The sequence below is a fragment of the Podarcis vaucheri genome (assembly GCF_965113315.1).
Source record: "Podarcis vaucheri genome assembly, chromosome: 6".
Classification (NCBI taxonomy): Eukaryota; Metazoa; Chordata; class Lepidosauria; order Squamata; family Lacertidae; genus Podarcis; species Podarcis vaucheri.
Genome location: NC_138764.1, coordinates 4,239,346 through 4,527,703, shown reverse-complemented (window position 1 = coordinate 4,527,703; position 288,358 = coordinate 4,239,346). Strand labels below are relative to the sequence as shown.

The 288,358-nt window shown below is 45.1% G+C and overlaps 1 protein-coding gene and 2 long non-coding RNA genes across 4 annotated transcripts; 2 read left to right on the top strand and 1 right to left on the bottom strand.

Annotated features, from left to right (window-relative positions):
• Positions 1 to 6,318: 6,318 nt before the first annotated feature.
• On the bottom strand, positions 6,319 to 10,444 carry LOC309534506. Its single transcript, XR_014220761.1, has 3 exons — positions 10,345 to 10,444; positions 8,402 to 8,584; positions 6,319 to 6,393 (listed from the first exon to the last, which is right to left on the bottom strand). It is a non-coding gene; the product is annotated as an uncharacterized lncRNA (long non-coding RNA).
• Positions 10,445 to 109,158: 98,714 nt separating this feature from the next.
• Positions 109,159 to 277,647, top strand: LOC309534497 (uncharacterized protein C1orf21). 2 transcript variants are annotated; one of them, XM_082226707.1, is made up of 6 exons: positions 109,159 to 109,301; positions 155,058 to 155,278; positions 181,076 to 181,170; positions 225,979 to 226,055; positions 234,106 to 234,166; positions 277,462 to 277,647. In XM_082226707.1, exons 2-6 carry the CDS (start codon positions 155,185 to 155,187, stop codon positions 277,495 to 277,497), a joined length of 363 nt encoding a protein of 120 aa, XP_082082833.1. In that variant the 5' UTR covers positions 109,159 to 109,301; positions 155,058 to 155,184; the 3' UTR covers positions 277,498 to 277,647. The 2 variants fall into 2 exon arrangements, with proteins under 2 accessions (XP_082082833.1, XP_082082832.1); XM_082226706.1 differs by lacking the exon at positions 277,462 to 277,647 and adding an exon at positions 254,232 to 257,023 and having other exon boundaries at positions 109,164 to 109,301.
• Positions 247,959 to 251,746, top strand: LOC309534504. Its single transcript, XR_014220759.1, has 2 exons — positions 247,959 to 249,441; positions 249,669 to 251,746. It is a non-coding gene; the product is annotated as an uncharacterized lncRNA (long non-coding RNA).
• Positions 277,648 to 288,358: the final 10,711 nt, after the last annotated feature.

Below are 288,358 nucleotides of genomic sequence, written 5' to 3'. Positions count from 1 at the left end.
CTTTTAAAAAACCACAAATTGATGTGGAAATGTATGATTTGTTCCGTCACCTTGGTAACAGACAAAGAATTCCATTCATTCCTCATAATTCCGCTTGCACTGAACTCCTCCCCCTTCTCCCTCTGGCAACAGCATTTACCTCTACGGCGCCTGTCAGGGGACAATTGCTGTTGAGCCCTTTGTTCTTGGACTCTTAACGAACGCCACGTTTTAGGAGAAGGGGGGTCAGTGACTCTGTCCACAGATGGATCAGCTGCCTGCCATCTCTCCCCTCCCCCCTCTCCTAACTGCATAACTCTGCTGTTGTTTGTATCTGAGCTGTAATCCTCCTCCTCTCAGTCCTGCTGTAACTGGAGACGGCCTTCTTCCTCTTCCCCATCCTCCTCCTCTTCAGACCAGTCCCTGACACCAACTGTCTTGCCTCCAGCAGCCATGTCCTATACATTGTCATACATCTTCAATATGCTGATGACAACATTGTGTGTGCACACTCGGAGGATGATCTCCAAACCATCCTAAATATATTCGCAGAAGCTTACGAAGAGCTTGGCCTATCGCTCAACATTCAAAAAACCAAAGTGCTGCACCAACAGACACAAAACAATCCCTCTGCAGCGACACAAATCCAACTTAATAGTGCAACGTTAGAAAATATCAATCGTTTTTCTTACTTAGGCAGTTATCTTTCCACAAGCCTGAGCTCTGTGAATGCAGCTTTCTCCTGATTGGAGCGTCGAGTGTTGAGGATTGGGACATTCGCAGGAAAACCAAATTGCTTGTTTACAAAGCTATTGTAGTACCGACTTTACTCTACGTTTGTGAAACATGTACCACTTATAAATGCCATCTCCAACTCCTCAAAAGATTCCATCAACGGTGTCTTCGAAAAAATTACATGTCACTTAGGAAGGCAGGCGAACTATTGCCAGTGTACCGGAAGAAGCAAAGATCACCACTATTGAAGCAGTGATTCTTCATCTTTGTTGGACTGGTCATGTTGTTCAGATGCCTGATTATCATCTTCCAAAGCAACTACTCTATTCCCAGCTTAAAAATTGTAAGCGTAATGCTGGTCGACAACAAAAGAGGTTTAAAGATGTTCTCAAGGCGAATATTAAAAAATGTAGTATAAACACTGACAACTAGAAAACACTGACCTGTGAGTGCTCCAATTGGCAAGCAGCCTTTACTAAAGGCGTCATGGACTTTGAAGAGGTCCAAACTCAAGACAAAAGGGAGAAATGAGCTAAGAGGAAGACAGGTTTGGCAGATCCTCAGTGTGATCAACTCACACCCAGAAACCTATGTCCCCACTGTGGAAGGACATGTGGATCCAGAATTGGCCTCCACAGTCACCTACGGTCACACCATTAAGACCGCATTAATGGAAGACAATCTTACTGAGCTATGAGTGATCACCAGAGAAGAAGAAGACCACACAAAGAAGACCACACTCTTTGTGTGTCTCAGGTTCTGTCAGGGAGGATTCTGAGGAGCAATGGGCAGAAGAGGCAGAACAGGGAGCGGAGAGCAGTCAGGGAGAACAGGGGCTCAGAGATGCTGGAGAGCCCTGCAGCCACCCAGAGGCTGGGGAAGGAAGCTCAGAGTCAGGAAGGGATTCGGATTCAACACAAGTTAAGAATTATAGGCCTATTTCACTACTGAATACAGATTACAAGATATATGCAGGGATTCTAGCGAATAGAATGAAAAAGATCTTACAAGAAATTATACATGAATATCAAGCAGGTTTTCTTCCTGGCAGACAGTTGAGAAATAACATAAGAAACATAATAAATATTCTGGAATATCTGACTGCCAGGAATGAAAAGCAAGCTATCTTAATGTTTGTGGATGCAGAGAAGGCCTTTGATAACATTGCTTGGGATTTTATGCTCAGGAATTTAGAATGTATGGATGTGGGAAAGGAATTCTTTAATGGGATTAAAGCTATATATACAGAGCAAAAAGCAAAATTGATTGTCAACAATGTTGTTACGGAAGATATCAAAATAACAAAAGGAACTAGACAGGGATGTCCACTTTCACCATTGTTATTTATAACGGTCCTGGAGGTCCTTCTGAGGGCGATTAGACAAAATAATTTAATAAAAGGGGTGACAGTTGGCCAGAATGAATATAAAGTGAAAGCCTTTGCAGATGATCTGGTAATAACAATTGAAGAACCAACAGAAGGTGTAATAGAAGTATTGAAGGAGATGGAGCAATTTGGAATGGTAGCAGGGTTTAGACTAAATAAAAAGAAAACCAAAATAATAGCGAAAAATATGGACCAAAGTATGATTGAATTAATGCAACAAAAAACAGAGATAGATGTGGTGAAAAAGGTAAAATATTTGGGAATTTGGCTAACTCCCAAAAACATTGACTCATTTCAAAACAATTATATTCCGGTGTGGAATGAAATAAGGAAAGACCTGGAAGTATGGGGCAGACTGAAACTATCCTTTTGGGGTAGAATTTCTTCTATAAAGATGAGCGTCCTTCCTAAGATGTTATTTTTGTTTCAAACTATCCCCATAATAAAGGGGGTATCAATCTTTACAGAGTGGCAAAGAGTGATATCTAGGTATATCTGGCAGGGCAAGAAGCCGAGAATTAAATTTAAGTTATTAACAGATGTGAAGGAAAGAGGAGGCTTCGCCCTGCCAGATTTGAAATTGTACTATGAAGCAGCCTGTCTCTGTTGGTTGAAAGACTGGATAAAATTAGAAAGTAAGGAATTATTAGACCTTGAAGGTTTTGATAATAGATTTGGATGGCACGGGTATTTATGGTGTGAGAAGAAGAGAATACACAAAGGGTTTGGGAGCCACATATTCCGAGGTCCATTAATAGAAGTATGGGATAGGTATAAAAACCTATTAGAACCAAGAGTTCCGCATTGGTTATCTCCGTTAGAGATTATGTCTGTGAAGAAAGTAAATATGAGAAGTAATTGGATTACATATGGAGACTTAATAATTAAGGAAGGAGGTAAATGGAAGATAAAACCATATGAACAAGTTAAGGATCATGTTTATGATTGGTTGCACTATTTTCAGGTTAATGAAATGTTTATAAAAAAGATATCAAAGAAAGTGGGTATATGGAAAAAGATTCAAAGTTTCAAACAGATATAATAAACAATGATTGTAAAATTTTGTCAAAAATGTATAAGATATTGTTAGATTGGTATACGAAAGATGAAGAAGTTAAAACGGTAATGATACAATGGGCCAGAGATTTTGGATATAATATACAATTTGATGATTGGGGAAAATTATGGAAGGAAAACTTAAGATTTACTGCATGTACGGCGTTAAAAGAAAATATCATGAAAATGTTTTATAGATGATATATTACACTGGTAAAATTAGCAAAAATGTATAAAACCTGTAATAAATGTTGGAAATGTAAAGAAAAAGAAGGAACATTTTATCATATGTGGTGGGAGTGTAAGAAAGTGAAGTGCTTCTGGGAGATGATATATAATGAGATGAAAAAAAATGTTGAAGTATACATTTGTTAAGAAACCAGAAGCCCTACTTTTAGGCATTACAGGAAAGGAAATAAGAAGGAAGGATTATAAACTTTTTCAATACGCAGTTACAGCAGCAAGAATTCTACTGGCCCAGAAGTGGAAACAAGAGGAAATACCGATGAAAGAGGAATGGAGGATGAAATTAACAGACTATGCAGAACTGGACAAGTTAACAGGGAAAGTTAGATATCTTCGAGACCAAGAAGCACTGTAAAAACTGAGGTATATTGTTAAATGAAAATGGATGATTGGAGGGGGGACTAATGGCAATAGAGAACAGAAGAAATGCGTAAGCAAGAGTTAAATATGGATGATTGTCAGAGAAGTTGAAGGAAGTCCAAAAGTATGGAATTTGTGAAAATTTGGATCAAAATTGTATATTTATGTTAAAAGTTAATAAAAAGCATAAAAAAGGAAGCTCAGAGTCAGGAAGGGAGGGGGCTTTCAAATCAGCACAGACAAGGAGGGAAATGAAACGTAAGGAGCAAAGATGTCTCGTGCTATTCCCATGCCTACTTTGTTGGCACGGGAATCGTAGGAAACCACTCCCCGAATCTGACTCAATGGGTTTGGAGGCTTAATTCTGAACTGTAGCTGTTCTTGTATATATGTAATAAAGACTGTAAATACCGCGCTGTGGTAGTGTTACTGTGCTGGAGTGTCACTGCGAAGGGGAAACACCACCTTTACAGGTTCAGATGTAGCCTGAATACTGTCAGCTGACCCCACAAGCCAATCAGTACCCACTATGTTTGGCCATATGACCATCTAAGCCAGCTCTTCCGTCAGTCTGCCCGCTCTGGAACATGTCCATCAACCTGCCCACCTTTGCCCAGATGAGCTACCTCTGACCCTTTCGGATCACGGACCACCAGGGGTGGAAGTTGAACCCGAAGAGCAGCCTGTGTCTGAGCTTGACTGAAGTCTAGCCTTACCATGTGACTTGGTCTCTCCATCTCCTGCTTTTTACAAAAATAGAACAGACGTGGGACTACAGTATGTGTCTGCTGCTGTCACTTCTGGTTTGATTTTTAGACACATCCCTGCCTTCACTCTGGCTTTTCCTGACTGACCCCTCTTTATTTCCCTTCCTAGTTATGACCTGTTTAATTGGATTATAAGCCTCTGGATGGGACCCGTTTTATTTTTTAAATCATTGTTTGGTGCCAAGGGTTTTAGCACTTCATAAACAAAAAGGAATAATTGTAACGTGATTATTTCCCTGATGCGCCTGTGTTTCTGGACAGCTAGATGGCTCAACACTCTGACTATTAACTTCAAATTATTATCATTAGTATTAGTATTTAGACCCTGCCTTTTCCCATGGCTTACAGATAAAAACAAAAATCGCTCAACACATTTACAAGGGCCTATATACTATATATGCATGTCAAAGGCACAAATCCCTTTGCCTTAGAGAAATGAATATTTCCATGATATTATCATTATTGCCAGGAGCTATAAAGAAAGAAAACAATTGCAGTTCCTATTCTGAAAATGTGATGCTTTTCTGCAATTTAACCTTGAATATGCCCAAGAATAGGACTTTGGACCATGCCAAATCTTGCCCTCCCACACCCTGTAACTGCTTTGCCCCTCTCCCACACCTCCTGATATCTAAAATGGTGTTCCATGGTTTGCCCTCCCTGCAGCTCGTGGCCTGGTATTGTTCTTCACTTGATGCTTTCCCCCTTCTGTAATCCTGTATTTACAATTAGCGATTCTGCTCACTTCTTTGGTAATCCTTGACAGTGTATGAACTACATATACGGTTCAATTCTTTCCCTTCTGCCTATCAAATTCTGTTCATTTCCAAGGATTAAATCCTATAATTATTTGGGCAAACTGTATAAGAAAATCAGACGAGCGCCATATCCCCAGGCACTCTCTTGTTTGGATTTTCCATGACTGATGTTTGCTTCATTTGCTGTGATCCTGATTTCCCTGGATATCAGTATCACACCCTTTTGCATTAATTTACTCACTCACTGAAGAAGCCGTCTCAGATGCTGCTTTCATCTATCTCACTCATTCTCTTTGTTTGGATCCAATTTTCACTTTGGAGTAGAATGATTGAAATGGTTCTCCTTACCTAGTCACCAGTTCTCTTGTACATGCATTACAAAAGTGAATAGTCGTATCCAGGGAAATTCACAATATAATATTCTAGTCCTTATTGAATCTCTCTCTCTCTCTTTGGCACACTGATCAGTTCAGAAGTGTAGTGTAATCTCTGGCTTTAATTCAACCACTGTTCTTTATCTAAGAAAGACATTTCTAGATGTGTGTGTCTGTGTTTGGTGGCAATGTCTTCTGGGTAACTTAAGTGTGTGTGTGTGTGTGTGTGTGTGTGTGTGTGTGTAATGAATTATTATCTGAATGTCCATATGATAATCAGTGGGCCCATTATCCCAGAATGGTGCTCTTTCTTCAGGTGATAACTAAAGCCCAAGGACGCAAGGCTGCATGGGGTGCATGGAAGCCAATGCTTCTTGGCAAAAGGTTTGTCAAGAGTTTATGCCACTGATAAGCCTACTGGGAAGTTTGCTGTCATTTCTGTTTTGAAGAATTTGCCAAGCTGAAAAACCCATGATTTTTCGATTGACTTGACTTTATTATGTAACCATTGCAAAAAGATACTGAAGAGGATAAAACATATTTTGAGTTTGGATGGTTAGTCATCTTTCTAGAATATGTTGCTTCAATCAAAACATCAGGAGTCAAATGTTGTACTCACTGCCTTCCCACCCACTGAGAGAAGATGGGGAGCTCATGTGCCTCTTCCCTTCCCTTTTCTGTCTTAGCTGTGACCCACATGGCAAATCACACATCTAACGGGTTGGATAAAGCTGGGTAAAAATAAAATGGAGGCAAAAGGCAGAGGTGACAGGAAGCTAAAGATATTGACTAGGAATTGATGCAACAGTGAAAGTAAGGGACATGTCCTTCAGGACTGAGGACAGCTCCTGGGTAGATAACTTGCTCCAACAACCTCTACAGTTGAGAACTGCAATGATGCTAAACATGCAGTTGTCCCTGAATAATGACTGCTATGTCTCTATTCCCACAAAGCCTCTTCATACGCTAGTAAAATTTACCTGTTTCCTGAAACTTTGGTTTTGTGTATTTTCCTGCTCCACACTACAATGATAAGATTGACTTCAGGACACAGGAATGATCAACTAAACAGGGGAAGAGGGAGGAGCTAAATATCAAATTGGTAGCGGCCACACTTTTAGTACCATGTCCAGTTTGGCTCATATTGGTATAGACGTGATGAAAGTTTCCTCCTAAACCACTGGGATAAGACAGATTCAGCATGGAAATTTATATTATTAAATGATGCATATAACCTTTTAATGTCTCATTGGAGGCCATATATTCCAGCCAGTGTGGTGTAGTGGTTAAGAGCGGTAGTCTCGTAATCTGGGGAACTGGGTTCGCGTCTCTGCTCCTCCACCTGCAGCTGCTGGGTGACCTTGGGCCAGTCACACTTCTCTGAAGTCTCTCAGCCCCACTCACCTCACAGAGTCTTTGTTGTGGAGGAGGGAGGGAGGGAAAGGAGAATGTTAGCCGCTTTGAGACTCCTTAAAGGGAGTGAAAGGTAGGATATCAAATCCAAACTCTTCTTCTTCTTCTTAAGTTTTCAAAGTGAATATGACAAGTAAAACACTACGCATTATATTTCTATAAGGGTCATATGCCGTTTGAGGGAGCATATTCGGTCCATGCGAATAAATAAATAAATAAATAAATAAATAATCAAAACACAATTTTGATTGTCCTGACGCATACAAGATCTGTTCCTAAGATATTTTTTAATTACGATGGACAGCTCTCTAAATCAGAATAATTCATAAACATTCTGAATGATCATAAATCATGGATGCATATGCATGTATATTTGTTTTTAAATAAGTTGTACCATGTGTGATCTTTGATTCCCACCCCCACCACCAACTGGTAGACTAACTGTGGCTACAGACACAACAAACATTTGGATCTTTGCTTCCAGCTTTCCAGCTTTGTATAGGATGTTTATGAAAGTTATAAATCTGGCTGCATATAAGACCAGAAACATCCACATGAGCAGTTCTAAACACATGGATGGATTTCAATCTAGGGGGAAATTACAGGCTTGTGCAATATATTTAAAAATTTATTATGTATAGCCTGGATGGTTTATATTCTGCTCCTTTTGCTTACTGTCATAGCTATGGGAGTAATGAGGTTAGAGGGGTAGTAACTTCAGCTAGCATTTAATTTTTAATGGCAGTTCTGTCCAGAAAGATTACTATTGATTGCCAGCACTAGGAAAGAGCCAATTGTTCAAGCAGGGAGAAATAGATCTCCTTGCATGCTATTTATTTCAAGTTAGAGGTAATAAACAGTTGCCCAAGGAATGGCAGCAGCGGAGAGTAACTTGTGTTTAAGCCTAACAATTCATTTTTAAAGAAGGCAGTCAATAAAAGTAAGACTTGATGTGGAGGCTTCAAAAAGTTCTTTACTCACATAATGATAAATCACTGGGAGGGATTATTTATTTCCTAGCAAACAAGCACCACTACCTGCTTCAGAGTTGCTCCTCTCACCTATGCAAGGATTAAAACACTGTTCTTTTAAAACAGTATATTAGACTGTGAGCTAGTGGTTAGTGTAATAATTCCTAGATGCCTTAAGAAGGAAAATATTTACAAATGAAATCATATTTATAGGCTATTGTGTCCAATAGCCTGGATTAAATTTAGCCACAGCTCCGGGCAACATAAATAAATAAATAAATAGATAAGAGTGAGGAAATGAGGTATGATGTCCTTAAATGTTGTTGAACATTTCTAGGAAGGAAAGATGGCTTACATAGATGTGAATAAAGGTGGAAGTTGTAATCCTAAATATATTCACCAGGAGGTTTTTGTTGTGGCTCGGCTGCAAGGGTCTACAACTCCCCACACATGGCTTTAAAACATCCAGATATCATGATGAAAGTCCGTCACTCTCCTGAACCTTGGACTATGGAGATGTCAGTTCTGCCGCTGATCTCTGACCGAAGGAGAGGAGAAAAGAAGAGCCAGTGGGATCAGGCCAGGGGCTCATCTAGTCCAGCCCCCTGTTCTCACAGTGCCAGTCAGATGCCCAGGCAAAGGCCCAAAGCACAGCAGCACTCTCCCCACCTCTGATTCAGAGCTATTCTGCCACTGGCGGAGGAAGAGGGGGGCCGGGGAGTGCACCGCCCCCAGCACCACAATCCCAGTGGGGTGCCATCATGGCTGCCCCCCCCACGCTGGGCACCACGCCCCCACAGGACGCGTGCCACACCCCCAGGATGTGCGCCATGCCCCCCGGGACATGCGCCAGCTACGCCCCGGCTGCTCTCTGCCCCTGGTGCTGGAGCCACTGGGTAGAACATAGTCACCATGACTAGTTAGCCATTTTTAGCTTTATCCTCCATGAATTTCATAGAATCATAGAATCATAGAGTTGGAATAGACCATAAGGGCCATCGAGTCCAACCCCCTGCCAAGCAGGAAACACCATCAGAGCACTCCTGACATATGGTTGTCAAGCCTCTGCTTAAAGACCTCCAAAGTAGGAGACTCCACCACACTCCTTGGCAGCAAATTCCACGGTCAAACAGCTCTTACTGTCAGGAAGTTCTTCCTAATGTTTAGGTGGAATCTTCTTTCTTGTAGAAAAGAAGATTCCACCTAAACTTTTGTGGAATCCTCTTTTAAAAGCCATCCTGGCTGGTGGCTATCTCTACACCTTGTGAGACTGAGTGATGCACTGTGCAAAACGGGCTTTCTTTTTCCTAAAACCAAAAAGGAAGCTTCTCCACAGCAATAGGCAAAAAGAGCCGGGTCGTGTGGCACAGCCTGGCCCTGATCAGAACTTCCAGGCCAGGCTTGCTCACAGGACAGGCTGCTCACTTAAAATTTCTCTCTCCCATCTGAAGGAACTGGTTCTGACACCAAGATAATATCCCTTTTTTGATATTCATCCTTTTCTTATTTATTTGAAGGATAGGCATAGATGAGATTCAGAAGACATGAGGCATACATAATTCAAAAGTAATTGGTATGGAAAGACCTACAAAAGGTTTTCTTGTTTGTTTTGTTTTTTTCAAAAGAAACAAGCAGATACTAAGTTGAGTTCATCGTCTTTTTTAGCAGGCTAATCTTTTTTGGTGAGACCCAGGACAGCCAAGTGATACAGCCTGTCAGTAAAGCTGCCATAAAGCAGACTGGCACGTCCACCAGCGTCAAGGAGTTGACTTTTTGTCCTTAAGGTACTCTCCTCCTATAATTATTGCACAGCTTTAGAAGCCTGTGCAAATTTGCATTCTGCAAACCTCAGCGAAAGTCAGATCAATGAAGTTCAGTGCTTGCAGGAAGACAGACTACGTGGGAATGGAAGCAGAGTGTGCCAGATCAGACCCAAATTGCATCTAGTCCGGCCTCCTGTTCTCACAGTAGCCAACCAGATGCCCACGCAAAGCCTGGAAGCAGGTAACACTCTCCCTACTTGAGCTCTTTGGCAACTGGCATTCAGGGCCATACATAAGTCATCCTGGCTAGTAGCCATGGATACTCCACAAATGTGTTTAATTCTCCTAGAAAACCATTCAAGTTTGTGGCTGTCTCTAAGTTGTTATGGTAGCAAATTTCATTGTTTATCTTCTGTCCTTCCAACACACTTGTCCACAAGACCAGGACAGCAGCCCATGCAGCTCCATATAGTGATGGATTTTCGTGGAAGGAAAAGTGAAAGAAGCGGAATGTAGAAAGAATTAGAAATCCTACTTACACTTGAGATGAAAAGAATCTCTTCAATGCACTGGAAAACTTATTTGTTTTGTCACAAACTAGCTCCTCTTGCCTGGACTAGCTATCCTCAAGTGGTTGCTCTTCCCAAATGCTCAGCCAAGTCATTCAGCAGGGGGATGTGTCACAATGGAGGACATGACACCATTACTTTACCTACCTGGCTTAACAATGGGCATTGTTCCCCTTAATATTCACTTTTCAAATATATCTTTCAGTGGGTTAAGCAGTTTTATTCAATTTATTTAGAAAAGTTCTAGACCCTGCTTCATCTAGCACAGTGCATTTCTGGACAGGACAGGAAACGCCATTCATACACACACACTTTTCAACATGGCGGAGTCACCAAGGGAAAACACTTCTGGCCTAGACTGTGGCTGCTATTTCTCACTTAATAGTTAAAATTAACTTCTCTCAAAACCCTGTATTGATCTGTCCAGTATTATGATGGACAGGAGCAGGACTTCACCCTTAGATGAGCCATTAGGAAAGCCAAAAAGAGGGAGCTCCATGCTCCTCCCTCAACTCACTTAGAAGACAAAGAATTTGAAGGAGAGTTTTAGGGTTGGCCGTTGTGTGAACTAAAGGGGGAAAAACAGGGTTGCAGGCTGTTAAAGGCAAGAAAGCTGGGGAGAGGGTCAGAACACGGTGGTAGATTTCTTCCTGAATCCACGGCTGCTGTGAAGCAAGACCCTCTCAGAAATTTAATGCTGTGAACCCCTCCATCTCAGCTGTGAGTCCTGGCCTGGCAGGCAGGCAGGCCTCTTCCACCTGGCCTGGGGTGGGCGGGGCAGGGCCCTGACTGACTGACCAACAGACTGAAACTTTGGAAGCTGAGTTGGGATGCTGTCCCAGTTCTGTTGTCATCGCCCCACCTGTCAAATATGTTTTAAACTGCTTTAATCTGATTTTAATTATTTTGAATTGTTTTAAACTGTTGTAACTGTTGTGGGGTGTGCCAGGGAAGAGGGGAGTGGGAGAGAGCAGTGGGTGCCCCAGTCACAGTGGTTCAGGGCAGGGGCAGGTATGGGATGGGAGTTGGGGTGGGCCATGTGCCAACCCTTCCTCCACCATGGGGAATTGCAGTTGTCCTCTTAGCCAGCCCTCAGGTCTTTGCCTCTTGTTGTTGAATGCCAGGTCAGCTCAGAGTAATAATAAATAATAATAAAACAAAATAATAAAACAACACAATATCCTTCAAACAAAAATTAGACCGAGAAGCAATAAGGAAGCCTGGCGTGTCCTAACTGGCTTGGATAATCAGCTGACAATATCGAAGCTGGCAAGGTCAGCTGACTTTATTCAGGCTGGAAGTGCAGCACAGAAAGGACATCTTTTTCTGCCTCATCTCTGAGGACACCAAGTACTTGGGGCAGAGGAAGTAAGGTGCTACTGGAGACTGGCTGCTGAAGGCCTAGCTCATGGCACCTTACAGACCCTACCATGTACTCATTCTATGCTGAGCGACGCCATAAGACAAGCACACCCCCTCCCTCCACAAACGTGTGGCATAAATAATGTGCAACACCCAGCTGCTTCTCCTTGACATCCTCCCTGACGGGGAACCAGGCAGAGGGCCTTATTGGGAGTCACACCTGCCCTATGGAACGCCCTCCCATTAGATGTCAAGGAAAGAAACATCTACCTGACTTTGAGAAGACATCTGTACAGGGAAGTTTTTTATCTTTGAGGTCTTACTCAATGTTTGAGGTCTTACTATTTTGCTGGGAGCTGCCCAGAGCGGCTGGGGCAGCCCAATCAGATGGGCAGCATCTCCTCCTCCTCCTCCTGCCCTGATATATATTCACTAGCCAGCTTCCACATAGGAGCACAAACTTTGAAAGAGATCATAACATGAACTGGAGGGGAGGGGGATACCTCATTTTCTCTCCTTACTATATAGGTCTCGCTATTGAGGTCTAGTACCTGGAGACCCAGATTTACGTAGAATCTTATTTGTAATACAAAGGGTGAACCAATGTCTCAAAGGCATGTTTCAAGTTGCTATGAGATACAAGACATCAGCTCCTATTCCTTTAGCACTTGCAATAGTAAACTGTAGACAAGTGAATTTCGGTTGCTGAAAGGGGGGTTAGTGTGCAGGTCAAGCAATTCATGTTGTCTCCCTTTTATCACTACACATTACATTGTGCAAACTGTTGCTTTTCAGTTTTTCTGGAGATAGCATTTTGCAACATAGGGGAAAATTGAAAAGCTGCTTTTTAAAAAATGAGTCTCAAATATTCATGTTAATTAAGGAATCAGTGTACCCTTCACTGATTTGTATCACAAGGAAAATGAAAACAAACAGAAGCAAAGGAATGTGTTGCCTTGTCCCCATGAATTCCAGCTATAACCAGCTTAAGGTTGTCATGGTAATGGGCATTAAGAATGCTTAATATTTACATAGCATATTTCAGTGTTAAAAATGCTTTATGGAGATTCCAAATCCTTACAAAATCCCTGCAAGGTAAACCAAGATGGTTAACATCTTAAGGCAACTAAGAGACCAAGGTCTTGCTTAAGTCCACCCAGTGCTTTGTCTCCCATAAGCGCAGAGACACAGGAACCACTTCTGCATGTATATTCCCTACATCACTGCCGGGTAACAGTAGAAGTACCAGCTGACATGACAGGAGTCCTACAATATGGCTTCTTCCTATGCCAACTGCCCCCTTCCTGATAGGTGGGGCAGTTCTGGCCTTAGAAGGAACTGCATGCTAGATGCCTCCCAGGGGACCTGGGGCGTCTGATGTTACAGCTATGAGCAAGTGGACAGTAATAGTTACCTTTTAAAAAAAGTATATCTCAGGTGGACCTCACAAAGCAGTTTACATTAAATTTCTAAAACAATAAGCATCAATAACAATGATACAAGCAGGAGAAAGAAAGCCCCCTTGAAAGCTTGCTCTTCTTACCTCAGGACACAAAGGTTTTTCAGAAGTCTTTGTGGTAGCAGTTGGGGACAGGAGGCAACATTGAAAGCTGGATTGTGGCGGATCACCCATCCATCTCTATTGCTTCTCCCCTCTCCCCAGGGCAAGGAAGTTCCTTAGGAGTTCCTGTGGTGGGAGCACAAAGTGCTGCATGGATGCACATATCAGGCCCTCCCATGTCCCTGTGGTCATCATGGGAGAAGGGCCTCTAGTGAGATCCTGAAGATAGAGTGTCAAAGCCTTCCTTGATTCCACTTCAGACTCTTCTCTTAATAATATGCTGCACCAACTCCCATTTTGATAGTAGTCACATGCACAGCTCTCTTATTCTTTATCGCTCATTCCTATATGAGCATTCAGCTGCACATCTTCTTGGATGAAGTCTGGGATATGCATTACAATATATGAGTGACATTTGGCAACTGCTGGCATTTACATCCCAGATGAATGTTGCAAATGACTGAAATCTCAATATATGCACCTCTGAATATTAGTGGTCACGACCTCAGTGCATTTGCCAACTAAGCCTTTGAGTGAAAGGGAAGTGAAAAACATTTTTGTAGGCATTCACAAAATTGTTTGGGTATTGTCAGCATTCGCATATTGACGTTGACAGCTAGCAGCATTCGGATATCTGTTGTTGCAAACCAGCCTGCTAAATCTGCCTTTTGAGAACACATTGAAATAGAGCTGCCATGGCCAGTCCTTGCCAGGAGATGTTGCTATGCTTACAGCTAATGCCTCAAGGAAGAAAAGAGAGCCAGAGAATTACAGGCAAAGAATTAAAGAGCCAACCGTCTCAAATCCAATTTCTTCTCCAGTGAGAAATAGGCTGCTACAAAATTGCATCGGCCTGAGTACAATGGTTGCTTATTAGACAGGTCTCTCTTGGTAGCTTCAGTTGCACCACAGAGAAATAAAATCCAGTCCATTTTAAAGTGCTTCTGTGCAAAACAATTATATGGTTCTACGATTCTATAAGCATTATGTCTCCTCTGTTACATCATCATACTGACTATAGTTCTATCCCTGAATTTTCAGCTTCCATTAAAAATAGTGAAGTAATAGGAATAGAACATCTGGATGCATCCTGGACAAAGAACAGAATAGGCATTAAAGACTGTGCAACATATTTAGAATTATTAAGATACCATTAAATGTGTGCAGTTTTGATTTTGGGAATAGGAAGGCCTGCCTTGGAAGCGGTAGTAGAAGAAAAGCATGTAGAGACTTAGTGAGGGTATCAGATGGAGCAACTTAACTGGCCATTGCCTTGTTGCCAAAGGCAGCACAGAAAAGCCAAGCCAACCATGGAATGCTGAGGAGGAGGAGGAACCTGAAGATGAGGTGGTGCACAACTGCTCCTGACTGGACAGAGGAATGGTGGGAGGCACCAGCTGGGGAAGCCCCAAGTGAAGAAGGCTCAGAGCCCAAGAATTGGTGGTGGGATCACGATGAGTGGTCAGAGGAAGAAGAGAAAAAAGAATGCGAAGGGGAGGTATTGGAAGCTGTGGGGGCAACAGGGTTCAGTGAGCAGGAATAGACTGTGGCAGAGAGAAGTCCATAATCAGAGGCAGAAGCTGAAGTGGAAGCAGGGGGGGGGGAGAGGCAGAGATGAACCTGACTAGGGAAGCGTCTCAGGTGTCTCCGCCTCCTGCTGCGACCAGCTCCCCCCCCCATATATCCCAGAACTAGAAGAGTTATGAAGAGAGCGGAGTAAAGATAGACACAGCAACGGAGTCTTGGATTGCTTGGGAAGGTCCCAAGGGAGGAGATGACTTAGGGAACTGTGGGAAGGCACAGACCCTCAGTCCCCACAACTGCCTTATAGGGGGCAAGATCTACCAGGACGAGTTGCTGTGCTCACTAGGCCTGGCCTGAGTCAACATTGTTTCCTTGAATTAAGAGTTAACTTTACTGACACCGTATGATTTATTCCTTACCTGCTGCTGACCAGATGGCAGCATTTCAGCTAGTGAGCTGATTCATGCTGGAAGAGCAGAAATAGTCTACAGGAGACTGAAATTCAGGAGCCATAGGTTTGAATGTCCACTACCATTCTTTCTTTTTCTTAAATGAATTTATTTGATCAGTCGCTCTCCAAAGGAATCCCCCCCCAAAAGGGATATTTTCTCTCTTTTTGACTTTTACGCCCTAATCTAGCTGCCCTTTCAAAAGGTCTTTTACATGTGATGAGTTGCATCAGAATAAGCTTGCCAGTGCACCATAATCTATTATAATACACACACACAGCTTGAAAACAATGCAATGAGGACAAAAAGCATCCATACTGGTTATCTGCACTGACCTCCTTTGCTGGATTGGAGTGCAAGCTTCTCTGCCCACTACATATAGTGTCCTGGATACATGTGTGAGTGTGTTTTAACTTGTGTGGTGCTGTGTCCTGCAGGCATATAGTACTGTGTGTTTGCTCTGGGTACAGAAGTGACTATATCACAATGCGAGCCATTGGCTGTTTTCATGGCAGAGATACAAAGAAGTGCTGCAGGCAGCGTTCTGCCCCCCTGCTCCGGAGGACGTCAGCTTGCTTCCAGAGTTCTAGCTAGAGATTGCCAGAGGTATTTGGGCACTTTTTAAAATTGCATTAAGCCTCTCATTATTTATTAGCTACTCATATTTAGTGCTTTCTTGTTTGGCAAATGAAGATGATGGGCTCTCCTTCACTGGAAGTTTTCAAACGGAGGTTGGATGGCCATCTGTTGGGATCCTTTAGCTGTGATTCCTGCCTTGGAGGGGGTTGGACTAGATGACCCTTCGGGTCCCTTCCAACTCCATATTATACTATGATTGTCTTCTTATTTATTCCTATTCTGTGATTTATCTTCAGAGTTAAACCACACTCTTATTTTGCAAGCTCAGAGTGCTTTATATGGTGCTTCAATGGGATTCTCTCTGACCTAAATGCTAATCAAGTCCACAAATTCAGCAACAGTACAGCACTAGGAATTTCCAGACCATACTGGCAACCAGTGTCCCCCCAATACACTTTTAGGCTCCATCAACAGTTTCCAGTCTTGTTGCTTGATTGGGAGGCAAGCTGTTGGCTGGTGTTGTTGTTTAGTCGTTTAGTCGTGTCCGACTCTTCGTGACCCCCTGGACCAGAGCACGCCAGGCACTCCTGTCTTCCACTGCCTCCCGCGGTTTAGTCAGACTCATGTTTGTAGCTTCGAGAACACTGTCCAACCATCTCGTCCTCTGTCGTCCCCTTCTCCTTGTGCCCTCCATCTTTCCCAACATCAGGGTCTTTTCCAGGGAGTCTTCTCTTCTCATGAGGTGGCCAAAGTCTTGGAGCCTCAGCTTCAGGATCTGTCCTTCCAGTGAGCACTCAGGGCTGATTTCCTTAAGAATGGATAGGTTTGATCTTCTTGCAGTCCATGGGACTCTCAAGAGTCTCCTCCAGCACCAGAATTCAAAAACATCCATTCTTCGGCGATCAGCCTTCTTTATGGTCCAGCTCTCACTTCCATACGTCACTACTGGAAAAACCATGGCTTTAACTATATGGACCTTTGTTGGTAAGGTGATGTCTCTGCTTTTTAAGATGCTGTCTAGGTTTGCCATCGCTTTTCTCCCAAGGAGCAGGCGTCTTTTAATTTCGTGACTGCTGTCACCATCTGCAGTGATCATGGAGCCCAAGAAAGTAAAATCTCTCACTGCCTCCGTTTCTGCGCCTTCTATTTGCCAGGAGGTGATGGGCCCAGTGGCCATGATCTTCATTTTTTTGATGTTGAGCTTCAGACCATATTTTGCGCTCTCCTCTTTCACCCTCATTAAAAGGTTCTTTAATTCCTCCTCACTTTCTGCCATCAAGGTTGTGTCATCTGCATATCTGAGGTTGTTGATATTTCTTCCGGCGATCTTAATTCCGGCTTGGGATTCATCCAGCCCAGCCTTTCGCATGATGAATTCTGCATATAAGTTAAATAAGCAGGGAGACAATATACAGCCTTGTCGTACTCCTTTCCCAATTTTGAACCAATCAGTTGTTCCATATCCAGTTCTAACTGTAGCTTCTTGTCCCACATAGAGATTTCTCAGGAGGAGTTGGCTGGTACTTTAACTGAATATGGAAATGTTCAACCTGCTCTGGGGTTGAAGTTTCTCTGAAAGATCAGGGTGGTCTTATCTATATTTAAAAATTATGTACCTCCTATTCATATAAAATATCAAGGTAATGTACAACAGTATAGTCAAATGCAATAAAGCTTAGAATAGAATAAAGCGATACAAGATAATAATTAAAACAGTGTTTCCCAACCTTTTTTGGGCAAAGGCACACTTGTTTCATGAAAAAAAATCTCGAGGCACACCACCATTACAGCCCCGTGACGTCAGCGCGCAGCGTCACGCCGGGAGGGACATGAATTGCTAGCAAATTACATAATCACCTCCTTGAGGGCTGGCTCATCTTCTCCGAAGGCAGAACCCCATTAATTAACAGCACAGACTCACACCATAGCCAAGACGAGGGGGGAAAACCTCAGTCATGCACAGTCATGCACATGTGGGGGCTAAATGAGGACGAAGACCGGGCAGAGAGCAGGGTTCAAATCACCCCACCTGGCCAGGACAATCCCTGGGTGCTCCCTTGGGCCACTCGCCTGACCCACCTCGCAGGGCTGTTGTTGCGAGGATAACACGGGGAGAACCACGCGCGCCCCCGGGAGCTCCTTGGAGGAGAAAGCGGGCGATGAATGCAATGCACAAAATATATGAGAGGCGACCAGGTTTTGCAGGTGAGGGGCCCCTGCCAGCCTCTGCTTCCAACACCCGGCGCAACGACGCCGAAGTTTCCCCCCGGGCTCGGCTCGGGGAGCAGCGCTGCTCCCCCCCCGGCTCCCCTTCGCCCTCCCGGCTCTCTCTGCCGCCCACTGGGGACCCCCCTCACCTGCCAAGTCCGGAGCGCCAGTGGAAGTTGCATGCATGCATGCAGGGCGCCGCGTTGCCATCGCATTGCACTGCACTCCATGCAACGCCTGCACGCAGGCATTGCCTTGCACGCCCGCCAAGGGGTCTCCCCGCGGTCCGATGCGTCCCCTCCGGCGCGGATGCAGCATTGGAAAAATTAAAAAAACACCCCCCGACGCAGCCCTACCTGGGGGGCAGCCTCCGCCTCCGCCGCTCCGCGGGGATCCCCGGGCTCCATCCTGCCGCCCGATCTCCGCGGGGGCGCAGGCAGGCTGCGCGAGGTCTGCGCGGAAGAGCCCCTGCCCGCCCGGCCGCCGCGCTCATTCCATGGCCGGGAGAAGAGCGCTTCAAACAAAACACCTGGCCCGCCAGGCCACGCTGGGAAACGTAGTTCGTGCACCCCGCACAGGCGCGGAGCCCAAGGGCGAGGGGACTACGGATCCCGGCAGCCCCCGCGCCGGGGACGGAGGGGGAGAGGCCGGGTGCAGGGATGGAGGGACGGGTGGGCGAGCGAGTGAGTGAGTGGCAGCCGCCAATCCTTGGCCGAGAGCCAGAAAGGGCCTCCCCGGAGGAGGAGGAGGAGGGAGGCGCAGAGCGGGAGGGAGGGAGGGAACCCCAGGGGTCATCTAGTGACGGCGGCCCAATCGAAAATTTGACTTTGAAAAAAAAATCTTTCGAATTTTTTAATTTTTCCCGCGGCACACCAGGCAACATCTCGCGGCACACTAGTGTGCCGCGGAACAGTGGTTGGGAAACACTGGTCTAAACCCCCCCAGTAAATGAATGATTGACTTAATATTTGAGCTGAGGCCTTCTGATTAGAATTAGGCTTGCCACCTATTCTCCAAAGATAGGCTCTGCCCTAGAAATCCAACAGGGGCAGTTCCTCCCTTCCTGCAAGGAAGTTGCTACCCCTGTTGAATTTCTGCTTGCGATCTGCCACTCTCGGTTTCTCTCTGCTTCTCATGTCTCCTCTCTGCATTTCCGCCCCAGGCTGCAATCTTTCTTCTGTCCCTGTGATGGAAAGCTGAGCTAGACCAGAGTCTGGGGGTGCAGTGCCCCAGAATTCCACCAGGGGGCTGGGACCTCTCTCTGATTGGCCAGCCAGAGGAGGGCGGAGCCAGCACTTGGGGAGGGAAAAGTGAGGCGCTTTAGAGAGGGAGAGAAGGAGGTTGCTCTGAGGGGAGATGGAGGGCTGGCTCTGGGCTGGGCTGGGCTGGGCTGGGGGGGGCAACAGAAGGGAGTCTCTGAGCTCGGATTGAATGTATAGTGTTTCGTGTCTTGGGAGCCTATTCAGACAAGAAAGCCCTGGGAGGCTGAGGCTGAGCAAGGAGCTGTGAGGGAACACTCATTTCAGTCAGGAAAGAGTTTGGAGGGGTGTGGGGCCCCCCTGGGTCTGTTATACTCTTAGAAATACCTCAGGAGTGCGGCTTCAGGAGTTGGGAAACTGGCAGAAAGTGCCACCTTGTTTAAGAACCAAAATATTAAGCTGCAACACCTGGGCTACACCTGAATTAAGGAACCGAAGTGAAATAACTCAAAGTTAACTGTTTCCTGACACATCTTTTGTTTCACCAGTTTTGTTCTGTAAAATAAATCCTTTCTTCTTTCTTCAACTTTGCCTTATTGTCCAAGTATCAAAGTTTTCCCTCACACAAAAAACATAGGATCACCCTTGGTAGTTATAAAGATAGAGCGGGTTTGCCACAGTCCCCATCAAAATTCCTCAGAATTTAGTGTACAAATTTTGCTTAATCTGGAGGCAGTGATGGGTTGGATGTGGGCAAATAAACTGAAGCTGAATCCTGAAAAGACAAGGTTCTTCTGTGCCCCCCATTCTCGTGTGTAAGCCGTGGGGAGACGGCCTGCCCTGGATGGGGCTGCCGACCCCCGGAAAGCGTCAGCGCTGCTCAGGGGCCTCGTGGGCAGGAGTGATTCGCCAGAAATGACTTGGCCGTCGTATTTCATGCTCTGGGAGCTTCCAATGCGCACTCTGTGGGGCTGCCCTTGAAGACAACGCAGACACTTCCATAGGTCCAGAATGCAACTGCCAGATTACTGGCTGGGGTTCCCTTTAGATCTCACACAACCCCTGTTTTAAAACAGTTGCAATGGTTGCCAGTTCATTTCTGGGCCCAGTTCAAGTGTTAGCGTTAGTGTTTAAATACCTCCGTGGTTCCGGCCTTCAATACCCGGAAGACGGCCTCCTTCCCTGCAGCCCTGCTTGGGTGCCGAGATCGGCCGAAGGGCCCACGGGGAGAGGCCTTCTCTGGGGCAGCCCCTCAGTTCTAGAATGCCCTCCTCACAGAGCTCTGGGTCTGGCACTTTCATGGTGCATTTTTTCAGTGAACACTGAAGATGCCCCTCTTTACCCCAGCTTTTGATAGTTCAGAGATATATATTTTAGGGCCCTCCTTATTTCTGTTATTGTAATTTGTCTTGGACTGTTTTTAATGTTGTGTTTTAATTGTTAGGACCTGCCCTGGGATCTTGGGATGAAGACCAGGCAATAAATTGCAATAGTAAAAATAATTTCCTCTGATATAATGCATATCTGCATTATGAAAATGCACTAAAATTTGCATTTTGCACAATTACGTGCCTGAACAGCATTGCAGATTTCAGAAGATGGTTGTGTTTTGTTCCACACATTTTTCCAAAAAGTACAAGTTTGTTAGGTTCGCCCTTAAATGTGAACTGAATCACATTTATCCGCTCATCACCATTAAATGCACAAAACACCTGTCAGAAAAAAGGATCTAAAATATGTTACAGTGGTATCTCGGGTTACATATGCTTCAGGTTACATACGCTTCAGGTTACATACTCCACTAACCCAGAAATAGTGCTTTAGGTTAAGAACTTTGCTTCAGGATAAGAACAGAAATCGTGCTCTGGCAGTGCGGCGGCAGCAGGAGGCCCTATTAGCTAAATTGGTGCTTCAGGTTAAGAACAGTTTCAGGTTAAGAATGAACCTCTGGAACGAATTAAGTACTTAACCCAAGGTGCCACTGTATTAGGAAACAAATAAAAATGCATTCTTTCACTGTTATGCTTCTAACTTGTTATAAATTGCACACAGACCATGAGGCGTTTTGTCAACCTGCTGCTGAAAAGCCTAAATTCCTCTGTTGTTTCCTAATTATGCTGTTTGCAGAGAATGTGGCATAAGAATGAATTGTTACTGCATGAGCTGTTCATGGAGCAAAACAGGATGACATCTATATAATTATTTTCTTGCCCACTATTTTCTTGACCCTGGAATGATTCCACTGTCAAGATAGAGTAGTCAATATTCAACAGGCACACAATGGCACTAGTGGCCAAGTCTAGGCAGCCTGCTAATAGTACAAAGATGGTGTATCAATTCACACAACCTCAGAGTCTTGATGTTAAAGTTTGCAGGAGCATTGGATAAGGCGAAATGTGACCTGAAGTTAGGAGTAAAGATTATGAATGATTGAAAACTTTTATTAGATTTTCTTTGCAGATGAATGCACATGGCTTCTCATTTTACAACCACAGTTTATAAACCCCTTTCCAATCTGACAGCTTGGCTTTTGAAAGGATAGATTGTTTACCAAGCAAGCCTGCCGGGATTAGTGGCATAGTGCTAAATACAATGGCAATGTTTACTGACCATGGAACTAGCATTGTTGCACTCATGAAAGAGGAATCCAGCCAGTTTAGAGCTCTAATTGTTGGATTTAGATGGCTGTCAAAGTCTCCTGACATTCTCTGAGTCCTGCATGCAAACACCAAATGCAAAATGTAAAAAGACTTGTGGGACTCTAACCCAACACTGCTCTGGCTTGCAGCAATGCACCAAAGGCTCAGGCAAGAAATCTCTCTTGCCCCTCTATCATCTGCGATCTTTTAAATAGACATGCCTAGAAGACTGAACCTGGGACCTTTTGCAACAGGTGTAGGGAAGTGATTGCCCTCTAAATATTGTTGGAGTCCAACTTCCATCAGCCCCAGCCAGCATGGAATGGTAAGCTATGATGGTAGCTGGAATCCAGCATTTTCCCATCGCCTGTTTTGGAAGCATGATCCCTCATCCCTTAGCTCTGTGGGAGAGGTCAAAAGCTCAACAATAAATGATGAACATTAAAATCAGAATGATGAATGATGAAGACCTCAGTTCAGCTTAGAGACATACTTAGTTATTTCTCAGTTACTTTAGTTCAGGATGAGGAACCTATGGCCCTCTAGATGTTGCTGGACTGCCACATCCCTGACAATTGGCCATGCTGGCTGGGGCAGCTGGGAGTTGTAGTACAGCAACATCTGTAATACAGAACCCTCCATGCAATTGGGGAACCTGCTTTATCAGGGTTCTACTCATGTGTAAGCAAATGTGAGTAAAAGCTCTCATGAGACCTTCCCCTCTCAACTTGGAGAAGGGTCGGGGACTGAGCAGATGGGGTGGCACACACCAGTACACTGGAGGCAAGCTTTGGTGTACTCCCCTGCCCTGGACGCTGTTTGAGCATTTGTGCATTCAGGCTAATGCTTGAACACACCTCCTCTGGGGCTCATATTCATGGTAACCTCAATCTTGTTTAGGAGCACACTTGCCTGTTATGATATATACTCAAGATCTGTTATTGATAGGTTACTGCTTTGTATGCCTTAGCCATTCTGTTGCTGTAATTGACAGTGGCTTTCTCATCCTTGGTGGATTTTATGGATAAAGGAGGAATACTATATCAAAGATGGTATACCAAAATATCACCATGAAGTCACTTTTAATCCAATGAATGAGGCAACACTAGTTTTTGCAAAATGTTGGGAAACCATGTTAAATGATAGTGACGAAAGGTCTGGGCAACTACTAATCTGAAATTAAGAATTTATGAAGCAGACATGGGAAACCTGAAAGTTGTTGGACTCCATTTCCCATCAAGCCCAGCCAGCACAGCCAAAGGGATGGTGGGAGTTGTAATCTGGCAACGCCTGGAGGGTCGATCTAAACCTTGTTTAAATGTACCCAAAGCGCTACATTTGATTATTGGTTATTAAAAACAGTTTTATTTCATTCACAAAAGACAATCTGACATGTGATTATGAGAAAGGTTTCTGGTCAATGAGTGACATTGTATTGATCCTTATTTGTAAGTTATTATCTGTCCATTACTATATTTAAATAATACATTAATCAATAAGGGGGTGGTGTGGGAAGCAATTTTGATTATGGAACTAGTGGGTTTAATTAATCCAGATCAATTTACACAGGTGTAATCTTGTGCATGTGGCATTAAAGACTAGAGATGATAGAGAATTTTTCAATACAGGCAGCGACCATTTTAGGTGCGTCCAATATGTGTGTAACCACACTTGCACATCACACCAAACTCGGAAGTGAGCTAAAAAGTCACATCACAAAACTTTACGAAAAGGGGCAGGGCATTTGCAAGGGTTTCCAATGTAGTTTCAAATATAAGTCATTTCACTTAAATGCATGGTCCCCAGAACATAAACCCCTTGTAATTGGGGAGTTGCCTGTGGTCATTCTTGGTACCCAGCTCTGCAATAGCTTCCTCGTTTGCTTACTAAGCAACTTCCCATGTGAGCAGCAGCAACCTTGAACAATGCCAATTTCGCTCCCAAAGAATAATTTGACAATATTAACGGGAGTGCTTTCAAATCCAAATTCTTAATGATGATTTCTTATATTAACTATTCTCTTGTTGTTGTTTTGGAAGTACCATCCAATCAGATCAGCTGGTGCGATTTTGTCTAAAGTATACATTTTAGCAATTTTCTCTAATACAATTCATTTTTGTATGTTATTTTCACAAATATATGCACACGTTATCTACTATATATATATTTGTGCATATGACTTGCCTGGAGAAGTTTATTCCTGTGTTCAACTGAGTTTTGATTGCAATGTGTGATGGTTTAGTGGGAGAACAGGGATCCCCCAGATTCCTGGGTGCCAGATTTCCCCCTTGTGTGCTGGGGTTTCATCAGAGCTTTGAGAATTTAGGTGAGCTGACAGGCTGACCCTGTTTTTCCAACAGATTGAAGGACAGAGGGAGATGACAGGGTAACAGGGTAACTGAGGGCGAGGTTGACAAGGCAACATGGGTGTGATGTCACACAATAAAAAAGTTGTCTTTTACACAGAGGTTTTTAGCACAGTGTTATGGGGAAAAGGAGGCAGAAATTAGAATAACTCCTTATGGAGTCTGAAGGTCAGAACCACCTTACTGGGCTTGCCGAAGGCAGGCTAGGGCAGTAGCATGAAGTATCAGAGGCGAATTTTTCCTGGTGGCAGACGACAGAACCATGAGACTGATGTAAAATACTCAAACAAGAATTTTATTACGACTATACAAACAACAAACACAAAACATGTGGGTGTTCTCTTTCTGCAGGCAGTTGCAAACTGCAACTTTTTCTCTCTTTATACACATCACCACCTATGCCTAATTAGCCTGGAAAACTGAACTCATAGAAAACATCCTTAAAGTTATCTGCACCCTTTTCCTGTTTTGTGACGAATGATACCTAACATGAAGACGTCTTGCAATCAGATGCTGCTTTGCTGTAGGGAACCAGCCCCTTGTGAGTTGTAATGCTGTGCACCCCTGCATCCAAAACCTAGGTTGTATACATATCTGAATGTACTACACATCAAAAAGACACTGCAGTCTCTGTTGTGCCTCATTCCAAGGAAGCACAAACCCTGGCCAAGTGCCAAGACCCTTGAAATATGCACCCCTCAACATACATTGGGGTGGCCTATCACTATACTGTTCCAAAATGTGTGTATGGGATAGGTTCACTTTTAAATGAACAAACTGAATGCAATTTCTCCCCTACCACCCCAGACTCTGTCTTGTCTTCACACTTGCATACTTCCTTCCATCTAGGAACAACAACACTGCAAGGGAAGGAGGCAGACTATATACTCCTGCAGTTTGACCTTGCCTCTTGGACAATCAGTCAGTGGCATTGTGAATTTACAATAGAAATTAGCAAATCCTAAAAACCTCTGTAGATCTTTCTTAGTTTTAGGTGCCTCCCATTCCACCACTGCCTGAACTTTACTGGGGTCCATGTGGACCCCTTTGTGGGAAATGCAATATCCCAGGAACTCCACCTTTTGTGTGTGGAACTTACACTTCTCTAACTTCACGTATAACCTGTTGGTCCTCAATCTCTCTAACACCTGCGAGACATGTTTTACGTGTTCCTCCATACTTTCACTATATATTAAGAGGTCATCTAAATAAGAGACACAGAACTGATCCAGTATACCTGCTAAGACGTGATTGATGAAGGTTTGAAATACTCCTTAAAAAAAAAAAATTATTAACAGGCCAATCACATCACATTATCCAAATCACATTAGTTCCAAATTATACAGCCAAATTTCAAATTTTGTTGGGGGTGCCCATACATCAAGCTCCGCTCGAGTCCAAAACTCCGAACGAGTCCAAACATCACTTATATTACTGCTTTGATTAGACAGTTCTATCCAATTCAATCCAGATAGTCCTTTATTACTTTCTTTCTCTTCTTGTTGTTATCGTATATTCCTTTCTTTGCGATCTCTGATAATTTTCACAAGCAGATTAGTAGGCATCAGGTTTGAAATACTCCTGAGCCATTTTGCAAGCCAAAAGGCATTACCAAGAATTCAAATGCACCATACTTAGTACAAAAACTGGTTTTCCACTCATCCCCTTCTCTGACCTTTATCAGATTATATGCTCCTTGTCGATCAAGCTTGGTAAAGACTTTGGCTGACCTTACTCTCTCTAAGAGGTCATCTATACGTGGGAGTGGGCACACACAAAGCTTCATTTGGCTGTTAAGGATTCTGAAGTCACATACTAATCTTGGTGCCCCTTCCTCCCCTTTCTTTTTGACAAAAAAGACGGGAGCACCCTCTGAGGCCGTGGACTCTCTAATAAAACCTCTCTGCAAATTCTTTTGCAGGAACTCCCTCAATGCTGCATATTATACTTCCAACATGGCATATATCTTGCTTGGTGGCAACTGTGCCCCAGAGACTAGATCTATCTTGCAATCATAGGTGGAACCTATGTGGTGGAAGTTTATCCGCTTCTTTTTCACAAAAAAACATCCCGATAAGCAATATATTGTGATGGAATCTCACTTTCATTCCCCATCAACTTCCCTTCCACCTCTGTTCCCATTACTTCCACCGAGATTTTTCCCTTTTGCCCCAAACAATGTGTCATACAATAGATCGAACCAAAAACCAAAGACCTTTGATGCCAGGCAATCACCAGATTGTGACAGTTGAGCCAACTCATTTTTTTTTATAAAATTTTTTATTGGTTTTTCACCTTTTATAAAGACAAAATACACACAAAAAAGACAAAAGACAAAAACATGTATAATTTCAGAAAATCCTACTTTCCTAACCCTGTTCCCTGACTTCCCCCCACCCCCCCTCGTGCATCCCAATTCCCAAAATTGTGTCAGCAAATTGGTATTTCTCCTCTTAACCATCTTAATATTACCTCTTTTATAAATAAAAATAAATTTTTCCTAAGTTGGACTCAAATTCCCTTCCATCGATTTCCCATTTTGTCTTAGTTAAAGGTCATATTAACTAAACCCAAAGGTCTTGAGTGTTTTTAAAATTCTATTCTTCCCTCCCTCCCATCCCCGGTTTTCGTCCCTTCCCAATACATGTCCAGAATAGCAGTTCTTAGCCTGGGTTCCTCACATCCGAGGCTTTCAAGTCTCTTTCAGTCCCTCTCCGCCGGTCTTGTTGGTAGTCCTTTATGTCGGTCGTCAAATCTCGAAAGAGTTCTATCACCATCAAACCATATTCTCTTCCCACAAGGACATTTGAAAACAGCTGCTGGAAAATTTCCACAAGGCCTGCATCTTCAGAGTCAGAATCAGAGTGGAGGCCCCAATCATATTTCTTTATTTTAAGTTCCTGTATTCCATAAACTCCCGGGACCTCCTCCTTCGTCTTTTGCATCTTTCGCAGATTTGTGGTAGATATAATCCAAAAGTCTCCTTGCTTGTATTCCACAGATGTCAGCTTCTGGTTGGTACTTTCCAACTTTACTTTCTCTTTTTCTTGTTTAGTCTCTTCCACTTCTTTAGATATCATTTCCGATTCAGCTGTGGATTCTTTCTCATTCAAGTCCTCAATACATTCAGCAGAGCTGCTTGTTCCAGAAGTCAAGGTCATGAGTTGTTTATTCATAGCCAGACTCTGCTCTTGTAAGATTCCCACCAAATGAAACATTCTTTCGATTTCCACTAGTAACTTTCCATCCACAGCCATTGTAGTTTCACAGAGTTCCCCCTAGAGGGAATCTGGTTACTTATTAGTCTTTTCTCCAACAATCCTCTAACTTATTGTTATTACTTTATTTCCAACAATTTTAGTTCAATTATAACTCATTTTAGTCCAGAGGGATCTTAAATGACAATTTTTCCGCTCTAAACTGTCCGTTTGACAGCTTTGACAGCTGTCAAACTCCGCACCTCTTACACAAGCTCAAAAACAGGACGCTCCCGGGAGGGAGGGTTGTTTACAACAAAAAGAAAGCTTCCAAAACTCCACTCTCCAGCTCAAAATTTCTTTTTGCCAAATCTTGGAAGTTAATGTCTTTTTTAACTCACCCCTCAAAGGGTAGGCTCTCCAGCTTAGCTCTTATATCGTTGCTTTAGATCGTCTGCAAGGGGGGGGTGCGGACTTCCTTTTAGCACACCCCCCGGTCGTCTCAAATTCACGGGATAATATTCTTAAAGTCCAATTCCGTCTTACTCACGGGTTATTCTTTTCAGTCCGAATTTCAAGGAAGGAAGTCAGCGCTCTCCAGTCATGGCTCGCGGCTTCGCTCAACCGAGGTAGCGATCGACTCTCAGTGCCACGCCACCCTCCGTATCCTCTCCGCAGCCTTTAAAAAGGCTCTTCGTGGATCGGGGGGGCGCTTAAGGCACCCGCCGAGTCTTCAGTCCGCAGGCTTCAGCGCCTGCGGTTTTTAAGGGTCCCCGCGTCGCCGGCGCGGCAAGACCCGTCCTCAGTTGAGCCGATTCCCTCCGCAGCTCGGAGGGAATCCGCCATTTCCAGATCGCACCAACCCAGAAGTCCCAGTTGAGCCAACTCATGCCCAGCACCATCGGGTGCCCAGCTAGTTTGGTCACATGAAATGCCCTGGTCTCTGAGTGATGACCCATATCCATTCTCATTGGTGGAGTCTTGTAAGTCACTTCTCCTGACAGTAGCGGTCTGCCATCAATTGTTTTCACTTGCATTGGGAAATTCAAAGGTAACAAAGCGATTTTGTGTTCCTGTACCAAGTTCTGGTCTATGAAATCTGCTGACGCTCCTGAGTCTAACAGCGCCTCTACCTGGACCCTATGTCCATTGGGTAGTTGTAGTTGCACCTTCACCGTTAGTCCTGGTTCCGCGTGAGAGCCTTCTATTGCTCCTCTACCCGGATGCAAGCTCCCATTTCCAGCTGGGGACATTCGTTTCCCTGATGCAGTTCCTTCGGGCAATTGTCTTCTCCCATGTCTGCTCCAGATAGAGACTCCCATCCTTTACGATTGCGCCATTGACATGCTAGATGCCCTGGTTTTCCACAGACGAAGCAACGCCTTGTGTCTCTTCCTTTCTCTGCATTTCCTCTTACCATGGAAGAGGTAGTAACTGGGAGGGGTCTGGCTGCTCCTAATTCCATGGCCTCTGGCCGCTCTCCTCCTGGCACGTTGCCCGCTCTGCTTTCTGTACTTTCAATAATATTGTTTTCCCGCCACCACGGTCTCCATTGTTCCTTCTTTTCACTAGTCCTCCGTTCCACGCATGGCTTCTCCTTCTTTACTTATAGTGAAAAGGTATTCTGCCAGGACTGGCTGTTGTCCTCTTCAGATCACCACCCAAACGCTTCTTGTCTTTTATAACTTTTTATTGCGTATTAACAAAACAATCTTATAAATGGTTCTTAACTCTTCTTCCTCAGCGTCACTTCTTTCAGCTACCTTCTGAGCTCTGCTTCTCCGTGAACAGCTACTCTCAAAATGGCGAAAGTGCCCTTCCCTTCGCTTTCCTGCTCTTTTTCCTACCCTCCTGGCTAGAGCTGGCTTGGATCTCCCCTCCTCTGAATCTGAGCTAGAACTGAACCCTTGCCTTTCCTGGGAACAGCCGGTCCCTCCCTCTTCTTCCTCTTGCTCTCTTCTGTTAGATTCACTGCTCTCCTTCCCCCCTTTGGGAATGCTTTCTCCCTCTGGGAAACTGGAAACTTCTAACTCTAACTCTTCCCTGACACAAAGCACCTCCAAGGATAAAAGCATGATCAAGGAATTGCATGTTTGTAATAGGACCTTTATTAGAATCGAACAAAAATGTCAAAGTCATGAAGTAGTGTAAAATAATTACCTACTTATTTAGATATTTGGTTTTGTGGGGAAAGGGAACTGGGCCTTGGGGTGGGGTAGCTGTGCTGGAGCTGCTGGCCTCACTGCTGTCGCTGCCTGGAATAGAAAAGAAAAAATATTATTCCCCCCCCCCTTTATTATTCATGCATTATCACATTGATAACCCATCTTTCCTGTAAGGGTCTTAAGGTGGCTTATGCTATTCTCCCCTCCTCATCCCATCCTCACAACAGATCTGTGAGGTAGGTTAGGCCAAGAGGCAGTGAGTGCCCAAGATTGCCCATCAAGTTCCATGGGGGGATTTGAACCCTGGTCCCCCAGTCCTAGTCCAGCAGTCTAACTTGGGTTGCCAACCCTTTTGAACTGATAGGCATACCTGCAAACCTGAGAAACTGCAGTGGGCACTACACCATAACGAAAAAGCACAGAGGTAAAGAGAAATTGTTTTCTCCTTCAAAACGGATGTCCCTGAACCCTTCTTGAATCCTTCCTCCCCCGAGAGCCAGATTCTCTCTGGCCTCACAGTTCCTCATGAAAACAGGTCATCTCTCCCCTTGCAAATCAGGGGCACCTGGCAGCTGAATCTAATGGAGGGGGCCATCTTGTCAAAAGACCTTCCAATACTCTTCTTGTGATGATGCCAACAAGGGAGAAGCAAGCCATGCCCCTCAAAGCATCTGTGGTGGTCCTGAGGACAATCTTTAAAAATTAATCTAACCATGACATAGTTCCCCATGTTTCTAAATCTTGAGGGATGGTGAAAGAAGCAGAATGCAGAAAGAATTAGAAATCCTATTTACACTTGAGACGAAGAGAGTCTCTTCATTCCCTCACGGAACATCTTGAGTTTCTCACTTGCTCTGCTCTGCTCTCTCTCCCTCACTTGCTATCCTCAAATGGTTGCTCTTCCCAAAGTGCTCAGCCAAGTCATTCAGCAGGGGGACGTGTCGCAATGGAGGACATGACACCATTACTTTACCTACCCGGCTTAACAATGGGCATTGTTCCCCTTAATATTCATTTTTCAAATATATCTGTCAGTGGGTTAAGCGGTTTTATTCCATTTATTTAGAAAATATCTAGACAAACAGCTTTCCTTAGGCTGCAAGAAAGTGAAATATTATGAGTTTGTGGGTGCCAGACTCCCCTGCCCAGTGCATTTCAGACTCAACTGTGTCATGAGTTTCTGGGTGCCAGGCACCGAACCCTGGATTCAGCAAATGTTAAAATATATGCCAGGCCAGTTTTGTGATGAGGAAATCACCTGGAGTGATAGGAGAACAAAAGGTGATGAGCCATTAGGAAAGCCAAAAAGAGGGGATCCGGGTTCCCCCCTCAACTCACTTAGAAGACCAAGGTACAATCTGAAGGAGAGTTTTAGGGTTGGCCATGGTGTGACCTAGAAGGGGGGGGGGGGGACAGGGTTGCAGGCTGCCAAAGACAAGAAAGCTGAGGAAAAGGCCAGAACACGATAGTAGATTTTTGTCTGGGCTAAGAAAGACTCTCTTGGAGTGCAATGCTTCAAACCCTTCCATCACTTGCTCAGGTTGTATATATGTGTTAATAAACCATATTTCAAAGACACCACAGTCTCAGCTGTGCCTCATTTCCAAAAGGAAACAAATCCCCTGAGTAAGGCCCTGGAAGCCCCGGAATCTCACAGCACTCAGAGATTGGGGTAGTGTGCAACAGTACATTCGTTTTATTTATGCTTACGTTTTCCTACAAAGTACATCAAAATCTGAGTGTTACCTCTGACAATGTTCTACTAACAGGTAACCCATTAAAATCGAAGGATCTAAGAAACTCATGTCCATTAATTTCAATAGGATTACCCTGATTATTTTAAAATACAGGTAGCTCACATTGTGCACTTATTTTAGATTCTAGATGATCGCAGCTTTGCATGGGTTGGTGGAGAATAAATAAATGGAGAGCAGAGGAAGCCCACTCTCCATTTATTTAATCCCCAAAATTGTGATCGCCTCAAAACGCTTGCAGGTGCAAACAGGATTTGTGGCCTAGCTGTAGTGGTTAAGGCGAGTGCAGCAGATATAATGTCCAAATGGATCTCCATTCTGCATAAATGCTGATAGATTAGTCATTCAAATTACAGAACATGCAGACTGCTATCCACTCTGTGGTTTCAGTTCCAACACCCAGCCCACTTTGTTTAAACAACTAGTAATTACAGTGGTACCTCTGGTTATGAATGCTTCTGGTTACAAACGCATCGGGTTATGAACGCTCCAGGTTATGTGCTCCGCTAACCTGAAGTAGCTGCTCCTGGGTTCAAATTTTGCCCCGGGATGTGAACGGAAATCATGCGCCAGAGGTGCACATAGAGCAGGAGGCCCCATTAGCGAAAGTGCGCCTTAGGATAAGAATGGTTTCAGCTTAAGAATGGACTTCCAGAACGAATTAAGTTCGTAACCAGAGGTACCACTGTAGAAATAAACACCCTATGGCCCACTTGGCAAGAATCGTGGGTTTGCTAGGAGTAGTAATGCATGTTTACAAGTTACTCAGTGATCCATACTATGCGGATTTTCTCCATAGCCACACTTTACCAAATTGTTCACAAGTGGCCAAACACAGTAATTGAATTATGGAGGTCATCTCAAAAGGTCACAGCTTAAAAGCTTTATTCCTACTTAGGCTGTACTAAACATAAACAATAAGAGCTATGCCAAGCTGTTGGGTCTATCAACATCCTTGCTAAAAGACTTGTTGAAGGCTAAAACAAATTACCTACGTACATAATTGCCACCTTGCCAACAAGTGTGGAGTTCTTGTATATCCCACTGCAGGGAGAAACAGTTGCAATTCTGAATTCACTGAGTTTCACCTCTGAGCAAAATATGATCAAAATGAAAGGAGCCACAACCCAGGACTTTTGGTGTGAGCTCTGTGACACATCACTCCAACACTGGAGTCAGAAAGAAAAAAAACCAGACTGCTTGATTTCTACCAGAAAGCAAGCTCTTTAAAAACGCAGGCATTCTAGGCCGAATGGGAGGCTTCAATTAATGTAACACTTTATCTAGTGAAAGATTTATCTGTTAGGCAGCACTCAGTCCCCTTGAAAGATTCCAATTATTTATTTAAAGCCACCACCAAAATCCTTTTGCAGCCACAACCTCACAATGCAATTATCTATCACAGAATTTTGAGGCTAGAAAACCAACATGGCCCATTCAGTGGCCAACAATCTTAGCACAGTCGAAACAAAACATCCCAGAGAAGAAGAAATACTAAAGAAAAAAGCTGTGATGCCTCATCACTTCATTCATTTGTTCGTTCGTTCGTTTGTTCATTCATTTACATACCACTTACTATACCAAGGGTCTCAAAGCAGTTTATACTCATCTGTATCCACAGAAGATGGTATCTCTTACCTCATATTGGTCAGATATATATCACTACACCCTCTGGAAAACATAGAACAGAAGAATCTTTATTAGGCAGTTTCCATCTATGTATAGGTAAAAAAGGTAAAAGGACCCCTGAATGGTTAAGTCCAGTCAAAGGTGACTATGGGGTTGCAGTGCTCATCTCACTTTCAGGCTGAGGGAGACAACGTTTGTCCAAAGACAGCTTTCCAGCTCATGTGCCAGCAGGACCACATTGGGACACTGTGTTGGAAACCAGAGTGCACGGAAATGCCGTTTACCATCCCACTGCAGTGGTACCTATTTATCTACTTGCACAGGTGTGCTTTCAAACTGCTAGGTTGGGCCCTATATACCATACCTTCCAACATGTCAAGGTGAAAAACTGGAACACATGTCCAGTGCCTGGGCCTTTTCAGGGTAATGTTGGCACCAAAAAAAGGGGGGATCACAGACCCCCAAAACCCCTTTTTCTGGGGCAAGATAATGATGCCCAAAATGGGTGCTGTGCTCTCGCATGAAAAAGCAGGATGCCCTGATGTAATTGGGACAATTGAGGGTTTTGGTATAGTGACACCCTGGGCTCCATTTCTTGGGTATGCTGGTGAGTGAGAAAGAGATTGTCTATGCTTGTGGAGAGTTGCTTTCTGTCTCATAAAGGCTAGTTTTTGTGATATACAAATGACATGAGAAAACTTGGTATACTTGTTTGTACAACATTATTCTTGTTTATAAAACCCAATAAAAAAAGAAACAGTTCTAATTCAAATCTCAATTATGTATATCCAAATCCATTTTTCTTTTTATCATTTTTAAACATTTTGTTAATTTGACAATAATGCAAGCAATCATTCACGAAACCTTTAACTTCTTCATAAGGTTTTAATTTCCATTGGTTATCCATCTCCTTCACTATTTGTTCATAGGTGGCCCAATTTTTACCAATTCCTGGCCCACCTTGCTGCGAGAAAAGGCTTGGTACCAACTGGGAGAAGTGCAGCCAGTCAACTGGACAGGCCTATGGTTTATACTGGGGTGTCAGATAAACTCTGACCAATTAATGGTGCCATGTTTCAAAACTCATGCTTAATTCTCTGTGGTTAGCTAAGGGTGCTGGGAACTGAGGGGGAAACTACAGTTCCCAAGATTCTTAGGGGGAAGTTATGCCCCATGTACTTTAACTGTGTGCTGGGTGTGGATGTGCCCTCCCACATCTAACGCCTCTTCTTTGGCTTTTCAATCCATTCAGCTGAAGTGGTGAGAAAAACAGAGGCTACCAGTCTTCCATTCATGATGACATTTTTCCACCAAAGATTCAGTCAAAGCCACAAATTAGTTACACATTCCTTTCAGGGGAGGGAGGGAAAGAGACTTTGCATAGGTAAGATAAAAGGTGTCATGTTGAGATTCATGTTGCCAAACACAAAATCCCCTCTGCATACATAGCAGGAAACCCAGCTAGCAAATTACATTGCAGAATTTTGGGAAGAGGAGAGGGGAGAAGTAGATAAATATCTCCTCCTTTTCTTAGTCCCCTACACAGACACACCACAAAAAGAAGACTGTCTTAATTCCTCTGAGAGCTTTACTCCTCCATCCCACCCTGGAATGAATGACAGTTGTTCATTTGTAGGAAAAATTAAATGATACACCTGGGGATACCAGTTACATGGGCATAGGAGCCAACTTCCAGGGGCCAAGGGAAGTCAAGTTACAGGGAACCAGGCAGAGGGCCTTCTCGGTAGCGGCACCCTCCCTGTGGAACGCCCTCCCACCAGATGTCAAAGAGAACAACAACTACCAGACTTTTAGAAGACATCTGAAGGCAGCCCTCTTTAGGGAAGCTTTTAATGTTTGATGTATCACAGTATTTTAATATTCTTTTGGAAGCCGCCCAGAGTGGCTGGGGAAACCCAGCCAGATGGGCAGGGTATAAATAATAAATAATAATAATAATAATAATAATAATAATAATAATAATAATAATTATTATTATTATTATTATTATTATTATTATTATTATTCACCCCCCAGGTGATGGGCATTGTCATTAAAATGGTGTGCATGTGCCAGGTCATTTGACTGATTATGCAGGGTGGGGCTTACCTGCCCCCCCCCAATATTTTATTCACATTGGCACCCTGAACATGGGGGCTAAATCTGTCCATTGCCACTAATAAAGGCTTTCCTCCCATGGCTAATAGCAGCTTGTGGGTGAGCGGTGTCCCTGGCTTGCTCTGTGGGAGAAAGGGTGGCTCTTGCTTTGCAGGTTGTCCCCTCCCCCCTAGCAACTGCTTACATTTTGTGCATGTTGATTGCTTCCATGCAATGGATGCCCTCTTTAGTTTGAAAATGGGGATATGAGCAAGTTTTGCAGCTGTTCCTAGGTTCTGTTCCTACATACCTGTTGGTTTGTTTTATTTGGCTATCAGTGAACAACCATTCAATCAGGCTGCAGAGCAGAAGAGAGAAGGGAACTAGCAAGCTCTGCAGAGAAAATAACAGCCGTTGACCTTTCCTTGACAGTCACCTAATGGCAGCAGTTATATCAAGCCACCCCAAACCATTTCCATTCCAGCTGGTCATTACAACAGCTGCAGCTTTAAGAAGTGCTACATGAGGTGGCCTTTTGCCTCTTCCCTCCCCATGCCCTTTTCCTTCCACCTCTGGTCCTCACCTGCATTCAGTCTCAGCAGGGGCTCCTAGAGCTGTCAGCACCTGACAGTGGCCACAGCCTGGGAAACAGCTTTGACTGGCTGGCTAAGCCAGGTGAGGGTAGCCAAGGGGTCTCACACCCTCAGCGAGTTAGGGCTTTCCCCTGCATGCGAAGACAGGCTAATGTGGATTGAGCGGATGAGACCAGTAGAAGGTCCAACAGTCCAAGAAGGCAGTTTCTGCACGCAGATGGGGCTCAACCTGAGAAGGCAGCCCATCTAGGAGAAGGAAAACTCTGATCCTAAACTTCCGCTGCCTTGCAGCTATACTCATTCATGAGAAAGGCTTTGGGAGTAAACCCTGAGGAACAATCTGTACCTGCTGCCTTGTACGATGTCTTTGGGAGAAGAAAAATCTAAGGTGTAAACCCAACCCAAATCTGGAGTGAAGTCCCTAAGACAGTTGGATGGCACCTTGTACGCCTCTGTCCAGCAAGTCCTGCAGCCAAGCTGGTGCCAAACATATTGCTCTGCTTTCCTTTGGACCACATCAGCAAGGCCAGGAGAGTGGTCTTGTCGTCTGGACAGCCCAGGATCTCCAGACACACTGCCCAGACTTGTGCTTCAGGGAGGTCACTTCAGTGCTGCTAATACAGCCAAAACAATGTGGGAGGCAGCAGTTACAAGCTACCAGTCTCTGCAGCCACAGCAGGTGCTCTGATTCTCCAACAGCTTGACCTCACCTCTGGAGGCACACTCCATTGTCTCTTGAGACAGATGGATGCCAACGAAAGAGCCCCTTCCGATATGCTCTGAACATGTGGACAATGGAGAGTGAGACCCCCATGCCCAGGCTTGCGCCCCAGCGAGGTCACTTTGGTGCTGCAAGCGCAGTGGTTGGACTTCACCCCTGGAGGGACATGCTATTGTCTCTCAAGACAGAGAGAGGCCAACAAAAAACAGTGCCTTTTAGATTGTAGGAATGGGGCAGAGACTGCCTTCCTACTGATGTTTGCAAGCCACTCTGGGAGTCTTTTCAGTTAAAGACGGGATGGAATGCATTTTAAAAGTTCATAACAACCAAAAGTAAATAAAGCTATTGAATTGGACTCACAGTGGTTTAAATTCCAATGCCATCTTGGCATAACTTTGTTCTGCTCTCCCAGCATAAGTGATACATCTTGGATAATATGCCTCACATGCAATGTCAGTACTGTATCTAGCTTGATTATAATCCTGTATCCCTCCACCCTGCAAAGAATGGATCAGTAAAATATTGTTGTTCAGTCTTACAGTAAAGCAACTGCTGCTGTTATCAACTCTCTTAATAACATGTTGAAAATGAAAATTAAAGGCTTGCTCCATTTCTGCCTTCCCACCTGGATTTTATTTCAAAGGCAAGCTGCTGCTTATTAAAGCTCAGGGAAGTCACAAACCTTGAAATGAAAATCGTTTAGAGGATTGTGGGTTCTGGGCTAGTCTCAATTTCCACCATCCACACATTCAGAGCATATCAGAACAGGCTCTATGTGTGTAGCAATAGGTGTGTGCATCAAATTCCTCCACGTGAGAAACTGAGCAATGGCTCCTCATTTGAACAGCTCTAAGGCATCTGTGGAGAGCACCGTGAAGAAAGTTGGGGGGAAATTGTTAAGTAAATGCATACAGAGCAGCATAGCAAACAGTTTTCAATGAGAAATATGTATTGAACCCTGCTTGATAATTTAATATGCTCAGTAAGTCTACAATTGATATAACAACTAATTTTACAGCAGTACAAATTTAGGAAAATAAATTTTTCCATTGTAAAAAGGGAACTTTGGCCCCCCTCACCATAAAGTTCTACATTTTGTCAAAAGACTATCCATGATCCAGCCTCCCGCCTTCCCCATCTCTCTGTTTTAGAAAGCAGGCAGCTCAGGCACACATCCTGTTATGTTACATCATCTGCCGTTTCTAGATCTGATCTGGCATTTGCCAGTCATCTCAAAATAACTACCTGGTCAGCCAGTCCAGGGTTCTGTGGCTATTTATATGCTCTGACAATTTACATAACCATGTTTATTCTATCAGTGTACCAAAAGTTAAGGAAACAGCTTGCAGTAATGAAGTACCAGCTTCCTTTATTTGTACATTCAATGTGCCACTTCTAAGGACCAGTTCACACATTAATTTCTGATCAGGATTGGAAAAGTCATGAAAAATGCAATGGGGAGAAGAGCTGCATGTTGAATACCTTTCAATACAGATAATTGTTGTGGGAGTTGGACTAGATGACCGCTGGGGTCCCTTCCAACCCTACAATTCTATGATTTTATGATTCTATGATTTCTGAAGAGCAACGGGCATGGCTGGATTAAGACTTTTAGAGACCTTAAGCACCAAAAAGATTAGGGTGCCTCCTATACACAATTCAAAATAGAAAAAATACTAAACTATATTGCAAGAAGATCAAACGTATCCATTCTGAAGGAAATCAGCCCTGAGTGCTCACAGGAAGGACAGATCCTGAAGCCGAGGCTCCAAGACTTTGGCCACCTTGTGAGAAGAGAAGACTCCCTGGAAAAGACCATGATGCTGGGAAAGATGGAGGGCACAAGGAGAAGGGGACGACAGAGGACAAGATGGTTGGACAGTGTTCTCAAAGCTACCAACATGAGTCTGACCAAACTGCAGGAGCCAGTAGAAGACAGGAGTGCCCTGTCTGGTCCGTGGGGTCACAAAGAGTTGGACACGACTAAACAACAACAAACTTTAAAAAATATTTTTTTGAAATGACACAAAACTTGCATGTATGCTGAAATTAAAATAGCTTTTTTCTATATTTTCCAATTGCTACATTCTGGATAAATTCTGGATCAGCTGACTCTAGAAAGCATGTCCACTTCCATACACAATAGAGAAAGTGAATCAAGTCTGTCCAGATACATTGTATTTGATGTGGTTTATTTATTGCTTATGACTTTTGTAATTATGTAAATCTTGTTATGCTGTAAGCCGCCTTGAGCATTGTTTTTTTAACTGGAAAGGCGGCATACAAATAAAAAATGATGATGATGATGATTGTTGTTCTCTGAGTTATTTTTTTAATCATCCTTTTCAGCTGAGAAAAAGAGCATTCTGTGGAGCAGTTAGTAATCATCAATATTAGAAAAACACAAGATGCGATCCAGGGGTGCCAACTCCCGGATGCCCAAACCTTTTGGGCCCCCCAATGTTAACAAAAACCCCAGGAGCCAAGCATGGAGCTGAGTGCAACACAGCTTCCCTCCTCCTGCCGCAGAGGGGAAGGAGGCAGAAAGCGGCTCTGCTCCCTGGCTCCTCTGATGTGCTGACGCAAGCCAGGATGTCGCACATGCAATGCCATGCACAACGTTGCCTCCCCCCCGCCATCTTCCCCACAAGTTGGTGCCTCTGGTAGAATCTCTGCATTTGGAAATACACATTGTATTCTGTCTTCCATTACTGGGTCATGAAGATTGATGTGACTGAATTTCACTTTCCTCATTTCATTAAGCTTTGCACACATATAAGAGTGGAACTGCTCCACAGAGAGTCATGCTCACGTCAACTGAGCCAACTAGCTTTTGGGAACCTTGTGGATACTGTTCATCAGATGTCCATATCATTTAGAAAATAAATTCTACTTGATACTTGTTTGTACACTTCACCTCTCCTCTTCACGTTAGCTTCAAGTGCATTAATTAGAGCTTAGCAAATAGATGCACAAGACTTGCTCCTAAAATTCAATGCTGTTTCTTGGTGAGCTTAACTTGTGTGGTGAAAGCACTGTAAAACTTCATTCAGCATTGTCAACATGGATAGACTCTCTAGTTCTTTCATCTTGTTTGCAATATTTCTTGCCTTCTGTGATTCATCTTCAGCTGTACTTTCTAAGTTATCCACATTCTTTGAGTAGTACTCCAGAACTGCACTTGTTGCCACTGCATGCGCCTCCCAGTGAGTACTGGAAACAGATTTCAACACCCGATCGTTCATTGCCCAAATAGGCTTTTAAGGCTTGAGCCAGAGAGATGTCTAAAGTAACTGCAATGGGGCCAGCAAGAATGAGAGAATGTGCAGAATATGGGAGGACACCACCTGGTTTTGCTGGAGATAAGGAATAAAATGAGAACAGAGATGAGGGAGAAGAGTGTCTGGTGGTTTGTTTTTAATGTCATATTCTCTCTCTCTTTTATTATAAAAAAGATATTACTTTGTAGTAGTTGCTGCCCTTGCTTTGCTGGTGCCTTCTTATTTCTACTGTTAGAACTAATCCTGTTCCAATTTGCTGTGAAACGAGTCACACTTCAGGGTATAATATCCGTAATGAAGTGAAACAATGTTGTGGCCCTTCATTTCAGTGAGCATCTAGGGCTGCAGGCCGCTTGCTCTGTGCTACTTCTTCACCCTTTGAAAACACAACTTTCTAAATACTCGGACGAGATCATACATCACCGTGGCAAACGCATGTACTTCAGGGGGGAAATCCCCAAAATGTTGATAGTTCCTTCTTTGTCCTGCAAGAAGACCAGCAGCCACAATGGTACACATGGTTTGGCTGCAAATCTGCATTGCAAAAATTCAAAGAAGTCCAGATTTTGAAACATAGCTGCGTTTCAGTTTGTGTATTGTTCCAGGAACTGCAAAGTAGAAAAATTCATATTAAAATCCGAACTGAACCAAACACAATATCTCTGTCACTCCCCTCCCCATCCTTAGTTGAGGGAAGCAAAGCCCCTGAAAATTTGTTTTGAAAAGTATCACATCCCATATTGTGCTAATTTCCTCTTCTAATGTAGACTTCCATGGAAGCAAGAAGCCATTGTCCTTGGTAACGTTTATCAGGAAAGAACATATATACAGGGTGAGTCCTCTAAAAGAGGCCCCATGGATACAGAGTACACATGTTCCACGTCTTTTAAAAGACTCACCATTAAAATGTTGGCAGAAGTATGATTTCAAAACACTGGGCTGAGTAGGCTAGGAAATTATGTTCGTGAAATATCTCTCCATCATCTTGCAGACAGTTTTCTTTATATTAAGGACTAAGAATCTGATGTACCGCCATCTGGCATGTGAAAGTTGAAGGCATCAGAAAGGAGGTTGGGGGTGGGGTGGGGGTGGCAGGGCAGGAAACCAAAATTTCCACATTTCGGAAATCTCTTGGGGGAAAGCAGTGAAACCAGGAAGTGAGTCAGAGACTCTTCTAGAAGCCAGTCCTTGGCACGTTTTCAAAATATCTAATTTGGCACTGTTAACTTGCATGTGAACTATAATTTGTTTCACCTATAATGGGATCTACTCAGCCAATTTGCGATTGTGGTGTCTATTTGGAACCCTAGTGGGTGCTTTGAGTGTTCCAGAGCGGGGATTCTCCCTCTGATATGTTTTGATTAGGGTTGCTAATCAACTGCCTGTGGTTTTATATCCCGTGAAATAGTGTTCAAACAGGTAAACAGGATCTGGGTTTGAAAAACTGTTCAACTACAGGGGCAGCCCCACTGTTGTTTTCAAGCCACCTGTGGTTCTGTACATTGCCTGTCAGATTCGTACAGGCTCTCCTCCCTGTGGCCCTCTTTCCAGGATCTGCCCTTATGTTGATGTTGACTTTTCATGCTCTGCTCCTCCCAGTTTGCGTTGGTTTTGATCACTTCTGGGGGTTCCTTCCAAGCCCTTGCCCTATTTAGGGGACCAGCTGTAACGGCGCTGTGCAGCACGGAAGGTCCAGAGTGAGGAATTCAGTCTTCATTGTCAAAGGTACACTTACAAGACAGGGAAAGGCTTTCAGCTACCTGTTCTTCACGCTCTGACCTGCAGCTTCTGCTGCCTCTGACTCTTGTCTCCTGGTTGTTCCAGGCTCCCCCAGATCACGGATCCCTTCTTCCAAGTCAGTCTCCACCCCCCTTCTCCTTATGCCCACTCCTCAGTGCCTAGCCCCCACTTCTCAATGTCCAGCCAGACACCAATATTCCCCCCCCCTTTTCTTAAAATGTCAGTACATTTAATTTTGATGCTTGTTGCATATAACCCTGGGATTCAGTAGCAGCTTTGGAGTGTGTGCTGGGGGTAAGTGAAATCTCTGACAAAGTCAGAAACCCATTTCCTCAAGCCTGCCTGGGGTCACCCCAGTGAGACACTCAGATTCTGCCCAGGAGGCCAAAAGCCTAGACTTTAAGCTGGAAACCCAAATTCACAGCTCCACACTGCCCACATCAACCCAAGGCCCTTCACATTCATATTTGGGGCTTTTTTTGTTAATGTTTACTGTTTTGCACTGTTTGACATGCACATTTGACAGCATTTGATAGCCTGTGACAATTGATATTTGACACCTGCCAGAAGCAAAACAATTAAGAGATGTCAGGAAACGCATAGCAAAGCCATTAGAGATGAATCCTGCGGTAAAATCTCACATTCAGAATTCAGATGGTAAATGTCACATTTGACCTCCAGTTACTTTAGTCAATTTTGAGTAAGTACAGCTATCCATTTTTCTTCAACCTATGGCTGTACCTGATTTCAAGATGGGTGTTTCCTAAGCGAGGTTTCACGCTGCTGCCAGGAGGCCATGGCCGCATCTTGCACACATGCTTTATAGTATCCCTTTACGAGGACACTGCATTCTGCAGTCATTCAGGGTGTGATTTCTCTTTACTAATGGAACGCCTTTATAGTCTAGCAAAATATGTTTTGTCCACTGCACCCTCTGCTTCTTCTGGACTCCCTCACCACCCATAAAAAAAGCTGTGAGTGTCCATCTAGGTTTGTAAAAAATTGAGAAAGCAACAATACTTCTTGGCTGGGGTGAAAAGCACGCCACAACGACAATATCTAGACGTTTTCTGTAATACCTCAGGCATCTTGGGTCAGTGGAAAAACCCAACAAGTATGGTTCATGCATCTCACTGAACTCTTCTAGGCTGTAAATAGAAATGGAAACACTATGCAGGGCCCAAAGGAATTTCAGACAGAGATGGGCTCCTTCCCAAAGGAGCACTGAGTTAAGGGGGAATTGAGGATAGCAGCAAACTACCACCAGACCGCTGCTTTATAGTACTTTAAAAGAGCTTTTTGTGCTGCCTGGTCTACATTCAAAACATCTTCTGATATTTTTTGGAATATAAAAAAGATATGACTTTGTGAAGCGCCAAGAGATCCATGTCACTAGAAAGAACTCTGTAAGATGCTATAGTTCATTTATTGCTAGAAATTTCTCTTTGCAGCACCATTTCCTGGACTGTAAGTGCTCAAGGTACAGTTTATTCTAAAAACAGTCTCAAAGCCTCACCAACCTTGTCCATCATCTGCCAACTAGCTAAGTTGTCCTGCGCTTTATTGTCAGTCCCTATTTTTTATTTCAAATTAGTACAGACCCATGCAACAGTGTTTTTAGACTTGTGAAGTTTTCTCATTTTGAAATACTTCTCTCTCAGCACCAGTTGCTTCTTGTATGCTGATACCTGCAGTTTATTCTGTTGCTTCCAGAATATTCAAGAAGAAAACAGGAAGGAGGACAGGAAGGAAGGAAGGAAGAAGGGCAGGGGTTAATAATAGAATTGTAGAGTTTGAAGGGACCTCAAATGTCATCTAGTCCAACCCCTCGCAGTGCAGGAATCGCACTGTGATAAGAACATGCAAAAGTGCATAGCTCAATTCACTGAACATTTTCCATCATAGTGGGGCACTATGCTCCAGCTCTAGACAGCATTAAACATTAAAACCTCAGAAAGTCTTCAAGATTCCTTTTGGATCCTCAAGGGTTTTGAGCAATTTCTAAAGGTTCTTTTGTTCCCACAGTGGCAAAACTATTCCAGCTTTGTTATCCAAGAGGCACACAGTCAGAGAAGAAAAATTCCAGTTACAGTAGTATTTAAAAATGGATTCAACTGTCAGCATAGCTGAAGAAATATCCACACAAGGCTCCTCCTTTCTCCCCCAATCAGGACACGTCCAAAAGAACTTTTGCTGAGGCTCAGGCCTCATCTGCAGTATACATTTAAAGCCACTTTAAACAGTCATGGTTTTCCCCAAAGAATTCTGTGAACTGTAGTTTCTGAAGTGTCCTGAGAGTCGTTAGGAGACCCCCTATTTCCCTGGCATCACTACACTGATTTAACAACCAATCCCTCTTTCCAGGGGGACTCTGGGAATCGTAGCGCAGTCAGGAGACCACAGGTCTCCTAACAACTCTCAGCACCCTGAACACCCTGAAGTGTGTTAAATTTGGTTCATTTAAGAAAGCCGACTTCATAAAACTTAGGGAGGTGCTGGGTGAGATCCCATGGACAGTAATACTAAAAGGAAAGGGAGTTCATGATGGCTGGGAGTTTGTTAAGAGGGAGATAGTAAAAGCACAACGTCAGGCAATACCAATGAGACGGAAACATGGAAGGTGCCGAAAGAAGCCAGGGTGGCTATCTAAAGAACTTTTAACTGAGTTAAGATTAAAAAAGGATGTGTACAAAAACTGGAAAATGGGGGAAACCACCAAAGAGGAATTCAAACAAATAGCCAGCATGTGTAGACAAATGGTCAGAAAAGCTAAAGCACAGAATGAACTCAGGCTTGCTAGAGAGGTTAAAAGCAACAAAAAAAGCTTTTATGGGTATGTTCGTAGCAAAAGGAAGAACAAAGAAACAGTGGGGTCACTCAGAGGAGAAGATGGTGAAATGCAAACAGGGGACACAGAAAGGGCTGAACTCAATGCCTTCTTTGCCTCAGTCTTCTCCGATTAATAATAATAATAATAATAATAATAATAATAATAATAATAATAATAATAATTATAATTTATTTATACCCCGCCCATCTGGCTGGGCTTCCCCAGCCACTCTGGGCGGCTTCCAAAAGAATATTAAAATACTATAATGCATCAAACATTAAAAGCTTCCCTAAGCAGGGCTGCCTTCAGATGTCTTCTAAAAGTCTGATAGTAGTTGTTCTCTTTGACATCTGGTGGGACAGCGTTCCACAGGGAGGGCGCCACTACCGAGAAGGCCCTCTGCCTGGTTCCCTGTAAATTGGCTTCTCGCAGTGAGGGAACCGCCAGAAGGCCCTCGGCGCTGGACCTCAGTGTCAGGGTAGAATGATGGGGGTGGAGACGCTCCTTCAGATATACTGGACCGAGGCCATTTAGGGCTTTAAAGGTCAGCACCAACACTTTGAATTGTGCTCGGAAATGTACTGGGAGCCAATGTAGGTCTTTCAAGACCGGTGTTATGTGGTCTCTGCGGCCGCTCCCAGTTACCAGTCTAGCTGCCGCGTTCTGGATTAGTTGTAGTTTCCGGGTCACCTTCAAAGATAGCCCCACGTAGAGCGCATTGCAGTAATCCAAGCGGGAGATAACCAGAGCATGCACCACTCTGGCGAGGCAGTCCGCAGGCAGATAGGGTCTCAGCCTGCGTACCAGATGGAGCTGGTAAACAGCTGCCCTGGACACAGATTTGACCTGTGCCTCCATGGACAGCTGTGAGTCCAAAATGACTCCCAGGCTGCGCACCTGGTCCTTCAGGGGCACAGTTATCCCATTCAGGACCAGGGAATCCTCCACACCTGCCAACCTCCTGTCCCCCAAAAACAGTACTTCTGTCTTATCAGGATTCAACATCAATCTGTTAGCCGCCATCCAGCCTCCAGACACTAACGCAGGACCTTCACCGCCTTCACTGGTTCTGATTTGAAAGAGAGCTAGAGCTGGGTATCATCCGCATACTGATGAACACCCAGCCCAAATCCCCTGATGATCTCTCCCAGCGGCTTCATGTAGATGTTGAAAAGCATGGGGGAGAGGACAGAACCCTGAGGCACCCCACAAGTGAGGGCCCAGGGGTCTGAACACTCATCCCCCACCACCACTTTCTGAACACGGCCCAGGAGGAAGGAGCGGAACCACTGTATAACAGTGCCCCCAGCTCCCAGCCCCTCAAGATGGTCCAGAAGGATGTTATGGTCGATGGTATCAAACGCCGCTGAGAGATCCAGCAGAACTAGGAAACAGCTCTCACCTTTGTCCCTAGCCTGCCGGAGATCATCAACCAGTGCGACCAAGGCAGTTTCAGTCCCATTATGAGGCCTGAATCCCGACTGGAAGGGATCCAAATGGTCCGCTTCTTCCAGGCGTGCCTGGAGTTGTTCAGCAACCACTCACTCAATCACCTTGCCCAAGAATGGAAGATTTGAGACTGGGCAATAGTTGGCTATCGTGGCCGCATCTAAATATGGTTTTTTAAGAAGTGGTTTAATAACCGCCTCTTTCAGCGGGTCTGGGAAGGCTCCCTCACGGAGGGAAGCATTCACCACCCCACGAAGCCCATCGCCCAGCCCTTCCCGGCTAGCTTTTATCAGCCAGGATGGGCAAGGATCAAGGAGACAAGTGGTTGGTTTCACTCGTCCAAGCAGCCTGTCCACATCCTGGGGGGTAACAGATTGGAATTGATCCCACACAACTTGACTAGACAGGACTCTAGCACTCTCCTGCCCCGGCCCTGCTCCCACGGTGGAGTCTACCTCTTCTCAAAGCTGAGCGACTTTATCTGCAAAAAACTTTGCAAAATCATGTGGCCCCTACTGGGCCCTGATGGAGCAGGTGGTTCCGCTAAATTGCGAACCACCTGAAAGAGTCTCCTGCTGCTGTTTTCCGCAGATGCAATAGAGGTGGTGAAGAAAGTCTTCTTCGCCGTCGCTATTGCCACTTGGTAGTCTCGACATTGAGCTCTAACCCGTGTCCGGTCAGATTCAGAATGGGTTATCCGCCACCGGCGCTCTAGCCGTCTCAACGATTGTTTCATTGCCCTCAGATCCGTGGAAAACCACGGGGCTGTCCAGGCTCCATGCAATCGGAGAGGGCGCTTTGGAGCCAAACAGTCAATAGCCCTGGTTAACTCCACATTCCAGCGGGCCACCAGGGAATCAGCTGAAAGGCCATCAACATAGGATAAAGCATCCCCTACCACTCTCTGGAAACCATTTGGATCCATTAAGTGGCGGGGGCGGACTATCTGAATCGGTCCCACCTCCTTGCAGAGGGGAAGGGTCATGGAGAAGTCCAGAAAAGGGTCACGGAGAAGTCCAGATAAAGAAAACAATGCCCGACCTGAAGAATTTGGAGCAAATGATTCAGCAGAGGAAACACAGCCCAGAATAACTAAGGAGATAGTACAAGAATACTTGGCTAGTTTAGATGTATTGAAGTCTCCAGGGCCAGATGAACTGCATCCAAGAGTATTAAAAGAACTGGCAGATGTGATCTCAGAACCACTGGCAGTCATCTTTGAGAATTCCTGGAGAACAGGTGAAGTCCCGGCAGACTGGAGGAGGGCAAATGTTGTCCCTATTTTCAAAAAGGGGGGAAAGAGAGGACCCAAATAATTACCGCCCAGTCAGTCTGACATCAATAGCAGGGAAGATTCTGGAGCAGATCATTAAGCAAACAGTCTGTGAGCACCTAGAAAGGAATGCTGTGATCACCAATAGTCAGCATGGATTTCTGAAAAATAAGTCATGTCAGACTAACCTGATCTCGTTTTTTGACAGAATTACAAGCCTGGTAGATGAAGGGAACGCAGTGGATGTAGCCTACCTTGATTTCAGCAAGGCATTTGACAAGGTGCCCCATGATATTCTTGTAAAAAAGCTGGTAAAATGCGGTCTTGATTATGCTACCACTCAGTGGATTTGTAACTGGCTGACTGACCGAACCCAAAGGGTGCTCATCAATGGTTCCTCTTCATCCTGGAGAAGAGTGACTATTGGGGTGCCACAGGGTTCTGTCTTGGGCCCGGTCTTATTCAACATCTTTATCAACGACTTGGATGATGGACTCAAGGGCATGCTGATCAAATTTGCAGATGACACCAAACTGGGAGGGGTGGCTAACACGCCAGAGGACAGGATCACACTTCAAAACGACCTTGACAGATTAGAGAACTGGACAAAAACAAGCAAGATGAACTTTAACAGGGAGAAATGTAAAGTATTGCACTTGGGCAAAAAAAATGAGAGGCACAAATACAAGATGGGTGACACCTGGCTTGAGAGCAGTACATGTGAAAAGGATCTAGGAGTCTTGGTTGACCACAAACTTGACATGAGCCAACAGTGTGACGCGGCAGCTAAAAAAGCCAATGCAATTCTGGGCTGCATCAATAGGAGTATAGCATCTAGATCAAGGGAAGTAATAGTGCCACTGTATTCTGCTCTGGTCAGACCACACCTGGAGTACTGTGTCCAGTTCTGGGCACCACAATTCAAGAAGGACACTGACAAACTGGAACGTGTCCAGAGGAGGGCAACCAAAATGGTCAAAGGCCTGGAAACGATGCCTTATGAGGAACGGCTAAGGGAGCTGGGCATGTTTAGCCTGGAGAAGAGGAGGTTAAGGGGTGATATGATAGCCATGTTCAAATATATAAAAGGATGTCACATAGAGGAGAGAGAAAGGTTGTTTTCTGCTGCTCCAGAGAAGCGGACACGGAGCAATGGATCCAAACTACAAGAAAGAAGATTCCACCTAAACATTAGGAAGAACTTCCTGACAGTAAGAGCTGTTTGACAGTGGAATTTGCTGCCAAGGAGTGTGGTGGAGTCTCCTCCTTTGGAGGTCTTTAAGCAGAGGCTTGACAACCATATGTCAGGAGTGCTCTGATGGTGTTTCCTGCTTGGCAGGGGGTTGGACTCGATGGCCCTTGTGGTCTATTCCAACTCTAGGATTCTATGATCTTACAGAGGAGCTGTTTTCTTTATTATTTCCCTTTTTCAAACAACCAAGCAGATGTGCAAGGGGAGAAACAATAGGTTAGGCTTCCCTGGCTAGAAAACCTATTGTGCTTTGCTTAAAAACTACTTGCATAATACTACGAGGGATGCATAATAGTCCTGACAGGAGTTGGTTTTGTTTCGTTTGCACTAGGAATTAGAATAATGATTTTTAAAGATATGCTTATTTGCAGCGCTTGTAATAGCCATAACGGGATGAATCTCATCTATCAGCGAAAAACTGTATTGGCCCCAAAACAAGCTGCACTTTTAAAATTCAAGGCTTATTTGCGGGTGCGGTCTGGGCAGGGGACGGCCGGTGCTCGGCTCTGAGCGCGCTGCACGCCCACCTCCTGGCTCTACCGCCTCCCGGCACTCCTGGCACTCCCTCCCCAAGCCGGCTTGGGAGTTGCGGGTGGCGGCACGCCATGGTCCCGCACCCCTGATGACCCTCCTGGGAAGCTGTTTCAGCAGTGATACCGTAAGGTTGCAAATATAAGCTGCACTTTAACTTTTCACAATCAGAATTGGGGGGGGGAGTGTGGCTTATATTCAGGCCAATATGGTAATATTGTTCTCTGACTATTGTATAAATAAATTAGTGGAGTGTTAGCCTTCCATCTAAGAGGAAGTGAGTTTCATGGGGCCAATTCCATTCCTTCATGTTTTATTTTTAAAATCTGATTGATTAAAACAACAACAACAACAACAACAACAACAACAACAACAACAACAGGGTGAGTGCATATTGCTACTGGAAACATCCATACATAAATACGGATTAAAGAACATGAATGGGGTACTGATGTTCTCATGTTAAAAAATCCAGTACTGTACTGGGAGTTTTAAGAATGATCTATGATACTACTAGATATAAATACTTAACATTTTTATAGTGCTTTCAAATTGATTCACATGCATTATCTAGTTGTAATCTTTACAAGGCAAGTCAGTGTTATTATCTCACATTTTGCAGTTTGCAGATGAGAGGATTGAGGCTGAGAGAGAATTGCTCACCTGAGGCCACCAAGTAAGAATAAGGACTAAGAGGATAAAGCTGTAATTCCTGGTACTGCTGTCTTTGTCTGTACAGTATAGCTAAGGCAAGCCACGGTTTAGTGTGAATACCCACACATGCTAGCTCACAGGCCACTGCTTTGCTCCTCTGTGGTTCAGTGTGGTGTGGCAGCAAAAACAAGGTTTGGCTTAGCATGTCATCAAAAATGGGGATCTTGGTTAAGATCTGTCCTTCTTAATCACAATCTGTAGGCCAAGGCTTGTTTTTAGCCATAGATAATAGACAGGTTGGCCCAAGACGCTTTGGAACCAGTGACGAACCACAAAATGGTGCCCACCCCGGCCAGGAAAGAAGGGGCTAGTGAAAATCTACATCAGAACCAGGGGAGAAAAAACAACCTCGGGTTAAATTTGCTTCAAGTTGAGCGCGTTCGAGTTGCACTCTGTGGCAACCCGGAAGTAAAGGAGCATGTTACTTCCAGGTTTTGCCGCTTGCGCAGGCGCTCAAAATGACGCCACGCGCATGCGCAGAAACGGTGAAAAACGGCGCACGTGTGCGCGGACATGCCGTCGCTAGATACATTTACCTCTAGATGCGAACGGGGCTCCAGAACGGATCCCGTTCATATCTAGAGGTACCACTGTACATTAAGAACAAGGGTGAGAGGAGACCAGCAGTGCCTCCTCCTCCTCCATCCAAGAGGCAGCCAGCCCTGGCTGTAGATAAGGAGGAGACAGCTTAACCATGACCCTGAATTTGGATGGCACTTTGACTTGTCTGCCATGCTGTGCTAAGAAGCTAAAAGAGCCAGGGAGGAACCCTGTGGGTACGAGCTCCTCCCCTGGAGCCAGCATGTTTGCGCAGTCCCAATAAGCATTGCTTTGGCTTCCCATGAAGTGCAAGCCAGCCTAGCATTATCCTCTCCACCCAGTGCAGACATGATATTCCTCTGTTGTTTTCTCCTTCCTTTCACATGTCACCCATGCTTCTGCCAATGTAGCTTTTGTGTTAAGTTACCCATGAAATTGACATCCACAAAAATCTTCCATTCTAAATCATAGAATCATAGAATCATAGAGTTGGAAGAGACCACAAGGGCCATTGAGTCCAACCCCCTGCCAAGCAGGAAACACCATCAGAGCACTCCTGACATATGGTTGTCAAGCCTCTGCTTAAAGACCTCCAAAGTAGGAGACTCCACCACACTCCTTGGCAGCAAATTCCACTGTCAAACAGCTCTTACTGTCAGGAAGTTCTTCCTAATGTTTAGGTGGAATCTTCTTTCTTGTCGTTTGGATCCATTGCTCCGTGTCCGCTTCTCTGGAGCAGCAGAAAACAACCTTTCTCCCTCCTCTATGTTACATCCTTTTATATATTTGAACATGGCTATCATATCACCCCTTAACCTCCTCTTCTCCAGGCTAAACATGCCCAGCTCCCTTAGCCGTTCCTCATAAGGCATCGTTTCCAGGCCTTGGACCATTTTGGTTGCCCTCCTCTGGACACGTTCCAGTTTGTCAGTGTCCCTCTTGAATTGTGGTGCCCAGAACTGGACACAGTACTCCAGGTGTGGTCTGACCAGAGCAGAATACAGTGGCACTATTACTTCCCTTGATCTAGATGCTATACTCCTATTGATGCAGCCCAGAATTGCATTGGCTTTTTTAGCTGCCGCGTCACACTGTTGGCTCATGTCAAGTTTGTGGTCAACCAAGACTCCTAGATCCTTTTCACATGTACTGCTCTCAAGCCAGGTGTCACCCATCTTGTATTTGTGCCTCTCATTTTTTTTGCCCAAGTGCAATACTTTACATTTCTCCCTGTTAAAATTCATCTTGTTTGTTTTTGCCCAGTTCTCTAATCTGTCAAGGTCGTTTTGAAGTGTGATCCTGTCCTCTGGGGTGTTAGCCACCCCTCCCAGTTTGGTGTCATCTGCAAATTTGATCAGCATGCCCTTGAGTCCATCATCCAAGTCGTTGATAAAGATGTTGAATAAGACCGGGCCCAAGACAGAACCCTGTGGCACCCCACTAGTCACTCTTCTCCAGGATGAAGAGGAACCATTGATGAGCACCCTTTGGGTTCGGTCAGTCAGCCAGTTACAAATCCACTGAGTGGTAGCATAGTCAAGACCGCATTTTACCAGCTTCTTTACAAGAATATCATGGGGCACCTTGTCAAATGCCTTGCTGAAATCAAGGTAGGCTACATCCACTGCGTTCCCTTCATCTACCAGGCTTGTAATTCTGTCAAAAAACGAGATCAGGTTAGTCTGACATGACTTATTTTTCAGAAATCCATGCTGACTATTGGTGATCACAGCATTCCTTTCTAGGTGCTCACAGACTGTTTGCTTAATGATCTGCTCCAGAATCTTCCCTGCTATTGATGTCAGACTGACTGGGCGGTAATTATTTGGGTCCTCTCTTTTCCCCTTTTTGAAAATAGGGACAACATTTGCCCTCCTCCAGTCTGCCGGGACTTCGCCTGTTCTCCAGGAATTCTGTGGCACCCCACTAGTCACTCTTCTCCAGGATGAAGAGGAACCATTGATGATCACCCTTTGGGTTCGGTCAGTCAGCCAGTTACAAATCCACTGAGTGGTAGCATAGTCAAGGTAGCATAAATCAGGTAAGCAAACCTTTTGCTTATATAGGCAATGTTATGCCCTGTTTAGATAATCTTAATTTAATTTGTACAGAAACAGTTTATTTTGTTGTTCTGGTCCCTCAAAGCAGTTTTAATGTGTCTCTGGAGCTTCTCTTTCAGAAGATCAGTAGTTAAAGTAACATATTTCTTTAATGATGGTGAAGACACACACACACACACACACAATGAGTTTTATTCAGAGTTAAACACATTTTAAGTCCTACTGACTTCAGTGGAGCATGAAACACATACCCTATGTATTATATTTTTATATTTTACAAACAGTAATAAATCATCATTTTGTTCAAAGAGTTTGTCTAGCCAGCTTCTTTAATATTATCAACAGTTCAGGAAATAGTCCCTGTTAAATTAAATAACATAGGGCCCTGCGTGCGGACTTATGCATATAATCTAAAAACTTGAAATAGGAATTAATCATTTTCAGAAATTTCCTATTCAGACCATTTTGAGGCTCAAATTCTGGTCCAGCCATGAAATTTTCTGAGGCAGCAGTCCTATATGTGCTTACTTGGGAGTGAGTCCCAGTGGACTCAGTGGGGCTTACTTCTGAGTAGACCTGTCTAGAACTGCATTGTCATCTGCCTTGCCACTCACTTTCTTTGTCAGTGTAATCTGTCTTACACTACAGCTGCAAAATCTCCTGAAGCTCAGACTTGGGGGGGGGGGAGACTTTGGGGGGGGGAGTGAAGGGCCAGAGCCTGAGCCCTTATAAGAACAGGAGGCAGAGCCTGAAGACCCTTGGTGAGATCCCAAGCCCAGGACAGGATTTAGGCTGGATGAGGCCCTAAGCTCCTGAAGGTCATGGGGCCATTTATATGTCTAGCTATCCTTTGTCAACAACAAATTGCCACTGTTTTTTTGTGTTGAATATATGCTATACGGTAATTTACGGACCTAATAGGTATCTCAAGCCATTTGCACATAACAAAATATGTAGTTTATTGAAGAGTAATCATTGAACTGAAATACAATTAAGAAGTATATTAATAGTGATTTTGCCCCCCCCCCCCAGAGAGTGGGGCCCTAAGCTATAGCTTGTTCAGCTTATACATAAATCCGGCCCTGGCCAAGCCTCTCTTCCTAGCTTATCTCCACAGCAGAATTATCTGTTCATTCATCTGCTACAGTTGTTTGGCCCCTTTCCCCCAAGGAGCTGAAGGCAGCGCACATGGGTCTCCTTGTGAGGTAGGTTACGCAGAGTGATAACAACTGGTCCAAGGTCACTACTTGAGTTCAGTAGTTGCACATTCCTCGTCAGATGGCCAGGAAACTCCTTCCTCACATGGCAGTGTGTTCTGCACAGGACCATGGCCTCATCAATGCTATACATCTGCCGCAGCCTTAGGTTCCCCCAAAGAATTCTGGGAACTGTAGTTTGCTGTGTGCTGAGCATTCTTAGAAGACCCTTATTCCCCTCACGGAGCTACAATTCCCAGAGTTCCCTGGAATGAGGGATGGTTGCTACACCACTCTATTGTCCCAGGACTCTTTAGGAGAAGCCAGGACTGTTTAAAGTGGTATGATACTGCTTTAAATATATTGTGCAAATGGAGTCTATAGCAAGGAAAGCAGGAAGAAGCTGTGCCTTAAAGTGTAACTGCTGCAAATCTCTCTCCTTTCAGTATCTTGGCAATCCTGTTCATTGGTCCTGCTTCCAGAATTTCTTCCATCTCTGATTGTCAGAGATGGACTGAAGGGGACAAGATGGAGGAGGAATGGTGGAGATTGCTCCCCCCCTTCTCCTGAAGCTTCCATTCAAGAGAAGAGGAAGGCGGTATTTTTTAATATTTTTTAATTATTATTTTATCCCGCCCTCCCCAGCCAAAGCTGGGCTCAGAGCGGCTAACAACAGTAAAATAATACAGCATTATTTTAATAAAATCAATTCATTATAAAATCAGTTCAAATCAAATTGATGGCAACCATTGGGCTAGAGTTCTGTGAAGAATTACCAAAGGAGGGGGTCAGGCTGTGCCTTGGCCAAAGGACTGATGGAGCAGCTCTGTCTTGCAGGCCCTGCGGAAGGATGTCAAATCTCGCTGGGCCCTAGTCTCTTGTGAGAGAGCGTTCCACCAGGCCGGAGCTACGGCCAAAAAATCAGCCCTGGCTCTGGTCAAGGCCAGTCTAATCTCCCTGGGGCCCGGAATCTTCAGGGTGCTGTTATTTGCAGACCGTAAGGGACGTACCAGGAGAGGCGGTCCCATAGGTACGAGGGTCCTATGCCGTGTAGGGCTTTAAAGGTTGAAACCAGCACCTTAAACCTGATCCTGTACTCCACTGGGAGCCAGTGCAGCTGGTGTAGCACTGGGTGAATGTGATCCCGTGGTGAAGACCCCGTAAGGAGTCTCGCCGCGGCATTCTGCACCCGCTGGAGTTTCTGGGTCAATCTCAAGGGCAGTAGAGCGAGTTACAATAATCCAGTCTGGAGGTGACCATCGTGTGGATCACAGTGGCTAGGTCAGGGTGAGAGAGGTAAGGAGCCAACTGCTTAGCATGGCGGAGATGAAAAAATGCCACCTTTGTTATAGCTGCAATCTGCGCCTCCATGGAAAGGGAGGTGTTGAAGATTACACCCAAACTCTTAATGGACGGTGCTGGCACTAATTGCACCCCCGCAAGAGATGGGAGTTGCCCCCCAATCCCATATCGTCCTGTCCCAGCCCAAGGACCTCTGTCTTCGAAGGATTTAGCTTCAACCGGCTCCCATGTAACCATCCAGCCACAGCTTCCAAACATCTGGTCAGTGTGTCTGGGGCCGAGTCAGGATGGCCATCCATCAACAGATAGAGTTGGGTGTCATCAGCATACTGATGGCAACCCAGCCCAAAACTCCGGACAAGCTGGGCGAGGGGGCGCATAAAGATGTTTAAAAGCATTGGGGAGAGAATCGCACCCTGGGGCACTCCACACACCAAGGAGTGGCGCGATGACGGTTACAGCAGTGGTTTGGGGAAGGTCACAGCTCAGAGACAGGTGAGCAGAAGAGTTGGGACGTGTTGGGAGAAGGGAGGGGGGAAGCAGAGCCAGAGCAGCCAGCTGACACGTTATCATTGGAGCGCATTTCTGACCCCCATCTCCCAGAACTCGGCGTTTATTGAGAGTGCAAGAGCAAAGGACTCAGAGACAATAGCCCCTTAACTCATTAGTAAGAACTCTTCTTGTATTCACTGCTTCCCTGAAGCCTGACACTGATGGTGTTTCAGTGTGTTACAGCTGTTGTATGTTTCACAACGGGGCTGAATAGATAGGGAAGCCTTTCCAGCACCCTCACCTTGAAGTTCCTCAGCTGGCCTTGGAACAGTGAGCGCAGGATCCGCAGGACTGCTGCTTCCTGGGCTAAGCTAAGTTTGCACCTTCTTCGCTTCCCTTGCTGCTCCGGCAAGGCTAGGGGATGAGGCAGGTCCCAAAGGAGCACAGGGAAGTTCTCTTTGGGTGATGCAGAAGGCAAACCAGATCATGAGGCAACCAGGCAGTTGGCCAAATGGAGAAACTTGTCAACTGAGCACTCTTTGGCTTGACTCTGTGGTTTTTCCAGCTGTTCCTGGTGAGTCAGGTGGGCTAGGGGGAGCTTCTTCCAAACATATCTGGTCTGGGAGGGTGACCACTTTCAGGGCGTGAATCTGGGACTTTTGGTCAGTCAAAAGAAAAGGCTGGTGGGGGATTCAGATCCCTGCCTGCAAGGATCTCTTGGTTGCTACACACCTGCTGCCTGCCTGCACCTGCCACAGTGGCAGAGGCTTGTGAGAGAACAACGGCATCCTTGGGCTTGGGGGGATTGTCTTAGGCGTGCTTGCCCATCCCCCAATGGACCCTTTCCCATGTCTGCCGGATGGGGGGGGGGCATTATCAGCATGCTGCCCTATGACTGGTGTGTACCGTTAGTGTCGCCTTGGATACTGGGAAAATGGCTGCTGTGGTCCCAAAGTTCTCTGTGGTTTGCACAGCTGCTGTTTTCTTTTTCTTTCTTTTTTAAAATAATCTTTATTGATTTAAATTAAAAACATAAATACATAACAATGTTTAGTACAGGAAGAGAAAAAGGAAAAGGAAGAAAGAAAAAAAAGGAAAAAAGAGATACGAGGCATTATACATTTCTTCTATGTAAATACAATAACATATTAACATATTAACACTTAAATTTATACTAATGCACACTCACAAAAAGAACATAAAAGGTTTCTACAAATAAACTAAAGAAGACTTCCAAGTATTCTCATTTACTATATCTGTTCTTTCCTTTGAACCGCACAGTCTCGTATTACCTACCGTAATATGTAATAGGAGGCTGTTGTTTTCTTTTTTGCTTGGACCACACTGGCACTTGATTAAGCTATGCTGATACTGTGCCATCACAAACAGGCTGTTGGTGTACATTCCTGAATCTCTGGATTTCTCTGGCTGCCATTGAACAGCTTTATTGGTAAGGCAGACCGGCCCTTACCTAAGTAGCTGATACTATCATCACTGGAAATTCCAATAGGCAGAATTATAGAGCGCTGTCGGGCCTTTTGTTGGCATCCCGCCATTGGCAGGGGTAAGAACAAGTTCAAGATTTCCCAGGGTGTAAAGTCCTGTGATTAACATTTCTCTTGTCCAAATTGGTCTGTCATGTGAAAGCTCTACCTGATTTTCACTCAGCTGTTCACTCTTTTCTGAAGGCCAATTTCCTATGAAGCTGATTCAAACTTGCGCTTAATGAGAAAATGAACAAGTGTCCAAAATAGATAAGGGCTTATAAAAGGAAACCACTAGGGAGGCGAACGATAGAGTGATTTTTAAAAAGAATGTTCTTGATGTGTAACATTGCTCTGCCTAAGGATGTTTCAAGTCACACTGTGCATCTTTGGAGGAAGGGTGCAGAGGAAGAATCCTGCTTCGGCAGTGCCAATTGTTTCTGCCCCAGTAATTCCTGGAGCAAGGAGAAGCTCATCAGAGCTGCAGCCTAAAAAATTCCTTTTGGATAATTCCATCCGGCTGCGTCCGATTATCTAGAATTCTGCAACCCTTGGGCATTTTTTAAAATACCCCTGGAAATAATGTAACAACAACAGTGATGCGTTTGCCATTATCACCTCTGCCTAAACAGTGACGGCTTTTGATATTCCAAAATGTTTTGTCATGGTTCTGACTGAATGGACTGGTCCAATTGTTAAATGATGGTACTGTATATAAATGAGCAAGGCATGGCTGCTTGGTAAACGAACATTTTATACTGCCCAAATAAAAGTCACCACGTGGCCGATGTTTTTCCATAGGAAATCATTCTGGGGAAAATAGGAACTAATAGTGTTTTCTTACAATGGTGATTCCCTTGGGTATCTTACTCTCGTGGGACGTGCTTTGATAAATGGCTAGTTGAACAAAAGCAATAAAGTTTTCTTTTTCTTTTTAACTTTTTCTTAATATTTTTTAATGAATGTACAACCTATTCCCATTTCTCCTTTGCCTCCTTCCCACTCCTTTTTTCACACACACCACTCCTCCTGATTTATAGCTGAAACTCTGACATCCTTCTCTGCCTTGGTCCATGTGGCATCTAGACTGTATATAGATCCAGGATGCCACTGCACACACTTCTTACAGATTTCTACAAGCCGACTTCGTTTGAAACTCACCAGAGTTTGTTGGAAGCCCTAGAGCCCTAGCTGGCAGGGAGGGGCCATGTTTTTTGCCCCTGGTGAAGCCTCCAGAGCAGGGGTCGGCAACCGAAGGCCCATGGGCCACAAGCGGCCCACAGGGGTCGTTTAACCAGCCCACGAGCCACCCCTGAACCGAGCCGCCCACTCGGCGAACCCCCACACGCTGTGCTAAACCGGCGCAGTGCAGCATGGGGACTCATTTCTGTGGTGCCAGAAATCATGTCTGCGCATGCTCAGATGCCGAAAATCGCATCTGCGCAAACACAGGCACCGAAAATCATTTCTGCGCAGACGCCGGAAATCACAGCCGCGCACACGATCCGACCCGCGGAGGGATTTCCGCTGGAGTGAACTGGCCCAGGCAAGGTAAACCTGCCGCCCCCAGCTCCAGAGGCTCCCAGGCTCTGTGTGTGCAAATGCATGTGGGGGGTGTGCCAAACTGGGTCTTTAACCCGAGTGAAATGAAGCCTAGTTTCACCCCTGCAAGACACGATTCCTGTTTGAACAGATGACAGTGTAACGTGACCAAGTCCTCCTCCTCCTGCATGGGAGTTGAGGGGAACAACGAGACCTTTGGCCGTAAAAGTGGTAGATAAATTCATAATACTAAATATAAATACAAATATAATAATAATCTGAAGTCCTGGGTGAGCTGCCCCAGCCTGACTCCACCTAATTCAGAATGCATTTTTTTAGCATTCCCTGCAGAGATTGCTTTTGAGCTTCCCACAGGTATCTGCTTGGCCTGATCCAGCAAGACTCTCCATATATTCTCAGGCCAGACAGCTCCCAGCATTCAGGGAAGCATAATTGTTGTAAGGATACACAGGGAATAACTTCAGAAGCAATCCCTTGAGATTTGTCTTAAGGAATGTATATTCTAAACCAAATCAAAACATGAGAGCTTCACTTAATTCAAGGTTGTCTAGCAGGAGAAAGCAATATTTAAATGAAGACGCTTTTAAAAACTGGTGTGGTGTGAAGTAATTCAAACTTGTATTTTTCCGTAGCTATCCAGAGACCTGAAATACTGCCACATTGGCTCTCTTTCATTTTATTAATGAATCCTTCTATCATTGTCTACCATGGCTGGGTCCACAATTGCCTTTCAAACAAAGCCATTCTCAGCTTCTGATCACCATGATCAGCTGGAGCCCAAATCCATCAGAAAAGCACATCTAACAACAACAACAACAACAAGAAGAGTTTGGATTTGATATCCCACTTTATCACTCCCCTTCAGGAGTCTCAAAGCGGCTCACATTCTCCTTTCCCTTCCTCCCCCACAACAGACACTCGGAGAGGTGAGTGGGGCTGAGAGACTTCAAAGAAGCGTGACTGGCCCAAGGTCACCCAGCAGCTGCATGTGGAGGAGCGGAGACGCGAACCCGGTTTCCCAGATTACGTGACTACCGCTCTTAACCACTACACCACACTGGCTCCTACAACATCTTACTTCCTGGCAGAGGTGTGTGTGTGTGTGTGTGTGTGTGTGTGTGTGTGTGTGTACACAGCACTTTTGAGTGGAACTAAACCTTACAAAGGGAAAATGTGTATCTCTCATGATTGAATGTGGTGGAGGGGGGATTGGTTTTGCAGGAAAGAATTGAGAGGAAGGAGGAAAAGGGTAAAGAGGTTGTAGTGACTTCACAAATTACCTATAAGTAAACCACCACCTATGGATGTGGATTGGCTCCCTGCCCATGTAACAATTGTAGAACAATTCTAGGTCAGCCTGCAACTTTCCCTGGACAACTATGGTATATTCACTATTGTTGTTGTTGTTTAGTCGTTTAGTCGTGTCCGACTCTTCATGACCCCATGGACCAGAGCACGCCAGGTACTCCTGCCTTCCACTGCTTCCCGCAGTTTGGTCAAACTCATGCTGGTAGCTTTGAGAACACTATTCAACCATCTTGTCCTCTGTTGTCCCCATCTCCTTGTGCCCTCCATCTTTCCCAACATCAGGGTCTTTTCCAGGGAGTCTTGTCTTCTCATGAGGTGGCCAAAGTATTGGAGCCTCAGCTTCAGGATCTGTCCTTCCAGTGAGCACTCAGGGCTGATTTCCTTAAGAATGGATGTGTTTGATCTTCTTGCAGTCCATGGGACTCTCAAGAGTCTCCTCCAGCACCATAATTCAAAAGCATCCATTTTTCAGCCATCAGCCTTCTTTATGGTCCAGCTCTCACTTCCATACATCACTACTGGGAAAACCATGGCTTTAACTATACGGACCTTTGTTGGCAAGGTGATGTCTCTGCTTTTTAAGATGCTGTCTAGGTTTGCCATCGCCTTTCTCTCAAGGAGCAGGCGTCTTTTAATTTCGTGACTGCTGTCACCATCTGCAGTGATCATGGAGCCCAAGAAAGTAAAATCTCTCACTGCCTCCGTTTCTGCGCCTTCTATTTGCCAGGAGGTGATGGGCCCAGTGGCCATGAGCTTCGTTTTTTTGATGTTGAGCTTCAGACCATATTTTGCGCTCTCCTCTTTCACCCTCATTAAAAGGTTCTTTAATTCCTCCTCACTTTCTGCCATCAAGGTTGTGTCATCTGCATATCTGAGGTTGTTGATATTTCTTCCGGTGATCCTAATTTCAGTTAGGGATTCATCCAGTCCAGCCTTTCACATGATGAATTCTGCATATAAGTTAAATAAGCAGGGAGACAATATACAGCCTTGTCGTACTCCTTTCCCAATTTTGAACCAATCAGTTCTTCCATATCCAGTTCTAACTGTAGCTTCTTGTCCCACATAGAGATTTCGCAGGAGACAGATGAGGTGATCAGGCACTCCCATTTCTTTAAGAACTTGCCATAGTTTGCTGTGGTCGACACAGTCAAAGGCTTTTGCATAGTCAATGAAGCAGAAGTAGATGTCTTTCTGGAACTCTCTAGCTTTCTCCATAATCCAGCGCATGTTTGCAATTTGGTCTCTGGTTCCTCTGCCCCTTCGAAATCCAGCTTGCACTTCTGGGAGTTCTCGGTCCACATACTGCTTAAGCCTGCCTTGTAGAATTTTAGGCATAACCTTGGTAGCGTGTGAAATGAGTGCAATTGTGTGGTAGTTGGAGCATTCTTTGACATTGCCCTTCTTTGGGATTGGGATGTAGACTGATCTTCTCCAATCCTCTGGCCACTGCTGAGTTTTCCAAACTTGCTGGCATATTGAGAGTAGCAACTTAACAGCATCATCTTTTAAAATTTAAAATAGTTCAGATGGAATATCATCACTTCCACTGGCCTTGTTATTAGCAGTGCTTTCTAAGGCCCATTTGACTTCACTCTCCAGGATGTCTGGCTCAAGGTCAGCAACCACACTACCTGGGATGTGCGAGACATCCACATGTGAAAAGGATCTAGGAGTCTTGGTTGACCACAAACTTGACATGAGCCAACAGTGTGACGCAGCAGCTAAAAAAGCCAATGCAATTCTGGGCTGCATCAATAGGAGTATAGCATCTGGATCAAGGGAAGTAATAGTGCCACTGTATTCTGCCCTGGTCAGACCTCACCTGGAGTACTGTGTCCAGTTCTGGGCACCACAGTTCAAGAAGGACACTGACAAACTGGAACGTGTCCACAGGAGGGCAACCAAAATGGCCAAAGGCCTGGAAACGATGCCTTATGAGGAACGGCTAAGGGAGCTGGGCATGCTTAGCCTGGAGAAGAGGAGGTTAAGGGGTGATATGATAGCCATGTTCAAATATATAAAAGGATGTCACATAGAGGAGGGAGAAAGGTTGTTTTCTGCTGCTCCGGAGAAGCGGACACGGAGCAATGGATCCAAACTACAAGAAAGAAGATTCCACCTAAACATTAGGAAGAACTTCCTGACAGTAAGAGCTGCTCGACAGTGGAATTTGCTGCCAAGGAGTGTGGTGGAGTCTCCTACTTTGGAGGTCTTTAAGCAGAGGCTTGACAACCATATGTCAGGAGTGCTCTGATGGTGTTTCCTGCTTGGCAGGGGGTTGGACTCGATGGCCCTTGTGGTCTCTTCCAACTCTATGATTCTATGAAGCTGATGATCTGAGCCACAGTCAGCTCCAGGTCTTGTTTTTGCTGACTGTATAGAGCTTCTCCATCTTTGGCTGCAGAGAATATAATCAATCTGATTTCGATGTTGCCCATCTGGTGATGTCCATGTGTAGAGTCGTCTCTTGTGTTGTTGGAAAAGAGTGTTTGTGATGACCAGCTTGTTCTCTTGGCAGAACTCTATTAGCCTTTGCCCTGCTTCGTTTTGAACTTACAACAACACTTACATACACAATATGCATAATATTACATATATTCAGTCTACATACACAACCTTTGCTAAAAAAAAAAGAAAAGAAAAGATAAAAGATAAATAAATGAAATTATTAAAATAAACTTTCGATTGTTCTCATTGTACTATATCTGAATTTGTTTTTTTACACATTGTACTTTCTTGTTGTTTTATGTTTTTCCAATTCTTTTTTTAAAAAAAATATTTTTTTTTATCACCAGTAACTTACAAGAATCATTCTAGATCTGCTAGGAGATTTTTGTTATCACAATAGTTTCTCAAATACTCTTTAAATACTATCCATTCTTTGTTCATCTTCTGTATCGTATGCCCTTTAACTCTCCCTGTCATTTTTGTCAATTGTATGTATTCTATCATTTGTACCTGCCATTCGGTCTTTGTGGGGGTAGTCTCACTTTTCCAGTTCTTCGCCACTAATATTCTGGCTGCTGCTGTTGCATACATGAAGAGTGGTCTAGCATTTTCCTTAATTTCTATTGACATAATTCCTAGAAGGAAGGCTTCTGGGTTTTTTTGTAAATGAGAATTTGAACATCTTTTAAAATTCATTATATATAATATTCCAAAACTGTCTTATTTTCTCGCATTCCCACCACATGTGCATATATGAGCCCACCCCCTTTTTACATCTCCAGCACATCTCTGATCTGTTCTTATACATTTTGGCCAATTTGGTGTTACGATATAGAAGCAATGCGGCCGCGAGGTGCTAGCTTGAAAGCAAAACATAAGTGGGAGTGTTGGGACTGTTCCATGGGAAACAGAGGGACAGTCTATTCACAGTGCGAAGCACCGGAATTAGCTCAGAGTGTAATATGAGCTGTACAGGAAGTACAGGAGGAGTTTGTCTCTCGGCTATTGGAGTTTGAAGAGATCAGTCGTGTTTTCTGTAACGCTGCAAAGACAGAAATAAAGGCATGTAAATACGTTTCTGTCTATCTCTTTCCCCTGCCTGGGGGGCAGGAAAGAGGGGGGGTGTTCTTCTCACGCCGAGAAGGATTGCCTATCGCGACCTCTGCCTGTATCCTGCCGGGAAACGCAGACAGGGAGGTCATCCGGAGATCAGCCGGGTGCCTGGAGAGTGGCCAGTTTCTCCTGATAAAGGCTTGATTCCCAACATTTGGCTGGGGTAAGGTGCCATCTATATTGCATTTTAATGACATTTTCTCTAAGATTGTAACATAATGTAAATTTAATATCCTTGCATGAAGTCTTGGCTTTGCAATTTTGGGAGAGGGAAGACTGCCCGCTGGGGGGCGGGGGAGGCCCCCTAGATCCAGAGGCCCTAAGCTTCAGCCTACTTAGCCTATACATAAATCTGGCACTGACCCTCACAACTGATGAATGTCCATTGAATATTATTAGTTAATTGATATACAGCTAGCATGCCAAAAAAAGCTTCTTTTGCAGATGCACCTGAAGTTGTGGGGCCTCTTTTCAGGGCTCTGCCGCCACCTTGTTCATTAAAAACAAAGATAATAACATATAAAGTGGGGTAGCCCTTGGCTCTCATTCTTGCTCTGCAGCTACTTTATGGCCCTGTGATGATGGGCACTTTTAGAGTAACACCCCAGAATAAAAATAGCCTAAGAAATGAACGACTATGGCTGGAATTTCCAGCTCTGTAATTGGTTAGGGCCAGCTCTTTAATTAATCAGCTAAATCTGTAAAACCAAGTAAAACTGCTTTGCATGTTAGGCCACAAATGCTACTGTCTCTCTATATTTTCCTTAGTCTCCCCGTCCAGAATAAATGGCGATATTCATTTGAGGCACATCAATGGCCTGAAGGAAGCACCTCCTTTTTGCAAAAAGTTTCCCAGCCAAGTTGCCAGGAGGAAATTCTCACTTGCCACATGGGGCCAAGTGAGTGGCTATTTTCGTGCCTGGACTAAAACAATTAAAGCTTGAAGCCACAATCTATAATCCTTACACAACTGTTCTAGACAGATTGCTTCCCTGGACAAAGAGAATTGAACTGTGATTCAATTAACATCAATCTACCCAGAAACTTATTGCGTTCTTAGAGCAGCCAAATAATAGATCATCTGCCTGGAATGTGAAAAACAAGAAGAATCCTCAAACTGCTTTTTAATTTTGTTCTACCCACTATCTTCCTAGAAGATTAAGGGCCTCTATGTGGCTCGAATACTTACATTTCCCTTGCTTGCTTTCAAACACTGAGAGCAGCTCTGGTGAAAAATCATATCTGTATCTGTGTCTCTCCTTTTTATTTTATTTCTTTAAAGATATTTATTAGAAGTTTAAAAATTACAAAAAAAAGAAAAAAGGAAAACAATAAAAAATTAACAGAACATTACAATACATAAAAAGAAAAACATAAAAAATACAACAATACAGCAAAAAGAAACAAAAACACTAAAACACATATCCAATATTCCATATCTTTACTTTTCATTTACTTGTTTCATCGACCTCCTCACACCTCCCTTTTTTGTATTCTAGTTCAATTAACTATTTCAGCAAATTCTTTCCATCTTTCTCAATTTTTGTTCTATAATTTATCTTAACGTTCTAACCTTAAATTTTTTCATTTTGGTCCATTATCAATCAGCTTTTACTTAATTCTTTATTACATTTCTGCTAAAACCATATAGCTTCATTCCAGCATCCTTCTAACATTCATTAATTTTGCAATGTTTTTGTAAATATACTTTGAATTTTTTCCAATCTTCTTCCACCGACTCTTCTCCCTCATCTCGGATTCTGCCAGTCATTTCCGCCAGTTCCATGTAGTCCATCAGCTTCATCTGCCATGTATCTGTGTCTCTTTCCCCATGACAAATACAACATCATTCTGTGCCATACAATCTAGAATCTTAGGAATCAAGCAGATCCACCTAGCTGATGTCACAAACAAGGACAAAGAGTGTTATGTACTACAATTAGGGTTGAGGGGGAGAGAAATTTGATTTTGTTTGCATTTTGTTTGCATTTGAATGAGAAACTACCCAAATGCAGCCAGCTTCCCAAAATTGCACTTCTTCGAATGTTGCAATGCAGTTATCCAGCCAACCAGTATGTAGAAAAATGCATATAGTGGGGTGTGGGGGGAAATGTGCATTTCATTTATTAGTGAGAATAACATGCAAAAAAATGCAGTATATTAGCTGAAATGGCTTGCAAAAATATGGATTTCAGTCAAAACTGCATACACAGATGTATTCATTAGGAGAAGTTTGCACTAAAAGGTTGGATAATTTTCATATGTGTCAGGGGTTCAGGAGCAGAGACGCAGAGAAGGGAGGAGACAGAGAGCGAGGGGGAGGAATACGAAGGAAGGATGAGTGGGGATGACGACCCGAGATCACCGAGCCTGTCCAGTGAGTCCGAGGATTCCCAGAAGGGAGCGCCAGCGGTCAGAGCAAGGGGGGAAAGCAGGGGGACACCCCAGGAAGAAGGGTCCAGAGAGGGATCAGAGAGCAGCAGTTGGAGATCGGGACCCACGGGCCCAGCCGGGAGCAGCGGGGAGAAAGGGGACCAGACATCGGGTTCCGGAGGCTTTCAGCAGGAGGGAGGGCATGAGTCAGGAGTAGTCACGCCCACCTCGGGGAGTGACGAAACGATCAAGAGGAAGGTAGAGAGTTGGGCGCGCGCGCCAAGTTCAAATGCAGCGGAAGCTGGCGCAGTAAGCAGCCCGGAGAGTGAGCCAGGTCCCAAAGCCCGCCGCAAGGAGGCGGAAGGGTCAGGGGGGTCCGCGTCAGAAGAGAGTAGGAAAGAAGAGACCCCGGGGGGCAGAAGGACCCAGAGACGGAAGGAAAGGCGCAGGAGGTGGAGCAAGGCTAGGGTATTAAGCTGGTGTGCTAGAGGCGGAGACTCAGACGGGTCTTCGCCGGTCTGACATAGAAGACGTAGGGCTGCACATTGCAGTTTGGAAATGGAACCTGTAACCCAATAAAGACTCTTTTAACGTGAACGCTGGCTAACGTGGTCCTATGTGAGCTGGGACTGGGTAGCAGCCCTGACAGTAAGACCCGTATCGTACATAGCTTCGGACACCTGATACCTCGCAGCGGAGGCAGAAGCAGCGAGAGGAGGAAATTGGTGTTTGGGAGCAAGCTCACAAAGGTTGGCAGAGATGACGGAAGCAGAAAAAATTTCAGCGCTGCAACAGGCAGTGACCCAATTGAACGCAGAGGTACTGGCATCCAAGAAAAGGGAGCAGGATGCTGCGGCCGCCTACAGAGATCTCCACGCCAGGTTTGAAGCGTTGGTTAAGCAAGGGCAACCGGGACCCAGACCGGAGGGGGTTGGGTTGGCACGGAGAGCAGGAGGGCTTGTGGCTCACTTCGATGGGAATTTGCAACAGTACCCCAATTTTCGAGCAGACGTAATGTGCGCACTGCAACTGCTGGCGAAAGACTTTAGAGATGAGGAAGAGAAAGTGGGGTTTATACTATCCCATTTGCATGGGGATGCTAAAGCGTGGCTGCGCAATTTGTGGAGGGATAAAGATCCGGCGCTTCAGAGTGCAGATGCCTTTATCAAAGCGATGGATGCGTGCTTTTTATCTACCATTGACGTGGATCTTGCCCGACGGGAGATACATGGACTGAGACAAGGGAGGGCGAGCGTACGGCAGTATCACGCCCGCTTTTTTGCGCTGGTCAGTGCCTTGGAATGGGACCGGGATTCACCTCCAGTCAGAGACCTGTTCTGGGAGGGTCTGAGCAGTGCTGTTAAAGACGAAATTGCGAGGGGGGAGAGGCCCCGGAGCACGCAGGAGGTGGTCCAAAGGGCGCTGACTGTGGGGGTGAGGCTGGAAGAACGTCCATGGTGCAGAGACGAAGGACGTGGAGGGCGCGAAGCAGCGAGAAGTTTCTCTTTCGTTCCCAGGGAAGCTGCGCGTGCGCAATCCACACCTCCGCCAGGAGGGGGAGTGGAACCTATGGAGGTGGGAGGCGCCAGGGCTCAGTCAGCTACCAGAGCCCCTGCACCGGGAGCAGTCAAGACTAAGCCTCCTAGAGGGACCCGGAAGTGTTACATATGCGACAGCCCTCAACACTTGGCAAGAGAGTGTCCCCAGAGGAACTCCAAGCACACTGCAGCCTCCGCAACGGTGATAGCAGCCACGCAGCACAGCGAACCCCAGCAGGGAAACGACGATGTCTGGCTGGAGGCAGAGGCACTGGGGCCCAGCCAGACGAATCAGTGAAGCAGTCCCCAGCGATCTTGCAACCCACAGACCCCCTCCCACCCAAACCAGTAGTGCAGCTCACCGCATCTCTCCAGCTACCCGATGGCATCACTATAGACGTGCCACTTTCTGTGGATTCTGGAAGCAACGCGGACTTTATAGCGCAGGATTTTGTGGAGCAGCACGCTATACAGCTACTACCTGCCACTCTGCCCCTGCAAGTCGTCACAGTGGATGGCAGAGAGTTGCTGGGGGGGCAGGTGGTGAAGCAGACGCCGCCAATGGTGATGCGACTTGGTAACCACAGGGAAGTCATCAGTTTTAATGTCACCCGACTGTCGGACACACCCATTGTGTTGGGCATGAGTTGGCTGGACAGGCACAGTCCGACACTGGCTTGGTACCAGCGACAGCTGATCTTCGGCTCATCATATTGTGCAGAGCACTGCATCCTGCCTAGACAGGAGGGAGAGGAGGAGGAATCACAGCTGCAGTTAGGAACGTTGCAAGCAGTCCCCCACAAATACGCAGACTTTCTGGAGGTCTTCTGCGAGAAGGAGGCAGACAAGCTACCCCCTCACAGGCAGTATGACTGCAAGATTGACCTCCTACCAGGGGCGACGCTGCCGAAAGGGAAGCTGTATTCCATGTCTGAGGACGAACTACAGGAACTCAAACAGTTCATAGATCACAATTTGGAGTGCGGTTTCATCCGGGAGTCCAAGGCAGTAGGGGGCAGTCCTGTTTTCTTCGTGAAGAAGAAAGACACGCCCCAAAAAAGACTTGTAGTTGATTTTCGCCTCTTGAACAAGATGACCAAGCCCTCTGATTTCCCCATGCCCAGGATTGACGACCTCCTAGCGACGGTGCGCAAGGGACGCGTGTTCACCAAGTTGGACCTGCGAGGGGCGTACAATCTCATCCGCATGAGGGAAGGCGATGAGTGGAAGACAGCCATGTTCACGCCTCTGGGCACCTACGAATACAGAGTGATGCCGTTTGGATTGCAAAACGGTTCTCACTGTTTTCAAGCTTTCATGCATCATGTGTTGGCGGGACTCCTCTACAAGAAGTGCGTCTGCTTCCTGGATGACATCCTGATATTCTCCGAATCGCAGCAAGCACATGACCAAGACGTTCGGGAGGTGCTGAAGAGGCTGCAGCAGCATAGACTGTACGCCAAACTGGAGAAGTGCCAGTTCGACACGACGGAGGTGGATTTCTTGGGCTACAAGTTGTCGGACAAGGGGCTAGCCATGGACAGCGCCAAGGTTCGCGCGGTGTTGGATTGGAAGAGCCCGCGCAACCGGAAGGAGGTCCAGCGGTTTGTGGGCTTCGCCAACTTCTATCGCAAGTTTATCAAGGGGTTCGCGATGCAGACGGCGGCTATTACGGACACGCTAAGCTCCAAGAAAAAGAAATTCATCTGGACGGAGCAGGCGGAGCAGTCCTTTCAGGCACTCAAGCGTCTCTTCGCGTCGGAAGAGCAACTGCTGCATATCGACCCCAGCAGACCGATGCGGGTAGAGACAGACGCGTCCGATAGAGCCGTGGGAGCTGTCCTGCTGCAGAGAGACCCGCAGGGGGTCTGGAGGCCAGGAGCGTTCTACTCCAGAAAGCTCAGCAAGTCGGAGCAGAACTACACCATCTGGGACAGGGAGTTGCTGGCCATTCATGCAGCGTTCAAAGCGTGGAGGCATTTCCTGATCGGCGCCAAGCACACAGTGCAAGTCTGCACGGACCACAAGAATCTGGAGCACTGGCGCACGGCGCAGTTCCTGAACCAGAGGCAGATACGTTGGGCAGAGTTCTTTGCTGACTTCGATTTCCGAATAGAGTACGTCCCAGGCGACACCAACATCATGGCGGATGCACTGTCCCGAAAACCGCAATACCTCGAAGAGGCGACGCCAGCGGCAGCCATGCACATCTTCGCGCCAACAGCGTGGGCGTGCGCTTCAGCCACAGTAGACCTGGATGCGGTGCGGCGGGCGTTGCAGGACGACTCATTCGCGCAGGCGAAGATGGCCGAGGTGCACAAGGGCACGGCGAAGAGCGACGAGTTCCAGATACGAGACGGCTTGCTCTTACGTAAAGGGGCCATCTACGTGCCGGGAGACGAACTTCGCGCCAAGGTACTGCAACAGTTGCACGACGCACCCACGGCCGGACACTTTGGCACAGAAAAAACGGTGGAATTAGTCGCAAGGGACTTTTGGTGGCCCAGACTGAGAGGGGAAGTCGCGGACTACGTCGCGAGGTGCGACACCTGCCAGAGGGCCAAGCCGGTGCACAAACCACCGGCGGGACTGCTGGAACCGCTGCAAACGCCGTTTGAACCGTGGGAGAGGGTGGCCCTGGACTTTGTCACGGATCTACCCAGCTCGAGAGGCAAGACAGCTGTACTAGTGGTGGTGGACTTGTTCACCAAGATGGCACATTTCATACCGTGGGCGAAGGTGGCCACGGCGGAACAAACAGCCAAACTGTTCATAGATCACGTGTTCAAAGTGCACGGGCTGCCGCGGTCTATACTGTCCGACCGCGGACGCCAGTTCATCTCAAATTTCTGGCAGAAGCTGATGGGCTTCCTGAACGTCAAGATCAACCTGACATCAGCGAGACACCCGCAGACCAACGGGCAAGCGGAGAGGGTCAATGCCATCATGCAGCAGTACCTGAGATGCTATGCCAATCAACAGCCTGCGACGTGGGTGGATTACCTGCCGCTCGCCGAGTTCGCCTACAACAACACGAAGCACGTGTCCACAGGGGTGACGCCGTTCTTCGCCAACAATGGGAGGAATCCCAGAACCTTCCCGGGACTGGAGAGAGTGGGGGAAGGGGAACCGCAGACGGCAGACGCTTTCGCGTCTGAGTTGCAGGAGGTCCACGATCAACTCCGACGGCAGCTGGAGCTAGCGAAGCACGCATACAAGGTGCAAGCTGACAAGCACAGGCGGGTTGGCGAAGAGATCCGAGTGGGAGACTGGGTCTGGTTGGCAGCCCATGCAGTGCCGACCAGATCGTTAGCCAAGAAGAAGTTGGGGCACAAGCAACTCGGTCCATACCAAGTCGAAGCACAGATCAACCCAGTAGCTTTCCGGCTGGTGCTGCCGGAGGGTTCCAGGATGCATCCGGTGTTCCACAGGTCGGTGCTCACTCCCTACAAGGCACCTCACAGGTTCCAGGAACCGGGAACGGCACCGAGTCCGTCTCAGGAGCGGACGGAGGCGGGGAGATTGCCACAGCAGGACCCCATCAACGAAGTCACGGAGATTTTGGACTCCAGATGGGGGGAAGAGGGAGTAGAATACCTCCTAGCCAGAGAGGGCACCCGGGCCAGTGCTAATAGCTGGGTGCCAGACTACGCTTTGGAGGAACCCCTGCTCAAGGACGAGTTTCATGCCCTTTTCCCACACAGACCCATGCCAGCAGGCTTCTTCGACGACTGGTTGTTCACGCCCACACTTTCCTCCAGCACGTTCCATGGATTCGACTCGGACGGGGAGCCCGCACCGGGCACCCGTTCCCCAGAGGGGTCGCTGGAGGGTTCGGCGTCAGACACCTCGTATTGGTGGGACGATCGACCAGAGGAGCAGTGGCGCCGGAGGTGGATGGAGATGCCAGGTCGAGCGACCGACGCAGAGACTGACATGGACGTGTTCGGGGAGGATCTTGGGTTCGAGCACGGCGGCACTGAAATGGAGGCGGAGCAGATCAACGTTGACGAACGCGAGGAGGAAGACTCGGAGGTCTTCAGTTGGCGGCCAGCGACGGGGAGCGAACTGTATCCGGCATTCACTCCCGTGATGATGGAGCACCCAGCACCCACACCTGAAAGCGGGGAGGGGGGAAGGGGGGCTTCGAGGGGGGGATGGATGTCAGGGGTTCAGGAGCAGAGACGCAGAGAAGGGAGGAGACAGAGAGCGAGGGGGAGGAATACGAAGGAAGGATGAGTGGGGATGACGACCCGAGATCACCGAGCCTGTCCAGTGAGTCCGAGGATTCCCAGAAGGGAGCGCCAGCGGTCAGAGCAAGGGGGGAAAGCAGGGGGACACCCCAGGAAGAAGGGTCCAGAGAGGGATCAGAGAGCAGCAGTTGGAGATCGGGACCCACGGGCCCAGCCGGGAGCAGCGGGGAGAAAGGGGACCAGACATCGGGTTCCGGAGGCTTTCAGCAGGAGGGAGGGCATGAGTCAGGAGTAGTCACGCCCACCTCGGGGAGCGACGAAACGATCAAGAGGAAGGTAGAGAGTTGGGCGCGCGCGCCAAGTTCAAATGCAGCGGAAGCTGGCGCAGTAAGCAGCCCGGAGAGTGAGCCAGGTCCCAAAGCCCGCCGCAAGGAGGCGGAAGGGTCAGGGGGGTCCGCGTCAGAAGAGAGTAGGAAAGAAGAGACCCCGGGGGGCAGAAGGACCCAGAGACGGAAGGAAAGGCGCAGGAGGTGGAGCAAGGCTAGGGTATTAAGCTGGTGTGCTAGAGGCGGAGACTCAGACGGGTCTTCGCCGGTCTGACATAGAAGACGTAGGGCTGCACATTGCAGTTTGGAAATGGAACCTGTAACCCAATAAAGACTCTTTTAACGTGAACGCTGGCTAACGTGGTCCTATGTGAGCTGGGACTGGGTAGCAGCCCTGACAATATGTATTTTTTTTCTAATGAAAACCCACATACTACTGTAGAAATGTTGATAACTGAATTTAAGATTGGGAAACTGGGTCAGGAGCACTGAAACTGAAAGAGGGGTCCATTCCTAACTACAGTGTAATCCCGGGGTGAACATAGGGGCCTCTGTCAGGAGAGCTGAAGGCAGCAAGCCCGGACTCTCCCCAGGCCCTCCCTGGCTCCCCAGGCCACACCCCTCACCGCTTTTGCTTTGTGTCCTCCATAGATGACCTGTGACCTGGCTGGCGAAGCAGAGCGTCAGGCAACAGCTTCCCCACCCCTGCCTTAGCAGCCTGAACTGCTTCCGTCCTATAAAGGGACACTTCCTCAGCTGGGACAGAAGCCAAACAGGCTGACAGAGCAGGGACAGAGTGTTCTGCTTCATCATTCTGACACAGCTGGCCATGGAAGATGAAATAGTTCTCTTCCTCCATGGACAGTTTGCTGTATTTTCTTCATGCTGAGCTCTGTAAAAGTCAATTCATTGAAATAAGATATGTGTTCATTGACCCTTCTAAGTTTAAAATACAATGGGGCGCATGTAGATGTGCACATAGAGTTTAGATCATTTTTAGTTGCCACTGCCCTTATGGTTCGTTTAAAAATATTTTTCTGTGAATATAAGGGGAGTTCTTTAATCTCAGTCACTGAGAGGTCATATTTGCCCATCAGTTGGGCAGCATGATGTACCCAGTTTTTAAGGGGTAGTCCATTTGAGAGCTCAACCAGGCATTTTTTTGGTAGCCTAGTGTTGTCCATCTGTTGAACTCTAAACCAGTAACAGAGAATTCTTTTATCTATTTGGCTCTCTATGCTCAACATGCGAGTTTCCAACCTGACCATGGCAGATTGCACGTCTTTGGGTAAACCTAAAAGAACTCTTAAAAAATAATTCTGTGGGGGTTCCAGACCGGAGACCTTTGAGGTACCCCAAACCTCTGCACCATATAAAATCTGGGCCATTGTTTTTGCTTTATACACAGATAGAGCTGGGTTGACCAGATTTCCACCTTTACATGCAGCGAATTTCAGAATGGCTTTTGCTGATTTAAAGGCTTGCAATTTAATATTGGATAGCTGTGTATTCCAAGATGCCGTTTCTGAATAAATCAATCCCAGATATTTAAACGTATTTACTTGGTTTATGATGTGTTCATCCAGGTGCCAAACATGCTTTTTAGAACGCTTCCCAAATACAATGACCTGCATCTTATCATAGTTTGTAGATAAAGCATTCCTCGTGCAATATGAACTTAATTTTGCAAGCAGAGAGAGAGGTGGAATGTGACGTGTGCATGTCTGTTTTGGGCCTGGCCACTCTGGGCTCTGGACCCGCCTGCATTAGGCCAGTGGTGTAGTGTGGGTTGCCAGTGCCCGGTGCAGCAAGGAAACAGGGTGGGTGGGAAGAAAATGGACGGAGTACGCATTCAAGTGCTTCATGGTGTCCGAGTCACCCAGGAGATTGCAGCTGCAGAGGAAAAAAGTCATTCAGTTGCCTGCAAATGTCACTCCTGGTTCACATGGAGAAGCCTTTTTCAAATGGAGTCCAGCCACAGAAGTGCACAGCTGTACTGAGGCAGCACCAGGAGTTGAAGTTTTGCCTCCCCTAACAACTGCGCTGGGGCAACCACCCCTGTGCCCCCCATGCCACTGTGCTAGGCTTTGACCCTCCCTCCCACTCACTCACTTACTCACTGCCTGTATGCAACTCCTGATCAATTCCTTCAGAAGGAAAGTGACCCTCTGAATCAAAAAACGATTCCCATCCCTACTCTACACCCTTCTCTCTGTGTCATCCTGTGTCCATTGACTGCAGGTTTTCAGCATTCAGGAGAGCTGATGAGATACTGCTGCTTCTAGTTGGTTCTTTGGCTAAGGAGAGGCAAAGCACCCTGCGGGAAGAAGCAGGCTTGATGTGAGGGAGCAGAGCTGAGCGCAGCTGCTGTGCCAAGCTTAACATCTTCCCAATTTGGTTTTCAGTTGCACCAGGCCATTTGTTTTTAAATTGCAGAGAAACCCATTAACAGGCTTGGCAAAATACCAAGTTTTTCTGTCGTGTCATAACAAGCCCTCCACAAACCAAACCAGCACTGCTTATATGGGGGGAAGTGGGGAGGTCAGTGTTTAGTCTGGTTTGTCGTTCTGAGATTCCTAAGGCAGAGGCTACCTCAGGGGATCATTTCGTTCTCTTTTCTTGCCTGTACATGGGGTAGTTGCCCCTGGAGATCTGCTCACATGGATGTGGTCGTCTAGCAGCTGATCCTCCCCCGCCATGACTTTTGGTAAGGCTTTTATCTCTCAGAGCAAAAGTCCCCCATTCCTTTTGCAACTTAAGGTGTACTCTAAATCAGTTTTTCCCAACCTTCCCACGGTTCCCTTCTGACCTTGTTTCCTTTCTGTGCCCCCCCCAATAAACATAGGCAAGGGGAGGCAGGGGGGCAGCTGAGTCTAAATGGTGTTTGATGAAGCCATGGAAAACCAGTTCCCACTGCACAAAGGCCAACCTGTGCAGGTTGAAGGTTTCACAGAGCTCACACTCAGGGCCATGTGGAGCAGCTACAGGGCTGAGAGCTCCTTCTCCTTGGCTGCCTCACAGTTCACCTCCAGTGATGAAGGGCATCTACTGTATTTTTCGCCCTATAGGACGCACCGGCCCATAGGACGCACCTAGATTTTGGGGGGAAAATAAAGGGAAAAAATTTATTCCCCCCCAGGTGCGGGGCTGGGGAAGCTCGGGCTTTGGCAGCTTTGGCATTGCTCTGGGAGCTTGCGGGGCTGGAGGAGGGGAAAGCGGAGCTTCCCCCTCCCCCAGCCCCCAGAACGGGACCCAGAGCCATGTGGAAGCTGCGTGCAGCTTTGGCATCGCTCTGGGAGCTTGCGGGGCTGGAGGAGGGGAAAGCCCTCCGCCAGCCTTCTCCCGCTGCCCCCCGAGTTTGCGGGGCTGGCGACAGGGAGGAGCAGGCTTCTCCCCCCGCCAGCCTTCTAGCCAAGTCGGGGGACAGTGGGAAAGGCGCGCTGCGCCTCTCCCGCTGTCCCCCGAGTTTGCAGGGCTGGCGATGGGGAGGAGCAGGCTTCTCCCCCCCCCGCCAGCCTTCTAGCCAAGTCGGGGGACAGCGGGAAGGGTGCGCTGCGCCTCTCCCGCTATCCCCGAGTTGGCGGGTCTGGCGACGGGGCTCTCCTGAAGCCTGGAGAGCAAGAGGGGTCGGTGCGTACCGACCCCTCTCGCTCTCCAGGCTTCAGCGAAAGCCTGCATTCGCCCCATAGGACGCACACACATTTCCCCTTCATTTTTGGAGGGGGAAAAGTGCATCCTATAGGGCGAAAAATACGGTAGATAAAGGCCTGCAAAGATGACAACTATGCATGGGCAGTTGGTGAAGAACCAGATATGCAGAGCTTTAAAGGTGAACAGCAGCACCTCAGATTGGGTGCAAAACCAGATTGCAATGTATCTAGGTAAGGTCTGGCATGGATAGCACCCACTTGAGCACTTTGCCCAAGAAAGGGGTATTTGTGGTTGACCAACCAGGGAAGTCATCTTCAGAAGTGGCCTCTTTTAGGGCAACTGAGACAACTTCCTCCTGTAAAGACTCAGCTAGTCAACCTCTTTTTTAAAAATAAAAAAATAATAATCATTTTTTTCAATACAAACACCAACTGCAAAAGACACATACAACAAAAACCATAATAACAATAATAACACAATTTGGCAATTCAGATTTGAATACATGTGCAGAGTCTGTCTTTGTGCGGTACCCTGTCATACATAGCTATGCATGAGTGCTAGTTAGTGCATTAAGGGCTTAAGACAATAAAGTTCTACTCTTAGACTCAGCTAGGTCATGTTCCATTACGTCCACGAGAGAGGAAGTGAAGCTGCTTCTCTTCCTTCTTCTTACTCTCTTCTTGCCAAATAATCCACCAGGACAGATGCGTTTGAATTTGCTCAAAGTTAAGATTGTAGGTTTGAAACTATATTGTGTATTTGCACCTAAGAGTAGTCAACCCTTGTTCTCCTTGCTGCTGCATGGAACAATGCAGGAATCAGACCTTTGGATTTAGTAAGCAAAGCTTTTATACTTACGTAACAGTGTGTGATCAGTTCATTGCTACAGGGGTAGAGAGAGGAGGCAAGCATTTTAAGGCAGACTAAACAAAATATGCAAAAGGGTTTAGCCACCTATATTTCACACTATGCTGCTGGTGAACTCTGAGTGTGTTTCTAACTCTGTTGAGAGCTGTCTTCCTCTGGAAAGTGTACAAAGTCCCACGTTTTGAATCTAAGTTCCCAGCCAATTCTTTTGTTAATTTACCTACATGTGAGTCAGATCTATTTTCCACCTCTACATGAAGCACGCTAGGCAAAGTGGCCTCAGCACGAATGTTCAGGTCCCCTGGAACCACTCTCCTGAGGAGCGCCACACCACCATCTCCCTTGGCTCAGGTAGAAAAACTAAAGGCGGTGAGTTGGCTGGAACAATAACAGAATCCCCATAGCATCTTTCAAGGGAGGAAAAGAGGGGGAGACCCTCTTTGGACTTGTCCATCCTAGACAACTACTGCCACATTTTAGTCTTCCTGACTCCCACAGGAGATTTATTAATGGTTAATATTTTATACCGACTTTCTGTAAAGAAACCAAGGCTCTGTTCAACAACTTGAAGCAACAGCATCATAAAAAATTAAAACTAAAACATCATTAAAAAATATTACAAGCACTAAATATTACAAGTACTAAAATAAAAAATTAAGAGGCCGCAATTAAGAAAAAGTGTATCAACACTTCACTGAAAGCAAATTGAGTGATGAATGATTGTGACTCCAAAGGGAGTGCATTTGCATCTCACTCTCCACCAACATAGTCAATATGCGTTTTATGTAAACCGCTTAGGGATTTTGATGATTAATCAGTATATAAATCCTGTTTCATAAGATAAAATAAACAAAATATTAAAATGCTTAAATGACCCAAAAGCTACGGCAGTGTTGTCTTCTGTTTCCTTGGCACTTTAAAAGGTACACACAGTATTTTGGATCTGGCCGCTCTAGCCTTCCCTGGCAACTCCAAGCGATTCCTGCCTGGGAAGAGCGTCTTCTGTCTAATGCTGCAAATTCATAGCAAGAGACAAGATATGCTTGCTTACCCTATCAACCTTGTTGATGTCACAGTGACCATTTCCTTGTGACTCAGAGATGGCCTGCTCAGAGTGGGGAGAAGCAAGCAGTGATCTAACAAGGAGGCCTGAGGCAATATAGGGCATGGACTGACATTGTAGCGGGATAGGTAACATCTCAGCCAGTTTTTTGTGGTTTTCTGCCTATGGTTTCATTGGATAGATTGCTGTTATTTGTTGGATTCTCAAGCCTTTATCAGAGGAAACTGGCCACTCTCCAGGCACCTGGCTTGAGCTCCTTGTTGACCTCCCCGTCTGCATCTCCCGGCAGGATACAGGCTAGGTCACTATCGGCGATCTTCCTCAAGCGTGAGAAGAACACACCACTCTTCCCTCCTCCCTGCCTCCCCCAGGGAGGGGAAAGAGATAGACAGAAATGTATTTACATGTCTTTATTTCTGTCTTTGCAGCAATAAATTTTACAATATTTCTGCAAATAAAATTTAAATTTCTTCCAATCTTCCTCCACCGTCTCCTCTCCCTGATCTCAGATTCTGCCAGTCATTTCCGCCATTTCCATGTAGTCCATTAGTTGCATCTGCCAATCTTCCCAGGTGGGTAGATCTTGTGTCTTCCAATGCTTTGCAATGAGAATTCTTGCTGCTGCTGTAGCATACATAAATAAAGTTCTATCCTTCTTTAACACCAATTGGTCTACTATGCCCAGGAGGAAGGCCTCTGGTTTCTTCGGGAAAGTATATTTAAATACCTTTTTCAGTTCATTATATATCATTTCCCAGAAGGCCTTGATCCTTGGGCACGTCCACCAAAGGTGAAAGAATGTACCTTCAATCTCTTTGCATTTTCAACATTTGTTATCGGGCAAATGATATATTTTATGCAAGCTTGACTGGGGTCATGTACCACCTATACATCATTTTCATTATATTCTCTCTTAAGGCATTACATGCCGTAAATTTAATCCCGGTGGTCCACAACTTCTCCCAGTCAGCAAACATAATGTTATGACCTATGTCTTGTGCCCATTTTATCATTGCCGATTTTACTGTTTCTTCCTCAGTATTCCATTTCAACAGCAGATTATACATTCTCGAAAGTATCTTTACATTGGGTTCTAACAGTTCTGTTTCCAACTTTGATTTTTCCACCTGGAAACCAATTTTTTTATCCAAGTTATAGACCTCTCTTATTTGAAAGTAATGTAGCCAGTCCCGCACCTTCTCCTTAAGCTTGTCATAACTCTGCAATTTCAGTTTGTCACCCTCCTGTTCTAGAATTTCCCAGTATTTTGGCCATTTGTCTTCCATGTTAAGTTTTTTCAAGGCTTTCACCTCCATAGGTGATAGCCACTTTGGAGTTTTATTCTCCAAAAAGTCTTTATACCTTATCCAGACATTAAACAGTGCTTTTCTGACAATATGGTTTTTAAATGCCTTATGCCTTATGCCGTACCAAAGATATGCATGCCACCCAAATACATTATCACTCCCTTCAAGATCCAAAACATCTGTATTTTCCAGAAGTAGCCATTCTTTCAGCCAGCAGAAAGCTGCTGCCTCATAATAAAGTTTTAAGTCTGGCAGGGCAAACCCCCCTCTGTCTTTAGCATCAATAAGAATTTTAAATTTTATTCTGGGCTTTTTGCCCTGCCAGACAAATCTAGATATGTCTCTTTGCCACCTCTTGAAACAGTCGAAAATGACCAGTCTGTCCACAATTGTAACATCGGACAGCGTTCAAAGCTACAGCATGCTCTCCAGTATCAACAGCTGTGGGGGAGTCAGACCTCCGTGCTTCTCTCCCCCTGTCTTTCACATCCAGTGCAGCAAGTCTGTCATGTTCATTCAGAACAACGGTGCACACTCTCTCCGCGGTCAGGTCCGCGGCCGGTAGGGAACCAAGCTGACTGGCAACCGTTTTATAAGTCCGATTTAGGCTGTTTATAATCATGAAGCAGAATACCTCCTCCTGTAGAGGGAAATTGCGTTCCGCCATCTGCTGGCGCAGGAACTTCATTTCTGTCAAATGCGCTTGTACATCTCCATCAGACACAAGCCTCAGATTGGTCAGCTTTTCAAAATGCAGCAATGCTGAAGAACCAGCATCTCTCTGATGTGTTCTACGCAGCGTCTCCCAAATCTCTCGCGCATTATCTAAATTCCGGATATGCACGAGTTGGTCATCCGAGACACAGAATTATAGCCGTCCTGACTTTCACATTCTGTGAATTCCAACCTGGCGTTGGTGCTGCAGGGATGGGGTTCTCGTTCACCCCAAAAATCCTCTGATTCTGTAGCAGGGCTTTCATCTTTACAGACCATGATGAATAATTGTCATTAGTCAGGGGAGGTGGATAAGGTAAGCCTCCCCCCTTCTTGGCATCCATTTTGAATCCAAGCCTCAGCTCTCACTCTTGAGCCTGTAAATTCCAAGAGTCACTCTTGGTCGTTTACTGCCTTCTCCACTCGGCAGTTAAACTGCAAGCTGCTTGAAAGTCCTTGCAAAGAACAGCGAAGTAGACAAAACACACTCCGTGTTCCAGCCCCCAGTCAATAAGTTCCCACTCCACTTCACTTCACTGACTTCTCGTTGCTTAGCAACTGTGCATACCAGTCTTATCTCGGTATGCAAAGTATGCGGCTGTTTCCCCCCCGTTTTCTGCGTTTTCTCAAACGCAGACACACAGTGAACCGAAGATTTCTTCCTTACGCATTCACTTCACAGCCATAAATTCACCATACCTTTGGGGCTCCGTTACTTGGCATTCACCTCGTCTTGATGCCCAGCCGTCTGTTAGCTTCCAGCTGCACGTAGCTTTATCTTCCTTCCCTTGGTGCAGAGGATGAAGAACGGTCCATCAACCTCTCATGCAGATTTCCATGGATCAAAACCACCGGCAATGCTACCAGATGTTGGATTCTCAAGCCTTTATCAGAGGAAACTGGCCACTCTCCAGGCACCCGGCTTGAGCTCCTTGTTGACCTCCCCGTCTGCGTCTCCCGGCAGGATACAGGCTAGGTCACTATCGGCGATCTTCCTCAAGCGTGAGAAGAACACACCACTCTTCCCTCCTCCCTGCCTCCCCCAGGGAGGGGAAAGAGATAGACAGAAATGTATTTACATGTCTTTATTTCTGTCTTTGCAGCAGTACAGAGAAACACGTCTGCACTCATCAGACTCCAACAGCAGAGAGACAAACTCCACCCCTGTACTTCCAGTACAGGTCAAATGACACTCTGAGCTAACATCCGGTGCTCAGCACAGTGAATAGACTGCCCCTTTGTTCCCATGGTACAGTCCCAAACATCAACATCCTGTTTTGCATTCCAGCCAGCTGCAGCTCGCTGCCGCATTGCTCCTTTTCCGTAACAGCTAAGATGGCGAATGGCAGTGGATCCATGATGGGACATCCACAGAAAGTAAGTGGCTCAGTTTCTGGTCAGCTACAGGATTTTTACTTTTTATAGTCTGCTCATGGCTATATAGCTTCTAAACATAAAGAGATCTGTTGCAGTCTTGGTAGTCGTTCCATTATTCTAGGTCAGCCTTGCCCAACCTGGCGCTCTCCAAATATCAGCTCCAGCCAGCAAGCCTATGTCATCAGGTATGGTCCCTGCGACCACTCGTTTTTCCACCACCAGTCCCCAGGCTCTGAGCCTTCTTCCCTTGGGCCTTGGGGTTCCCCAGCTGGGAATAGTTGCTGAGACACTAAATGGGTATGGATGGTATTTGGATCCATGGAAACTACTCTAAGTGTTGACTTTGACAATAAAGAGTTAACTATATGCCTTGCACATTCCTTTGACAGTCCCTTGACAATTCAGATGACTTTATCATTGGCCTCAAAGCTTGTCACCTACCATGCTTAGCACAACCCACCACTCAGCTTTTGCCATCCCAGGCATGTAACATGGACAGCTTAATGATCACCTGGTGAGCTGCAATGCATGACTGGTGTGCTGCAGTTGGCTTTGCAGATCACAAATTCTCCCACAATCCATATATTCTTTTCAATCCACTTCCATTAACTGATGAGAAAATTATTCGTTCCAATTATCCATATAGGTAGGTTTTGACCCATTCAACTGTAAATGTACTTGCATTTGAGAATATGCTGTTCTCATCGTGACTGGTCTATTCAGTCACCCCAGGGAAGAATAAGGCCTTAATATCACTAATGATTTAGATGTAATGCACATGGCAACAGTTTCCAGTGAAATATTTTAAATTGCAGATCACAATATTTTAATAGTTACAATTAATGTGAAGGGAACAAATGGGGCCATGGTGTATAAAGCAGCCAAACACCCAGTGATCTTTCAAACATTAGAAAGCTAGGAGCCAATTCCAGAAACAATTATGTTCGCATGCCATTCTGTGACTCACAAGAGTGGTTACTGGTTTAGCACATACAGGGCATTTTAGGAGTTTGCTATTGTAAAAGGAAAGGAGAAAAGAGCCAGCATTTTTAGTTATAATTCTGCAGAGAAAATCTGTGAGAGAGAACCCAGGCAGCCTTGCAATAGACTGCCTGCTCCACTTACAATGTATGTAGGTGCACACTTTGGTAATCTTTTGTAATATGGTGCCCGGTGCGAGCCCAAAATTTGGTACCCCCAAATGGATCTTCTCAATTGTGGATCTCAATGTTGTGCGCCCTGGGCAGTGTCAACTGCCTGCACCGCCCTCAATCAGAATGTAGGAATGGGGGAGAAATTCCACTTTGATTGTATGTTTTCTGAGAAATCACCTAATTTACAATTCTCAAACCACTTTGAGAACTGAAACCAAATTTCTTTTGAAATTCACACTTCTCTGAATTTTGCAGTGTCATTTTCCAACCAATGTGTACAAAAACTGCCTTTTTATTTGTGAGAAATATGTATCAAAATTATGTACTAAATATGTACCAAATTTATTATGAATTTTCATGAGGTTTTTTTTTTATAAAAAAAAATGATCGATTATATTTATTAATTGCTTTCTCATATAGGAACCCAGAACAACTCACATTAAAACCAATTAAGAGTATCCAGTAAGATTGTTTTTTAAAGCAAATTGCTGCAGAACTTTGCAGAATTGAATTTAAGGCCAGAAAATGGGAAGTAGCCAAACTTTGAAGTGCTATTAAAAGAGACAATCCGTTGATGTGCCCAATTTCTTATGTAAATGGAAACTTTGGGAAAATCTGAGCTGCCCCAGGACTTGGATGACGGGGTGTTTTATTATTTCTCTCTCTGCCGTCACAAACTTCCTCTCTGAAGCCACAATTTTCACTTTAAGGCAAATTCTCACTACACTGTTGGAGACAATCTACAGTGAGGGGAAAAAGTATTTGATCTCCTGCTAAATTTTCCCGTTTGCCCTCTGACGAAGAAATGACCAGACCATAATTTTAATGGTAGGTTTACTGTAGCTGTGAAAAACAGAATAACAGCAGGGAAAACCCCCAGAAACCCAGAAGACAAGTCAGATATTGATGTGCATTATAATGAGTGAAATAAGTATTTGATCCCTTTGCATAAGATGACTTAGTAATTGGTGGCAAAACCCTTGTTGGCAATTACACAGGTCAGATGTTTCTGTTGTTATTGCAGAGTCCTTTGCACAACGGAATGATGAACAGTACGTGCCACATGCTTAATGTTGCTTTATTTTCAGTTCATTGTTGAGAAATTACAAACATGCATCTTGCCTCTGCTGGAGCAGAGAAGCAACCATCCTTCTCCTCGGAATAACGAACACCGAGAGAACAGTGAAAAACAGGAAACCAGTGTACGTCACATCCAGCTTCCCATTCCCGTGGGAAAACGCAACAGTACTCTGACTGTGGAATGTAAACATTGTCTTGTGACAAGCACTTCGCTGCACAGTGAAGAGAGCAGAAACCAACATCCTCCCCCTTTCTGTGAACGTCACTGGGCAGCGTGTTCGTACAATATCAGTACAAACCCAACTTCTGTACATAGGTAGAGTTTGGATTTTGGATTTGAATTTGATATCCCGCCTTTCACTCCCTTTAAGGAGTCTCAAAGCGGCTAACATTCTCCTTTCCCTTCCTCCCCCACAACAAACACTCTGTGAGGTGAGTGGGGCTGAGAGACTTCAAAGAAGTGTGACTGGCCCAAGGTCACCCAGCAGCTGCAGGTGGAGGAGCGGAGACTCGAACCCGGTTCCCCAGATTACAAGACTACCGCTCTTAACCACTACACCAAACTGGCTCTGTACCAAACTGGTACAGTGTTGATCCCTTGATACAATCTTGGACAATACATCAGCAGGAATTTCATTACCTGGCATATAGGACACCATTACGAGTCCCTTCTGAATATGTTCCCTAGCATGTTGCACCTTCAACTGCAAGTGCTTCGTGCTTTGCTTACAACCTTCCGAATTCAGCAAAGCCAAACATGCTTTGTTGTCCTGGTAAACCTGGATTGGACATTTGACAGGAATTTTCATGTCTTTGGACAATTGTAACAACCATTCACAATCCTTAAGTGAATAAGACAGTGCATTCAGTTCAGCTTCACAAGTACTTAAGCTAATTGTTGTTTGCTTCCTGCATGACCAATCAAATAGACCCTGATTGTACATGTAGCAAACTCCAGACGTACTTTTCCTGTCTGTAGTGTCACTTCCAAAACTTGCATCTGCAAAAATCTCAAGACCACCAGACTTCTGATTGTTAAATCTCAGTCTGTAATGCATAGTGCCTTTCAAATAGCGTGCTATGCGTTTCAGAGCTTTCCAATCCTTAACAGTAGGATTGTTGACTTGTCTGCTTAGCAAATTACAGCTAACAGCAATGTCAGGTCTTGAACATCTGGCAATGAAGTTTAGCTTGCCTAGCACACTTCTGTACAGTGTAGTGTCAGAAAATGCTTCTTCAGTGTCTTCTACCTGATAACCTGTTGTCATCGGTGTGTCTACAGGGTTAGCATCCATCAGGTTCAGTTTGCTTAACACATCAGCAATTTTCAGTGACTGGTGTACTAGAATGTTACCACTTTGATCTTTCTCTATTTCCAGAGATAGGTAATTGTTTACCTCACCAAGATCTTTCATGTCAAAGTGCTCTTTCAGTTGAGCTAGGGCATTATTGTACATTGTGACATCTTTCCAAAAGAATAAAATATCATCAACATAAAACAAACAATACAGCTTCTTTTGCCCCTCCTCTTTGACAAACACACATGGATCAGCTTTCCCTTGTTGAAAACCTAGAGAAAACAATGCTTCAGTGAGTTTTGTGTGCCAACACCGTGCACTTTGTTTGAGACCATAAAGGGACTTTTTCAGAGCACAAACAAATCCCTGTTTTACCTGTACGCCATCAGGTGGAAGCATATAAAGTGATTCACCTAGAGATCCGTACAAAAATGCTGTATTCACATCGTGGTGACTAATGTGCAGATTCTCCTCTGCAGCTAGCTTGAGCATAAGCCTAATGATCTCATATCTCACAGTGGGTGAGTAGGTCTCGTGATAGTCTTCACCTGGTACCTGTGCAAAACCTCTGGCTACTAATCTGGCTTTGTGTCTGACTATCTTGCCATTTTGATCAGTCTTCGCTTTGAAGACCCATTTGCTTCCAAGCAGTTTCATTCCTGGAACTACTGGAACTAGCTCCCAAGTTTTGTTCCTTTCTAAGGAATCAAGCTCAGCCTTCATAGCATTTAACCACGGCTCAGCTTCCTTAGAATCCAAATCCTGGATTTCTTGGAAACTTGAAGGTTCAAATACCTTCTTGGAGCTTTTAACAGCTGCTACTGCTGTCTTAGCAAATTCATCAGCAAATCTCTTTGGAGGTTTGCCTTTAGTGGCTCTTTGTGACCTGCGAATTAGCCTTTGGTCTTCAACACTCTCCTCTTCCTTCTTAGGAGAAAAGTGACCTATTGTGAACAATGGTTCTTCCAATTCCTGATCAGAGCTTTCAGAGGGTCGCATAGAGGCTTTCGCACTCTTGAAATCCTCTGAATCACCCGATTCAGTTTCAGACTCAGAATCAGAACCTTCATCAGTGGGTGTGGGTTGTTGTTGCTTATCCTCAGTCTCATCACTGTCATCAGGATAACATTGGAAAATTCCCACGTTCTCCCCCCACTTGGCATTGTACTCAACACTTCTTGTGAGTTTAATTGTCTTAGAGTCAGTCATCATTATTCTGTAAGAACCTTTCTGATAACCTAGAAAGATACCATGCAATCCACGTTTGCCTAACTTGGAGCCTTGTGGTGAGTGAATCCACATGTCAGAACCAAAAATTTTCATGTGTTTGATGTACGGTTTCTTGCCAAACATCTTCTCATAGGGGGTACAACCAATCGCTGAAGATAACCTGCGATTGTAACTGTAAACAAAACACGAGAGAGATTCGGCCCAATAACTCTCTGGAAGATTGGCATCATGCAGCAAGGTTTTTAACCCTTGAAGCAATGTCTGATTTGCCCTTTCGCAAAGCCCATTCTGCCATGGCGAGTGAGGACTGGACAAATCGTGTTGAATTCCTTTCTCAGTCAGAAAAGCTTCAAACTGCTGAGAAGTGAATTCTCCCCCGCGATCTGTGAAAAGAGTTTTTATCTTCTTACCATGCACATTATCCAACCAAGCACAGAATTCCTTGAACCTTGGAAAAACCTCTGATTTCTGCTTGAGATTGTACACGTAAATATACCTGGAAAATGCATCAATGAGAACCATGAAGAACCTATTGCCACCCAAAGAGGGCGATAGTGGACCAACTAAATCAGCATGAACAACCTGGTATGGTTCTGTAGCTTGCCTACTAGACACCTTACCTTTCGCAGCCATTTTCACCTTGTTCGCTGCGCATGCCTTGCACTTCATGTGGTACCTGCAGGGTTTAATAGTCATACCTTCAACCAAGGCAGGCATTATTGATACTGCCTCAAAATGCAAATGACCAAATTTCCTGTGAAAATCATGAATACATCCTGCATGCAAACTTTTGTTAGAACCTGCAATGCAACAAGTATCATTCTGCACAACATCATCATAATACAAAACAAACAAACGATCAACACATTCAGCATGCAAAACATAATCGTCTTTCTTTGTGATGGTGCATTTCTTGTTCTTGAAGGAAACGTCAATGTTGCGTTCATTCAGCTGCATCACACTTAGAAGATTGTGTGTGGCATCTGGAACATACAGTACATCCTGTATCTCTAAGTCCAAACTGTGAAGAACAACAGTTCCGTAGCCTTGACTGGGGATCGTGTGGTCATCCGCCTGGTGAATCGCACCTTCTTGCGGTGTAAAAGACACGAACAGTCTCTTATCGTTGCACATGTGGTGGGTAGCTGCTGAATCAACAACGAAGAAAGATCTAGACGTCTTCTGGACCTTTGCAACCTTTGGAGTGAAACGTGAGACCATTGCCTTGTGCTGCGTTGTCCTGGACACCGGACCTTTGCCTTTGCTTTGGCCTTTTCCACGCGATGAACTTCCGCTGCGCTGCTCTGTCTTGGCCCTGGGATATCTGCATTCCCTCTTCATATGGCCTAGACGTCCACACGAGTAGCATTTCACTGCCTTCAAAGCTTTTGGCGCCCTCTGGTGGTTCCACTGCACTCTGGGATGACGTCTGTGAAGACTCCCCCTTTCCCATGCAGCTAGCACCCCGGCGATCTGCTTCATTCTGGATCACGGCAGTAACATAGGCTACTGTGAGCTGAGCAGTTGGTTGAACAGCAATCTGAGTGGCAACGGACTCCCAACTTGGTCCCAAAGAATGTAGTATCATGAAGGAATACACAGCCTCTGGAAAGTTGAGTCCTCTCTGTTGCAGCTCGTGTCTCAGATTCTGCATCTCCATCAGGTGTGTACGCACATCTCCACCTTCAGCAAGAGCCATGCCATGCAGCTTGGCATAGTAGTACATTGAGTACATTTCCAGTCCTCCTCCATTGCCTCTTCTCCCAAGTCTCGGATCCTTGCAGTCATCTCGGCCAGTTCCATGTAGTTCATCAATTGCGTCTGCCAATCCTCCAGTGTGGGCAAATCTTGGGTCTTCCAATGCTTAGCGATAAGGATTCTTGCTGCTGTTGTAGCATACATAAAAAAAGTTCTATCCTTTTTTAACACCTTCTGGCCGACAATGCCCAGAAGGAAGGCCTCTGGTTTCTTGGGGAAGGTGTACTTGAACACCTTTTTTAACTCATTATAGATCATTTCCCAAAAGGCCTTCAATCTTGGACAAGTCCACCAGAGGTGAAAGAATGTCCCTTCAGCCTCCTTGCATTTCCAACATTTATTGTCAGACAAATGGTATATCTTAGCGAGCTTGACTGGGGTCATGTACCACCTGTATACCATTTTCATAATGTTTTCTTTCAAGGCATTACATGCCGTAAATTTCATACCGGTGGTCCATAACCTTTCCCAGTCCTCAGACATAATATTGTAACCAATGTCTTGAGCCCATTTTATCATGGCTGATTTAACTGTCTCATCCTGAGTATTCCATTTAAGCAGCAAGTTGTACATTCTCGATAATACCTTGGTCTTTGGTTCTAACAACTCTGTCTCAAGTTTCGATTTTTCCACCTGGAATCCTATTTTTTTATCTAGCTTAAAAACCTCATTAATTTGGGCATAGTGTAGCCAATTTTGCACCTTGTCCTTTAATTTTTCAAAGCTCTGCAACCTCCAATTACCTCCAATGTTTTCTATTATTTCCCAATATTTCGGCCAATATGCCTCCATATTGGATGTTTTCCGAGCTTTGGCCTCTATTGGTGAAATCCACCTCGGAGTTTTACTTTCCAATAAGTCTTTGTATTTTTTCCAGACCATATATATTGCTTTTCTGACAATATGGTTTTTGAACATTCCGTGTGTTTTCCCCTTGTCATACCACAAATACGCATGCCAACCTAACGAATTGTTGAAGCCTTCCAGATCTAGGACATCAGTGTTTTCCAATAAGATCCAATCTTTCATCCAGCAGAAGGCCGCAGCTTCATAATATAACCTTAAGTCCGGCAGGGCAAACCCCCCTCTCTCCTTTGCATCAGTTAATATTTTAAACTTTATTCGGGGCTTTTTGCCCTGCCAGACAAACCTAGAAATATCCCTCTGCCACTTTCCAAAACATTCCACTCTGTCCACGACCTGCAAGGCTTGAAACAGAAACAACATTTTTGGCAAAACGTTCATTTTTATAGCTGCAATTCGGCCTAACAAGGATAATTTCAATCTTGACCAAATTTCTAGATCTTTTTTAACTTCTGACCAACATTTTTCATAGTTATCTTTAAATAGATTCAAATTCTTAGAAGACAGATTGACCCCCAGGTATTTCACTTTTTTAACAATGTTTAGTTCTGTTTCCTTCTGAAACCCCTCTGTTTCAGTAACCGTCAAGTTTTTCCCTAACACCTTAGTTTTTTGTTTGTTCAGCTTAAAACCCGCCACCCGACCAAATTTCTGAATCAATTCCAAAACTCTTTTTGTACTGGGTTCTGGCTCCTGTAATGTTAAAACCAAGTCATCTGCAAATGCTTTCAGTTTATATTGTTTCGCTCCGACCCGTATTCCTTGTACCTGCCGATCCTCCCTTATCATATTCAGCAAAACCTCCAGGACTGAAATAAACAACAGAGGGGATAGGGGGCACCCCTGGCGTGTTCCTTTTTCAATATGAAGTTCTTCTGTCACCACATTGTTCACTATCAACTTAGCTTTTTGTTCTGAATAGATTGCCTCTATTCCATTCTCAAACCCCCTTCCCACTCCCATCCCTTCCAAGTTTTTCTTCATAAATTTCCAAGAAATGTTGTCAAAGGCCTTCTCCGCATCAATAAAAATTAACACTGCTTTGGTGTTAATATTTGTTTGTAAAAGTTCCAGAATGTCGATAATATTCCTGGTGTTATCAAACAAATGTCTACCTGGGAGAAAGCCTGCTTGGTCCTTATGGATTACTTCATTTAGTACTTTTTTAAATCTGTTAGCCAAAACATCCGCAAATATTTTGTAATCCACGTTTAGGAGTGAGATGGGGCGGTAGTTCTTAAGTTGAGTCTTTTCAGCTTCCACTTTAGGTATCAGTGTGATGAATGCTTCTTTCCACGTATCTGGTGCCCTCCCTCCCCCCATAATCTGGTTGCAAACCTCCATTAATGGTTGTATCAAGTAGTCTTTTAACATCCTGTAGTACTTGGAGGTGAGTCCATCAGGGCCTGGAGATTTGCCTAGTTGCATATTCTGAATGGCATCCTCGATTTCCTGTTGTGTTATTTTACAATTCAAGATTGATCTCTTCTCTTGAGATAATTTTGGTAGGCCGTTGTCTTTCAAGAATTGTTCTATCTCAGTTGCTTCCTCGGATTCTTGTGTGTACAGTTTTTTAAAGTATTTCTGGAAACACTTTCTAATTTCTCCCGGTTTCTGAATGTTTTTCCCTTCAACTTCTAAGTTGGTGACATAATTTAATTTTTGTCTCTTTTTCAACTGCCAAGCTAGCAGTTTCCCACATTTGTTCGCAGATTCAAAAGATCTTTGTTTCATTTGTTTGATTTTCCATTCCACTTCTTGGTTGATCAATTTCGCATATTGTGACTGGTGAAATTTGATTTCTCTTAAAGTCTCTTTTGATTTTGGATTCACTCTTAATTTTTTCTCTCCATCTCTTATCTTCTCCAATATCTTATCTTTTTTACCATTCCAAAGTTTTTTCTTGATCGTATTCTGTTGTATCAGAAACCCTCTCATAACAGCTTTGCTTGCGTCCCAGATTATTCTTTTTTCCACCGAGGTATTCAAGTTAATTTTGAAATAATCCTTTAAAGCTTTTTGGGCCTTCTTTACAATCTCTTGATCTCTTAACAGGTTGTCATTCATTTTCCATCTGAAGGAGTCGGCAGTAGTAAATCTCATTTCCATTTTCAAAGCGTTATGGTCGGAGCAAGTCTTTGGGCAGATTTCTATTTTTGTAGTCTTAGGTGCCAGCCCTCTAGTTGCCCAGATTTGGTCGATTCTTGTCCATGACAGGTGGGCCTCAGAAAAGAAAGTTCCTTCTTTACCTAGGGGGTTTCTCGTCCTCCATAAATCAATTAGGTCCATATTGTCAGTTAGTTCAAAGAAAGTTTTTGGTAGTCTTCCATCTTTAGTCAGATTCTGATTCTGTGACTTATCCATAAAAGTAGAGACGACCCCACTCATATCTCCCATCATAATGATGTTGGAATAGTCCAGATAGTCCAGTAGTGTCTCATGCAGCTTCTTATAAAATTCTGATTTCCCCTCATTTGGTGCATAGATTCCTAATATCAAAACTTTCTCTCCTTGAGTCGAAATTTCAATAGCCAGGATTCTTCCTTGTTCATCTTTAAACAAAAATTTTGGTGATAAATTCTCCTTGGCGTAGATCACCACGCCTCTCTTCTTAACTCTATCTGATGAGATAAATTCTTGGCCTAATCTTTTATTTATTAACACCTTCCTGTGTAACCTGGTCACATGGGTTTCTTGCAGACAAATTATGTCCAAATTCTCTTTCTTTAGAATATGGAAGATCCTTTTGCGTTTTTCTGGGGAATTCGCGCCATTAATGTTCCAACTATACAGCTGCAGAGACATCCTGTATCAATCTGTTGTTACTCTTGTTGGGTGTCTTCTTTTTTGTCCAAATCCGAGGGTGGTAACTCTTTTCCAGACTCTGGTGGTGGCCAAATAGCTGCCACTCCTTTCTGCAAGTCTTCTCCGTGGTCGTGTAGGAACTTCTGGCTGTCCTCTTTCGTTTTGATTTTTGTCTTCTTTCCTTTGTATTTGAATGAGAGGCCTTGTGGGAACTCCCACCTGTATGGTATTCCGTTACCTCTCAAAAGTCCAGCTAGGTCAGTGTAGTTAGATCTGAGATCCAGTAATTGTTTAGGAATATCCTTGTAGATTTGTGCTCTTCTGTCCTGGATCTCAAGTGCTTTGTTAAAATGTAGGTCGAGTAGCTTGTCTCTCTCCTGCTTAGTCCTTAAGATAATCAGACAGTCTCTGGGTCTGTCCTTCCCAGCAGCCCTTCCCAATCTAAATGCAGTTGTTATTTTAAAGTCTGTATCTTCGTTTATACCCCAGAATTTAGAAAATTCTGCTGTTAAAAAGCCAATCAAGTCCTCTTTCTCAATCTCTGGGATAGAGCGTAATCTCAAATTATTTTCCCTGTTTCGCAGTTCCACCAAAGACAGATAGGCCTGCTGGTCAGTAATATGTTTATGGAGCGGCCTTACCTCTCCTTTCAATTCCTCCACTTCTTTAGTTGCTGCTTCTGCTTTTTCATTCGCAGCCTCGGCCAATTTTCGATTTTCAGATACAACGTCCTTTAGATTTCCAATATCTTGTGAATGCTTAGCCACCTGTTCAGAGAGTTTGGTAATTGAAGATGTGGCTAAGTCAATTTTTGCAGTTTGATCATCCACTTTTTTGTTCAAAATTGCAAATTGTTGTAACATTTCCTCTAGGAGAATGTTAGATCCCCCAGCTGCCATATCTTCACTTGTTAACTGTTCAGGTTCTTCAGCTGGGGTTGTTGGTGATGGTACAGCCTGTAGAACCGCAGGGACTGAAGATCTGCGAGCCTGGGAAACCAGAGTTGTTTGTACCAATTTGCCTTTCCCTGCTTTCGACGCAGCTCTTGTTTTTATTCGGTCGCTCATTCCACACCTGTCTTTGGATTCAAGGTCAAGCTGTCAAAAGTTCCATGGGAAAGACAGGCCTCAGAGTGAATAACCAGACCACAGAGAGACAAAACAAAGTTGGTTCTCAGGAAATTGTAAATCCCAAACTCCACTAGAGGGAGTATTGTTCAGTTCATGAAAGAAGAAACAAAGTTTCAGTCGCCATTAAAGTTCCTACAGTTAAATAAATTAACCAATGTCTTTAGAGAAGACCTTTTCCCTCTGGCAGAGCCCTCTCAATTTTGCCACAATAGTTTCTTAAAAGGTGCAAAATACAGTTGCTTAATTGTATCCACCGGTAATGCCTCTAAGTATCTATTTCAGCTTTGTAAGTGTATCCGCAAAACAACCTTTTGCCCACTGCAAGTCCGGGACTAGGGGTTTTCAAGTCTTTAAAGTTTTTAAAAGTCTAACAGAGGAGAAAAACCCCAAACAGAGTAAACACAATAGCAGGAAAATAAAGATAACTTGCCTTTCCCTTCAGTTTCCAACTTCTCCAGACGTATGCTGTCTCTCATTTAAAAACCCTTTTGTACTGCTTCCAGCTTGTCAGTTCCTTTGCCTTTGATCACTAAGCACCACGGGAGACGGACTTCCTTTTTCTCGTCTCCCGCTTTCAGCCGAATTCACGAATTTGTAATCCAATCTCAAATAAATCTTACTCACGAGTAGTTAATTTGTAATCCAATGTAAAGGAAGAAAGGTCGGCGCTCATCCGTAACAGCCGCGCGGCTTCACTCCCGCAGAAAGAGCGATGAATCCACAGCACCGCTTCCCCTCCGCGCTTCCGGAGCCCCTTACGGGGTCCCTTCTTCGTTTTGGGGGTCGCTCTGGGCATGCAGCAAGGTTTTTAACCCTTGAAGCAATGTCTGATTTGCCCTTTCGCAAAGCCCATTCTGCCATGGCGAGTGAGGACTGGACAAATCGTGTTGAATTCCTTTCTCAGTCAGAAAAGCTTCAAACTGCTGAGAAGTGAATTCTCCCCCGCGATCTGTGAAAAGAGTTTTTATCTTCTTACCATGCACATTATCCAACCAAGCACAGAATTCCTTGAACCTTGGAAAAACCTCTGATTTCTGCTTGAGATTGTACACGTAAATATACCTGGAAAATGCATCAATGAGAACCATGAAGAACCTATTGCCACCCAAAGAGGGCGATAGTGGACCAACTAAATCAGCATGAACAACCTGGTATGGTTCTGTAGCTTGCCTACTAGACACCTTACCTTTCGCAGCCATTTTCACCTTGTTCGCTGCGCATGCCTTGCACTTCATGTGGTACCTGCAGGGTTTAATAGTCATACCTTCAACCAAGGCAGGCATTATTGATACTGCCTCAAAATGCAAATGACCAAATTTCCTGTGAAAATCATGAATACATCCTGCATGCAAACTTTTGTTAGAACCTGCAATGCAACAAGTATCATTCTGCACAACATCATCATAATACAAAACAAACAAACGATCAACACATTCAGCATGCAAAACATAATCGTCTTTCTTTGTGATGGTGCATTTCTTGTTCTTGAAGGAAACGTCAATGTTGCGTTCATTCAGCTGCATCACACTTAGAAGATTGTGTGTGGCATCTGGAACATACAGTACATCCTGTATCTCTAAGTCCAAACTGTGAAGAACAACAGTTCCGTAGCCTTGACTGGGGATCGTGTGGTCATCCGCCTGGTGAATCGCACCTTCTTGCGGTGTAAAAGACACGAACAGTCTCTTATCGTTGCACATGTGGTGGGTAGCTGCTGAATCAACAACGAAGAAAGATCTAGACGTCTTCTGGACCTTTGCAACCTTTGGAGTGAAACGTGAGACCATTGCCTTGTGCTGCGTTGTCCTGGACACCGGACCTTTGCCTTTGCTTTGGCCTTTTCCACGCGATGAACTTCCGCTGCGCTGCTCTGTCTTGGCCCTGGGATATCTGCATTCCCTCTTCATATGGCCTAGACGTCCACACGAGTAGCATTTCACTGCCTTCAAAGCTTTGGCGCCCTCTGGTGGTTCCACTGCACTCTGGGATGACGTCTGTGAAGACTCCCCCTTTCCCATGCAGCTAGCACCCCGGCGATCTGCTTCATTCTGGATCACGGCAGTAACATAGGCTACTGTGAGCTGAGCAGTTGGTTGAACAGCAATCTGAGTGGCAACGGACTCCCAACTTGGTCCCAAAGAATGTAGTATCATGAAGGAATACACAGCCTCTGGAAAGTTGAGTCCTCTCTGTTGCAGCTCGTGTCTCAGATTCTGCATCTCCATCAGGTGTGTACGCACATCTCCACCTTCAGCAAGAGCCATGCCATGCAGCTTGGCATAGTAGTACATTGAGGAACCAGCTTCTGTCCTCAAGTGAGCCTCTCTTAAAGTGTTCCAAATTTCTCTGGCTGTGGTCTTTCCACGCAACAGACAGAGCTCTTCTGGGGATACTATCAACGTAAGCGTTCCCCTTGCTTTGGAATCCTTAGCAGCCCATTCAGCTGTAATTGGAGCTGGGGGGTTGTCTGTAATAACATTAAACAGACCTTCTTTCCGCAGAATTGCCTCTGCATAAAGCACCCACTCCGTGTAATTTTTCTTATTGAGCTTAGGAATCCCAAAAGCATCAACCAGCTTTGCATCAGCCATCATTGCTGCTTTAAACAAGCTGCGTCACAGTACTGCAGCTTCTTCTAAAAGCACTTTTAAAAAGTACTTTCGCTTTCTCAGCCATTGCCTGTATCGCGGCAAAACGGCTTTAAAAGTTCAAAGTCCAGCCATAAAACCATAAATTAGAAACTGGCAGGCTGCCAGGCTGCTCCGGGCAGCATGAGCACATACCTTCATCAATCAAACTTGACGCGCAGAGCAGATAACGCGATCCGTTCCTCTGTACCTCTGCCGGCATTCCTCAGTTTGATTTACGTCTTTCTGGGCCCGATAACCAAAATGTTGTTATTGCAGAGTCCTTTGCACAACGGAATGATGAACAGTACGTGCCACATGCTTAATGTTGCTTTATTTTCAGTTCATTGTTGAGAAATTACAAACATGCATCTTGCCTCTGCTGGAGCAGAGAAGCAACCATCCTTCTCCTCGGAATAACGAACACCGAGAGAACAGTGAAAAACAGGAAACCAGTGTACGTCACATCCAGCTTCCCATTCCCGTGGGAAAACCCAACAGTACTCTGACTGTGGAATGTAAACATTGTCTTGTGACAAGCACTTCGCTACACAGTGAAGAGAGCAGAAACCAACAGTTTCTTGTAGGTGGCCACCAGGTTTGCACACATCTCAGGAGATATTTTGTCCCACTCCTCTTTGCAGATCCTCTCCAAGTCAGTAAGATTTCGAGGCTGATGTGTAGCTACTCGAACATTCAGCTCCCTCCACAGATTTTTAATGGAATTAAAAAAATAATTAAAAGACTGTAATACATCAAATATTAAAAGCTTCCCTAAACAGGGCTGCCTTCAGATGTCTTCTAAAAGTCTGGTAGTTGTTGTTCTCTTTGACATCTGGTGGGAGGGCGTTCCACAGGGCGGGTGCCACTACCAAGAAGGCCCTCTGCCTGGTTCCCTGTAACTTGGCTTCTCGCAGTGAGGGAACCGCCAGAAGGCCCTCGGTACTGGACCTCAGTGTCAGGGTAGAACGATGGGGGTGGAGATGCTCCTTCAGATATACTGAACTGAGGCCGTTTAGGACTTTAAAGGTCAGCACCAACACTTTGAATTGTGCTTGGAAATGTACTGGGAGCCAATGTAGGTCTTTCAAGACCGGTGTTATATGGTCTGGGCGGCTGCTCCCAGTCACCAGTCTAGCTATCGCGTTCTGGATTAGTTGTAGTTTCCGGGTCACCTTCAAAGGTAGCCCCACATACAGCGCATGGCAGTAGTCCAAGCGGGAGATAACCAGAGCATGCACCACTCTGGCAAGGCAGTCCGCAGGCAGATAAGGTCTCAGCCTGCGTACCAGATGGAGCTGGTAAACAGCTGCCCTGGACACAGATTTGACCTGTGCCTCCATGGACAGCTGTGAGTCCAAAATGACTCCCAGGCTGCGCACCTGGTCCTTCAGGGGCACAGTTACCCCATTCAGAACCAGGGAGTCCTCCACACCTGCCCGCCTCCTGTCCCCCAAAAACAGTACTTCTGTCTTGACAGAATTCAACCTCAATCTGTTAGCCACCATCCATCCTCCAACCGCCTCCAGGCACTCACACAGGACCTTCACCGCCTTCACTGGTTCTGATTTAAAGGAGAGGTAGAGCTGGGTATCATCCGCATACTGATGAACACCCAGCCCAAACCCCCTGATGATCTCTCCCAGCAGCTGCATGTAGATGTTGAAAAGCATAGGGGAGAGGACAGAACCCTGAGGCACCCCACAAGTGATAGCCCAGGGGTCTGAACACTCATCCCCCCCACCCCTTTCTGGACACGGCCCAGCTCCCAGCCCCTCAAGATGATCCAGAAGGGCTGCCCAGGAGGACTCCCCTGAGTGAGTGCTTGAGGGCCCTGCTCTTGCCACTTACCATCTGGCCTGGGGCAGGGCCTGGGGTCTCATAAAGACTGCGTGCTGCTTGCGGCCTGCTGCCCAGGAGGACTCCCCTGAGTGAGTGCCTGAGGGCCCTGCTCCTTCCTGCCACTTACCACCCAGGGCGGGGCTTGACAGGCCTCACTAGGACAGTTGTTATTGCTTTTTAAAAATTTTAAAAAATTTCTTTGGATTTTTTGTATGTGGGGGGTGGGGGTGGGATGGATGTTTGGTTGGGTTTGGGGAATTATATTTTTTTGATGTTTTTGTAATTTTTACATTTTTTACATTTTTTATTTGTATTGTTTTATTGGTTTTGTTTGTTTGTTTAAAGTGTTATTTTGTTCTTAGGGGGAGGGGTCAGGGCTGCCGGGGAGTGGGCCCCAGCCCACAAAATGGCTGGGCCATGTTCCACAGGGGGGGATGCACTGGGACAACTGATCTCAGTGATCACGGGTAGGAGGAAGAGTTACGCTAAGACTAGACCATGTCATTACAGAGGGGGCAGGTTTAGTCGTTGTCTGAGGACTATCCCTGCCTCCGGGTCTGGTCCTGACCGGATGGATACTAGAATCAGCAAGGGATACCCACATGACCTGAAGGTGTTGCTGTGCAATGCCAGGTCAATGATTCATAAGACCACAGCCATCCATGACGTGATCATGGATGGAGGACTTGACCTGGCATGTGTAACAGAGACTTGGTTGGATGAAGCAGATGGGCCTGTCCTTGCCACTGCTTGTCCACCAGGTTTCTCTTACGCACAGCAACCCAGGTCATGTGGGCGGGGAGGGGGGGGTTGCAGTGATTTTTAGGAAGTCATTAGTTTGCACCAGGCGTCCTATTGGGAAGACCCAGTTTTCTGAGTGCATGTTCTGGAAGTTGGGCAATAGGGGCAGTACAGGATTCCTTTTGGTGTACCGACCTCCCCGCTGCACCAAGGATTCCCTGCCCGAGCTGCTTCAGGTCGTGGCGGATGTTCTCCTGGAGACACCTAGCTTGGTCGTCCTAGGGGATTTTAACATCCATGCCGACACGACCTTACAAGGGGCCGCTTGGGACTTCGTGGAAAGCATGGCCTCCATGGGGCTGTCCCTGAATAAGTCTGGCCCAACCCATAGCCGTGGACATGCCTTGGACCTGGTGTTTACCTCTATGGATGTTGGTGATCTGACACTAAGTAAAAGCGAAACGAAAGAAGTGCCATGGTCAGATCACTTCCTGGTGCAACTGGACTTCTCTGCGACCCACCCCCTCTGCAGGGAGGTGGGACCAATTCGGATGGTCCGCCCCCGCCACTTAATGGATCCAAATGGTTTCCAGAGAGTGGTAGGGGATGCTTTATCCCATGTTGATGGCCTTTCAGCCGATTCCCTGGTGGCCCGCTGGAATGTGGAGTTAACCAGGGCTACCGACTGTCTGGCTCCGAAGTGCCCTCTCCGATTGCATGGAGCCCGGACGGCCCCGTGGTTTTCCACGGATCTGAGGGCGATGAAACAATCGTTGAGACGGCTAGAGCGCCGGTGGCGGATAACTCATTCCGAATCTGACCGGACACAGGTTAGAGCTCAACGTCGAGCCTACCAAGTGGCGATAGCGACGGCGAAGAAGAATTTCTTCACCGCCTCTATTGCATCTGCAGAAAACAGCAGCAGGAGACTTTTTCAGGTGGTTCACAATTTAGCGGAACCACCTGCAACATCGGGGCCCAGTACGGGCCACATGTTCTCCTGCAATGATTTTGCAAAGTTTTTTGCAGATAAAATCGCTCAGATTCGGGAAGAAGTAGACTCCACTGTGGGAGCAGGGCCGGGGCGGGAGAGTGCTAGAGTTCTGTCTAGTCAAGTTGAGTGGGATCAATTCCAATCTGTTACCCCCGAGGATGTGGACAGGCTGCTTGGACGAGTGAAACCAACCACCTGTCTCCTGGATCCTTGCCCATCCTGGTTTATAAAAGCTAGCCGGGAAGGGCTGGGCGATGGGCTTCGTGGGGTGGTGAATGCTTCCCTCCGTGAGGGAGCCTTCCCAGACCTGCTGAAAGAGGCGGTTATTAAACCGCTTATTAAAAAACCATCTTTAGATGCGGCCACGATGGCCAATTATCGCCCAGACTCAAATCTTCCATTCCTGGGCAAGGTGATTGAGCGAGCGGTTGCCGAACAACTCCAGGCACGCCTGGAAGAAGCGGACCATTTGGATCCCTTCCAGTCGGGATTCAGGCCTCATCATGGGACTGAAACTGCCTTGGTCGCACTGGTTGATGATCTCCGGCGGGCTAGGGACAAAGGTGAGAGCTGTTTCCTAGTTCTGCTGGATCTCTCAGCGGCATTTGATACCATCGACCATAGCATCCTTCTGGACCGTCTTGAGGGGCTGGGAGCTGGGGGCACTGTCATACAGTGGTTCCGCTCCTTCCTCCTGGGCCGTGTTCAGAAAGTGGTGGTGGTTGGGGGGATGAGTGTTCAGACCCCTGGGCTCTCACTTGTGGGGTGCCTCAGGGTTCTGTCCTCTCCCCCATGCTTTTCAACATTTACATGTAGCCGCTTGGAGAGATCATCAGGAGGTTTGGGCTGGGTGTCCATCAGTATGCCGATGATACCCAGCTCTACCTCTCTTTTAAATCAGAACCAGTGAAGGCGGTGAAGGTCCTGCGTTAGTGTCTGGAGGCTGGATGGCGGCTAACAGATTGAGGTTGAATCCTGACAAGACAGAAGTACTGTTTTTGGGGGACAGGAGGCGAGCAGGTGTAGAGGATTCCCTGGTCCTGAATGGGGTAACTGTGCCCCTGAAGGACCAGGTGCGCAGCCTGGGAGTCATTTTGGACTCACAGCTGTCCATGGAGGCACAGGTCAAATCTGTGTCCAGGGCAGCTGTTTACCAGCTCCATCTGGTACGTAGGCTGAGACCCTATCTGCCTGCGGACTGTCTCGCCAGAGTGGTGCATGCTCTGCTTATCTCCCGCTTGGACTACTGCAATGCACTCTACGTGGGGCTACCTTTGAAGGTGACTCAGAAACTACAACTAATCCAGAATGCGGCAGCTAGACTGGTGACTGGGGGCGGCCGCCAAGACCATATAACACCGGTCTTGAAAGACCTACATTGGCTCCCAGTACGTTTCCGAGCACAATTCAAAGTGTTGGTGCTGACCTTTAAAGCCCTAAACGGCCTCGGTCCAGTATACCTGAAGGAGCGTCTCCACCCCCATCATTCTTCCCGGACACTGAGGTCCAGCGCCGAGGGCCTTCTGGCGGTTCCCTCATTGCGAGAAGCAAAGCTACAGGGAACCAGGCAGAGGGCCTTCTCGGTAGTGGCGCCCGCCCTGTGGAACGCCCTTCCAGCAGATGTCAAAGCAATAAACAACTACCTGACATTCAGAAGACATCTTAAGGCAGACCTGTTCAGGGAAGTTTTTAACGTGTGATATTTTACTGTATTTTTGGTTTTTATGGAAGCCGCCCAGAGTGGCTGGGGAGGCCCAGCCAGATGGGCGGGGTATAAATAATAAATTATTATTATTATTATTATTATTATTATTATTATTATTATTATGTTATGGTCAATGGTATCAAATGCCGCTGAGAGATCCAGCAGAACTAGGAAACAGCTCTCACCTTTGTCCCTAGCCCGCTGGAGATCATCAACCAGTGCAACTAAGGCAGTTTCAGTCCCATTATGAGGCCTGAATCCTGATTGGAAAGGATCCAAATGGTCTGCATCCTCCAGGCGTGCTTGGAGTTGTTCAGCAACCACCCGCTCAATCACCTTGCCCAAGAATGGTAGATTTGAGACTGGGTGATAGTTGGCCATATTGGCAGCATCTAAAGATGGTTTTTTAATAAGCGGTTTAATAACCACCTCTTTCAGCGGGTCTGGGAAGGCTCCCCCACGGAGGGAAGCATTCACCACCCCACGAAGCCCAGCCCTTCCCGGCTAGCTTTTATAAGCCAGGATGGGCAAGGATCAAGGAGACAGGTGGTTGGTTTCACTCGTCCAAGCAGTCTGTCCACATCCTCTAGCACTCTCCTGCCCCAGCCCTGCTCCCACGGTGGAGTCTACCTCTTCCTGAATCTGAGCGACTTTATCTGCAAAAAACTTTGCAAAATCATTGCAGGAGATCATGTGGCCCCTACTGGGCCCTGATGGAGCAGGTGGTTCCGCTAAATTGCGAACCACCTGAAAAAGTCTCCTGCTACTATTTTCTGCAGATGCAATAGAGGCGGTGAAGAAAGTCTTCTTCGCCGTCGCTACCGCCACTTGGTAGGCTCGACGTTGAGTTCTAACCTGTGTCTGATCTGATTCAGAATGAATTTTCCACCACCAGCACTCTAGCCGTCTCAACGATTGTTTCATTGCCCTCAGATCCGTGGAAAACCACGGGGCTGTCCGGGCTCCATGCAATCGGAGAGGGCACTTCGGAGCCAAAGTCAATAGCCCTGGTTAACTCCACATTCCAGCGGGCCACCACTATGGTTCCAGCTGCCCTGAGATCATTTACAAGTTCCCCCCGTGTAGTTCTGGGCTGCTTCATCACCAGTCTCATTATCATTGCAACTCCATGAGATTAATTCTTGCATGGAGCCCCAGACCGAGGGGGGTTGACAGTTATTTTGTGTTTCTTCCATTTGCGAATAATTCACCAACTGTTGTCACCTTCTCACTAAGCTGCTTGGCAATAGACTTGTCAGATGCTGTGTGGTGGTTGCTCGTGAGTAACCAGGCAGGACTCCGACCTGTCTTTTACAGGTTTTATTGTGCAAACTATTTACAGTGCAGATACACAAAGTTCATGTCCGTCTTAGTCACTTGCAGAATCCGGGAGTGGCCCCTTCCGGCTTTTTCCCCAACATAAGAAGTTCAACACCCCAAGCCTCTGCCTCCCCTCCTTGCATTTCACCCCTCTGCACAAGTTGGGCGACGGAAGTGGCGTGCGTCCCTCCTGGCCAGCCCGGCTAGGTGAGGTACTGGGGCTCTCAGCAGCATCCTCGAGCCCTTTCCCATCTTGGCTGGCCCCTTCCCTCTCTTCTCCATTGGAGGTGTGGCTTTTCCCCTGGCTGGAAGAGGAACTGCTCGGAGGCTCTATGTCTCCCAACGGCTCCCCTGTTCCAATGGCAGTCCCCTGACAAGTCTTGTATCCCAGTCCAGCTTTGTACAGGTCTACAGTCTTTTCCCTGACATCCTTGGACAGCTCTTTGGTCTTGGTCATGGTGGCTACTATGGAATCTGCTGGATTGATTGCTTCTGCCGACAGGGGTTTTCCTGTTGTTATTCTGTCTCTCACAGCTACAATAAACCTACCATTAAAATTATGGACTGGTCATTTCTTTGTCAGAAGGCAAACGGGCAAATTTAGTAGGGGATCAAATACTTTCCCCCCCCCCACTGTATGTACATAACAAAAAACATCCATGTTAATTGTTTTCACATTCAGGTCCAGCCCCCCAATTGCCCTCCACAAGTTGGAGGTTGAACTTGAGAAGTGGGGGCCCTCCTCCACTCGTGGAGGCTCTTCGTGTGACACAGAGCCCTGAAAATTCAGCATTCTAAAAGACAGGGATCGTATCTGTGAGGACAGAATGCTCCCTGCTTCACAAGTTTCCTCTCCCACTTGTGGATAGTAAACACATCCTCCTCATGTGTTTACTTAATTTGCAATAATTAAAACCTGGAGAGGCCTGATTTGACACTTCACCACTAATTTGCCCGTGAGATATTCCTGATTATGGAAAAGGAGGCCTATGTCTTTGTGCCTTAAATAATCTTCCCAGGGGAGGAATTGGCCTCTGTGCACACACATGCACCCAATAGCACACCTTCTTGGAGACCATTCCTGCTCCCCCAGATTCCTTTGGTGGCAAAGATGGGCTAAGTGTCCCCCCTTTTAAATCATAATGGATCTTTGCAGGTGGGAGCAAAAAGTGGAGCATACATAGTCAAATCCCTATTCTCCATCTGTTTGGATACCTTTTGACCACCAAGATGGAATAATCTGAAAGGGCTACTTCAGCACATGTCCATGCAGGGAAAGGGCACTGTGTGACCTGCATGTGGAAGGATTGGCTCCAATGATGCACATCCTTTAGTGCAGGGGTGGCTAAGCTTTTGGCCCACCACCAGGTGGTAGCCCTCCTTGACTGCTGGTCATGGTGGCTGGGGCTGATGGGTGTTGGTCCAACAACATCTGCAAAGCCACAAGTTGGCCTCTCTGGCCCTAGTAAGCCCATCACTGCAAACAGAGAATGGACAGAGGAGTCCTTACTTACCTCTGTGAACTATCTCTCATGTGCCATGTTTGGTGACATACAAGTGCCTCTCTGAGTCTTTAGGGCCCAATTTCCCCCCTTTTGGATGGGGGCTGGCCCCATATTTGCAGCTGCAAAGGTTGGAAGGAGAAGCGGAGCAGAGCTTCAAGGATGCAGCCCCTCAGCCTCTCAGGAGGCATTATGAAAAGACTAAACACATTACTTGACATTATCCTTTAAAAACTACTTCTGCACAGAACAAAGCAGTATGAAACTCAACCTTTTAAGACATGTTTACTGCTGTTTAATGGAGATTTAGCGAAGCTTTTCATTATTAATCGAAAATATATTTGCAATTAAAGTGTCTCTTGCAGTGTCATGAGTGATGTGCCTTTTTGATTATTGTACAAGCAGAACGTTGTGTGTGCTACTCATAACATATGCCTCTAGGGTAAAAGGAATTGGAAAATAAAACATATTATTAGGATTAGTATTAGTATGTCATGTAACTAAGAGCCATCATCTATGATATACGTGTATAGTTCCCAGGGGAGGAAGAACGGGAATAGAAGATGCTTCAAAGCTGTGGACCAGGATAAATAAAGTGTCATAATATATTTAGCCAATGCTAACGTGAAGCATAGAATGTAGTGAAAGCGGGTCAGGGGCAATACTTCCCCCAGGGGGGAAAGATTTGAGGGGGGGCTGCATGTCAGCAAACAGCCATGGCTGAATGACAAATAGTTTATAGAAGTGGTTAGATCCTCTATCCTCTGCCTACTTGCAACAAATCACTGCAATTTTTAAGGGCTGTCTTCGAATGAGAATTTGCTTATTCTTACACACAGATTCTTACTGTCCACACTCCCCCTGCCTTGCATTGGCTGAGGATATTATTGTCTTCTGCCTTCTCTTCTCTTTCTAGGCGATTCATTCTGCAGGCTGGTTTGGGTGGGGGAGGACGCTTGTTTGTGCTGCCTGGTCAATGGCCAGAGGCACCTCCAGAAACACAGCTGCGGCTTTGCTGCCCATTATTCAGGTCGGGTCCAGCTTGCCAAAATCAAGCAGCCTGCTTTGTCTCATCCTAAGCCCTCCCTCCAAGCTCCACGATGACACAATTGGTGCTTTTCCAGCCACAATCTGCCTTTATAGGGAGACACCAGCCAGTTATATTAATTCTCTGCCCCTCGAAAGACAGGGTGAATGGTGGTCTCTCTCTTCCTTGCTCCTTCCATCATTCGATCCACTGCCTCCTCTTTCTTCTATTCTAAGATTTATAATACAGTGGTACCTCGGGTTAAGTACGTAATTCGTTCCTGAGGTCCGTTCTTAACCTGAAACTGTTCTTAACCTGAAGCACCACTTTAGCTAATGGGGCCTCCTGCTGCCGTCGCGCCGCCGGAGCACAATTTCTGTTCTCATCCTGAAGCAAAGTTCTTAACCTGAAGCACTAATTCTGGGTTAGCGGAGTCTGTAACCTGAAGAGTATGTAACCTGAAGCGTATGTAACCTGAGATACCACTGTAGTAGCATCATCATAGAATTGGAAGGGACCACAGGGGTCATCTAGTCCAACCCCCTCCAATGTGGGGCTCAGATACCAACTTCCCCTATTTAACAGTAGTGACAGTCATTTTCTGATACTGGTCCATGGTAAAAAACATAACCCTTCTTTTGCCTTATAGGGAGCTGCTAGGGCATTTGCTGAGATGCCATGGAATAAGAAGAACAGAGACCTGCACTCCTCAGCACTGACTACTGTATTGCCATCTATTTTAATTGTTATTTGAATACACCCTATAAGCAGCTTTGAAAACTTTGGTTAGTGGGCAGTGTATAAATATTCCTCAGTAAATATAAAAATAAAATAAAATGCCATATTAAAAAAGAGAAAGTTAGTTTTTACTCAGCCCCAACCCCAGGATTTCAGAGATGTGAAATATGCCTGAGTAGCGTGAGGGTGCACCTTGGGTCTAGTCCATGCCAGACCACACACCTGATATAAGCTGCCGGCTCCCTATCTCTCCTCCTTCCATCTCCCCCTCCACCACCATAAGCATAAATGGATCCTGAGGGTAAAAGTGGCTCGGTGTGTTTGTCCTGCAGTTCTATAATAAGGACAAGCAGACGCACTTTAAACACGTTAGTTAACCTTCTTCAGTAGCATCTCTCTTGTTGTTTTTTAAAACATACTCTTATGATTTTGGTTTAGTAGCTGTGTCTTCTTCCCATTGAACTCAGCGCGAATTGCTTCCAAACAGAAACCTGCACGGAATTGCACTATAAAGTGCTTATCTGAAACATGCTCAATTAAAGCAACGAAATGGTATCAACTTCTTCCACCAAATGATTAGAAGAAATCGCAATTAATACTTTTAACAATCAGCATTCCCAAACTGTTTCTAGAATGCCCAAATTGCTTCACATATATTATTTCCGTAATCCTTGCAGCAACCTTCTAATTGCATTAAAATGTATTTGTTAGGGGAACTGCAGCACTAAAATCCTGATGAATCTTTGAGACTTAAAAGGAAAGAGAAAGACTTGCCAGTTGATAGAGAGCTGTAGTGAAATGAACTTAAGAAGGGAAAAATCAAAATGAGAAATCAAAGCTGACAGCTTTGTCCAAACCTGCTTCCCTCACACTCAGCCTCTGTCTGCACTGGCGGAGGAAGAGGAGTGCGGGGGGAGCGCACCACCCCCGGCAGCGCGATCCCGGTGGGGTGCCATCGTGGCTGCCTCCCCTCCTGCGCTGGGCGCCCCGCCCCCGCAGGATGCTTGTCGTGCCCCTGCGGGCGCCGCCTCACGCCCCCGGGATGTGCACCAGCCCCGCCTGGTCTCTGCCCCCCCCCCGTGCCGGAGCATGAAGCTCCGCCACTGTCTGTCATGTTTCTGCCATTTCCTTCTCTCCCCCCCTCCTTTGCCTTGCTCTCCAATACCCACCTTCCCACCTGTGGGGAGCTGGTACAGTTGTGGGCAGGCGAGGAGGAGAGGTGACACTGGGCAGGCTGCCAGGTTGACACACAATGGACAGCGGGCTAAGGCTCTTAAGCCATATAAATCTCTTCATATTGCAAATGGGGAGGCAGAGGCAGACGGGCGGGGGGGGCAGTAATGTTTCCCCTGCCCCAAAGATCACCTAGCAAGTTTATGGTAGGTGAGGTTTCAACCATGAATTTCCTCGTTTATTTGCATGGAATGTGCAGGATGGTGCTGTTAGTCACTCTGTATTCTGTGTATTGTAAGGGGCCATGCAACTATATTAATTTCCCCACTGCACTGTGTGTATTTTCTAGGAGCAGAATGTTTGGGTAATTGGCTTTTTTAAAAACGCTCAAGTTGGCGTTTTCATGCCGAACAATGGCAAGGAAACCCCATTATCGCAGAGCTGCATTCGGAAGCGCAGTGTTCCAGGCTGATTAGTTTCAATGAGAGTCCAGAAGAGAATGTTCCTTCTTTTCCCTGTTTGGTGCTGAGCTGGTGAAAGGCCCTCTGTGGCAGCCAGATTCTTTGTAACAACTAATCAAGTGTTGTTGCTTTTTTAACAGGTAGCTTCTCTGCAATCTCCTTATTGCAGAGAAGCCAAATTACCGTATTTTTCGCTCTATAACACGCACCAGACCATAACACACATGTAGTCTTTAGAGGAGGAAAACAAGAAAAAAAATATTCTAAACGAAAAAGTGGATATATGATTTTTGTGGTTCATGCTGTGGCCACAGACATGTGATCTGACAGTGAGTTTGGAGTAGCCCAATGCAAAAATCCTGAGGATCCATGTGGATCCATGCTTTGTAACCATGGAGGAGGGAAGGAAGGGGAACCATGGATCCTCTGCTCACGACTGCAGCAGATCCCGCCCGCCACCCACAGGCATTCGCTCCATAACACGCACAGACATTTCCCCTTACTTTCTAGGAGGAAAAAAGTGAGTGTTATGGTGCAAAAAATACGGTACTTCTTTGCAGAGTCTTAACAGCAGACTTTGTAGGGCAGATCCCAGTACCTTAAAAAAGAGCAAATTCCACACTAGGGATCATTAGAAAAGGAATTGAAAATGAAACTGCTGATATCACAATGCTGTTCCACAGATCTATAGTGCGACTGCATTTGGAATACTATGTATTGTTCTGATTGCCTCACCTCAAAAATAGAGTTGGAAAAGGTTCAGTGACTCCCCTCTGAGAACAGGTTGCAGCATTAGGGACTTTTTGGTTTAGGCAAGGAAGAAGAGGTGACATGATAGAAGTTTCCATCAGATACGCACCAGATTGTCTCCTGGTCTTGTGAATGACCCAGACCTCTCCCTTCCATGCCTGGAGCGTTGTGGGTATTAGGACGGGCTTGGACTGTCCTTTCTCTTCTTTTCCTTTCCCCTCCGCTCTCCATTTCAGAGATCAATTAAAAGAGGTAGAGAGATCAGACTCCCCCCCCCCAGTCCACTTTAAATTCTTTTTAAGAATTTGCAGCCAGCAAATTTTGAGGAAACTCTTGGCGTGTTTATTCCTTTATTGTAAGTTGAGCCTTACACTGCAAGCCTTTATATGTCTACTCAGAAACAAGTCCCACTGAATTCAATGGCACTTACTCCCAGGTAACTAGGTAAAGACTGCAGTATTATGCTTTTTAAAGTAAAGGTAAAGGAACCCCTGACCATTAGGTCCAGTCGTGGCCGACTCTGGGGTTGTGGCGCTCATCTCGCTTTATTGGCCGAGGGAGCAGGCATACACCTTCCAGGTCATGTGGCCAGCATGACTGAGCCGCTTCTGGCGAACCAGAGCAGCGCACGGAAACGCCGTTTACCTTCCCGCGGGAGCGGTACCTATTTATCTACTTGCACTTCAACGTGCTTTCAAACTGCTAGGTTGGCAGGAGCAGGGCCAAGCAACGGGAGCTCACCCCGTCGCGGGGATTTGAACCGCCGACCTTCTGATCGGCAAGTCCTAGGCTCTGTGGTTTAACCCACTCAGAAGTAAAGTCCTGGTCTGGGTGGGTTGGGCAAAGCAGGTGGAAAAGTCGTTGCCAGGTGAAGAACAGAAAGTCTCTCTTTTCAAGAGGACTTCCTCTCTGGTATGTGCCTAATGATTTTCACAATCTCTATTATTATTATATTTATATCTTGGTGCTGAGGAGAGCCTTTCCTGTGGGAAGTGCATGACATGCAGAGCTCCTGGATGTGGGGAGAAGTGGGGGCTGCTTTCCTTTGCAATATGTGAAGGGGGGGGGAGAAATGGTGCTACAGAAAAATGTGAAGTAAAAGTCACTTCAGAGGCTCAGAGGAACTTGGCAAGTTGGCCTGCTCTTTACTCCTTTTCTTTGGGGCGGAGGTGGTATTTGGCTCGGTGCACATCCCCGTCCCTGCCTTTGTAACGTAAGAGGAAGGGGACTGAAAGAAAACACAAGGAATGAATAAAAATATTACATAAAACTTTGCATTCAGATAACACATGCCTGTGTATGCAAACATGTGGGGGTGTGTGTGTGCCAAGCTGAGTCTTTGACTGGGCAGAAAAAATGCCTCATTTTGCCTTTGGTTAATGAACCCAATAGAGCCAGGACTCCACCCAGCAGTGGGTGCCAGGCTTCCTGATGTCTTGGTCGGGAGCAGGAGTATGGCACCCCTTGTGAAGGTGGTCTCAAAAGGCAGCAAGGCTTCGAGCAAGAGCTTTAGAGTACCGTGGGTGGTGTGTTGAAACACACTGGGCTCCATCTCCATGAAAACTGCCTCACGTCATGATCTTGCCGTTTAGCCTCTCCCTATGGCGGAGAAGGGGCACATATCCCTGACAAGTGGGCAAGTGATACTGAGGCCCAGATGCTCAGAGAGGCCTGTCCGATGCCTCTGCAGGAGCGAGCCTTCCTGGCGACACCGACATCCCAGGTGCAAGCAGGAAGCAGCAAGAGACCTGTTTCTGTCGGAGGTCTGTTGCCACGTGAAGCTGTGAATCATCCACGAGGCTGTTGCCCATTAAGCCTTGCAGACTGGTGAATCTAGAGAAGGCCTCTGAAGCCCCAGATTTTTTAAAGATATATATATTATCAGTCACTGTAGTTTTAAAAGATCTCTAGAAGTAAGGAAAGCGACTCTTTCTTTTCGAGAGGCGGTTCTGTGCCATTCCCGGTGTTGCCGCCTGGATCAGGCGTCGCCATTAAGGGCCTGTCCGCCTCCCCTTCAGTTACATGTTTGTTGCATCTGCGTCGAGCCTTCTTTGGAGAAAAGGATTCTCGGGCCGCGTTTCTCTAGGATGCCTGGAGCTCCGCCGAGGCTCCGGTGACCAAGAGCCCAGCCTTTCCTGGGCCCCGGGGACCCGGCCTGGCGCGGGGAGAGCCTCGCTTCCCCGAGGGCGGAGAGGGTCCCGGAGCAGCCTTGGCAGAAGCCTCTTGCCCGGGACGAGGGACGCCGAAGAGCCTTCATTTCGTCTTTCGGGAAGGGCCCGTCCCGCCCGCCGGCCGCGGGGTCCCCAGCGCCGCCGCGCCTCGGCCTAGAGGCGGCGGAGTCGCGGCCCGGCCCGCCTTCCCGGAGCCCAGCATTGGGGCGCCGTCCGTCCCCGGAGGGAGGGAGGCGGCCTCGCTCGTCTCTCCCAGGCCCGCCCCTTCCTCGCCGCCGCCGCCGCCGCCGCCGCCCCGCCTCTCGCTCCCCGGAGAGGCCGCCCAGCGCGGGGCTCTCGCCGTCTGCCTGCCTGGCTGCCTGCGAGCTCGGCGGGCAGCGCCTCCGTCCGCGTCGCGGCTCTCGAGGGGCGCTCGCCCGGGAGGACCCGCCGGAGCCCGGGAGCTTCTCCCTCCGCCCCCCGGAGCCGGAGCGCCGCTTGGAGCGCCGAGGAAGGAGAGCGCGCCGGGGGGGGGACTTCAAGGTGAGCCCCGGCGAGGGAGGGCGGGAGGCGCGCGATGGAGGCCGGCGAGGGCGGGGGGGGGTCGGGCTCCGCTGCAGCTGATGCCGGAGGGGGGGGGGCAGCTGCCGCTTCTGCCGCGGACGCCTCTTGCAGCCCGACAGGGGCCTGGGCTTGGGAGCCCGCAAAGCCCCCCGCTCTCCCCTGCCCAGTTTCCAGGGCGGGGGGGGCGGGGGGATTGGGCTGCCTCTTTCTCCTCTCCCCTCCCCTCCTCCCCCTGTCCGGCCTCCCTCGGGGCCAGGTAAGCCCGGCTGCCCGGCTGGGCTGGCGAGGGAGCGGATAGCGAAGCGCTTCTCTTCAGTCGCTGCTTATTTCGCAGGGAACAGAAAGGAAGAACATTTCTATTCTGTTTTTGTTTTCTGCTTTGGAATCCACATAGGAGGAATCTTCTAATCATGGTGACTAAATTAACTGAAATATTCCAGTCATGTAGCTTCTGGCGGTGGTGTAAGGGTTGTGTGTGTGTGGGGGGGGGGGGAGTAACCAAAGGCAGAGTTAGCAATGAACGCAGGGCTGTCTTCTGCTAAGACAACAGGAATAATGGTCTGGGGCGGATTCTCATTGGGAATCTGGCTGGAGATGGGAACTTCCGTGGCGATCGTAGAAAAAGGCCCCCCCCCCCCATCACACTTAATAGAGAACGCATTTCAACATGCGGCAGCTGTAAGACTGCCAGCATTTACACCATCGCTCACTTAACTGTAGATGTCAGACTCTGCTGGCCCTCTTGGCTGTATTTACACTACCGGGATGAATTTTTACTCTCCCAAAGAGGCCAGATGAGGCTTTCCTGTTTGTTTACAGAATGCCTTTACTCCAGGCGTCTTCCCCTCCACCTCTCAGATTTCATGGGATACACATTCTGTTCCTTTAGGGACGGCCAGTATTTTTGGTGGGTTGCTGTAGGCTGCAAAGCGTGTAGGTTTTTGTTTTTGTCTATGGCACTGGGTGGAGAATTGAAATATGTGAGTGTGTTGCTGAGGTTGCTTCTCCTCCCTGATCCCCCACCCCAGGCTTTCTTCAGAGACTCAGGCTGCTGTGCTGACCCTTCCTCTTCAGAGGCCAGTGTCAAACCACCACACACAACTCCTGTATGGAATTTGTAGGTCTGGTTTGCAGAAATGTTTTTGTTGTTCAGTGACATGAATGTAAATGCGTGATTATGGACTACACAGTGCAGACAGAACCTTCATATTGCTTGACACTGACGTGACCTCATAGGAGCTTAGAGTTGTAGGGTTAGAAGGGTCATCTAGTCTCAACCTGCTTAAAAACCACCACCTCTCATGGGAGTCCATTCTACTATTGAAGAGCTGTCAGAAAGTTCTTCCTGAGATTTCGTTGGAATCTCCTTTCTTGTAACTTAAATCCATTGATTTGGGTCCTAGCCACTGGAGTAGGCGAAAGCAAGCTTGCTCCAACTTCCATGTGACAGCCCTTTAGATATTGGTAGATGGCTGTCATCTCTCCTTTTGGTTTCCTCTTCTCCAGGCTAAACATCCACAACTCCCCCAACTGTTCCTCATAAGGCTTGGTTTCCAGACTTTTGAACATCTTCGTTTCCCTCTACACACATTCCAGCTTGCTAATATCCTTCATAAATTGTGATGTCCATGACTGGATACAGTACATTTTTGGGCACAATTCAAAGTGTTGGTGTTGACCTTGAAAGCCCTAAATGGCCTCGGTCCAGTATACCTGAAGGAGCATCTCCACCCCCATCGTTCAACCCGGACACTGAGGTTCAGCTCCGAGGGCCTTCTGGTGGTTTTCTCACTGCGAGAAACGAAGTTACAGGGAACCAGGCAGAGGGCCTTCTCAGTAGTAGCACCCACCCTTGGAACGCCCTCCTGTCAGATGTCAAGGGAATAAACAACTCTCTGACTTTTAGAAGACATCTAAAGTTTTTAATGTTTGAAGTTTTATGCTGTTTTTAGTGTTCTGTTGTAAGCTACCCAGAGTGGCTAGAGAAACCCAGCCAGATGGGTGGGGTATAAATAAATCATCATCATCATCATCATCATCATCATTATTATTATACAGTACTCCAGGTGTTTTCTGATCAAGGTAGAATAGACAAAATAAAAAAATTCCTTCCAGTAGCACTTTAAAGACCAACTAAGTTAGTTCTTGGCATGAGCTTTCGTGTGCATGCACACTTCTTCAGATACACTGAAACAGAAGTTGCCATATCCTTCTATATAGTGAGAAGGTGGGGAGGGGTATTACTCAGAAGGGTGGTGGGAATGGGAGATTGGCAGATAGCTGAGATGAGCCTGTTGACGACTCTTAACAACTGCAATAGGTCTTACAGGAAAAGGCAAGGGGTGAGAAGGTGAAAAATGGCTTAGTCATGTATAATGAGATAAGAATCCAATGTCTCTGTTCAGACCAGGTCTCTCCATGGTTTTAAGTTTGGTAATTGCAACTCATTACCAAATCTGAATTGCAACTCATTGCATGCACACGAAAGCTCATACCAAGAACTAACTTAGTTGGTCTTTAAGGTGCTACTGGAAAGAATTTTTTTATTTTGACTTTGGCAGACCAACACGGCTACCTATCTGTAAGGTAGAATAGAGTGGGACTGTTACTTCCCCTGATTGGGACACTAGACTTCAGTTGATTCATCAAGGTCCTGGGGGTGAAGCAGTGCTTGAAACTCCCATTGTTCTAGGCACATTTAGCGACAGGGAATTTCATTAGCATGAGCTGTTTTTGAGCTCTGGGCGTAGTACTGCACCTAAGATTTCAGATTAAAACTGCAGAAAGGAAGGAAAAGAGGACTTTTTCTGCCTTCCTACTTCCAACCACTCTCTGAAGAATGGAGAAGAGACCCTCTTCAGAATATTTGGGTGGGTGGGCAGGGGAAGGACTCGACCATGTGAAAAATGAACACTGTATTTTTCTGTGTATAACACCCCCCCATGTATAATACGACCCTTATTTTTTGTGGGGGGTCACCAACGCCAATCCCTCTACAGCCTGCCCGCCAGTACATCGCCGCGGCCACCAGTAGTCTGCACACTAGCTGCCAAAAGCAAACTTGCCCACTCGGCGAAATCACGGCCGGTTGCACGCACGCCTCACCACTGCCGTAAATTGTCAGCCCAGTTATATCTAAATAATAGCCAGCACGTGTTTGTCCACTCCCCCCCCCCCCGAGATTTTACAACCTCTGTTAGGTAACTTGTCCCAGTGGACTAAAATGGTAAACAAATCACACACACAATTTTTGGAAAGTTATCCTGCCTGCTTGCCTTGGGAAGAATCTTACCCACCACAGACAACCAGACAAGTAGCTATTTACAAGCCTGCTTTTGGAAGCAATAGCAATTTTTTTTGCAGCTCTTCAAAGGTATAATTAATAGTATTTCCGTGTAAAGAACACAAAAACACAGGCTTTAATAGCATACGGAGTAAGTGGCCAGATGATTCTTTCATTATAAAAAGAAAGGTCTAACCATTAATTGAAGGATATATGTGCTCCAGACTCACCTACGCAAGTCAGTGTGGTCATATGTAGTCCTTGCCTTACTCTTTTCTCTTATGGCAGAGCTTGCATGTGGTCTGGCTTTCATCTTTTAAAAAGATTTAATTGTGATATATATTTAGTAGTAATATAAATAAAGTTGACACATTGTTTCCCTTGCACTCTGCATTCTGAGGGTGTGTACCTTTGGGAAGGTGTGTTAATTATTGTGATTAGTTTTGGCAAAGGTTAAAGACCTGGGCAAGTTGTCTGAAATTGTATTGTGAGGTTGGCAGGAAGGAAGATTTAAGCACTGATATTTTTAAAAGTTGTAATTTACAGGTATATTACCAAGTGTCTGAATAGCAGGCTGCTGGATGACATGACACAAAGATTATGATTTCTGTTTTTCTCCATGCAATTATTTGTTTTGAAAACTCATGTAATGCTTTTGGTTTAATAGTCCATGTTATGGTGGCAGCAAAGCACAGCAGGGTTTATGTTTTATTGTGCAATAATATTCAGTGATGGAAAGCTATTCCTTTTCACTTTGTGCATTGCAACAGACTCTGTGGTTTGGTGCTAGGTGGCATCTGTGCATAGCCATCTTGCAACATCAGCACTGAAGCCGATGCTCTCAAACTTTTCTGCAGAGATCTCTATCTATTGCCTAGCAGATCTCTCCCACAGTGACCACTGCACTATTTTTGTGTGGGTGGGGGAGGGTATGTGTGAGGGCAGGAAAGGGTAACTTATGCTCACCTGCTGGGGTCAGAGCCACAACGCTTTCTTCTCAGCAGGTGTGCATTGCCTCTTACGGGGAGCCAGAGGAGCAAGATGGCGGGGAGGTTAGCGCAGGAGCACCAACAGGACCAAACTGCTTCAGAATGGAGTCTGCAGCGCCAGGTCATAAAACGCCTGTGTTATGGTCACCTATGCCGGCATTTAGGGTTGTGGTACAGGAACTTGGGGAGCAAGTAAGGTATGCTGGAGTCTTTGCTTCTGTGTTTAGCAAATAATGCTTTTCTATATGGGAGTGACCCGGAAGTGTCTTCGGACAGCGCTGGCCTCCGGCCTTTTAAGTGAGATGGGCGCACAACCCTAGAGTCGGACACGACTGGCCCGTACGGGCAGGGGTACCTTTACCTTTTTATATGGGAGTGGAGGCCTCTGGTAAAAATAGTGCCATGATGGGCCTGTGGGTTGCTATGCCAGTGTAACTTTGCGATATAGTTGGATCGTTCAGTGTCTCAGGAGGTTGGTGCTGAAAATGGATGGGATCACATCAGCTTGCAAAAAACCTAACTTGTGGTCTTTGACATGGCTGTGGATAGGGTCAAAGCAAGGCTGCCATTTGTGTGTGTGGGGGGGGGGAATGGCCAGTTGCTCCTCCTGTGATTTGGTTATGTCTGAGGAATTTACATATCTGTGGCATTTACAGATATAAATGTGCTGGGCCTAATAAAAAAGTTTGTGTTGCTAAAATATAAAAAATTAGTAATAAACTATATAGTTGATATGTATTTTCTATAATTTATATGTTTACTATATAGAAAATAGTAATAAACATTTTCAAAATGTACTGCATTTTCACATTTTAAGCTTACAACCTATCCACGAAAAGGCTTAAAATGTTGGTGAATATTGCTCTGCCTTATATTCCACATCTAGTAAGTGTTTTTGTGTATATGGCTCTCGCTTTTGTGTATTTTGGTGCTCTCGCTTCTTTATTGTCCGTTGTACAAAGAATGAAGGGGCTTGTCCCTGCCCCCGCCCAAATCTCATTAGCAAATAATCTGGAATTTACAGAGGCTGAGTAAACCTGTTACCTTTTTGCCAGCATAGATGCTTTCATAATTTGCAGGACAGCATTGTTTGCTAAGGCCACTGAAAAACTGGGAGATAAGCAGCTGACAGATACTGCTATTTCTTGTGCTGCGGGACAGCCTATAATGGCAGATGTATTTTAGTGACTGTTTAGAGACACATTGTTTGGCTGCCCAGTGCATCCAGTTGGCTACCCTTTGCTGATGGAGTTTGTGCTGACTTTGGTTAACACAGGTAAAAACTGAGGAGAGCTTCTGATACAGCTTGCTCCTTTCCCCTGCGGAAACCTTAAATGGCAGACCTTTGGGCTGCAGGATTATGTCTTCTCTGAAACTCATTCTGATTTCTTTAAGTACCGGTACCTTCACTTCCCAAGCAGAAGCAAAGGTTTCAACTTTTTATGTGTTTGGACTTCTCTGCAAGCCAGAGATGGGGAAGAAACCCCATGTATAATGCAAGCAATTTCTCATAATCCCATAAGCATTTTATTAGTTGCTTTTGCCATTATATGCTTCTTCTTTTTTGCACACCTTCCCCTAATACAGGCATTTGTGTACCAGGATTTGGATTAAAGAAGTGCACTGCAACATCTGGAGAAGTGTGAATTTCAAAGGGTTGCTGTAGCTTGGTTCTTACATTGTTTAGAGAAGTTTATATTAGACAGGCTTGCATTCAGATGTGAACAAAGCCAAATTTCCCTGCATTCCTTACATAGGAGCATTTCATATGAATATTTCTAATTAGAGCCATGCAGGTACAAGGCAGAATACAGCTGTTCTCTCTCTCCCTTTCCACCCACTAGTAACCAAAACTGTTCAGGATTTACATAAATTTCTGCTTGAGTCACTTACGCATTCATAACGGTCAGTTCTGCCAAAAAAGTAAAACAGCTCCCCTTTAGAATACCTAGTGCAACACCTGGGGATGGAAAGAGGATTTAGGCACTGCATTAAGAAGCTTCATATATTACGGTAAACACCAGGAAATCAGTTGCTGAGAGAGCTTCCTTATCGCAGACAACTGTACAGTGGTGCCCCGCAAGACGAATGCCTCGCAAGACGAAAAACTCGCTAGACGAAAGGGTTTTTCGGTTTTGCGTTGCTTCGCTAGACGAATTTCCCTATAGGCTTGCTTCGCAAGACGAAAACGTCTTGTGCTTTTTCCTTAAAGCCGCTTGAAGAGGCGCAGTTGCGACGGACCGTGCTTCGCAAGACGAAAAACATCGCAAGATGAAAAGACTCGCGGAACGAATTATTTTCGTCTTGCGAGGCACCACTGTACAGTTCTTTAAAAATTGTGCTTCTGATTCAGGTTCAAATTGTTCTGCTAGAACAATTGTGGGTTTCATCGCATTTCCATTTTTGTTAGCAAATGCTTCCTTGTAATTTGTTTCTTTGTCAGGGATTGCAGAGCAGAAAGTAATGCACACTGACCTCCAATGCCATACTACAGATTTTGCCTGTAACTCTGCTTTTAAACTGTGTCCTGTAGCAGAATGAATTTCATTGTACAGTTGGATATTGGGATGCAGTATATCCAGACCGTTTAATTCTTGGGAGCCAATGACCCTTTAATTATCAGCGATCAAGACAGACCTGTTGAGAGCTGAATAATGTCATGGAAAGTAAACACTTTCTGTACAAGAAGAAAACAAATTGCTCAGGAAGAGTATTTGCTTTAATAGTTATCTTTTTTTTGAGGGGGGTAATTTTATTTGCCAGCTTATTTGCTGCTTTTCCTCAGAAAAAAAGACTTGTTTCATTGTTTGAGGGTGTCTAGTTTAATCTTTGGTCATGCCATTGTACAGATGGGGTTTATTTTCCCATGGTACTGTTTCTTGGGATAATGTAGTTATTCAGTGTATTGTTAAAATGGGTTCCTCATGCAAACCCACTTTTTGAAGTACTCTGTAGATATCTTGGAAACACCACAAGTTTGGAAGTAAGAAAAGTTGTTGTAGTGGGTATTACTTTTGGTGTTGGAAATACATGATCTCTTTTCTGAATTAGGTCTGTGCTTAAGAAGTTTTGGCAGCAGACCTGGGCTTGGAACCTGGATTGCCAATGAACAGCTGCAAAGCCGTGGAGGGAGACTTGTGTTTTGCAGTAGGGAAGGGGTGGCATGGAAGGAGGAAGGAAAGGGCTTGGCTTTCTCCTGCCTGTTGGTTTCCTGCTCAAGTCATCCCATATGCTTTCCTGATGTGTTTTGGTCATGCTGTGAGTGGAAAGAAGATGTATGTTGTGGGTGAGGAAGCAGCAGGTGAAATAAAGTTTAAGCATTCTGAGAGGGAAAAGAAACACTTAGGAAAGAAGTATGCATTATTCTACCAGGAAACCCTTTCCACTGTTCCAGTCGACCCTTCCCCATCAATTTGCTAGTTTATAGAGCCATATATAAGAGCACTGAAGTATTCTAAGGCTGTACTGACAGCATAGCCAAGCAGTCCTTCAGAGTATCTTCTGTGCCTTGGCATCTTACGATCTGTAGCAGGATTTACTGAAGGATGAGATTTCCGCAATTATTTTTACTTAAGGCCACTGTGAATACAACAACGATGATGATGTGATGTGGCATCTAGTACATAGCCCTGTAGCTGAGTCATCGTGGATCTTTGAATGCATAGAAACTGACCGACCGCCAGACGACCTGAATGATTAAAAAATCTGTGCTTGGGGTTGGAGGGTGATGCTTAGGCTCATCTGCTCCTGGCTTGTGTCTACCACCAACATTGGTTGTAGAACCTGAAGATTTGAATGCCTTTCAATCAGTGTTCAAAATTCCCCAGATATCAGGTGTGTTCTGCGACTGGTTCTGGCCAGTTGTGACCACGTGGAGATCTGTGGATGCCAGGTTGGCAACTGACAACTCCACCTGGCTGCCCTACCCACCAGCTTTCTTAAGCAGGTAATCAGAAGAACGTATTTATTGCCAGTTATAGGTAGGTAGCTGTGTTGGTCTGCTGTAGTCAAAACAAAATTTAAAAAATCCTTCCAGTAGCACCATAGAGACCAACTAAGTTTGTTATTGCTAGCACGAAAGCTCATACCAGTAACAAACTTAGTTGGTCTATAAGGTGCTACTGGAAGGAATTTTTTAAATTTTATTTATTGCCTTTATATCCCACCTTTTAGGGATGCGGGTGGCGCTGTGGGTTAAACCACAGAGCCTAGGACTTGCTGATCAGAAGGTCGGTGGTTCGAATCCCCGCAACGTGGTGAGCTCCCATTGCTTGGTCCCTGCTCCTGCCAACCTAGCAGTTCGAAAGCACTCAAAGTGCAAGTAGATAAATAGGTACCACTCCGGCGGGAAGGTAAACGGCGTTTCCGTGCGCTGCTCTGGTTCGCCAGAAGCAGCTTAGTCATGCTGGCCACATGACCCCGAAGCTGTACGCCGGCTCCCTTGGCCAGTAAAGCGAGCTGAGCGCCGCAACCCCAGAGTCGGTCACGACTGGACCTAATGGTCGGGGGTCCCTTTACCTTTATCCCACCTTTTCCTCGGAGAAGTACATGGTTCACCCCTGCTCAGTTAATCCCTACAGTGACCCTGTGGTGTAAGTTAAGAGGCTGTGACTGACTCCAAGGTCACCCGGTGAGCTTCATGGTGGAGTGGGGATTTGAACGCTGGTCTCCCAGATCCTAGTTTGACACTCTGACCACCACACCAGACTGGCCTCCTGGTGCACATCTGCTATGAGTAGGTAAATAAATATGGTGTAAGCAAAATGTCACTTAGAGGAGGATCTGAAATATTTTCCTTGCAGCTTGCATATGTCTTATTCTGGATTGTTTTATTTGATGTTTCAATGTACTGTAAACCACTTTGAGATTTTTCTAAAAAAATAGTGGTATAGATATGAAGTAATAGTAATTGTAATAATTTCATGGCAAAAAGGCATCTAGACATTCTGTTGTGGCAGCTGTAACCTAGGGTTAAGGTGCCATTTAGTGATTAGCTTATATATTTGCGTTTCTAACACTGCTTTCAATAATGCAACACTTGACCATCTATGACTTAAAAGAATTTGCAGAGTCGAGTCTCGGGTGTGCAGAATGATAAATATCCCCCCCTTTATAAAGAAAAAGGTGGGGTTACAGTGGTACCTCGCAAGACGAATGCCTCACAAGACAAAAAACTCGCTAGACGAAAGGTTTTTCCGTTTTCGATTTGCCTCGCAAGACGAATTTCACCTATGGGCTTGCTTCGCAAGACGAAAACGTCTCGCGACCTTGTTTCCTTTGTCTAAAAACAAAGACATGTTTTGTTTATAAAGTTAATTTATGTTCCCTTTAATTTTTGAACTGCTCTTTACAGTATGTGTGACTTTAAAGAGCAGTTAATAAACTGTTGTTGTACCAAATTTGGCTTTGTTTGGACTTTTTTTGACCATAGGAACGCATTAATTGATTTTCAATGCATTCCTATGGGATTTCGTGATTCGCAAGACGAAAAATTCGTTAGACGACAAAACTTGCGGAACGAATTAATTTCATCTTGCGGGGCACCACTGTATTTTGAAGCGAATTGAGGTGAGACTATAAAACTCACTTTGCCTGAAACAGAAAAGGAAGGCGGCAGATTATTCTGGTGGTGTTTCCTTGGGTCACATGAGCTTGTCAATAGTTTAACTTGCCAGGGCAGAGGCACTTCAATAGCCTTGGACATGTCCTTCACTGCACAGTGAACTATTTGTTTAGATAATGTCTGTTTTTACTTCTTGCAGACAAGTGTTTGGCAAGGGGGGGGGGAGGGAGGAATCAGTGTGATATTAATGCTATCAGTTATGTAGCTATCAATTACAGGTTTCAGGAAAATAAATACGAGAATTTGCGCTTTGAGCAGACACAAATTCTGCATCGCTTAATTTGTTTTTTTATTTGCAAATACCATATTGCTAAATTGAAATAAGGTTTGACTCTAATACAGTCGTACCTTGGTTGTTGAATGCCCTGGAACTCAGATGTTTTGGCTCCTGAATGCTGCAAACTTGGAAGTGATTGTTCTGGTTTGCGAACATTCTTTTTGAACCTGAATGTCCAATGGGGCTTTCACGGCTTCTGATTGGCTGCAAGAGATTCCATTCGACTTCCAAGGTACGACTGTATATTGGTCTGGTTCTCTCTGGGTCTCGCTAAATTAGAGTTTGACTTGCAGTAGGAGTTGCGGCCCTACACCATTGCTTCGTGTAAGCCCCATTGCACTGGCTTATATTACTAAATTGTAACTGCAACAGAGAGAGTTCTGCACACAAACGGAAAGCTAAGCAATTTGGGAGTAGAGAAGGGCTCACTGAAAAACACTCTGTAAGCCATTGAGTTAATTTCTGATCTAGAGATGCTTTGCAAAAGTATCAAGGCTTTTAACCTGCTGATGAATGTAGCTTGCTTTATTAAATGTTCAGTTTGTAAAAAAAAAAAGTTGATGGAAAGATCTGCGCTGGTGATTTGTGGAATCCTTACTTCACATAACATGAATGCACATGTGTGTGTTGTTGTACCTCTTTGGCTGTTGCAAATGACTACCTTGTATAAAGGTCAGAAAACATTACATCTTAGTTGATGTGGTTGCATTGTGTAAACAAACTAATCTGTTAAATCAAATAGTCCAGGTGATACTTAAATTGTTGGCATAGCCTCATGCGCTGCTGTTTAAGGTGTCAGTATAATCTCCATTTATTGCAAAGAACGTGGTTGCATTTAAACACCTCCAAGACAAACAGAGAAACTGGATAATTAAAACTATATGGGTGTGGATCATCTTTTGAGAAAGGCCTACTGTTCTGGGCTTTTTGGTGTAGAAAAGAAGAGGCTAACTGTAGGCTCAAGATTATTGTAACACCACAAGCTTTGTGAAGAGAACGAAGAATTATTCTCTGTCCAAATATGAAAGTTGGGCTGCAGTTCTCTGCAAATTTACTTGGGATCAAACCACGCTGAAATTGGTGGGATGTATTCGTGATGGGGTTGAGCTGTTATCCATACACTGAGAGGCAGCAAATATGAAACAAAAATGATTTAATCATTACAAATTATATAAAACTTTTCAAGTGTTTAGAGCGTTTCAGAAGAGTCTGTTTCAGTAATCCTTATAAGAACCCTGCAAGTATCACCACCTGCTTTGCAGACAGGGAGATGGAGCTGATACTGAAGAGAAGTGTATTGCCTAAAAAGGCTTGACACACTAAGGGGCTGCCTCTGAAGATGGTAGTTTGGAAACTTCAGCTGGTGCAAAATTCAGCGGCCAGGTTGCTCACTGGGGCAGGACGGTTTGAGCATATTTCACCGATCCTGGTCAACTGCACTGGCTGCCAATCAGTTTCTGGGCTGAATTCAAAGTGTTGGTTTTGACTTATAAAGCCTTGAACAGCTCAGGACCACAATACTCTCTCAGTATAAACCTACCCGGACCCTGTGACCATCATCTGAGTACCTTCTTTGTGTGCCTCCCCCATAAGAGGTCCAGAGGGTGGCAACATGAGAATGGGTTTTTCTGCAGTGGCCCCCCATTTGTGGAATGCTTTCTCTAGGGAGGCTTGCTTGGCACCCTTGTTGCATATCTTTAGGTACCAGGAAAAAAGTGCCCCTTTTCTCCCAGACCTTTGGCTAATTAAACAGTGTATGGCCTTTTAAACTGTGGGGGGGGGGTTGTCTTTTTGTTTGTTATTATGGTATGTATTTTTGTGCTTTTATATTGTAAACTACCCTGTGATCTTTGAATGAAGGGCAGGGTAGAAATTTAATTAACAACCATACTAATCATAAACAGTGTCTTAGCATGAACACAGCTTCATGCTCCAGCACCGGGGGCGGAGAGCAGGCGGGGGCGTGGCTGGTGTGCGTCCTGGGGGGCGTGGCGTGCTGCCCGCAGGGGCATGGTGTGCGTCCTGGGGGCATGGTGCGCCGCCTGCGGGGGCACGAGATCCAGCGTGGGGGGGGCAAGCACGATGGCACCCCACTGGGATCGTGGTGCTGGGGCGGTGCACTCCCCCCCGCCCCCTCTACCTCCGCCTGTGCATCCTCATTGCTTCTCTTCGCCTCTTCAGTTGCACTTCACTAAGCTATATAATGGCTTCCAAACCTTGGCTTGTACTGTAGTGTGGCGCTCTCCAGACTGATTGTGAGTGCTAACCAAGGTTTGTCCTGTGGTTTACAGTTCATTTTTTGTCTAGGAGAGCTAAAGCACAAGACTGGGTTTGGGTGGCATGCAAAGTCGAGCTATGACTTGGCTCAGTGCAGCACAGCAGCAGAGTGGCAGGGGAGGAGCAAAGTGACTGTGATCTCGTTTCCCAGATATTGTGCATTTGCCCTAAACTATGGTTTGGCTTAGTGTGACATGTGAACCAGGCTGCATTAAGTTCATAGCAGAGCCAGAAGCTTCTTGGTCCACAGCTCTTAACCTGCAGTCCTCTGGATATTGACTAAGACAGAAGGCCCACGGACTTTAAGGGGATTGACAGCCACAAAAGTGTGTGTAGGATTGTGGCTTTCACCATTTTGCAACACTGGCTCTCGCAGCACATGTTGACTCAGTAGAGTTTATTGGCACAGGGTGTTATGGTGCCTGCTGCCTTAAACATATTTTTTATTGATTTAAAAGAATAGAAAGTCTTGTGGTTCAGTCATATAGTGAGAAATCCTATCTTTATATTCAAATAGAATGTACTTTATTAGGGAGATCAGCAATGTATCAATATCCACACATCTAGTAGGCAATGATGGGGTCACTGAATGCAGAATGATCAGCAAGTGTCCTCATGACCAAGCATAGTAATGGTTGGGTTTCAATGACTTGCCTGAAAAAAATGAGCTGCCTTGCAGTTCGCCTATAACTTTCTTCTCATTTCTGTCAGGCAGAGGATTTTCTTCTTTGCTTAACTGAATTAGTAATATAGTATAATGTCAGAGTGACTGAAAAATTCCCCGGTGGGAGAACAGCGTGGATAATGTAGAATGCACCCAGATTTGTAGAACATTGTGTTTCAATCTACTTTTAGCTTATTGTCAACTCTTAATTATATTTTGAATGTTTTAAATAGTTGTTTTTAACTGATGATCTTATTGCTTTAGACTTCTTGTAAGCCACTTTGAGATTTGTGAGTTTTTACAATCAAGTGGTATATACATTTTATGAAACAAATACATAAAATAAATAAAATGGCTGGATTGTGTATAGCATATAGTCTTTAGTGTGGGATTTGTTCAGTTTTATTTATTCATTTAAAATAGTTATAAACTGCTGAACAATTAAAATTCTTAAGTGGTGTACAACATAAAACCAGTAAGCAAGATCATCAATACAAAAATACAGCCTAAAACCAGTAAAACAGTAGTATAAAAGCATATAAAAATTGGATTTCAGGGAATTCATACAAATAAAAGCAGGAGGTTTGAGCCTGTGAGGCAGGAAAAGCCTGTGCAAAATGATATGTCTCTACAATACATTTGGAGCAACTGATGGGGTATGTGTGTCTGTGTGGCAGAGGGAAGGGCATTCAAATTCCAGCTCAAATGTGAATCCCAGTAGCTGTGGATCAGTGTGCCACAGTTCACCAGTCTGTAAAATGTGTACAAGGGGATTATAGAATCATAGAATCATAGAATCATAGAGTTGGAAGAGACCACAAGGGCCATCGAGTCCAACCCCCTGCCAAGCAGGAAGCACCATCAGAGCACTCCTGACATATGGTTGTCAAGCCTCTGCTTAAAGACCTCCAAAGTAGGAGACTCCACCACACTCCTTGGCAGCAAATTCCACTGTCGAACAGCTCTTACTGTCAGGATTAGAACCACTGTGATAGCTCCAGATTATTTTCTTTTGGCAAATTCTCTTGTGTTGCATTTCAGTAGATCTGCTGCAATTCAGCAATTCTCCTAAATGTGCTGATTTGGAATTTAGTCCTACTGAATTCCTTGGAAGTGTCAATTGGAAGCAAACCCCTCTGCTCTGCTTTTGAGCGTTGGTTTTTCCTTGTGATTCCTCCATTCCTTTATTTTGTTCCTCCCCCAAATTCCCTCTCTTCCCTCCAGAAGCCCACGAAGTCACATGAAGAGAGCTTGGTACTCATCATAAATCTAAGCTCTTCAAACTGGGGTGTGAACCTGCAGACTGTTCTGTGGTTTTCTCTTCTCGGTGTCAGTTGAGTCAAAGACTACACGACAGAATACGTATCGACACAAGTTGACATGCTGCAAATACGTTGGGGAAAATCAGTGCCATGTTTTCATTCATTCTCTCTGAATGAGTCTCATAATCTTGGGAGGAAGACTTACAAAAATAAAACAGGATAGCAGCTTTGGAGAAAGGGCCTTTGGTGACTGTGGTGGATGTGCTGCAGGGTTTGCATCTCAAAATGTTGATTAGGCTGGTGGTTCAGAGGTGAGGGGGGGTGGATAACTTGGGGGAAAGCATTACTTTCACCCCTAGGGAAGTTACTGCTTGCTCTTAGTCAAGTGTCAAAGTTTCCTCAGTTCTTATGCCAGGGTTACCAACTGTAGCATCCCTGGTTGTTTGCTAGTACAGTGGTACCTCGGGTTAAGTACTTAATTGGTTCTGGAGGTCCGTTCTTAACCTGAAACTGTTCTTAACCTGAAGTACCGCTTTAGCTAATGGGGCCTCCTGCTGCCGCACACCGTTGGAGCCCGATTTCTGTTCTTATCCTGAAGCAAAATTCTTAACCTGAAGCACTATTTCTGGGTTAGTGGAGTGTGTAACCTGAAGCGTATGTAACCTGAAGCGCATGTAACCTGAGGTACCACTGTACGTTTAATAAATTGCTTGAGTAAGCACCACACAGATAAACTACATGTTGGTATTTATTTTTTAAATCCTGCTTTAAAGTTGTGAGTCCCTTGTGTTGCTGAATTAACTGTTTCCTAACTACCCCATTCACCTGAAGTTGCAGGTAGTTCCTCTCTTTGGATGACAGTCGTACCTTGGAAGTCGAACGGAATCTGTTCCGGAAGTCTGTTCAACTTCCAAAGCGTTAGAAAACCAAAGTGCAGCTTCTGATTGGCTGCAGGAACCTCCTGCAGCCAATCTGAAGCTGCGAAGCCCCGTCGGACGTTCGGGTTTGAAAAGAACGTTCACAAACCGGAACAATCACTTTCGAGTTTGCGGCATTCGGGAGCCAAAACGTTCGAGAACTAGGCTGTTCGAAAACCAAGTGTCAGGGGTTCAGGAGCAGAGGCAAGGGCAAGGGAGGAAACAGAGAGCGAGGGGGAGGAGGCAGAGGAAAAGATGAGTGATGACGACGACCCGAGATCTCCGAGTCTTTCCAGTGAATCAGAAGATTCACAGAAAGGAGCACCAGTGGCCAGGGCAAGGGGGGAGCCTAGGGGGACACCCCAGGGAGATAGAGCCAGAGGGGACTCAGAGGAGAGCAGTTGGAAATCGGGACCAGCGTCACCGCCAGAGAGCAGGGAAAAGGAAGAGAGCCAGGGATCAAGCGCTGGCAGCTCACAACAGGGGGGAGGGCATGAGTCAGGAGTGGCCACACCTCCATCGGGGAGCGAAGAAACGGTCAGACGGAAAGTGGAAAGTTGGGCGCGCGCGCCAAGTTCAAATGCACAGGGAAGTGACGCAGTAGGCAGCCCTGAAAGAGAGCCAGGTCCTAAAGCCCGGCGCAAGGAGACAGGAGAGTCCGGGGGGTCGGCGTCAGAAGAATCCAGGAAGGAAGAGACCCCGGGGGGCAGAGGGACCCAGAGGAGAACAGTCAGGTGGAAAAGGTGGAGCAGGGCTAGGATATTAAGTTGGTGCGCAAGGGGCGGAGACTCAGATGGGACTTCGCCGATCTAGCCATTAGACGTAGAGTTGCACGCAGCAGCTTGAGAATGGAAAATGTAACTCAATAAAGACTTTTACTAAATGATCGCTGGCTAGCGTGATCCTCTGTGAGCTAGGATCTGGAAGCAGCTCTGACACCAAGGTACAGTGGTACCTCAGGTTAAGATTTTAATTAGTTCTGGAGGTCCGTTCTTAACCTGTAACTGTTCTTAATCTGAGGTACCACTTTAGCTAATGGGGCCTCTCGCTGCCCATGTGAGGTAAACCTTGTTGGTACGACCCTTATAGGGTATTCTTCTGTCTTGCTCCTTACCTTTTCCTCCTCTTATTTTCTCACTCAGTTATGCACTGCCTGCTGGACAGTTTGGGTGTGTGGCAAAGGATCCTGCAAAAATGTTTGGGTCCATGTTGCAATTTCCATGCTACTGAGGGAAAGGGTTTGTTCTGAATGGCCCTCCCTGAGACATTCCTGATCTTCTCATGGCACCTTTGACTAGAATAGTGAAATTTCACAGGCTAGAAATAATTGGGTGTAATGAATTTTTCTTTTCACCACTGTGTGTGTTCCCTCCCTCCCTCCCTCTCTTTCTCTCTTTCTCTCTTTTTGGCCCAAACTGTTCCTCACAGCCACTCTGAATCCAATTTGTATTGCCTATGATGAATAAAAATCATTTCCAGGCAATTAGACAAGCAATTTATTTTTATTTCAGGCTGTTAACTTATGCTGCCTGTGACTAGCATGTTGGCAAATGAGCTAGCAAGTCTTGTTTGCAAATCCAAGAGAGAAAAGAGGGTGTGTTTGTTCAATGGAGCTGCTTTGTTATTGAAAGGAGTCAAATGAGATGTACTCGAGGGCTGGACGATATCTGATTTTCAACATCACGATATATCACCAGCTAAATATCACAATATATATTTACAGTGGTGGAGGGCCTTGCTGTGCCTCGCTGCAGCAGTGGAGGGCCTTAAAATGTAAAGTAGTAGGTTTAATAAAAATAATATATATTTTTATATTTTCAACTAAAGAGTAGTTTAAGTGATTTACTAGTCAAGTTGCAACTGCTTCCCCACTCAGAGGTCTAAGTGGAATCTATGCATATATAAGCCCCACTGAGTTCAACTAAACGTCTACTTTCCTGGGAGTAAGCCTCATTGAATTCAGTAGGGCTTGCTTGTGAGTAGACACGCATTTGCTAGTACTGCTTACCGAAAAACACCTCCCCATCATTTCACATAGTACTCAACCTCCCATTTTGGCATAAGGCAGCCAGCTAAATCTTCTCCCCTCCACCCCCGCAAAGCCCACCAATCTCTCCCTTTTTATCAGAAGCAAGCAAGCAAAAAGATAGTCTCCTTTAAATATTGAGACCCTTCCTTTTTTATATGGAGGAAAGCTACTGGTATTTAGGTGGAACCAATAACATAAACACCACTAGAAAATAAAAATAAAAAACTCTTCCCCCTCTTTTTTGTGAGGAAAGAAAGAAGAGCTTTCCAGTTCTTTGTTTACCTCTTTGTTTACTTTGCTGCTACCCCCTGTGTTAAACCTATTTCATAATGTCTCCTGCTGCCCCTCTGCAGTTGCTTCATTGCAAAAATATCGTGGAATGTTTGTTGAGCTTCTCAGTTCTCTTAAATGGTTGGCGAGTCACCAAAGTGCAGGACCTGTCGCTGGGGAATGGCAGGATACAGGATACACTAAATTTATTTCCTATGCCTTTAGCCACCTTATTTTTGCGCAGTCCACCAAGAGTGTGTGCATATGAAAACATATGGAAAGCTAAGACTCAGTTGTGAAGCTTCATACTCTTGGTTGCTTGTGCAGTTTACATAAATGTGTGCATGTGAGACTTTAATTTCCTTTTAAATAAGGTAAATGTTTCAGGACATCAAATTTAGGAATATTCATAGATGAAGGGTTGGTTTGTTTTAAAATGATTATGATGATGATGATTTTATTTATTACTTATACCCTGTCCATCTGGCTGGGTTTCCCCAGCCACTCTGGGCGGCTCCCAACAGAATATTAAAAACATGATAAAACATCAAACATTAAAAACTTCCCTAAACAGGGCTGCCTTCAGGTGTCTTCTAAAAGTCAGATAGTTGTTTATTTCCTTGGCATCTGATGGGAGGGTGTTCCTCAGGGCGGGTGCGACTACAGTGGTACCTCTGGATGCGAACGGGATCTGTTCCGGAGCCCCATTCGCATCCTGAAGCGAATGCAACCTGCGTCTGCGCGTTTGCACGTGCGCGGGTCACCTATGGGCTTGCCTATTTCACCTATGGGCTTGCTTCGCAAGACGAAAACGTCTCGCGACTTTGTTTCCTTTGTCTAAAAACAAAGACATGTTTTGCTTATAAAGTTAATTTATTTTCCCTTCAATTTTTGAACTGCTCTTTACAGTATGTGTGAATTTAAAGAGCAGTTAATAAACTGTTGTTGTACCAAATTTGGCTTTGTTTGGACTTTTTTTGACCATAGGAACGCATTAATTGATTTTCAATGCATTCCTATGGGATTTCGTGATTCGCAAGACGAAAAATTCGCTAGACGACAAAACTTGCGGAATGAATTAATTTCGTCTTGCGGGGCACCACTGTAGATGGAAGAATGGTGTTCCTATGACATCAAGCTAGAAGTCTTGAAAGTGCAGACTTTTCTTTCTGGTGCTACCAGGGCTGATACAGTTGTGACACTGAGTCCTTTTTAAAATCAGAAGCCAGGTTGCAGGATCACGTGTAATTACCCCACAAATTTAACATGAGCTCTGACATCTCTTAACCGTGGTTGAGGCATGAGATTGTCTGTGATCCTGCAGCTGGCTGGCTATCTTTTTAACGGTGGTTAAACAGGACACAGCATTATATCTGGATTCACCCTATCCCCAGAGATCTGCACTTTGTCACATTGGCCAAAGTTTTAGACCAGGGGCCGGCAAACTAAGGTCTGCGGGCCGGATCCGGCCCAATTGCCCTCTAGCTCCGGCCCCGGGAACAGTTCTGCAATCGCCATTTGGGGGGGCGCCATTTCCCCTGATTTCCCCCCCCCTCACCGTGGCGGCGCCTCTCTCCCTCTTCCTGGCTTCTCCCTGCCCTGCGGAGGAAGGGGGTTGGGCTTTGATAGGAAGCCTTGCCACCCGCCCACCAGCCTCTCCCCATGGCCACCCTGTGGGCTGGAGCTTGACGCGTCTGCTGGCCTGGCACCTGGGAAAGCTGGCCTGAAAAGGAGAGGCGCTGCAGAGTGGCGGAGGAGCAGGGGGAGGGGCGGGGGGGAGAGTGTATCTTATTAATTGGCCCTTACAATCTCTAATGAGATGGCAGTTTCTCTTCCTGAGGGCTGGGAGTGGGATTAGTTGGGTTTCAGGCCATTGTGGTACTAGCATTGCAAAATAATCTCATAAAATTGATTAGTTCACACATTATTTTTAAGTGGTGTCCCTCCCCACCCCCAATACCATCTCTATTTTCTGTGGCAGAGAGATAATCTAGAAGTAAGCTAGCATTAAAAAGAATCCTGTTCACATTCTAAAAGCCTTCCTGTTTGGTTGCCAGCCAAAAGTCCTTTCCTATTTGGCATCGAACTGACTAGATCATAAGCCTGTGATCTCAATTATTGCATTTGTTTTAATTTGTGATCCTAATTTGAAATGCTGAGTTATTGATTTCCTCAAATGTTTTCTGATCTCAGTTACTCTGGTGTTTTATTAGAGAATCCTAGATGGCAAATGGTGTGGTTGTTAAGTATGTTGTGTGCTTCCACTTGAAGAGGTGTGCCTGCAGTCCTGTAACATATCTGTAACACAGTTCTAGTTACAGATAAGTAGCCGTGTTGGTCTGCTGTAGTCGAATCAAAATAAAATATAATAATAATAATAATAATAATAATAATAATAATAATAATAATAATTTTATTTATACACTGCCCTCCCCGGCCAGAGCCGGGCTCAGGGCAGCTAACAGATACACTGAAACAGAAGTCACCAGACCCTTATATATGACCCATGCCCACCACCCTTCTGAGTAATACCCCTCCCCATCCTCTCTCTCTAGATCAGTGTTTCCCAACCTTTTTTGGGCAAAGGCACACTTGTTTGATGAAAAAAATCTTGAGGCACACCACCATTACAGCCCCGTGACGTCAGCACGCAGCGTCGCGCCGGGAGGGACGCACGAAAGTGTAAGTTTCAATTTTTTTCCCTCCCCTCCTGTGTAAAGGGGAATGCACTCTGCTAAGTAAAGGCACTTGCCACAGCAGCGTCAACGTCACAGCAGACCTTTTGCCAGGAAGAGGAGCAAGAACGAGAGGAGGAGGAGGAAGAGGAAGAGAGTCCCCCCAAAAAAAACATTCTCCTTTTGATCTTCCTTATTTGCAATTCCTCACTGCAAAACAGCGGTTGATATACAGCTGATTTTTTTGTTATTACAGTCCCCACCCCCTCACCTAGAAAAACACCACCTGTCAATTATTATTATTATTATTATTATTATTATTATTATTATTATTATTATTATTTATTATTCCCCGCCACTCTGGGAAGCTGAAGCCCTTTAAGGCTTCCTTCTGTCCACTCTCTGTGAATTACCTGCCCGGAGCGGGTTTCTGGGGGGGGGGCGCTGCTGCCGGTGTCCTCCCCATCGAGTCTCGCCTTGCCCGGCGTGTGGCGGCCGCCCTTTCCCACACTCTGCCGGCTGCGCTGCCAAGCCCCGCGGCTCGGCCTGTCAGTGTTACCGGGCTCGGCGGGCGGTAATTCCCGAAGAAAGCCGGCGGCGCTTGAAGAGCTGGCAAGCCCCCATTTGCATGTCTGTTTTCCGCAGCCCTTGGAGAGGATTAAGTTCCCTCCTTCCTGCCGGGGAACCTCCAAGCTTTGGGGGTGGGGGGGGGAGGAGGCAGCAAAGCGAGGCAGGAAGGAGAGCGCGGCTTGGCTGGGTGAGCTTTGGCAGGGGCAGGGAATGAGAGCTGCGAGGTGGGCGCTGCGGACGGAAGCGCTGCCCGCCGAGCTCGCAGGCAGCCAGGCAGGCAGACGGCGAGAGCCCCGCGCTGGGCGGCCTCTCCTCGCCGCCGCCGCCCCGCCTCTCGCCACCCGACTCGCCCGCCTCCCTCCCACGGAGGTAGGCTGGTGTGCCGTGGGAGGGAGGCGGGCGAGTCGGGCGGCGAGCACACGCGGGGCGGCGAGCGAGCTCCCTCCCACATCCCATCGCCGCTCGCTTCGGCCGGCCTACTGGGCTGTCGCAGGCGGAAGGCCTGCGCATGGGCGAGGTTTTCGCGCCTTAGAATCATAGAATCATAGAGTTGGAAGAGACCACAAGGGCCATCGAGTCCAACCCCCTGCCAAGCAGGAAACACCATCAGAGCACTCCTGACATATGGTTGTCAAGCCTCTGCTTAAAGACCTCCAAAGTAGGAGACTCCACCACACTCCAGTAGGCCGGCCGAAGCGAGCGGCGATGGGATGTGGGAGGGAGCTCGCTCGCCACCCCGCGTGTGCTCGCCGCCCGCCTCGCCCGCCTCCCTCCCACGGAACACAAGGCAACGTTCCGCGGCACACTAGTGTGCCGCGGAACACCGGTTGGGAAACACTGCTCTAGATAAGGGTCTGGTGACTTCTGTTTCAGTGTATCTGAATAAGTGTGCATGCACACGAAAGCTCATACCAGTAACAAACTTAGTTGGCCTCTAAGGTGCTACTGGAAGGATTGTTTTTATTTTGTAACACAGTAGTAAATTTTTTTTAATGCATTGCTGCCCTGAACTAATTCATTCACATTTTCTCCAATTAAGGAATGCTATGCCCATCACAGTGGCCCTGCTATGACTGGAATTTCTTAGCTACTCAAAATTCATTTTCCTTGCTCGTTTTCTAGGCAGATTTGTCTACTTTTTCAGTTTGCCTGCCTCTTTAAAATGGGGAAAATCTGTAGACTAAACAAGCTTAAGTAGTTAGTGTGCCTTATATCAATTCTGTAATTCTAGGCAACATAGACCCCACATTGCAATATTTTTTGTAAATATTCAGGCACTGTTGTTTAGTCTAATCTTCTAGGAACATTTTAGGATTCACAGAGACTGAAGGGGGGAAAGCATTTACTTGTATGGTGGGCATCTCTGTGCAATAGCTTGGCTTTTCAGTGTTGCCTTTTTTGTTTCATAAGCCTGCAAGCTACATACCAAAATCTTCAGAGAACCAGGAACCTGAATAATGCCATATCGCAGGTGGAACAACATCAGTGGTGATCGACTGTGGCGCTGTCTCCTTTCAATGGGATGTTGAAATTGCAGTATTGACTTGCACAACTCTGCTCTTTACCTTTCCCGTTGATTTATTGAGCTGCTGTCTCTTGAAAAGTCAAATCATAATTGTTGTATTACATGGAAGGCTTGTGTAGGAGCTCAGTGCTTCATTCTCTTGGAAAAATTAAATCTAGCCCAGTACTTTTGATACAGCTTCTACCTAATTTCTGCACAGCTCCCCCACCTTCTTGATGCCATGTCAGTGCATTCTGCTTTCTTCATTCTGCAAACCTCTGTAATCCAGAGAATGTGGTCCATGGAGAGAGTTTGGTTTGCACTGGATATTCTGTACTATAACCTCCTAAAAATACTCTCTCTGAAATAGTTCTTGTTACGACATTTCTAGCTCACATTGCCTCCAAGGAGCTCAGGCTGGCATAAATTGGGGTTATCCCATTTTATCCTTACAACAGACCTAGGAAATAGGTTAGCGTTAGACTGTGTGGCCAATGTAGTGTCCCCCAGATGTTTGAATTATGACTCCCACTATCCCTGACCGTTTGGGGCTGACAGGAGCTAGAGTTCAATGCCTGGAGGGTGTTTCCCTGGCTTAAGACAGTGTGGCTGACCCAGAGCCACCTAGACTACAATCTTTTCCAGTAGGGACACCCATCATCTCTCATAATTTGTCAGTTCTGGCTGGGACTGATAGAAGCTGAAGTTCAACAACATCTGGAGGGCCAAAGATTCCCCACCTGGGCCAAGTCCAGTACGCTTATTCACTGTATATTATATATAAAAAAGAAGTACCCAGTTCTTTTGCCCTAAAAATGGCTGTATGCAAATCTAGTTTCTTCTTCTAGTCCCAGAAACTCCAGCGGGTACAGAATGCTGCAGCGAGGCTCCTCACGGGGTCTCTGCCATGGGAGCATATTCATCCAGTGCTTTTCCAGCTGCACTGGCTCCCGGTGGAGGACAGGGTCAGATTTAAGGTGCTGCTTTTGACCTTTAAAGCCCTTCACGGCCTAGGACCCTCGTACCTACGGGACCGCCTCGCCTGGTATGTCCCACGGAGAGCCTCAAGGTCCATAAATAACAACACCCTAGTGGTCCCAGGCCCTAAGGAAGTTAGATTGGCTTCAACCAGAGCCAGGGCCTTTTCAGCACTGGCCCCAACTTGGTGGAACGCTCTGTCTCATGAGACCAGGGCCCTGCAGGATCTGATTTCTTTCCGCAGGGCCTGTAAGACAGAGTTGTTCCGCCTGGCCTTTGGATTGGAGCCAATTTGATTCCCTCCCCCCCCCCTTTTTTCTTTTCCTTCTCCTGCAATGAGGCTTCATTTTAATATTTTAATGTTCCATTATTTTAATGTTGTATTTTATTTTTGTTTTTAAGTTGTAATCACTCATCTTGTTTTTATTATTGCTTGTAAGCCGCTCTGAGCCCGGCCTTGGCTGGGGAGAGCGGGGTATAAATAAAAAATTATTTTTTATTAATGATCCCCACCTCTCTTCCTTTGCCCAGAAAAGTTGTAACTAACTGTGGTGGTTTGGAATTGTCTTAACTACCTCTGTCCCCTTTCTGAATAGTGGACTATTTGGTGTGTTTTTTGTTTTGGGCAAAGAAACAACAGCAAGCAGATTTTTTATTATCAAAATAGCTCACTTAAATGTTTTGCGATGGGAATAGAATAATTAAGGTACTTTGTTGCTGTGAAAACAAGGTTTTGTTTTTCTGTGCTCCCAGAAACCCCCAGGGTAGATTCCCCCCCAAGATGGACAGGAAAGCTTGTGTTTGTGTGTGTGTGTGTGTGTGTGTGTGTGTGTGTGTGTGTGTAATTAGAGTAAGAAGGAAAGGATGAGTATATTTATGATGGTATTCATGAAGGGAAATGAAGGTTATCCTTTGATCAGTTGAACTGAGGTATTGGAGCTGCTATTTATAGATCTTACTCCCCACCCCATTGGCTTTTCTGGTGCAGAGTGTTGCCAGAGAAACATTTTGAAGAGCTTATAAATGGGTTATATTTCAGGGTTTTTTAATCCGGCTTCCTCTGTTTTTCCCCATAACCTTTGGCATTTCGTGACAAATTTGTTTTATTTGTGGACAGTAATGAGACTGACATTTTGCTGTGGGCACTTGGAACGAAAGAGACAGCTCACCAAAAGTGCTGTAATGATAACCAAGCCCAGAAGAACTTATTTTTGTCTGCTTAACTTCCCTCATCTTTCCTTCAGTGTCAGGGATTCTGGCTGTAGAGCAAGCAGTTTGTCTTAGTGGTTGTGTGTTGTTGAAGATGCATGAATGGAAGAAAGGTGTGGGGCCTGCAGTATAGACTGCTGCCTTTGATCAGGCTAGTAAATAGCCAGTTCCCTGGGTGCCTCCAGGCAGTCAGGCAAAGAAACTCCTGTAAAACTAGAAAGGAGTTAGTTCTATTCGGTTGATTGTGTCTTGGAGGATGCCTAATGTGTAAGAAAACAGAATAGTAAAAATAGGAATTAGAGGGCTGGTAACTTTGTGAACTTTCTTGCTTAGATCTTATTTTGGGACCTAAATTTAAATGTAGATCATAGAATCATAGAATCATAGAGTTGGAAGAGACCACAAGGGCCATCGAGTCCAACCCCCTGCCAAGCAGGAAACACCACCAGAGCACTCCTGACATATGGTTGTCAAGCCTCTGCTTAAAGACCTCCAAAGCAGGAGACTCCACCACACTCCTTGGCAGCAAATTCCACTGTCCAACAGCTCTTACTGTCAGGAAGTTCTTCCTAATGCTTAGGTGGAATCTTCTTTCTTGTAGTTTGGATCCATTGCTCCGTGTCCGCTTCTCTGGAGCAGCAGAAAACAACCTTTCTCCCTCCTCTATGTGACATCCTTTTATATATTTGAACATGGCTATCATATCACCCCTTAACCTCCTCTTCTCCAGGCTAAACATGCCCAGCTCCCTTAGCCGTTCCTCAAGCATTAATCTGCTGTCTCTGAAATCACTCCCATGTCTTCATATTTCTGGATCAGTGCACCAGAGGTGAAGAAGGAGCAGGAAATGTTGCATGAGATGCTTCCTCCTCCTGTGTCATGGGGTTATGGTACTCATCTCATACAATAATGCTTCCTTAAAGGTAAAGGGACCCCTGCCCATTAGGTCCAGTCGCAGACAACTCTGGGGTTGTGGCGCTCATCTCGCTTTATTGGCTGAGGGAGCCGGCGTACAGCTTTCGGGTCATGTGGCCAGAATGACTAAGCCGCTTCTGGCGAACCAGAGCAGTGCACGGAAATGCCGCTTACCTTCCCGCTGGAGCAGTACCTATTTATCTACTTGCACTTCATGCTTTTGAACTCCTAGTTTGGCAGGAGCTGGGACCGAACAACGGGAGCTCACCCCGTCGGGGGGATTTGAAACACTGACCTTCTGATCGGCAAGCCCTAGGCTCTGTGGTTTAACCCAGAGCACCACCCGCATCCCTTAATGCTTCCCTAGGTGGTCCAAATCTTGCTTTAGCCTGTGAAGTTGTTTTGGCCCTTAAGACCTTTATAAAGGTAGAAAGCATAGTCCTTGTAATTCAGAATGAATGAGCTCTATGAATTGTATTCCCTTTTTGGACTCATCTGAATCTCAAATTATGTCTTGGCTACGCCATAGCAGTATTTTGATCCTCTACCACATGCTGCATATGTGATATATTGCTCAGGCTTGGGACTGAGAAACCAGAGCATTGAATACTGCCTTGACCAAGGATTTCCTGTTCAGTGGGAAGGTTTTTTTTTTTAAAGTAAAAAATGCACCTACAAGAAAGGGAGTGAGAGAGTCACAACAATTTTTCACACCCTCACTGGTGTCCCTGGCTAGCATTTTTCACAGCAGGATATTAGTCAGTGACACAAAACAGACCCCAGATGCTAAAAACAAAACAAAACAGCCACCAAAAGTTTGGGAATGGCAATGCCGCTTGTCAAAAAGGAAGGTGCTGGTTTATAGAGTACAGTTGATATTAGCTAAGGGTAAGATGGCAACTTTGGGAGCCCTTCCATACTTCAAGCACTTGGAAATATTTCTGAGAATTAAAAAAAAAAGAAAAGACCCCTGAAACATTTGAACTGCTTTTCTCTATTTTCAGAATGCTGTTCTCATTTTACAACAGGCAGTCTTGCATCCAGATAACTCTTTCTTTTCCTGAGCATTAATGTTGTTTTGTTGTATCTGTCAGACCTCATTGGGGTCAAGTGCTGAAGTTTCTTTTCCCTCTGTTGCTATACGGTGGAAGAGGGACCTTATTCTAGTTTAACTTGCTGACATTAGCGACCTCTAATAACAAGTTGAAGCAGCCCTTCTTGAGAGTCAATGTAGCTTGAATATAAAAGTTGTTAAGGTGGCACAAGAAGTGAAGTTCTTGTGCATGTTCCTCTGGAAGCAGAGCTTGAAATCCATGATGCTTGACTACTTGTGACCTTGGTGAAGTTGGGGACAGACAAAATTAGCTACTACCATATGTAGGGATGACTGTGAATATAAGTGAATGAGGCATCCCCCTATGAATGCCTCTATGGATGAGCCTTGGCCAGGATGCCTAAGTGCAATGTTCAAAATTAGCCAGGCACTAGGCGCATTTTGCTCCTGGCTTCCCTGGGCACCAAGATAGTGCCTGACATGTCCACCATCTCGGGATCATTGGATCTGGACTGTTTTCACACACCAACACCACACCCTGTGGTATTCTATCAGTTATATTTTATCTGCACAATTGGAATGAATTTCTGGAGCCAAATTGCTTTTTCTGGGCAGCCTGAGCAGGAGCAGTCACCATTAAGAAAAAGAAGTTGGAATAGGCAAATATATATGTAGTCTGTTCCAGGATCAAGGGACTTTTCTTCTTCAAGTTCTCAAAGCTCTTAACCCGGCTCAAGCTGGCCATCTGAACTAGTCAGATGTTTAACTGAGAATCAATCACAGTCAGTCCATCATTTGGAAAATAAAACCGTAGAGCTGTTTTGCCCCAAAATGGCAACACAACATTCCATTTTGGGGACCGCAACCTTGGTTTAAGGAGCCATTTGGTACCCAGCTTATATATAAGAGTTTCTTGCACTGCCTAAGTGGAACCCGTAAGTACAGAGGATCTACAAGTCATGTGATAGTTGAGGTTTAACAGTTTGCATCATATTTTTCGGAGTTGTTACTGTAAATGGGGGACGCGGGTGGCGCTGTGGGCTAAAGCCTCAGCGCCTAGGGCTTGCCGATCGAAAGGTCGGCGGTTCGAATCCCCGCGGCGGGGTGCGCTCCCGCTGCTCGGTCCCAGCGCCTGCCAACCTAGCAGTTCGAAAGCACCCCCGGGGGCAAGTAGATAAATAGGTACCGCTTACCAGCGGGAAGGTAAACGGCGTTCCGTGTGCGGCTCTGGCTCGCCAGAGCAGCGTTGTCACGCTGGCCACGTGACCCGGAAGTGTCTCCGGACAGCGCTGGCCCCCGGCCAATAAATGTGAGATGGGCGCACAAACCCCAGAGTCTGGCAAGACTGGCCCGTTTGGGCAGGGGTACCTTTACCTTTACCTTACTGTAAATGAGTGGATTTCCTGCCCCCTTCCCAAGCCACTCCTTTCAGATCCAGATGCTGCTGAGCTTAACTTTTTGATGCTTTGGGATTGGTAAAATAGAATTGATTTTCACCGAGTGCCTGTTGCACTTCAGTGATTTTAAAGCACTTCACAATAATCAGTTGGTTACTAATGGCTGCTTTGTTGGCCGACATATTCCACAGTTATTGACTTTCAATAGAATTGCAACAGGCAGAGATAGGAAGAACCAATTTAGATTTTGCTTGACTCCCAACAGTCTGATGCATTAGTCAGGCATAATGTGCATGGCCCATCCCAAACTGGGCACCAAAGCCAGCATCATCTTGTGCATGAACCTGAAGAAGAAAAGGTCAGAGAAGGTGGTGCGTCTAGTGGCTGATGGAGACAGTGCCATCGGCTTAGAAAAATAGCTGCATATTTGTTTGCAAAGCAAGCATGGGACCATAGATATGGATGACTGACGGATCAGATTAAAACCCTGAATGTGTAGATTGAACAGGATACCATCAGGCAAATGATTAAAACCTGAGAGAAATGCAAGTTGCTGTTTATGCAAGCCCCTTAGCTATTGGGTAAGATTTAAAAGCTCATTGACTGAAATTAGCACATTTTAGCCACTGGCTGTACCACTGTTACAGTTTTTTTAAGACTAATATTCCAAATGCTAAGAAGTTTGTAAAAACTCAGCATGTAGATCTTGAGGATAGCAGGAAGGGCTGCTAAGAATGAAGGGACAAGGTAGCTCTAAGACTGTTGACCAACTACCAGAAGGGTGTTCCTCATCTCTGTGTAGAATGCTGAGGCCAGAATTATCTCCCTCTCTCATACTTCTGTCCATGGCAATGCTTTCTCCTTGAATTCCTCCACTTGCTTCCTGTCCACTTCTGGATCTAGAACACACTCCTTATTTGTACCTCCTGAGTCCACCATGGCCTTGTCCCCTGTTTGATGGGTTCTGAGGACGCAGCAGTCAGGAAGCTAGACAAGAGCTTTTATTGTGTCCATAAGAGGAACAGAACAGCAACAGGAAACGTCTGGCTCCTCCCAGATACAAGCAAGCTCAGTGTTGCCTCCTGTCTAAAATATATGATGGCACTATCCACTCCCCCCCCCAAAAAAAAACCCCCAGTCAGGTTATTTTACACTCCATCTTTCACTCAGTCATTCAATAGGTTTCTGCACCCTCAAAGGACCCCATCGTTTCTGCCTTGCTGCTGCTTATATGTAGAACTACCTCTTGGCATACCTGCATGATGCTACCTCTCACTTCCTTCAGATCTCTCCTTCTGCAAAGCCGTTGCCAATCCTCCAGATGTTTTGGACTGCAACACCCATCAGCCCCAGCCAGCATGGTCTGTGGTCAGCGATGATGGGAGCTGTAGTCAGAAACATCTGGAGGAGTGCGAGCTTAGCAAAGTCTATCGTATTCTAACTAAGACTAAGCTGGAATAAAATTAGTATTTGTTCCTGCCTCTATGTGGCTCCATTATCTTAAATTTAAGATTGCATTTATATATTTTTATTTTGTTTAACAAGATATATATGCTAATTGATTGTAGCAGAACATCTAAGTGGTTTATAATTATAGGCAAAAACAGTTAAAAAAATTAAAAAGCATAAAATAATTAAGCAGTTGAAAAGATTTAAACACATATTGTAAGATAGAAAGACGGTATACAAATTAAAAACGATGATGATGATGATCAACATCTATGTGTCTGTACAGGCTTGTCTAAACAAAAATGCTTTAAGCAGGCGCTGAAAAGAGTATGGGGGAGATACTTGCTTGATCTCAGTAGACAGGGACTTCTAAAATGCAGATGTTGCCACACTAAAATACTGATTTTTCACAAGTGTAAAATGAGTGTTTTGCAGCCTCTGTAACTGTACAAGTTCTGTCAAGAGACCATATACAGTGGTACCTCGGGTTACATACGCTTCAGGTTACATACTCTTCAGGTTACAGACTCTGCTAACCCAGAAATAGTACCTCGGGTTAAGAACTTTGCTTCAGGATGAGAACAGAAATTGTGCTCCGGTGAGACGGCAGCAGCGGGAGGCCCCATTAGCTAAAGTGGTGCTTCAGGTTAAGAACAGTTTCAGGTTAAGTATGGACCTCCGGAACAAATTAAGTACTTAATCAGAGGTACCACTGTATGTGGTAAGACGATTGCACAATTCAGCTGTTCCCAAGCCATAAGGGTTATAGTAACTCTTTAGCTTGGCAACCAGTGCAGATTTCTGAACAGAGATCCCAGGTGCTGCCGTGATCCCACTGCTGTCAGCAACTATGCTGCAGCATTCTCTGCCAAGTGTAGTTTCTGGGTCAAATGCAAGGGAAGCCTTGCATAGAGTACATTGCAGTAATCTAGTCTTAAAGTCACCAATCTCTGAACTACTGTGGTCAAGCTCTCCCAGTCCACGAATGCTTAAAGCTGTTATACCAAGTGCATTTGGCAAAGGCCCTTGGGACAGGGACTTGTCACCTTGTACTTCTAAGTCCTGCGCATTTTAAGAATCAGGGCATATGTGGGATTTTTAATGTAAATTAGAGTGTGAGTTTAGAGTAGACAAAGAGAAAAGCAGTGTTAGGTTAGGTTGTTGAAGTTTGGACTGAAGGGACCTGAGTTTATTTCCTTCCTCATTTGCGAAATGTGCTGGGTGACCTTGGGCCAGTCACTCTGTCTCAACCTAACTTCCTTCACAGGGTTGTTGTGAGAAAAAGGGAGGAACTGCATATGCCATTCTGAGCTCTGATAGGGGTGTTTATCATTTCCTCCTTCCTTTAAAATAAAGGTGTCCTGCCAAACGGCTGCCAGTTGCATATAGTTGCTAGGCAACATGTCCCCTGCCTCTCTCCTTGTTGCCATGGTACTTCTTCCCATCCTTCTGTGTTGGTACTGGTGCAACCTGCTTTTGCCATCCTAAAAACTGTGAGGAACCTCTCTGCTCTTTGTATAGCTGCATTACAGTTGGTCACTGCTAATCTTCAATTGTATGAAGTTTGCTGGAAAGCTTATTCAAATCAAAACATTTCTCTCTCACGGAGAGAAGTCATTTTTAAGCAAGGTTTCCTCTCCTGCCTCCAGATCAGCAGTTAAAAGCAAAGAAGTGATGAGAAGTACATTGCTTATTTAATTTGGACCTTTTGGATTGTTGTCTATTCCAGTTGGTCACTTTATTAAACCACAGTGCACTGCATTGACAAATACGTTAAGCCACAGCCTGGAGTCTTCCCCAAACAAATTCTTCTAAGGGTATCCCTTTTCTCAGTAGGAAGACCACTTATTATATTGCTCTGAGTTTGGGGCAGGAGTGGGCTGTATGTCTGAGATCCCTTCTAATTCCTGGATTCAGCATGGATTCAATTCCTGGAATAGCCAAGTCAGCTTCCTGGTGAGGTGATGGCCCTCTAAATATGAAACATTAAGGTAACAAAGGAAGTGGTTCTATATCAGATGATAAATGGGCCCCCTCCTTCCTCGGCACACCGGTAGGTAGAATGACAAAGGCAAGAGTGGAGAGTTAAGAGCTGGAAGCTGGCAGGCTGCAGGCTAGACAGCTGAGAGAGAGAGAGAGACAGAGACGTCTGACTTCTGTGAATCCAAGGCTGTGGCTATAGGGCAGTGGTTCTCAACCTGTGGGGCCCCAGATGTTGTTGGACTACAACTCCCATCATCCCTTAGCTCTGGCTAGTTCAGCAACATCTGGGGACTCACAGGTTGAGAAAGGCTGCTATAGGGGAAGCAAGACCCTCTTGGGGTGTTAATGCTGTGAACCTTTCCATCAGTGTTAGAAACTGGGATAGAAAAGCTAGGAGCCAAATGACTCCTGTGACCTCGGTTGTGGGCGCCAAAACAGAATGTCTAGTCGCCATCTGGGGGGGCGGCAACAATTTTTATTTTTTATATTGATAAACATGAACAACACACAATTCACATAAGAGACACATTGTTAATATCACATTTTTGCCAGAAATTGCTAATCCATGTTTAATTTGGTCTTTACACTAAAAATACTGATACCATACTTCAGTTTTTGAAACACTCTACTCATTATTGTTAAACTCCTTAACATATTGTCTGTCTTTAACACATACTTCGAGGCTTCAAAGCACATATGTTTCAGTAGTCCTCCTTGCGTGTCAGCCAGGTGCAAAAAAGGCACCCAGACTTTTTGAGGTGCTCGCAATTGGGGAATTTTTAGGCTCTGAATGCACCTGGTGCCCTGCTATGTTCAAACCCTGCTTTCCATCATACGTCTCATTTCCAAAAGGAAATGTGAACCCTGGGTAAGTGCCTGGAACCCGTGGAATCTTGCCCCACTTGGAGACGGGGAAGTGTGCAGCAGCATTATAGAGAAATGTCTATATTTCCCTTCACTGGAAGTTCTCAGGGAGGCCCATAATGCTTCAAGAGGGTCCAACGTCTCCCCCCATGAAAGATCCATGACCTTCACCACAAACCCTGTAAAGCGAGTGAGCCTTAAATTGAAGCTGGGGTGCAGGGAGAGCTTGCCTAAGGCCACTATTTACGTTTATGTCTTCAGTGAAATTTTAAGGAAGGAGACGTGCAAGCAGGTCTTAACTTCACCATGGTGAACTCGTTTTCTGAATTAATACTTTTATTTTTAATCTCTTTTCTTTGGTGTGTGTGTGTGTTTGCCTGGAGCAGTGAATGGTAATAGAATCATAGAATTGTGGAGCTGGAAGGGACACCCAGGGTCATCTAGTCCAACCCAGGCAATGCAGGGATCTCAACACGCCGTCCCCCATCCAGTTTGAACCATACTGGACACTGCTTAGCTTGGCAGACGTGCTTGCAAATGTTATTGCTGCACCACTAGGATTGTTTTGTCCCTTCTCCTTCAACCCCACTGCAAGTTTCTCATTTCTGCAACAAGGCTTACCCTCACACAAGTATAGCACTGAGGCGGAAGTAAAGGTTTAATATTCTGGGTTAACTCTTAGCTGAAGAATTGTGGGTGGAACTTGTTCTTCAACCTGGTTTTCATTAGGTTTTGTTTACCAGCCTGTCTGAAGTTGCATCATTCAGATACTGTAAATGGTACCATTGCTGACATTGTTATTAGCTCTTGTGGTTCTTAGCAAACATCTGATATAAAATGGAATTGCAATGAGGGTGGTGTCGGTGTCAGTGGTGTTTTGATTATTATCTGTCTGTAGGCAATACATACGTTGACTCCCCTGGCACTGCCTTTCTGCTACCCGTTGATATTTTTCCAGGGGCAGCCATGATCTAGGTGTGGTGTGGAGTAAGGTCTTTGTCCAGAAGATCAGGCAATTCGGTTCAGTTTCAAATGTTAGTAAAAGTATCTGGAAAAGAATATCCCAGAATGTTAATGGAAGTGCAAATCTGGTGTTTGGCTTCGGTAGGGATTTCTGGGGTGGGGTGTGGAAGCCTCTCTGTTACATCTTTGTGCACACACCCAGACTGAGAAGGGAGTGGGGAACAAACACACTGCAAACACCAGCCACACCTTTTGAGGCAACCCTTGTATTAATTCAGATCGCCCCTCACCACTGTGAGTTAGTTCCTACAAATGCAGAGAGCATTCTCATCTTTAAAAGTTTTAACTCTGAATGTGAAAATTAGGAGTTCTGTGTGTGTGGTTGCATTCTGAGTATGTGTATCATGGAGCTGTATTCATTTTTATCGTTCTTGTGCCACCATCTCTGTACTTAATAGAATAGCATAAGGGGGGAAAGACAGCTTCCAACAGTGAAGGAAGCAACAAGGGGGAGGAGGAATGGACCCCAGAGAAGCAAAATAAAGAATAATTGTGCACAATGTATGTACATATACTTAGACTTCATTTCAGTTGGGGATGGGGATAAGATCTTTAACCAAAAGCTTCATGGCAAAGGTGGGTATTCGGGAAGAGGGTTCAGGTACAAAGAGCAACAAGACCTTGGGGAGAGCAGGAGTGGTTTGTGCAACTGAAAGTAATAGATTTTATGCTGCAATTGTACTTCTTTCCATTATATGCAGTAGGCTTATTTCCAAAGAAACATGTGAAAAGACTGTTATTAGAACAGGGTGGGCGAATCACCAGGTGCTCTGATCAGCAGACCCAGAGACAAAATAAAGCAAGGACATTTATCAGTGTGTTGTGAGGCTGGTTTGTGTGTGAGAGTGCATGTGAAAGAGCCCTTCCGACAAGGTGGCTCGCAATTGCTAGTCTCTATATTCTTCCAGCGCCATTTTAGCCCTAGGAGATGCATCGGCAGTGGGAGTGCTGACGTAGGCAATCTGCCAGTTCCCTTTCGCATCTGAACCGGCCCACTTGTGTTTATGACATTCTTGCAGATTGCAGCATCGAAAGCTGGCATCTCCTGCCTCTGGTGTTTTCGTTTTTGAGGGAACTCCTGCTTGACGTGTTCAGTGGCCTGGCCTGACATTTATGATCTGCTGTTCCTGCAGCCCCGCCTTAGATAAATGCTTTGATAGGTATTTCCTAGTCATTCTCAAGGCTGCAGACATTCAAAATGCAGCTCATTATAAACATTGTGGAAATCTACTTGGGCACGGAAGCCTGTCATTTTTCAGTTGCAGTAGCAGCAGCAGGGCTGTAATAATTTTCTACACTAAAGGTTGCAGAATTTATATCTGAATCTATATCTGAGGCTTAAACTTCTTTCTTTTTCAGTGCGAGATCTGAATATCTGATACCTTTACAATGCTGCATAGACCCTGTTGGTTTTTTTATTTTAAGAATCTGCTTCATGTAATTTTCATTTTCCTTGTCTGGTACTTGGTAGACCTTGCCAACATGTTTTAAGCATTAAAGCATTAAAGAATAGAAAACTTAACATCTGTTGAATCCAGAGGGGGACCTGCAATTTCAATCTTGGCACTTGGTTCATTTCTGTCAATGGGCTGCATTTGGCAATGGCAGGCTGGCCTGCTTTTTGTTTTGTGTTGTTGATAATGTGAAAGCCTTTAGCAGCATATGTTTAAATTTCTGTAAGTAGGAAAGGCCTGGTCCTACCATGCCACCAGTATGCTTGCCCTGAAAATGCTTTGTACTGAACTGAGTAATAGTGATTTGTGCCAACCTTGAAATTCTTCATTGCACCCCCCCCCCCAAAAAAAAAAAAAAAAACACCATGCCTTCATTTAGCAGTTAGAACAGAGCTTGGAATAATTGAAGAGCACACATAGTATGAGGGAAACAGCATATGGGAGGAGTCGCTGTATTTAGCCAGCCTGCTTCACTGCCCAGCTGAGGGATTCATTATTCAGTGCTGCTCCTCCAAATGCCATGTCTCTTTGATTGATGAGCAGAATTTGCAATGTTCAGACCTTGTGGCTAGGAGACATTTTGTTCCTCTTTAAATCTGAGGCAATCGGTCAGCCGATATTTGGGAGCTAAGCTCCTCTGGCCACCATCCTCTTATTGATTTGTTTATAGACATGCAGCATCTATTAAGTTGACCTATTTCAATAGGTTGTGCAAGCCCACACGGCCTTGAACTACTTTTAGGTGTCTCTCTCTCTCTCTCTCTCTCTCTCTGTATCTAGGCACTCCACTCCTGAGATAAATAAAGCTACTGGGGGTAGAATCCTGCCTACGCAGCTAATTGCAAGTTACTTTGCACATGGTAACGCAGGACAAACTGGCTTGCTGGAACAGAACCAATTTCTTATCTAATCCATAGCTTCTGTCTGAAGCAGCCGCTAGCCAGACGCCTGGAGAGGCTATCTAGTGAAGTAATAAAGGGTACAGTTGTTCTCAGTTCTGTTTTTCTAAAAAGAGGTACCAGAACTCATCAGGAACACCTCCTTTGTTCTCTTAAAATGGCAGTGGTGCCCAGTGGTGCCGGAACTGAGTTCTGGCGAGTTCCAGCTGAAAAAAAGCCTTGGTGGTTCCTTATTGTGTGCCTCTAGATTGTGGTGACTGGAAGTGTACTTCTTTTGCAAAGAGATTCTGTTTAGTTGCCATGGCTAATAGTCCTACATCCACCAACCTCTGATGAAGAGAGGGGGCAAATCAGGATGGGACCAGATTACAGGGGTACCTCTGGTTGCAGACGGGATCTGTTCTGGAGCTCTGGTCAGATCCCGAGGTTTCCGCAACCAGAGGTGCTTGTTCTGTGCATGCACGTGGCGCGATAGAGCGCTTCTGCGCATGCGCGAGCGGCGAAACCCGGAAAAATACTTCCAGGTTTGCTGCTTTCGTAACCCAAAGTTTACGTTACCCAAGGGTAATTAATATAAGCTGAGGTTCCACTGTATTTGGGGCTCTCTTAAGACCAGTGTCTGGGATTGTAATGTTTGGCATCTGGCATGGCCAGGAGATTGGCAATTGTGTTTACTTTCAGATGCCCTGCTTGGATTTCTTCAATCTTCTACTGGATTTTAGTATCATTTGCTGAAGACATCCCCATTGCCTCTATATCTTTATATAGGAAGGCAGTAGGGTTGGGCGATTTCTGGTTTTCAGCATCGTGATATCGCCAGCTAAACGTTGTGATATACTGATATAGAACAATGTCTGAAATAAGGATGGAGCTGTGTAGAGGCTCTGGTTGGCTTTATGGTTTTTCCTGCGTTGTGGTTTTTGCTGGTTCTTACTCTTGTGATTTCCAGCCTCCTACATGAGGCAGCAGAGAGCTGAGCCGGCAGAGTTAACAGGAGCTGCAGGAATCAAGAGAATCATTGGCTGGCTTCACTGTTTCCCCCACATGGTGATTTTTGCATAGCGTATACACATCATGATTCGTGAAATATTGCCAAGTAAAAAATTATGAAACTGATATGACGATATGGACCTCGGAACGGGTTTTGGACAATATATCAATATAATATGTTCAATATATAGAAACCAGTTGCCAACTGAATTCATGATTCAGCCAGGATCTGAAGCCCCTGTTGCTTCCCTTGGTGGTCACCACCTGCTTAGCTCTCATGCCCACTTGCTCTCCTGGCTGCTGCTGTTACTTTTCTTCCTCGACTGCTGCCAGATGCTCACCTCATTTGCCTGCCCACTCTTCTGGGAGAGAGCAGGTAAGCAAGCTGCAGTAGTTTCGGGGGGGGGGGGAGGGGACAGCTCTTTTGACCTTCTTTATCCTGGCAATTGGGGGGGGGGACAGAAAGGGCACATTTGACAGGTGGTATCTTCCTCTTCCCTGCTCGCCAAAAAATCTCTAGAAGGCCAGTACAGAGTTGTATGAGGGTTGGGTAACAGAAAACCAAAAAATTTAACTGTACTTGTGTAGCTGCGTCAATATATGAAAAAAAGTTCAAAGTCAGGGGCAATAAGCAAAAAACTTTCCTAAAGCTGGAGACAAAGGCAATTTCAAATGCTTGTTTACTGCTTCTGCTTGTGTTTACTGCTTCTGCTTGATCAAGCTTTGCTCAAGGTATTTTATTTGTTTTTTGCTGGCGGGATTTCTGTTTTTTTGACAATTTTAATGAAAATTATCCAATACTTTATTACAAAGTTGTAGAGATAGTACATGAATGGAAATTATTTTGATATTTCCAGTATGTAGTTGAGAGATTCTATTTTTAAAAAAATTCTTCACAGACTCTTAAGCAAAACTGCAAACTTTCTCACAGCTGTTCTTAATGGTATTTTCTAAAACCCAGACTAGAACAGTTGAAACATTTCCTCAGTTAAGCTCCATTTAAAGGGGGCAGGGGGGGGAGTGGCAATGGGATGATATTGAAAATGGGATGGCTGACAATGTTGTGAATTTAATGTTGACAGATAGCTGCAGCTGGTTTTTAATACATACCAAAACTTCTTGAAACAGCTGAACAATGCAAACCCCAGAGAAATGTCAACATGGCAACTTAAAGGCAGGTGGGAATCCTAAGCAGGCGCTGGACCTCAGTGTCCGGGATGAACAATGGGGGTGGAGATGCTCCTTGAGGTATACTTGACCAAGGCCATTTAGGGCTTGAAAGGTCAGCACCAACACTTTGAATTGTGCTCCGAAACATACTGGGAGCCAATGTAGGTCTTTCAGGTGACTCCCAGTCACCAGTCTAGCTGCCGCATTCTGGATTAGTTGCAGTTTCCAGATCACCTTCCAAGGTAGCCTCAAGTAGACAAAGACACTTCCTCAAGACAAGTCAAAAATGTTTCTTGAGGGCAAAAACTTTGAAAAGCACCAGTACAAGGCCTGCTTAATATGCTGTTTCATACATGGTCTGAGACTGAATGGTACTGCTGTCATCTTTGACGCATTTCCTGTGAAGGAGCTAAAAATAGAGAAGGTGAGGTTTGTGCACAGGCCATGACAATGTATAATTTTGTGTACAGGGTTTTGCTTCATCTCTCTGACTCAGCTGCGTCTTGGTCTGCTTTCCATTCTGAGCATCCGGGTGCTTTCTCAGCCACTCAGACGTTTGTGTGGCGCACATTGCAGTGACAAATGTTAGATTTTGACACTGAACAATTCATTTGTAGCACCCCCTCGTTTTCTCCTTTCTCCTAACCTTTCTGTTAGCTATGCCCTATTTTGAACATAATGTAACCCCATTAGAAGAAAAGAAAACCAACAACATATAGCCTTTAATATACAAAATATGGGGTGCAGTATTATGATTATGATTATGACTATTACAGTCATACCTCATGTTATGTCCGCCTCATGTTACGTTTTTTCAGGTTGTGTCCCGCAGCAACCCGGAAGTACCAGAAAGGGCTACTTCCAGGTTTCGCGCTTCGCGCATGCGCAGATATGACGCTTCAAGTTGCGGGCTTTTCACGTTGCAAATGGGACTCCAGAATGGATCCTGTTTGCAACCAGAGGTACCACGGTACAGTCAAACCTCAGTTCTCAAATGGCTTCATTTTCGAACTTTTCAGCTCCCAAACGCCAAAAACCCAGAAGTAAATGCTCCAGTTTTCGAAGGTTTTTCAGAACCTGGGTATCCGCTGCAGTTTCTGCTGGAGTGCAAGAAGCTCTTGCAATCAATTGGAAGCCATGCCTCGGTTGTCGAACGTTTTGGAAGTTGAACAGGCTTCCAGAATGGATTATGTTCAACAACCGATGTTTGACTGTATTATAGTGTAGTCAGACAAGGCCAAAATTGTTAATTTTTTGAAATTTCAAACCCCCACAACTCACAAACAGGATAAGATAAATAATTAACATTTTAGATTTAAGTTTAGCTTTGATCATTCAACAAATGTACAGAATACTAAAATGGGATGACATGAGGTAAAAAAGTTGGATCACTTGATATGGAATGACCCTACTGGATTGTTGATTCTGTGAAGTTGTTGTGCTTCTATTGTAGGATGTGTTGCTCTGCAGTGGAGGAGGTGGTCACGACAGGTCTTGGTGGGAGGACAGTGCAAATGGGCCCACAGAATACACAGCCACTGTTAGAAGGGTCCTGGTTGTCGGTATTAAATTAAGTCAGTCATCCTCTGCTAACACAGACAAGGCATGAGTAACATCTTTTAATACATTATTATTATTATTAACTTTATTATGTTCTTGGAGGATGTTGTCAAACGAACCTCTAAAAGAACTAACTGTAGGGACACAATGAGCATGTGTCAATCAATTCTCTACCCTCCCCAAGGTTGTATGTTTGCAATAAGCTAATTGACGTGGGTGGCGCTGTGGTCTAAACCACTGAGCCTCTTGGGCTTGCTGATCGAAAGCTCGGCGGTTCGAATCCCTGCGACAGGGTGAGCTCCCGTTGCTTGGTCCCTGCTCCTGCCAACCTAGCAATTTGAAAGCACGTCAAAGTGCAAGTAGATAAATAGGTACCACTCCGGCGGAAAGGTAAACGGCGTTTCCGTGCGCTGTTCTGGTTCAGAAGCAGCTTAGTCATGCTGGCCACATGACCCGGAAGCTGTACATGACTGGTCCGCCAATAAAGCGAGATGAGCGTCGCAACCCCAGAGTTGGCCACGACTGGACCTAATGGTCAGGGGTTCCTTTACCTTTTATTGAAGAATTAGCACCCCAAATTGCCTCACAACATTTGAAAGACTAACTTGTATTGTGGCTTAAGCTTTTATGCACTGGAGTCTACTTTGAAAGGTGGAAGAAGTGATGAAATAAACACACAATATATGTGAGTGTGAGTGTGTGTTAGTATGTAGAGTGAAAAAATGTAAGCGGTCATAGATCACTCACCATGACATAGCATTTGCGCTGGGAGATTGTTTTTGCTACTGCAGACTAGCATGTTTATTTCCTGGGAAATCATTTCTTGAAATGTGAATTTTCCTGCTATCTTCTACTACTAGTTTACGTGTTTCTCTAGTGGCACTCCTCCTATCCTTTATGATGATGTTATTACTCTACTTGATTATCTGCCTGGATTCATCAAGACAAGCCATAAAAAATGCAATATGGTGATAGGCACAGGAAATCAAAACTCATAATAAGGGCACCAGCTTCATAGAAGCGAGACTCCTCATTTCAGGGATATTAACATATATGTGCACATAAATCTTGTACAAACAATAGATGGAAAATCGGTGCACAATGCATATATTGATGTTCTTCTGCATTCTTGTTCTCAATGAGCTGCTGTCATAGATTGTGCACACAGGACACTTGCATATTGCTTTGTATTTTTAGTTACTTAGCACAGCAGGGAGGGTCAGCATTTGTGGACCTATATAGGGAACCAGAAAACATACCTGCCTTTGCATTTGTTGTGTTGCATTATGTGGATTAATTTCACCTTTGGTGTAGTGTCTACATGAACTTGTTGGGGAGAAACAGGCAGTGGGACCCCAGATATTTGTGTTTAAATACCATATGATCCATTATTTCATTATAGAAACATGTTTGCATGTCTCAGAATGATTGTTTAGTCTGGAGTTTAAATGAATATTTCTTTATACAAAGGTTGTTAAGAGTGATATTGAAAAGGAAGAATTTCTTGTAAAAAATAAATAGATGCAGTCATTTTTTAAAAGCTGGTTTTCGTAATCCCTCATTGGGCATAAAAACCAAAGATAAAATGATTTTTTTTCATTAAATAGATGAAGATGGGATTTCTTAGACTTTCACATTAAAAATTATTTTATTTCTAAATTTACTGTGGTAATGGGTATCTCATACTACTTATGCCAATAATCTTCAAATCTTGTTCTGAGGAACCCAGGAGTTCCTTCTAGTTTTTTCAGGGAATCTTTGGCGTGAATACTGGTGACAGCAGATAAAATTTGCTGAGAAACAGATTTCCCTCTGCTCTGAGCCTCCTTCAACATTCAGCTGCAGAGGGAGTTTTGGGGGACATGCTTGGTTTGTGTGGGGTGACCCTGAGGCCCCAAAGACCTGACTGTGTGATCTGAGTGTGGACTCTAGAGCTCACCCCAGAATCCTTGGCAATTGACAGGAATCCATAGTAGACAACAAGGCTGATCTCAGTCAAGGTGGAAGTTTTTGCTGCAGGTGAAAAAATGGAAAGCTGTTTGCTTAGGCTTTCAAATTGGTCAAAATTGGACTTTCCCTTCCTTTCCTTTCGCTTTGTAAGGGGAAATTAATTGCTCAGGAGACCAAAATTAAAATATTGCACAGATAAATAGTTTTTGTTTACATGTAAGTCTCTCTTTTGTTGTAGTACATAGTAGTACAGTGGTACCGCGGGTTACATACGCTTCAAGTTACAGACTCCGCTAACCCAGAAATAGTACCTCGGGTTAAGAACTTTGCTTCAGGATGAGAACAGAAACCAGGCTCCGGCGGCGTGGCAGCAGTGGGAGGCCCCATTAGCTTAAGTGGTGCTTCAGGTTAAGAACAGTTTCAGGTTAAGAACGGACCTCCAGAACAAATTAAGTACTTAACCTGAGGTACCACTGTACAATGTTGAGTTACATGGTAGGGAATTTTAACAAGCAGCTCAATTGATTTTTCCATTTGTTATTTCACTGCAGCTTCTTCTTAATTTAAGATATGAGTGAAAACCCAGCGGAGAACTCAAACTGCCGTGCTATCACACAAAATTAAAATAAACTCAGAAGGCATTCTTTGCTGACTTTTTTACTCCCTGGATTCTTGTTAGGACATCGTGTTCTTTAAGTCCCAGGTGCTGAGAGCAGATCAGGTTGGCAATCTCAACCTAACCCATAAGCAGAAAGAAGAGGTCTTTGTATTCTTCAGAGGAAGTGGTCTAACTGGGTAGGACAGTTTGCTGCATTTCTTATGTCAATATCTCTAAGCCTACCGGATCCAACGACGTCTGAAGACACCCCCTGCCCCCAAGAGGAGAACACTGGAGAATTCATTCAAATTAGATAATATTCAGAAGATTTAATTCTCTGAAAACCCCAAAGTGGAATATCTAATCCCCGTCTCGTTTATCATTCACAAGCACCCTTTGAAGTTGCTTTAGGGTGAGTGACAGTGATTGGCCAAACAACAATCTATCCAGTAGACTATAACAGTGTTTCCCAACCGGTGTTCCGCGGCACACTACTGTGCCGTGAGACGTTGGCTGGTGTGCCGTGGGAGGGAGGCGGGCGAGTCGGGCGGTGAGAGGCGGCGGCGGCAAGGATCTGCGTCGAGCCGGGGGCGGCTCCGCGGTGGTGGTGCCGAGCGGCGGGGCAGCACGTGCAAAAGGGAGGAGCGCGAGACAGCGGAGGAGGAGGAGGCCGGCATGTCCGGGCAACAGCAGCAACAACAGCAGCAGCAACTCCCGGCGACGGCTCCTCAAGCCCCGCCGCCGCCCCCTCCTCCGCCCGCTATTGCCGCCACCACCACAACAGCCGCCGCCGCCTCAGTTGCCGCCGTCCCTCAGTCCCTCGCTCTGCTGCCTCCTCCCACCCCCAAAGCTTGGAGGTTCCCCGGCAAGGGGGAGGGGAAAAACTTTCACTTTTGTGCGTCCCTCCCGGCGTGACGCTGCGCGCTGACGTCACAGGGCGGGGCTGTAATGGTGGTGTGCCGCGAGATTTTTTTCATTAAACAGGTGTGCCGTTGCCCAAAAAAGGTTGGGAAACACTGGACTATAAGCCCAAGAACCTGCCCACACCACACAGCACATTACCCTTCCCTCTCTCACATGGTTGCAGTTAACCCACTAAAAAGAAAGGAAAGCATTAGCTTCTCTCTAACACAGACCTGACAGAAGCAAAAAAATACCAGTTAGAAACATCTTCTGTAGACATCTGAAGGCAGCCCCGTATTGGGAAGCTTTCCATGTGTGATGTTCAGTTGTGTTTTTGTATATTCTGTTGGCAACCCAGTCGGATGGGCAGGGAAAACAGCAATAGCAGCAGCAGCAGCAGCAACACTTCCCAATTTACTATTTCCTGTCTTTCTACCTTAAGGCAATGCTGCCTCAAAACAGATGACTTTTACACCCCACCAGGGTGGATTTGATTTAAATCAAATCGATTGAAATTACGATTGAAATCACTAGTCAATAAGACTTGATTTTAATCACTAGTCAGTAAGACTTGATTAAAATCATTTTTTTACAGAAAGACTCATTCTTGTTGGTATAATCTTAATATTTACAAGCAGATGAAAGTTTCATTTTTGGAAGAATAAATTTTCAGAGTAGTTTTTACAGTTATATCAAAAATTACTGATGTGGTTATACTGTTAGAAATATATAGGCAGATAATTATGAAATTATTGTGATGTTTAATAAGTTAACTGTTTATATTTGGATGAGTTTTCTGCTGTACAGTGGTACCTTGGGTTAAGAATTTAATTTGTTCCAGAGGTCTGTTCTTAACCTGAAACGGTTCTTAACTTGAAGCATGCTTTCGCTAATGGGGTCTCCCACTGCCGCTGCAATGCTGGCACGCAATTTCCGTTCTTACCCTGTGGCAAAGTTCTTAACCTGGAGCAACCACTTCTTGGTTAGCGGAGTTTGTAACCCGAAGCGTATGTAATCCGAGGTACCACTGTATTCAATTTGTACATGTTTTGTGGCTTTTTCTGACTCCTTCCTAAACGAGTGTCGTAAGTAAGAGTGCATGTGAGGCTTTTTGTGTGTTAGTCTATTTAGATGTCCCATGTGGCATCCAATCAGCCATTTTTACATCAGAATAGTGGTTAGATGTGAACTAGGAGTCTGGAAAGTGGAGTTGATTATTGAAACAATGGCCTATTTAGCATTGCTTCTGTTTATTGCTGCTGGACTGTTTTCACTGAAAAGCTGTGCTGTTATCTGCCAGAGTATATGCTTGGAAATTGTAGGCTTTTGTTGAATACCCGGGATTCATTCAGTCATCCAAACGCCAGACATTCTTTCCCCCAGCGCCTCCATATGTACCAATATTCTGGGGTGATCCACTGCATCACCAAATTTCTAATTTTGCAAATTGATAAAATTCTTTTCACATTTATATCCATGGGCATAGCCAGGGGGGCAGGGAGGGACAGCTGCCCCCCAATCAATAAAAATACATAGCAAACGGAAGTTCTGCCTCCCCCCCCCCAAATCCTGGCTATGCCCATGTTTATATTTACTACTAAGGAACCCCTGCACAGTTACTGCAGAGGATTCTGGGAGCTGTGGTACAGTATACAGTTTCACACAAGACATTGACAAGGTCTCTTGGCCTTCCCCATCTCTGTGTGAACAGACAGAGCATGCTAGAAGACACCTAACACGCCCCTGTAGCTGTGTGTAAAAGGAGTCGATAGATGGTGGTGGACATCAGCGGCAGACCTTGTGGCCTCAAATTTCAGCAGAACCCTTTGCGATACAAAACATTTGCACCCTCTCTCTCTCTCTCTCCATTCTAAAGCATCGTTGCAGCATCCCCCAAGGCTTTGCACCCAGTGCAACTGAACCAGTTGTGCTTTCCTAAATTCCCCTCTGTGTACATTTGTATGGGGGCCATATCTGCACTCAAAGTTTTGGAGTTCATAGTTCAAACTAGACTCCTGGTTCTAGTATTAGGAGAGAGGGGAAATATCTTCTCTTTGTCCACTTTCTCCACATCATGCATCATCTTGCACACTTCAGTTGTATTTGCACCTTACTTTTTCTCCAGACTAAAAAGAACCCAAATGATGAAACTTCCTCATAGGGAAGTTAACATGGAATCCACCTTTTTCATACCTGACAAACATACCAGGTAAAAGGTGCAGTATTTTCTTCCATGTCAGCACTATAGTTGGTTAGTGTTCAGGCTGTGACCTAGATCCCATTAAATATATTTTGGTACGTAATGACTGCATTCAAGCATAACAATAAAAGTGTTAGTGTTATGGGAGCAATCTGCAGCAAGACTTGGGCGTCCCCACCTCCGTGAATTCAGAAGTCATGTTGAAAGTAATAATGGTTTGCCTGCTTTGTAGATTCAGAAATTCATGGGAGTTGTTTGCTGGTGGTTTGTTTGTTTGTGGTAGCCATCTCCTCCCCCCACCCCACCCCCCACTATAGCCAAGTGTGTTGTGACTGCCCAAGGGTGAAAGTTTGTAATTTGTACATGATACTTGTTTTTTGTAGGACTCAAGCCAACTCTATGAGCTGCTAAGAGCTTTTTAGAAGGTGTTCAAAATGTGCTCCTAGAAAGTACCATAAGTATCATGTATAAAAGTCGGAAAAGTCGAATTAAATTTACTGCTGTCTTTGTGATGACAAATTTTATTGATTTTTTTTTATAAAAAAACCTTTTATCCAAATGAAAGTATCACCTTCCCTCTCATAATTCATGGATGCTCATGAGTAACAAGTGCTGTAGATGTCTGTGGTTTCCCAGGCATGACTTTTGGAGAGGAGATATATTTTATTATGTAAAATGGGTCTTGGCTTCTTGCTTGTCCTCCTCTTTAGGCATTCCACCATGGAGAGCATCGGCAGTAGCTATTGGACTCATACAACCGCTGACTTTTTGTCCTGTTTCTCTTGTATTATGTCAACAGGTTAAAAAAAAGTGTCCTGACAACAAAGCTGGAAGGTGGATTACTCCCCCAAATAATAAAGGCCATGTGTGCACATCTGTAGAAATGGTTTGCGGCTCAGTCAAGCTGGAGCTAACTAAATGAAACTATGGGCTGTGCGTCAGCCAAGCATGTTTCTGCTGTACAAAATGAAGAGGAAGCTCAGAAGGGGAAAAACTACCAGAACGGAGATGTATTTGGGGGTGAGTGTCATCATTTGTGGCTCTTGACCATTTTGTTGATAGTCCTTGCTTTACTGAACCCTTATTTCCCTGTCCAAACTCTGCTCTTTTTGTCATTTCTGAACAGTTCTCCTGTTCTTTAAGATTTGCTCAAGGACTTATTCTTGGGATGCGATATTTTGAGACACAAGTGTTCGTTTAATAGATGTTCCTGATATTCAAGTCAATGTACTTTGTAAAAAACAGGGGGGGGGGAGTCAATGTACTTTGATTCCCCATGAGCACAGAAAAGCAACAGAGTGTGTTGCAAAATAAAGCTTCTTGAAAATCTCTGTTACTCTTGAATGATGGAGGCTGTTGAATGATGTTTGTTCAAGTTTCTGCTGTGTCTTAAATTCTTACCGAGAATAAATTATCAAGGTAATAAGCTGTGTGTTAGAAACACTGATACATTAGAAAAAGATAAACTTTTCAAAGGAGATCTCCACCTTACTTACTGGAAATTAAGGAAAAGATGTTAAATGTTATAAATCACAAAATGTGTGCTATCTTTTGGCAGCCTTTGCAGCAGCATTCATGTGTGGCATATTTAATTTCTTTTGGAATTGGGCTCTTTTAGTGTTACTGAAGTCAGTGGATTTAGGTGAACCCAAGTTATATGCAGCAGGCGAGCTGTGGAATTATTGTGGTCCAGCAGATTAGCTAAGAGTGTGAGTTGTGAAAGGCCAAATCTCTTTATTTGTAATGCTGCATTAGGCTAGTCATGATTTTTCTTGAAAGTTTTTAAAGAGGAGACTGGAGAAATATATGTTAAAGGTGATTTAAATTTGGAAGAGAATATAACCTGTGTCTCTGGCTCCTGGGAGGATAAAGATACAGCTCTCAGTCTCTAGTACAGGAAGGCCTGTGGTCTGCAACTATGCGGTCTGAATATTGCAAAATCGAAATGTACGGATTATATGGCTGGAACTATGTACATGCTCTCCTATTCAAATGCCACAGTCCAGCACATGCATAGATGACACATGGGAAACAAAATCCCAACGGGCATATCTCTTACACCTGTATGATACCTTAATCTCATATCATTTGTGGGGCAGTTTTTGCAAGATATCACCTTCCCAAAGCCCTCCTTCTGTATTCCTGTTAGTTTCAGTTGGCTTCTCACTAATGCAAGGCTTTGGAAAGCCTTGACACATTCGGGAAAGGTAAGGTACAAGAATTTTAAGAACATTGATGCCTTGTTGAAAAAGAGCCTGGCTTTGTCTGTCTTTTGTCATTCATTCTTGTGTCCTCACATAGATAATCTGAATAATAAGCAGACAGATCTATTGTGGATATTGAAATGGTGCTTATATTTAGAATAACGATGCACATATCGTCCTCACTTATATCCAACATTAAAAACCATAGTTTAAAATAAAGGATGGTTTAAGATGCACAGGTGCTTTGTTCCCTCCCCTCTCCTGACTGTGCTCATAGAATCATAGAATCACAGAGTTGGAAGAGACCCCAAGGGCCATCGAGTCCAACCCCCTGCCAAGCAGGAAACACCATCAGAGCACTCCTGACATATGGTTGTCAAGCCTCTGCTTAAAGACCTCCAAAGTAGGAGACTCCACCACACTCCTTGGCAGCAAATTCCACTGTCGAACAGCTCTTACTGTCAGGAAGTTCTTCCTAATGTTTAGGTGGAATCTTCTTTCTTGTAGTTTGGATCCATTGCTCCGTGTCCGCTTCTCCGGAGCAGCAGAAAACAACCTTTCTCCCTCCTCTATGTGACATCCTTTTATATATTTGAACATGGCTATCATATCACCCCTTAACCTCCTCTTCTCCAGGCTAAACATGCCCAGCTCCCTTAGCCGTTCCTCATAAGGCATCGTTTCCAGGCCTTTGACCATTTTGGTTGCCCTCCTCTGGACACGTTCCAGTTTGTCAGTGTCCTTCTTGAATTGTGGTGCCCAGAACTGGACACAGTACTCCAGGTGTGGAGCACCCTTTGGGTTCGGTCAGTCAGCCAGTTACAAATCCACTGAGTGGTAGCATAGTCAAGACCGCATTTTACCAGCTTCTTTACAAGAATATCATGGGGCACCTTGTCAAATGCCTTGCTGAAATCAAGGTAGGCTACATCCACTGCGTTCCCTTCATCTACCAGGCTTGTAATTCTGTCAAAAAATGAGATCAGGTTAGTCTGACATGACTTATTTTTCAGAAATCCATGCTGACTATTGGTGATCACAGCATTCCTTTCTAGGTGCTCACAGACTGTTTGCTTAATGATCTGCTCCAGAATCTTCCCTGCTATTGATGTCAGACTGACTGGGCGGTAATTATTTGGGTCCTCTCTTTTCCCCTTTTTGAAAATAGGGACAACATTTGCCCTCCTCCAGTCTGCCGGGACTTCGCCTGTTCTCCAGGAATTCTCAAAGATGACTGCCAGTGGTTCTGAGATCACATCTGCCAGTTCTTTTAATACTCTTGGATGCAGTTCATCTGGCCCTGGAGACTTGAATACATCTAAACTAGCCAAATATTCTTGTACTATCTCCTTAGTTATTCTGGGCTGTGTTTCCTTTGCTGAATCATTTGCTCCAAATTCTTCAGGTCGGGCATTGTTTTCTTTATTGGAGAAGACTGAGGCAAAGAAGGCATTGAGTAGTTCAGCCCTTTCTGTGTCCCCTGTTTGCATTTCACCATCTTCTCCTCTGAGTGACCCCATTGTTTCTTTGTTCTTCCTTTTGCTTCGAACATACCCATAGAAGCCTTTTTTGTTGCTTTTAACCTCTCTAGCAAGCCTGAGTTCATTCTGTGCTTTAGCTTTTCTGACTTTGTGTCTACACGTGCTGGCTATTTGTTTGAATTCCTCTTTGGTGGTTTCCCCCCTTTTCCATTTTTTGTACACATCCTTTTTTAATCTTAATTCAGTTAAAAGTTCTTTAGATAGCCACCCTGGCTTCTTTAGGCACCTTCCATGTTTCCGTCTCATTGGTATTGCCTGACGTTGTGCTTTTAGTATCTCCCTCTTAACAAACTCCCAGCCATCATGAACTCCCTTTCCTTTTAGTATTGTTGTCCATGGGATCTCACCCAGCACTTCCCTAAGTTTTATGAAGTCGGCTTTCTTAAAGTCAAGAAATTGAGTCCTAGTATGCTTGGCTGCTCCTTTCCGCTGTATAGTAAACTTCAGAAGAGCATGATCACTCGCGCCTAATGATCCTTCCACTTCTACCCTACTAACCAGGTCATCAACATTGGTTAGGACCAGATCTAAAATGGCTGTTCCTCTTGTTGCTTCTCCCACTTTCTGGACAATGAAGTTGTCTGCAAGGCCAGTGAGGAATCTGTTTGACCTTATGCTCTTGGCTGAGTTTGACGTCCAACAAATATCCGGGTAATTGAAGTCCCCCATTACTACTATCTCCTTTCCTTTTGCATGCTTGGCCATCTGTTCCAGGAATGCATCATCTATGTCCTCCGTTTGGCTTGGGGATCTATAGTAAACTCCCACAATGAGGTCTCTGTTATTCTTCTCTCCCTTAATTTTGACCCAAATGCTCTCACTTTGGCTTTGAGGATCTAAATCTTGGATCTCTTCACAGGTATACACATCCCTGACATATAACGCCACTCCTCCTCCTTTCTTGTCTGGTCTGTTTCTCTGAAATAGATTGTATCCCCCCATTATTACATTCCAATCGTGGGACTTATCCCACCAGGTTTCAGAAACCCTGGCCCCTCTGACCTTTACACAGGGAAAACAGCTAATCAGTCACCAAGAAACACACACACACAAGAAAACCCTTTTTGCTCCTTCTTCAACTGATGCCCTGCAAACTCTGATAAGCTCCTCCCACAGCTAATCCCCTGCCTCAACAGAAACCCTGCCCCCTCTGACCTTTACACAGGGAAAACAGCTAATCAGCCACCAAGAAACACACACACACAAGAAAACCCTTGTTGCTCCTTCTTCAACTGTTCTTCAACTGTGCTGTTCAGAGGAAGAAAAAAATTCAGAGTCTGGCTAGTCATCAAATGTCTACCTACTTCAGGATTGTGGCTTGGGTTTCTCCAGGCAAAGCACTGGCGGCTTACCACTCATGGTTTGTTTGGATGAAGCAGATGTCAAGCCCAGATTCACACATCATGATGAGCCAGACTCTGACTAGTTTTCTCATGTGGCACAGAGGAACAAATCACTTGTGCCTGTTAATCAGCAGCTTATTTTAGGGTACAGTTTAACCTGGCCACTCTCATTCTCCTTTCTTTGCTCTAAAATTGCTTGAACTACATTATGGAGGTACATTGCATGATGTGAATAAGATCTGTAACATTACAAGGTTCTTAAAAGTTGCTATTGAACTCCCAGAATGTTTAATGCTGAACAAAATAGTGTATTACACATTTGTAGAAATAATCAGGAAAGGTTTTAAGGAAAACAGGAAGCCCTCTGCCCTGTTGGTGGGCAATGCTAGCTGGCATTGTAAACGGTTTATTGCCTGAGGCATAGCAACAAATAACACCCCCCCATCTTCCTGTCTGGTACCTTAAGGCCTTAATTCAGGATCATAGAATCATAGAATCCTAGAGTTGGAATAGACCACAAGGGCCATCGAGTCCAACCCCCTGCCAAGCAGGAAACACCATCAGAGCACTCCTGACATATGGTTGTCAAGCCTCTGCTTAAAGACCTCCAAAGGAGGAGACTCCACCACACTCCTTGGCAGCAAATTCCACTGTCGAACAGCTCTTACTGTCAGGAAGTTCTTCCTAATGTTTAGGTGGAATCTTCTTTCTTGTAGTTTGGATCCATTGCTCCGTGTCCGCTTCTCTGGAGCAGCAGAAAACAACCTTTCTCCCTCCTCTATGTGACATCCTTTTATATATTCGAACATGGCTATCATATCACCCCTTAACCTCCTCTTCTCCAGGCTAAACATGCCCAGCTCCCTTAGCCGTTCCTCATAAGGCATCGTTTCCAGGCCTTGGACCATTTTGGTTGCCCTCCTCTGGACACGTTCCAGTTTGTCAGTGTCCTTCTTGAATTGTGGTGCCCAGAACTGGACACAGTACTCCAGGTGAGGTCTGACCAGAGCAGAATACAGTGGCACTATTACTTCTCTTGATCTAGATGCTATACTCCTATTGATGCAGCCCAGAATTGCATTGGCTTTTTTAGCTGCCGCGTCACACTGTTGGCTCATGTCAAGTTTGTGGTCAACCAAGACTCCTAGATCCTTTTCACATGTACTGCTCTCAAGCCAGGTGTCACCCATCTTGTATTTGTGCCTCTCATTTTTTTTGCCCAAGTGCAATACTTTACATTTCTCCCTGTTAAAATTCATCTTGTTTGTTTTTGCCCAGTTCTCTAATCTGTCAAGGTCGTTTTGAAGTGTGATCCTGTCCTCTGGGGTGTTAGCCACCCATCCCAGTTTGGTGTCATCTGCAAATTTGATGCCCTTGAGTCCATCATCCAAATCGTTGATAAAGATGTTGAATAAGACCGGGCCCAAGACAGAACCCTGTGGCACCCCACTAGTCACTCTTCTCCAGGATGAAGAGGAACCATTGATGAGCACCCTTTGTTAGTTAGATGTTAGTTGCCAACTATAAGCAAATAAGGCTTAAGTCAAACGTGAGAGTTGTTGTTGTTGTTGTTGTTGTTTAGTCGTTTAGTCAACTCTTTGTGACCCCCCTGGACCAGATCACGCCAGGCACTCCTGTCTTCCACTGCCTCTTGCAGTTTGGTCAAACTCATGTTGGTCGCTTCGAGAACACTGAAATGTGAGCGTACCAACAACAGTTGAAGCATATGCTGATTGCAAATTGTTGGTCTGCGGGATATAGAGCTCTCCTTCATCTGTCTAGAGGCACACCATCCAGCGTGACATAGGAACACACACACCTTGAATTAAGTGCTTCTGGCACTGGGATTAGGGCAGCTACCCACAGAGCAATCTGCTGCCTTTTAAGCAATATTAATAGACTACATTTCCATAAAATTGCATTTTACCAAACCTCAGTGTAGTCACATTTTCAGATGTTGAAGTACAGGGAACTTAAAATGCTATGGTTTTTTGCTAGACAGAGAGGGCATCTTAAATCTCTATTGCTGTTGTTGTTTTGCATTCCCTGTTACACACCAACATCAAAATGTGTACCATTGTTCCCTAGCACCACTCATTAGAATTTCCCCTTCAAAATTAAAATAACTCCCCCATCATTTACCAATTAGGTTTTAATTGATCTACAAATAATCAAAACTCAAGGCTCTAATTTTGGGCCCTTTGCTTTTTTGTAGAATATACAGTGCCTCCTTGAAGCTGTTTCTTTTGAATTTATTTATTTTAGTGCTGCAATGGAGCACTGTGGACTGCTTGTGTACTGGAATTCCTTTGTGTGCACAGTTCATTGTATTCACACCTTTAGTGGCCTAACCAAGCTGTTCACTTTCGATGGCATTTCAGTGGAGATGTTGCTGTGTGCCAAGCGAAGCGATTATTATCTTTTGTTTAACTTGACTGCTTGCTACTGAGCACCAGCCGTCCGTTTCTAGAGTTAGCTGCAGATGCAGACTTGATGGCCAGAACATGGGTCTTGAGTGAGCATTGAACCTTGATGGCAGGAGACACTCTGCTTACTCAGAAGGAGACTCGAGAAAGTTTGAGTTCTGGTGTGGCAAAGGAAATAGGCTTCAGTTATGGAGATGGCTGGAAAAGGGAGACTTTGGGGGCTCCAGAATAATGCTTTGGAGTAGTCCTGCTGCTCCTGCTCCTATATTGATAGTCTTCTGCACCTACATTCACTGTGCCCAGAGTAGCACCACCCTGTGTGGAGCATAACAAGCAGCCAACTTTCCTCTTGACTTTAGAGTTGGAAAGTTGTGCTCACCACCATTACACAAAGGTAGAGAACACAAATGGACTGAGGAGGAAAGAGTGGAGCAGAGAAATGGAGCAGGGTGGCGGTGCATTCTTTTCAAAAGAAAGTCAGTACAAAATCTCCAAAACCGCATAACACAGCACTTACTAGCCCTGAATTATAGGGAAAGTTAGCAATCCATGATGTGTTGGTGACTTCGTCTGCTTCTTATCCTGCCTTTCTCACACAGGATAGAGGGCAGCCATCTGTCCTGCATGAGCCGTGGAACAAGGGAGTTGATGGAGCGGATTGTTCCACGTCCAGTAGCAGTTTGGGGAATGTCATTTTTAGCATAGTACCAGTGATCACAATGGAGAAAGAGAGGCGGTGGCCTTGCAGGCTCTCCCTGCTATGCTGGCTTTCTGCTTGCAGCAGGACATTATGTAGTCCACCTGCAGTCTGAAGGGGTTGTTTCATTTAAATTCCCATCATTTTTGTTTCTAGTGAATAGGGAGATTCACTAGAATTTTCCTCCTGAATTCACAGGCAGTCCATCTTTACACATTTCACACATTTCATTACACATTTAATGATGACCGTCAACTATTTTTTAAAAGTTGTCACACTTTGGGTGTGTGACAACCAGTAAATAAATCCACAAATAAACAACTTATTTCTCTGGCTGACTTTGATTAAAATTATTTCTTTAGATAAAATAATATATACAATGACACAGACATTTCTGCCCTTTTCTTTTCAAAACGTTGCTGCTTCGAAATGATGGGCTTTGTAGAGCCAGCTTCTCTTGGTTTTATCTTTCATAGAGCTAGAATGAGATTCTGATTTTTTTATTTTTTTATTTTTAAATTCATGTATATTTAAAATATATTATCTATATACGTTATAAGCTATGACGAGTGCAAACCAGGTTGCTGTCCTGGCCCCACCAAGACTATGGTGACAGGGGCTCTTACTTGAGAGTAAGGAAGATACATTTATTGAGGCAGAGAAGAAATAAAGGCTGCGCAACAGGTAGTCTATTCCGCATATTACTAAGGGTGCATCCAGATTTCCATTTGTACCGGCTTTCCAGGCACAGGCCTGTGCTTTAAATTTCTGTGTCCAAGTTTTTCCCCTTTGCTACATAAATGTCACTGTTGATTCCCCTCCCATCCATAAACTTGGTTTCCTAATTTACTGTAAATGCATTGGGTTACAGAATGTACATTTATTGGATCAGGCCTGGTTCATTTAATGTCTGTTGCTAAAAATACAAGAAAATTATTATCTGCTGTGATCCATGATAGAGGATTTGAACTGAAGGTCTCACATGCTTCATGGCATGGAATAAAAATGTCAATATTTTTGGATTGCAGAACAAATCAGAATTTTAGCTTCAGAGTGTGTGAAATATCGGATGAATAATTGTCAGCCAGAGAAATTGTTTGTTGCCTGTTGGTTTTTATGAGCATTTTTGTTAAATATTGTCAACATAGAGTTCTAAAATTAAACTGTTTAAAGATATTGCATAAAGATAAATTTTTAAAAATACTGCAAGGACTTTTGAAAGGTGAAATTGTTTTATTTGGTAGAATATTAAATCTTAATCCTCCTGGGTTTTCATTACTAAGCAAGACAGGGAGGAGGAAATTTGCTTCAGTTTTACCCTCCCAAATTTTGTATCCACAAATATTAAGTGATTCATTTGTCCTACAGTATGTTTAACAAAGTGAGGCATTATTGAAAACAAATTTCTGTAAAGTGGAGTGTGTCTCCATAAATTAACTAGAACTTGGGTCTCAGCAGAGGTTGCATTTATCCCAAGGCACCAACTGACCACCTTGCCTGCCTGGGGGCCCTGTATGTAGTTCAGGTATTATTTAGCTGAAAAGGGAATAGCATTCTTGTTTCTCAAAACCAATCTCCCCACCCATTTTTAAATATAGTAAATAATTTTTGTTTTAAACCAAAAGTAGCTACGTTTGTTCCAGAGAATCTGAGACCCCAAACTGGTAAGATCAAACAACTTAGTTCGTATGTGAGCTTTTCTCTCTCTGTTGTCGTTTGTTGACTAGGTTGACAGTTCTTCTTTGGCAGCTAGTTCATAACCTTTAGTCCACCTCTTGGGCATTGCATGTGACTGTACTGCCTTCCTTCAGGACAGAGCAGGCATTGGGAACCTGTAGCCCTTCAGATGTTGGACTGAAGCTCCCTCCTAGCATCCCAGACCATGGGCCGCGCTGGCTGGGGCTCATGGGAGTTGGAGTCCCTCCAGATCTGGGCGGCCACAGGTTGGGCATCCCTGGGGCAGAAGTTCACAACTCCAAACTTAGTGGAGCCAGACGGTCAGAGATCTACTGGCAAACAATTTGCAAGCGTAGCTGTATCATTCCTTGATTGTTCACCAAAAAGACATGCTCATTTGAGAGGGAAAATACAGTTTGAAATTTGCCAAATTGATTTCCTTCTCATTGGCTTTCTGCATTGCACTCTGCATTTCCTGTCAGAAAAGATGTATGGTTTTATGGACTGTAGCTTCTGTTCAGCAAAAGCCCATGGTCTGCTCCCAATACTACAGGGGAACACATATGCAAGAGGCCTGTATGAAGTGCCTGTTCCTGTTTTTGTGACAAATCATTAACTGGGAAAACCCCTCAAAAAACCGCTTAGAAGCTGCCTTCTGTTTAACATCGAATGTTATTGAATCGTTGGGGCCCAGAACCTTTTCAGCTCTGCCACTCTTTGCTATTAATCCATTTCCACACATCCTAAGGCCGGGGGGGGAGGGGCCGGGGGGGAGGGGCAACAGTAAGAGCTGTTCGACAGTGGAATTTGCTGCCAAGGAGTGTGGTGGAGTCTCCTACTTTGGAGGTCTTTAAGCAGAGGCTTGACAACCATATGTCAGGAGTGCTCTGATGGTGTTTCCTGCTTGGCAGGGGGTTGGACTCGATGGTCCTTGGGGTCTCTTCCAACTCTATGATTCTATGATTCTATGATTGTGCATAGCAAGGAATACAGCCACTTGTTGTTGTTGTTTAGTCGTTTAGTCATGTCCGACTCTTTGTAGATGTCTTTCTGGAACTCTCTAGCTTTCTCCGTAATCCAGCGCATGTTTGCAATTTGGTCTCTGGTTCCTCTGCCCCTTCGAAATCCAGCTTGCACTTCTGGGAGTTCTCGGTCCACATACTGCTTGAGCCTTCCTTGTAGAATTTTAAGCATAACCTTGCTAGGGTATGAAATGAGTGCAATTGTGCAGTAGTTGGCGCATTCTTTGGCATTGCCCTTCTTTGGGATTGGGATGTAGACTGATCTTCTCCAATCCTCTGGCCACTGCTGAGTTTTCCAAACTTGTTGGCATATTGAGTGTAGCACCTTGACAGCATCATCTTTTAATATTTTAAATAGTTCAGCTGGAATACCATCACTTCCACTGGCCTTGTTATTTGCAGTGCTTTGTAAGGCCCATTTGACTTCACTCTCCAGGATTTCTGGCTCAAGGTCAGCAACCACACTACCTGGGGTGTACAAGACATCCATATCTTTCTGGTATAATTCCTCTGTGTATTCTTGCCACCTCTTCTTGATGTCTTCTGCTTCTGTTAGGTCCTTACCACTTTTGTCCTTTATTATGGTAATCTTTGTACGAAATGTTCCTTTCATATCTCCAATTTTCTTGAACAGTTCTCTGGTTTTTCCCATTCAATTGTTTTCCTCTATTTCTTTGCATTGCTCATTTAAGAAGGCCCTCTTGTCTCTCCTTGCTATTTTTTGGAAATCTGCATTCAATTTCCTGTATCTTTCACTATCTCCCTCGCATTTTGCTTGCCTTCTCTCCCCCGCTATTTGTAAGGCCTTGTTGGACAGCCACTTTGCTTTCTTGTATTTCCTTTTCATTGGGGTGGTTTTCGTTGCTGCCTCCTGTATAATGTTGCGAGCCTCCACCCATAGTTCTTCAGGCACTCTGTCCACCAAATCTAAATCCTTAAACCTGTTCCTCACTTCCACTGTGTATTCATAAGGGATTTGATTTAGATTGTATTTTACCGGCCCAGTGGTTTTTCCTACTTTCTTCAGTTTAAGCTTGAATTTTGCTATAAGGAGCTGATGATCTGAGCCACAGTCAGCTCCAGGTCTTGTTTTTGCTGACTGTATAGAGCTTCTCCATCTTTGGCTGCAGAGAATATAATCAGTCTGATTTCGATGCTGCCCATCTGGTGATGTCTATGTGTAGAGTCGTCTCTTGTGTTGTTGGAAAAGAGTGTTTGTGATGACCAGCTTGTTCTCTTGGCAGAACTCTATTAGCCTTTGCCCTGCTTCGTTTTGAATTCCAAGGCCAAACTTGCCAGTTGTTCCTTTTATCTCTTGATTCCCTACTTTAGCATTCCAATCCACTATAATGAGAAGAACATCCTTCTTTGGTGTCATTTATATAAGGTGTTGTAAGTCTTCATAGAATTGGTCAATTTTAGTTTCTTGAGCACCAGTGGTTGGTGCATAAACTTGGATTACTGTGATGTTAAAAGGTCTGCCTTGGAATCGTATCGAGATCATTCTATCATTTTTGAGGTTGCATCCCAGTACAGCTCTCACCACTCTTTTGTTGACTATGAGGGCCACTCCATTTCTTTTATGGGATTCTTGCCCACAGTAGTAGATATGATGGTCATCTGAACTGAATTCGCCCATTCCCGTCCATTTTAGTTCACTGATGCCCAGGATGTCAATATTTCTTCTTGCCATCTCATTTTTGACCACATCCAACTTACTAAGGTTCATGGTTCTTACATTCCAGGTTCCTATGCAATATTTTTCTTTACAGCATTGGACTTTCCTTTCGCTTCCAGGCATATCCGCAACTGAGCGTCCTTTTGGCTTTGGCCCAGCCGCTTCATCAGCTCTGAATCTACTTGTACCTGTCCTCCGCTCTTCCTCAGTAGCATGTTGGATGCCTTCCAACCTGAGGGGCTCATCTTCCAGCGTCATAACTTTTATATGCCTGTTGTCTTTGTCCATGGAGTTTTCTTGGCAGGGATACTGGAGTGGCTTGCTGGTTCCTGCTCCAGGTGGATCACATTTTGTCAAAACTCTCCACTATGACCTGTCCATCTTGGGTGGCCCTGCATGGCATAGCTCATAGCTTCTCTGAGTTATTCAAGCCCCTTCGCCACAGCAAGGCAGTGATCCATGAAGGGGATACAGCCACTATCCTTCTTTAAATTGGCCAGGTGTGGTTCTCTTCTTGTGGGATTCTTTAAGGAGTTGGGCTCACATAATCCAGGGGAGAGACATTTCTTGTGAGTGCAGAACTGATTTTTTCTTTAAATGAAAGGATGGAAGTCCATAATGTTGTCATAGGACAACCATCTCCAAGTGTTTGTGATGTAGAGAAACAGCTTTTTGAAAAGAGAACTCTAACCCACTTTCACTTCGTGCAGCTGAAACAACCCTTTCTACTCTGAATTGTTTTACTTGGCACTCTTGTATTTGGTACCAAAAATAGCTCTCAAAATAAGTTGTGGAAAAGGTGAGATGAAGGCAGCTATATAAGGCCCTGACTGTTATTTAGCTGCGTTGCCTGAGTTCATAGAAGAACTTAGCATAACATTTGAGACTGCTTTACAAGCATGGCTACCCTATTATTATTATTATTATTATTATTATTATTATTATTTCGGTTTTTAATGATTTAACCTTGGAAAATAGCTGTTCAGTTACAGCAAAATGTAGAATGTTAGATGCATAAAACTCTCCAAGAGAAAGCAGAGCTATGTCAAGATGAAATGAGATATTTGTAGCTTGCACCATTCGAGGAGCTCATGCCCAACACTGTACAGTGGTACCTTTGGTTACAAATGCTTCAGATTACGATCTCCACTAACCTGGAAGTAGCTGCTCCTGGTTGTGAACTTTGCCCCAGGATGTGAAAGGAAATTGCGCACCAGAGACACACGCACCGTGAGAGGCTCCATTAGCGAAAGTGTGCCTCAGGATAAGAATGGTTTCAGCTTAAGAATGGACACCCAGAATGAATTAAGTTCGTAACCAGAGGTACCACTGTATGTAAAAGAAGGTTGGGGAACAGAGCAACTAGAACCAGGAAGGATGCAGTAGCAAAGAGCAGGTCACATAAGGACTGGTTTGGGAGTTCAGAAGTAGGTACTACAGGATCTGAAAGACCACCCGGGGTGGCAGGAGTTCACCTAATAAAGCCCAAAGCTCACCTAAGTCCTGTTCTGGAAGCAGAGCCAGGTGTGGCAGCGCTCCTCCCCTTCAGGTGAAGTTCCAGGCATTTCAAAGGGAAGACACCCTGGGTTGGAGCATGTGCTTTATTGCACCATTCCTGGATCTCTGGTTGTGCCACCTGTCTTCTCCAGCAGAGACATCTTGGGATATAAACATCCCTCAGTTCCTCTGAAAGGTTTGAGCAGCCAGTCCTAGATTTAAAAGGTAATAACACCACCTCTTTGCCTTCCAGTGTTGCAGAGTTCCCTCCCTGGGCAGATTCAGAGCCTGCAACACTCATACCTCTCAGGGATCTCAACCTAGCTGTTAGTTTATTATTTCAATTTCTATACCACCCTTCATTGAGTCTACGATACCAAAGTGGATTACAGCAGCGGGCACATTGAACCATAAAAAATGCATTAACAATTTAAAATTAAAACACCAGATTTAAAAAAAAATCCAAAACAATCTTTAAAATACTGGAGTTGTAGATAGTATAAATAATGTCACTCCAAGTAAAACAGTCCAAACTAAGGGATTGCCATTTTTTGGATCAGCCAGATATGGCCTTCTTATACCTTCTTTTTCTTTAGGCAGAGATGGGCAGTCTGGATCACTTCAGATCTCCTCTTTGTTGTTGATTTTCTGCTGTTGGCAGTGTCCCAGTGGTGGTCATGCCTTTATAGGACTAGCCACCTTTTACAGAGAGCCAGTGTGGTGTAGTGGTTAAGAGCGGTAGTCTCGTAATCTGGGAAACCGGGTTCGTGTCTCCGCTCCTCCACATGCAGCTGCTGGGTGACCTTGGGCTAGTCACACTTCTCTGAAGTCTCTCAGCCCCACTCACCTCACAGAGTGTTTGTTGTGGGGGAGGAAGGGAAAGGAGAATGTTAGCCGCTTTGAGACTCCTGAAGGGGAGTGAAATGCGGGATATCAAATCCAAACTCTTCCTCTTCTTCTTCTTACAATTATTCCTTGACGCAAGTGTAACTGGACCCAGAAAGCTTATCGTTTACATGATCTGTAAGATTCATTTGCACCTCAGTTACACAGAATAGCATGTGGGGTTTGGAAGGTCAGTTGCTATGTTTCCTCTTGGATTGACCAGATGTCACAACAGAAGGACACCATTTAAGAATTGCTTGTATTTTACACACAAACTAGGGGGACAAATTAATTTGTCCCTGACAATTGAGAACATTTGTTTGTGGAGACTTGTTGTCATACTTTTAGATTTTTTTGATTGATTTAAAATAATATATTTTGCCTTTAGACCCATTTGGGTCCGCAAGGCCGCTTATAGTACATTACCAAAAAGTTTAATGCAAACTGCAGAGGTATATACGTATTTCTCAGAAGTTAGTCACTGTTTTGGCTTTCTAACAGGCATGGGCTCCCCTCCCCCTCAGTGAGTTGCTATGTTTGGATGCTAACAGAATCTTCCTAATACTTGCTACTTAGACATGCACACATGCCCCCCCCCCCCAATTCAGGATTTGAGGAAAGAGCAGATAGGTTATTGTAGAAACACTCTTAGTGCATACTTTCAGCGTAAAGAAGGAGCGTTCTCTGCTAAGTGGAAGAGGAAGGACTTATAAGAAGGGTTGCTATATTATGGCTACTACCACACCATATAGAGAGAGAGAGTGAATCATAGTCACAGAAACAGTCACAATTATAATACTTAAAAAAAAAGGTAGGGCTGATGGTTGTTTCTAACTTCTTGATTATTATTTTTTAAAGCCCACAGAGCATCTGTTTAGTGTGTGTATATTTCTCTGGCTCCACCTATTTGTGGTTTCCAGCTTCATTCTTTTCTAGGACTCATCAGTGGCTCACCGCAGAAATCAGCAGAGGCAGGTGAAAGGCAAGGCAGTCGTTCCTACTGGTCCTCTGGTGTGAAAGGTGATCCCAAACTAGCTAAGAGAGTCTCCCTTCTCTGCTGTAAATTAAGGAGCAGCTGTTCTTGTGCTCCGCCATAGAAAGAATAACAGTGCAAGTTGTCTGGCCTGTACTTTACTGAGCTGACATGTGCGTCAGCAGGAAGAAGAGGGAGCATGGAATGGTAAACACCATAAATGTAGGTTGCCAAAATCATTGAAAGCTGCTTGCCAAGGCTTATTACTCTGTAATATGGTTTCCTTGCTCCTGGTAAATTCTGCAGTGCATGACTAAATGGGGAGAAACCCTTATTGCCTGCCAATATCTTTTTGACTATTCTGTACATGTCTAGAATGGAAATGCATCAGGACTTCCGGGTTAGCGCCACCGGCAATGGCGGGCTTCCTCTGATCTGGAGGAACCCGCTCCATGAAAATCAGGGTCTGGACCGCCACGACAAGGCGGAGACCCATCAAAAACCACAGGCGGGAGAAGCCTGTGGACCTGGGATTCGGCTGGCACCTTTAGTGCCTCCCCTACTCGCGGGGAAACCCCACTCCGGGGATCCGGAGCGACGTGGGGTGAGCGGCGCGGTGCTTCGAATCGATTGCTCTTTTCACGGAGTGAAGCCGCATTGCTGTTGTCGGAGAGCGCTGACTTTTTTCCTGTGGACAATTGGACTCTAAACAAGTACCCGTGAGTAGAACGGAAAATTGGATTATTAAACTTTGTAATTTGGCACCGGAGCGGGAAGGTCTAAACAGGAAGTCCGCCTTCCGCTTTTGTAAACAGCTTGAAGCAAAGACATCACAAGCTAAAGTCTGGAAAGTCATCTGTAAAGGACTAAATTTCCATAGGTTAAAACTACCACCCCCCCTTGGAAGCAGGAGAAAAGGGGGGAAATCTTAAATTGTTCAAGCCTGCAGGAGAGGGAGTAAAGAAAGATAAATTTCTATCATCTTGAACCTGGGAAAGGGCTGTCAAAGATAGATGTTTGGGGAAAGTTCATTGACTGTGAATAATAACGCATGTTGACAGATAGTTAAATAAGAGAAACATATTGATTCCAATGTTTCCTTTTGCACTAAAAAGGAACAAAGATTTGAAAAACGAAAGCAATTTTGTTGCTGGATCTGCTTGTAAAAGGATGGATACAAATAGAAATTGTTTCCTCTAGAGGGAGCTTTTGAATTGTTGTTGGAGTGGACCTGGGGAACTCTACAGCTGTAGAGATTAGAGAGCGTGAGAAACAGGCTCTGACCTTGGATAAGAATGTTGACACAGGAAACCTTAGTGTCTGCTTTGTGCAGGACAAGTGCTTTGTTGGAGCAGCTTCATGCGAAGATGGATTTGATGACTACTGCAATTGATAATTTCGGTCAAACAGTGACCACTGATCTAGAACCTGCTCAACAACTGACCCAGGAATCTGCCCTGACAGGGCAAGTTGTGGAGAAGACAAAGGAGGAGGTTGTTGTTGAACCTCAAGTAATACAAGTTGAGAGAGATACGGCCCTGCAGGAACATAAGCTGTCATTTCTGAGGACTGAATCTGGAGTGAGGCAGACTTGGAGAGACGGAGTCCTGTCGGGACTGGAGATGGCAAGTTGGTCAGAGCCTCCTATGCAGGGATGCTCTGACCTTTGGGATTTGGTTTTGGGCCAGGAGGAGATTGGAGTGGTCAAGGCACTCAACTTTGGAGGGGCATTGAAGTATGTTTTGGAATATTTTTTGGATTTTAGTGCTAACCATGGAGAACGGGCTGACCGGCCGAGAAGGGATAAAGACACTCTTAGGTTGCTTCCCCGAGATCTACTTCTCAGAGACAAAGGAAGGAAATTAAGAACAAGACCAGCAGAAGACAAAGTAAAGTGCAGGTACAATTATGAAGAAAATCTGCAGAAGGGACATGGAAAAGAGTTAAGAGTCTCGGACATAAGATCACCAGGTTGATGGACTAGATGGAACAGATAGAAAGGACTGACAGAACCCAAGACCAGGAAGAAGAGACGGTGGATGAAGATTGGCAGAAAGTTTAAAAATCCATTTAGAGAAATACTGCAAAATTAACGACTGTTATGAAAATCTTGGAATGAAACTATTAGGCTTTAGTAGAAATGTTATAAGGAGTTATGTATAAATAAGTTTTTAAGTTTTAGGGTTTTTTATGGTAAGATAAGGCTAAAATAAATTAAGACAACTAAAGGACAGAATACAGTGAAAGATGGAAAGGATTTGCTGAGATAATTAATAATTAGAATACAAAAAAGGGAGGTGTGAGGAGGTCGAGGAAATAAGTTAATGAAGATAAGGGTATGGGAATATTGGATTTGTTTTTAAATTCATTTTTTTTGTTCTTGTTTTTGATTTTGGTGTATGGTATGTTTGGTACTTTTATTTTCTTTTTATTGATTTGTATTGTTTAATCTCTTTTTTCTTTGCTTTTCTTTCTTTTCTCTTTTCTGTAACTTTAAATTCCCAATAAATATCATTTTAAAAAAATAGAATGGAAATGCATCTTAATGTGTGCACCAGCTTGTGCTGCTCTTTATTGGTGTTTAATAAATAATGAAATAGCCCCCAAAGTTGCATTCATTCAGCATTAATAAAGAGTAACACAAGCTGCTACACGTTTCATAATGTGTTTCCCATTTTTGATGTGCACAGAAAGGCAGACCTGCCCTGTAGGCTACTTAGAATATTAGATTGGTACCATGATTGTTTATTTTATATTTTCTGAGTTTGAAGTGTACTTGACACCCTGGAGAATTGATGCAATTGTTAGAATTTCTGTGTGCCTTAACAAATCCTGGATTTTCATTTTATGACTAAGTAGTGTTGGATCAAATATTGCCTATTAGCAGGTTGCATATCGTCAAATTTCCATAAGCTTCGTATCTTTTTATTAGAACATGTGATCGTATGATAACAGAGAAAAGATAAGAGAACTGCTTGTTTCCCAGACTTGCAGGAGTTCAGGATACACAAGTACACACCCCTTATTTAGGGACACACACTTGCAACCTGTCCTCAGTTACATTGGCAGCACGAGATGAAATAGTAAACTATGGTTTATTGTTGTGTGAATGGGGTTCAGGCTAGTGTAGTTCCTCCTCCAGCACAGCCACAAGGAGGAGATTCAATGTAGTTTTTGACTGCAGTTTAGCATTATGCTCATTGCCAGACAAACTGTGTTTATTTTTTCTTATGGTTTACTGAAACAAGCCAAACTTGGGTTATGAGGCTGCTTTGTTTCAATAAACCATCATTCAGATTAATCACAGTTTAGGGCATGGTCCTAGTGTTCAATGGTGGTTAATTGAAAATGGGAGTGAATGTTTCAGATATCCGTGCAGCTGTTCCAGTCCTCATACACACAAAGATAAACCCTAGTTTATTGTTACCTAACTTCTCATATTGGTTGTGCTGTACCTGCAAGTGCCTTAGAAATAGAGAAACAGACAAACATAGAAAGCCACCACTGTGACATATTCCAAATGGGAAGAGGAATCAATACTATCATGTAGCCTAAGAGGACCCTAAGAAAACTGTAAAACTTCTGAGAGGGCCCAGACTCTGAAGTTCTCTCTGAAGACTGCAGTATTTGTGATTAGTACTAGTTCTAATAAAAAGAAAGTAATTATTTTTTTAAATGACATTTCAGTTGATGAAGTCTGTCTGTCTAAAAATCCTATTACATTCCAGGCACTTTCGATACGGTTCTTGAGACACAGTGGTGGTTTCCATTGTCTTCTTTCTAATGTATCACTGTTGAAATCCACATTGTGTTGTAACCATTCCTTTCATTGCTTCCTTTGCCATTTTCCCCCTTCCCTCGTAATTGTTTCAGTAGTACATGCTGATATGCTCATTTATCACTGAGACCATTATTAATGAATGTCGTGCTTCTTCATTATGTTGCCATGGTAGCTTGGTGTGGGGGAATTACCTGTTTCCAGGTGGAAATCTTTATTTGCCATACTGGTGGCTGAGCGTTTCTCTAAAGCACATGTGCATGCACACATAGGTATCTATACGTGATGTTGGTAATGCATCTCTTTCCTCTATACTCTACCTGCCTAATCACTGTTTAAGGTTAGCATAGCCAGCTGTTTTATGCCACAGATTCAGAGAGGTGCATTGTATACTGTCATAATCATTTCTACCTTTTCCCAGCATCTTTATTCTATTCTGTGCTTTTATCTATTTGTGTCACCTTGTAACTTGTTTTGTGGTGGTGACAAAGCACATTCTTTCTAACTCTCCCTCTGATTCCTGTTTTAAACACTATTATTGGTATTTCTTTGCATGCAAAATCTAGAGTTATGGGAAATACTGGATGCTTTGCTCATCAATCGATTTTAAGTAGAGCAGAAAATAGTTTCTTTAAAAATCGATTTTAAGTAGAGCAGAAAATAGTTGCTTGTTTTAAAACCAAGAACATTTGCACAAAGTGAAGAAATACTAAAACATTTGTGTAGCACTTTTGAGTGTTCAAAGGACTCACAGATTAGCACTGTAAGTCTTACAGAAACTTCATCAGATAGATAGTATTCCCCTATAGATAAGTATTCCCCTTATTTTGGCAGAAAGGAGCTAAGAGTATATAGAACGACCTAGTAGGTCTCAGCTGAAGAGAGATTGGAACCAGGGACTTCTAACTCCAACCCCCCTTTTTTAGCTCAGTTTCATTAGCTTACATGAAGATCTTGGGTTTTTATAATAAATACAGGAAGGGGGTTGGCACATATCAATGTTTTACAGCAAATCCTGTTCTTTATGCTGCACTGCCGGGCTCCCAGTTGTGGTATCTTCAGAATTAACAGTTTTACTTGTGTAGTGCACACAGATTTATACACTGAAGCTCCAATAACTGAGATTCATGACACATTCTCCATTATATTTACATTTGGCCTTTTAAAGGTAGGTCAGTATTACCAGCTTACATATTGCAAGTGGAGAATTGAAGGCCAGTTGCTTGTCCAAGGAGAGAACCAGATGATGTGGAGAGCACATGGCAAGAGCAGCAGGCTGTGTGTTCACCCCTGCCAGTGTGTTGCAAAAGAAGCCATCTGATGTGATGACATCAAAACAAGAGTTTTCCTGCCTCTGTTCCATTTCAATAGCTGCCACTTAACAGGAGTGGAGAAATTATCAAGTGTTCTTTTCCTAGACAGAGCCTACTATGAGAGAGGAGAGGAGGAGATGAAAAGCTGCTGCTCTTGCTCTAAGAATACAGTGGTGCCTCGCAAGACCAAAAGAATCCGTTCTGTGATTCTCTTCGTCTAGCGGTTTTTTCATTTTGTGAAGCAAGCCCATTGAAAGCCGCGGCTTAGAAAAGGGGGGGGAGGGGGAAAAACCCGCAGGAACTCGCAAGACATTGTCGTCTTGCGAAGCAAGCCCATAGGAGATTCGTTTTGCGAAGCACCTCCAAAACGGAAAACTCTTTCGTCTTGCGAGGCACCACTGTATCAGAAACGTCTGCTGGATCAGGCCAGTGACCCATCTAACCCGGCATCCTGTTCTCATGGTGGTCAGGCAGATGTGAAGCCCAAAGCAGCCCTGAGCATAACAGCACTCCTCCACTTCACAGCTCCCAGCAACTGGGATGCAGCAGCAACTCCTAGGAAAAATCTGTACTTGCTGCCTTGTGGGACACCTTCGGGAGAAGAAAAGGCTAAGGAGTGGAGTCCCTAAGGCAGTTGGATGGTGTCTTGTATATCTTCTTCCTCAAGTCTTGCTGCCAAGCTGGTGCCAAGAGGGGCATCTTGACGTTTGGGCAGCCCAGGACCTCCATACACGCTGCCCAGACTTGCGCCCTGGGAGATCACTTCAGCGCTGCAAACGCAGCAAAAACAATGCGGGAGACAGCAGTTAAAAGTTACCTGTGTCTGTAGCCACAGCAGGCACTGTGATTCTCCAGCAGTTTGCTTCAGCCTTGGAGGCACACTCCGTTGTCTCTCAAGATAGACGGATGCCAATAACAAACTTCTTTGAACATAACCATCAGGATTAGTAGTCACTGATAGCCTTATCCTCCATGAAATTGTCAGATCCTTGTTTAAAGCAGCCATCGCTACTTATTGTGTGAGTGAATCCCATAGTTTTGCTATGTGCTGTATGAAGGAAAAATTCTTTTATCTATCCTGAATCATCAAACGTTCAGCTTCTTTGGATGTCTGCAAGTTCTAGTGTTAGGAGAAAGTTTTCCTCCACCCACTTTCTCCATGCCAGGGATAGTTTTATACACTTTTATCATGTTGTCTCTTACTCGCTTTTTTGCTAAACTAAGGAGCAGTTCTGCCCCAAGGCTGCCCGGTGAGTTTGTGTCAGAACTGAGATTTTAACTGGGGATTGTTCAGCGTATAACTTCAAACATAACCACGCCATGTGCTCCATGTGAGTTGCCTAAGGCTAGCCATTGTAGGGGGGAGTATAGGAACTAAAATGACATTTGGTCTGATCTAGCAAGGAACCCCTTACCCAACATCTCGTTTTCCCTTGATAATGCCACTTGGAAAACAGATGTAGCTGTTCCATGTTGCCTTGCAGACGCGGAGAATTTTGCATTCGAAATTGCCCCCAATACTCTACGTTCTACAGCTGCTCTAAATCCCAATTATTATATGATATGATTATGAAGATGGATGGTGAACATTTGTTATGGTTTCAATATTTTCAAATTAGTTAATGTCGGAATACAAGTAGTAAGACTTTTTGCAGATTCAGCAAGATTTTTGACAACATTTGAATAATTGGTTATAAGATGAGCACTAAGTGTGATATATAGGGTACTCCTTGAATTAAATGACAATATTTTATTTATAAATGGAAGAGATGGGGGAAATTTCATTCCAGAGATGTAATTTGTTTGACGCTAGGAGAAAACTTGTTTAAAAATGCAAATATCTCCTTAATAACAATTTTGTTAATAACAATTAATAACCGTAGTTAACTAACGATTGTTAACCACTAGTAATAACTTAATTTTTCTGCACTTAATTTCCTTCTGGCCACTGTTTACAATCCGCTCCCCCAAGTATATTATTTTATATATAACTCAGGATAAAACTTCATTCATCTGGTTAAAGTTGCCTCTAGTCCATGGAAACTTAGGTTATCATGAATTGGTTGGTCTTTTAAAGGTGCCACTAATTCTCTTTTGTACTCAATAACCATGTACAGTGGTACCTCGGGTTAAGTACTTAATTCGTTCCGGAGGTCCGTTCCTAACCTGAAACTGTTCTTAACCTGAAGCACCACTTTAGCTAATGGGGCCTCCTGCTGCCACTGCGCCGCTGGAGCACGATTTCTGTTCTCAACCTGAAGCAAAGTTCTTAACCTGAAGCACTATTTCTGGGTTAGCGGAGTCTGCAACCTGAAGCGTATGTAACCTGAGGTACCACTGTACCTTGTAAGAAGGCCTTGTACATCACATCTTGCTTGTAACATATATATTGGGGCGCTCTCAAGCTGGCGAGAGGGAGAAACCCACAAAGAGACCTGCCTGAGGTGGCATGAGAAGGTGTCAGTTTCCTAAGGGATGTGCCACGTCAGCTAATACCTTGGACTGGTGCTAAGGCTACATTGCTTGGTGAACACGGACCTTTCATTACTTGATGTTGAGCTCACTGACATTTAGTTGAATTACAAGAGCAAGCAGCGATTGTGAATGTCAACATTTAAGCTAAAACCATAGTTCTTGGGCTTCGAAAGGCCTAGCGCTTGCATCTAAAGGGTAGTGGGCCGATTCCAAGATGGACATTTTAGCCTTGCTATGATTCATCTTGCGCTGCTCTAGGGTCATAATTAGTCCAATATTTCTCTTAACACTGACAGTCAAATTACCTAGAAGACACTTCTCAGGAGGAAACTCAAATATTTTCAACCTACCTCTGGCAAGTGATTTTTCATCTTGACAACACATGTTTTGAACGTCTTCTTTTTCATAGAATGACAAACAGAAATCCTTTCAGTGTGACAGAACTTATGAGAGGATATGTGCCATTAATGTTCAGCATTGCAGGGAGAAAAAGGGGAGTGTAATATAATGCTGGTTAAGGGACCAAGTTGTGGGAGTAGATGCTTTCCCTCCCTCCCTCCCTTTCTTGCACAAATTCCACCTGATCCTCTTGGAATCATGTCTGTCGTCGTATCTTAGCCCTGCTAAACACAATTATCTGTAGGCATTTGAAACTTAGCATTTCTGAACAACGCAATTAAGAACCATAGGCCTGAAACTAACACAGGGGTTATGTTCCGGGGATTGCGCCTAAAGCCAAAATAGTGTATACTGTGTTACCTCTGGTTATGAACTTACCGTATATACTCGAGTATAAGCTGACTTTTTCAGCACATTTTTTATGCTGAAAAAGCCCCCCTCGGCTTATACTCGAGTGAGGCGGGCAACGGTGGCAGAGGGCCAAGCAGCCCGAAAGGAGCCCTTTCTTGCCCCTGGTCCCACCACCCGCCTCTCGCAAGGGCAGGCACAGGAGCCATGGGGAGGCGCTGTGCTAGTTGCCTCTCCCAACCGTGGCTCCCATGCCTGCTTTTGCGAGCGGCCCGATAGGAGCCCTTTTCAGGCTGCTTGTTCTTCCTCTGCTGCTGCCGCCACCACCAGGTTTGTGGTGTGGTGATCCGGCTTATATTTGAGTCAATACATTTTCCCAGTTTTTTGTGCTAAAACTAGGTGCCTCAGCTTATATTCGGGTTGGCTTATACTCGAGTATATATGGTAATTCATTCCGGAGGTCCGTTCTTAACCTGAGGTACCACTTTAGCTAATGGGGCCTGCTGCCGCCATGCTGCCGCCACCCGATTTCTGTTCTCATCGTGGGTCACAGCTCTTAACCTGAGGTACTACTTCTGGGTTAGTGGAGTCTGTGACCCAAAGTGTGTGTAACCCGAGGTACCACTGTAGTTGAGACACATGGGGTTCAGTGATGGGTGGGATTCCCAAGGTCATTTGCCCTGGAATCCTCCTCCCTTTCTATTTTAAAAGAAATAGTTTTCCACATACATAAAGCTGAATGAGCACAAATTAAATGTGTATAAGTTGTATAAGCTTACTGTATTGCGTGGACAGCAAGGTGTAGAAAGTGTGATGCCTGTTTAGCCAACTATTAGGGAAGGACTCCTTTCCCTCTGGGACATCCAACTCCCAAGAGACTGTGATCTACTCCGGGGGGCGGGGGGACGACTGGCAGTGATCTACCCATGGGGGGGGGAGGCCAAAGTTATTCAGCTTTTTTAGGGGAGCAGGTCAAAGTTGTTGTCTTTTTTTTTAGGGTGACTTCCCAAAGTTGTTGACCTTTTTTTGAACAGTAAATGTGCAGAATTAATTTAAATCACTCACCAAAAGCGCAGCCACTCACAGACGAACGCAGCGCTACAGCAGACGACAAAGGAACACACACACTAAACGTGACGCAGGAAAGGACTGAGGGGTGGAGACATGATTCTAAACAATGTGAGCAATATGGATCCGGGGATCAACCTGTTGGTCGCGGTCAACCGGTTGGCCACCCCTGTGTTAGAGGATGCGTGCCCATTGTTGGCAGTGCCAGAGGGTGCCATGGCTGGAGCCAAAAGTGGAGAAAACCTCTCCCATCTCCCTCCCTCTCTCTTCCCTCCTTCTCTCCCCTCCCTTCCTGCCAAAGGTCTAAACAAATTGTTTGCAGAGGGGATTTGAAACTAGGCCCTGTGGCTAGAACCAGATCATTCTGTGCCAGTGTAGGAATTATATTAAGTGGGAAAGCAGTGCTCACATCTTAAAAAAATAAGGAAATAATAAATAAAGATGGGGAAAGAGTGACCTTGCATCCAAATTCCAAAGCACATGAGTCGTTGTTGAGACTGAGGAACATCTGTGCTCCTCCTCTTCTCCCAAATTCCCTTTGGAGGCCACGGCTTCCTTCCTATCTCTTGTCCTTGCTGTTCTCTTCACTGCACATCCTCTCAATTTCCTGAGTACTGTCTGGAGGAGGTCTAAGCCTGGAAGATATTTGAACTGTGCATCTGTTGTGGAATGTATATTCCTAGTACAAACATTGAAGGGCAGTATGGTTTTTTTAAATCCCCCCAAGCAATGTGTAAAGGAGTATGCCTTGCATCTCTCTGTTTCCCCCGCTGCACCTATAATATGGGAATCTTCCTGTTCCACCTTACATGGTTGTTGTAAGGATTATTGAGCTATATATGTTAAAGCACATGGAAGATTAAAAATTTAAGTGCCAAGTATTTTTAATCAGCATTGCAGTAATACTGTAATCTCATGTTATGCTAGTAATATATCCTGACACTCTCACATTAATATTGTTCTAGTTTGCTTGATTTCCAATTCCACCTTCTCCCTCTAAGCAACAGTTGAGTTTGATAGCTATTTCAGTTCCCTAATTCATGCTGCAGGTTGCTTTCTTAACCACTCTGGTTGCTTTCCTAAGGTGATTGTTCATAATAACATGGACAGATTCTGGTGAGAATGTCCACCAGAGTTGCTTCACATATTGCCGCAGGAATAGATGTGCTGTACACCTGCATTGTCAGTTGCAGCTTGTACATGTTTGAAGCACACTGGTTTGGAGCCATAAAGTACCCGTTCCATTATAATCTGCAAAGTGGTCCTTAGAGGCATCTCGCAGTGCTCTTCACAGACTTGTTTTGGGTTAATTGCAGTAAGTCCATAAAGTAAGTCCATTAAGAAGACCCGAGAGGAGCCTTCTTCATTAGCAGCTATTTGGAGTTATGAAGTGTTCACAGGGTCATTGCTTGTGAAAACCATCTGCTGAGCTGCACAGGTTCTATAACTGTTCTTACATGTGTGTGTTTTCTCCTCTTCCTCTTGCTCCTCAGATGAGTATAGGATCAAACCTGTGGAAGAAGTCAAATACATGAAAAATGGAGGAGAAGATGACCAGAAAATAGCTGCCAGAAACCAGGAAAACTTGGTAAGGGTTGCACATTATTACTTATTAAAAGGGTTTGACACAGGCTCTAGCTCTGTAATGAAATATAGAGTATGTAGAACACTTAGTGTACTGAAGGGGAGAGCTTTCTTGAAAATGCCACAACTATTTATAGCTCAGAGGAAAGCTGCAAAATGCTACCTTCCTCTGCTTGTCTTTATGAATTATCTTGCCCTTAATTCGGTGAAGTGTAGAATGGGCATTTGTATTCAGCTGCTTTGGAAGTGTTATACAGTTTGGCTCGTGATGAATGTGTTTGTGTGCAAAGGAGCTGTTACCAACACAGGAATTTACTGCCTTTTGAGAAGGAAACTACCTACTTTTAAGAAGATGTCTGTCATTATTTACTCTCTGCATTCCCACCCTGAATTTTAAAGAGTGCCAACTCAGACACTTAAAAGATGTATAATGTGCTTACAACCAGAGAACTTGCAAGGATCAGTGTTTAGTAATTTGCTGCAGATACGAGTTAATTTCTTGTTTCCAGCTTTGCATTATGTGTTATCCACTTGTTTTATCCTCAGTGGCATGCCTCTGGGGCTGGGGTGTATGCTACAGTTCTGTAGAAGTAGAGAAAGAGTGCATCATTCAGCTTCCTGGGCATCATTGCATTCACATTTATACGTTTGTTTATTTTAACATCACTAGTCCTTATAGCCACTAAGAGGTGTGTGTGTGACATTTTCTGAAATCTCAGAAGCCAGAGAGGTGGTTGAAACAGATTTCCCATAGTTGGGAGTGGAAATTCAAGTGCCCACTGTAGTTTCTTGCCCCTTGCTCAGTGGCTCAGTGAAAAACAGAATAAATTATGCAGCATTAGGGAAGACATGCCAGTTTGCATGAGTCATACAAGCCACAGAGTTCATGTTTCATTGGTACAGAATTTGGGTTGCCTAGGCACAGAACCTTTAAAAGAAAGGCATGAAGTGCAAACACCTTTACATGTGTATTCAGCATGGTTTCCTTCTGTTTTTCCATGGTGATGTTTCTTGGGACATAGCTTTGCTATAAATTTATACTGGTTTTATGCCAGTCTGTCCTTGCAACCCCCAAAGAACCCTGGGAATTATAGTTTAGTGAGTATGCTAGGAATTCTTGGTTAGAGGTCCCACAAAATAACTGCAGTTCTCCATGATCCTCTGGTTTAAACTGTTAAACCAGTTGAAAGCTGTAGACATCTTATACATTTGAAACACAAAGGAAAAAATAAGGAAAAAGGAGCTGAGTGTCTGGGAAGGAATTTAAGGAGAATATTTATATGTTGAGAAGGAGGAAGTAAAATAAAGATGAAATATAAGAAGTTGGAAGGAAAGAGGACAACTACAACAAAAAGCCACCCCCCCCCCCGCTTTTTGGGGGTGGATAGTGTGTTTTAAGTAATATATTGATGTACTTTTAAAATGGTAGTAATAGAAATTTTGAAGTCTTAGGAAAAGGGGGGAAGGGTTGTTGATTTTTTTTTTAAAAAGTGTTAAAATATATGAAAGGGGGAAATGTATGTATTATAAAATAGAAGATGATAATAGTAATATAAATATAATAATATTTTTTAAAAAGCTTTTAAAAAAAACAATAAAAAACAATTAAAAATTAAAAATCCTCTACTTTAAAAAAAATTCCATGTATATAGAGCCCTCCTTTCCCTCGGTGGCAGCAGCGTAGTGGCGGGGCAGCAGGGTCAGGCTTCTCCTTTCCCCCTCCATGCTCCGGATGGTTGGGCATCTCTCTCTTCCTTCTCCCTGGTGCGGCGCCGCAACAGCAGTGGCGGGGGCCGTGAGATCGGGGCTCTTCCCCCCCGAAGGTCCTTCTCCGCTTCTCCTCTCCGTCGGCGGCAGCGAGGTCGGGGCTCCTTCCCTCCTCCTTTGGATAACCAGCGTGCCGCAAGGCGGGTTGTGCCAGGCCTCCAGGCCTCGGAACTCCGCTTGGCCTTTGGCCGGATGCCCTTGGCTTCGGCCTGGGGGCATTGCTGGGGAGGGTATGGTGGCTCCCTGGTTGATAAACTGGGCAGCGGCAGCAGTCCCGGAGGCTCAGAAGCTGGTCAGGCAGCACAAGCAACACTGGCCGCCCTCAGGAGTCCCACGCGCCGTGCCGTGCGCCATGTTGCCTCGCTAGAAGTCTCATAGTGCCCCAAATCTGGAACAGCCCCCCTGTTTGGTGTGTGTGTGTGTGTGTGTGTGTGTGTGTGTGTGAAGCCTTGTCCCACTGCTGCTCACTTTTAGACAGAAAGAAATGATTTCATTTCATCTGCTTTTTTGTAGGATACTGATTTTAAGAAAGCCTTTCCTACTGCTCCTAAATTATGGCTGTTGAGGGTTTGGGTTGTTGCTGCCTCATGGTTCTGATGACATGTATAAGCCACTTTTGATTTTAGTAAGGCAGGGCAAAACTTCCAGTGATAGATATATAAATATATATATATATATAAGACATATATATATAATAGATATATATATAAAAGACAAACAAACATGCAGGTATGAGATTGGTGTAAATAAAATAATACTCCAGTTATAAAGATCCATCAATCTTCACTTCTGAAATAACTCGTTGTTTTGGCTTGACATCCATGTATTTAGTTTACGAAAATGCCACCATAACATCCTATTTAACATTCAAAATACTAGTGGCTTAATTGGAGCATTAATGGCACTTCTGTGCGAAATGTTTTCTCTGAGAAAGGCAAGATGAGGTGGATGTATAGTCCTGTCATTTGGCATTTGTCTTTCCCACGGAAGCCATATTGGTGGGTGGTGTGCTGTTTGTATTACCATATGGATTCTAAGACCTCAAAACTGTGTATATAGTCCAGGCTTTTGTTTTTCCAGTAATTGTGCTTCATTCAGGATAGGGGTTATGCATTTGATTTAGTGTCTCACGCACAAACCAGCACAAACGGTTAGAGGAGGATGTGTCTCAACTCTGAACCAACAACTCCCATCATCTCTTGCATTGGTCATGCTGGTTTTGGCTGTTGGGATTTATGGAGGGTCACACGTTTCCACAATCCTACTTTAAACAGTTAGGATCACAAAAGTGTGCACTTGTTAGTGAGATGTCAGCTTGATTCAGGCATTTGGTTTCTAAGGTATTTGCTTTAAGTGGTTAATGTTGTTTCCTGCGATTTTTGGATTCTTCCAAGCGTCTCAGGACTGCTGAGGGGAAAGAGCCCTCTCATGGGCAGGAATGTGTGCGGGATTGAACGTGGCACTTCAAGGTGGATTGATGGTATCAAGAAGGATGTTCTCCTGGCCCTCTCTTTGGTGTTGCTTTTGCTTGCCATAGGGAATGGTGCAATGGAGCAATAACCCAAAGAAGCTTCTGTTTTTAGCAATTTAATCCCCTTTTTCTGATAAGCTATTAGTGAATGGGAAATATATAGAAGAGAAATGTTCTAGTGAAGGGAAAGTAGGAGCAAAGAGGGCAAGGTAGTGAAGAGTGACTAGAGCTCCTAATTCTCCCCAATTTAAGCATCTTTGTTTAAAAGAATAAAATGTGTGATGGGCATCTGTTTATGAGTTGAGGCGTCTGTTGCTTTTGACATTCCCTGACGTCCATATGCCTATATTTCTCATAGTTTGGTTTTTTTCCTGTGATGTTTGATTGTCACAAACTGAGAGTGTTACTACTTATACTTTTCCGTTCAGTAGCAGAAGGAATCGCTCAGGGCTCAGTACTGGGCTTGGGGGTAAGAGAGAGGTTTCCTTTACACCAGCTGCTGTACCTCTTGCTAGACAACATCCTGGCACCCTTTCCGAGCTGCATGCATCCAGGACTGGGCAGAACAGCAGATGGATCTTAAGGGCATTGCAGAATGTCCTGTGCAGCTGCCTAACCTACAGCTAAGTGCTTGTGCCTGGAACTCCGGCTCTCTTAAGGCACGATGGGTCCAGAGCTAGCCAGTTCTTCACATGGCTGCACATGGGCAGTGCTGCAATTTCTAGTGCTGGGCCAAACCTTCACAAAGCATGTTCTTGACCATTCATTTGAGGGGATGTGGGGACAAAGTGAAGAACGCACTGAAAAGGGCAGGCACAGTTTATCAGGTAAAAGCTTTATTTGGAAGGATCTGATGGGGAAGGGCTACATTTACCTTGGACCAAGGTGTGGGTTGGTGTGAGGGAGTCCTTCTTCAACTTCAAAGCCTTTTGGAAAGCTCCACCATAGAGCGCTTTACAGCTGGCCTGCAGCTGGGCAGCTCTTCTCCTTCCTGGGATGACCATGCAACCACACCATGTTGCTTTTCCTTTTGTGTACTGAGTGGGCTTGCATGGTGATGGTGGCGACTGAGGGCAGTTAGGCAATAGGAAGGTGAAGCCATTAACAGTGAAAAGGGCTGATCCGTGGTGCTCTGATGTCCAGTGTCTGTGGGCAATGGCTGCTGGCCTGAGGCACCAATTTTGTGGTGTTTTCAAGGGAGGGAAGGGTCATGAGCCATGCAGATGAGAGACAACTGCATGCCTTTCTGGAGAGATTCCCCTGACTTCTTTGGAGAAGTGAAAATGAGGGGGAGGGAAGACAAAAAGAATTGAGTTCAGGGATATGGCCTTGCATGTATGAAGGACAGGCCTCTGAGAGGCATGAAGGTCTTGATGTCTGGTTTGTAAGTTTCATTGCAATGTTCTTCCCTTTCAGTCCATTGGGATTTTCGACTTGATAATGTTGTGCTGCTTTGCAGCTGTACCACTTCCTATTTTCTTCACTTTGGATAAAACTTAGGGTTGTTTCCAGTTTGTGCTTGGCCCAACACGTGGCCCTTCTGTTCTTGCTATAGTTCTTGTTTCTTTTTCTTTTAATGTATTTTTATTAAAGATTTTCTTAGTTTACAAAAGTATGTGAAATCTCTCTCTCTCTCTCTCTTTTTCTCCAAGTAACATTTTTTTCAGATCAGTTTCATTTGTTGAGACATTAGGAAGAAGAAGGGGAAAGGGTGGGGGAAGATGGGTGGGGGTGGGGTCGGGTGGCGATGTTTCTATTATACTTAATATATGTGGGTTTTTGTGTCAGCGTCGCTTGTGCAGGTTCTGTGTATAGTTCTTGTTTCTGAGAAGGTAAAATGTGACATTTCTTACCTGATCAGGTGAAGCCCCACTTACCTTTCTTGCTTGTGAAGCTGTAGAGTCTTGTGCTTTGGTCAGTCTTGATGGTCAGATCTGTGCATTCTCTCGATTGTGCTGTATTTGCCTCTCAGCGTCAAATATGCTTGATTCTCCCCTTGCCAGCTTAGCGTATTCTCCAAGTGGGATGGGGGCTTGCCTTGCCTGGGGATTGGGCTACAACAGGGACTCCTTCTCAAGCACTCTTCCCCATGCCCTGTTTGTAAATCAGAGAAAATTTCTGCAGCATGTTGCAGTGATGCAGTGTTATTTTCCATCTGCAACCTCGGGAGTTGAACTTAGCTCCCACCAGCTGCAACTGCATCATCACCAGCAGAAAAGGCCACGGACACAAAATGCTCAGCTGGTGGAATTTTGCTAAGCATTTGTGTGCTAGTCCCCTTTCCTAAGGAGGATGCAACCCAACTGTAGTACTTCTGTCCAATACTATTTTTAGTGCATCCGATGGCATAAGCTGCCACAGGGTTCCTTTGGTCTGGCTCACACTGCATAATTTCTCAGTAAGATTGCTCAGGTGGGTACAGGACAGTGTGAAGTGGACTGTACTCAAAGTGAGCCAAGAGTTTCCTCCATGATTGCAGTTGTGCTCTCTCCTCCTCTTTCTGTGGTCCATCTGCTGAACTGTAAAGCACTGAACTATTGGAATATTCCAAAGTTCAACTGCCAGAGAGGAGATTGAGTTGGAAGAAGAGAACAGAAGAGGAGAAGGTTTGAAGGCATTTCTTCTCTGCCTTGTCAGAATGTGGCGTATTGGACTCAAGGGCTTACTCTTGTAACCTCTTTCTCTTACATCAGGTGTTCTGGCAGGTATTTTAAAACCTCAAGTGAGGAAACCTCTTATTCTTCACTCTATAGTCCTTTGTCCCTCCCACCACAGAATTAGCCCCAAAACCATTAGCATTAGCCACTTTAGTTTGTTGATCACCTACTGCAAAGGTACATGTCTTACATGGAACTTTTTCAAAGTTAGGAAAGATACTGAAGTGAAATCACGATGGCCTGTCCCCAGTGGTCCCATTCCCTGCTCTGTTCAGAAAGGACTTCAAGGCATCTTCAGGATGATGTGAGGGGTATTCATACTTCAGGTGGGATAGATGAACATGAACAAATGTTTTGTTACTCTCTAAATAACAAATCTATTTATTAACCCCTTTAATTTGATCCGAACAATGTACAGTATGTGGTTCCCTCACTGCAAGAAGCGAAGTTACAGGGAACCAGGCAGAGAGGCTTCTCGGTGGTGGCGCCTGCCCTCCCATCAGATGTCAAGGAAATAAACAACTATCTGACTTTTAGAAGACGTCTGAAGGCAGCCCTGTTTAGGGAAGTTTTTAATGTCTGGTGTTTTATTCTGTTTTTAATATTTTGTTGGAAGCTGCCCAGAGTGGCTGGGGAAACCCAGCCAGATGGGCGGGGTATAAATTATTATTATTATTATTAGGTCAAGTATCTCATCAGTTCTGATTAAAAACCTTATGTAATGTCAATTAATATTTAAATAGTTATTTCAAAACCCCATAGAAAATAGAGTGCTGCTGTAGAGTTCCCCAAAAATTTGCAGCATTTCCATAATGGCCGGTCATTATTGTTTCACTCTTCCTAGGAAACAGCAGTGAGGTCATGGCTGTGATGTCACTGGACTGTGAGACTGTGGTCAGTGGACAGTAAGCGAAAGTGCCGCAGGAGGGATTGGGTGTGGTTTTTGCAGTCAGTGCTTTTCGCCTAAGGAACTCAAGGAGCATGGCCCTCCCCATTTTATCCTGGCAGCCCCTCGTGTGTCAAGGCTAGCCTGAGATATGGTGGCTGGCTCAAGGCCGCCCAGGAAGCCTCATGGCTCAGTGGGGATCTCCTCACTCTTAGTCCAACCCTCTGACTGTGTTGATGGCCACAATTGGGTCCAACAGATGGATCTCATAGTAGAAATTCTTCATGAGAATTTTTTTAGTAAAATGTTTGGTAATTGTATTTTTTAAAAAACCAACACATTAGGGAATTTGCTATTTTTATTCTAGTCTTGCAAACACATCCACATAAGTTATTAGCTCACATTGGCACACATCTAGTCCACCTACCTACACAAACCGTTATAGGTCATTTACAGCTCATCGGCATCCTGAAAAATAAATTATCCATTTTACTAAACTGTCCCTACTTTGTTTATCTGGAAGCAGCTCTTACTTACCTAAGGGAGTGTAAAGTTACTAGCCTGCTTTATTCTGAATTGCATATTTCAGAGACAGAGACAATACTATGTGATCCTGGATGCATTGTATATAATTTTTGTGTATTTGATATTCACTATGGGGTCTAATGTGATTTTAAAAAAATACTGCTATGCAATAAAGATGGATTTTGCCTTGGGGATTGTTATCCCAGAATAATATTGTTGCATGCCACCCTAATCTACGAGTGCTGCAAGATTCTAAGTCTCCTTTTGGAAATGAGGCACAGTGGAGACTGTGGTGTCTTTAGGTTATACGGTTTATTAACACACATACACAACCTGAGCCTATGATGGAGGGGTTCAGCTCATTAACACCCCAAAAGGGTCTTGTTTCTTCCATAGCTGCAGCCTTGGATTTAAGCAGAAATCAAACATTGTGCTCTGCCTCTCTGGCTTTCTAGCCTCTAGGTCACATTACACACACTTTCAACATGAGGGAAGCGGCCCACCCATTTGCTGTCTCACACAGAGCACCCCCTCCTTTGCTTTCTAATGGCTCATCACCTTTTCTTTATGGCTCATCACTCAGGCGATTGCCTCAACATCGGCAGCTAGCCTGTCTTACATTTTAACATTATAGGATTATAGGTGCCTGGAACCCACAAACTCATAACCATGTACTGTAAACTGACACTGATCCCCCCCCCTTTCTCAAGCAATGTATTTTGCTTCTTTCCCCCTCCCCACTTTGGTAGAAGTGTTTGCAGAAGCCAGGAATGGGGGAAGAGAGATTATATGGTGAATAAAATACTGTGTTTATAACTAGAGTTGATTTCCCCCCCAGGATGCTGACAGATACCTTTTGATATACCATGGATCAAAAAGTTCATTGAATTAGCAAATTTCTTTTTCTGTTACTTGTTGCTGAAGGGCACATATTTTCTATGCAAAGTGTAGCCTCTTGGACTCGGCAGTATTTTTTGTCACAACTTGTTGAATTGAATTGGCCTCTTTTCCCCTTCTGAGTTGTAGAAGTTGTTTGCCTCAATGATTTACATGAATCAGGGGTTCCCCAAGTGAAATGTGAAGAAAGGGTCTTTAACGATCGGTCATGTCAAGAGCTGGCGTTATGTAAACAGAGTCCCCAGTCTTTGAATTTCATGCTGATATAAGCAAGCTATATTTCCAAGTGTTATAAACATATTTTACCACCTCCATATATCACAGCACCTTTCCCAAACAGGCCTAGTAATGGAAAAAGTCTCTCTGTGCTGCGAAATTGCGGGTGGCAATCCCTAACAGAGAACCATTTGTGCTGCAAAGCAATAGTAGGAATTCAGCAGGGTGAATTTTGTATAGATTCCTTATACAAGCAGGTTTATTTCAAGGTAAATATTTTAACATGTTCACCTTGTTTAAAGCAAAATCAATGAAGAGTAATTTCTATTCCTTTACACTTACAAAGCAAACATTAACCCTGTCCAGCTAGCTGATGAGATTTCTAATGTTTAATCAGGACTTGCAAATCAGATTGATATTAGAGAAGATAATGGGCTTTTATTACCCTGACAGAACCAATTTCTATGTGCCCTCTCTGGGTCCTCAAATTTAGTCACAGATGAGAATGTTCAGTGGTGATAAAAGACTTTGAACATCATCACTCCTTTTCGGATGTTCCCAAAATGGGAGGTGTGTGTGTGTGAGAGAGAGAGAGAGAGAGAGAGAGATAGAGAGAGAGATGCTGCAAGGGCCATTGCTCAGTGGAAGAGCATCTGCCTGCCTCGCATGCAAAAGATCCCAGCTTCCATCCCCGGCATCTCCAGGTCGGGCTGGGAGAGACCCCGTCTGAAACCCTGCAGAGCTGCTGCTAGTCTCAGCTGGATGGACCTGTGTCTGACTCACTATAAAGCAGCTTCCTCTGCCCACATGCTGAGGAGTGTAGAGTTCCTGGCTTCCTCATCCTCTGTATCAGTGTTAGAAATTAGCCAGGCGTGTTTTGCTACTGGTGCAGGTCCAGTTGTGACCACGTGGAGATCTGTGGATGCCAGGTTGGCCACCAACATCTCCACCTGGCTGCCCCACCCAACAGCTTTCTTTTGCAGGTTATCAGAAGAACTTATTTATTGCATCTGTATCCCACCTTTTCCTCGGAGGAGTACATGGTTCACCCCTGCTCAGTTAAGCCCTATAACAACCCTGTCGTGTAAGTTAAGAGGCTGTGACTGGCCCAAGGTCACCCAGTGAGCTTCATGGTGGAGTGGGGATTTCAACACTGGTCTCCCGGATCCTAGTTTGACACTCTGACCACGACACCACACTGGCTTCCTAACATACTTGAGGCAGCTACAATCATACCTCAGGTTAAAGTCACTTCAGGTTGAGCGTTTTCAGGTTACGCTCTGTGGCCACTGTATATATACCACTGTATATATATATTGAGTAGGTAAATAAATATGTAAGGATAAAGCAAAATTTCACTTAGAGAAGGATCTGAAATATTTTCCTGGTAGCCTTAATTTGTTGTATTCTGGATTGTTTTATTTGATGTTTTAATGTTTTGTAAACCACTTTGTGATTTACCCCCTTAAAATATAAAGTGCTACAGAAATGAAATGAATAATAATGATAATGATAAACCTCACTGGGGGGGGATGGTGCCTAGATATTCCATCATGGTGACCACGAGCATAGGTTTAAAATGCAATTTGGGGATTAGCATATATATCTGAGTTTCTAACACTGCCTTGCATCATCTTAACATCAAAACATCAAAGTCTAGCTCAGAAAACCACTTTCAATGCAGACATGTCTTAAGCCATATTTTAAGAGGTCATGGCTGGACTGCTGGTTCCTGCATCTCCTTCCCCAATCCCTTGTTTCTCAAGAGAAAATTCCCTTCCTTAACCACAATAAAGCATGGAGTCAGAGCCAATATTTATGTTCTTTATTTATAGCATTTTGCTTTGCAGCTAAGCTGAAAAAGCTCCCAGAGGAGCTTGCATATGATTAGTAAAAACAAGGCCGCTTCTGCCCCATATGCTTACAGCCTAAAAGGTATAATCTGAAAGGGAAAAGGGATGGAAAGGAAGAACGTGACCTCACCAGCCTCTCAGTAGAGAATATCTTCAGTGTGGCCCCGTTGCACGCATACTGACCCCCTCCTTGGAAGCATCAGGGGAGCAGTGAAGGTGATTTAGAGAATATGATACAGGAATCAGAATTAGGCTGAATGTATGCACCGGTATATGGGTGGTTGGCTGAATCCTGAGAATGAACCCTTGTTAGGTAGCCTTGTTAACAAGACTTGTGGCTGGGGTGCCTGGGAAACCTTTTGTATCTCTCATAGTTTTCATCAAGATGTAAATACAAAGGCTAGTAAAATTCCAGCTTGGGAGTTCAGGGCTATGATACTGAAGTGTAAACATTACGAAGAGGAAAATAATACATTGATCTTACATCTTTTCACAGAGAAAGATTTGCAAGTCTAGTGACTGTCCATATGGTTCTTTGTACTTCCTTGCAGCAGGAAAAAATATTTAATAATATCTGTTTTCTATGGCATTAAAGAAAGCCAGCCGCAATTGAGGACTTCATAATGATAGTGATAAAAGTGTAGAAAAAATGTGCTAATTCATTGTCAGAATCCTTAGGGTTAGGGTGACTTGCTGTCTTAGTTGCATACTACAGATTTTCTACTAGTCCTGAAAAACTGGCATCTTAAATGGGGCTAATGCAGGTCTACGTTGCAGGGTGGTTATCAGTTCCTTGTACAGGGCAGGAAGACACATGCAGACAGGCAACTTTGTTAGGAAATGTTTGGAATAGTGCTAGAGATGAAGTAATAATTTGATATATGTAGGCAGAAGTATTCCTCCTGGCCTGATTGCCTTGATGTTTCCCAATACAGAATGCTTATTAGTAAACCACACACCTGCCTCCCCGGATGCCAAGATCTTCAGATTAAGCCTTGCTCTGGGTGCTGCCACAGTCAGGCAAGACAAGTGGGGACAAGGAGCAAGGATCTCTGGATTGTGGCACCCTTTCGGGAATCCCTGCCTACAGAAGTTTTCTTCGGCAAAAACTTTAGTGCAGACTTTCTTTTTAAAAAAATAGAATGGAATTTCTATTGTCTGGTGGCTGCTGATAATTTTGGAGTTTACCTATCACTGTTAGGCTTTTTTATTGTCCATTGTTTTAAACATGATTTATTGCACCTATGTTTTATTGGGCTAAGCCACCCTGAGAGTCTATGTTTGGGCCAGCTGGTAAGTTTTGGTATGTAGGGTGTGGGGGCTGGAATATGGCAGAGGCTGAGACTGAGCTGCAAATTGGATGGTTTAGATTTCTGTCTGAGGTACCAACTTTAGGCAGAGCTCCCTCCTCAATCTCAGCCCCCACCCATCTGCAAAATGAGGATATGACTAACCTACCTTGCCATGATCACTGTCAGGATTGCAACAAGTTTAGGAGTGTATGTATTTGTATAGAGCAGAATACATAGAATCATAGAGGTGGAAGAGACCCTGGGCCATCTAGTCTAACCTCCTGCAATGCAGGAATCGGAACACACTGCCCCCCAACCCATTTGAAACCATACTGGGCCCTGCTTAACTTTCAGCTAGCAGTTTTATTGGGATTTTGTTGGAACTAAATTTTAGGTGAGTTTAGAACAATTCTAACATTCCATTCTAACATAATGATGTTGCATGTTGTCTTTCTTTAGCTGCGCATTAAAGGAGGAAAATGTGACGTGCACATTGCACGGTATTGCAGGTTTTGGTTTGGTTTCAACCCTATCATGATTTCTCTTGATTATTTTCTTAAGTGGTCTGGTTAAAATTAGAACTCTTGTGTAGCTGTGAGTTCTTTTGTGAAGGCCAGGCAATTAAAAGGTGTGTGTGTGTGTGTGTGTGTGTGTGTGTGTGTGTGTGTGTGTAAACAGTGATGCCAATGTATGGATCTTCAGTTCTTTTAGTTTGCCATCTACACACACAAACACAGGGTGTATACTTTTTTTCTACGTTAGAGAAATGCTTAAAAATAAACAGCAAATATTGATTTGAGGCAAGTCGGCACTATCATACTATATGATGATGTTGCAGCCATAAACTTGCAGATAATCAATTGGGTGAATCCAAAATAAAGTTGATGAGCCGTGTGAAAGTAGAGTGCTATTGGGTGGCAAGCTGACAATGGGGTGGGCGAAATCACTGCATCATTTTTTTAATGTATATTTCAAATTCTCTGCCATTAAATGGAATGCAAAGCAGCCTGCAGAAAGTACCAGACAGCCCCAACAAACAAATCCATTAAGCATATCTCAGTAAAAACAATGGCAAATACACAATAAAGCAGCTGTGAACCAGCCATTTGTTTATTAAAGCAAAGAAGCCTTTTAAAATTGAACAAAGCCTGCAGTAAAGGTTTTATGAAAACAGTTTTTTAAAATTAAAACAGTCAATGGAAGGGGCTGCTGGGACACCAATTTGTGTGGGTGCCAATCTGCCCCACATTTTTGCGGTCCTCACTTTTGTAAAATAGACCTTCGTTTTCCCTGCTGATCTAAAGGTCTGGAGATAGAAGAGTCACATGACCATTGCATGCCCCCTATTAAATCTTGGCAAATATCAAATATTGAAATAAAATGCCACAGGGTGTCCAGTATCAGATATTGAATGAACAGCTGGCGATTGAATAGACATCACAATTCGTTATTTTTGGGAGCAGATTTCCGCCCCCTTCTATTGTTATGTCTTCCCTCCTATATAGTATATGTGGTTTTTTATTATTTTCATTGCCTTATTTTTCTAGATTAGTAAACAGCTTCTTATTTTCTTGGAATCATAAGTCTTGAGGCATAACACTTTTCCTCTTCAACAAGACTTGCTTTATTGAAGTTTGATGGGTTTTTTGGCAAGCCTTTGTTTAGCTAAGGATTAGATGATAATCATTTGTTTTTGTAATAACAAAAAAAATGTTTGTTTATTTTTTAAAAATGCCAAATCCATCTTACCTGGAACTGTGAAATAAAGCTTGGTTTTTCTTTTCCTCTTTTGTTCTAAAGTTAAACTAGGAAATCAAAAGTCTGCCAACATTCCCTAAGCAGCTTAACATTCCTCACTTGAGATCAGCAGTGCAAGAGAAGGATTTTGGTAGCAATTCCTGCCCTGCCTCTGAGACTGGCAGATATTCCTGTGTTGGATGTAACATTTGCATAGAACTTTGTGCCTCTAGAACCAAAAAATTCAATGTATCACAAAATTCCTTTTCTCTCTCGTCCCCATCCCGGCCCCCCAAAAATGTGTAGGTCATCTCTGTATAGGAATTCGTAAAGACCTTGGAAATGTAGAACTTGTAAATGTCATTGTTGGTTCAGTGAAACTTATATGAGATAGGCAATTTTATCCCTTTTTTGAACACTTCTAGGGGAAACATCTGTGTAACTTGAGGCTTGGTTCCACCATTAATTGGTCCTGTGGAGTTCTCTCTACTTTCTCCACATTGCATTGACATAGCTACTAATAATGCATTGTGTGGGTAAACATGGCAGCCAACATCCTGGCACCTGCCTTGATCAACATGAAGTTTAGAGCAATTCTCTTCCCCAAAAGGGCAGGAGTTGTGTGCCTTAAAAAAGATAAATCCAAGGCAGGGCACCACTGAGCAGGTGCAGTTTTTTCTAACATCACAACAGTGCTCTCTTTTGGCTCTGCTCAAGGGTTGGAAACTCTTCCCCTTCTGCATAAAGTCATCCTAAGAAGTAATTTGTGCTGATCTTCATGAATGGGAAACACAGTGAAGATTGATAGTACCTCCAAGGATCAAACTTTCAAGTTCTGGTTAACAGAAGATTGCCTTAGCCAGTGAGAAGCCATATTCCCAGGTTTATAGTGAGAAACAAGAGATGTGTGGCTTGTTGTCCATGGAGGAAAGAGACTTCTCGCAGTGAGCCCCATGTGTGTGGTTTTCCTTGGGCCCAGTGTATCTGTAAGTAAAGGGGCACCTAGAATAAAGAAGAAAAATATTCTTTGAGAAGGAGAAAGCCATGGGAGAATTAAAAATAGATGTTACATCAGATTGCTGCGCAGCTATAAACACAGTATGACAAATCTAGTCCTGCCAGTTCATCTAGGACAGGGATAGCCAACCCTTTTATACCTACCGCCCACTAAGGCATCTTTCTTGATGGTAAAATTTCCTTACTGCCCCCCAGTGCTTGATGGAAGGAGGATTCAGCTTTGCCATAGAACCCCACACCACCCACCTAGAATCCTGAAACGCCCACCAGTGGGCAGTAGGGACCAGGTGGACAACCCCTGATCAAGGAAATAGTGAGGAGAAGGTTATACTTGCTAAGAATGGCTATTCATGATCATCATTTAGATTGAATCATTCAGTCTTCCTGGGATGTATTTTAGCACCATGAGACTTGCTTGCTGTACTTCCCTGTTGAGTCTCTTTCCTGCAGTTGTTTTAGGCTGCCTACAGACAAGAGGTGTTTCTGTGGCTCTCTCCTATTGATAGAATAGAAGCACCTTCTATTCACTTCACTCCTGCCCTAGTCTCTGATCAAGTCAGTTTCATTAGTTTCTGAAATGGTGGGAAAGCAGGAACTTGTATCCTGACATAGACTGGTTAGGTGGATCTTGGCCTCAATTTTTAGTCTTCAAAGTTAGTCTCAATCCTAGCCTTATATAAGTTTCCAAATCAGTGTACGAGGAAAAACAAAACATGGTTAAAGCATCGTATCAAAGTCATAACAGCTAAGAAGCAAAACAACATTTAAGAGCAAAAAGAGCAATAAAAAGTTGAATAAACAGTGAGTAGTAAACCCTGTATAGAAGTTCTCACCCAATTAAAATTAAAATCACATGTTCATAAAAAAGCTAAGGCAAACAGGTTTTGACCTAGCTCCCGAAAGTGAAGGGCTTCCTCCATTCTGGACTGAGCAGATTTTAGTTTATCAGTCTTGTTCCCTTCCCACATCAGACGACCAGAGGGAACTGTTCCTCGTAGGCAGAGGCTAAAGGGCAACACCAGAGAAGACACTTAGAAGCATAAAATTGCAGTGCCCAGATCTCAGCTGACTGGGGGTGGTGACTTGAGCAGAAGTTGCTTGTGAGCCTGTTTAGTCAGTTTCCCCACTGACTTGCAATGAATTATGAGACTGCAATTAGCAAAAAAGAGCAAACGGGTTCTTTCCACCATCACAGCAAGTCTTAGCCCTCTCTCCTTCCAATTTCCAACACTTTTCAAGCTCCCAGTTCTAGTCTTCATTGGCGATAAAAGGAAAATATAATCTGTGGTGTTCCATAGAAAAATTGTCTATAAGCCCTCTAAAAAACAGCTTGTCCCAAGACCTCTACCTGTATTTAAATGCTTACAAGGCAGCACAAAGCAGCTGCTGTGTCACTATCCCACCACAAACCACGATACTATGCCAAAATCCATGTGTATGTATTAGGGCAGGTGTCTGCATAAATACAGTCATGCAGTCCTAAATAGTTGTGCTCCTTTTGTGTACCCTGGCATTATATGGCATGAGAGGATCTCATCCACCCCACTCTGCCTTTTGCCTTTCAAATATGTAAAAATATTTGGAATTACAAAAATGTTTTTTATGTCTGGCCTTTAATTGCAACTAGAATGAGTGGCTGCAGTTTGCAACAACAGTAGCAAGAAATTGTGAAAGATTTTGATTGGGTTTCTTCCTTTCGCAGCCTTAATGTACTGCTTTCCTCTGAATCATTAATTATGGTTTATTAGAAATATGTAATACATCGTGCTCCTGAATTCTTGTCAGGATAGCTAAAATGCATCTAAGCAATTCACAGCTGTCATTTTTGCAGGTGGGAAGCTGAGGCAAAGTGAAAGTGGCATGTCCAAACTCACCCAGTGAGTTTCTGGATGAACTAACTGTTATGTAGTGTAGTTTCACCCTGGGCCAACAGGGGGATACTGTATATAGTTTTCACTCAGGTCTGTAGATAGTTTTCACTCAGGTCCGCGTCCGTTATTTTAGGCGGGAACTCTGAGCTGTTATGGTTACAATGTTGACAGCCGGCTGACTATAAATACAGGCCGGCTGAGCTGTTCGCAGTCAGTTTATTTCCAGCTTACCAGAATAAAAGAGCTACTTGAAGAAATCGCTGTGCCGGCTGCTATGTCAACCCACAACTTAACACTGGCGACGAGGATGGGATGGATGGACATCAGAGCACAGCCAGATGCGGCCAGCCTCTGAACTGAGCTGAATCACAGAGCGAAATCACAGAGCGAAATCACTGAGCGAAATCACTGGGCAGAACCAATTCAGAGCTGACTGTTCTGGCTGGAGCACTGTGTTCCATCCATCGCCCTTCACGCCGGCATCGGAATCATGGCTTCACTTGTGCCTCTACCACCGTTTGCGCCAGCATCTGAATCATGGGACTCCTACCTCGCTCGGTTCGACTGCTACCTCCAAGCCAACGAGCTGACAGCAGTATCAAAGGATCGGAAGCGGGGCCTATTCCTCAGCCTCTGTGGGCCTGAGGTGTTTGAGACGGCCCGAGCATTGGCTGCGCCTGAAGCAGTCCAGGAAACACCATGGGACACGATCCAAGAGAAGCTCCGCAGCCACTACGCACCAAAGCCGTCCAAGATTGCTGCCCGCCATGCGTTCTACCACCGGAACCAGGCAGAGGGGGAGTCAATCAACAACTACACCACCGCCCTGCGACAGGCTGCAATGCACTGTGAGTTCCGAGACTTAGACGATGCCCTGATGGATCGAATCGTCTGCGGGGTCCGGGACATCCATCTGCAACGGCGTCTCCTAGCCAAGCCAGACCTCACGCTACAGAAAGCCATTGAGGAGGCTGTGGCCTCAGAAGCTGCTGAACGCTCCGCTCAGGAGATCCGCAAGTCCAGCAGCCCGCGTCTTGCTAGGGAGCCAGTTCCGGTGCATCATGAAGAGGCCAGCAGTGATGAGGCATCCTCCAGTGAAGACGATGATGTGCACCAGACAAAGCGGGAGCGCAGGAAGTTCCAACAGAACTCCAAGGGCCAACCGGAATGTGCTGGCTGCGGAGGCAACCATTCCCGTGCCAAGTGTCGATTCAGAGACGCCATCTGTAGGAAGTGTTCCAGAAGGGGCCACATCGCTAAGGTCTGCCCATCGGCTCCGTCTGACACCCCCCCTTCATCGACTCGCAAGTCCAAGTCTTCACTCCAGTCTGCCAAGGAAAGTTGTTTCGCTCTCACCAACTGCCGCTGCCCGTCTGGAACCACGATTGGCCAAACCGACTCGTCGACGCGACGCAAGCTGAACATCACGGTGCTCATTGAAGGGGCTCCATGTGACATGGAAATCGACACTGGGTCTGCCCTGTCCATCGTGTCATGGAGCACCCTCAAAAGACTGGTACCCAGAGTGTCCAAAAGGCAACTCGACTCTCACCGCGTACACCTGAGAGACTACCAGGGAAACGACATTCCCGTGGTAGGCGTTGGCCGGTTCCGGATCGCCTTCAAGGATTTTTCGGGCCTGCTCCGGTTGGTGGTGGTCGAAGGTCAGCGGCCAAGCCTCCTAGGGCTAGACTGGTTTGATGCCCTCGGCCTGGAAATCACCGGCATCAACTGCATCTCTAACGCAGAGACTGAGGGTCTGGTCAAAGACTTTGCCGAGGTTTTTGACGGCACCTTGGGGCAATATACAGGTACGCCCATCTCCTTTAGCCTTGATCCACAAGTCGCCCCCATCAAGCTAAAGCCACGCCGGGTTCCCTTTGCTCTCAAGGCTAAGGTGGACGAACAACTGGACAAACTGATCGCCCAAGGAGTTTTGGAGCCGGTTGACCACGCAAAGTGGGAAACCCCCATCGTCACGCCTGTCAAGCCAGATGGGTCGGTGAGAATCTGCGCTGACTACAAGTGCACGATTAACAAGGCACTTCAGCAGCACGCTTATCCGGTTCCTGTTGTCCACCACCTGCTGCATTCCCTGGGTGAGGGTAAGGTCTTCGCTAAGCTGGACCTTGCCCAAGCCTATCAACAACTGCCTGTCGATGATGCCACTGCTGAGGCCCAGACGATCGTCACCCACCGGGGGGCATTCTGTTGCCGCCGGTTGCAGTTCGGGGTGAGTGTGGCTCCTGGCATCTTCCAAAGCCTTATGGAGCGTCTCCTGCAAGGGCTTCCGGGCGTGGTACCATATTTTGATGACGTCTTGGTGTCTGCAGACTCACACCAGCAGCTGTTCGAGCGCCTCCGTGCCGTGCTGACCAGGTTCCAGGAGGCCGGGCTCAAGGTAAAGAGGGAGAAGTGCCAGATTGCCGTTTCACAGGTAGAGTTCCTGGGCTATCTTATCGATGCCTCCGGCCTTCATCCAACCACATCGAAGATCCGCGCTATCCAGCAGGCCCCCACCCCAAAAAACAAAACGGAGTTGCAGGCATTCCTGGGGCTGCTGAACTTTTATAACATGTTCCTGCCCCACAAAGCCACAGTGGCTGAGCCTCTTCACCGACTCCTTAGCACTAAGACGCCTTGGGCCTGGGGTCATCGGGAGACGGCGGCCTTCAACGCGGTCAAGGCTCTCCTTTCTTCAGACAGTGTGCTGGTACAGTACAGTGAATCCAGGCCGCTGGTCCTTGCCTGCGACGCCTCACCTTTTGGCATCGGTGCTGTCCTTAGTCACCGTTTTCCAGGTGGAAGAGAAGCACCGCTCGCCTACTTTTCCAGGACACTATCTCCGACGGAACGGAATTACAGCCAGCTCGACAAGGAGGCATTGGCACTTGTGGCTGGAGTGAAGAGGTTCCATGAATACCTCTATGGCAGGACTTTTGACCTCATCACTGACCACAAGCCACTCCTGGGCCTCCTCGCTGGTGATCGTCCAACTCCACCGGTCCTCTCACCACGCATGCTGCGATGGACTGTTTTCCTGGCTGCCTACCACTACCGGCTCATCCATCGCCCGGGGAAATCGATGGGCCATGCCGACGCCCTCAGCCGTTGCCCTCTTCCAGCATTTGTGGAAGACCCGGCTCCAGCTTCATCGCTCCTTCTGATTGAGGATCTTCCGACAGCACCTGTATCGGCTGCCACTGTGGCCTCCGCGTCTGCCCAGGATCGCACCATCAGCCGGGTGCTCAACTGGGTGTGGAGGGGGTGGCCACAAGGGCCTTTTGCATCGGAGTTCCAGCCTTTCGCAACCAGACAACATGAACTCTCAGCTCATCGCGGCTGTCTGCTGTGGGGAGACCGCGTCGTGATTCCCCAGGGACTCCGTCAGCGCGTCCTGGAGGCTCTGCACGTTGGCCACCCGGGAATTGTCAAAATGAAGGCGTTGGCTCGGTGTTACGTCTGGTGGCCTAATATGGACGATGCCATCACTGCCTGGGTGTCCGCCTGCCAAGCGTGCCAAGAGTCGAGGCCTGCACCACCGGCAGCTAAGGGACACACCTGGGAGACGCCAAAGACACCCTGGTCGAGGGTGCACATCGATCTGGCTGGCCCCTTTCACGGCCGGACCTTTATGGTAGTGGTGGACGCCTATTCCAAATGGCTGGAGGTCGCCCTGATGCCCTCCACCACTACCGAAGCTGTCATCCGGGTGCTGCGAGGCCTGTTTGCAACGCATGGGTGTCCTGATGTCCTGGTCTCTGACAACGGACCGCAGTTCACGTCAGGCAAGTTTGAGCGGTATCTTTTGGGACTGGGCATCCGCCATGCCCTAACGGCGCCTTTTCATCCATCCAGCAACGGGCAAGCAGAAAGAATGGTGCGCTCGACAAAAGAGGCACTGGCGCGCCTGGACCGAGGAGACTGGCATGAGCGGGTCGCCGAATACTTGTTCGTGCAACACATCACCCCTCATGCGGCCACAGGGAGGAGCCCTGCTGAACTGCTTATGGGCCGCCGCCTCAGGTCACCGCTTGACCGGCTACACCCAGACTTTGCCGTGGCTGAACCCCCAGGCTGTGCCAACGACCCACGGTCATTTGTCCCAGGAAACCAGGTCTTTGCCCGGAACTATGTGGGGGACATCCCTTGGGTGCCAGCCACAGTAGTGGGAGTCACTGGACCTCGCTCGTACCAGGTGGCACTCGAAGACGGACGCTTGTGGCGACGGCACATAGACCAGCTTAGGCGCAGGGTTGGGGACTTGGACACTACCGAGGTGCCCCCAACTGCGCTTGCGGCTCCAGAAGAGACACGTACAGATGGCGAGGCCCCACCTACACCTCCCTCGCAAACTGCCAGCGTGGAGCCGAACCAAGCCGTTTCAGAACAGACTCAGACCACTCCACTTGCCGAGGCTCCACCCACAGCAGCGGATCCAGGTGAGTTGGTTCCAACGCCACCTAGGGTCGCACCACAGCCTCAGCGAGAACTGTGTGGCCCTCCGGACTTGGCTACCAGTCCCCGGTGGTCTGGCAGAGTTTCCAAGCGCCCAACTTATTTAAAGGACTATGTTGTTGGACAGGTATCACTGTTGGTCTAAGTAGGGGAAATGTAACCGATATGCTTTTGTGCCTAATTGAACCATTACGCGTAGTGCTGTATATAAGGAAACCATTACGATTGTAACTAACGCCTTATCTCAGTGGGGAGGGGTGTTATGTAGTGTAGTTTCACCCTGGGCCAACAGGGGGATACTGTATATAGTTTTCACTCAGGTCTGTAGATAGTTTTCACTCAGGTCCGCGTCCGTTATTTTAGGCGGGAACTCTGAGCTGTTATGGTTACAATGTTGACAGCCGGCTGACTATAAATACAGGCCGGCTGAGCTGTTCGCAGTCAGTTTATTTCCAGCTTACCAGAATAAAAGAGCTACTTGAAGAAATCGCTGTGCCGGCTGCTATGTCAACCCACAACTTAACACTAACATTTGAACAAGAGAGTCACTTTGACTCTGATATGCACAGAAGTGCTCTTTGCTCTGATAGATAAAGGTAAAGGACCCCTGGACGGTAAAGTCCAGTCAAAGACCGCTATGGGGTTGTGGTGCTCATCTCACTTTCAGGCCGAGGGAGACAGCGTTTGTCCACAGACAGCTTTTCCAGTCATGTGACCAGCATGACTAAACTGCTTCTGGTGCAACAAAACACCATGATGGAAACCAGAGTGCACGGAAACACTGTTTACCTTTTACCTCAGATAATACTGATGCATGCCATGCCAATCCCCGAGCAGTGCAAAATTCCAGGGTTTCCAGGCACTTATCCATGGTTTGTGTTTCCTTTTGGAAATGAGGCACAGTGGAGACTGCGATGTCTTTACAATATATGGTTTATTTATACATATATACAACCTGAGCCTGCGATGGAGGGCTTCATAGCACTCACATGCCCGAAGGGTCTTATTTCTCCCGTAGTCGCAGCTTTAGATTTGAGCAGAAACCAACCATTGCTCTGACTCTCTCCAGCTTGCTGCTTTACCTCAAGGTCACACCGCTGCCAGACTCTGCTGAGAGAGGGGCCCTGCCCATTTTACATCTCACGCAGAGCCCTTTCCTTTGTTGTCTTAATGGCCTGTCACCCAGGCTATCACCTCATCAGGAAGCTAGCCAGGCTTATAGGTTAACACTTGCTGGAGCCAGAGGTTAGAAGGGTCTCATACACAGCCACCCCCCCAAAAAAAAACCCCTCATAACACATGTGTCTAAACATTTTGTGTGGGTTTTTCCCCCCATAGTTTTTTTTCATACTTGTATATTTCTAAGCACTGACTTAACATGTTAATTAACTAGAAATAAAATGAGAATACAATTTCTCCCCCTACCCCAATATGACTCTTCCATCCACCCAACATTTGGGGTGCCTGGAGGATGATTGCTACAATCTCTAGATCAGAGCAGGCATAATGGCCAGCCTGATTTCTCCATCCTAGCCACACTTAGAAGATCCACCCTGCAGGCATATGCGCAACTTCTCACATGCAAATCCCCTGCTCCCTTTCATTTTCAAAGCGGACCACATCTGCACTAGTTACAGATAGGTAGCCGTGTTGGTCTGTCATAGTCAAAATAAAAAAATTCCTTCCAGTGGCGCCTTAAAGACCAACTAAGTTCTTGGTATGAGCTTTCGTGTGCATGCACGAAAGCTCATACCAAGAACTAACTTAGTTGGTCTTTAAGGTGCCACTGGAAGGAATTTTTTTATTTTCACATCTGCACTGATACTTTCAGTAACAATCATTGGCCCTAAACCACAGTTTGCAGCTGCCATTAGCAGCAGGCTTGCAAAGTGTGGTTTGGAGCTTACCTTGGTTAGCAGAGCCAGTGTGGACATAATACTAAATATGGTTTACTCCAGAAAGGAAAGGAAAGGAGGCTGTTGAATGTGATGGGGTGAAATGTGTTAACCTCTGAGTTATTCTTGATTTCCTTAACTTTCTTTTCTCTTGGAGAATGGTTTTGATTCGTTTTTCTTAAAGTGCATAGTCTTGGACATGGTTTCGGAAAATAAGAATGCATCCACGCACAGTACTATGTGAAATGTTTAAGTTTGGCTCATAGCTAAAGCCCGTGGCAGCTGCTGAGATCTGAACCCGGATTGCCCTGGTCCAGCATTCTCTCCACTCCTCCACATCTGCAATCTGGATACTTTCTTGATCCTGGTATTCCCACTCCAAACTGCTTTATGCCATAAAAAAGTTTCAATTCAGTATTTTTAGAGTTCTTCTTGCTTCAGCAGTGTGGAAGGCATTCCCCCTTCCCCATAGCCTTGGCTGCTAACAGTGCTTCATGGTATGCAACAAGTACAGGCAGTCACTTTCCACAGAGGAAAAAGTTTCTCCCTGGAAGACAGGAACATGAGCGGGCAAGAGCTGGATGATCCAAACGGTGGGCCTTTGCTGGTCTTGAGTGTGCCTGATTTAATCTGGTTCTTCACATCTGACACAAATCCCATCCTTGTGCTCCTCTTGGAAGGGAAAACTGCGCAGGGAGGCGAGCGGGAGAATTGGATCCAGAAGAGACTTGGAGTTTCTGATATTTAGTTATAAGCCTCAGGGTAGCTTTAACTCTTCAGATAATCCCCTAATCTTTTTGGATTCATTCACATGTTGATCCATGTGTAAATTGGATTCCCCTCCAATAGAGACAGCCCTTTATTTTTTGTAAGGTACTTTCTGTTTTCTGCTTTAGTTCCAGCTGCCGTGGACTTTCATTTGTCATTCTGCAGCAAAATGTTTATTTTGTTGTGTGTGTGTTTGCATTTGGAGTCTGTCTTGCAAAAAAGCAGCATTATGCCATAGAAGATTAAAGGGGGGGGGGGTGTTCCAGTGAAGATTACTGAGACAGGTGTGCACCCACTCACCCCCCTGAAAAACACTCCTTCCCTTTCAAGGTTCCTGGTGTCTTTCCCACTTTGAAAAATCTTGGCCTTGGTATGCCAAAAATAATAAAATAGCTTTCTTCAATATCACTAGGTCACCAGGCATGACCACAACAAGAACTTGGGCATGCTGGTGGGGATGGTTACTTTTGACCTTGGAATCTGTCAGATCGCCTGTGCACTAAGATAGAAAATAGTTTTTGCACATCCCAGATCTTGACCTTCAATCTAGTATAAAGAAATATAAGCACCATTTGGCAAATGCTGTTTTAGGCCAATAACATGTTTATACCCATAGTCATCAGTTCTCTCCTCCCCACACCTTGCACTCTCATGAGTGGGACCAAGAGAAGAACAGGAGGTATCGGGGTGCCCAGTAGGGGCAGGACCAGCCTTCAGTGGCACAAGGCGTCCAGGTCCCTTCTGGGGTGCAGTCAGAGAGAGGACAGAAACATTTCCTGGCTACTGAGCCAGGGGCCCTGCGCTGTACTCTTGTGCCTATTGCCATGCCGGGAATTTAGCTAGCACAAACAACCTGTTGTCTGAGGAAAGGACTGTGTGACAGGAGCTGCTCTCCCCCTTGGCCTGGAGACTCATCAGTTGTGCTCCTGAATCTGATGTGGGGAGACTGCCATTTATCAAGGGCAAGGCAGCCAGAACTGCCGCTGATATTGGCTGCCACTTCAAGTAACTTTAAAAACTTGAGTTTGAGCTGGCTCTCCCCTCCTCCCTCCCATTCTTTGTTTCCTCGCATGTCATGTACGCCTCCGCCTGGCAAGTCCTGCTGCCAGGCGGGTGCCAGATGTGCGTTGCTCTACTTTCCTTTGGACCAAGGCTGGGGGGGGGTCGTTGTCTGGACAGCCCCAGACCTCCATACGCACTGCCCAGGCTTGTGCCCTGGGGAGGTCACTTCAGCGCTGCAAACGCAGCAAAAACAACACGGGAGGCAGCACTTACGAGTTACTGGTCTCTGCAGCCACAGCAGGCGCTGTGATTCTCTAGCGGTTTGACTTCACTCCCAGAGACGCACTCCATTATCTTTCAAGATGGCAGCACATTTCTTTTTAAATTGTAGGCCTGGAGGCAGGGGTTTTCTTAGTAAGAAAGATTTGTAAAGGGTAAGCATAAACAGTGTGACTAAATAAATTAATGCAATAAAGGTGGAAAAGAAGCCAGATTATCTTTAAACCAAGTTATATTCTGTAACGTTCAGGGATGCGGGTGGCGCTGTGGGTAAAACCACAGTGCCTAGGACTTGCCGATCGTATGATTGGCGGTTCGAATCCCCGCAGCGGGGTGAGCTCCCGTCGTTCGTTCCCAGCTCCTGCCCACCTAGCAGTTCAAAAGCACCCCTAAGTGCAAGTAGATAAATAGGTACCGCTTTATAGCAGGAAGGTAAACGGTGTTTCCGTGTGCTGCGCTGGTGCTGGCTCGCCAGAGCAGCAATGTCACACTGGCCACGTGACCCGGAAGTGTCTTCGGACGGTGCCGGCTCCTGGCCTCTAGAGTGAGATGAGAGCACAGCCCCAGAGTCTGACAAGACTGGCCCGTACGGGCAGGGGTACCTTTACCTTTACCTTATATTTTGTAACTGCAGTGGCAACTCCTTTGGATAATGGGTATACAGAATAGAATTTAGATAAATTGAGTTAAAAGCTTTAATCTAAAATAGAATCGTTCTTGAATGGCCGGTCTGGTGCTTAACAAAAAATTGATTGATTTTCTTGCATCCATTTAGCTGCTAGCAGAGAGATTTGAGAGATCAAAACCCTCATAAGGAAGCAACTATTAAAACCATTGCATCCTCCATATTGAACAATCCCTATGAAGAAAACACTTTAGAACCGTGAGCACATTGTTCAGGCAGTTCCCAATAGCAAGAAAGCACATCCCATTATCTGCTTCAGATCTTCCCACAATCACTTTTGCCATTTTGTCGCTGTCATTGTTTTTACACATTTGATGTTTATGCCCTTGGGCAATTAAGGACCCAAGCTTCCCAGAGCATGATGGGATGCATGCTGATGCATAAAATACTGCCAGCTTCTTCTGACTCCTCACCGCCCCTTTCGCGGCTGTTTATGATTTTCCTGAGCAAAAAATGTCTTGGCAGCTTTGCTTTGCTTTTATATTCTGCTTGGCTATTCAAAGAGATGTTTCCAAAATTGCGTGGTGCATTTTCTGATTCATGCAGTTTCTGCCTTCTTCCTGGGCACTGTCTGAGTTGAAAGTCATATTCAGCCAGGTTATATGAGGAGATTGATCAGGATCCAAAGAGCCAAAACAGGAGGGTTCATATTGCAAGATGGAGCCAGTAAACATGCTGGCAGTCTGAGTGATAATTTCTTGTGTACTGATCAAAGATGGGAAAGGATCTGCTATGCATTAAGTGCTACTATAAGTAGATTAGCCCATTTTTTAAAAAAAACGATTCTAACATCAGTGTCTGAAGACTGAATTTCCTTCAGGCGTGTATGTTAGGGGAAGAAATCAGAGTTCTTTAAATTGGCCTTTAAAGGGGGAAGAGATCAGAGTTTTTTAAATTGAAATTCAACAACTTTCTGACTAATTTACTGTGGTGAATCAATATTTCTGAACATGCTGTTTGTCAAGGTTTAGTGTACCATCATTGAACTAGGGCAAGTTTTCCGATGTCTGCCCATGTCCATATGGGCAGCAGCAAGTAAGAGGCAGCACAAGGTCCTTATGGGCAAATTCCCAGAATCAAAACTCTGTAATACTGAGAGGTGAGCCAATAACAACAGCCATTTTTTTAAAGAGATGAACAACATTGCACCCATCCCCACTGCCCTTGGCAAGTCATTTTTGTCCTGTATGGGGCCAGAAGGGAAAGTATAAGATATTTTTGTGATGTTTGGTAATTTGTTGTAGGAGGGCAACATCCAAGTCTTCAGTCTGTCTTGGAGGTTTTGTTCAAACAGGTTACTAGATTTTTGTGTGAGGCTGATTTTTGTTTTACGAGGCATTCAAAAGTAATCTAAGTATTATATTTGCCAGTTTGGTCTGGAAGATGGGGTGTGGGGTGGAGAGAAGAGATCAAATCTAGCATGAAAGGCAAACACAGTAATTATTTTCAAATGTGCAAAGAATGAAAAGTCGAAGTGATTCATTAGAAATAAGATGTTAAGTTTTGAGTTCATCAGCTTCCTTCTAAGGGTTTTGCAGAAATAACATTTACTCCAAGAATCAGTCTAGCATTTATAGACCTGCAGGTGATGCAGTCTTCAATCTTTGCCCATCCAAATGTGTATATAATTTGCCAGATTTGAGAGTGTTGACATTCATAGACCATATAGAGTCTGGTATATTGATGTGATTTAGGGAACGTGATAAATGTTTGCTCAGATTTTCCTTTCTACTTTTTCTGGTTCTCAACTTAAAACATTTGCGCTAATGAATCCATCATGTTCCCATAGCACATACATAAAATAGAAACTGAATTTCTGGATCAGAGCAAAGTTCATCTAGTTTAGTCTTTTCTTTCTTTCCAATAGCAGCTAAGCAGATAGCCCTTAAAAGAAGCTCACAGTCAGGGCACCTTGGTAGCAGCAGCAGCAGCAGCTCCCCTGTTGACTTTCACTCTCCTCTAGTCATCAGAGATGCTCTGGTTCTGAACATGGGGCTTCCATTTAGCTATCATGCTTGACAGTTTGGGTTAAATCTATTCCCCATGAATTTGTAAAATCTTTTATTTTTTTAAAGAAAAAAAGGAACTTCTTGTTGCATCTTATTGTGAATTCCGCTTACTGTTCACAGAGTGGTTAGATGCAAAGAAATGGTGGGAGGAATGAGCTGGGCAACAGCCAAGGGAAGAAGGCTCAGAGCCCCGGAAGTAGTGATGGGATGACAATGACTGGTCACAGGGAGAAGAGGGAGAAGCCTGGGAAGAGGAGGTGTCGGAAGCTGAAGGGGCAACAGCTTAGTGAGCTGGGAGAGTCTGTGGCAGAAAGAAGTCCAGAATCAGAAGCTGAAGTGGGAGAGGCGGGTGAGGGAGGCCAAGAGGTGGAGAGGAGTCCGGCTGGTGAAGAGTCATGGGTGTCCCCCTTCTGCTCCCTGCCTGTCTCCCAGAGCCAGAGGAGGCATGAAAAGGGCAGAGGAGAGAATGGCTGTGCAGAGATGCAGTCTCTGATTGCTTGGGGGAGAGGAGGGGACTTAGGCAGCTGTGAAGAGGGGAGGACCTTCAGTCTCAGTAGCCGTCTCTACCAGGGATGTTAGGCCTGACACTCCCAACACATCTGTGCAGATCGTGTTTTTGCTAATAGAGAGTTAACTCCAATTTGCATGGGGAGGCGTGGCTTCAGTGGCTGGCTCCTCCTCCTGTTGCAGAGGGGAAGGAGGGGGGAACAGTCCCCAGCCAGTGGCAGCAGCAGCAGCAGGAGGAAGAGGAGGCCGGTCGTGATGTGGCCAGTGGTTTCTGCTGCTGCTGCTGCTACTGCAGCAGCATAAGGGAAAGGGAAGTAGCTGGAGGGAATGCCCAGGGCAGTGACTCCATATGCAGAGGGTGGGCCCTGCAGGTGGGAAGCTCTCAAATACAGTAAAAGAGAAATAGGTGCTGCCCATTTTAATTGGGCTTGGGGGGGGGGTTGTTCAAAGAGCCGTGGGGCTCAGATGTGAACTGCTTCATTTTCTCCAAATTGCGTGAGAGCTGGGAAGAGGAGGGAGTCTTTGTATACTTGGCCACCATCTGATCAGTGCAGCTGGTGCCTGGTAAAACCAAAGAAAACAAGATTTGGAATGGATAGCATGAAATGTGAACATGCATATGATTGTAGTTCAGATATTCATAGGTGTGCTATAACTCCTAATACTAGAGAGCTAAGGCTTTTGAGAGTTAGTAGCCCGACTGCGGCAGACGTTCCAGTTCTCCCTGTTTTGCAAAGGCTCTCCCTGTCGCCAGCCCAGGCCATTCTCTCTATTTTGTCTTTTACAGATGCTGAGGGTGCAAATACATTATTGTATTTTAATATTTTGTTGGAAGCCGCCCAGAGTGGCTGGGGAAACCCAGCCAGATGGGTGGGGTATAAATAAATTATTATTATTATTATTATTATTATTATTATTATTATTATTATGATCATAGGGCAGATGACTGGAACAGTTTGTGGGCAGAAAAGCCTTTAAGAAAGAGACCTGTGAAAGAGAAAATTCTTTTATTTATAGATTGCCTTTAACACCTTTACAATATAGTTACATAGACAAAACAATGTGCTGCAGAGGATGCAGGCGGCAGTTGGTACAACGTTCCACATGTGGTGGTCAAGAGAATTTGTGCAGCCATTCTGGGAAAGAGCATTTATGGAAATAAGCAGTATTACATATCAGCATGTACAATGTAATCCAAATCTGGGTTTGTTAACAATATTTAAAGAAGATGTGCTCCAATACAGCAGAAGGAGCTTGCCACTTTTCTCCTGGTTCCCCCACAGAACTGGACACATCACACGTTGGCAACAGAAGGTATAGTGGGGGTTGCCATACGCCTGGAAATTGCTGAAATGTCCAGGGAAATCCAGACGTATGTCGGAAGTGTAAATTTTAGCTCAAAAACTTTATTTATTTATTTTGCAAAATCTCAAGTAAGGTCAACAACTGTTGGGTCCAGATTTTCACTTTTTGAAATATGGCGACCCTAATGTTTAGACAATTGCCTTATCTATATTTATTTATTTCATTTATTAAATTTGTATCCTGCCCTTTATCAATCTCAGGGAGGTTCACAGCATAAAAATACAAAATAAAATCACAAAATACATACTAAAAACAAGAACAAAACAACCCTTCAAAAAATGCCTGCTTTGATCTGTACAAGTGATACTCAAGATCCATTGTGATATTAAACATTCTTCTGTTGTTCTTTGTTTGTTTGTTTTAAGTACATTGTTTTGGAAAGTTTTTCAATGCCCCAACTGCAGAAGCCTGTGCAGATCAGGCTGTTGCTCATTAAGTGACTGCAATACAGTGGTACCTCGGGTTAAGTACTTAATTCGTTCTGGAGGTCCGTTCTTAACCTGAAACTGTTCTTAACCTGAAGCACCACTTTACCTAATGGGGCCTCCTGCTGCTGCCGCGCTGCCGGAGCACGATTTCTGTTCTCATCCTGAAGCAAAGTTCTTAACCCGAGGTATTATTTTTGGGTTAGCGGAGTCTGTAACCTGAAGCGTATGTAACCTGAAGCGTCTGTAACCCGAGGTACCACTGTATGTGGCAGGCAGGAGAGCCTTCTGCACTGTAATGAACTTTGGTGTGACAATAAGTGTTACAAATTTATAGGTGCCTTTTTCACCTGTGAAATACTTGGAGGGGCGCTAAAGAAGCCGCAGAGCTGTCGGTGAAGCGCTTGCTTGAGATTTGCTGAGGTGGCAGCTTGCCATATGAAAGCTGTAAATAACAAACAAGGTATTAAATGTAAACTGCAATTCTGAAAGTGAAGGGAAGGCTTTATGGGACAACCTGTTAATTGGAAAATGCACCAGGTTAATTTGAGGGGCCTCGCCTGGTCGGCCAAGGGCAGGACTCTTGCCTCCGCATTTTACATATTGCCTGCTGCGAAGCCGAGGACAATTGGTTGAACCTGCTTTTTCCTGTGTGTATTTCTGGTGTGGCTAGAAGTTTAAAGCTGCAGTCTAAGTATGTTCAAATGTAACTCTCTGGAAATCAACCTAGGACCTCCTGCCAGGAGCAAAACCACAATATGAACTCCTAACAAGGGTGTGTTGCAACTCTTCCTACAGCCCCCCCCCCATCTCCATTAGGTCATGCTTTGGGAGGGTTTGGGGCAGGTGCATGAAGGTAGCATGTTCGCATCTAGAGGTACCATTGTACTTGTAGACTCGCAGCTTACATGGGGGTTACATTCTGGGGATCATGCCTAAAGCCAAAATTGCGTATTGTCAAAACACAATGGGTTCAATGGCGGGTGGCATAAAGCTGAGTTAAATGCGCGTAAGTTGTGGGGCCTGGTGTATATGTCCTCCTTAAGCTCATCCTTGCAATGGTTGTAGACAGTGTTGAAATAGGAAATGCATCTCCATCTCTGCTTTGTGACCCCAGAAATTGCCCCAGTTGCCAGATTGTGCTATTCCAGAAAGTTGCCACCAACCTATTAACAGCTCTGGACTGCCGTCAGTGCCAGCCATAGCTGATGAACAATTATAACGTAAAACTTCCTGCAACTAAGAGGCTGGATTCATTACTGTTTTGGAATTCATTGGAGAGACCACTGGGAGAAAATGTGCTAATGAAGTGTAAAGTGTTGTGAAACACACATTGTGCACTCCCTGCTCTGGGAAATTCCCTGTGGGACCCCACTATCGCTTGACTTCCCCCCACTGAAGATAAAATGATTCTTCAAGGACACAAATGATTTGGCCTCTCGTCATCATCTGTTATTCTCCCAAAGGATCTGATAAATATTAAGTAGCTTTAAAGATTAATTTGGAAGATGGGGTTTGAGTAATGCTTTGCAATCTGCAAATAACAACAGATATTCCCATTCTTCTTAAAATAGGGATTTTCTGACATCTTGGCTCAGAAGTGCTTCTATTTTTGTTATGTTTTCCCTTTCAGGCATTTTGATATTTTAGGTTCATAAAAGACGCACAAGGCCTCAGTCTCACAAACATTACCAATCTGTTTCCTGTTTTTGAAATCTGAAAGCGGTTCTTTGTTTTGCTTGTAATGGAAACCCTGGTCTAGCAAAAGTGGAAAGGGGAGTTGTTTGTTTCTCCAGTATACAGAATGCAACCATAGACCATATTTTAAAGTGCTTTTTGTGTTTTGCAGGGCTGAGATGCTCCAGGCAATAGCTGAGCAACATCTAGTAAAATGAACGGGCGAGCCTCCATTATTGCCTGAAGTGCCTCAATTATGAGGTATTGTGTGTGTTTTTTTATATAAAAAAAGCACCTCACGCCAGTGGCAGATCATGAAATGTATTTTCTAGGAGCCCAGGGCAAAATGTGCATCAATAATGGAGCAGTGCCAGAATCTATTGACTCATGTCACGGTTGTGTTTGTACAGGCGTCTACATGACGCTGTCCAAACTGTAAAATAATCATTACTTATCACAATTGTGTTGAAAGGGTGCTTGGACTCCTTGTTGGTGTGCCATGCTTTTCCAGTGGCTTTGTCTGTGTTGATCGAAGGACATTTGAATATTTTAATTGTGGCCCTGGGTATGTGCGCATGTATCTATGCGCCTGCCAATTTGGGAGACTGTGCAGTTCCGGCATTAGATTGTAGTGAATAACATGATAACCTGAATTTATTCTCCCACCACCCAATGCCTCTAAATACCACTTTGTTGTAAGTTTACAGCATAATCGATGGTCTCCAGCTGTTTTGTGCTGCTGGTGATTGTAGGAAATGAAGGATGTGGCCCGCATAACATGAATATGTTTCTGGCAGGCTGACAACTTAATTACTAGAACAAAATAATTGCCTGCGTATACACTAAGAGAAGGAAGTGTGAATGGAATCTAATAAGACCAGAAATCTATATTTAGATCATCCTGTTGTCACTAGTTTTTATGTAATGCGAAAGCTGCAAAGAAAATGACTTAGGGTCTGTTAGGAGTTTGTCTGATAACATTTTTTTTCGTTTGTGATTGAGGGGTCAGAGATTGGCCAAAGAGCAGGTGCTTTGTGTTTAGGCTCTTATCTCCGGCATTTCCAGTAAAAAGAATTTGGGGAAGCAGGTCTAGGAAAGATCTGTGCTTGAGAGTTAGGGAGAACTGCTGCCACTCAATGGAGAACAGCACTCTACAAGATGAGCTAATGATCTGAGCTGCTATAAGACAAATTTATATGTTCTTTACATTGATCAGTGCTGGTTAATGTGAGGGGAGCTAATTTTCTACACGAAACAGTGGCTGTATTTTCAGAGTCAACAAAATTCCCTGGTGTAATGTGTGAAGGGTACCATCACAACAATACTGTTGTAGCTGTTGGAATATTTATAAGTTACACTTAAGGGGCAGATGGGGCTTGTCAACCTGGAAAGGGAGTCCATCTAGGAGATGGAAAACTCTGATCCTAAACCTCTCCTACTTTGGGGGATATCTCTGGGAGAAGAAAAGGCTAAGGAGTAAACCCTACACAAATCCAGAGTGGAGTCCCTAAGACAGTTGGACAGTGAGAGGGAAGTCTTTTCGACTGGGCAACCCATGACCTTCATACACACTGCCCAGGCTTGCAGCCCAGGGAGGTCACTTTGATTCTGCTAACACAGCGCTTTCACTTCACCCCCAGAAGCATGCTCCATTGCCTCTCAGGACAGACAGATGTCAACAACAACACTTGATAGACCATCACTCTTCTGGCAAGACAGCTGCAGTCATAATAGGTCTAATGCTATAGCTGCCATCCAAGATTGTCAGTATGGTTCCATCATCTCCATCCAGCATAGCCAGGGATCAGGAATTATGGGCATTGCAGAGTCACACAAAAGCTGGGGCACGAGAAAGGGCTCTGTAGGAAATAGCTGTGCTTTCTTGGGAGTGAGAGCCTTGAATACCATACAGAGAATCCTAGGATTCCTTTGCAGGTCAAGGAATTCCTACAATTAACACAAAACCTCTCCATGCATAATACCAAATGTTAGAGTCTTGCTCTCAGGTCGCTCACTGCATGCATTTGGAAGACATAGCAGTTGGCAGCTTTCCCAGATGCCTTCAAGCAGCAGATAACCCTCATGTAGGACCATTGAATGTGGTGATCTATAGTGAAGTTTCCTGCATAAAGACCTTTCTTGTGGGAAATCAGTGATGAGAGCAAGGTTTGGTTTATACTATAGCAAAGATACTTATGTCTGGGCTCGCCCATTATGTGTGAGCTGATAGCAAAGAAGGAACGGAAGACAGCATCTCATGGCCTGAAATCCTCCAAAGTAATTCTAGGGAGAGAATTATTTTAAATGGAGTTCCTAAGCTTCTTTGAAATTGGTTTGTAGTGAAAACAGTGACAGGCACTTCATTATTGTGATGCTAGTGATTTCTACCCTGCTAATGGCACCTGGTTGTGCAGTTGCTGCTGCCTGTTAATACCCTGAAATTCCTGTAGAGTAAAGCTTACCCTAGTGCAGTGAAAAGATAATTAACCCATGTAGCAAATATAATCACTTTGGCTTTGATGTCGGATTGAGCCTATACACTAATAATCTTCAAATAACTGAGGCGCATGTGTGGTAAAGTGATCAGAAATGATCGTAGGAACTATTTATTTCATCAAACAGGCAAATGGAATATCCAAATACTAAGCTCAGAATTCTATCTTCTCTGGAACAGCATGTATCAGAACTTAACTAAGTCTCTTTAAGCTGCACTGTAACATGTTTAAAGCGAAAAATCATCCGTGTGGGAGGTGGTGGTAGTTGCTATGAAGGATCTTGAGTCATTCACTGGAGCTGATTGGCAGTGCATTCAGGGCAAGTGGAAGAAAGTACTTCACGCAATGCATAATTAGCTATGGAATTCACTGCCAAGATAGGGTGGTGGTTTCAAAATCCACTGAAGAATTAAACAAATTCAAGACGTATTGGTTAGCCTGCGGTGGGATGAAGCAAAAAATATGCACTTCTTTTCATGAACATTTTCAGCAATGTCAAAAGGCACCGGCAGTTTTTCAAGAATTGTTTTGAAAGTGCTTTGCAGGAAGCATTGCCGTCACTCCCAAATGACTTCATTTACCCATCATAATGTATGAAAGACAACTAAATCCGATTGGCTGCGTGGTGTTGTGTCGTCAGCTCGTTCACTATGTGATCACTGTGTTGGGATCACCATGGTGGCAGCTAGAAAGCACTGGTGTTGCTTTCGTTGATCTTTGTGCTTAACAATGTCACATGGAAAATCTAATTTGTACATGTAGCTCTATGATACCTTCTTTTTTACTCTATGATCCCCGATTTGTCTACAACTGCTGAAGTCAGAAGGGGAAAGGACTTAAATTCAAGGGGGTAGGTTATTAGCAAATTAAGATGGCGCAGAAGGAGCAACAGAGAGGGAAAATGATGACAGACGGATTTTTATTTTTAAAAAGGAGAATGTGCTCATGAGGATTTTTAGGGAAATATATCTATCCAGAATCTTTACTTTCAACCTGAATACAGTGGTACCTCAGGTTACATACGCTTCAGGTTACAGACTCTGCTAACCCAGAAATAGTGCTTCAGGATGAGAACAGAAATCATGCTCCGGTGGCGCAGCAGCAGCAGGAGGCCCCATTAGCTAAAGTGGTGCTTCAGGTTAAGAACAGTTTCAGGTTAAGAACGGACCTCTGGAACGAAATAAGTACTTAACGTGAGGTACCACTGTATTGCAATATGAGAACATTTGGTGCAGTTCTAAGGAAAGGCTATTAGAGGTAATATATCTCTAATTGTCTGATGCTGGAAAGAAGCAGGGACCCATAACTTTTATGTATTCATAGAATCATAGAATCATAGAGTTGGAAGAGACCACAAGGGCCATCAAGTCCAACCCCCTGCCAAGCAGGAAACCCCATCAGAGCACTCCTGACATATGGTTGTCAAGCCTCTGCTTAAAGACCTCCAAAGGAGGAGACTCCACCACACTCCTTGGCAGCAAATTCCACTGTCAAACAGCTCTTACTGTCAGGAAGTTCTTCCTAATGTTTAGGTGGAATCTTCTTTCTTGTAGTTTGGATCCATTGCTCCGTGTCCGCTTCTCTGGAGCAGCAGAAAACAACCTTTCTCCCTCCTCTATGTGACATCCTTTTATATATTTGAACATGGCTATCATATCACCCCTTAACCTCCTCTTCTCCAGGCTAAACATGCCCAGCTCCCTTAGCCGTTCCTCATAAGGCATCGTTTCCAGGCCTTTGACCATTTTGGTTGCCCTCCTCTGGACACGTTCCAGTTTGTCAGTGTCCTTCTTGAATTGTGGTGCCCAGAACTGGACACAGTACTCCAGGTGAGGTCTGACCAGAGCAGAATACAGTGGGACTATTACTTCCCTTGATCTAGATGCTATACTCCTATTGATGCAGCCCAGAATTGCATTGGCTTTTTTAGCTGCCGCGTCACACTGTTGACTCATGTCAAGTTTGTGGTCAACCAAGACTCCTAGATCCTTTTCACATGTACTGCTCTCAAGCCAGGTGTCACCCATCTTGTATTTGTGCCTCTCATTTTTTTTGCCCAAGTGCAATACTTTACATTTCTCCCTGTTAAAATTCATCTTGTTTGTTTTTGCCCAGTTCTCTAATCTGTCAAGGTCATTTTGAAGTGTGATCCTGTCCTCTGGGGTGTTAGCCACCCCTCCCAGTTTAGTGTCATCTGCAAATTTGATCAGGATGCCCTTGAGTCCATCATCCAAGTCGTTGATAAAGATGTTGAATAAGACCGGGCCCAAGACAGAACCCTGTGGCACCCCACTAGTCACTCTTCGCATTCATAGAATCATAGAATCATAGAGTTGGAAGAGACCACAAGGGCCATCGAGTCCAACCCCCTGCCAAGCAGGAAACACCATCAGAGCACTTTTGGGCTTCAGAAAAGAATGTCCTCCCTTGTTTGTGATGTTTTAGTGGCATCTGACTGGTAACTGTCGGAAGCAGAATTCTGGACTAGATGAACATTGCTCCAAATCTACAAGGAAACACGCGTTCTTAAGAGGCCAGAATTCATCTCTAGGGAACTTTTCTAGAACTTTTCTCCTCCCTAAAAAGTCAGCAAAGCTGCTGCTGTTGTTTTCATTGTTCTGAGAATAAAAGTTACATTGAGAACATACTATCTTCCGTGTACTGTGTTACCTTTTATGGCTGTGCCTGCAACCCTTGCCATGTTTGCTAGGAATTTGGTGCCCTAGAATGCACTGCATCTTGTTTCTGAGTAAACCTGGTTAGGATTGGAATACTAATGGCTGCAATCACACATAACACTAAAATATACCACTACGTGTTTGAATAGCAGTGAGTCTCAGACTCAAGCACTCCTCCCACTTCATCCACTGTGACCACAAGGAGGAGATCGGGTACTTTCTTTTCTAAACGGTGGTTAGTTATCCTAGTTTGTTTCCCTAAACCAGAGATTGATAAACTCAAGCCGGGGCGGGGGCAAATATAGCCCCCAGACCTCTATAGCCAGCCCTTGCAATTCGATTCCAGTCCTTAACTCCCTCTGCTCTGCACCCCACTCAGGTGCCTTTGCCTGGCTGGAATGTGTCCTTCAGCAGTGATGATGCCTCTTGCTTTCCTGGGTGGATATGTCTCTTGATCTGCTTAGGAATTGGTGTGGCTGCAATCTAGCCTGATATAGTAAGGTCAAAGTTGCATCCTTTGTTCCACTCATTACCTGTCTCATCCCCCCAGAACAGTGGCTCTCCAAGGGTGTGGTGCCATTCTGGTGTGCCAGGAAGATTCAAAGAAACAGTTGAAATTACAGTACAGTACGTGTTTGTGTTTGTGTGGATATGCAACCAGAAAAAGTATGCATGCCTCTCTTCAACAGCATTGGCTATCCTTCTACAGTTCCCCACAACATATTGTTGTGAACAGGGATTTTCAATATGGAAGATCAGAAAAGGGAAGGCTTCGTTGAGATTATGAGATTATCTGGCAAAAGCAAGTTCACACCTTTCACTGAGTTTGTATACATGCTTAAGGTGCATACGTAAGAGGCCCATTTATAATTATATTTTGGGAATCATTTACGTTCTTCTTGAACTGTGTTGTTTTGTGTTTTCTGGATGTGCTATGATCATATTATAAGGTAGTTGTGTTCTGTGCTATAAATCAAGCTCTGCTGTATCAAGAGTAGTTCCCAGGACTGATTTATGATGTGTAAAGCCAGCAAAATATGAAGCATGATGGTATCTAGAGTGCCTGTTTTAACCGCTGGTTATATTTTGATTTTATTTGTTTACCTTTTTTTTGAATCCTAGCTTTGTATTGACCATTTTAATGTCTGTTGTATGTAGACCATGTAGAGGTTTATTTACAATTAAGTGGCACACAAATTCTGTTAAATAAAGTGAGCTTGAGAGCAGAAATTCAAAAGGCATCATATCACAGTTCAACAGAAATGACTTTATTGTAGAGAAGGTCAGAGATTACACAGCATATACCAAAAGAAGTTGTAGCAAATCTGTCTAGAATACATAAAAATATAAAAATGCAACATTACGTGGGCAAATGCATTTCAGCGTTGCCTGGTAAATGCAGGATTTTGGGCAGGTCCCCCAAACAATGAGATTGTTCAGAGAGTCTTTTGTTTTCTAGCCTTTTCAAAATAGAATCTGCTGGATTCCAGGCAACCCCCACCCATTTTTACCTGAGTATCAAGAATAGACCTCCAACTTGGTGGAATTTAATTTGCCTGGAGGCTTGAATCCCACCTTTCCTCCGAGGGGAACTGTCCCTCCTGGCCAAAGGTGCCCCCTCCCCTGACAGTGCAAGCCAGTGGGTAGCCAGCAAGTCCTCAGAAAGGCAACAACAACCATTTATTTCTTGAGCTGCTGCCCATCTGACCGGGTTACCCCAGCCACTCTGGGCAGCTTCCAATGAAAGGAAATGGTTGTGAAGACCTCGCTGCAGGAAAGGAGAACACAGGAATGATGTCATTTGCCAGAGTTCCAGTGGAATCTGTGTAGCAACCGGGGTTTTATTTTCAGCCGGAACTCAATTCTAGCACCTCTCAGGTGGGTGCCATTGCCGTTATAAGAGAACAAGGCACCTCTTTTTTATTATAGAAAAATAGCACTGGTAGCAAGCATCAGTACATAGATGCTGACAAGAGCTCACAAGGAATTTTTTTGTAAATAAATGCTATTGGTTTTACAATTTCAACTTCAACAATTAGTATTTTCCATCAAGTAGAATTAAAGAGACAAAATATCCAACATAAAAAATAAAAAGTGAAATAAAAGTAAAGAGAAGCAAAGAAAAAGAAAGAAGAAAAAGAAAGGAAAAGAAAGAAAATATCTTTTCAGAGGTTCTCTTTAACCTCCAGACTTCCCTCCATTTCCTTTCCTGGTTCATTTAATATATACCTTTTCTGCATAATTTACTTAAACCTCTTTTTTCTTATCCTTATTGTTTTATCCCAATTGCATGCCATCACATTTTACTGTTTTAATTCAAATTTCCTTCCATAAGGTTTTTAGAGACCCATATCACGTCTGTTCTTGCACTACTTTCATATACCGTATTTTTCGCTCTATAGGACGCACTTTTTCCCTTCTAAAAAGTAAGGGAAAATGTGTGTGCATCTTATGGAGTAAATGCAGGCTGCATGGCTAAGCCCAAAGCCAGAACAGGGAGACGGAGCACTGTGCAGTGCTCCGTCTCACTGTTCTAGCTTGGGGATGGCTGTGCAAAACCTCTGCAGGGCAGTGGGGTGAAGGCACCCCGCTGCCCTGCAGAGGCTTCAAAGGATGTCCCCGAAGCCAGAACAGCGAGAGGCTATCCCACAAGCCAGATCCCTCTTGCTGTTCTGGTTTCTGGGGTTCAATTTTTTTTTCTTCTTGTTTCCTCCCCCCCAAACTATCTTATCATCCGGTGCATCCTATAGAGCGAAAAATACGGCATGTGAGAAAAATGTATATTCCCTATCCAAAATATGTTTTGATCTCCAAGCATCAATTAAATTTAATTTTCCACCAAATTGAAAAATGTTATTGGGAGTCTCCCTTTCTTTGTATCTGTTTTCCTAATTGTTCTGTCCATTTCTAAGGATACTACCCCATTCAAATCCCCCATTAATATCATTTTTTGGTCTGCATATTCTAAGAGGTCTGTCTCTTTTTATAAAATTCTGCTTTCTTTTCATTAGGGGCATAGATTCCAGTTATTAACACTTTTTCACTTTCCGAGATGATCTGTACTGCTCTCACTCTTCCTTGTTTGTCTTTAAATAATTGTTTGGGCTCAAGTTTTGAATTAATATACAGCAAAACTCCTCTTTTCTTCTTTTTATCCGCAGTTATAAATTCTATTCCAATCTTTTTATTAATCAGGACTCTCGTGGTTTTTTGCCACGTGTGTCTCCTGCAAACAAATTATATCTGCTTTTTGTTTTAAAATTACATGTTCAATAAATTGCCAGCCCATGGGACAGATGTGGCCCTTGGGATTTCCCCACCTGGCCCCATGTCTCATTCCTCCCCCTTCCTTTGCATGGATATTAGTCTTGAAAATAGCCCCCCCCCCCCGGGGAGTCAAGGGAAGGCTGTTTTTCTAATCTAATTGTGGCTGGGGGAGCACTTTCAAGGGTGTCGCAGCTGGGTAGGGAAGCATTAACTTTTTCCTCCCCAATTGCAAAATCTGTGAAGATCATCCCTGCATCTCCCTACTTCAGATAGGCTTCGTAAAAGGTAAACTGGGAAGTAAGTCAAAGTCTCTGAAGTTATGTTTATCAAACGTAAAAGTCAGGCCAACAAAGGTCACCTTTGTCACTGAAGTCCAGCATCAGTGAAAAGAGTTGAATAAATTCAACAATTTGTCTTTTTCTTTTTCTTTTTGGAATGTAAGCATTATGCTCTTCCTCTCCCCACCCCCCAATTTGTATGATAGAGCTATCAAGAGTGAGATTACATTGTCATGGTTTTTAATCTGTTTTGTTTTATCGCTAAGCATTTTAATTTTAACCATTGCAGAAATCTCTTATACCACAAGACTTGAAATCTTGAAAGTCAGCAGCCCTGGGAATAGCTCTTGGTTGCGTTTTCCAAATCACTAATAACATTTTAAGCAGAGTATAAATACCATTTTGGACCAGAAGCCAGATAGAACAAGGGTAGCCTTGTGGGTTTTGTGGACTCCAATTCCATCAGCCCCAACCACAACGGCCAGTGATGGGAGTTGTAGTCCTTGTGTCTGGAGAGCACCACTGTGGCTACTGCTGAGAGAGCATTTGTAATTAATCTGCCCTTAATTTGTTGATACTTAAGAATAATACTTTCTGGGGGTGAGAAATCTGGGATTTCTGTGAATAGACATTTTAAATAAACAGCGTGACCTGCCAAGTTAAAAATGAGTGGCCCAAGTCTGAATCGGGCTCAGTTTTATTTGTGCTGTTAAATTTCTTCTGCCTATTAATCTTGCTGAGCAACAGATGGCAAATAAATGAAAAGGTTGGCTGTTTCCCCACTAGACAACAAATTTAAGTTACTAGATAAATTTAGATGCACTTAGCTACTAATGTGTTTTCTTTCAGTCTGCCCACGGCAAGCCTCTAGATAGGAACATCAGAAACATAGGAACTGCCTTGTACTGCCGTGATAGACACACTGGGCAGAACCATGGCTTAGCGGGAATGTGTGTGCCCCAGGAGAGAAGACTGCGCCCTCTTGGCTCCTCTTCGTTCATTCTGGCTGTTTGCAAGGGAGATCTGGATTAAAACATAGGGGGAAGCTTCGAGTAACTCATTGACCTCTTTCGGTTTAACCCCACAGGGTTGTTGTGAAGATAAAATGAGAGAGTGCCTTGTAAGCCACCCCAAATTCCTTGGTGCAGTGTTTCCATTATAGAATCATGAGCATCTCTTCTTGCATGTAAATTCCCCCTCCTTGCTGGGTCTAATCATGGTTAATTGGTCCATCTGCAGTGGTGTTAATTCTGTAACCCAGGATCTGAAACAAGGAGTAAACCATGGTTTCAAATCCTGTCTTAAACGGAAACCACAGTTGGCTCTTAACCGTGGCTCCAGTTACTTGCTGTTACAGCCAGCGAAGGAGATTCACAATCCAGAAAGTAGCATGCTGACTCTCAATTGTGTAACCATACAATCAAATGCAAATTTACATCAAATTTTCTATTACCATTATAGGGCTGGGTGATATATCAATATATTATCCAAAATTGGTTTGAAGTCCATATTGTGATAATCATTTTCATAATTTTTTACCTGGCAATATCTCACGAATCCTGGTGTGTGTGTGTGTGTGTGTGTGTGCGCGCGCGCGCGCGCGCACGCACGCACGCAAAAATCATCTTGTGGGGAAAAACATGAAGCCAGCCAATGCCTCTGCATAGCTCCATCCTTATTTTAGATATTGTGATATATCAGTATATCACAATGTTTAGCTGGTGATATATCACAATGTTGAAAACCATTTATAGTCCAGCCTGTAGCAGGAACCCCCCACCCCAATCATTCAGTTTGTACAAACTTCACACACTCACACTCACACACTACATATGCCACACTTCTGTTATAAATTCATAGAAAAATCAACCATACATCGGATTTGCACTGTTCCATTTTTGTTTTACTCCATATGACAAGGACTATCAAAGGGGTGTGGCTTGGTTCTGGTCAGCCATAATCCCTTCACCATCCCAGCACATCCACAGGAGCCCTGCCCAGTTGCTATGCCAACCCTGATGGTCCTAGACAGAAGACCATCAAGATCACAAAAAACTTGCATATGGGAGTGGATTCAGCATGGACTGAAACAAAGGACAATGATCAGATTGTCTGGGGGCAGGAAACTGCCAACTCCCCTTTGTCTCCTGGAAGTGACTCATGGGCAGGGGGAAAGGAGGAACCAGCCAGGTGACAGGACACTCAGGTTACCACCACAACTCCTCCCTCAACCCCTCCTTTCTGTAATGTATGCATGATGTTTCTGGGGGTGGGCTTGACCTAGAGGATGGGAATTTCAAAAGGTTTTATAAGGTCTTGCACACCATCTTTCTGGGTCTTTCCTCTCTCTTGCAAGTGAGGGGAACACCCTGTTGCAACAGTTCAATAAAGGCCAAGCCTACAGGCTGCTGTTTTGCTCCAAATTATCCTGGTTGGTGTCATTGTTTTTGTCCAAGGGAGCCCTCGGATTTTTCCGGTAACAAGCCATAGAATCATAGAGTCGGAAGAGACCACAAGGGCCATCGAGTCCAACCCCCTGCCAAGCAGGAAACACCATCAGAGCACTCCTGACATATGGTTGTCAAGCCTCTGCTTAAAGACCTCCAAAGGAGGAGACTCCACCACACTCCTTGGCAGCAAATTCCACTGTCGAACAGCTCTTACTGTCAGCCCTAACCATGTGTTTTTTTCTAGCATTTGTAAGCCAGCTTGAGAACGGTGGGAAGTTAATTTCAAATCATTGTTATAGTAAGTTTTTTAAAAAACACATGATCAGTCTGTGACAATAGTACCCTATGCCTACATGTGTCTGGATGCTGACTTTCTTCCTCTGGCTTTCCCCATTCCCCATGTAGCTTCTTCCCCTTAGTTCTGATCTCAGTAGCACTCTCTGCTCACCTCCCTTCTCCTCCCTCCCTTCAGTCTGACAGCAGTCTCTGTTTTCCATGCATGCAGGCAAATAATATATCTTGAAATAGCTATGACAAGGCAAGATTAAAAGTTGTCCCATGGGATCAAGAGAACTCAGCAGATGGGCTGTGCTCTTTATTCTGAGGCTCTATATTGTACTACCAAAGAATGGGTGGAAAGGTCTGGCAAGACTGATAGCTTTGAGCAAAAGCCAGGCCATAGAATATTGCTTATCTGAATCTTAGTCTCTTATTTTCAGCCTGCAATTTTGCATCCCTAGAAGGTGTCAGGCACCAGCAAGAATCTTATAGTGATAGCTGTTGTTGCAAAATCATCCATTAGCTGCACTGAGCTTCTAAATTCACAAATTCAAAGGCTCTTCTTCTTTTTAAGTGAAAAGCACTAAGCTCTTAAGTGGTCTGAACAGATGAGAGGATGGCCTAGTTATCGTTGAGGTGGCAAATCTATGTCGGGACTTTAGCAAGCAGGCTGCAGATAAGGGCTGGCAAAAGCTGAATGTCCACCCATGCAAAAACAGTTCCTAGCACTTTAGAAAATAAAATAGCAGAAAGAAGCTTTCCGGTTTCTCCCAGATGCTGCTGTTTTTCTGTGTTGGGGTACAGTGATACCTCGAGTTGCATATGCTTCAGGTTACAGACTCCGCTAACCCAGAAATATTACCTCAGGTTAAGAACTTTGCTTCAGGATAAGAACAGAAATCGTCCTCCGGCGGCGCAGTGGCAGCAGGAGGCCCCATTAGCTAAAGTAGTGCTTCAGGTTAAGAACAGTTCCGGTTAAGAACGGACCTCTGGAACGAATTAAGTACTTAACCTGAGGTACCACTGTATTTGTTTTCATGAAGAAGCATCCCATCATTCAAGCACCCACATTGCCAGCCGCAGAGTTAAAACTGAGAAACAGATCTGTCTGAGGAGGGTCCCAGCTTCATTCTAGAGCAGGTGTGGGGAGCCTTTGGCTGAACCCCAACTCTCACCCCCCCCCTGGCCAATGGCTGGGCTTGCTTGGGACTAATGGGAGTTGTAGTTCAGAAACCTGTGGAGAGCCAGAGGTTCCCCACCCCTGTTATGGGGTTTGGCCTTTTTGCCACTGCTTCCATGGAAGGTCATTGAGATGCTCCTAAGGCTGGAAAAGACAGTGAGCGAGTCATAAACTGAACCGGGAATACATGGAGGTTCCTGTTTCCTAGAGAAAATCCTGAGGGTTTGATTACCTCATTTGGAGTGTTTTCACTGTGGTATTTGGCTTTTCAGGGTAACCCAAAATGAGTATATGACTGTATCCTAGGGAATCCTATCTTCTCTTGTGTTCTAAGAAATGGCCTGTGACACTTACAGCCATGTTTTCTCACTACCCTAGCCACCTTGTTGCTTTTTCTCACCAGCTCCTTGGCTCATCCTCCAAATTCGCTCCATAGACTCTATAGGCTGATTTTATGCCTAAAGTTGCTTTTCCATTGCGACATCCCAAACTTTTCATAGCTCTGAGCCCCTCCCCCACCCATCTCTCTCTCTCTCTCTCTGCTTCCATTATCCACCCACCCGCCTTGTGAGCTCTAGAATATATTCCCTGTGTGTCCATATGTGATCATGTAAGAAAATGAGATTGGCATCTGCTGCAAGACCGGGGGATATAACACTTTTAGGCCCTGTGGAGGAGAGAGAACAAGCTTAACGTAACACGTAGAACAGGGTGTTCAAACAATATTTTCGAACAGGGTGTTGATCTGTGAGCTGGTTTCTCATAGCTCAGCATTGTAACATTTGGCCTCTCCGCCTGTGTTTTGGCACCGCTGTGTTTATTATATGTGGCCTCTTTTATCATTCAGGTGCAATCTGATGGCAAATAACTGTTGCTTATTTTTAACCCTAACAGGTTGGTCTGTCTCTCTTCTTTCTCTCTTTCAGGAAAAAAGTGCCACTTCACATGTAAGGCTTAAGCCTAACAAAGAGCTTCCAGGATTAGTACACCAACCTAGAGCAAAGTAAGTCTTACATTGGGCGTTTTTTCCACTGATGAATTAAAGTGAAATTTCTATTAAACGTTTTACCCAAGGGAGATATTTCTGTCCCCACTTTCCTTTTCCCTCCCCAGAAGAGCTCATGGCTTATCTGATTCCATCTGTCTATTTGACGTGCTGAAACATTGTCTTCCTATTTTATTTCATTCTGGATTGGCTGCTTAATATTTTAAATAGTTGGCTTGTTACTTTATATTATTATTTATTATTATTATTATTATTATTATTATTATTATTATTATTATATCTGGGAAAGCTAACATGGTGCCCTCCAGATAGATGTCCTTTGGACTTCAATTTCCATCAGCCTTGCTTACTGGGGTGGATGGGTGTTGGAGCCCATCAACTTCTGTTTTGTGTTTTTTTTATAAAATATTTTATTAAGTTTTAAAACTCATAATAAAGAATAAACACATAAAGTCCCCTCACCAAAAAGATAACAAACAAAACACCAAATACAAATACTCCAACAAACAATATAGATAAATGTAAGAATAAAAACATAACTATTCAGAAAAAGCTTTTTTTATATATAACTTATTGGACTTCCTCACATCTCCCTTACCCTGCGTTCTTTATAATGAAAAATACCTTGTTTCATACCTTATTTTGTACTTTTCTAATGTTATATTTCTAATTTTAAGGTAATTTTTGTCAGTTAATTATACCTTGAATTAAACATAGTACTACTTTAAAATTCGTCTTTTTCTTGTTTGTAACTTAATTTTCTGTATCTCACAATCAAATTACTGGAGCCGTGTTTTCTAGACCGTGCGATTTCTTAACATTCATATAACTTATACTGTTTTTGTAAATAGTCCTTAAATTTTTTCCAATCCTCTTCCGTTGTTTCTTCTCCCAAATCTCGGATTCTGCCAGTCATTTCAGCCAGTTCCATATAATCCATCAATTGCGTCTGCTACTCTTCCAGTGTAGGCAAATCTTGTGTCTTCCAATGTTTTGCAATAAGTATTCTTGCTGCTGTAGTCGCGTACATAAAAAAAGTTCTGTCCTTTTTTAACACTTTCTGGCCGACAATGCCCAAGAGGAAAGCCTCTGGTTTCTTGGTAAAGGTATATTTAAATACCTTTTTTAGCTCATTGTAAATCATTTCCCAGAAGGCCTTCACTTTTGGACAGGTCCGCCAGAGGTGAAAAAATGTCCCTTCAGCCTCCTTGCATTTCCAACATTTATTATCAGACAGGTGATATATCTTTGCAAGCTTGACTGGGGTCATGTACCACCTACCGTATTTTTTGCACCATAACACTCACTTTTTTCCTCCTAAAAAGTAAGGGGAAATGTCTGTGCGTGTTATGGAGGGAATGCCTACGGGTGGCATGCCTACGGATTTTCCTCCTCTAAAAACTACGTGCGTGTTATGGTCGAGTGCGTGTTATAGAGCGAAAAATACGGTATATATCATTTTCATAATATTTTCCTTCAAGGCATTACATGCCGTGAATTTCATTCCGGTGGGGAGCCCATCAAATTCTGGAGGGAACCACATTGACTACTCCAGCTTTGTACTGTGATCAAGGTGTTGCCATTTTAACTATTTTTAAAAAATTAAAAAGCAGGACACTGTATTTTGAGAGAGGGGAGAAAACAGCAAATCCAAGCTGGTAGCCTTTGTTTAAGCAGACTTGAAGACCTTGGATTGTGCGAACTAGCTACTGCACTGGAGTGCTGAGCAGATGGGAAACAAAGCAGAGAATCAGCTCTCAGTTCTGGTTTGTCAATGGCTCAGGCTGTAGTTTGGATTTTGAACTGTGGTTAGTTCAAGCCACACAATATCTAAATCTGGGCTGTAGCATTGGGTCCTGAAATCTGGCTTAAAATATAGTTTCAGGCCCCAGAATCAGAATATCTTGTACAGAGGTTGAAAATCTGTGTTGGTACATCCATAGAACTAGAGGAAAGTTGGATGTCTCCCTAGGGGCTGCCACAGCCAGCCTCTGTACCTAGCAGTAGGTGGCATGGTATCTGCACAAAGACAAGGGAATGCCCATGAGAATTTGGGTAGTCTTGCTTTTCCGCTTTCAGATATAAACACTGCCAATTAAAAACAGCTTTGTTGCTGAACTCCTGTGACTTAGAATCATAGAATCATAGAATCATAGAGTTGGAAGAGACCACAAGGGCCATCGAGTCCAACCCCCTGCCAAGCAGGAAACACCATCAGAGCACTCCTGACATATGGTTGTCAAGCCTCTGCTTAAAGACCTCCAAAGAAGGAGACTCCACCACACTCAGGTACCTGAAGCTCTGTGTACCACAGTTGTACCACACTCAGGTACCACACTTGTACCTGAAGCTCTTTGCAGTGGTTTCATACTTGAACACCGAGTTCTCTTCGGGTGCCGTGAGAAATCAAGTTGGGTTGCTGGAATAAGCAAACGGATCTTCTGGCTTTTGGTGAGCAGAACTAGGACGGGAAGCGTGACACACCTTGAGCATCTCATCCCAGCTGTGCTTCTTTGTCTATGTACTTTCTCACTTATGCTACCTACCTTTTGCTTTCTGCCAACTTGCATGGAGGAGAAGGTTCTTTCTTCTGAGCAGAGTAATGGCAGTGGGGAGAATGCCAAAAGAAATGGAACCAAAGCAGAGCCAGCGAAAAACAAGAGGGAGATATTTGTATGCTTGAAGGAAACCTGAGGTTAGCAGAAGTAAATGAATACTTAAAAAAAAAAAACACCCTAATGAAACACCCCTTCCACCAACCCCAGTACCAAAAAGATCCCCAGCCAGATGAGGACTGAGCATGTTCTATAGCTATAGCATTTTGAGTGTCAGATAGAAAATAAAAACTGAAACCAGGGGAGGGCAGATGGAACAGAAGGGCAGGCCTGGCAGAAGGGCCGGCTGGCATGTCCAGGTGAGCCTTCCTCAACCTGGTCCCTGCCAGATGGCTTGAATGATGCTGCCTGGGGCTGATGGGTATGGACGTCCAAAGCATTTGTGGGGTGCTAGGTTGGGAAATGCTAGCGCAGATACATGGCAACATTGCTGTTTTCACAGTCCACCTGTTCAGATTGTTGTAAAAATGAAATTTCTTACACAATGGGCTGCAATAGCAGTGCTTGTGGGATATTTAGTGTTACAAGCGAATCATTTAACTTTTTCCAACATACATCCCTTGTTAGTAATTACAAGTGCCATCCCCGTAATCATTCTAAAAATAAAACCTTTGTTTTGTGAACAAACAAAACTTAACTGTGTTGGCACCTAGAGAGTTACAGAAGCAAGGCTGGGATTTCAAATGATCTACTATTGTTATTTTGGATGGCATTGTAGAGTAAACAGGCTGTGTCTGTCATGCTCTGCATGTCAAGCAGGTCATCAGCTGCCCTGACATTTCCTTGTCACCTTTTATAAATGACATAGCAGAACTATGTCTCTGCACATGACTTGATCCTGAGAGGGAGAAGTTGGGGTATATGTGGCTTCATGGCTGGGGTTTGCTCACGCTGGCATTCTGCTCTTTGCTAAAAAGGGCTTACTTTTTAAAAGGGGTAAGCTGCATGAGGACTAGTTGAAAGTACTGCTGAATTTTTCTGCATCGGTCCATCTTGGACAGAGGCTAACTGCAGCAAATGATGAAAGTGTGGCTGTTACCACGGAGAGAGCTTTCTGGTTCAAGGCATGAATAATCTCATTCATTCATACTAACCATTCTCCCTCCTTGAGTAGGTAAGTGGTTGGATTTTGGAAGAGAGAGCCTAAGAATATACAACTTCAGTTACTCACATTCAACTGATGTTACTGTTTTGTCCCCCACCCTTTCCCTTACTGCCCCTTTTATCTCATTGAAGCAAGGGTCTGCCTTTGCTTTGTTACAACTTAAGCAGAGTATACACTGTCAAATGAGCTTGTTAACCTGATTCACTTCCAAGAGTGAATCCAAGATTTGCAGAAGCGCCAAAAAAAGTAATAAGGGGATAAAGCCCCCTCCTTAATAAAATAAACTTATAAAGTTGCGGCATATGCCAGTCCTGGTAACACAAATGTGTGCTTGTTGAAATGAAAAATTTAGAGGGATGGTGATGTTATGTCTAAATGATGGTTTGGAGGGGGGAGTGTGATCCCGTAAATTGACCCTGTGCCATTTAACATTTTCCTACACCCTCAACCTAAATCTTTCTGTGAATTTCATAACTGGAACTGGGGCACCTCTTCTACTGAAGGTGCACAAAATGCTCCCAGCTCATCCCCTGAGCAGCCCCCTCCCCGTGTCCTCTGGCTTTGTGAGAGCATCTGACCTCACTCTGTGTGTTCAGCTTTTATTCTCCCTTGGGGCAGGGTCTGTCGGCTTCTGTCCTGTACCACACAAATGCACTGGCAGCACTTTGCTGGCAACTAATAATAGTATTTTTCCAATCCTGCACACTGCTGTGAAACATGGCCCCGCTGACCTGGGCCTCATGGTTCTGCGAGGTTAATGGAAGTAAATTATCTGACCTTCTGCCTGGAGAGAAGTGATTTTGGGGGGTGGGGGGAGAGAGAGAACCTGGCCTGGGAAATGTCAATGTGTACTAGAGATTTTCAGTGAGTTTAGTGTTAAAGAGTGACTGTGCTACATCTGAACTTTACAGAAAGACCTTTCAGGGGAAAGCTATAAATCATGACTGATTGGTTCTATGGGCAGCCCTGCAAAACCCTCGCTTTCAACGTTGGTGCTTGCAATGCTCACATTATTTGGTGAGAGGGCTCAATGGAATCAACGAGCTCCCGCCCCCCAGCTCAACCAAAGTTTATCCACACCATGCCTTCAGTAGCCTTTGCAAAAATAAATAAGGAGGCCAGGCACCGTCTGTCTCCCCTGTAATTCAAGTCATCAGTAGTGATCTGTCTTCTGAATTTGCTCCCTCTCATCCAAGGCAGTGATATATGCAGGGCTCTTTTACGTCGTACTCAGATCTGCCAGGCTGCAGCTCTCGGTGTGTGCTTTAATGACCCTTGTGCAACAGGGACAGTTGGCTAGAAGCCACGGGTAGCCTTATTGACATGACTGACCTTACTTCCACTGTCCGTCATTATGCCCCTGTAGGCCAGTTTTGGGGACTCAAAATCTGGGTCCTGCATGCAAGCTTCCCATCGGCGCCCCTGTGAGACTCAGGTGCTAAACTAGATAGGCATTTGGTTGGATCCAGGATGCTGTTTTCCTGGTACCCATCTTTAGTGAATCACGTTTTCCCTGCCATTCCGCATGCTGCAGCTGGCACTGTTGAATTTGAAGAATTACAGGATTGCTGTTTTTCTAATGTACTTTTAACTGGAAGGACAGACACCATGTTTGCTTTCAAATCCGCGCAAGACAGTTAACCTCAAGGTAAATAAATACAACATACAGCCTGCCTTCAGCAATGTGTATGAATGGATGGGGACGTCACAGGCAGTAATGCGAGAATGCAGCTGCTTTAAAGAACACAGAAGTCCTTATTTCCATCTAGAATATGTTGGTGAGTGTGAGTGACAGGGGTGGCACAGTTCAGTATACAACAGGAGAGAGTGCCATTTTACAGTGTATATTTGCATCCTGCCTGTGCCTCAGGGTGGATTTGCCTTTAATCTTCTCAACTGGAGTAAATCGGCAGTGGGCATCTGATGCTCTCATAGGCAAGTCCAAAGGCAGAAGTGGAAGCAGGAGAGTGGGATGAGGGAGGCCCAGAGGCAGAGATGAGCCAGGCTGGTGAAGAAGCAAGGGTGTCTCCCCTTCCTGCTGCGACAGGAGAGGCATGAAGCGGGAGGAGTAAAGGTAGGCACGCTGTCATAGTCTCAGATTGCTTGGGAGAGGAGAAGAGGAGACTTAGGCAGCTGTGGGAAGGAGGGGCAAGACCAGGGCCGGATTTAGGTTTGATGAGGCACTAAGCTTCTGAAGGTAATGGGGCCCTTTGTATGTGATAATTTAGGGAGCAGGCTAGCAGGCAGGGCCCATTACTTACATCATAGGAGCCTACACAACACCACAACACTGTTGCTGTATGTAGGTTTTAATTTATTTGTTTTTTATCTTATATTTTGGAAATGTACATCCAGGTTTTTTCTTCTTTTAAATTTTTTGGGGACCCCCAAGAGAGTGGGGCCCTAAACTATAGCTTGTTTAGCTTATACATAAATCCGGCACTGGGCAAGACTTACCAAAGAAAAGTTGTGGTGCTCACTAGGCCAGAGTGAGCAAATCCAGTTTCTTCTAATAAAGAGTAAAATTCACTTATTCCATGTGATTTTATTGCTGGCTGACTTCTGACAGAGGCCCACACACAGTGTGCCCTGGGGACAGGAAGGGCCGAGGTGGTAACAGGTAAAAAATTGACACAACAATGTTCTGGAATTGAAAATGGCCACAACTTCATAGAATCATAGAGTTGGAAGAGACCACAAGGGCCATCGAGTCCAACCCCCTGCCAATTGATTACAGATGAGAGTAGGCTTCGGCTTATGCCCCTGGGTGTGTATCCTGAATCAGCCTCCTGCCTGAAGGCTGACGTTTAGATAGGATCATGCCTGGGTTACAGGCCACCCCAAGATGCAGGTCAACTAAAACGGCCCCCAAGGCCACCATTGGAAGTTCTATGGTCCTTCCGCTCCCCTCTTGACTTCTGGACAGAATCTTACACCCAGACCCCTTTACGAGGGTCCCCTGAGATACTGCACCTGCTAGAGGAAGAGGGTAATGTACCAATTCATCCTCTACCAGGAAATAGACTAAGGATTCGACCTAATGCCTTATTTCTCACATTGGTCAGCCAGCGGAACGGAAATGGCAGTGGATTGGGGCCAGTGCTTTCCTCTCTAGTTTGAATGTGGCAGCCTTAAGAGTGACACAGTACTGTACACAGTGTCTGTGTACAGCAGATTGGGTCCATTTATTGATCTCACTGGGCCTCTCAAATATTTTATTTTGAAAATTGATATCCTCAGTGGTGTTTAACTACGGCAAGTAGAGTAATACCCACTGAAATGAATAGACTTAACATAGTTGTGTTCATTAATTTCAGTGGATCTACTTCAAGGAAATCTTACCGTATGTTCCAGCATACAAGACGACTTTTTATCGCTGGAAAATCACCCCAAAAGTCGGGGTCGTCTTATACGTTGGGAAGGAGGAGAGGGAGCCTGTGAGCAGAGGTTATGATGGCCAAGAGGGCCAAGAAAGCAAAAATGGAGCCTGGCACGCTTCCCTTGCGCAGCTTGCTAACTGTCCGTGCCGATCCAAACGTCCTGCTGCCTCTTTGGCCGGTTAGCAGAGCGATCGCAGCGACTAGAAGCGATTGCAGTGTGTGGGTAATAATTCAGACTTGACGCAGGCTTCTTTGCTTATCTCCAAGTCTTTATTCGTGCAGTAAAACAGCTCATAAATCTCCTGGTGAGAGAGCACACATCTTCTCTCTCGCCTTGCATAGGAGCAAACACAGACTGAAACACTCAGAGTAAAACCACTCCCGAATGTGTCTGTAACCACGCCTCAGAATGTGAGACGTCATTCAGAACGTCACTCAGAACTCTTTAACCCTGTAAGTTCTGAAACCCTTAACAGAGGTGCCCCTTCTGCCGTCACTCCTCCTCCCTCCCCACAGAAGGGGACGTGGAAAGTCCTTCCGAGCGTGGCGCCTGCCCGCCAAACGCCCGCTCTGCCCTGGCGGCGCTCAAACTCTATAACTCTAAAACTCTAAAATTGAACAGCAAAAGTTGGGGGTCACCTTATACGCCCAGTCGCCTAATACGCTGGAATCTACGGTACTTGAATCCTACCCCCTGCTTTCCCCCTCCACCAAAGGAGTTGCTCAAGGTGGCTCACAGACAGAAATGCAAACAGCAGTCATTCAACAATTAGAGCACAAGTTATCAGACCAAAGGCAGCAGCAAAAACAAAGTACAAAGAACAGCACTTGTGTTCAATTCCTTTAGCAGCAGGAGAATCAAAATTTTTATTTAAAAAGGAGTGCCCTCAATTGCTGACTGAATACACAAAAAAGGGAAATGAATCTGTTCTTTTTGTGTGTTTCAGCATGCACATCTCTGAAAGCCAACAAGAATTCTTCAGGATGCTGGATGAGAAAATTGAAAAGGTAAGCATAACTTAGAATATGTTTCTGCATGGCAATTATGGAATTTGACCTAGACACAAGAATCTATTAGGGGGCTTAATCTAAGGCGGTTTCTCATGTTGATGATGTTTCCATTCTAAATAATTGCAGTTACATCCATTCAGGTTGTCATGATGTCAGTCTTCAAAGATTTATTGCAAAAGTGACAACAAACTTGTGAATACTAAACCAACCTTTTGTTGGATGGCCATTATTTTGAATGGGATGTGAAAGCTCATGCATGTTACCACCTTGTACGTGGGAACAGACAAGGGCTAAGGTGAGTATTTAGCAGTGAAGCAGCTCAAGGGGGGAGGATTTACTGTGGAGGAAGGGAGCATTCTGTTCTAGTCAGAGCAGCCTTTGATGTCCCTGCACTGGATGCCTCTTGGTCTCAGGTGCCAGGTTAGGACACTGGCCAGTTTATCACCAGTGAGATCAGTTATCCAAGTTCATAGGTAGGCAAACTAAGGCCCGGGGGCCGGATCCGGCCCAATCGCCTTCTAGATCTGGCCCATGGACAGTTCAGGAATTAACATGCTTTTACATGAGTAGAATGTGTCCTTTTATTTAAAATGCACCTTTGGGTTATTTGTGGGGCATAGGAATTCATTCATCCCCCCCTCCAAAATATAGTCCGGCCCCCCACAAGGTCTGAGGGACAGTGGATCAGCCCCTGCTGAAAAAGTTTGCTGACCCCTGTCCTAGTTGCTCAGGGCAGCAATCAGCTCTGACCTAGATGGTAGTTAAGGGAATATCATCTGACTTGACATGGCATATTTGTGTAAGGAGGCTTCTCAATCACTCTTGATTCTCCTTGTCCATACAGTGGTGCCCCGCAAGACGAATGCCTCGCAAGACGGAAAACTCGCTAGACGAAAGAGTTTTCCGTTTTGGAGGTGCTTCGCAAAAGAATCTCCTATGGGCTTGCTTCGCAAGACGAAAATGTCTTGCGAGTTCCTGCGGGTTTTTTCCCCTTTCCCCCCTTTTTCTAAGCCACTAAGCCGCTTATCAGCTGATCCGAAAAGCCGCTAAAAGCCGCTAATAGCGCTAATCCGCTAATCCGTCAATGGGCTTGCTTCGCAAGACGAAAAAACCGCTAGACGAAGAGAATCACAGAACGGATTCTTTTCGTCTTGCGAGGCACCACTGTAGTTTTAAAAAATCACATTGTGATTTTAAAAAAATGTTCTGAGCACATCCCATGTTCATCCTAGGTGAGAAGTATTGTTAATATCCCAAATAACAAAATCACTTCTACCCTTTAGTGGAGCACAGTAATAATGTCAAATAAGTCATTCTGTGATATCAAAAAATGCAAGAGAGTGGTTGTCAGAGGGGCTAAATTAAGCACTATGAAAGAAAGAGTATTGTGTACGTACCCTTTCATCCAAGTGTTTCATCTCAGTGACTACCGATCTAGAGACTGAGCCCAGCCTACTAACCAGGGGTTCCTTCCAGGCCTGCCCACTCCCTTCTCCTCCCTTGGCATGGGATCAGATGGTGTTTCCTGCTTGGCAGGGGGTTGGACTCGATGGCCCTTGTGGTCTCTTCCAACTCTATGATTCTATGATTCTATGATCTTCCATTTTAGGTTAACTACAGTTTAGTGTGTCATATCAACCCTGAATTGTGGTTGATCTTAATGATAGTTAGTGAAAACAAGCTACTGTGTTTTTTGCCTCATAGGACGCACCTCGGTTTTTGGGGGGGAAATAAAGGGGAGAAATTTTTTTTCCCCAGGTGCGGGGCTGGGGTGGGGAGAGCCCGAGCTTCCCCAGCCCCCAGAACAGGCTGCTATCCGCTAGCCGTAGGAGAGCCGCGCGACTTTGCGCGGCTCTCCCACGGCTAGCGGAGCGCTGCGCGAAGCCCAAAGCTTGGGGCATTCTGAGCTCAGCGCGCCCAAAGCTTCTGGGTGCCGGCAAGGTCTCCATTAGCCGTGGGAGAGCCGCGCGACTTTGCGCGGCTCTCCCATGGCTAGCGGAGAGCTGCGCAAAGCCCAAAGCTTGGGGCGTGCTGAGCTCAGCGCGCCCAAAGCTTCTGGGTGCCAGCAAGGTCTCCGCTAGACGTGGGAGAGCTGCGTCTCCCACGGCTAGCGGATAGCCTCCTGAAGCCTGGAGAGCGAGAGGGGTCGGTGCGCACCGACCTCCCTCACTCTCCAGGCTTCAGGCTTCCTGCATTCGCCCCATAGGACGCACACACATTTCCCCTTCATTTTTGGAGGGGAAAAAGTGCGCCCTATAGGGCGAAAAATACGGTAACATCATAAACCATGATTTGAAGTTGGCTTGTTCCCATTAACCTTAGTTAAGATTGACCACAGTTTGTCTGGGTTCAGATGACACAGAGAGCTGTAGCTCGTGCAAAAGAGAAGCAGGAGCTTCCACACACCTCCTCATGACACACGGCAGGAAGAGCAGGACGGGTGCAAACCTGGGGGAAGATTAGGCTCATTCTCATAATGCTTCACTACAGTTTGGTTAGAATTACATTTAAACCAACCCAGTGTCTGCCTGCCTTGGTTAGAAAGCCTTTTAATGCAGTGCATTAAAACTGGCTGTTTTTCTGCTTTGGTTCTTGAATAACAACCAGCATTTGAGAAAAAACTCCTAATGGATAAGTACTTTTTGCACCGATAATTCATGAAGGACTCTACTTTTATGTTCACCTTTGATATCTAGTCACAGATTTCAGTGGGCGTTTCAGATCATTCAGACAGCTGATATTTCAGGTGCCTGTACTGAAAATAATCACAGTAGCTAAATAAAACATCTGAGCACACTTGTTTTTATTTCATTCATATCTCTGCAGTGGTGCAAAGTTGATTACAGTACATTTAAGTATTTTCTCATGGTAATAAAGCTCCAGGCAATGATTGGCTATTTTACTGTCACAGAAATGTGGAGTAAGCAGTAGTGTCTCCCGCTGCCATTGGCTGAGCCGCTCAGATACAAGGAGGACATACCTAATTCCTACCATTGGCCTTGCTGGCAGTGGCTGAATCAGGTCAGTCCACTGCAGAAAACAAACCAAAGCACACCATAACCACATGGGGGGAGAGGAAGTGTGCCCTTAGCTTTCAACCTTGCCAACTAAAATTTGCCCTTGCAAATTGAAGTTGCCCTCTACCAAACAAATAAGAAGAAAGTGTGCTTTGAAACTTTTATGTGATATGGTTATGTGGCAGAGGAGATTTTTGCCCATAACTCTCCACAGTGTAAGTGTAAAGGTAAAGGGACCCCGTGGGGCTGGGGTGGGGGAGCTTCCCCTGACCGCAGCCCCCAGAACAGGCTGCTCAGTGCACCCCGGGCTTCGGGTAGCAGGCTGCTATCCGCAAGCCTAGGGAGTCCTGCAGGAACTCCCACGGGGTCCCCTGGCTTGCGGATATCATCCTGAAGCCTGGAGAGCGAGAGGGGACGGTGTGACCCGACCCCTCTCGCTCTCCAGGCTTCAGTGAAATCCTGCATTCGCCCCATAGGATGCACACATATTTCCCCTTCATTTTTGGAGGGGGGAAAGTGCATCCTATAGGGCGAAAAATAAATATGGTACCTGCACTTTGACATTCTTTCGAACTGCTAGGTTGGCAGGAGGGACCGAGCAACGGGAGCTCACCCCGTCACGGGGATTCGAACCGCCAACTTTCTGATCGGCAAGTCCTCTGTGGTTTAACCCACAGCGCCACCCGCGTCCCACAGTGTACCTGTATGGAATAACAATATTTCCGTGACAAAATATGTGACATGTTCGTTGACAAAGTAAATATAAGTGCTCTCTGTTTCCTTATTAGAAAAGGAATCTTTTGTTCTCTCTTGGCTGCATATAACCTTTTTGGTGGTTGTGCACACATTTCCTCCCCAAAGTCAGAAATTGTTTAGAAAGGTTAACATTTCCATTTTATCTGCCATAAGCTTGGGATACCCATTTCTATATTTAAAGCCAGTGATTGGCAGATGATAATTTGCAGGTAGGACTGGAAACACCACAAAGCACTGCAGCCAACTCAGCCAGCCATTCCCAAAGGATACAATGGAAGAGCTTGCAGGGCAGCAGTTGAAGAAGGAGCAAAAAGGTTTTTCTTGTGTGTGTGTGTGTGTGTGTGTGTGTGTGTGTTTCTTTGTGGCTGAGTAGCTGCTCTCCCTGTGCAAAGGTCAAAGGGGCAGAGTTTCTGTTGAGGCAGGGGATTAGCTGTGGGAGGAGCTTATCAGAGCTTGAAGGGCAGCGGCGCGTGCAGTTTGATCCATCTTTTAGATTTAGGGGAGCTAGTCTCAAACGTTCGTTGGGGGAGACTTAGGTTTTTATTGTGGGGGGAGTTATTTGTCCTGTCTTCACGCTTTTTATGATGGAGGACCACTGTAGCCACCCCCAACGACACGTTCTCAAGATGGAGGGGGAGGGAACAGCTGCAGTCGCCTGCGGTTCCTGCGCAATGTTTGCCATCTTGCCAAAGGTTGCAGGCAGCTTTACCTGCAGCAATTGCATGTTGATTGTCCTCTTAAAAGACAAAGTCCAGCAACTGGAGGAACGTGTAGCTACGCTCCAAAGAATTAGAGAGCTGGAGATCTTCTTGGAAGCAACAGAGCACACCGTCTCCACCAAGGAGGTGACAGGGGATTCCCCTGAGAAGGAGGCTAGTTCACCAACACAGAAGCCAGATATATGGAGAAACGTGACTCAAAGAAGTAGGAGGCCCAGGGTTCGCTCTGATTGTTTAGAAATACACAATCGCTTTGAGGTCCTCTCCCCTAGCATGGAAGACAAAGAGCAGACTCCAGTTGAGGATCTCTCCCTCATTACAGTCGATCAGGTATATGAAGACGAGCAGCAAAGTCAGTCCTCAGGGAATGTGCAGGCGACCTTGGAACGGACAGCTCACGGAAGAACCCCGACCAAACCCAAGAGGAGGCGTGTAGTGGTGATAGGGGATTCCCTACTGAGGGGAACAGAAGCAGTGATCTGTGGGCCAGAAAAGATGTCTCGGGAAGTGTGCTGTCTCCCCGGGGCTAAGATCCAAGATGTAACTGAACGACTGCAAGGAATCATAAAACCCACTGACAAATACCCCTTCCTCTTGGTTCATGTGGGAACCAATGACACTGCAAGCAATAGCCTCCAGAAGATCAAAAGAGACTACGAGGCTCTGGGCAGGAAATTGAAGCAATTAAATGCACAAATTGTCATCTCATCTGTCCTCCCAGTTGAACGACGTGGCCCAGGGAGAGAGGGAAAAATAGTGGAAGTGAACAGCTGGCTTCGCAAATGGTGTAAACAGGAACGGTTTGGATTCTTAGATCACGGACTGCAGTTTCTTGAAGATGGACTTCTGGCAAGTGATGGGCTGCACCTCACAACGGTTGGGAGAAATGTTTTTGCCAAAAATCTCAGAAACCTCATCAGGAGAGCTTTAAACTGACTAATGTGGGGGAGGGAGACAGTGCTCCTGAAGGTAGGAGTCTATCAATTGATGAAGATGATCATCCAAATGTCATAGACCAAATGGAGCAAACAGCACACAGACCTAGTGGTGGGAGGAAAAAATCCTTAAATAAGAGACATGGGGGAATGATTAATGGACTTCAATGTCTGTACACTAATGCGCAAAGCATGGGAAATAAACAAGATGAGCTTGAGCTCTTGGTACAGCAAACTAAATATGACATAATAGGCATCACTGAAACCTGGTGGGATAAGTCCCACGATTGGAATGTAATAATGGGGGGATACAATCTATTTCAGAGAAACAGACCAGACAAGAAAGGAGGAGGAGTGGCGTTATATGTCAGGGATGTGTATACCTGTGAAGAGATCCAAGATTTAGAACCTCAAAGCCAAAGTGAGAGCATTTGGGTCAAAATTAAGGGAGAGAAGAATAACAGTGACCTCATTGTGGGAGTTTACTATAGATCCCCAAGCCAAACGGAGGACATAGATGATGCCTTCCTGGAACAGATGGCCAAGCATGCAAAAAGAAGGGAGATAGTAGTAATGGGGGACTTCAATTACCCGGATATTTGTTGGATGTCAAACTCTGTTGTGATTGCAGAGTCCTTTGCACAACGGAATGACGAACAGTACGTGCCACATGCTTAATGTTGCTTTATTTTCAGTTCATTGTTGAGAAATTACAAACATGCATCTTGCCTCTGCTGGAGCAGAGAAGCAACCGTTCTCCTCGGAGTGAAGAACACCGAGAGAACAGTGAAAAACAGGAAACCAGTGTACGTCACATCCAGCCTCCCATTCCCGTGGGAAAACCCAACAGTGCTCTGACTGTGGAATGTAAACATTGTCTTGTGACAAGCACTTCGCTGCACAGTGAAGAGAGCAGAAACTAACATCCTCCCCCTTTCTGTGAACATCACTGGGCAGCGTGTTCGTACAATATCAGTACAAACCCAACTTCTGTACATAGGTACAGTGTTGATCCCTTGATACAATCTTGGACAATACATCAGCAGGAATTTCATTACCTGGCATATAGGACACCGTTACGAGTCCCTTCTGAATATGTTCCCTAGCATGTTGCACCTTCAATTGCAAGTGCTTCGTGCTTTGCTTACAACCTTCCGAATTCAGCAAAGCCAAACATGCTTTGTTGTCCTGGTAAACCTGGATTGGACATTTGACAGGAATTTTCATGTCTTTGCACAATTGTAATAACCATTCACAATCCTTAAGTGAATAAGACAGTGCATTCAGTTCAGCTTCACAAGTACTTAAGCTAATTGTTGTTTGCTTCTTGCATGACCAATCAAATAGACGGCTAAGGGAGCTGGGCATGTTTAGCCTGCAGAAGAGGAGGTTAAGGGGTGATATGATAGCCATGTTCAAATATATAAAAGGATGTCACATAGAGGAGGGAGAAAGGTTGTTTTCTGCTGCTCCAGAGAAGCGGACACGGAGCAATGGATCCAAACTACAAGAAAGAAGATTCCACCTAAACATTAGGAAGAACTTCCTGACAGTAAGAGCTGTTCGACGGTGGAATTTGCTGCCAAGGAGTGTGGTGGAGTCTCCTACTTTGGAGGTCTTTAAGCAGAGGCTTGACAGCCATATGTCAGGAGTGCTCTGATGGTGTTTCCTGCTTGGCAGGGGGTTGGACTCGATGGCCCTTGTGGTCTCTTCCAACTCTATGATTCTATGATTCTATGACCCTGATTGTACATGTAGCAAACTCCTGACGTACTTTTCCTGTCTGCAGTGTCACTTCCAAAACTTGCATCTGCAAAAATTTCAAGACCACCAGACTTCTGATTGTTAAATCTCAGTCTGTAATGCATAGTGCCTTTCAAATAGCGTGCTATGCGTTTCAGAGCTTTCCAATCCTTAACAGTAGGATTGTTGACTTGTCTGCTTAGCAAATTACAGCTAACAGCTATGTCAGGTCTTGAACATCTGGCAATGAAGTTTAGTTTGCCTAGCACACTTCTGTACAGTGTAGTGTCAGAAAATGCTTCTTCAGTGTCTTCTACCTGATAACCTGTTGTCATCGGTGTGTCTACAGGGTTAGCATCCATCAGGTTTAGTTTGCTTAACACATCAGCAATTTTCCTTGACTGGTGTACTAGAATGTTACCACTTTGATCTTTCTCTATTTCCAGAGATAGGTAATTGTTTACCTCACCAAGATCTTTCATGTCAAAGTGCTCTTTCAGTTGAGCTAGGGTGTTATTGTACATTGTGACATCTTTCCAAAAGAATAAAATATCATCAACATAAAACAAACAATACAGTTTCTTTTGCCCCTCCTCTTTGACAAACACACATGGATCAGCTTTCCCTTGCTGAAAACCTAGAGAAAACAATGCTTCAGTGAGTTTTGTGTGCCAACACCGTGCACTTTGTTTGAGACCATAAAGGGACTTTTTCAGAGCACAAACAAATCCCTGTTTTACCTGTACGCCATCAGGTGGAAGCATATAAAGTGATTCACCTAGAGATCCGTACAAAAACGCTGTATTCACATCGTGGTGACTAATGTGTAGATTCTCCTCTGCAGCTAGCTTGAGCATAAGCCTAATGCTCTCATATCTCACAGTGGGTGAGTAGGTCTCGTGATAGTCTTCACCTGGTACCTGTGCAAAACCTCTGGCTACCAATCTGGCTTTGTGTCTGACTATCTTGCCATTTTGATCAGTCTTCGCTTTGAAGACCCATTTGCTTCCAAGCAGTTTCATTCCTGGAACTACTGGAACTAGCTCCCAAGTTTTGTTCCTTTCTAAGGAATCAAGCTCAGCCTTCATTGCATTTAACCATGGCTCAGCTTCCTTAGAATCCAAATCCTGGATTTCTTGGAAACTTGAAGGTTCAAATACCTTCTTGGAGCTTTTAACAGCTGCTACTGCTGTCTTAGCAAATTCATCAGCAAATCTCTTTGGAGGTCTGCCTTTTGTGGCTCTTTGTGACCTGCGAATTAGCCTTTGGTCTTCAACACTCTCCTCTTCCTTCTTGGGAGAAAAGTGACCTATTGTGAACAATGGTTCTTCCAATTCCTGATCAGAACTTTCAGAGGGTCGCATAGAGGCTTTCGCACTCTTGAAATCCTCTGAAGTATCCGATTCAGTTTCAGACTCAGAATTAGAACCTTCATCAGTGGGTGTGGGTTGTTGTTGCTTATCCTCAGTCTCATCACTGTCATCAGGATAACATTGGAAAATTCCCACGTTCTCCCCCCACTTGGCATTGTACTCAACACTTCTTGTGAGCTTAATTGTCTTAGAGTCAGTTATCATTATTCTGTAAGAACCTTTCTGATAACCTAGAAAGATACCATGCAAACCACGTTTGCCTAACTTGGAGCTTTGTGGTGAATGAATCCACATGTCAGAACCAAAAATTTTCATGTGCTTGATGTACGGTTTCTTGCCAAACATCTTCTCATAGGGGGTACAACCAATCGCTGAAGATAACCTGCGATTGTAACTGTAAATAAAACACGAGAGAGATTCGGCCCAATAACTCTCTGGAAGATTGGCATCATGCAGCAAGGTTTTTAACCCTTGAAGCAATGTCTGATTTGCCCTTTCGCAAAGTCCATTCTGCCATGGCGAGCGAGGACTGGACAAATCGTGTTGAATTCCTTTCTCAGTCAGAAAAGCTTCAAACTGCTGAGAAGTGAATTCTCCCCCGCGATCTGTGAAAAGAATTTTTATCTTCTTACCATGCACATTTTCCAACCAAGCACAGAATTCCTTGAACCTTGGAAAAGCCTCTGATTTCTGCTTGAGATTGTACACATAAATATACCTGGAAAATGCATCAATGAGAACCATGAAGAACCTATTGCCACCCAAAGAGGGCGATAGTGGACCAACTAAATCAGCATGAACAATCTGGTATGGTTCTGTAGCTTGCCTACTAGACACCTTACCTTTCACAGCCATTTTCACCTTGTTTGCTGCGCATGCCTTGCACTTCATGTGGTACCTGCAGGGTTTAATAGTCATACCTTCAACCAAGGTAGGCATTTTCGATACTGCCTCAAAATGCAAATGACCAAATTTCCTGTGAAAATCATGAATACATCCTGCATGCAAACTTTTGTTAGAACCTGCAATGCAACAAGTATCATTCTGCACAACATCATCATAATACAAAACAAACAAACGATCAACACATTCAGCATGCAATACATAATCGTCTTTCTTTGTGATGGTGCATTTCTTGTTCTTGAAGGAAACGTCAATGTTGCGTTCATTCAGCTGCATCACACTTAGAAGATTGTGTGTGGCATCTGGAACATAAAGTACATCCTGTATCTCTAAGTCCAAACTGTGAAGAACAACAGTTCCGTAGCCTTGACTGGGGATCGTGTGGTCATCCGCCTGGTGAATCGCACCTTCCTGCGGTGTAAAAGACACGAACAGTCTCTTATCGTTGCACATGTGGTGGGTAGCTGCTGAATCAACAACGAAGAAAGATCTAGACGTCTTCTGGACCTTTGCAACCTTTAGAGTGAAACGTGAGACCATTGCCTTGTGCTGCGTTGTCCTGGACACCGGACCTTTGCCTTTGCTTTGGCCTTTTCCACGCGATGAGCTTCCGCTGCGCTGCTCTGTCTTGGCCCTGGGATATCTGCATTCCCTCTTCATATGGCCTAGACGTCCACACGAGTAGCATTTCACTGCCTTCAAAGCTTTGTCGCCCTCTGGTGGTTCCACTGCATTTTGGGATGACGTCTGTGAAGACTCCCCCTTATCCATGCAGCTAGCACCCCGGCGATCTGCTTCATTCTGGATCACGGCAGTAACATAGGCTACTGTGAGCTGAGCAGTTGGTTGAACAGCAATCTGAGTGGCAACGGACTCCCAACTTGGACCCAAAGAATGTAGTATCATGAAGGAATACACAGCCTCTGGAAAGTTGAGTCCTCTCTGTTGCAACTCATGTCTCAGATTTTGCATCTCCATCAGATGTTTACGCACATCTCCACCTTCAGCAAGAGCCATACCATGCAGCTTGGCATAGTAGTACATTGAGGAACCAGCTTCTGTCCTCAAGTGCGCTTCTCTTAAAGAGTTCCAAATTTCTCTGGCTGTGGTCTTTCCACGCAACAGACAGAGCTCTTCTGGGGATACTATCAATGTAAGCGTTCCCCTTGCTTTGGAATCCTTAGCTGTCCATTCAGCTGTAATTGGAGCTGGGGGGTTGTCTGTAATAACATTAAACAGACCTTCTTTCCGCAGAATTGCCTCTGCATAAAGTACCCACTCCGTGTAATTTTTCTTATTGAGCTTAGGAATCCCAAAAGCATCAACCAGCTTTGCATCAGCCATCATTGCTGCTTTAAACAAGCTGCGTCACAGTACTGCAGCTTCTTCCAAAAGCACTTTTAAAAAGTACTTTCGCTTTCTCAGCCATTGCCTGTATCGCGGCAAAACGGCTTTAAAAGTTCAAAGTCCAGCCATAAAGCCATAAATTATAAACTGGCAGGCTGCCCGGAGCATGAGCACATACCTTCATCAATCAAACTCGACGCGCAGAGCAGATAACACGATCCGTTTCTCTGTACCTCTGCCGGCATTCTTCAGTTTGATTTACGTCTTTCTGGGCCCGATAACCAAAATGTTGTGATTGCAGAGTCCTTTGCACAACGGAATGACGAACAGTACGTGCCACATGCTTAATGTTGCTTTATTTTCAGTTCATTGTTGAGAAATTACAAACATGCATCTTGCCTCTGCTGGAGCAGAGAAGCAACCGTTCTTCTCCTCGGAGTGAAGTACACCGAGAGAACAGTGAAAAACAGGAAACCAGTGTACGTCACATCCAGCCTCCCATTCCCGTGGGAAAACCCAACAGTGCTCTGACTGTGGAATGTAAACATTGTCTTGTGACAAGCACTTCGCTGCACAGTGAAGAGAGCAGAAACTAACAAACTCAGCCAAGAGCATAAGGTCAAACAGATTCCTCACTGGCCTTGCAGACAACTTCATTGTCCAGAAAGTGGGAGAAGCAACAAGAGGAACAGCCATTTTAGATCTGGTCCTAACCAATGTTGATGACCTGGTTAGTGGGGTAGAAGTGGAAGGATCATTAGGCGCGAGTGATCATGCTCTTCTGAAGTTTACTATACAGCGGAAAGGAGCAGCCAAGCATACTAGGACTCAATTTCTTGACTTTAAGAAAGCCGACTTCACAAAACTTAGGGAAGTGCTGGGTGAGATCCCATGGACAGTAATACTAAAAGGAAAGGGAGTTCATGATGGCTGGGAGTTTGTTAAGAGGGAGATAGTAAAAGCACAACGTCAGGCAATACCAATGAGACAGAAACATGGAAGGTGCCTAAAGAAGCCAGGGTGGCTATCTAAAGAACTTTTAACTGAGTTAAGATTAAAAAAGGATGTGTACAAAAAATGGAAAAGGGGGGAAACCACCAAAGAGGAATTCAAACAAATAGCCAGCACGTGTAGACACCAAGTCAGAAAAGCTAAAGCACAGAATGAACTCAGGCTTGCCAGAGAGGTTAAAAGCAACAAAAAAGGCTTTTATGGGTATGTTCGTAGCAAAAGGAAGAACAAAGAAACAGTGGGGTCACTCAGAGGAGAAGATGGTGAAATGCAAACAGGGGACACAGAAAGGGCTGAACTCCTCAATGCCTTCTTTGCCTCAGTCTTCTCCGATAAAGAAAACAATGCCTGACCTGAAGAATTTGGAGCAAGTGATTCAGCAAAGGAAACACAGCCCAGAATAACTAAGGAGATAGTACAAGAATATTTGGCTAGTTTAGATGTATTCAAGTCTCCAGGGCCAGATGAACTGCATCCAAGAGTATTAAAAGAACTGGCAGATGTGATCTCAGAACCACTGGCAGTCATCTTTGAGAATTCCTGGAGAACAGGCGAAGTCCCGGCAGACTGGAGGAGGGCAAATGTTGTCCCTATTTTCAAAAAGGGGGAAAGAGAGGACCCAAATAATTACCGCCCAGTCAGTCTGACATCAATACCAGGGAAGATTCTGGAGCAGATCATTAAGCAAAGAGTCTGTGAGCACCTAGAAAGGAATGCTGTGATCACCAATAGTCAGCATGGATTTCAGAAAAATAAGTCATGTCAGACTAACCTGATCTCGTTTTTTGACAGAATTACAAGCCTGGTAGATGAAGGGAACGCAGTGGATGTAGCCTACCTTGATTTCAGCAAGGCATTTGACAAGGTGCCCCATGATATTCTTGTAAAGAAGCTGGTAAAATGCGGTCTTGACTATGCTACCACTCAGTGGATTTGTAACTGGCTGACTGACCGAACCCAAAGGGTGCTCATCAATGGTTCCTCTTCATCCTGGAGAAGAGTGACTAGTGGGGTGCCACAGGGTTCTGTCTTGGGCCCGGTCTTATTCAACATCTTTATCAACGACTTGGATGATGGACTCAAGGGCATCCTGATCAAATTTGCAGATGACACTAAACTGGGAGGGGTGGCTAACACCCCAGAGGACAGGATCACACTTCAAAACGACCTTGACAGATTAGAGAACTGGGCAAAAACAAACAAGATGAATTTTAACAGGGAGAAATGTAAAGTATTGCACTTGGGCAAAAAAAATGAGAGGCACAAATACAAGATGGGAGACACCTGGCTTGAGAACAGTACATGTGAAAAGGATCTAGGAGTCTTGGTTGACCACAAACTTGACATGAGCCAACAGTGTGACGCGGCAGCTAAAAAAGCCAATGCAATTCTGGGCTGCATCAATAGGAGTATAACATCTAGATCAAGGGAAGTACTAGTGCCACTGTATTCTGCTCTGGTCAGACCTCACCTTGAGTACTGTGTCCAGTTCTGGGCACCACAGTTCAAGAAGGACACTGACAAACTGGAACGTGTCCAGAGGAGGGCAACCAAAATGGTCAAAGGCCTGGAAACGATGCCTTATGAGGAACGGCTAAGGGAGCTGGGCATGTTTAGCCTGGAGAAGAGGAGGTTAAGGGGTGATATGATAGCCATGTTCAAATATATAAAAGGATGTCACATAGAGGAGGGAGAAAGGTTGTTTTCTGCTGCTCCAGAGAAGCGGACACGGAGCAATGGATCCAAACTACAAGAAAGAAGATTCCACCTAAACATTAGGAAGAACTTCCTGACAGTAAGAGCTGTTTGACAGTGGAATTTGCTGCCAAGGAGTGTGGCGGAGTCTCCTCCTTTGGAGGTCTTTAAGCAGAGGCTTGACAACCATATGTCAGGAGTGCTCTGATGGTGTTTCCTGCTTGGCAGGGGGTTGGACTCGATGGCCCTTGTGGTCTCTTCCGACTCTATGATTCTATGATTCTAAGATAGTATCAAAGATCACTCAGATATCAAGAAGAGTTAAGAGTGTCATTCTGTCTCTCTCTGACTCCTGGTTGAAATTATCAACTCCCAATTTAGCTTCTCAAACAATCAGCCTTTCCTGTGCCACCATTGGCTATTGCCAGATGCCACTTGCACTCCCATTTCCCTCTCCTCCTCCTCTTTGTGGGACACTGGAAGTTGGACCCAATATCCTGCTACAGTTATTGGAGTCCTGGGCTTCACATGCAAGTGTATTCCTGCTCTTAATATATAGTCCAGAATAAGCAACAGGGCTGCACAAATGAGAAGCCAAGCTAATGGAGGAGGTAGATATTTAGGGAAAGTTTAATAAGCTTAAAGATTTATTTTAAATAGGACTTACCAAAGCGTAGCCAAAATCACAAGGGAAGCTTCGCAGCAGAGAATGGAGAATTTATGATAGAATCAATTAGGCCTGAAGAATGAGTCCCAGGCGTCAATTAGAGGGGATTGGGTCAGTAGGACAAGTAATTAGCTTGACCTTAGAAATCAAGACATGAATATTATCTTCAGAAGCCATGAGTATGAGTTGCAACAAAACAGTGAGAATCAAATACTGATGATTCTTAGGAGATTCACTACAGGCGACAGTTCTCTCAAACAAATTAATTAGCCTCAGAAGCAACGTTGCTGAATTGAGGCAGCGCCTGAAACTTGCTCTTTGATATTGGACAACCGAGGCAGCCCTGACCACAAGGTCAGATTTTTGCTGTCACTCAAGGTGGCAAGATTGGAGAGAGGCTTAACAAAATAGGGTACAGCCCACAGGGAAGTTTTCCATGCAAGCCCTGTTGAAATTCATTGGAGCCTAGCGCTTGTTCGTTTCAACGAGGCTAGCATAGGAAATCCCCAGGATGGGCTGTGTCTCACATTAAACTATGGGTGTGCCGTGTGGATTTTCTGCCTCTGGCACCAAAATGTCTTGGGCCACTTCTATAAAAGAACCTTTCAGAAAAGATTTAAGTTGAACAGTGGAAATGGAGCAATACCAACTTACAGACAAATTCTAAATTCCTGACTGACAGCTAATTTTCAAGTGAATTGAAGGGGTAATGCATGGATTAAGGCTGCGTTACTGTTTTGACCCAGTGGACCAAATCCTTATTGGTTCCTACCCCTACTTGCCAAATTTGAAAGGTAGATGGGACAGCCCACCTGTCAATCACCTCCAGCCACCAGATGATTGGCAAGTAGCTTGTCCCACCCACTTGCCATGGTCCTTTTCACAGTGCTTAGGAACTGCCAAGCATAGGGCTGACAGAGCTGCTTTCTGAATTGATGGCTTGCGTACCGGTAATTGAATTGCCCACATAACTGGATAAAGTGATTTTTTGTAATGGGGGGGGGGGAGGGTGCCCTAACAACACTGACGACATGATGGGAAAGATTTGGGACCCATTTGGCTCCACAGTTGCTAATCTCTAAGAGTGTGACTACTGTTACAGATAGGTAGCCGTGTTGGTCTGCCATAGTCACACTAAACTAAAAAAGTTCCTTCCAGTAGCACCTTAAAGACCAACTAAGTTAGTTCTTGGTATGAGCTTTCGTGTGCATGCACACTTCTTCAGATACACATGCATGCACACGAAAGCTCATACCAAGAACTAACTTAGTTGGTCTTTAAGGTGCTACTGGAAGGAACTTTTTTAGTTTAGTGTGACTACTAGATGTGATAGCAGCGTGATTCAATTTGGATTGTAGAGATTTTTTGTAAAGCACGGAGTACTGGAGTTTGAAAGTTTAGCGTGGGTTATCATCAGGGGAAAGTGAGATCTTTCCTTCACCAGTGCTTTCCCCCGGAGTCATTGCTGTGCCCCTGTATGTGTTCCCTGCCTGCACCACAGTCACATAGTTCTAATAGGTAGGTAGGAGGTCAGAGAACTTGCACAGGAGCAAATTGGGGGCAGCAGAGGGAGGAGATACTGTGACTGGAAGAAGAGTACAGCTCTCTTCTCCTTCTTGCCCAAGCTGTGCTGTACATCTCACGCCACCCTCTGGGCTGCTCTCTTGCCCAGTTTGGCGCTAAGTAAAATGGTAGGTTGTGGCAATATCTGGTATGCCGTGCACTTGTTAAACTTCAGTTCTCTATATTTTTTACAGTCACCAATACTTTATTTTGGCAGGATGAAAAATGTTTCCCCTCTCCCTAGAGTTTCACAACAAAATACAGGAACTGATTCAGACATTGAACCTGTTTCTGGTAGCTGTAAGTCATACTGACGACCAGCTGGACATGTCTGCACTCATGAGCTCTGTGAATCCAGCATTTGAATATTTTTATTTTCATGCCAATGCAAGGGAGCAGCCCTTTGATGAACAAAAGTCTGACCAGCACAGTCCCATCTCAGACTCCCCATTTCCTTTGTGGCAGCTGCCTTGGAGCTGGTGGCTATAAGTCTGGAGGAAAGAAAAGAGCAGTTACCATTAGTGCTGCCCTGCTCTGGCTCAGCCCTGACAACAGCCAGACCCTCCCAGCCTTCTGGGAGGAAGCAGAAGGCCCCGGCTTAAAGGCTGCTTCTTTTGAATGCGAGGGCTTCCTTTCAGACTTGGCTGCAGTGAAATCCAGGAGAGACAGTGAAAGTGCACTGAATTTAGCTCTTTCCAAAGGGTAATGAGACATCACTTTAAAATTGAGGATCAAAACAAGGACATCTATTGCGGGAGGTGTGTGTGTACATCTTGTAGGCTGGGTTGCCATTCATAATGTACTTAATAAATCATTTTTTCCTCCATACACACACATCTGACACCATAAGCCATTTCATGGCAGTGCCACAGTAAACCACTTTATTTGTGAAATCATGAATGGGGTGTGTTATTGGGATGTACAATGGAGCTTTTTTGCGCAGTATACAAGTGGTTCTATGATACGTGGTTTTTACTGCCAGGGCAGGCTCTTACGCTACAAAAGTTATTGGTTAAAATGGGAGTGCTGTGGACGCATCCATTCATTTATTTGCAAAAAGTAAATGCCATGTACATGTGTGCATGCAAACGCGCAGGCCTTTTTTGTTCCATCCTTTCTAAGGCAGTTTTTGAAAAATGGGAGTTCCTGTAGCAGTGAGCCGTTTCTTTCTTGCTTTGGGGCGCTATTCATGAAGAGGCCTCTGTGCCTTGCCAGCTTTCTTAGCGACAGCTAAAGGAGAGGCTCTTTGGCACAGTTTCTTTCCCCACAGCAGCAGCAGCAGCCCACCCAACCTCTTCCTTTGCTTGCTTTGTATGCCAGCTAGAGAAGCAGCTTCGCATAGTTAAATGCAGGAGCAAGAGGAGAGGCTGTGCTGCCTTCACAGAGACTGCTCTCCCCAACCCCACACTGTGGAAGATTAGTTTAGAGGAATTCTGAGATCCTGCGATGCCAGCCTGTTGTTTTAAAACAAGAAAGCAACTAATAAACGGATATGGGGGGGGGGGTGCAGTATCCCAATAAGAACATGAGACTGATTGTACTTTTTAAAACTGTTGGAACTGGGAGGAGCCTGCTGTTTTTCAATTCAAATTGATCCTGGGGTCTGTGCTTCTTCTGTTGAGGAGAAAATATGCCACAATTGTGCAACAAAGTGCATGCATAGTTTCTTTCTGTGAGAGGGGATTTTTCTGAACTTGCAAAATACAGTATTTAGAATTAGGAACAGTTAATAGGGTTGCCATACATCCGGAATTTCCTGGACATATCCAGAATATTGCAGTCGGAAGCGGTGTCTGGGTGAAAATTGCTAAAATGTCCGGGAAAATCCGGATGTATGGCAACCCATGTCGGCAGTGTCATTTTTGGCAATTTACCTTAAAAATAGCTCAACAACTTTCCTGTCTGGATTTTTACTGCTTGAAATTTGGCAGTCCCATTTTTAAGGACTACAGAGTTGGAAATTTTTGTATTAGAAATTATCTGCATGCTTTCTTCTTTGGGTAAATTTTAAAAATGCATGTGTATTTTCAGAATGGGTAGGAGAATGTGGTCTGTTTGGCCTCAGAGTAGCTTACCAGGTTCTTCCCAGAAACCCTGCGAAGCAGTTTAGGCTGAGGGATACTGACTCGCCCAAGGTCACCCCAAGAGCTTCATGGATGAGTAGGGCTTTGAACAGTCCAGCACTCCGGCCACATTGCCACACTGGCTGCTCCATGTCACTCATGACGAAGTGAGCAATTATTAGAGCGGGGGGGGGGCAGCAAGCAGGGAAATAACTTTATTGAAAGCTGGACTTTGTTTGTTGTAATGGAATGGCAAATTAGAAGACACTTCTGATGCATGTGCTCACAAAATATTTTTTAAGATATAGATGGGGAAGATGCGCAAATAGTACTCTAAAAAGTGCTTGTCTGATACTGCCTGAAACATATGGCATTCCTTTGTATTATTCATATGCTGCTTAGGATCAGTGCTATTTTTCTAGAAAAAGAGGTGCCAGAACTCACCATGAACACCTCCCTCGTTCTCTTAGAATGGCAATGGTGCCCACCTGGGAGCTGCCAGAACTGGGTTCCAGCTGAAAGAAAGCCCTGCTTAGGATTACTTAGGAAAAACATCATGACTTGCTTGCAGTTGCCCAGCTCAAATCTTATTTGCAATTCAGTCTTATGTAACTGACTTAATGTGGGCATCACTTTCATGGACTAGGCCAGAGCTAAACTACAGTTGATGACTTGTCTTTCACTGGTTTACAATGTTCCTATCCTGAAATGATTTGCATTAAATGCTTTGGCTCCATCTGGAAGCTTTTGGTTCCATCCTGGTTTCTGCAGGGTTTGGGTGCATGACAGAGTTCCCCTGGGGAGCTTGCTTGCACACTTCACCAAGCAGGATTGAACTCTCTGTGCATCAGTTGATGCGTGAGAAGGTGAAAAGTCTTGCTTGCTGCAGGCTATGAGGCATCCATCCCATCCCATAGGACACCAGATGTGGGGCTGGTGGGTGTGCTTTGGTGGAAGGACCTTGCAGATCAAATGGAGAAGCTGGTGGGCCAGATTTGGCCTACAGACCAGAAAATCCCCACCCCTGAGCTAGACCTTCTCATCCATAACCTCCTCTCACTTCAAGCCCCCTCATCCACAGCCAACTTCTCTTTTACTGGCGTTTCAAACATGTAATGCAAAGGGAGGTTTTACTCCCTTCCCTCAAGATGTTGGAAATCACGATTGATAAACCCACATGCATAAATCTTCTTGAGTTACCCTCTTTACCCTTTCTGGTGATTTGGGTTAAGTGTGATAGTGTTGCCCGTTTTGTGACGTGAAAGTAAGAAAAATGAATCCATATTGCAGCTTGGAAAACTTCAAAGTGAAACTGATCAGTATGAAGCTTGCATGCTATATTCAAAGGAGCTGTTTTCAAATGTGACATGATACTGGCTTCTTAATTTGATTAATACTTTTAGCCATGATCCCCTTTCTCCTCTTTCCATGGTAGTCGCTTTCAGAGATTGACTATGCTGAAGAACTACATGTCACACTTCAGGAAGACGTGGGCTGTATCCCTCATTTCTTAACCAGTGTGTATGTTCTTGTTCTCGCCTCTCCCTTTTTTCAAGTGCTGCTGCTGCTGCCTACGCAAAGTAATCGGAAAGCTTGACAAGATGCTTAAAAAATAGAGCAAGTGCTTCAGCTAAATTCCAAACCGAGGAATAATAATTGCCAGAGGCACAAAAGTCCCCTGGTGCCAGGGTTGCTGAAGAAGATGGGAAGCAGGTTTCTCCTCCTCTCATAGGTTCTGCCATCTATGGGACCTGTCTGTTGCCTCTTCCTACTTCCTAGAGGAAGTGGCTCAGGGAAGTAGTAATTATTACATTTCTAAGGAAGGCTCTTCTGGACCCCCAGGATTGTGCAAATCTTAGCTGGTTGCAAACACACACCCCTTCAGGAGTTGAACTAGTGATTCATGTGCAACTCTGGGCATTCTTGGATGACACCCATTATCGAGATCTGTTTCATTCTGGGTTCAAGCCTGGGTTGGCACTAAGGTGGTCTTGGTGGTCCTGTGTGATGCTCACAGAACAATAGGAGGGCAGTGCATTTGCTATTTTATGATTGCTCCCTTGTGACATCCAGTAATGCCTAGGGTAACACTCTGCCCTAAGCACATATGACAAAGAGGTTTCCTACTGAAAACACTATAGGACCAAACACAGAAGGATTCAGTGTAGCTGCCAAAGAGCTGGAATCAACGTAGCTAGTTCTGTTTTTCCTGTGTTAAATGTGTATATACTTCTCTCTCTCTCTCTCTCTCTCTGTTTTTCCCTTTGAAGGGTCGTGATTACTGTTCAGAAGAGGAGGATATCACATAGTGCCATTTCTGCTGATCAAAACGGGAATACTACTGTGTAAATAGATTACGGTCAAGATCCTTTTTGGAAGTCTTCTCAAGTGAACAGCACTACATAGCAAAAGATCATTTCCACATTGTATGCTCCATTCAGTTGCAGTGTTTCTTAATGACCATACAATGAACGTTACGAAAGGAACGAAGAACAGCTTGTGTGGAACTGCCTTGGCTGATGCTGGCTGAAACATGTTGCAGATTTTTCTCTTATCTGTGTCCAGGAACACAGCAAATATTTCAGCATAAAATCTTAAGTGACACTGTAGATTTCACTTGGGCTGTTGGCCTATTTTCTATTGGCTGAACTAGTATTATACAACACCTACCATAACGGAGCAGCTGAACCTTCAAGTTCACTCTGTTTGTCAACCCCCCCCCCCCCCGGGTTGCAGAGTTCTCATTAATATGGACAATTTAGAGCTTTGGAGGTGGGATGCTTTGCCACGACCGTCCTCCTTTCTCTGCTAGGAAGAAGTTACCAATTTAGAAGCATGTTGTCACACAAATACTGGATATGGTGATGCAGGAGCAGAAATTTGTATTTTTAAAAAAGTTTCTTTAACTAAGTATTTCAATCAAGGAATAAGCTTGCAGTATTGGTTTTGCTGACCACAGATGGAAGTTGTGACCACAATCAGTTTGAATCCCTCTTTTTTTTCTAAGAAAATAAACATTTTACTGTTTTTAGGTATTCTCGTCTTATACCCATTCATGCAGTCCAGTGTGTTTAAAGAATAATTGGGTGAACAGGGTGGGAGCAAAGCACCCCTTTGGAATTATCCTGTGAGAGGATGTTATTTTAAAGCACCTGTGTGCCAATTTGAGATGTCTGTAGAGTTTATTTTTCCACATTATAAAAATATGATACTCTCTCTTCTCAAAGGCAGATGTAATATTTTTAACAAATATTGTCATGAGTAAAAATAAGCCTAAGGTTTAAAAAACAAAAACACTTTTGCATTTATTCTTTAAAGAAGTTCAGCATTTTTCTTCTATGTCTTTGAGGGGGTATAACCATTAAAAAATGCCTCTTGCAGCAATAGAAGCTGGGGTTTATATCCCTCCTTTGCCTTATCAGGGTTTCAAGATGGCCGTCCGTCAAGAAAAGTGTACAAATTGAAAAAGCACATTTTAGATTAGTCTGTGGAAATTGTAATACAGTTGAAGTGAAGATTTTACCCTGGATCAAGATAGATATTGCACATAGGATTTTACCCGCCCCCGAGTCCAACTAGTTGAATCGCGTCCTTGCTTAGCTAGTATCAGTATAATGGACCGTGAGCACCATCCAGCCGCTCTAGCTGGGATGCTTTTGTCTCCGTCTTGATGAGATATGTCACAGTGACTAGGTATGGAGATCCCATCCCTCTGGTTGCCATCGGATAAACTGCTGTGACTTGCTTGATGGCTTGGGCATTTGATTCTGAAGTAGGTGCCCAGCCTTTGTAAAACGGAAGCTGCTTTTCCCACCCTGGTGCTCTCTAGATGTTTTGGACCAGAACCCCCATCAGCCCCAGCCAGAAGGTGGAGCTAAGCGTGGCAACATTGTCTACACACCGTGGGCTTTTGTGTGGTGGTAACTGGGTGCGAATCAGTTGAGTGGCTCCAGATTTTTCACAGGAAAGGGCAACAACAGTTTCTGCTTAAGATAAGAGATAACTGTGTTCTTAAGCATAAATGTTTACAATGAGATTGATTTACCAATTGCCCTTTTGTGAACTGTCTTAATTTTTTCCATATTCACCGTAAGCTCATTGGTCTAACTTTTAAATGTTCTCGCTGGCGTCCTCTGTCTCGGCATTCCTTCCTGCTCTCTTGATTCCACTGTTTCTAGTCATCTTCTTCCAAGGTATATTCTTCCGGTTCATTTCCACGCCTCTCCTTTTCCTGTTGCTGGCTCCTTCTTTCTAGAAGAATCCTGTCCCCTTTGATACTCACATTATTGTTTCACCTCTATACAACATTTTAAACTGCTTAAAATTTACCTTTTCTCTTTTTCTGATTTCCCCCTTTCCTTGGTACCTTGTTTTTAATTTCCCTTACCCATTCCTCTCTTTACTTTCCCCTGTCTATCATGTCTACCTCAGATTGTAAGCCTACAGGTATAATTCCCCCCCTGAGACTATGTGACATAGGCATTGGTTACAATTTATAAGGGGTGGTGTGGATCCAAAACCCTTTTTCCCTTCTGTTTTAGCATTTCCAGAAAAAGGGTGTCAGAATATGGGACTAGGTAAAGGGTAGATTTGTGCTAGACGGTGTCTTCAGCCCCTGCTATCTGCAATGGTGCCCAATGGAGGAGACCATACCTTGTTCAGAGCCAAATATTTTGGGGGACTTGATCATGATGTGAAGTAATGCCCTGCAATAAGAAGCCAGTATGCAAATAGAGGGAAGCAAAATTTACCCTTGGAAGTCACGTTCTAGCTGCAGAAATGTTGAATGCCATAACCAACTTGTTCAGACTTCTTTCAGCTCCTATTTTCTCCAGTTTTTGTGGGGAGGGGGGGTGCCCTAAAGAGGAAAGATGACTGGGTGTGAAATAAATTCACATGGAATATACTATACATTACTGAATATTTGTATAGTCTCATATCAGTACTACTTTCTCCAAGTTTACTGGAAGTTGCTTTTCCGGGTTCCCTGTGTCTTGTTTGATCAAAGTCTAATTTATCCTGATTTTTCTCTAGAATTAAAAGAGAGGCTTCTGTTCTCCTATCTGGTGTTGATTTTATTTCACAAGTGATGCCATTTTTTAAAAAATGAAGCAGCTTTCCATTAGAAGGGGTATTTTTTTTTCCTTTGGAAAAAATAATGTGTGACAGATTCTGCATTCCAGGGAATCTTAATCCTGGTGAGTCGATCCCCCTTAACCCGAAGAACTGTAGGATTCCACATGTGAGTATAGTATTTATCTGCATCATTTAAGAGTTGAGTAACATACATCAGAGTAAGTGGTGACACATACCAAAGAGTTGCAGTGTGTTCCCCAACCTGAAAGAGGGTTCTTGCAGTGCTATTCAAGGTTCGCAAAAGGAGACATTCTCCTTCCCCATTTTTTCTTTCTCGTCCTCCTGAAAGTTCCCCTCAAAGGCCCACGTCTGGTGCTCTCTGCCAGCCCTCATCAGGATCACTTGTTGCAATATAGCACCCTTTGGAGGACCACATGCCAGCAGTGGGTGTAGCTGGAGGAAAAAGTGGACTGAGCAACCCATGTAAATGTTAACTGGGTACACTCACTCCCACCCCTCTCTCCATCCTGCATCCAGATAAAGAAGCATTATCCAGGTTCAGGGAAGCATTCTAGCCAGATGAAAAGCACTTGGGGAACAGAGGAGGGCCAGGCCTGGGCAGAGTCCTGAGTGCCAGAGACAGAGGCACATCAACAGCTGCTGCTGAATGCAGAAACATGTGTTCCATTGACTTCCATGCAGCCAAGTTGCATTTTTCAGTGTTCAAAAAAACCAAAGCAAAAATCATTTTTCATATTGAAAAATCCAGCGTCCACCATTTGCTCTTTCTGGACAGACATGCTGCTTCTCATTACAGCAGCACTAAATTTCTCCTTCTTTGGGCAATTCTCACTTCTGCCCTAAGGGAGGAAAAAATTCGAGAACCCTGTTGCATCAAGCCAGTGACCCAGCTTCCTGTTCTCACAGCGACCAACCAGATGGCAGTGGGAAGCCTGCGAGAAGGACCTGGGCACAAGACCAGCCTCCCCCCAGCCCCGGTGAATCTTAGCAACTGGTCTTGAGAGTCTGCCCTGGGACCATGGAGGTTGAACATGGCCATTGCTCATTGCTAGGAACCAGGACGTTCCACCTCTGGACAATAGACTGAGCTACTTTATCATTCTTATGTCTATAGACTCAATGGCCACAGTTCAGTCCTGGACAGTCATAGGAATTTAGGTGATAATATTTTATCCCGTAAGTAGATAAAAACTACAACCTTATTTTTCAGGATGGGGCTGTTTCACTTCCAAACTGGTAAGCTGTTTTTTAATAGGAGGAGTGAGTATACTGCTGAGACTAGAGACATATTTTTTAAAAAAGACTTGAAGGTGTTTTGAAAAGAGGCTTTATTTATTTATATTAATTGGTTTATCTCCCACCTTTCAACAGTGTGGTTTACAATTCTTTTTAAAATTATAGTAAAATTGAAACATGGTGTACATAGGTGTGGGATTATTTTATTTTAAAAGTGGACTTTTTATTTAAAACAAAGTCTTTATAGCAGATGTAAGCAATTAATAAAAAAAAGAACCCCTACATGTGTGACAATGTGGTCATACCAATCTTTTACCTTCTGTCTCCTCTGGTCAAACACAAAAAAACATACAAAACTTATTTACCACAAGGTGGGCTGAGTGTATACACACTGTCAGCAATGACCTCACTTTCAAATTGCTTTCAGCTCGGTGGAAATGTCTCCAGCTGTTATTTTTCTCTGGAGTTAAACAGGCAAGAGATATAAAGAAGCTTGAGTGGTGGTTGGGTATACTGAAATAGCATGGGGAATTTTTCTATTATAGTTCTCCTTAACCGTGCCAGTAAGGAATAGAATTTCCTAAATTTTGTGGACATTATAATCCAGCTTGCATGTTTGTATCTTTACTTGCAAGCACGTGGAGAAATATCTGAGCGTAGAAATATCGAGAAAGCGACAGTAGGGGAAGGGAGAGACTAGAATGACAAGAGGGCAACGGACAACAAAGACAGAAGGAGAAGAACGGATTGGGAGCGGACTTGAGAAGCAGCGATTGGGAGAGGAGGGGTTTGAAGGGAGAAAAGAAGTGCCGATATTTGGACTAGTCTCTAGAATAATAATAGTAGTAGTAGTAGTAGTAGTAATAATAATAATAATAATAATAATAATAATTTATTTATATCCTGCCCGTCTGACTGAGTTTCCCCAGCCACTCTGGGCAGCTCCTAATCAAGTGTTAAAAACAGTACAGCATTAAATATTAAAAACTTCCCTGAACAGGGCTGCCTTCAGATGTCTTTTAAAGATAGGATAGCTGCTTATTTCTTTCACATCTGGTGGGAGGGTGTTCCACAGGGTGGGCGCCACTACCAAGAAGGCCCTCTGTCTGGTTCCCTGTAACCTTACTTCTCGCAATGAGGGAACCGCCAGAAGGCCCTCGGCGCTGGATCTCAGTGTCCAGGCTGAACGATGGGGGTGGAGACGCTCCTTCAGGTATACCGGACCGAGGCCATTTAGGGAAATATACTGGGAGCCAATGCAGATCTCTCAGGACTGGTGTTATGTGGTCCCGGCAGCCACTCCCCAGTCACCAGTCTAGCTGCCGCATTCTGGATTAATTGCAGTTTCCAGGTCACTTTCAAAGGTAGCCCCACGTAGAGCGTGTTGAAGTAGTCCAAGCGGGAGATAACTAGAGCATGCACCACTCTGACGAGACAGTCCACAGGCAGGTAGGGTCTTAGCCTGCATACCAGGTGGAGCTGGTAGACAGCTGCCCTGGACACAGAATTAACCTGCGCCTCCATGGACAGCTGTGAGTCCAAAATGACTCCCAGGCTGCACACCTGGTCCTTCAGGGGCACAGTTACCCCATTCAGGACCAGGGAATCCCCCACACCAACCCGCTCCCTGTTCCCCAAAAACAGTACTTCTGTCTTGTCAGGATTCAACCTCAATCTGTTAGCTGCCATCCATCCTCCAACCGCCTCCAGGCACTCACACAGGACCTTCACCGCCTTCACTGGTTCTGATTTAAAGGAGAGGTAGAGCTGGGTGTCATCTGCATACTGATGAACACCCAGCCCAAGCCCCCAGATGATCTCTCCCAGCGGCTTCATATAGATATTAAAAAGCATGGGGGAAAGGACGGAACCCTGAGGCACCCCACAAGTGAGAGCCCAGGGGTCTGAACACTCATCCCCCAACACCACTTTCTGGACACGGCCCAGGAGAAAGGAGTGGAACCACCGTATAACAGTGCCCCCTGCTCCCAGCCCCTCTAGACGGTCCAGAAGGATGTTATGGTCGATGGTGTCAAAAGGCCGCTGAGAGATCCAGCAGAACTAGGAAACAGCTCTCACCTTTGTCCCTAGCCCGCCGGAGATCATCATCCAGCGCGACCAAGGCAGTTTCAGTCCCATGGTGAGGCCTGAATCCCAATTGGAAGGGATCCAAATGGTCCACATCCTCCAGGCCTGCTTGGAGTTATTCGACAATCACCCGCTCAATCACCTTGCCCAAGAATGGTAGATTTGAGACTGGGCGATAGTTGGCCAAATTGGCCGGGTCTAAAGATGTTTTTTTTAAGAAGCGGTTTAATGACCGCCTCTTTCAGCGGGTCTGGGAAGGCTCCCTCACAGAGGGAAGCATTCACCACCCCATGAAGCCCATCGCCCAGCCCTTCCCGGCTCGCTTTTGTCAGCCAGGATGGGCAAGGATCAAGGAGACAGGTGGCTGGTTTCACTTGTCCAAGCAGCCTGTCCACATCCTCGGGGGTAACAGATTGGAACTGATCCCATGTAACAGGACCAGACAGAACTCTAGCACTCTCCTGCCCTGGCCCTGCTTCCATGGTGGAGTCTACCTCCTTCTGAATCTGAGTGACTTTGTCTGCAAAAAACTTTGCAAAAGCATTGCAGGAGATCTTGGGGTCCCTACCAGGCCCCGGTGGTGCAGATGGTTCTGATAGATTGCAAACCGCCTGAAAAAGTCTCCTGCTGCTGTTTTCTGCAGATGCAATGGAGGCAGCGAAGGCCCTCTTCGCCGTCACCATTGCCACTTGGTAGGCTCGACGTTGAGCTCTAGCCCGTGTCCGGTCTGATTCAGAATGAGTTTTCCGCCACCGGTGCTCTAGCTGTCTCAACGATTGTTTCATCGCCCTCAGCTCCGGGGGAAACCATGGGGCTGTCCGGGCTCCATGCAATCGGAGAGGGCGCTTTGGAGCCAGACAGTCAATAGCCCTGGTTAACTCAGTATTCCAGCGGGCCACCAGGGAATCAGCTGAAAGGCCATCAACTTGGGATAAAACATCCCCTACCACTCTCTGGAAGCCAATTGGATCCATTAAGTAGCGATCCATTAAGTAACGATGATGCTGTTAAGGTGCTACACTCAATATGACAGCAAATTTGGAAAACTCAGCAGTGGCCAGAGGATTGGAGAAGATCAGTCTACATCCCAATCCCAAAGAAGGGCAGTGCCAAAGAATGCTCCAACTACCGCACAATTGCACTCATTTCACACGCTAGCAAGGTTATGCTTAAAATTCTACAAGGAAGGCTCAAGCAGTTTGCGGACCGAGAACTCCCAGAAGTGCAAGCTGGATTTCGAAGGGGCAGAGGAACCAGAGACCAAATTGCAAACATGCGCTGGATTATGGAGAAAGCTAGAGAGTTCCAGAAAGACATCTACTTCTGCTTCATTGACTATGCAAAAGCCTTTGACAGTGTCGACCACAGCAAACTATGGCAAGTTCTTAAAGAAATGGGAGTGCCTGATCCCCTCATCTGTCTCCTGAGAAATCTCTATGTGGGACAAGAAGCTACAGTTAGAACTGGATATGGAAGAACTGATTGGTTCAAAATTGGGAAAGGAGTACGACAAGGCTGTATATTGTCTCCCTGCTTATTTAATTTATTTGCAGAATTCATCATGCGAAAGGCTGGGCTGGATGAATCCCAAGCCGGAATTAAGATCGCCGGAAGAAATATCAACAACCTCAGATATGCAGATGACACAACCTTGATGGCAGAAAGTGAGGAGAAATTAAAGAACCTTTTAATAAGGGTGAAAGAGGAGAGCGCAAAATATGGTCTGACGCTCAACATCAAAAAAACGAAGATCATGGCCACTGGGCCCATCACCTCCTGGCAAATAGAAGGGGAAGAAATGGAGGCAGTGAGAGATTTTACTTTCTTGGGCTCCATGATCACTGCAGATGGTGACAGCAGCCGCGAAATTAAAAGACTCCTGCTCCTTGGGAGAAAGGCGATTGCAAACCTAGACAGCATCTTAAAAAGCAGAGACATCACCTTGCCAACAAAGGTCCGTATAGTTAAAGCCATGGTTTTCCCAGTAGTGATGTATGGAAGTGAGAGCTGGACAATAAGAAGGCTGATCGCCGAAAAATGGATGCTTTTGAATTATGGTGCTGGAGGAGACTCTTGAGAGTCCCATGGACTGCAAGAAGATCAAACACATCCATTCTTAAGGAAATCAGCCCTGAGTGCTCACTGGAAGGACAGATGGTGAAGCTGAGGCTCCAATACTTTGGCCACCTCATGAGAAGAGAAGACTCCCTGGAAAAGACCCTGATGCTGGGAAAGATGAAGGGCACAAGGAGAAGGGGACGACAGAGGATGAGATGGTTGGACAGTGTTCTTGAAGCTACAAACATGAGTTTGACCAAACTGTGGGAGGCAGTGGAAGACAGGAGTGCCTGGCGTGCTCTGGTCCATGGAGTCACGAAGAGTCGGATACGACTAAACGACTAAACAACAACAACAACCACTCTCTGGAAGCCAATTGGATCCATTAAGTAGCGGGGGCGGGCCATCCGAATCAGTCCCACCTCCCTGCAGAGGGGAAGGGTCGCGGAGAAGTCCAGTTGCACCAGGAAGTGATCTGCCCATGGCACTTCTTTTGTTTCGCTTTTAGTTAGTGTTAGATCACCAACATCCATAGAGGTAAACACCAAATCTAAGGCATGTCCACAGCTATGAGTTGGGCCAAACTTATTCAGGGACAGCCCCATGGGGGCCATGCTTTCCACGAAGTCCCGAGCGGCCCCTTGTAAGGTCGTGTCGGCATGGATGTTAAAATCCCCCACGACAACCAAACTAGGTGTCTCCAGGAGCATATTCACCACGACCTGAAGCAGCTCGGGCAGGGAATCCTTGGTGCAGCAGGGAAGTCGGTACACCAAAAGGAATCCTGTACTGCCCCTATTGCCCAACTTCCAGAACATGCACTCAGAGAACTGGGTCTTCCCAATAGGATGCCTGGTGCAGACTAATGACTTCCTAAAAATCACTGCAACCCCCCTTCCCCGCCCACAAGGCCTGGGTTGCTGTGCGTAAGAGAAACCTGGTGGGCAAGCAGCGGCAAGGACAGGCCCATCTGCTTCTTCCATCCAGGTCTCTGTCACACATGCCAGGTCAAATCCTCCATCCACAATCAGGTTGTGGATGGCAGTGGTTTTATTCATCATTGACTTGGCATTGCACAGCAACACTTTCAGGTCATGTGGGTTTCCCTTGCTGATTACTGTATCCTTCCGGTCAGGACCAGACCTGGAGGCAGGGATAGTCCTCAGACAACGACTAAACCTGCCTCCTTGGTAATGACATAGTCTGGTCTTAGCATAACTCCTCCTCCTGCCCGTGATCACTGAGATCAGGTGTCCCAATACATCCCCCCCTGTGGAACCTGCCCCCAGTGGCGTAGCGTGGGTTGTCAGCACCCGGGGCAAGGCAAGTAATTTGCACCCCCTAACCCGGGGCAAGGCAAGTAATTTGCACCCCCTAACCCGTGGATTTTAGCACTCGAGACTCTTCCACTAGATTTCTCCCAGGCCTCTGGTTAAGTGGGAGGGTTACTGTTTTGGTTTGATACTATGTTATGTATTTTTGTGTTCTTATATTGTAAGCTGCCCCTGTGATCCTCAGAGGAAGGGCAGCATAAAAATTAAATAAATTTTAAAATTGAGACAAACACTACAGAACAATTTCATAGTAACACAGCAAGAATTTCATGACATAGTGTATGTTATAGTAAAACAGTAACATAGTCTTCACAGATACTTTGTGTCTTAAGACAGGAGTGGTAGTACAGTACAGTGGTACTTCGGGATGCGAACGGGATCCATTCTGGAGCCCCGTTCGCATCCTGAACAGAACGTAAGATGCGACAGTGCATCTGCGCGTGTCGCGTTTTGCAGCTTCCATGCATGCACGTGACGTCATTTTGATCGTCTGCGCATGCGTAAACGGCAAAACCCGGAAGTAACACACTCCATTACTTCCAGGTCACCACAGAGCGCAACCCGAAAATACTTATCCTGAAGCGTATTTATCCCGAGGTACGACTGTACGAACTTAATCCGTTCCGGAAGTCCGTTGTTAAACCAAAGCATTCTTAAACCAAGGCGCGCTTTCGCATAGCAGCGGGGGACTCCATTTACAAATGGAACACGCTCAAGAAGAAGAGGAGTTTGGATTTGATATCCCGCTTTATCACGACCCGAAGGAGTCTCAAAGCGGCTACCATTCTCCTTTCCCTTCCTCCCCAACAACAAACAGTCTGTGAGGTGAGTGGGGCTGAGAGACTTCAGAGAAGTGTGACTGGCCCAAGGTCACCCAGCAGCTGCATGTGGAGGAGCGGAGACGCGAACCCGGTTCCCCAGATTACGAATCTACCGCTCTTAAACACTTCACCACACTGGCTCAACAGAAAGCGAAACGCATTCTGTTTCCAAGGCAAAGTTCACAAACCAAAACACCTACTTCTGGGTTTGCAGTGTTCTTAATCCAAGTTGCTCATAAACTAAGCTGTTCTAAGCTGTTGTAGCATAGCAGCTAGGAGACTAGGTTATGGATCTGTTCAAATCTCACTAGGTGAACTCTCTCCCCGCCACCAACCTCCAGCTTTACTTACTTTGCTGGGCTGTGTGCAAGCCACACATTAAAAGGGCATGACTTCCCCCAAAGTATCCTCAGAGCTGCAGTTTTCTAAGGATGTTATGAATTACCAGGATACTTTAAGGAAGTCAGGTGCTTTTACTATCCCTTCAGGATTGGCATGAGATTAGTGGTTGGGGCTGAAATTGCGTGCGACCAACCCCACAACCTTGCATGCACACACACTGGCAAATATCCCTCCTCAACTGATCCAGGCAGACCAGCTGCAATCTGCTTATTAGCCCCACTGCACACACCAAAAGAGCAATCAGATGAAGGAAAGAAAGCTTTTTGTATCCCGATCTAGGCACCTCAGCACATGTCTGCTTTATTTTTTATCATTTTTATTTGTTGCCCTCGTTGCCAAAATGAACGCGGTCTTGGGCTGCAGAACAATGTGCTAATTAGTCTTCCAAGGTTGCTTAAAGATAACAACTAAACAATGTGAATGAATGCAGGAAAGCACTATACAAAGTTCAGTACAGTGGTACCTCGGGTTACAGACGCTTCAGGTTACATAAACTTCAGGGTACAGACTCCGCTAACCCAGAAATAGTACCTCAGGTTGAGAACTTTGCTTCAGGATGAGAACAGAAATCGTGCAGCAGCGGCGCAGCAGCAGCGGGACGCCCCATTAGCTAAAGTGGTGGTTCAGGTTAAGAACGGACCTCCAGAACGAATTAAGTATGTAACCAGAGGTACCACTGTATTATTATTATGCATTGAAATTTCAAGTCACAGGGAGGCCACCTGTGGCAAAACTTTGATTGGTAATACATTTGGGACAGACCTAAGAAAATGTTTCTTCACACAGGGTGTAATCAAGGAACCACATGTACACCACCCTGTGTTCCATTATGGAAGAAAGGTGCTTAATACAGTGGTACCTCTGGTTGCGAACGGGACCCATTCTGGAGCCCCGTTCGCAACATGTGCAGAACGCATACCACATCTGCACGTCTGTGTGTGCCGTGATTCGCTGCTTCTGCGCGTGACGTCATTTTGAGTGTCTGCGCATGCGTGAGCGGCAAAACCCGAAAGTAACCCTTTCTAGTACTTCCGGGTCTCCGCGGGACGCAACCTGAAAAGATGTAACCTGAACCGATCGTAACAAGAGGTATGACTATAGAATAAAAAATACATATGTGGTTATGATGACCACAGGCTAAGATGTCTTTAAAAGCTGATTAGGGCTAAATGGGATCCTCAAGATTTCATGCCACTAAATAGTTACGAGGGGAGGCTGGCAACAGCCAGGGAGAGTGATCACCTTCATAGACCTGCCTGTAGGCCTATTAGATGCACCTGTCTGCAGGAAAGCTGGCCTAGATAGGCCCTTTCGTCTGATCCAACAGGTTTCTTCTTACCTCCTTAATTTCTACTGAAATTCTCCAAGTCACTGTCTTTCAGCCTAATGTGCCTCAGAAGGTTGTTTTGCGGATAAAATGGGGAATGGAGAACCCTGTACACCACCTTTGAGTTCCTTGGGAGGAAAAAGTTGGAGGGGAAAGAAAGAAAGAAAGAAAGAAAGAAAGAAAGAAAAAGAAATAACATTTTACGAGTGGTGCAGTGACAAAATTCATTCTACATCTACTTCCTTTGAAACCGTTGCTCCGTGTGTTATGAAATATAATACACAGAAGAAAGAGATTGCTGTATAAATACGATTTACTAAAGAGAAAATAACCCCCTTTTAAAAAATATATTTTTTTAAAGGTGGGGGGGATGGAGAGAAACCTACAGCTGTTTAGAATAGGACCTATAATTCAGAAAAGGAAATCTTTTTACAGTTATCATGACTGCAGCTAAAGAGCAAGTACAACCCAAATACAGAATTACTACTATGATTATCATTATCGTTATTTATACCCCGCCCATCTGGCTAGGTTTCCCCAGCCAGGGCAAAGGAAAGTATGTTCGTGGGAAGGTGCTAGGCAAGATTTGAATGCAAAAAAAGATATTCCCAAACAACAAGATGAGATTGTCGTCATTCGAGGGGGGGGCAGGGGGTTGAGATTCCTGTGTCCTTAAACACACCAGAAAATCAAGAGGTACAAATTTCACCTGGGGCAGGTGGGAGGGAGGGAGGGAGGGAGGGGCTGGGATAGGGTGCAAAACACTTCCAGCGGTTGAATTCCTGCCGCCCTGTTCGGAAACTCCCACCCAACCTTGTAAGCAAACGGATGGCCAGCCTGGAAAGTACGCAGAGAGGCTGCAAAGTGGAGCAGGAGCAGGAGCGGAAAGGAAGAAAAATTCGCCGAGCAAGGCGGAAAGAGATGAAAAGGGGCGACGACCGAGAACGCAGCGGGTCACGCGGGCGGAACATTGCGCAAGCAAGGGAGCCACGGCGTCGCGCAAGAGCGGCCCTCCTCAGCCCGGACACTCCCTGCCCGCCCGCCCGCCCGCGAGCGAGCGCCCCCCTACCCTTCAGCTGGCCGACAACGGCCCAGGCGAAGGCCCGGTTCTGTCACGGGCGGAGTGGCCCACCCCGGCGTTCACTCACAGCAGCGGCACGAGCCCCGCCCACAAAAGTCGCTCGAAGCTCCCCGATCCCTCCCCATCACGTGCCGCGACTTACCCAATAGGAACGAGATTTCCGCTTTGGAACGCTCTTCATTCAAGCCCCGCCCCTCTCATGGCAACTGCTTCTGCTCCGGGTTGGTGGTGGGCGGAGCTTGAGGGGGGCTGGGCTTTGTGCCCGGCTCTGAGAGAGAGAGAGTGAGCCAGGTAGGGGCAGAGAGCTGCGAGTGAGAGTGCGCCCCCCCCCAGATGTTGCGCCCGGTGCGGCCGGCCCCCCCTGCACCCCCACGCTACGCCACTGCCTGCCCCAGCCATTCTATTGGCTGAGGCCCACTCCCAGGCAGCCCTGACCCTTCCCCTTAAAAAGCAAAATACAAACTATATAATAACTTAACAGAATAATAAAGAAGGGGGTTGAAGAATATAGAAGATGGCAAGAAGAATTTAAGGTAGACTAAAAACTGACTTTGGACTTTTATGGTGCGTTGACTTTGTATATTTTGTATATTGTGTACTGCATGGTATGCTCTCAGGTTACAAATTTGGGGAGGAAAGTAATAGGAGAGGAGTACTCTGCAGTCTCTGAGATACGGAAGTGGATGGTAGATGATTCAGCAGAGTATACATCCCAGAATCCCACAGTAACTGGGGAAGCTGAACAGGAAATAGGAGGAGGGGCCTAAAAGGGGGGAAGGGAGGGAGTGAGAAGAGCGAAGTCTTAAAAGACCTGGGAGGTTTGAGAGAGATTGAGAAAAGGGTGCACCTGTCACAGTTGAAAGTAATTGAAAGCAACACACAACTAGAGATGACTACTAAGAAGCAGCAAACGCTTATAACATCATCAGTGGCAGGAGCGAATTTAGGAAGAAGGCAATTAGTAGTGGAGGAAGATCTAGGAATACACATCAGAGATGCGATACTGGGCCTGAAAAAAGATATGAATGAAAATACTAAAATGATAGGGACCAAACTAGATGAGATGGAGAAAACAATAGATCAAAACTCTAGCTTAATTGTTGCACTAACCGGACAAATTAAGAAACTGACATTCAAGAATCAGGAACTTGGGAAAGCAGTACAGAATCTCTCAAAAAAAAAAATCATTGAAGCTTGAGGAAGGGGTTAAAAAACCACAAAATCATTGTAAGGAATTAAGGAAGCAAGAAAAAATTAAGGAAGAAAGTGGGGAACAAAGAGAGATACAGGAAGCAATTCTAGATTCGGTAGCAATCCTGGAATTCCAGCAAAGACAGATGACCTTACGTTTTAGAGGGATACCGGTGGAGCAGAATGAGAACATAACAGAGAAATTGATAAGAGAATTGACAAAGTGATTAGAGCTTGAGGAAGAAGATATAATTTGTGTGGTTGATAAAAAATTTAAAAGCAAAGGCAAACAAATTGCCAGGTGATTGTTAGTGTGTTTTAACTCTTACCTCTCAGGGATAGAATATTACAAACAAACTTTTTTAAAAAGACTCATTATTGAGGAGAAAAATATAATTATCTTGAGAGGTCCCAAGTAAAGAAAAGACAAAATTATAAATTTCTGATAGGTAAAGGTACCCCTGACAGTTAAGTGCAGTCGCAAATGACTTTGGGTTGCGGCGCTCATCTCACTCTACAGGCCAAGGGAGCCAGCGTTTGTCTGCTTTCGCAGACAGTTTTTCTGGGTCATGTGGCTAGCATGACTAAGCCGCTTCTGGCGAAACCAGAGCAGCGCATGGAAATGCTGTTTACCTTCCTGCTGGAGAGGTACCTATTTATCTACTTGCACTGCGTGCTTTCACACTGTTAGGTTGGCAGGAGCTGGGACCGAACAATGGGAGCTTGCCCTGTCATGGGGCCTCAAACTGCGACCTTCCAATCGGCAAGCACAAGTGGCACAGTGATTTAAGCCACAGTGCCTACATTTATGATAGACCCACTCAAAAAGGAAAACATCCCATATAGGTGGGAGTTCTCAGAGGGAATCACTTTCACATGTAAAGAGAAAAGATGGAGATTCAAGTCAGTGGAAAAAGCAGAAATATTTGTGAGAAGTTACAGAAAGAATTTAGGAATAAAAGGGCAGTTGACTGGGGAGGAGGGAGATGAGGAACTGGAGGAAACTAGAGAGAATAACCAGGAAGAAGAAGAGAACAACAACCAGGAAGAAGACCAAGAGTAACTAGAAGAGTACACCTTTAGGGCAACACACTATGTTTTCTTTATTTTCTTTGTCTTTACTTTTTATCGTAGTATTTAAGTTGAAAGAAAGAATGGACTTAGGAATCACAACATGGAATGTGAATGGTTTGAAGAATAAATTAAAAAGTAATAGAGTGGGACATATTTTAATGAAACACAAATTGGACATAATATGCCTCCAAGAGACACATGTATCCAGGAAACATAGGAGGGTGTTGACTAATAAGAAGTTAGGAACAGAATTCAACTCCTCAGACAAGTGTAAGAAAAGAGGGGTGGTTATTTATGTAAAACCTAGATTAGAACCAAAGATGCTTTTTAAAGATGAAGAGGGAAGGATTGTAATAATTCAAGAAATGGAACAAGGAGAGAAATTGGTGGTGATAGGAATATACGCACCAAACGATAATAAAGCAGAATTCTACAAAAAAAAAAAAAATTTGGAGGAAAAAATGCTAGGGTATATGGAGGAAAAAATAATCCTTTAGGAGATTTTAATGGAGTTTTCTCCTTAGAAAATGATAGAACACAAAAAAGTGTAGATAATAAAACAGGGAAATTACCACAATCACTCTTCCATTTAATAAAAACCTTCAAGTTGGATGCTTGGAGATGTAAACATCCAAGGGAGGTCACTTATTTTTCGGAGCCAAATCAGTCAGCCAGTAGGCTAGATGGACTTTGGATCACAAAAGATTTAACATTAAGAGTAGTAAAAATAGAAATCCAACCAAAGTTGCTATCAGATCATATCCCAGTGTTTTTATCTCTGAAGGGAAAAGAAAGAGGACATCGTAGATGGAGGCTAAATGAAGCATTACTTAACAATGAAGAAATAAAAAAAAAGCTAAGAAATCTTTAAAAGAATACTTTGAATTTAATCTGAATAAGGGAACTGACATCAAGATAATATGGAAGGCAGGAAAAGCGGTAATGAGAAGTTTCTTCATGCAGTAGAACGGGATCCAGAGAAAACGGAAAGAAAAAGAAACAATGGAAATATTAGGTAAAGGTAAAGGGATCCCTGACCATTAGGTCCAGTCGTGGCTGACTCTGGGGTTGCGGCGCTCATCTCGCTTTATTGGCCGAGGGAGCCGGTGTACAGCTTCCAGGTCATGTGGCCAGCAGGACGAAGCCGCTTCTGGCAAACCAGAGCAGCGCACGGAAACGCTGTTTACCTTCCCGCCAGAGCGGTACTGTGGCATTTGCCCCCCTAGGATTTGTCAAGGAAAGGGTTAAAATGGGGGTGATGTGATTGGCCAGTGAGAATGCAAGGGGGGAATAGACGTTAGAGGGGAGGTTTTGAAAAAGAGTTGAGGCTTGAGTGTTGGAGAAGGAAGAGGGTGGAATAGGCAGTGGGTTGGTTGAGTTGTATTGTGAGAAAGTGAGAGGAATTGTTAGGGAGTTAGATAGGTAGTTGGGAATAATTCAGTTTGAAGTTGTTAGGAACTAAGGTTAGGAAACTGACAAGAGAAAAATAAACTGAAACCATATGCTTATTCCTGCACTTAAAAATAAACTTGATTATTTGTTTATGTTAACAACTGTCTGGACTCTGTGTGTCCCCGTGAGAAGCGGGGTGGTGGCAGCGAAGAAAGCAACCGCAGTGGTGGCACGGGGTCAATAGACCGTGAAATGTCCGGGGGCTCTGTGTGATCGCCACAGGTACCTATTTATCTACTTGCACTTTGGCATGCTTTCGAACTGCTAGGTTGGCAGGAGCAGGGACCGAGCAACGGGAGCTCACCCCGTTGCGGGGATTCGAACCGCCGACCTTCTGATCGGCAAGCCCTAGGCTCTGTGGTTTAACCCACAGCGCCACCCACGTCCCTAATGGAAATATTAGAGGAGATTAAACAGAATGAAAAAGAATTAGCAAAGAATCCAAAAAATGAGAAGCTAAATCAAAATATTAAAATGCTGCAAGTACAACTATCAATGATTTTGAATCAAGAAATAGAATCAAAGATAAAAATGTTAAAACAAAAAAACTTTGAATTGGCAAATAAACCTGGAAAGCTGTTGGCTTGGCAATTAAGGAAGAAACAAAGCGAAAAGCTGCTAAACAAATTGATTGTGGATAGTAAAACAATTGAGGAACCAAAAAATAGAAGTAATAGTTTCTTAGACTATTATAGAGAAGTCCAAGAAAAACAAGAATGAATAGATGAGTTTTTGAACCAGAATAAATTATGGAAGATTACAAATGAAGAGACAACCCAATTGAATGCCCCAATTAGTATGATGGAAATTCAACAAGCCATGAAAAGGATGAAAGTAAGAAAGACTCCAGGGCCAGATGGATTACCGGCCAAATACTATTAAAAAATTAGAAGATCTACTGTCACTACCATATAAAGAGTAGTGAGCAACATCTTAAATACAGGGAAACTACCAGCATCATTTGTTCCCCTAAGGGAACAGATCCAACATCAGTTAAGAATTACCGACCTATATCTCTCCTTAATAAGGATTACAAAATATTTGCAGACATACTAGCAAATAGATTGAAATGCATATTAAAAGATTATATCCATGAGGATCAAGCAGGATTTCTCCCAGGGCACCACATGAAAAATAATATAAGATATGTGATAGATACTCTAGAGCAGGCATGTCCAAAGTCCAGCCTGATGCCTGGTTTAAAATGCCCCCCCCCCAATTTTGAAAAATGGATGTGTTGCGGCCCCCGGGCACCTGCCTGCTGCTCTGCTTGAAGGAAGGTTAGAGGGAGGCGGGCCGGGCTGTGATTGGTGCATCTCTGGTGGCGGCGCTGCATGATTGGTCGTGGGATTCACAGCCAGAACAACAAGAGGGATCGCTGCCCAGTGAAAGCAGCAATCCTTCTTGCTGTTCTGGCTTCTGGGATAGCTGTGCAGCCTGCATTCGCCCCATAAGACGCACACACATTTCCCCTTACTTTTTAGGAGGGAAAAAGTGAGTCTTATAGAGCAAAAAATATGGTATTTTGGATTATCACTTTCATTGGCATTAAAATACTGCCACACTGTGGCTGCAGCTGGGAATAAGGAATATGAATATAGCAGGGCTTGTGTGCTGCAAGTCTATGACTAATTGGATGTAATTATAAGATGTTTACAGTGTGAATGAATAGAAACATTTATAAATTGTAATTGAGTTGCTTTTGCAATACCCATTTAGACTGCACAAGGGTAGGGAAGCAGACACAAATTACATTTTTGTGTTCAATAGTGTATTTCCTACGAGACCCAGTCTAAAAATCATACCAGAGCTCAGATTAGATTGCCTGTGGGCGCAGTGCGGGGACACACACTGTATTGACTCCACATCTTGTGTCGTGTGATAAGGTTTCGTGTTTTTAAAACACCTTTTTGACATGGAAAAGGTAACAAATGTGTTAATAGTCAATTATGTACGTACCCTTTAAAAAAAATTAAAGAAATGGTGAGACTTGAGTACCAAGAAAAGAACTAAGTATTTTTCTTTCTTTTTTTTCAAATAATTTTTATTAATTTTCTAATACAAATTTATATAAGTTCTAACATCCATTTTTCACCAACTTTTTCTTTTGAACTTCCATCAGCATGTCTGACAACTCTCCTTAGTATCACCTTTTCTCACATTTCACAATTTAATATTGCACTATAACATTCCTTACCCTATCATATTATTTATACACTATTTCTACTGTTACTTCTCACAAACTTTCTTGAAAGCTTACAAACGTTAACTGTTCATCACAAATATGTTTAATATATTCTGTAAATTTATTCCAGTCCTCAGTGAATCTCTGATCTCGTCTAGCCCGAATCCTCCCTGTTAATTTGTCCATTTCTGCGTATTCCATCAGTTTCATTCTCCATTCTTCAATCGCAGGCAATTCTTCTTGCTTCCACTTCTGGGCCATCAGAATTCTAGCTGCTGTTACCACATAAAAAAACATTTTCTCATCCTTCTTTTTAATCCTAACATTCCTAGTAAAAATGCTTCTGGCTTCTTAGCAAAATGTATATTTCAACATTTTCTTTAACTCATTATAAATCATTTCCCAGAAGGGTTTTACTTTTTTACATTCCCACCACATATGATAAAATGTTCCTTCTTTTTCCTTACATTTCCAACATTTATTACTCATTTTATACATCTTACCAAGTTTTACCGGTGTTACGTACCATCTATATATCATTTTCATAAAATTTTAACCTCATTATTCAATATTTCTTGTTGAAACCTAGATTCCTTTTCAGAAAAACCTCTTTCCAATAGCTCTTTTTAAAACATTTTATTCAACTGAAAATAATGCAACCAATCATTCACACATACTTTCACTTCTTCATATGGTTTCAACTTCCATTTATTTCCTTCTTTACTTACTAAATTTCCATATGTTATCCATTTCCCTGTCATATTGATCTTTTTAACACTCATTACTTCCAGTGGCGATACCCAATATGGAGTTTTGGGCTCCAGTAGGTTTTTGTACCTACTCCATACCTCAATACCTCATCCCCTGATGATGTGGTTTTCAAAACCTTTATGTACTCTTTTTTTTATCATGCCATAAATATGCGTGCCACCTGAATCTATTATCATCACCTTCTAAATCCAACAATTCTGTATGTTCTAACTTCATCCATTCTTTCAACCAACAAATACATGATGCCTCATAGTATAATCTTAAATCTGGCAGAGCGAAGCCTCCTCTATCTCTTGCATCTATTAATATCTTAAATTTAATTCTCGTCTTCTTCCCCTGCCAAATGTATCTTGATATTATTCTTTGCCATTCTTTAAATATTGCCACTCCCTTAATTATTGGAATTGTTTGGAATAGAAACAACATTTTCGGTAACACACTCATCTTCATCGTTGCAATTCTTCCCCAAAATGATAATTTCATTCTCCCCCACACCTCCAGATCTCTCTTAATCTTATTCCATATTGGTACATAATTATTCTGAAATAGATCAATACTCCTGGGGGTTAATATAATTCCTAAATATTTCACTTTCTTAACCACCTCAATCTCTGTCTGTTGTTGTATTTTTTCAGTTGTGTCATAATCAATATTCTTTACAATTATCTTAGTTTTTTTCTTATTTAACTTAAAACCAGCCACCTGTCCAAATTGTTCTATCTCATCCAGCACCTCTTTAACACTTTTTATGGGATCTTCTATCGTTATGGGACGTGGGTGGCACTGTGGGTAAAAGCCTCAGCGCCTAGGACTTGCCGATCGAAAGGTCGGCGGTTCGAATCCCCGCGGCGGGGTGCGCTCCCGTCGTTCGGTCCCAGCGCCTGACAACCTAGCAGTTCGAAAGCACCCCTGGGCGCAAGTAGATAAATAGGTACCGCTTACCAGCGGGAAGGTAAACGGCGTTCCGTGTGTGCTGCGCTGGCTCGCCAGATGCAGCTTGTCACGCTGGCCATGTGACCCGGAAGTGTCTGTGGACAGCGCTGGCTCCCGGCCTCTAGAGTGAGATGAGCGCACAACCCTAGAGTCTGGCAAGACTGGTCCGTACGGGCAGGGGTACCTTTACCTTTTACCTATCGGCAAATGCTTTTACTTTATATTCATTACATCCAACTGTCACACCTTTTATACCTTCGTTATTTCTTACTGATCTTAGGAAGACTTCTAGGAAGAACTAAGTATTTTTCATTGTGTGGGTAGGTGATGAATTCAGGAATGTATGGAGATGCCCAACACAAATCCACATCTTTGGTCCATCTAGCCTGATATTGTTGGTGGTGGTGGCCAACAACTCTCCAAGGCACCTGGAGCCTTCTGCTTGGGTACCACACAGCTATGGACCCTTCTTGACGGGTTGGCATTATGTTGCTTTGCAACTATTTACACCAATTACCACAGAACCAATATTGCTGCTCCATCATCCCTCAGCTGCCTCCTGAGAATGGGGTCCTGGCCTTTAAGCCAGCCAATCCTGGGCAGAACTGCAGGGTGTTAAGAACAGCAGTGTGCACAGGTTGGAACTTTCTAGATCTCTGACAGGAATGGAAGGCATTCCTTCCATTCAACAGACAGAATTGTGGCTATTTGCTAAGCAAAGAGGAAACTGTCTTTCCATAAACTGCTTTCCTAGCCACTGTGGAGAAGACATGGAGACAGAGAACCTTGTTGGTTAATTCCATGGCTACTTCTTTTTCAGAGTTTTTAATTCCATCTTCTTTCATGTGCATGTTTGAGGCCTTTTCACTAGTGTGGGTGGCCATGCCACTGTTACCTATCCCTTTATACATACCCTGTTAGATACTCCTAGCAGAACCCAGAGCAACATGGAGACCCCTGAAGGAGGATGAGAGTTCTCTGGGACAACACAAGGCGCAGCTCTGCTGCAAAGCCTTATTGCATGCAGAAGTTCCTGGGTGCAATTCTTGGCACAGCCAGACGGGGCCAGCAAAGACCAAAGGGTGCAGACATTGACAGAGCAGCCGTCGGAGTTGATATAGGACTGCTTCCTATGTTCCTCCAAACTCCAGCCACCTTCCTAGCACCCAGCTCAGCTTGCTCCTGCCATTTCGCCCGTTTCCCGCAGTTTTATCTTACGTGGAACCGTTCTGAAAATGCATTTTTTGTGTTTTTAAAAAACATTTAATTTTCCATAAGGCTCACCATCGTCATCAAGTGTCACATTGTATATTGCACTTAAAACGTTTTATTTGCAGCTGCACAGCTGAGTCCTTAGTCCTCATAGAATCCTACAGTGGGAAGAGACCACAAGGGCCATCGAGTCCAACCCCCTGCCAAGCAGGAAACAGGGCAGAATTGTTCAACAATGTCCTTGCAACTCTTCCAAGGACATGATGTTTGGTTTTTAAAATATTGTCCCACCTTTGGGGATTAGTAAAGAGTAGGATTGTGGGGGTCAGTACCCAGCTTGTTCCCATTCAGTGGCAGGTTTTCCCAGGGAAAAGCAAATCCTCTTCAGAGCCATGCCTGGAAAGCACGGGCCAAGCAAACAAGCGTGTCCGTGAGCCCAGTGGCCGGCTTGGCTTCCAGCTGCATTGAAGAACCTTCTCCAGCAGACTGGACTTCCTTGCAGCCAGGGGGAAGCAGCACCTCTTCAGAGATGGGGCTGGCCTGCTCCACATGTGGTTGTGTCTGTGTGTTTTAATAACTACAAATGTTTTTCTAAAGCAGGAGATATTATTTGCAGCTGACCAGGTAGATCTTATGGTTCTAGAAACCACCCCCACCCCCTGCATCTCCGTGGGCAGAGTACCTGCCTTGAATGCAGAAGGTCCTGAGTTCAATTCCCACTCCTTCCTGAAACCCTGCAGAATGGCTGCCTGTCATCTAGCCCAGCCTTTCGCTAACTTGGGTCTCCAGATGTTGTTGGGACTGTGGGAGTGTGTGTGTGTGTGTGTGTGTGTGTGTGTACACACACACACACACACACACACACACACATAATCTGTTTTATTTGATTTTCAAAAATATAAGCAAAGTATAAAACAGTACAAAATCCAGATATCAAGATTATGCTGAATCTCCTGACTTCCCTCCTTCCATGGGCCCTTTTGGTTCTATTTTCAACTGCATATCAGTACTTCTCCAATTTTTCATCTTCCTAAGTTATCCAGGGCATGCTCTGGTCCAGGGGGTCACAAAGAGTCGGACATGACTAAACGACTAAATAAACAACAACATTATCTATATTTTCTGTTACAAGTGTATTTAAAATCCTGCTGATGTTTTGACCTGTTTACAGTGATTTTGTATATACATTATAAACACTTCTCATTCTTTTTAAAATTTCTTGTCTTCTTGATTCCCAGATAATTTTGCCATTTTGGCATAGTCCATCAGCTTGATTTGCCATTCTTCTCTGGACAGGACTGTCTCTTCCTTCCATCTCTGGGCTAGTAACATCCAGGTGGCTGTTGTAGCATACATGAACAATTTCATCTGGTCCTTTGGGATTTGGTACCTATAATTCCTAATAAAAAGGCTTCTGGTTTTTTTTAACAAGAGTTATTTTGAACATTTTTTTCATTTCATTATATATCATTTTCCATAATTTTTTAGTTATATTACAGGTCCACCACATACGATAAAAGGTACCTTCTTTTTCTTTACATTTCCAGCATATATCGGGTACTTGTTCTGTACATTTTTGCTAGTTTTACTGGGGTCAAATACCACTGGTACATCATTTTCATATAATTTCCTTTCAATAAAGAACATGCCGTAAATTTCAGAACTCTTTTCCATAGCCTCTCCCAGTCTGTCATTTGTATATTATGTCCCACATCTTTCGCTCATTGTATCATCACAGATTTGACCTGTTCATCTTTTGTTTCCCATTCCAGGAGCAAATTATATATTTTTGACAATTTAATATTATCTCCTAAAATCTCTCTTTGAAATCTTGATAACTCATAACTAAAACCTTTCTTAGAATCATAGAATCATAGAGTTGGAAGAGACCACAAGGGCCATCGAGTCCAACCCCCTGCCAAGCAGGAAACACCATCAGAGCACTCCTGACATATGGTTGTCAAGCCTCTGCTTAAAGACCTCCAAAGAAGGAGACTCCACCACACTCCTTGGCAGCAAATTCCAAGGAGTGTGGTGGAGTCTCCTACTTTGGAGGTCTTTAAGCAGAGGCTTGACAACCATATGTCAGGAGTGCTCTGATGGTGTTTCCTGCTTGGCAGGGGGTTCTTTTTATCATTTTTTTAAAAATGGTTTAATTGATGGTATTGTAGCCAAACTGTTACCACCCCTTCAAAATCTTTTAATTTTACCTGGTTTTCTACCTCAGTTGACAACTCTCAATATGTTGGCCAATTGGTCCTCATATTCACTTCCTTGAAAGATATTGTTTCTAACAGGGAAAGCCACCAGGGTGTTTTTTGTTCTAATAAGTCTTTATACTTCTCCCATACTTTAAAAATTGATTTTCTTATTATATTATTCTGAAAGCCTTTGTGTAAAAAGGTAAAGGTACCCCTGCCCGTACGGGCCAGTCGTGTCCGACTCTAGGGTTGTGCGCCCATCTCACTTAAGAGGCTGGGGGCCAGCGCTGTCCGGAGACACTTCCGGGTCACGTGGCCAGCGTGACGAAGCTGCTCTGGCGATCCAGCACCAGCGCAGCACACGGAAACACCTTTTACCTTCCCGCTCTAAAGCGGTACCTATTTATCTACTTGCACTTAGGGGTGCTTTTGAACTGCTAGGTGGGCAGGAGCTGGGACCGAACGACGGGAGCTCACCCCGCCACGGGGATTCGAACTGCCGTCCATACGATCGGCAAGTCCTAGGCGCTGAGGTTTTACCCACAGCGCCACCCGCGTCCCTAAGCCTTTGTGTACTTTCACCTTAAAGGTAGATGTAAAGGGGTCCAGTCGTGGCCGACTCTGGGGTTGCGGTGCTCATCTTGCTTTATTGGATGAGGGAGCCGGCGTACAGCTTCCGGGTCATGTGGCGAGCATGACTAAACTGCTTCTGGTGAACCAGAGCAGCACACGGAAACGCCGTTTACCTTCCCGCCGGAGCGGTACCTATTTATCTACTTGCACTTTGACGTGCTTTTCAACTGCTAGGTTGGCAGGAGCAGGGATCGAACAACAGGAGCTCACCCCGTTGCGGGGGTTCGAACTGCCGACCTTCTGATCGGCAAGCCCTAGGCTCTGTGATTTAACCCACAGCGCCACCTGAATCCCTAACTTTCACCTTATCATACCATAAATATACATGCCATTCAAATCTATTATCATGTCCTTCTAAGTCTAATACATCTCCATTTTTCAATATTATCCATTCCTGAATCCAGCAGATGCAAGATGCCTCATAATATAATCTCAAATCCGGCAGGATGAAACCTCCTCTCTGTTTAGTATCTGATCACTGGTCAACAACAAATTTGTTGTCTGCATTTTTTCAGTTGATTTAGGACGAATCTGATGCGCTGAATCCAAAAATCACATTGGTTTTGCTCAATCAGGTCAAGTTTTTGAGCTATGGCCACATGTCGCATTTTTACATTTTTGTTCACATGTACGCTTGTGTGGAGCATTTTAGGAGAAGTTGGTGGGGGTAAAATGCCATGTCGAATAATTGTTTTGATTGGAAATGATAATTTTAATGACAAGAAGTATTCAGGTTCGATAGTTCTGGGGGATTATGTCAAAAAGGGATCAGTTTGAAGTCATAAAACCTCGAAATCTTCCATAAATTGGTGCGGCAAAGCATAAAGTTATTTTGGTATTAAACTTGGTGACCAGGATAAAGCTTGGGTGCCACACATGGTGTGCAAGGCATGCACCGAGACTCTACGTGGGTGGACCAATGGCAAGAGGAGTCTGAACTTTGGAATTCCCATGGTGTGGAGGGAGCCGACAAACCATGTCACTGACTGCTACTTCTGCGTTGTTGATGTGTGTGATGGCCTGGGAATCCGATTCAGAGGCTGAACCGGAGGAATCCCAGCCTGCACAGGAGTCCCCGCCTCCAGGGCCGGCTGAGCTGGGGCAGGGCCTTGATTCTGAAGCGCCTGCACCTGTGCCGGATCCTCAGGAGCAGGCACCAGGTGAATCCTCTCTGGCTCCAGAGGCGATTGAGGACGCATTGCCTACAGGTGCGCCTCTCCCAGCCCTGTCAGGGGAAGGTGAGTCTCCCCCTGGGTCCAGTAACCCACCGGCCTCTCCTGAGCTGCAGAGGTTCAGGGCAGAGAGGCGGAGGGAACTGGCTTCTCCCAGGAGGAGTGCTCGCCTTAAGGCCAGGAGAGGCGGGTCACCTGGGGGCCGGGACCGCCCCTGGCCTCAGATAAGATAAAGGCCAGTCAGGCAGGTCCCAGGTTGTGGGAGCAACGTCGTTGAAGAGCTGTTTCGGCCAGCATCCAGTCCTGTTCCCCCAGAGTTCCTGTCCTTGCCCGGCTCCTTGCTGTGGACCCTGCTTCGCCCGTGGAGGACTGTCTGCTGACCCTCGACTCAGGTCCTGGCCCTTGCCCCATGGTAACCTCCCCCCCTGGACCAGCACTGGGATCAACAGAAAGAACCGGAGCAGCCTCAAGTATCCTGATCTTCAATCAGCACGTCGTCCTGTAGCTCATTGTGATGAAATTCCAGTGCCTATTGTAATGAGTATGGGTTGCTCGTGCGTAAGTTGCCGCCTCTCCTGGCTATGTTGCCTTGTTGGACTTTTCTGTCTGGACAGCCCTTCACTTCGTGGCTGCCTCAGTCGCTAGCAGAATCCGTCAGTGGGCGTTTCTTAAACCTTTTCCAACATAAAAGTTGTTTGACGCCCAGTCTCCTCCTACTCTCCCTGCGCGGAAGTCTTCTGCGCAGTGTGGGCATGGGTAGCGGAGGACCCGTACTCTCCGTGAAGAGTCCTGGAGCCCTCTCGCCGATTCCCCCATCAGCCCCTCTATATCCCTGGTGTTGCGCTGATTTGTTTCCCCATCTGCTGAGCTGCCTCTCTCCCTGCTGGGCCCTTCTCCAGCATCATTTAAGAGCCTCCCCTCCGCCTCTAGCTCCGATGTCAGTTCCCTGACATCCACCTCCCCCCCAGGGCCCCCTCCACCCCCGGCCCAACCTGTTGACCCAACTTCGTCCCTTTCTTTGGCCGACGATGCGGGGAACCCCTGGAAGGAGCTGTCGCCATCCTCTGAGGATTCAAAACCCACTTCCCACCCGCTCTGATCCCTTCCCGCGGGGTGGGCCTCCCAGTCTGATTCTTCTTCCTCCAAAGCCTCTCCTCCCTCCCCTTCGGAGACAGAAAACCCCACAAAATCCTCTTCATCGTTTGTGGTTCCAAATTGCTCCTCCCAGAATCTCGCTAATGGTTTGGGTTTGTCCGGGAACAGGCGGTGGAATTCCACCACCAGATACCCGTCAGTGATTGCCTCCGCGGGAACCCACATGTTTTCCGACCCGGGTTCTCCCTCCCAAGCCACCAAGTACTCCACCTGGCGTCCTCGCCACCTTGAATCAAGTATTTCCATGGCCAAGTTGTGGTGCTCCCTCTCTTTTACCTGCGGGTGTGTGGTAACTTCTCCCTCTCGCCCCGGGAATCCCCTTCTTTCCCTGTACGGAGAGAGTAGGGACCTATGGAACACCGGATGTATTTTCATACTGTCTGGCAATTTGAGCTTGAATGCCACGGGGTTCACCTCCTGTGTTACCTCAAACGGTCCCAGCCGCCTGGGCTGCAACTTCTTGCACCCCCCCTTAAAAGGTAGCCCTTGGGTTGACAACCACACCCGGTCCCCCACCCGTATGGTCTCCCCTTCCCTGCGGTGCTTGTCTGCCTGCCTCTTGTAAAATTCCTTTGCCCGCTCCAAGTTCATCTTAAGTTGCTGGTGCAGGGCTTTCATTTCTTCCACAAACTGCTATGCCCCTGGTATGCTCCAACCTTCCTCCCCACTCCCCGGGAAGGCCCTGGGGTAACACCCATAATTGGCCATGAACAGGCTCATTCCCGTGGACACATGTTCAGCATTATTGTTCGCAAATTCAGCCAGTGCTAGTTTTTCTACCCAATCGTTCTGCCTCTCGCTGACGTAGCAGCGTAGGTATTGCTGGAGTATACTGTTCGCTCTTTCTGCTTGCCCGTTGGTTTCCGGGTGTCTCGCCATTGAGAAGCCCACTTCGACCTGCAGCAAGCTCATGAGCTTCCTCCAGAAACGGGAAGTAAATTGTTTCCCGCGATCGGAGATGACCCTCGAAGGATCCCCATGCAACCGGAAGATGTGATCTACAAACAACCTGGCTGTTTCCTCTGCCGTGACCGCATGTGAGCAAGCTATAAAATGGCACATTTTTGTTAGTAGATCGACCACAACCATGACCGCTGTCTTCCCCTGGGACTTGGGCAAATCGGTCATAAAATCAATGGACACCACCTCCCAAGGTTTCCCCCGGCGTGGGTAAGGGTTCCAGTAATCCTGCGGGGGCAGCCCGCTCCCCCTTTGCCTTTGGCAGCGGTCGCAACCCCATACATATTCCCGTACATCCTCCCTCACCCTGGGCCACCAGAACTGCCTGGTGACGAGCATCATGGTTTTATGCTGTCCAAGGTGTCCAGCTGTGGGGTTGTCGTGGAGTTGTTTGAGTACCTTTCCCCGTAGGGTCTCCCCCGGTGCATACAGCGCCCCCTTATAGTACAGCACCCCTTCCTTCTCCTCAAACCCTCCTTGGGTTTCTCTTCCGTCTCGGAGTTCCCGGATTTTAGTTTGTGCAAACACGTCCTTTCTAGTAAGTCCGGCCAGTTCTCGTTTCCCCACCAAGGTTCCCACACACACCCATCGGTCCTCGGGGATCACGTGTCGTATCTCCGGCGGCCCCTCTCCTTCCCAGTACTCCGGCTTCTGGGAGAGAGCATCTGCTCTCACGTTTTCCTCTCCTGGCGCGTATCGGATTTCGAAGGAAAACGTGGAGAACTCCTGTGCCCATCGAATCTGTCTCTGGTTGAGCACTCATGCGGTCCTCCAGTATTCCAAGTTCTTGTGATCTGTACAAACCTGGATCTTGTGCTGCGCCCCTATTAGTAGGTGTCGCCATCGACGAAACGCTGCATAGATCGCAAGCAGTTCGCGGTCATACACAGTATAGTTTTGCTCCGACTTGTTTAGCTTTCTCGAAAAAAAGGCACACGGTCTCCATTCCTGCTTGCTCCTCCCTGGCTGCAAAAGAACCGCCCCAATGGCTCTGTCGGACACGTAGGTCTCTAGCCTCATGGGTTTCTCCAGATCCACGTGCAGGAGCTGCTCTTCCGATGTGAACGCCTTCTTCAGTTTTTCAAAGGATTGCTGGGCCTCCTCTGTCCAGACGAATTTCCTTTTGCTACTGAGACAATCTGTGATGGGTGCTGTCAAGTGGGCGAAGTTCTTGATGAACTTCCTGTAGAATTTGCTGAACCCTAGGAACCTCTGCACGTCCTTCCGGGTTTTGGGAGCCTTCCACTCCAGCACTGCCTGCACTTTGCTTGGGTCCATCACTAAGCCTTTGTCTGACAACTTGTACCCCAGAAACTCGACTTCTCTGGCGTGAAACTGACATTTCTCCAGCTTGACCCACAACTGGTGCTTCTGCAGTCTCTTCAGCACTTCCCTGACGTCTCTGACATGTTGCTTCTCGTTGTCCGAATAGATTAAGACGTCGTCCAAGAAGGCTACGCAGTTCTTGTACAGCAGGGACCCCAACACGTGGTGCATGAAAGCTTGAAAACAGGCGGAGCCCGACTGTAATTCAAAAGGCATAACTAGGTACTCAAAGGCCCCCAGGGGTGTGAACATTGTGGTCTTCCATTCGTCCCCCCTCCCTCATCCTAATCAAGTTGTATGCTCCCCTGAGATCAAGCTTGGTAAAAAAATCCCCCTGCCTCACCCGTGTTAAAATGTCGTCAATCCTGGGCATTGGGAAGGTCGCTGGTTCCGACACCAAATTGACAGCCCTACGAGCCTGGGTTGATTAGTGTCCTTTTTGTCCACAAAGAACACTGGACTGCCCCCTACCGCTTTTGATTCTCTTATGAAGCCCCTTTTCAGGTTCTTGTCAATAAACTCCCGCAACTCCTTCATCTCCCTGTCCGACATGGCATACAGTTTACCCACCGGTAGCTGCGCCCCAGTGAGCAAGTTGATTTGGCAGTCAAAGGGCCTATGGGGGGGTAGTCTATCTGCCTCCTTGTCGCTGAAGACCTCCTGCAGGTCAGCATATTGTGGTGGCACCTCCCCTTTCGGCTCCACAGCTATCCCAGCCACCCTGGCCACGGTCATCCTTGGGGTTTCTCTCCCTAGACAGTGTTCCAAGCAGTAAGCGGACCCAAAGGTGACCATTCTCTGATGCCATGCCACCACTGGATCATGTTGTGCTAGCCAGCTCATCCCTAATATTATTGGGGGCCCTGCCAGTGAGGCTACATGAAAGGCGATGGTCTCCGTGTGCCTGGAAACCCTCATTCTCATTGGTGGGGTCTGGTGCGTCACTTCCCCTCCCAGAAGCTCCCTGCCATCAATTGTGGTTACTTGCAAGGGGAAATCCAGGGGCAGCAGGTGGAGCTGGTGCTCTAGTGCAAAGTCATTGCTGAAGAAATTGCAGGAACTGCCTGAATCCAACAGCCCTTTCACCTTGACTGGGTGCCCATTTGGGAGTTCCAGCACCACTTCTATGGCTATAGCCACCCTGGGGGGGTCTGGTTTGGGCACTCCTATTGGTTGCTGGCCTGGCTGCTGTGCCCGCTGAGTGGCAGCCAAGCGTTGGCGTTTCCCTGCTCCTGCCCCTTGACCACCTCCTCCTCACCCCCTGCAGCTCCCACCATCCCTTGCCAGGCCTTTCTTTGCGGGCAGACCCTGGCAAAATGTCCTGGCCGCTGGCAGAGAAAACACTTCTTGGTGGTTTTCCATCCTTTCCCTCCCTCTTGCGACCTTCACTGGAGTTTGAAACCTCCCCCCCGCGCGCCCCATTGGCTCCGCCGGCGGGGAAGGCTGCCTTGGTATTTCAGGAATGCGGTAGTCATGGTAACGTTGCTCTCTCCCTTCCCGCTTCTCCTGGGCCAACGCTTCCTGCCTTATCCCGCTTCTCCTGGGCCCGCGCTTCCTGCCTGACACCAATCGCAAGCACAGTCTTGGTCAGCTGATCCATCGACTGCGGGCGGGGCGCGCGGGAAAGCTCGTCCTTCACCGCTGGGGAGAACCCCTCCTCGAACAGCATTTGAATGGGTTCTGAGTCCAATTCCCACCCGAGCCGGTGGACTAACATGGCAAAGCGTGACCAGTAGTCTCTAACTGACTGGTTCCCCTGTTTGCAGTTCATCAGTTCGCGCCGAGTCACACTTAGCTGTACATCACTGGAGTACATCGCATCCATCTCCTGGAAGAATTTCCTCAGGTCTTTCAAGGCGGCATTCTGCGTTGCCATTAGGGGCCTGATCCATTCTCCGGCCCCATCCTGCAGATGTCCCACAATATAGGCAACCCTCTCCCCATCGTCTGCAAAATCATTCTGTTGCAGTTCCAAAGCGCACTGTAGTCCTGGGGTTTCCCTCCAAACTTGTGTACCAGTCCCGGTACCTTCCTTGATACAGGGGTGGGTCTGACCTGAGCGTCCTGAGCCCGCCTTTCGTCCAGCCGCGCCGTCAGCAGAGCCACATGCTGTTCCAAATCTCGGTTCCTCTCCACCAGATTTTGCTCTCCAGCTGCTCCCTCCGTGGCGCCAGCCTCTCCGGTTTTGCTCATGATGCTGCCTGCCTGTCGCTGTGCACAAGCGACGACAGGGACTGACAGATTGCTGTAATCAGTATGGGTTGCTCGTGCATAAGTTGCCGCCTCTCCTGGCTATGTTGCCTTGTTGGACTTTTCTGTCTGGACAGCCCTTCACTTCGTGGCTGCCTCAGTCGCTAGCAGAATCCGTCAGTGGGCGTTTCTTAAACCTTTTCCAACATAAAAGTTGTTTGACGCCCAGTCTCCTCCTACTCTCCCTGTGCGGAAGTCTTCTGCGCAGTGTGGGCATGGGTAGCGGAGGACCCGTTCTCTCCCCGCTGGTGTCCGTTGAAGAGTCCTGGAGCCCTCTCGCCGATTCCCCCATCTGCCCCCCTTTATTCCTGGTGTAGCGCTGATTTGTTTCCCCATCTGCTGAGCTGCCTCTCTCCCTGCTGGGCCCTTCTCCAGCATCATTTGAGAGCCTCCCCTCCGCCTCTAGCTCCAATGTCAGTTCCCTGACACCTATCTTTGGAGAACTTCCTGACATTAGTGACGAAGATGCCTCCAGTGTTGAAGGACATGAAGAAGAAGAAGTGGTTCTTGAAGATGATGCTCCACATCCATTTTCCCAAAAGGAGTTCAATGATCTAGTTTGCGACCTCAGCTTGTCAAAGGACTCTGCCGAACTGTTGGCATCCAGATTGAAGGAAAAAAAACTCCTCTCTGACAGTGCTCGCATCAGCTTCTTCCGCAACAGGCATCAAGAGTACCTCCGTTTTTTCTCGGAAGAGAAGGACTTGGTGTACTGTGCAGATATTGCGCAGCTTCTGCTCAAGCTTGGAGTGCCATAGTACGAACCCAAAGATTGGAGACTGTTCATTGACAGCAGCAAGTGAGCACTGAAATGTGTTCTGCTACACAACGGCAACCAGTTTGCCTCTATACCCCTGGCTCACTCGAGTACACTGAAGGAGAACTATGAAGCGGTGAAGTATGTGCAGGAGAAAATTGGTTATGATCAGCATAAGTGGTTTATTTGTGTTGACCTGAAGATGGTGAACTTTTTATTGGGACAACAGTCTGGCTTCACCAAGTACCCATGTTTTCTGTGCATGTGGGATAGTAGGGACCGTGCTCAGCATTACACGAAGAAGGACTGGCCTGTGCGGGAGGAATTGGTGCCTTGCAAAGAAAGGAATGTCATCAACGACCCTCTGGTGGACAGAGACAGAATACTCTTCCCACCGCTGCACATCAAGCTCGGCTTAATCAAGCAGTTCAGCAAGGCTCTGGACAAGGATGGTGACTGATTCACTTACTTGTGCCAGGCTTTTCCAGGATTGACCATGGAGAAGTTGAAAGCTGGCATCTTTGACGGTCCTCAGATCCGTCAGCTCATCAGAGATTCAGCGTTCAGAAACTCAGTGAACGAAGTGGAACTGGAAGTGTGGAAGGCATTTGTTCTGGTAGTGAAGAACTTTCTTGGCAACAATAAGGCCAGAAACTATGCAGAACTTGTCAACAACATGCTGACTGCTTTCAGAAACCTGGGCTGCAACATGAGCGTCAAGATGCACTACCTATTTTCACATCTGGACCGGTTTCCTGAAAACCTGGGTTCAAGAAGTGATGAGCAGGGGGAGAGATTCCATCAGGACATGAAAGAGATCATAGAATCATAGAATCATAGAGTTGGAAGAGACCACAAGGGCCATCGAGTCCAACCCCCTGCCAAGCAGGAAACACCATCAGAGCACTCCTGACATATGGTTGTCAAGCCTCTGCTTAAAGACCTCCAAAGTAGGAGACTCCACCACACTCCTTGGCAGCAAATTCCACTGTCAAACAGCTCTTACTGTCAGGAAGTTCTTCCTAATGTTTAGGTGGAATCTTCTTTCTTGTCGTTTGGATCCATTGCTCCGTGTCCGCTTCTCTGGAGCAGCAGAAAACAACCTTTCTCCCTCCTCTATGTGACATCCTTTTATATATTTGAACATGGCTATCATATCACCCCTTAACCTCCTCTTCTCCAGGCTAAACATGCCCAGCTCCCTTAGCCGTTCCTCATAAGGCATCGTTTCCAGGCCTTTGACCATTTTGGTTGCCCTCCTCTGGACACGTTCCAGTTTGTCAGTGTCCTTCTTGAACTGTGGTGCCCAGAACTGGACACAGTACTCCAGGTGAGGTCTGACCAGAGCAGAATACAGTGGCACTATTACTTCCCTTGATCTAGATGCTATACTCCTATTGATGCAGCCCAGAATTGCATTGGCTTTTTTAGCTGCCGCGTCACACTGTTGGCTCATGTCAAGTTTGTGGTCAACCAAGACTCCTAGATCCTTTTCACATGTACTGCTCTCAAGCCAGGTGTCACCCATCTTGTATTTGTGCCTCTCATTTTTTTTGCCCAAGTGCAATACTTTACATTTCTCCCTGTTAAAATTCATCTTGTTTGTTTTTGCCCAGTTCTCTAATCTGTCAAGGTCGTTTTGAAGTGTGATCCTGTCCTCTGGGGTGTTAGCCACCCCTCC

Bases quoted from the DNA above. Each gene is read 5' to 3' on its own strand.
- LOC309534497 (XM_082226706.1), top strand. From the start codon at position 155,185: ATGGGCTGTGCGTCAGCCAAGCATGTTTCTGCTGTACAAAATGAAGAG. The intron at 181,171-225,978 runs GTAAGGGTTGCA...TCTCTCTTTCAG, and splicing joins CCAGAAACCAGGAAAACTTG to GAAAAAAGTGCCACTTCACA. The intron at 226,056-234,105 runs GTAAGTCTTACA...TGTGTGTTTCAG, and splicing joins GTACACCAACCTAGAGCAAA to CATGCACATCTCTGAAAGCC.